Source organism: Monomorium pharaonis, chromosome 10 (assembly GCF_013373865.1).
Source record: "Monomorium pharaonis isolate MP-MQ-018 chromosome 10, ASM1337386v2, whole genome shotgun sequence".
In the NCBI taxonomy this organism is placed as follows: domain Eukaryota; kingdom Metazoa; phylum Arthropoda; class Insecta; order Hymenoptera; family Formicidae; genus Monomorium; species Monomorium pharaonis.
In genome coordinates, this window is record NC_050476.1 from 8,821,379 (window position 1) to 9,109,736 (window position 288,358).

At 36.2% G+C, this 288,358-nt stretch overlaps 10 protein-coding genes across 14 annotated transcripts; 7 read left to right on the forward strand and 3 right to left on the reverse strand.

Annotated features, from left to right (window-relative positions):
* The first annotated feature begins 7,473 nt into the window (after nucleotides 1-7,473).
* On the forward strand, nucleotides 7,474-145,210 carry LOC105831444 (peroxidase). The gene is made up of 13 exons (XM_036292740.1): nucleotides 7,474-7,597; nucleotides 65,873-66,032; nucleotides 66,235-66,410; nucleotides 82,432-82,608; nucleotides 89,998-90,200; nucleotides 92,851-93,046; nucleotides 114,664-114,861; nucleotides 115,464-115,611; nucleotides 118,564-118,720; nucleotides 134,586-134,756; nucleotides 134,821-135,019; nucleotides 143,135-143,240; nucleotides 143,334-145,210. The coding sequence occupies exons 1-13, from the start codon at nucleotides 7,474-7,476 to the stop codon at nucleotides 143,449-143,451; spliced, it is 2,133 nt and encodes a 710-aa protein (XP_036148633.1). The 3' UTR covers nucleotides 143,452-145,210.
* Nucleotides 145,211-151,097: 5,887 nt separating this feature from the next.
* LOC105828599 (glutamic acid-rich protein) lies at nucleotides 151,098-160,641 on the forward strand. 5 transcript variants are annotated; one of them, XR_004964903.1, is made up of 11 exons: nucleotides 151,101-151,471; nucleotides 152,683-155,249; nucleotides 156,140-156,346; nucleotides 156,450-156,568; nucleotides 156,657-156,877; nucleotides 156,948-157,103; nucleotides 157,921-158,200; nucleotides 159,476-159,591; nucleotides 159,667-159,756; nucleotides 159,845-159,909; nucleotides 159,987-160,026. XR_004964903.1 is itself a non-coding variant. In XM_036293167.1 (10 exons), exons 9-10 carry the CDS (start codon nucleotides 160,020-160,022, stop codon nucleotides 160,580-160,582), a joined length of 495 nt encoding a protein of 164 aa, XP_036149060.1. In that variant the 5' UTR covers nucleotides 151,098-151,471; nucleotides 156,450-156,568; nucleotides 156,657-156,877; nucleotides 156,948-157,103; nucleotides 157,921-158,200; nucleotides 159,476-159,591; nucleotides 159,667-159,756; nucleotides 159,845-159,909; nucleotides 159,987-160,019; the 3' UTR covers nucleotides 160,583-160,641. The 5 variants fall into 5 exon arrangements, 2 of the variants coding, with proteins under 2 accessions (XP_036149060.1, XP_036149061.1); XR_004964904.1 differs by having other exon boundaries at nucleotides 154,991-155,249; XM_036293167.1 differs by lacking the exons at nucleotides 152,683-155,249; nucleotides 156,140-156,346 and adding an exon at nucleotides 160,479-160,641 and having other exon boundaries at nucleotides 151,098-151,471; nucleotides 159,987-160,410.
* A 48,430-nt stretch (nucleotides 160,642-209,071) lies between these two features.
* LOC118647742 lies at nucleotides 209,072-209,758 on the forward strand. The gene has a single exon (XM_036293181.1). The coding sequence runs from the start codon at nucleotides 209,072-209,074 to the stop codon at nucleotides 209,756-209,758; it is 687 nt and encodes a 228-aa protein (XP_036149074.1).
* Nucleotides 209,759-215,117: 5,359 nt separating this feature from the next.
* Nucleotides 215,118-218,080, reverse strand: LOC118647771. The gene is made up of 2 exons (XM_036293252.1): nucleotides 216,999-218,080; nucleotides 215,118-216,946 (listed from the first exon to the last, which is right to left on the reverse strand). Exons 1-2 carry the CDS (start codon nucleotides 217,485-217,487, stop codon nucleotides 216,884-216,886), a joined length of 552 nt encoding a protein of 183 aa, XP_036149145.1. The 5' UTR covers nucleotides 217,488-218,080; the 3' UTR covers nucleotides 215,118-216,883.
* Nucleotides 217,895-219,172, forward strand: LOC118647743. The gene is made up of 4 exons (XM_036293182.1): nucleotides 217,895-217,913; nucleotides 218,003-218,258; nucleotides 218,364-218,581; nucleotides 218,874-219,172. Exons 1-4 carry the CDS (start codon nucleotides 217,895-217,897, stop codon nucleotides 219,170-219,172), a joined length of 792 nt encoding a protein of 263 aa, XP_036149075.1.
* A 1,506-nt stretch (nucleotides 219,173-220,678) lies between these two features.
* LOC118647744 lies at nucleotides 220,679-224,305 on the forward strand. The gene has a single exon (XM_036293183.1). The coding sequence runs from the start codon at nucleotides 220,679-220,681 to the stop codon at nucleotides 224,303-224,305; it is 3,627 nt and encodes a 1,208-aa protein (XP_036149076.1).
* Nucleotides 224,306-251,646: 27,341 nt separating this feature from the next.
* Nucleotides 251,647-261,017, reverse strand: LOC118647705. The gene is made up of 11 exons (XM_036293097.1): nucleotides 260,874-261,017; nucleotides 260,601-260,732; nucleotides 260,073-260,207; nucleotides 259,547-259,681; nucleotides 255,332-255,559; nucleotides 254,633-254,860; nucleotides 254,043-254,189; nucleotides 253,290-253,433; nucleotides 252,971-253,191; nucleotides 252,566-252,725; nucleotides 251,647-251,891 (listed from the first exon to the last, which is right to left on the reverse strand). The coding sequence occupies exons 5-11, from the start codon at nucleotides 255,549-255,551 to the stop codon at nucleotides 251,737-251,739; spliced, it is 1,275 nt and encodes a 424-aa protein (XP_036148990.1). The 5' UTR covers nucleotides 255,552-255,559; nucleotides 259,547-259,681; nucleotides 260,073-260,207; nucleotides 260,601-260,732; nucleotides 260,874-261,017; the 3' UTR covers nucleotides 251,647-251,736.
* An 8,003-nt stretch (nucleotides 261,018-269,020) lies between these two features.
* On the forward strand, nucleotides 269,021-269,982 carry LOC118647745 (ataxin-8-like). Its single transcript, XM_036293185.1, has 4 exons — nucleotides 269,021-269,039; nucleotides 269,118-269,360; nucleotides 269,434-269,562; nucleotides 269,921-269,982. The coding sequence occupies exons 1-4, from the start codon at nucleotides 269,021-269,023 to the stop codon at nucleotides 269,980-269,982; spliced, it is 453 nt and encodes a 150-aa protein (XP_036149078.1).
* Nucleotides 269,983-276,638: 6,656 nt separating this feature from the next.
* Nucleotides 276,639-278,733, forward strand: LOC118647725. The gene is made up of 2 exons (XM_036293159.1): nucleotides 276,639-278,045; nucleotides 278,134-278,733. Exon 1 carries the CDS (start codon nucleotides 277,037-277,039, stop codon nucleotides 277,721-277,723), a length of 687 nt encoding a protein of 228 aa, XP_036149052.1. The 5' UTR covers nucleotides 276,639-277,036; the 3' UTR covers nucleotides 277,724-278,045; nucleotides 278,134-278,733.
* Nucleotides 278,734-279,496: 763 nt separating this feature from the next.
* On the reverse strand, nucleotides 279,497-280,696 carry LOC118647746. Its single transcript, XM_036293186.1, has one exon. The coding sequence runs from the start codon at nucleotides 280,694-280,696 to the stop codon at nucleotides 279,497-279,499; it is 1,200 nt and encodes a 399-aa protein (XP_036149079.1).
* Nucleotides 280,697-288,358: the final 7,662 nt, after the last annotated feature.

The following is a 288,358-nucleotide window of genomic DNA, read 5'->3' on the forward strand; positions in this document are numbered from 1 at the left end:
GAAATTGAAGGAAAAAAGGAAGAAAAAGGATCGAAGTAAGAAAAGAATGAAATAAGATAATTATAGGTTAAAATTAGTAGACATTCAGGAAATAGATAGGCTAAGACTAGAAGAGAAGGAGTATACAGATGGGCTAGAAAAGATAAACAGAAACAAACAAAAACAAGAAAAATATGAAAAAATGTGGGCAAAATATAATTGACTGTACAAAGAAATAAAAATAGATAAGAAGGTAGGGATTAGTCAATGATAGCGAGATTTAAGTGCGGAAACGAGGCATTAGTGAATAGATATTGGCAAAAAGAAGAAGTGTAGGCTATGCAATTTAAAAGTAGAGGTTTTAGAACACTTATTAGGAGAATTTACAGAATTGCGAAGACAAAATTTCTCTATTAGAAAAATGTTATCAGAGGTAAATATAGGTACAAAATGGATGAAAAATGTATTAAAGACGAGAAATGACAAAGAAAAGCGTAAATGATCGCAAAGAATCCTATGTTATTACATAATTAAGCTGTATAATCTCCTTTCAAAGGCCGAAAGGTTTAAAAAGTAAATGAGTTGTGTATATATTATATGCAATAGTAATTTTAAACAGAATATAATAACGAATAAAAAAATTACAGTTGGCCCTTGATCTAGTCCTCTTATAAAATAGCCATGTAACCCTAAAGTTGCCTGCTAATCGCGATTGCATTGTTGCCTCTTTATTCCGATCGCGATTGGCTGTCTCGCGCTTGACTCGCTTCGTTCGTGTGTGAAGTTTGACAGTTTATAGTTGACAGTTTTTGACAGTTTGACTGTTTAACGAGAGACGGAAAGACACAAAAAGAAGCAAGAAAAATACCGGGAAAAAATTACTTAGACTGGAAGATTATAAAATAGCAGAGAGTATTTGTTTTGAATTGCAGATACGTTTAACTGATGCTTAACAAAGTAAGTTGAAATTTAATACAATATATTATGACATATTTAATTTAATATAATAATATTATGATATAACCATTTTTGTATCACCATCGCTGTTAGAAGGGTAAGGAAGAGACGTTGGACGCCACGACAGAAACACGTATTTATCAAGTAATTCTTAATTATCTTAATTATTTTTTTTGCCAATACATTAAATATAATTATAATTTTTTTATTTGTATTGATTAAAAAATTGATATATTGTTATGTAAATGTATGTATATTAATTAAGTTCTTATTATAATAAGTTTAAATATATAGTTGACAATTACAGGCATTACTGCTAAAAATATTGTATGGCGAATTAAATAACCTCGCAGTTGAGAATATAAAATTAAGAAAAAAAAATTGTGTGGTACGAAAAAAAGAGAGAAAGAGAGAAAGAAACGGGAAACAAGATAAGGATCAGGATTAAAATAAGATAAGAAAAAAGAAGGTATAAATATTATGTTATTGATATTGATAAGTATACAAGAATTTAATTAATGCTACTCGAACATGTTAAGTTTTTGTTTCAATATTTATAATTGGTAAACATTTTCATTTCTTAAATAATTTTCGAATAAATTTTTATTCTTTGGAGGATTTTTCGAAGTTTTTTAAATATATTTGATTAATTTTATTGATCTTGTACTGATTTTTGAATGTGTATGTACTTGACGTTTCTTTTTTACTTTTATAAGGTAAAAATATATTTTGGTTATATTTTGGTAGAATTTATCTTCTTTTTGTAAAAATCAAGTGATAGTTTGTTTCTTACATAATTTTATTTAAATTGATTTATTTATTATACATTATTCATTTTTTAATTATAAACATATGTAGATGTACGTAACATTATTAATATTTATATTGAATATACATGACTATACGGCAATCATATTTGTTAATGCACATATGTATAAATTTTAATAACAATATTAGTAAAACACAATATAAACACAACAAATAACATTAATATAATTAAAATTATATATGTATATGCATATATACAGGGTGACAGCTAACCGGCAGCCAATCTGTAATAGATAGATATATGTATATATATATATAGATATACTAATAGATAGATGTATACAAATATACTAATAGATATATTAATATACAAATAAACGTAAATATATATATATATATTTATGTTTATTTCTATATTAGTATATCTATACATCTATCTATTAGTATATCTATATATATCTATCTATTACAGATAGGCTGCCAGTTAGCTGTCACCCTGTATATATGTATATACATATATAATTTTATTTATATTAATGTTATTTGTTGTGTTTATATTGTGTTTTTACTAATATTGTTATTAGAATTTATACATATGTGCATTAACAAATATGATTGCCGTATACATGTATATTCAATATAAATATTAATAATGTTATGTACATCTACATATGTTTATAATTAAAAAATGAATAATGTATAATAAATAAATCAATTTAAATAAAATTATGTAAGGAACACTATCACTTGATTTTTACAAAAAGAAGATAAATTCTATCAAAACCTTATAAAAGTAAAAAAAAAAACGTTAAGTACATATACATTCACAAATCAGTCGAAAGATCAATAAAATCAATCAAATATATTTAAATACGTCATATATAATTATATCTAAATTATTTCTTCATAAGATAATATTAATGTGAGTTTTTAATTGCAATCAATCCAATTAAATCGGTACATTCAATTTTGAGATATCAAGATTTCTTTCTCGTAAAAGTTCAATAACATTATTTTCTTCAGATCAGATTCATATGTAATATACACACATGTAAATCCAGTTTGCCATTCAAGAGGCTTTACAATGTGCCTACATACAATTTCATTTTACTAAAACAAAATTATTATGTATAATGTAAATAATGAATTTACGAGAAAGAAATCTTGATATCTCAAAATTGAGTGTACCGATTTAATTGGATTGGTTGCAATTGAAAACTCACATTAATATTATTTCAGGAAAACATAATTTAGATATAATTATATATGACGTTATATATAATTATATGTAATTATATATGATTTATATATACCAGCATATATAATTATATATAAATTATTTATGGGCACTATATATAATTTATATATAATTTATATATATTTATATATATTTTTATATATGGACTCCATTGTTCTTGCCGGCTTATATCTGAAGAAATGCAAATGCTTTATATGATTATATATAATAATATCAGGTCATATCTGATTGTACCTATTGAAGTTGAGTAATCATATATAGATATATATATAATCTTATAAAGTCATATATAGTTTCATATATGAAAGAATAAGAACAACTGAGTCTATATATGAATCTTTCCAAGAAAAAATAATTATATATAATTATATCTAAATTATTTTTTCATGAGATAATATTAATGTGAGTTTTCAATTGCAACCAATCCAAATAAATTGGTACACTCAATTTTGAGATATCAAGATTTCTTTCTCGTAAAAGTTCAATAACATTATTTTCTTCAGATCTTCAAATGACATTATATACAATCATATAAAAAAATGGCATTATACAATCGTATACGATTGTATGTAACCATATATAAACATATATAACCACATAGCCATATATAATTATATACAACCACATATAATTATATATAATCATATATGATTATATATAATTAACATTATATACAATCAGATTGTATGTAACCATATACAGATATATAAATATTTATATATAAATAACCATATATAGATATTTCTAATGAGTAAATCATAAAAATAGTGGCAGTCCTCTTCCACATCAGACAGGAACAAGAAGCTAATTTTTGCTTGCCTTAACCACGCTACGAGTGATCTTTATGTAGCCGATCGACTGCACTTTGCTCCTGAGAGAGTACGCCGCCTATCGACGGCGCCGCGCTCTAACTAGCGGGCAAGTCTGTATATCTAATTGTATATGGCGCCATATATAATGCTATATATAATTATATATAGGATGCTCACATAGCATTATATCTGGCGTCACATACAATTATATAAAATTAGATATGGTGCTATATCTGATTATATATGGACCCAGATTAGACACATTAATATATATGGCTATATATGACTATATAGTTGTATATAATGCTATATATAATTATATACAAAATGCACTACTAACACAGCATTATATATGGCGCCACATACAATTATATACAATTAGATATGGTATTCAGTTAAACGTACCTGCAATTAAAAATATACATTTTACATAACAATATATTAATTTTTTAATTAATACAAATAAAAAAAAGAATTATAATTATATTTAATGTATTGGCAAAAAAGATAATTAAGATAATTAAAAATTACTTGATAAATATGTGTTACTGTCGTGGGGTTCAACGTCTCTTCTCTATCCTTCTAACAGCGATGGAGTAACAATATAGTACTGGCACCCGTAATAGTTCTAGAGTTCCTGATAGATTTCAGCAATAGTTCTGTACATTAAATATATTTAAACAGTTTTTTAATTTGGCTGTTGGCATTGCACTACAAGAGTAAGGTACCACTTTTTGGCGAGTTTCAACTAACTTTATGGCATTTTCTAACAGTTCCGCAATAGTTTCAAAGCTTTTTATATGTTTCGTCGACAGTTCCGGTCTTTAAGCATTTTTAAACAATTTTTTTATTAGACGGCTGGCACCGCACTACAAGAGTAAACTACCATTTTATAGCGAGTTCCAGACGAGTACATAGCATTTTTCAATAATTCTGTAATAGTTCCGAAGCTATTTGCAAGTTTCGTCGACATATCAGGTTTTTAAGCATTTTTAAGCAATTTTTTTATTAGACGGCTGGCACCGCACTACAAGAGTAAATTACCATTTTATAGCGAGTTCCATACGAATACATAAAATATTTAAAAAAATAAAATTTAAAAAAATGAGGTGCTAACTTCCAGTGGCACCTCATTAATGAAAATTGAACATTTTAACAGCAGTTCTACTTGCACCCGTAATAGTTCTAAAGTTCCTGATAGATTTTAGCAATAGTTCTGTACATTAAATATATTTAAACAGTTTTTTAATTTGGCTGTTGGCATTGCACCACAAGAGTAAAGTATCACTGTTTGGCGAGTTTCAGTCAACTTTATGACATTTTCTAAAAGTTCTGCAATAATGTCAAAGCTTTTGTAGATTTCGTCGACAGTTCCGGTCTTTAAGCATTTTTAAGCAATTTTTTTATTAGACGGCTGGCACCGCAGGAGTAAACTACCATTTTATAGTGAGTTCCAGACGAGTACATAACATTTTTCAATAGTTCTGCAATAGTGACAAAGCTTTTTGTAGGTTTCGTCGACATTTTCGATCTTTAAGTATTTTTAAACAATTTTTTTTATTAGACTGCTGGCACTCCACTACAAGAGTAAACTACCATTTTATAGCAAGTTCCAGACGAGTACATAGCATTTTTTAATAGTTTTGCAATAGTTCCAAATCTTTATGCAGGTTTTGTCGACAGTTCCGGTTTTTAGCATTTTTAGGCGATTTGTTTATTAGACGGCTGGCACCGCACTACAAGAGTAAACTACAATTTTATAGCGAGTTCCAGACAACCACACAGCATTCTCCAATATATTTCTGCAATAGTTTCAAAGCTTTTTGTAGGTTTTATCGACAGTTCGTTTGACAAACAATGGTATTTATAAGTAACCTCTTTCTAAACCTCTAAGGATAAGTATTTATACATGTCATGAATTACTGGTTAACAATAGAGCGACATTGTAAGTTGATTTACAAATAAAATATTATATTAAAATTAAATATATTTGACAAATAATATTGTAATTATGTTGGTAATTTAACTTAAACAAATCATATGACTTTTTAATTTAATATAAAAAAGTTTCTCAAAATTAACTTTTACTTTAACTAGAAACAAATTAATCTTAACGTAAATTTAATAGAATTAGTATTTATTTACGTAACTTTTAACATAATAGAATTCATTTCATAATCAATTAAATTTCATTAACTTAGTTAAAAATTAGATTAACTAACCCAACTCTAAAATTTAAAAAATGTCAATTACATTACTAACACATACCTATCAGATACCATAAAATTGGCTGAAGTTTAAATACCATAGCGTAGTATTCATATCTGATAGTGCGAGACAGGATCAAATAAAAAATTGTTTAAAAATGTTTAAAGACCGGAACTGTCGACAAAATCTACAAAAAGCTTTGGAACTATTGCTGAACTATTGAAAAATGCTATGTAATCGTCTGGAACTCGCTATAAAATGGTAGTTTACTTTTTTAGTGCGGTGCCAGCCGTATAATTAAAAAATTGTTTAAATATATTTAATGTAGAATACAGAACTATTGTTAAAATCTATCAAAAACTCTAGAACTATTACGGGTGCAAGTATAACTGCTGTTAAAACGTTCAATTTTTATTAATGAGGTGCCAGGGGAAAATAGCACCTCATATTTTCAAATATCAATTTTTTTTTAATAAATCAACGGAACTATTTCTGAAACTTATCAGGAATTCTATGAAAAAACTTTATGTATATACATAACTTAGTTAGAAAAATAACCCATCAAATTGATATCAAATTAAGAGAGAATTGATATAAATTGCATTGATCAAATCAAATTGATGTCGATTTGATGGTTATTTCTCACTGGAAGGGTTAGAAAGATAAACAGAGACGAACAAAAACAAGGAAGATATGAAAAAATAATATGGGCAAAATATAATAGAGTGTACAAAGAAATAAAAATAGATGAGAAGCTTTTGTATATTTTAGTGGGGTAAAATAAGAGTAGGGAGTTAGTCTATGATAGCGAGATTTAAGTGCGGAAACGAGGCATTAGGGAATAGATATTGGAAAAAGGAAAAAGTGTAGGCTATACAATTTAAAAGTAGAGACTTTAGAACCAATATTAGAAGAATTTACAGAATTGCGAAGACAAAATTTCTCTGTTAGGAAAATGTTATCAGAGGTAGATATAGGTACAAAATGGATGAAAAATGTATTAAAAACGAGAAATGACAAAGAAAAGCGTAAATAGTCATTAAGAGTCCTATGTTATTATGTAATTAAGCTATGTAACCTTTTTTCAAAGGCCGAAATGTTTAAGAAATAAATGAGTTGTATATATGTTATATGCAATAGTAATTTTATGCAGGGTGTAATAACAAATAAAAAAATAACAGTTGGCGCGCGCGAAGCGCGTGCATGTTCTAATCTTACTTTGTAAAAAGGAGATGTTATCATTGTATTGTTGCTGCTTTTCCGCGATGCCGATTGGTTCTCTCACTGCGCTTACTTCGTGTTGCGAAAGTAACAGTCTTTGCAATTAAATTTTGACACCTGTCAAATTTGTATAGATGGTTATCTATACAATTATTATTGTAGTTTATTTTTGTAGTTTTTTTCTAACCATTTTTAATTATTTTAATTTATTTTAATAATTAATTTTGAATTCTTTAATTGTAAATAATTTTGTATTCTTATTTCAGAAAAATGCAAAATCAAAATAATCCCTGGGCAATAGCCTTCTTCATTGCAGTGATTTTGCAAAATAGTTTGTTAGCAATTATAAATACCGAATATGCCACCCTGAAAAAACAAGTTTCATTACATAAAGGTAATTACTATTTCTTTTTTAAATCGAGAATTACAAAGTTTTATATAAATTTAATTAAAATTTAATAAGTTAAATTTAAGTTTTATTAAAATATATTTTTGTAATTTCTTATATTATTGCTATGTATATGCAGAACGTAGTTTAAAAAAAAGACAAAAATAAAGGTCAGTTTACACATATCCGTAACGTGTCAATGCCGTATCAGTACCGTGTCAGTGACATCCGTGACATTTTTGTCACTGAATGATCGTTTCCACGTATCCGTGTAGTTTGCATCCAAATGTAAAACTTAATCCTAAAAAAGTGATTTGTTTGATACTGGATGAACCACAGGTAAATACTGACACTGACGGAAAATTACGGATTTGAGCGGATACATTATGGATATGTATAAATTGACCTTTACTTTTTTATTTACACACATATATGTTATTGTACATAACTTTGTACTGTCATCAAAGTAGCCCATCTGTAGTTAATTGGTTATACCTACTTACTAGTGTATTAAATATCAAAAATATTGGTAATATATACATCAGAATGTTAGTGTACTTTAATGTATGCAATAAAATATGGTAGTTTCTTGGTGTTGTCAAAATAGCCGATTCATATATCATGGTGTTCCAAATTAACCGGAAGTGCCGGCATGTACGTATTCCTCATGAAAAACTGAGTCGAAAATGTCAGTAGCAAAATCTTGAGGGATCAATAGTTTTCAAATGGTAAGCCTTTGAAACTTTCCAACCACAGGCCGTGAAGCTCGCGCTGTCAGGCGCGGCGCAACTAAGCGGCCGGCCGGTCGCTTTGACGAGTATCGTTAAACGGTATGGTACCGAACGAGTATAAATCTGTGAAATCTCTATTAATATTTGTTGCTGTATTCTTAAATCAAATCCAATTTAATTGACAAAAAGTAATATCAGTTGTAAATTCGATAAAACGTCATTTATATCAATAAAAAATATGTGTTTCTGAAATACGTTTTATGTATAAATAAATTAATAAATAAAATTAATATTAATTAAATTATTTAATCAAATAATATTAAAAACATCAGTCGACAACATTTCCAAAACTTTTTTTCAAAAAGTTCTGTCACAAACAGTATTAGAAAACATTTACATTTGAAATTCGCATTTGATGTAAATAAATATTTCATATTTAGGAAATGAAATGAACGAAATTCCGAATTATGATATAAGAGGAAAAGGAAGTAATACTGTGAAGGAATCGACGTAAGTAAATAATAAGTATTATTATTACAAATTACATTTTGAATAATATTTTAGAAACTTTTAGAGTAGGTGTTCGAAATAGTCACCACCCATTTCAATACAAAGCTGAGCACGTCTAATCAAATTTTCTCTCAATCGTTGTACCATTTCAGGCGTAATGGTTGCAAGCGCCTCATCAATTCGATCACTCAGTTCCTGGACAGTATTTTTGCCTGAATTATTGGAGGATGTATCATTGGAGGAACGACACGTTATGTGGTATCAGCATGATGGAGCACCTTCACACTATGCAAGGTGCACACGGGAAATTTTAAATAGAAAATATCCCAATAGATAGATTGGCCGTGGAGGTCCTCGAGCGTGGCCAGCGAGGTCACCAGATCTAACTCCGCTTGATTTTTTCTTATGGGGGACGATAAAAGAATATGTGTATCACATGCCCATAAATTCTGTCCAGGAACTGAGTGATCGAATTGATGAGGCGCTTGCAACCATTACGCCTGAAATGGTACAAAGATCGAGAGAAAATTTGATTAGACGTGCTCAGCTTTGTATTGAAATGGATGGTGGCCATTTCGAATATCTACTCTAAAAGTTTCTAAAATATTATTCAAAATGTAATTTGTAATAATAATACTTATTATTTACTTACGTCGATTCCTTCACAGTATTACTTCCTTTTCCTCTTATATCATAATTCGGAATTTCGTTCATTTCATTTCCTAAATATAAAATATTTATTTACATCAAATGCGAATTTCAAATGTAAATGTTTTCTAATACTGTTTGTGACAGAACTTTTTGAAAAAAAGTTTTGGAAATGTTGTCAACTGATGTTTTTAATATTATTTGATTAAATAATTTAATTAATATTGATTTTATTTATTAATTTATTTAAATACGTTTATACATAAAACATATTTTAGAAATACATATTTTTTATTGATATAAATGACGTTTTATCGAATTTACAACTGATATTACTTTTTGTCAATTAAATTGGATTCGATTTAAGAATACAGCAACAAATATTAATAGAGATTTCACAGATTTATACTCGTTCGGTACCATACCGTTTAGCGATACTCGTCAAAGCGACCGGCCGGCCGCTTAGTTGCGCCGCGCCTGACAGCGCGAGCTTCACGGCCTGTGGTTGGAAAGTTTCAAAGGCTTACCATTTGAAAACTATTGATCCCTCAAGATTTTGCTACTGACATTTTCGACTCAGTTTTTCATGAGGAATACGTACATGCCGGCACCTCCGGTTAATCTAAAACACCCTGTATATACAATACATAATGCATAAACATATACATATACATATACATATACATATACATATACATATACATTGCGACGGCATTTTCCTTGACTCGTCTGCAACTTCGTCGCGATCTCACTTTACGTTACTTTATTTTTCTCAATTGTTGGGCGCTAGGTATGAAGAATCTCACCACACAAAATTCACAAAATAGTTAATCATGACGGCTAATTAATTACCCGGTAGTTCGCTCCTACACAAAATGGTAGAGGGGCGGAATTTTTATACTAAAACGGTCTTTTTCGGAGAGTGGGAGAGGAAGTTCACAATTACTAACGACTCATTTAATAGTAATATAGTAGATCATATATTAATAAGACGTGTAACAATAAAAAATATAACCATATTTAATTGTTCGTAAATTCTCCCGACGAATCGAGACACGCACGCATCCTACTCTCGAAATTTCTTAGAGTGAAAATACTGCCACTCCAATTTTTCGAGTGATTTTTTACTCTTAAGAGTGGCAGTGACAGTATTTTCACTCTTTAAGAGTGAAAAATCACTCAAAAAATTGGAGTGGCAGTATTTTCACTCTAAGAAATTTAGAGAGTACTCGTGATTCTACCCGCGGCTTCATATACTACGCAAAAGTTCCAGTATCTACGCCGAGGTATAGCCCGTAGCGGGTCTTACACAAATCTTCGCGAGGTGGTTACGGCGCCTCGATACAACGGTATCATCTCCGGATACTCGATATATTCGTCCAGGAGACGGATTTCTCGAGATCTCGTCTCAGAACAATGCCCGCCACTCGGGGCCCTCAGTATTCTCAATCCCGGAACACGATTCTCGGAAATCTCACTTTCTCGCGTCGTCCCGGTGTCTCGCAAATCGCAATTTATATTTACAGTATGACTGTCGGCTTGGCGGCTCTTGAGGGGGAGAATTACAGAAAAGGCCTTAGATTATAAGACGGAGTTCGACACGGGCCCTGGATATGTTCGGGTAGCACTCACTTGGACACAGTTCAAATGGACACGGTGCATTTGGACACGGTGCTTTTGGACACGATATCTTGGGCACGGTTCAAATGACTACGGTGCATATGCACACTGTGCATTTGGACACAAAAGAACTTTTATTAAAAATGTACACCAGTTATATGCACACGTAAAATTTGATCACCGGATATTTGCACACGAAGATATGCTCAACATTTGGATATGACACTCAATAAATGAGTGTATACTTCCAACATAAAGTGTGAACACTGAAACGTTCGGGATGTACATTCAACATTTATCGGTTGAAGGTATACACTTAATATTGAGTATGCACTCTTAAACATTGGATTAGAAAATGTTACATAAAAACAAAAGCAAGAAAAGCAAGTTCAACCGAAATTAAAATTAATCTGCATTGATAGAAATGGACATAAAACGAATATCTAACATAAACATTCAATTATAGAATGTTCAGCTGGCTTTGAGTATTAATTTGAGTATTACTTTCAACTTGAATGTTCGCCATCTAATTGAGTGTTAATTTCAGTGTTATTTTTAAATTTAGGATTAACATTGAAATTAACACTCAATTAGATGGCGAACAGTCAAGTTAAGAGTAATAACACTCTAATTAAAAATAAATTAAAGAGCGAAAATTCAAGTTAAGTGTTTACACTGAACTGAGTGTTTACCTCTTGTCCCAAATTATACTCAACTTGAGTATTTCTTTAAGTGTTACTTTTAGTGTTTTTTCCGTAAGGGATTATTCTAAATTTTTTTTATTTTGAGTTCAAATTTATAATCGGCGACCTCAAAACTCCCAAATACCCAAATTGAAATAAATTAACCCACTTTTCAAAAACTTGATGCACCAAATTGTGTCCGCCGTTTTAAATTTTTAAATTTAGATTCCAAATTTATAATTAACACTCCTAAAAACCCCCAGATACTCAAATTGAAATAAATTGGTTTATTATTCATTAATTTGGTCCACCATATCCGCCATCTTAAATTATGAAAATTTTCAAATGACTCCGGACTTGGATTCAACGACCTCAAAAATCTATGTATACAAAATTGTATGAAAAACGCATGTAAGAAAAAAATGTATGGTTTGAATTATTAATAGTCAACAAATACTATTTTAAATTTACTGCTTTTAACTTTATAAATTTATGTTCATTGATATATACTAATAAAAAAATTTATAAACTGGTAATAATTTGTGTATAAAACAGTTTTCAAAAAAGAATTTATGGAAAAAGCGACGATTTTCGCAAATTATGCCATATTGAATTCGCCATGTTAAGAATTGTGTACTTGATCGAAAATAAACTGCAAATATCAATCCCATTATTTTTAGTGATAATAAGCTGTAAGTTATTCAAAATTTATGAATTTTTGTGGAAAAAATACGACATTCGTAAATTTTTGCAATTTAGCTGCCATTTTTTAATGAAAATGACAATTTTGAAATGACAAATTGGAAAAATATATTCTTAAAGTATAATTATTTTATTCACCGATAGTTATAAAAAGAGTTAGAGTTTTATATTTCAATAAAAAAAATTTGTGAAAAGCAGTTTTTACGATTTTTTTCGCATTTTTCTACTTAAGGCGATGCTGAACCTGTTTTGTTTTACCTATATTTTGATTATTTCGAATTCATTAATCTTTTTATTGTATTTACAGAATTAAAAATCCTTCTACACAATCAAAGTACAAAAAAAGTATTTTGTACTTTTTTTTATAAAATGCATAGCTTTCGAGATATATGTAATATAAGAAAATACTTATCGTTCAAATCCAACCGCAAAAGAGAAAAACTGAGTAAAAATGCCTAACTTCCGTCAACGACATCTCAGTGATTATTAACGAAAAATACTTTAACAAATACTTATTTTGTTCGTTATAATGTATACTTTAAGTTTTTGTAAGCGTATAGTCGATTCTATTAAAGCAAATATTAGTTATAAATGTTGTAAGCCGATTACAACTATATCTATCATAATTGCGACACGCATCTTTCGAAAGACATGGCAAGAAGCACCTCTTTCGAAAGACGCACAAGAATCCGCCGCGTTCACGGAAGTCCCGAGCAACTTCCGTGAGATTACAACAGCGCATTCGGAAGCAGTTTGTATTGCCCTAGAAATAGGCCCTACGCTGCAAAATCAAACCGCAAGGCTACCGCGTTCCAATGTCGAAACGCTTAGCCTCGCGGAAGCTACCGACGCCCGGTCACTGGCCACCGAAATTGCGCCAGATAGCATATAAACGCGACCACGCTGTGACCGAGCGGAGAGTATCATAACAACGACCGAGCAAAGTCGCATACCGTAAATCTTATCACGAGTGTTACGTAACATCAACACAGCTGACTGTAAGCGCAAGAGAAAGAAATAAAGACAACGAACAAGCAAGTAAGAAACGTCTTCTTTTCTCTCATATACCGAGCCGAACTTTCACCCTTTGGGTCCTAACCCTTCAGGCAGAACGAATCCCAACTACCGACGGGAAAGAATTCCCGAAACGAGCAAACGCTCACAACAAAATTGGTGGCAGCGATGGGATTCAAGAAGCCGTCAGAAACAAGGGATAGAAAAACAGATAGAAGAAGCTGAAAAGGAACTAACAAAGAACCAGCAAATCCAAAAACTCAAAGGAAGCACAATCCTGCGAGAAGAAGACCAGCCGACAGTAAGACAAGCTGAGACAGCACCATCGTGTTATTCAGTGCGTGAGTGCAAAATCTGTGCTAACGCATCACTACACGGTGCTAAGTGTCCTTGAAGAACGAGCTTCTCTGCCGGGGGACGGAACGACCGACCAGCCTACGAGAGGTGGACCACAACAAGGGGCGACGACTAGACAGACGTGTAGACTACAAGGAAAAGCAGCACATCCTATTACAACGCCGTACGCGCCAGTCCATCCAGCGAGCTGACCTACGACAACCGCCATGCGCGCCGTTCTACTAATGTAAGTCAGAATTGTAACAAATATTTGCGCACTCATTGTAATGTCCTGTGCAAAGGACAACACGACCGAGAAATAATAATACAGCAGAAAATTGACACCGCGCGAAAAAACGAGACAACGCGAAGTTTATCCGCGAAAGAAAACGCTTGTCAAAAAAAAAAAGAAGAGAGATTTTTTTTATACGCGCCACTCAATAATACAGTATCAGCTAGTAAAACTCTGATTCAAGTACGACGCTCTAGCACGTACACACGCGACCGCAATAAGACGCTTAGCCGTGCGTAATCCGACTCCGCCAATAATACTCGGGAGACGACCGCGAGATATACAGCATGCGAGCTGCACACTGTCTCGAATAATTCAAACAAATAATTAATGTCCCATAACGGAGACAGCCCGCGAAACGCAGGGCAGCAGCCTTCGGGAGATACAATAGATTCTCCAGAACACGAGGCAGTAGGCATAGCGGAAACCGCGTTACGCAATATACGAGACGCGACGCAACACGCGCTACGTGTTATAGGCGACCGCGGAACACACGTCGTCACCGAACGGGGAACCACAGCGAACGCACGCGAGTTTAGTTTGATAAGCGCCGAACCTAATACGACGCGTGACTTAGACGGACGAAATCGGACCGACAATCGACTGACATCCAGTCCCACGACAATGGCTCACTCTCCCGCCGAAGCGTCCGGAAATATACCGCGAAATGAAGTCGATGCAGAAATATTACGACTTCATAATTTCCTGCATGAGGAAAATGACCATGCAGAAGAACGACCGGCACAGAGGATAAATCCGAACCTCCCGCCACGAGAAACAATATTATTGCATGTTATGCATGAACTACGCGACCTGAAATTCCAATTAGGTCTAAGTAAAAGAGATCCGGGTTATCAGCGAAGGACGGAAGCACCTCTGAGACCCCAAAATTTTCACGATCACGCCTTAGATTTGTCGTACGGACGATCGAATAACGACATTAGAAATCAGCGCGGATCGACAGTAAATTTTCTGAGTATGAAAAAAGCGCGAAATATGATACCGGACATCAACGGCAAGCAGCGAAACCGCGTCCGCGAATTTATTAGCGCCGGTACATACGCGATGAAAAACATACACCCAGCCGACAAACATACCCTGCTAGAAGCCATCCTATGCACGAAATTTAAAGATAAAGCAATGATGAACTTCTACACGCGCGATGTATACAGCTTCGAACAACTGAAAAGAGAGCTCGAAAATGAGTACCTTTCCAAACGGAGCACCGCACATCTGCAACAAGAGTTTAACTCGCTCAAGCAGAAACCAGCGGAAAGCGCGCAGGAATTCGAACGGCAAGTGGACCTTCTTGCCATGGAACTATATGAGTCCATGGAGGAGGGCAAGAACCACACTATCGAACAACAGCGAGCCTGGGCAATATTAAGGAGCAGGCCCTGTACAACTACCAGATCGGTTTGCACGAAGACATCAAACTCCCTGGTACGCGCCCAGCGATACAAAACGCTGCAGGACGCGATATCCGGCGCCAGTGCCGAAGAAAAAGTAAGAGAACCTAACCAAAATCGGAAGGAAGACCCTCGCACCGCCCCCAAGTACGCACGGAATACTCTGCGATGCGGAAAGTGCGGCAAGAATGGGCATGACGGGCGAGAATGCCGCAGCAGCCGATACGCTAAGCGGTTCGAGTTACTGCGATCAGAGGGACGGCCTCGCGTAAACACAGTGGAACTATACTGTGACCATTGCAAAAAGGCAGGCCACACCCGAAAAGAGTGTTGGTCCCTTCACGGTCGACCCAAGAAAAAGGACGATGATCGCCGGAGCGAAAAGCCTAAAACTATGAAAAGGATAGAAAACGGCAAGCGAGCGAGCAAGGAAATAAAAATGATTAAGCATACCAGACAGCGAGCAGCGACGAGAGCTCGAGCGATGACGCAAGCTCCTCGCGCACAGCTGATGCATATCGTGTGACACACGTGAAGCATGCACGGGGCAGCGACACTGGCCTCGACATGATTACACTGCCCGTACGCGAAGCAGAGCGGGGCAAGATCGAATTCCTGTTTGACACCGGCTCAACCGTGTCATTAATAAAATTAAAAACACTGAAGGGACAAACCAAAATCCGTGATGAACACATCAAATTGACCGGAATAACCGGGCATTCTATTACGACACTAGGAAGAACATCCGTGAACGTGGAAATGCACAACAAGAAAATCAAGCATCCCATGTACAGGGTGCTTCCGCGACCTACACATTCTTAAGTCGGGTTGCCTATTGGGAGGCGCATGCTTTACCGGTAAGGTAATACCGGCAGGATAAGATTAAATCGCAAGTCTAGCGGGGAATGAGGCAAAAGAAATTGAATTTAACATTCTGTTACAATGTATAACTAATAATATGATAAAAATCTATATTTAATGATACAAATATCTGACTTAACCTAATATAAATAAAATTTAATAAATATTTAAAATTATAATTATAAAACATATTAATAATTATAAAACATTTTTTTTAAATATGCCTATATAATGTTTATTTGCTGTAACCAAAATTTTTTAACGCAATCCTGCACATAAAATAGTGTCTTTTGCTTAATTATAAGGAGAGTAATCTCTGACAATAAGTTACGATTTCTATTTTTTATAATTTATTTTCCAAAAATTAATACTTTAATTCGTAAGAAGGCAAATAAGTCTTGGTTCTTTTGTAGAACATGATTAGACCTGCTGGATTGAAAAGATTGTCCACTTGTTTTCATAAAAAAAAAGTCTTTCACAGAGATAATAAAAGAAATCGTAGTCTGGATGTCACTCGAAAATTTTGGAGCGCAAAATGCTGTCACTACGTTTGATTTTTTCTATTCGATATAGATAAGGATCATGTTTGTTAACTGCATTTGACTTTTAATAGACGCTATATGTTGTTTATTCAATTGTTTGTCCCTGCACTCCTTGCACTTCTCGCGTCGTAGCCTCTCGATCGTTTCTGTTTAGACGCTATATGTTGTTTATCCAATTGTTTGTCCCTGCACTTCTCGCGTCGTAGCCTCTCGATCGTTTCTGTTTAGACGCTATATGTTGTTTATCCAATTGTTTGTCCCTGCACTTCTCGCGTCGTAGTCTCTCGATCGTTTCTATTTGACAGACATTAGCGTGAGTCACAGAGATTAAAACGCGTTAAAATTTAAAATATATCATAATGGAACCGGAACAAAATCATTATTCGTTTAGAGAATTAACAGACATGATTCTTATTTACGGCAAGTGTCGAAAAAATCAAAGGCAAGCAGCTGCACTTTACATCCAAAGGTTTCCGGACAGACGACACCCAGACCACGGTTTTTTTCATCGTCTTCATCAACGATTAGAAACAAATGGGCAATTTTATAAATCAAGCAAGCCGATCCATGTTCCACAAAGAAACCAAGGGGCAATTGAAGCTGTTCAACAAGCTCTTGAGGCAAATCCTCATACAAGCACAAGAGCAATTGCCACAGATTTAAATATGCATCATGTTACGGTGCATAAAATAATTAAACATTCGCTGCGTTTGCATCCATTTAAACAACATACAACACACAAACTTAAACCTGGTGATATGCAACGACGTTTAAATTTTTGTGAATGGGTTATTGATCACGTAAGTTTAAATTTTCTATTCTTTTATTATTCTATAAGACCAGACATATTATACCAGATACGTCATTTATCGACTTGCATCGTCAATTTTATACTAAATTATTCAGTTTTTACAGGTAGATTTCAATGACGCTGGAAATGATATCTTTTTAAAAAATATTTTTTGGAGTGATGAAGCAGTTTTCGGAAGTGATGGATGCATAAATCGTCATAATGAACATCACTATGCACAGCACAATCCACACTGTATAAAAGAAACAAATATTCAAGGCAGGTGGACTCTAAATGTGTGGCTTGGAGTCATAGAAAATCACGTCATTGGCCCTGAATTTATCGATGGAAATGTGGATGCACAGTATTATACACAATTTCTTCTCCACCGGCTTGATGAGCTTTTGGAAGATGTTCCACTAGCTAATAGGCTAGATATGATCTTTCAACAAGATGGACATCCCGCCCATACATCTCTTTTGGCGAGAAGAGTATTAAATCAAAAATTTCCTAGAAGATGGATCGGACTTCATGGTCCTCAGGAATGGCCACCACGTTCTCCGGATCTTACGCCTATGGACTTTTTTGTATGGGGCTTTTTAAAAAATAAAATATATCAAACTCTACCAATAAATAAAGAGGATTTAAAAAATAGAATACGCAACGCATGTGCAGAAATCACTCCTGCCATGCTGGATAGAGTAAGAGAAAATTTTATGCGCAGGGTCGCGTTATGTTTAGAAGAAGATGGTGGTTACATTGAGCATTTATTATAAGCTTATTATTATTATATTTTAATATAAAAAATGTTATCCTTGTTTTGTGTTTAAATTAAATTGTATTATTTGTTCAACGTTTATTAATTTTATTATTATGTTATTATCAATATTTATATCATTGAACATATTTTTTATCTGTATTATTGAATTATACTTGAAGAAGTGGTTACATTAAACATTTACTATAAGCATATTTTTAAATAAAAAATATTTAACTTTGTTTTATGAATTTGTTGTATTATTTGTTCAATGGTTTAATGTTTATTAATTTTATTATTACGGTATTATTAATATTTGTATTATTAAACATATCTATACTATTAAACTATTATCTTTCATCTATATTATTGAATTATATTTGAGTAAAAACCGACTGCCCCCCTTGCTTCACCATCGGACTTGCAATCTGAGGTTTTCTACGGAAAATGATTCCTACGAAAAATTTTTGCGTACGAAAGTGATGCTTGCGCGTTCACTGATAATGACAACTAAAAGGTATGTATCAATTAGTAAAAGTTATAGCGCCTCTTTCGTATGCGAAAATTTTTCATATAAATTCGAAAATAGAACTCAGATTGCAAGTCCGACGGTGAGTGAAACAAGGGGAATCGGATTTTACTCAGGAATAGTTTACATAATATAAATAAAAAATACGTTTAATAGTATAGATATGTTTAATAATACAAATATTAATAATGTCGTAATAATTAAATTTATAAACATTAAACAATTAAAATTAATAAACATTAAACAAATAACAACAAATTTATAAAACAAAGTTAAATATTTTTTATTTAAAAATATGCTTATAATAAATGTTTAATGTAACCACTTCTTCTAAATATAATACAATTATGTGCATAAAATTTTCTCTCATTTTATTCAATGTGCAGGAGTAATTTCTGCACATCTTAGAAATTTCATTTTTTTAGAATTTTGTAATTTTTCAGCAATGTTTTATATACTTTATTTTTTAAGAAGTCCCACAAAAAGTTTATAGGTATGAATTCCAAAGAATAATGAGCACTTCTGAAGACCATGCAGTTCGATCTCCCACTCTAATAAAATTTTTGAATTAAACTGATTCTAGCCAAAAACGAAGGGCGGGATATCCATTCTGTTGAAATATCATTTCTAGTTTATTCGCAAGTGGCACGTCTTCAAAAAGTTTATTGAAACGATGGAAAAGAAATTCTGAATAATAAACATGCATCCATATTTTCTTGAACAAATTCGAAGTCGATAATGTGAAACGCTTCTAGCCACGTATTCATAGTCCATCGGTCTTAAATATTTTTTATACGTACAGTATGGATTGCGTATATAGTAACGCAATATGTCAGATTATGCAGCTATTGATTCTAAAAAATACTTTGTCAGAGAATGTTTTTCAAAACTAAATAAATTTTTGGTATCACTGAAATCCATCTGTATAAATTGAACAATTTAATATAAAATTAATAACGCAAGAAGATAGCCGACAATATATTGCAATAAAATATTAGAAAACAAACTTACGTGTTCAATAAACCATTCACAAAAATTTAAGCATTGTGATATATTGTCAGGTATAAATTTTTGTTGTTTAAATGGATGCCAACCTATAAAATATTGTAAAAATGTAAAATTGTTTTACACTTAGAAGAAATTGGTTACATGTCAAACATTTATTATATAAGCGTTTCAAGATAAAAAATATTTTTTGTTCAAATATAATATATTTATCAAATTTTATTAGATTAGATTAGATATTATTATTTAATTAGTAAATATATATTCTACATTATATTATTGAATTTTATACTATAACAAGTTATAAAATTCAATTTCTTTTGCCTCATTCCCCGCTGGACTTGCAATTTAATCTTATCCTGCCGGTATTACCTTACCGGTAAAGCATGCGCCTCCCGATAGACAACCCGACTTAATGATGTGTAGGTCGCGGAAGCACCCTGTACGTCATACGAGATGATGCCCCAATAGAATATGAGGACATACTAGGAGCTGATTTTACAAGAAAAAATAATGTCACATGCAGCTATGGGACTAAAACAATAAGATTAGGCGACACCGAATTCAAGCTGTACCCGTACCGCCACTCTGCAGCCACGGAGCGAGACGATAGTGCAAGTCACAGCAAGTATAAACACCCTAGGAGTCATCAACTCCGAGGAGATGGCACCGGGAGTATTCCTAGGCAGCTGCCTAGTAGAACTGAAAATCACACGTGCCCAATAAGTATTATAAATACAAACGACAAAAAAGTCGATCTACAATTACTTCGTGTCGAAATTGAAGAAATATATATAAACAACGCACCGAATATTCACACAGCGAACGTAATCCGAGATGCATGGAAACAAGAGATACCGATACCTCGCGCAGAGCGCATAATTAAACTACTTCAATTAAAACATTTAAACGAAGAGGAAAAGAAAGCGATCCAAGCACTATGCGAAGAGTTCAGCGACGTCTTCTATCTAAAAGGAGATAAGCTCACATATACAACTCTCGTGGAACACGAGATACACACCAGGACAGAATCTGCGAGCGTGAATGTACGACCATACAGACTGCCCAAAAAACAAAAAACGGAAATAGATAAACAAATCCGTGAAATGCTAGAACAAGGAATAATCCGCCAAAGCAAAAGCCAATGGAACGCACCATTACTGGTCGTCCCGAAAAAACCTGACGCTACAGGAAAACTGAGATTCCGAGTAGTGGTAGATTTCCGAAAACTCAACAAAATTACGATCGGAGACTCTTTCCCGATCCCGAACATAACAGATATATTGGATGAACTCGGAAATGCAAAGTATTTCACCACGCTCGATTTCGCTGCCGGATATCACCAGATATCAGTAACAGAAAAAGATAAGGGGAAGACGGCATTCTCCACACCGTACAAGCATTACGAGTTCAATCAAATGCCGTTCGGATTAAGGAATGCCCCCGCGACGTTCCAACGCCTAATGAACTCAGTTTTAACGGGTTTACAAGGTCTCAAATGTCTAGTATATTTAGACGATATTGTTATTTACGGGCCGAGCCTGAGCGAGCATTACAAACGGCTAGCCGCTGTGTTGACACAGCTGAGAGACAGTAACTTGAAACTCCAGTCGGAGAAGTGCGAGTTCATGCGCAAGGAGGTGAACTACCTAGGCCACGTAATCACCAAGGACGGAATTCTACCCGATCCCAAAAAACTGGACGCCGTGGAGAAATTTCCCACCCCTACAAAAATAAAGGACGTGCAAACGTTTATTGGACTAGCGGGGTACTACCGGAAATTTATTGAAAATTTTTCAAAAATAGCGAAACCCTTAACAATGCTAACAAAAAAAGGGGAAAAATTCGCATGGACGACCACGCAACAAAATGCGTTCAACACACTCAAAATAAAATTAACTACCGCACCGGTATTAAAATATCCGGACTTCAGTGAAGAATTTCTCGTCACTACCGACGCGTCAAATTACGCGGTAGGAGCGGTGTTATCTCAAGGCACCGTCGGCCAAGACCGCCTGCAAAATGTGAACACTGCCAGAAAAACAAATTAAAAGCAAAAACAAAGATGCCTATGGTGATAACGGATACCCCCGAAAAACCATTTGAAAAATGCGCTATGGATATCGTGGGACCATTAACGATAACGACCACAGAAAATAAATATATCTTGACCTTCCAAGATATTCTCACAAAATTCAGCAAGGCGATCCCGATTGAAAGTCAGGACGCAAATACAGTGGCACGAGCATTTGCCACTAAAATAATTTTTGAACACGGAATACCAGAGAAACTACTCACAGACCAAGGTACAAATTTTACAAGTGAAATTTTCAAGAACGTATGCAAATTGCTGAAGATCGAAAAAATGCAAACTACTGCATATCACCCAGAGAGCAACGGAACAGTGGAAAGATCACATCGGACTCTGGCAGAATATTTGCGCCACTACATAAATACCGATCAAACAGATTGGGACGAGTGGCTACCGTACGCTATGTTTACGTACAATACAACACCACATACCGTAACCGGGCTTACCCCCTTTGAATTGATATATGGACATAGAGCGACCCTATCTACAGCCCTAAACCAACCGCCTAAATTGACATATTTCTACAACGACTATACGCAGGAGCTACGAGAAAAATTGCGAGCCTCAAGCAGAATAGCAAAAGAAAAGGCACAAGAAGAAAAACAAAAGGCGAAGAAACAATACGACAAAAACTCAAAGCCAGAAATTTTTAAGGTCGGGGAAAAGGTATTGCTCTACGACGAAACGGTAAGACGCGGCCGATCAAAAAAGTTAGACGCAAAATGAATCGGGCCGTACAAAATAATCGCGAAAAATAATGACGTCAATTATACGATAAAAATGGGACGAAAGACCTTACGCGTACACGCGAACCGATTAAAACTATTCATAGAAGAGTAAAGGACTCACCAAACTGCAGATCCAAGTATAATCCCAAATAATCCAGAGCACAAATTAAAAGGATAAAAACAGTAAGTTCACATTAACACGATATTATAAGGGAACTATGCACCAACGCACTACTAAGCAATTAAAATATACTATATCAAAATAAAAGAAACTACTAAGCAATTAAAACATACTATATTAAGATAAAAGATACTACTAAGCAAAACAAAATTTTTTGTTATAAGCACTACAAGCTAGTACTACACTACACACACAAAAAAAAGGGAGAGAAAGCAAGGCGCCAGTCATTCTTCATTCCCCGCATCGGGAGAAGCATCCCGGACGAAGTACTGCGCTACCCGCACATTAAAATCGGGGTCCATTCCCCCTCAGAATCAGAGGAGACTTCCATCTCTTCTATTAAACGGTCGAAAAAATATAAATTCGGAACCAGTTCTGGTAAATCTGACTCCGACGAACTATCCAACGAAGAGTCAGGAGGCTCATCCTTTCCATCAGACTCCTCCTCACTGGACAAAATGGCCTCGTCTAAAACATCCTCCTCCTTAATCTCCCCATCGTCCATAAGGAACTCTCCCGCATTCTCTACGAAGTCCTCAAAAACTTCAAAAATTTCCCCCTCATCAAGAGCGAAATCGTCCAGCGCGATAACACCTGGAACAGGCGACGGAGGCGGCGACGGCACTAGAAAACGCATATTTATATAATAGTTCTTCGCGACACGCACGGAAGAAAATCAGTCCAAGACTAACTCCATAAAGACTAACGACAGTACGAGAAGACTCAAAACGCTGACATATAAAAAACCAAAGATAGAAGTCTGAGCATCTGAGACGATAACGCACCTTGATCTTGCAGAATAATCACCTGCACGCGCCTCAGCGACGGACTATCAGCCCGACCAGCGTACCACATAGAAAAATTCAAGGACAACCCAGGGATTTATTCTGAGGAAATCGGACCAAATCGAAGCCCATTGGAAATTAGTGATAAGGATGGACATCGCATCACTAGCACCTAGGCTAGAGCATATAACCAAAAGTATAGAACGCACCGACATAATGTGCAAATCATTACTAGCAAATGTAAAAACATGCAAGAATCTGCATGGAATCCTAGACAAGGAACACAATAAGACAAAACATCTGATACACACCATACAGATGATATACAGGACGCCGACAGATAAGCGGCGCGGAATGATAGACGGAGTAGGCTCCATAGCCAAGACACTGTTCGGAACCATGGACGCCGACGACGAGAAAACGATTAACGAATAGCTGACGCTACTAGAGAACAACAACGCAGCAACAAAACACGCCGTAAAAAATCAACTAAAAGTAATCAACGCCACGATAGCCCACGTGGAGACATTGGAACAAACTATCGAAGAAAACGAAAACGCACTGACGACACTCCTAGAGAAAATACAAAACAAAAACCTAATACATAACAGACGTTACGACTTAGACGAACATTTTACAGTTCTTAACGCTCTGACGAACGATCTACTACAAGACGTGTCCGACATTATCGAATATCTAGCATATATAAAAGAGGGAATACTTCACCCTAAAATCGCAAATATAGACCAAATAATGGAAGCCCTCCGTGAGGCTAGTTTAACCTGGCCCCAGGGACTCTACCTTCCTACAGGTATGCGAAATCACGACTGGTTAAAAATAAAAAAATTGATTAACATCAGCGCCTATTGCGACATAAAAAACATGTATACGATACTTAGATTTCCCTTAGCCAGCCTACCGATCTATAAAATTATGCAAATAATAGTGTTGCCGGTGCATAATCACCTAAACATCTCATCTGCAAAAACGACTACAGAATATCTAGCAATAGACGCGAAAAAACAAACGTACATAACTATCAGCGAAAGCGACCTGCGAGGATGTAATAAAATAAATACCGAACATATATGCGAGGCGACGCATGTGATAAATAAGATAAACACGAATGCGATCTGCGAAGTACAAATGTATATACACAATCGCAACCTACACTGTAATATAAACCATACCATAAGCAAACGCGCAATTTGAATTAAGACTCTTGGTTGTACTCCACAGCAAAACCCGAAGAAATTAGCATAAAATGCCTAGACCACCCCGAAGGTAAAGAAATGATAAACAATACCGAGAAAATAATTATAAACAAAGATTGCAAGATAGTTACAACTGAACTAATTATTAAACCACACAAAACTCTCAGTTCTAAAATCCTAGACACATACATGCCTAGGATAAATATTACAATGATACACAAAATTTCTTTAGATAACCACACAGATAGTATACACCTGAGAAAAATTTCTGACAACCCATACGATTTTGGACACCTAAAAATGAGTATAGAAAAAATTAAACAAGAACTGGAGAGTGAGCAAGAGCCGTTCTTCCGGAAAAAACAATTCATATATCCAATGACAACCAGCGGTGTTACCGCCTTAATCATAATAGCCATGATTTACATAATATATACAAAACAAACTAGCAAACCACCAAGGCCTAGCAAAGCAGGTTGTCATCCGAGAACAAAGCTGTAAGCGAAAACATCGCACCCTCTTTTTTTCTTATCTAACGGGGGAGGGATGTTGTAAGCCGATTACAACCATATCTATCATAATTGCGACACGCATCTTTCGAAAGACGTTGCAAGAAGCACCTTTTTCGAAAGACGCACAAGAATCCGCCGCGCTCACGGAAGTCCCGAGTAACTTCCGTGAGATTACAACAGCGCGTTCGGAAGCAGTTCGTATCGCCCTAGAAATAGGCCCTACGCTGCAAAATCAAACCGCAAGGCTACCGTGTTCCGATGTCGAAACGCTTAGCCTCGCGGAAGCTACCAACGCCCGGTCACTGGTCCCCGAAATTGTGCCAGAAACTATCATATATAAGCGCGACCACGCTGTGACCGAGCGGAGAGAAACGTAACAACGACCGAGCAACGTCGCATACCGTAAATCTTATCGCGAGTGATACCTGACACCATCACAGCTAACTGTAAGCGCAAGAGAAAGAAATAAAGACAACGAACAAGCAAGTAAGAAGCGTCTTCTTTTCTCTCATACACCGAGCCGAATCTTTACCCTTTGGGTCCTAACCCTTCAGGCAGGACGAATCCCAACTACCGACGGGAAAGAATTCCCGAAACGAGCAAACGCTCACAACATAAACAAAAATGTAAAAATTGGAATTTTTTGCAAATTTTCGTTATTTCTTGCCATCTTTTTGCTTATTTTTTTATTTTAAAAAATTGTAAAAATTTTTTAAAAATACATCTATATAAATAAAATCTATAAAAATAAAAATGTAAATGTAAGTTTGTTTGTTATCTAAGATCTCCGAAAGTTATTCACCGTTTGCTTTGAAATTTTGACACAACGTTGCATTCGAATACGGGAGTGTTCTTATGGGGATCTGATTTTGGATATATCGGGTGTTTCAAAAATGATGGCCATAATTTGAGTGTAAAAAATAGTTCTTCACTGATATTTTTGAAATTTTGACACAACGTTGTATTGAATTTAGTTAAAAGTACGTGAATAAATGAATATTAAATTTATTACTGGTCGTTTCATAAATGCAAGTCTTTCACTGAGAATGTTTCTTTTAGCCTGTATATGGCAATTTAGAATCAATGGCAGCTTTCAATATGTGTTTAAAAACTTTCAGAAAACTAAGATAAGGAAAAAAAGAAATTTACAGGATGTTAAACTTTAAAAAACTTTCTAATTTAAGAAAAAGGTAAATATGCTGTATAACGCCCCTACCTCCGATTTCCATATAACTTGGTAAATTTGTGTATTTCGGTGCGTAGAACACGAATCTGCAAGGAAAAATTGTCGGTCTCAACTAAGAAAAAAGTTATTAAGCACTAAAGTTGACAGTTGCATGGTTAGGATTTCTGTCATATGGACATGATGTAGACGCATCTGACTATGCGCAAGGACATAAAAGTGCATGAAATTACAACAATGGAGAGAGAGAGAGAGAGAGAGAGAGAGAGAGAGAGAGAGAGAGAGAGAGAGAGAGAGAGAGTGGTAAATATGCGGTATAATTGATAGACTATGAAACCTGTCATACCGATGAAATGTTGCGACTGAACATGGTCCCGTGGCTATATGCACATGCTTCGTGGTTACATGTGCAAACATTTCAATGCGTTCAATTACATGCACTCAAAACAAGGTATTCTCTGCTTAACAAATTTTTTTTTTTTTTTTGTTAAAGCAGAGAATACTTTGTTTTGCATGAAAGTCGCTGCTATTCTGAGATGGAAAATTGTCGTTCAACTTTCGTTTTTTTTAAATAAAGTTTTAAAGTTTTATAATGTTGGTAAGTAAGAAATTGATAATTTGTGATTAAACGCATACGAGTTTGACGAGGACTTTTACGCATGCGCAAAAGTCTATTGCGGCTTACTTCAATCTTAAATACTGTGAAGATATTTAAACTCCTCGTCAAACTCGTCAGTGTATGCGCTTAATCACAAATTATCAATTTCTTACTTACCAACATTATGAAACTTTAAAACTTTATTTTAAAAAAACAAAAGATGAACGACGATTTCCCTTCTCAGAATAGCAGCGATTTTCATGCAAAACAAAATATTCTCTGCTTTAACAAAAAAAAAACATTTGTTAAAGCAGAGAATACTTTGTTTTGAGTGCATGTAATTGAACGCATTAAAATGTTTGCACATGTAGCCACGGAGCATGTGCATATGGCCACGGGACCATGTTCAGTCGCAACATTTCATCGGTATGATAGGTTTCATAGTCTATCAATTATATCGCATATTTACCACACTCTCTCTCTCTCTCTCTCTCTCTCTCTTTCTCTCTCTCTCCATTGTTGTAATTTCATGCACTTTTATGTCCTTGCGCATAGTCAGATGTGTCTACATCATGTCCATATGACAGAAATCCTAACCATGCAACTGTCAACTTTAGTGCTTAATAACTTTTTTCTTAGTTGAGACCGACAATTTTTCCTTGCATATTCGTGTTCTACGCACCGAAATACACAAATTTACCAAGTTATATAGAAATCGGAGGTAGGGGCGTTATACAGCATATTTACCAAGAAAAATTAATACTATATGTTAGACAGACAGTACACCGTACTTTCCTAAATAGATGAATTGTCTTTCAAATTTTAGCAATATTAATAATATATGTTAGAAGTAAAAAAAGGATTTTTCCATTCCTACAGCGTGCGCACGTGAAAAAATACACTGGCGCAAAAAAAAAACGAGACAAAAATTTTGACCGATTTTTAGGCAATTTTCAAAGTAATGCAACTTTGCGAAAAATCATCCAAATTATATGCACTTCTTTTTAAATTAAAGGGCAAAGACTCTACTTTAAGAATCCCTAAGCGAAAATTTGATTTGTTAAGTGCGAACCTTTTGTATCGCATGAAAACCAAACATGTTTTTTTTAATTAAAAAAAGTAAAAGTTTGTTATCATTTTTCACAAGTTTCTCGTTAAAATTTGGCTAATATTAATAAAGATTCTTAAAGTTCATTCTTTTCTAAGCAATTTAAAAAAAAATACATGTCGATACGATGTTTTTTGTTGATTGCACACGAGTTTGAAATTTGCACTGCATTTTATGGTATTTTAGCAAATAAATACGGTATTTTTTGAATATCATGAATTTTGAGTATCAATATGATATTGCACATTGATTTTATTCGTGTTGAACTCCATCATACCGCTGTCATCAAAGTGACCTGATCTGCACCACGTGGAGAATGACGATCGGATTTTGTACATCAGATCACTTTGATGATTGAGTTCAACACGAATAAAATCAATGTGCAATATCATATTGATACTCAAAATTCATGATATTCAAAAAATACCGTATTTATTTGCTAAAATACCCTAAAATGCAGTGCAAATTTCAAACTTGTGTGCAATCAACAAAAAACATCGTATCGACATGTATTTTTTTTTAAATTGCTTAGAAAAGAATGAACTTTAAGAATCTTTATTAATATTAGCCAAATTTTAACGAGAAACTTGTGAAAAATGATAACAAACTTTTACTTTTTTTAATTAAAAAAAACATGTTTGGTTTTCATGCGATACAAAGGGTTCGCACTTAACAAATCAAACTTTCGCCTAGAGATAAAGTAGAGTCTTTGCCCTTTAATTTAAAAAAAAGTATAAAAAAACACATGTAATTTGGATGATTTTTCGCAAAGTTGCATTACTTTGAAAATTGCCTAAAAATCGGTCAAAATTTTTGTCTCGTTTTTTTTGCGCCAGTGTATTTTTTCACGTGCGCACGCTATAGGAATGGAAAAATCCTTTTTTTACTTCTAACATATATTATTAATATTGATAAAATTTGAAAGACGATTCATCTATTTAGGAAAGTACGGTGTACTGTCTGTCTAACATATAGTATTAATTTTTCTTAAATTAGAAAGTTTTTTAAAGTTTAACATCCTGTAAATTTTTTTTTCTTATCTTAGTTTTCTGAAAGTTTTTAAACACATATTGAAAGCTGCCATTGATTCTAAATTGCCATATATAGGCTAAAAGAAACATTCTCAAGTGAAAGGCCTGCATTTATGAAACGACCAGTAATAAATTTAATATTCATTTATTCACGTACTTTTAACTAAATCAATACAACGTTGTGTCAAAATTTCAAAAATACCAGTGAAGAACTATTTTTTACACTCAAATTGTGGCCATTATTTTTAAACAATTCAATAATTTTTAATTTCAGCCAAATATGTTTAATTATATTTTTATTTTAATATTATAATAGTCATCTAAAAGATACGATGTTATCATATTTTTTAACAATAATATAAAAAAATTTTATTTTCTTGGTTTAATGATATTTGTTATTTCAATTCCGGTATATCTTTTTTTAACTCATAAAAACTATTATTGAATAAATTTCAATATATTTTTCTTGATCTGAAACTATACAAAATGTTTTCACGTATGCAAATTACTTATGTTTGCTTAAGATTTTATCAAATTTTTAAAACAAGTAAATAATCATTAGGCTCTAACGAATTAAATTAAACAAAAGGAGTGATACCAAATGAGTTACTTGTATGTGTAACAATAACTATATTCTTAATTAAATTCAGTTATATTATTTATTTGCCTTACACCATTTCGAACTATTTTGATAGATTTTTGGTGATTATATTTTTACTTGATGTAATTTTACGTTGAATTTAATGACTTTTTATTTGGACATTATAATTAGACAAAGCCTTTATTGGGATGTATCCCAATAAAACAGTTACGTGACATCCACATGGAATCTACGTGATTTATATGGATTACGCAGGTTTTTCCACAAGTTATCCACGTGGATGCCATGTTCTTTTTTCATCATTGCATCGAATTCTTTTATTCTTAAAATATCTATTAAATTTTCTGTAGATATATCTGTTGAGAAATATTTGTGAGGAATTTACATGGATAGTTCGAGGAACGCCGCGCATTTGTTCGCCTGTTAGTACACGGCGCCGTTGACAGGCTTAACTCTTTTGGGAGTAAGGTGCAGCCGACGCGCTACATATAAAAAATCATTTGCAGCACAATTAAAACAAGCAATAATTAACTTCCTGCCCGACGTGGAAGAAGACCGTCACATAATACTTTTATGATATATTCATTTTCAATATACGGTATGACCGTGGGCATCACGATGAGTCCACGTGACACGTAATTGCAGTGCATTTTGTTATTTAATACCTGTTCCACGAATGTCCTCTCACCCTGCTTACCATCCTCAGGGCTAACTAGCGAACTCTTTGCCGAGTTGCGAATACAATAGTATATTTATATTTTAAAAAATTTCAAACTTTTTAATTAACCTCATCCCCAAGTATATTTATATTTAATAAAATTCCAAACTTTTTAATTTACCCCATCCCCACTCCTTTTTTTAACATTTTGAAAATTTTGTAAGGACAAAAATTAAAGAGCATTAAAAGCCGAATCCATCCATATATAATAATATATGGGTTCCATCATTCTAAATTTTATTGGCAAGACGAGATGATAATCTTGTGTTATAGGCGCCGCGCTAAAAATTGCGTTATTTCTTTAGTCGCATCACATTCAATAACTGCCTCTCCTGCGTATTTTTTTTTAAACTTAAAAACGGATTAATATTAATTAGGGAAGAACGGGGGAATTGGCACCAGTTAAGGAAAAACTGAAAAAAAAGTGTTACAATCACCGAGTATCTATTTCAACTATTTATTATTAAAATAAAAAAATATTAAGCTTTAATTTATAAAAATACAATTAAAAATTAAAAAAATATAAAGCTTAATATTTTAATGTTTCGCTAAAGTTAATTTTTTTTATTAATTTAATTAAAATTAATTTTTTTCGAAACTCAACAAAAACTCCCATTACCCCAGGCACTGGGCAATGAGAACCACCTTAAGGGTAATGAGATGCATTGCTTATGCGAAACATTAAAGCGAGTACAATACTTATTTCTAAAAATAATAAACAAATCAAATATTTAAACAAATAATCTTATCATATTCCTATTAATTTAGATCAGTTCAATCATTAAATTTAACTTTCTTCAAAACTTTCTCAAACTTTCTTCAAAAACGACGCTGTTATTATTTCTGAATGTTGCTCCCTCTGACTATCACTTGTTTTGATCAATGACACACGGCCTGGTTGACCAGCACTTCCGTTCTTATGAAGAAGTGAAAAATTGTATCAATTCGTAGATCGTCTCAAAAAATGGCCAGTTTTTTCGACCCGAGATTCGTATGCTGCCAGAAAGATGGGAGAAAGTAATGGCCTGCGATGAACAATACTTTGAATCGTAAATGTATAACCAGTTTTTCACAATAAAATCTCGAATTTCGAAAAAAAACGGCAAAAGCAAAGTTGTACACCTAATATTTACACTATATGCACATAGCACGCTCTGATAATAAAGATAATACAATTATATAATAAGTTTGAAATATTAATTAAAAAATATATTATGAAGTAAAAATGAAAGAAAGAATAAAAGGAAAGGGAAAAGAGATTGAAATAATTGTTACAAACATAATTTTATACAAATTAAAATTTTTATTAGGCAGAAATAAAAGAATACCAATACTTTTTGCATGGGTAAGAAAAACTGTTAAAATCTTACCAATGTTAATAATCTAAAAACATAATTTTTTTTTAAATCAATACAGAATTTGTTTATAAATGTCACATTTATGGCACATATTCATTACAAAGATAATGTTCATGGAAAAAATGTGTTAGCGATTTTCTATACCAAGAACAAATTATAATGATTAATTTCGTCACGAAGATCGCATTTTACTTTAGAATTCTTTTTAAAACAAAAGCCTATTGGTGTCTCAAATTCTCTCGGTATTGCTCGCAGATATTCATCGTATGCATTCTCTACGTATCCACTTTTAGTCCGTAATATTTAAATATATTTAAATATATTTTGAAACCTAGGAGACGAGATTTGTTGGTGTATTAATAACTGTAATTTCAAGATATTATTCCTATTATAAAGATCTAAAGCCAGATCTAACAACATAGTATCAGAAAAGTATTTAATTAAATTCTTCTACAATCAGAATCCGTATACGTGTAATGGCTGTATATTTCCCGTTGTACTGGCCGGAATAGTTAGGAAAACAATATCTGTTGCAGAATCTGGTTTAGTTACTGAAACTATGTTAGGACAATGTCCACTTTACAAATCTAACAAAAATACTGATTGTGGCTCAACATTCGGAAAAAATACTTTCTTTAGCCAAGTTTTTACATGATTTGATGATAATTTGCCTGACTTTGAAGCCGTAACAAAGATATTAGGCGCGTTGAAAAATGTTTCTTGTACTCTCGGACAAAATGTTCCTGTAATTTTTTTTAACTATGAAAAGAGGTTATAATAATCTAACATCAGCCGAAATAATCGGTTGAATTGTATAGCTATGCATAATTGCTGATATATACTGTACTACAGATTTTACATTTTTAATACCTTTTGGAACTAAAGTACAACCAGAATGAAATTCTAATTGAAATCCACTCTGATACGAATTATAAATCTTTTCCACACCAAATCAATTAATATAATATTTTACATTTGTAATAAATGTATCACATTTATTTTCTAAATCAAGTTTTGATAATAGAGACTTTTTTGTAACAAATTTTGTTATTTTTCTAAACACAATATGGGAGCGTCCCAGATGCGCACAGTAATAAACGGACACAGCAGGCTGAGTGAAACGGACACAGTAACAAACGGACACAGACCAAACGGACACAGTAACAAACGGACACAGTAGCAAACGGACACAGTAACAAACGGACACAGTAACAAACGGACACAGTAACAAACGGACACAGTAACAAACGGACACAGTAACAAACGAACACAGACAAAATGCGAACGAACTTACCACATGGGTTGCAACTTCTCAGGGCACCCCTACCGACGGGATGGACGCGGGAGGAGAGGCAAAGCTACCCCTTCCACCCCCCCCCCCGTGTGTGTGTGTGTGTGTGTGTGTGTGTGTGCGCGCGCGCGCAAAGCATTCTCTGCATCACATGGGTTTGCGACTGTGTCCGTTCCGCACTGTGTCCGTTTGTTACTGTGTCCGTTTATTACTGTGTCCATTTATTACTGTGCCCGTTTGTTACTGTGTCTGTTTGTTACTGTGTCCGTTTGTTACTGTGTCCGTTTATTACTGTGTCCGTTTGTTACTGTGTCCGTTTGTTACTGTGTCCGTTTCACTCAGGCTACTGTGTCCGTTTATTACTGTGCGCATCTGAGACTCACTTTAAAATATTATGTGTTTTCTTAAATTTTTGTACCCATTTTTTTTGAAACTTTGAATCCTCCCACCTTTTTTTCATTTTGTGCTCGAGAAGTCCGTCGAGCGATGTCAATGTTATACATGATGATTTTTCTTTTAAATGTTTCGTTAAAATGGTCTAATGTGTATTTAGAAATTTTTTTAATTTCTCTGGCCTACTACCACCTTGGATGAAATAGTTTTTTCATCGTCGTAATTGTCGTATTGATTTAACTTTTCTAAATTTTTGCTTAATTCCTTCAAGCGATCTTGGTTTTGTCTTACCACTTTTCTAGTATTCCACAGCTTGCCTTTTATAGTCAGTTAATAATGTTTCTTCAATTGAATCACAAATAACTTCTTCTGAAAAATAGATTTTTTTCTTCATTTGCCTTTAATAAATCAACTTTTTCCGGTTCTGGGATCTCATACTCATCATAAAAGTCTAAAGTTTCTTTTTCTTCTAATTAAAATTGTTTTTCATTTTTTATTTCTAATAGCATACGTTCAATTTTTATATTCACTCGTCTTTTCTGCGAAGTTATCGGAGTATTTGGATAATCTAAATTGGAAATTATAGCAAATAAAAATATCACATTATATGGATTTAATTGTAGCATTCTGAAATATTAAAATTAAATATATATCTCAATTTTTTATTATATATAAAAATTAATACACTTCATAATTAATAGAATTGTAATAGAATTGTCTTTTTATGGCAGTTGTGTCGTCTCTAACTCTCTTAATAAAAAAATCATAATTCAATATGAATTAAGCCATCAAAACCGAGTAATAATTACAGGGAGACCACAGTACAGGACCTTAAAATAAATATTTTGAAATTTAAAGTAAATAAAAAATAATTTTGTAAACAAAATAGTTGTGTTAATACAGATAATTACAAAAAATTTGTTGAATCAATCACAACATCAATTACAACATTTATTGTTATGAAAATTGCTCTAAAAAATGATTTTTTTTTAAATACGAAATCGGAGAATAATATGAAAGATGACAAAAAAAATGAATAACGATGACAGAATTAAGCGGCACACATTTTTTTTATTATTAATGTAATAAATTTTTAAGATTAAAGAATTGATTTATTTTAATATATATTGTCACGACTTTTTCCTCCGCGCGAAGAAAAGCCGCGAGCAAAAAAACAGAGACATGACGATGAAATATCGAGGACCGGAACGGCCCGCGTGCCTAATCTCCCGTGCGCGAACCTCGGTTGCGCACGAATGACACGGATAGGGCGCCTATTCTGTAATTCTTAACGACAGTTCGGTATCGTTACATTGTTGTTGCGCAGCTTTTTTGTCATATATAGTATGTGCACAACGACAATGTAACGATATCGACACTGTAGTTAAGAGTTACAGAATAGGCCTACAGACGTGCTCGACGGCACGTCAGTTCACGAAAATTTACCACAGGCAGCCTCAATTCGCACACGAAAAACGACTAGCTCACTTAACGGCAGAGGGACAGGGTCTAGGATAGGGGCGTACGCCACACGAGAGCGCGGAATACGACCACAGGTCCAATAATTGCACGACCAATATAGTAACAAATAACAAAGTTTATTGAAAACAAAGAGAAAAAAAAAGACTAAGGAATCGAAATACAAAACGTAGCAAGAGAATCGCATACGCTAGACGATATTCGCGCGCGTAAATTCCGGCTCAACAATTCCGACAGTCACGTAGCGCGCGGACGCGGCCTTCCTTACGTGCAATACATCTTGCTTCGGGCGGGCGAAACGTGCCGACAATCCCGGCAACGATGGACTGCGTACGCGATATCCAGCCCGCAACGTTTGCTTTTCTTGAAAACGATTTCAACACGAAAAATATTTGCTCGGAGCGACACCCGCAAACGATATCCGCGGGGATTATTTATCCCACGCGACGCTACACGGCTCGTATGGGCTTTACGGCGCATGCGGTCATTACCTTCCTCGGGGAACCGCTAAAGGACTTTGCTCTCCTCCTCGGCCACGATACCCAACGCGATACCGTCCCACTCGCTTGGATCTGATAATACACCAAAATCGCTTGGCCGCCCGACGATTGGCGCAACACTAACACTAATTAATGTCGGATACAGAACGAGAACGGGGTGGCTCACCGGCCAGTGGCTTTACAAAGCGCGATCAACGTGAAAGATGTGGGTCATTTCACCAATAACGTTCCTGGCAGTCGCTCCCTCGTCACTAACGGCTGCATCCTCAGGGCCCTCGGTTCGCAAGAGCTCACCCGCCGACACCGATAATTGCTAAGGCTAGACTCGCAGGTCTTTCAAAGGCACCCACTCTATTCACACGCAAAAGCCTGGGAGATCGCGGTCGATCCGCGATCGACGCCGCAAACCTTCACTAGGAGCTGCGCGTTGGCCCTCGCGCATCGCATGGCTCTAATCACAGCAGGGCGAACAGTTCTGCGCCCGCAGGATCGTGAGCGTTCTAATTCTTTCTTCTGGCCCTACGAGCAAGGCTGCCAGTTTTGATGCTCTGCCACCTAGTCGGTGTGACGCAAAGCTGTAGTGGTGGCAACACACACGGAAGAAGCCGTGTACATGTGAGCGCCGAGCAGCACACGTACACAGTTTCTTCCGTGTGTGTTGCCACCACTACAGCTTTGCGTCACACCGACTAGGTGGCAGAGCATCAAAACTGGCAGCCTTGCCTACGAGTCCAACGCGAAGACAGAATTTCCCGTCGGCGTCTCTCGGTGACCCTCGCCGCCCTCCGCTTCTCGCAAGAGGGTCCCGTATCCCGCGGGGGCGACTCCGCGGCCTCGGCCTCCATGCCGCCGCCTCCAGTATACCCGCCGTTCGGTTATTATTCGGGGCACCAATTTTCCATCCGCCGGCCCTGGCTTTCCCAGTTGTCGGTGCGCTCGCTCGCGCTCTGCCCGCTCGCCCCTCCTTCCGCACTCGCCTCTGTCTCTCCGCCAAACTTCTCGCTGATCACGCGGTGAGGTATTCGTCGCGTTACCGGAAAGAAACAAAATGCTTAAGCCTAATTATCCCACACTCGTCGTGATTCCCCGAGAGATCTCTTGACCGCCTCTCGCTTTTCCGCCTGGCGCGAATCCGCAGCCTGTGACGGGAGAGGGACGCTGCTCGTCGTGACAGCGAAACTGCCACGTCACAATATAGATAACTGGTATATTAATTCTTGCTCTATTCGTTTCAGTTTTCCATATATTATTATGTTGCATATATTAATATATGCATATACAGTAATGATTTAACGTATTTTTATAATTTCAATAATATTAAAGTAAAAAAAAACAAGAAAGTAAAAAGTAATAAATTAAGAGCAGATACTTACATGTTCACGAAAAAACAATACTTGTGACAATACACTATCCAATATACTTGTTCACATTACCAGCTACGAACTGAAAAGGCAGCTTCTCGTTTATATACATTTATACGAATGTATATATGCAATACAATTTGTACACGCAAGGGGCAAATAAATTTAGCATTAGTGTTGAAAGACGGATCGGTTGTTCTCGCGTCACGTGAAGCTTCAATAAATATGATAAAGTATCTATTAGTAATAGGAAGGAAATTTTTGCTCTCTATACAATTCTTTTTGCAAATTTATAAAAACGTTAACACATTTTATATTAAACACGCATATATATTTTCTCGTATTAAATAGAATAATTTAAAAATATCGTATTTTATTTGATGAATACTGGTAAAATTTTTTGGCGGTATTCCCTTAGGCTTGTGATAAACGTCGGTATTCTGTATGAGTTCCGCGAAATAAAATATTTTGTTTCAATTTAAATATATGTTTTATTCCATAAATTTATCTTCTTTGTCGTTTTTAAGTAGATTTTTATTATTAACACTAGAACCGCCGGAGCGGTCATTTTGACCGCTGTCGACATTTCCACCTACCATAACTTTATCATTTTTGCAATTTATGATCTAATTTTTTCTGACTTTTCATTATTTACTGAGAGGACTTTCTGCAAAAAAAATTTTTTTTCTTCGACCTTTCGTTTAGCAAAAAATGTTACTCCTACCTAGAACCGCCCCGAGCGGTCAAAATGACCGCTCTCTAGGTTCTGTTGTTAATTTTGTTAGTTTTGCATAAGGACAATCAGTAAACAATTTTTCTTCACTTACATTGCACATGAGATTTTACCTCAATATTTTTTGTGGAGGATTCTCTGTAAAAAAATTTTTCTGATCTTTTGTTTAGCCAAAATGTTGCATCGAAACCGCTCGCTAATTCGCACTTCGCACACATCCACTCTCTAAGGCGGCACTCGCGCGAATAGAAAGACATTTTAGATACCAACTTTGTTCTAAGAATTGTACACATGAGAAAATCAGATAACGTTCGCACGTGGTGACAGCTTTAGCGCGACTATATTTACAACTCAATTCCGGGATTTCCGGGAATTAAACGCCCGTCGCGCGTCGGCAGGAATCGATATTCTTCTTTTTGTCGATTTTCTGTCAAATGAAAATCGGTCAACTGAGAAATATAAGTTTTTTGTTTTAAAAATTCACACATCTTGTACATTATGGCGCGTCGTCGAGAAATGACGTCTACACAAATAATTCAATTACTCAGTGAGTTGCCTGAAGATATGTCTGATATCGATGATTCGAATCCCATCGACATTGAAAGTGATGATGAAGATTTTGTTCCTCCTGCCAAAAAAGACAGCGAGATTTCGTCGAACAGTGGAAGTGTGGACGGTGACGACACTGTTTTTCAAGGTAAGATTCTCCAGTATTTTATTGAAAAATCTCTAATTCTCTATCTACTAAAAAAAATTTAGTTTGGCGTTGAAAAACTCTCAATTTGTTTGTCTGTGTCTACTTTGTCATTTGAATAAGTTTTATTTTTGTTAATTCAACGTCTTTTCGATCTTTCTTTTTTCATGGTGTTACAATATAGTTTGAAATTATAGTAGTATTGCTGTTCCTGCTTATAGATGATACTGCTGACATTTGTGACAGAGTGTAGGTGTAGAACCTGAAGCCGACGACCAGGTCCCGCAATCTGCACCTGCAAGGAAGCGTAGCTGTCGTGGAAGATTCCGCGGCCGTCGAGGACGAAGTGACGTGCTCGCGGAGGTTGCAGCTAACGATAAGCAATATGAGAACGTCGGTAAATTTTTTCAACCTGCACAATGTAGGAGACAGCCTCAGTGGAATGTTTTTCGACCAAGCGAGACACTATTAGGTACGGATGGCCAGACTGAGTGGACGGTTATGGATCTCTCCGTTCGCGATGCAGGAAGGCTTCAACAACAAAACGTACTGCGGGAAACGCCAGGTCCGTCACCCTACGCTAAGCGGTATATAATGAATAACAATTACAGTAGTGCTTGGCGTTTACTTATCGATAAAAGGATGCTAAAGCATATCCAAAATTGTAACATAGCTGAGGCTAAAAGGCAACTACAAGTAAATGAATGGAATTTTAGCCTACATGAGCTTGAAGCCTTCATTGCTCTACTCTACCTCAGAGGTGTTTTGGAAGTCCGAAACATTGAAGTAGATGAGCTGTGGTCTAAGAAGTGGGGTCCACCTGTGTTTGCTCAAACAATGAGCAGAAACAGGTTCCGTGAAATAATGCGATTTCTGCGGTTTGATAAAAAATCTGAAAGAGCTCGGCGTCTCCAAGATAACAAGTTTGCGCTTGCATCAGAAATTTGGGATGGCTTTATTGAGAATAGTAAAATGTGTTACATACCTGGTCCTTACCTGACAGTCGATGAACAGCTAATGCCATCAAAAACAAGATGTCCCTTCACGCAATACATGGCAAATAAACCAGATAAGTTTGGAATTAAATTTTGGCTTTTGGTAGATGTTGTACTCTAAGTACTTTTGCAACGGCTTCCCTTACCTTGGCAAGGATGACATGCGCCCTAGTGATGTGAATTTATCCGAGTACGTTGTAATGAAGCTAGCCGAACCATATTTGAAAAAAGGAAGAAACATCACAATGGATAATTTCTTCACATCTACTAAATTAGCTACTAATAAGCTGAAAAACTAAGGCAAGCTAACACTAGTCTTGTTGGTACTGTGAAGAAAGTGAGAAGGGAAATACCTGTTGCTGTCAAGAACTTGCAGTCTCCGTTGTATGACACAAAGCTTTTGAAAAATGAGTACATGACCTTGACAGTTTATCAGAGCAAAGTCAAGAAAAACGTACTGGTTTTAAGTACTCTTTATCCTTTTATTGAGATTGCATCTTCTGGAAAAAGCTTCCTGAATCTGTGCAGTTTTATAATGCTACAAAATATGGCGTCGATGTGGTAGACTATATGGCAAGAAAGTACTCCACAAGATCTGCTACAAGGCGTTGGCCAATTCACGTATTTGAAAACATTCTTAATCTGTGTAGCATCAACGCTTGGGTATTGTACAAAGAAGTTAGCAAGAAGAATATTTCCAGAAGGAATTTCATTCTCAGTCTTGCAGAAGAACTCCGCTTGCCGTACACTGCAACCCGTCGTGGGTTTCCTGATAATGTATCGGACAGTGAAGCTGCTCCAGCAAGCAAAGGGGCAAAACGCAAACAATGCCATTTCTCAAAATGTGGTAACAAAACAAATCAACATTGTAAAGACTGTCGCATGCCTGTTTGCGGCAAACATACAAAAGTTTTAAAACTTACCTACGCAAAATGTGCTGATGAACAGTAATTGCTCATTGCTTTTTTGTGTCTAAAAGAACTTTACACAGCAATTTTTATCTTATACGTTGCACTATTTTTGTTGTTCCCTATTTGTTTAGTTTTTATTTCTATGGTATGCATTGTTTCCTATTGCGGATTTATTAAATTTTTGTTGAAAAATGTACGAGAAAAACCAAAGTAAGATTTTAAATGGTTTTATTCACATTGTTGAAACAAGTTTAGTTTTTAAGTGTTTTATTTTTCTCTCTTCCTTTTAAATAACATTAAAAATGTTGTAGTTGCGTTAAATAAAGTACTAATATATGAAACACTATGCAAGTATTTTGTTCATAAAAAACGCAAAACCTTTGATTTTCAAAAAGCGGTCAAAATGACCGCTGCGGCGGTTCTAAGTAGGTAGATGCCTCCGGCGGTTCTAGTGTTAAATGCAAATTATTTTTAATTCCTTAATTTATGTTGAATATAATGCAAACGATATGCAAATATATGCGTGCGTGTTAAATAAACTACAGGACAAAATTAAAGGAACAAAAGTTTGAAGTAGCGCCATGTTCGTAAAAGTTGAACAAAAAATCTGAATTTTTATATGATATAGCTCAAAGTGTTGACTTGACCCCTGCAAAATCTCCTCGTTGTGGGTCTAGCAGTTTCGGAGTTATGCCCCTCGAAGCAACTCCCGGTCAAAAACAAAAGTTGCAATGTTGTAATTTGGAAAATACAGGACAATCTGATGCGAAAAACAAACCAGAAAAATTCGGAAATGGGCTAAGCTGGTTCTGTAGGTGTCGCTCAGAGTGTCCTTGGTGCGCCCTGATAGCCCCATCTCCTTTCAATCCTGATTCCAAACCCCTTAGGACTGACAGTGGTGACAGCGTTTTGCGTCGCGTTCGTCCAACCGAGGACAATTCTCTAGCACCGCTTGGCTTTAAAACTCTTAAATGATGAAAATCTCACCTTGAGGTGCACCCGTTTGGCCACGTCAATATTGGCCATGGTCCCGATTGGCCACGTCAATATTGCCTACGTCAATAATGGCCACGCGTAAATATTGGCCACGTCAATAATGGCCTCGTCAATATTGGCCACGCGACATTATTGGCCACGTCATTATTGGCCACGTAATTATTAGCCACGTCATTATTGGCCACGTCATTATTGGCCACGTCAATATTGGCCACGCGTCATTATTGGGCACGTCATTATTGGCCACGCGTCAATATTGACCACATCAATATTGGCCACGTCAATGACCATTTTTTATTAAGGGGTAAGACCACTGTAATAATTTTCAGAAAAATCGATTTTTTTAATTCGCTTAAAAGATGTTTTGAATCTTTTAGAGTAAGGCGAAAAAAGTTTTATGTTAAATTTTTCATTTTTTTACGTCCATAACACATCTCAAAACTTTAAAGGCGTTTTTCTCGAAGCACAATTTTTTAAAACGGCACGTAGTATAATTTCAACAATTTTTATTCTATTTACTCAAAATTTTGACTATATCTTTAAAATAACATTCCGAAGAGAAGTATGTACGGGATTTTCGATAAGTTAATTTTAACATTATTTATTGACAAATAATTGCCCTTTTTTTGTCAAAAATTCAACTTGTTACTTTAAATGCTCGCCAATCACACAAAAATTAACATTTTCAAAATACCCTACGTATTTCTCTAGCTATACTCATGTAGATTAAGAGAAAATTTTTTGTTTTTTTTTTCAAATTCAAATTTGCGTCAGTTACACTGTGTGCCGCAAATTCAACATGCCTCATGAGAATGACTCCAGCGTCGCCATTTTGTACTATTTTTAAATAACTTTTTTTTAACACTTAAAGACATGATTAATAACATCCTTAAATATTATTATCCTCTTACTTTTTCTTCCATTTAAAAAAAAATTGCAAAAAAACGCTTTATTTTAGATTTTTACAGTGATGTTACCCCTTAAAACGTTAATAACTCGGTCAAAAAAAATCATACAGCAATGAAGATGCAAGTAACAAAAATACTCTATGATTTTTTTCACGCGAGATGCAGCGCAGCAAATTCGCATAAAAATTTTTTATTTTAACGGGTCAAGTTGCATCATTGTGCCACGTTGGCAAAAAAAAGATAACTAAAATCGCCAAAAAGCATTTGAAAGAAGAAATTTCAAGCTTTAAAACGCTTTTTGGATTTTGTTTCTACGATGATTTTTCGCTGAGTTGCAGCAGTTTAAAAATAGCCTAAATTTTCGGTATACAAAAAGTGTTCCCTATTTTTTTTTTTTTTAGTAGTATAGAACATTTTTTCATAAACCTTATATTTTCTAAGATATTCACCAAAAAAAAGCGTTATTTTCGAGGGGTGGTTTCAACCTTTAAACGTCGAGATACGCGGCTAAAAAAAATATGGGTCTAATATTTTTTTATGTTCTGCAATGTATTCAAAGCTTATTAAAATCAGCGAGAGACAGTTCTGTCCGTTCCCTTGTAAGTGATAGTAAAAATACGGCCACTTGAAATGGAGTGATATCTCACGTTTTTATAAGAATTTATTATTTGCTCATTAAGTGCAGATTTCTTCATTTGACTGGAGTAAAGGTTTCACTTTTCTTGTAGTGAATCGTTCATCCAATAAAAATGAATAAATCATCAATATATTATGTGGCGATCCTCTTTCACATCAGACAAGAAGTTAATTATTGCTTGTCTTAATCGTGTTGCGGGTAGTGCGTCTTTATGTAGCGCGTTGGGTGTACCTTACTCCCAAGAAAATTACGCCCCCTATCGACGGCGTCGTGCACTAACTGGCGAACGAGCGTGCAGCGTTTCTCCAAATATCCATGTAAATTCCTATAAATAACCTATAAATATTTTTTATAGGTTTTTTATGTTCTATAAATATTATTTATAGAACAAAATAATCCAATCTACGTAAAAATGTATTATTTATTATATATATATATAAACCTCATTATTTTTACAATATGTTTAAATTATTATTTTTGAACTTGTAATGCTGACTTTTGATTTCTAGTATGACTTTGTAGCGCCTCCTTCGTTTTTATTGTCCCCCCGATATATATGTATATACTTATATTTATGTTGGTGTTTGCGCCTATGTTTTTATAATTTAGTCTTAAGGGGATGCTGGACTGCCTCTCAAACTTGATCGAGGTCGATAATGTAGAGTCATTCGTGTACATCGTTAATGAGATTTCGTATATATTTCTTTTATAGATTTAGAAATTATTTTCCAGAATTAAAGTACATATATTAATATTAATCTGTGAATTAAACTAGTGCTCTGTTTCTATCCTTTGACCGCCTCGGACCGATTCTTCACTCACACATATATACGAAATTTTCTCTGAGGCTTTTTTCTTACACCAAAGCTTCTAGCTCATTTCTGCAAGCATTTTATTATTTTTTCATGTAATAAGATTAGTGCGTACTAGTTATTTGTACGTACAGAATCTTTAAAACTTATGTTACAGATAAAAGATACGAGGCGACTGCACAAAAATATAATTTTCTAACTTTTTTTGTTTTTTACATAATATTATAGGTAGGCACTATTTGTTATTGTCTATACTTTAATTCTGGAGAAGGATTGTTAATTCTATGAAATCAGTAAAAAAATAGGCCTAATTAAAAATAATAACGTTCAATCGGTAAAACAGACGACTCCAGCATCCCCTTAAGCTATACTTCAACTGTAGCACACGTTATGAGTTATTCGACATCTCATCTCATATTAGATTATATATTTTTAACGACTCACATGATCCGTAAGCTAACTTAATTATTATGCGTAATGATAACTCTTAATATAACTTCTTTTATAAGACTTTAATTCCGTTTTTTATGTGATATATTTGCGTATATACCAAAGATGTATGTGTTGAAACAATTGTAATTCTTTATGCACTTGATAAGGACCAAAACCTGGTGGTCAAAATGTAGTGCGCTATTAAATATATCTGGCCAGTCAGGTTGATTTTAACTATTATATTGTCGTTTGTTTCTATAAATATTTCTTAATAGACATATTCATAGAAAATCTAATAGACATTTCGAAGATAAAAGAATTCTATGCAGTGATGAAGAAAGAACATTGCATCTACGTGGATAACTTGTGGAGAAACCTGCATCCACATAATCCATATAAATCACGTGGATTCCACATGGATGTCACGTAACTGTTTTATTGGGGATATTGATTACAATCACCAATTCATATTTCTTTTCAACGACGCCTACATTTTTTAAATTTTTATTTGTTCTAAAATCGAAGACCCTTTACTTATAATATTTACCTAATTTAATTGAAAATATATTATAATTGTTACACATACGAATAACCTGTGTCAATTCACAATTGGTATTATTCCTTTATATTCCCTTGCTTATGCATGAGACAATGATTATTTATTTTATATTAATTTTTCTTTCTGGAATAAAACTCTAGACTTGATACAGTATAAACAAAACTTCGCTGATCCGTCGAAAGTATTTAGTACTTCGTCAAAGGTAAAATCGCGTTTATTATTACGTAAGTTTATATTGGGGAATATTGATTTAATTGGAATATCGTTTTCTTCAATAATAACAATCAATACTCGTGACGGCTAATACGACGTGGAGAAATTGTTAAGGCTGCCTCACACACTTTTCCGTAACGCATCAGAAAATTAATCAATCAGAGGTCTTTATTTCTATCCTGGAAAAAAAAACAGACGATTCTGATTGATTGATTAATTCTATTATGCATTATGCATTACGCATTATGCAAAAGTGTGCGCGGAAGCCTTTATTGTATATACACATGCGGCACCTTCCTTTGCAACAGGTGGGAGTTAATGGCAAGAAATATATCTCGCGAGATAGAGAATGCACCCGTACATGCCCGTTCAAGCGCGCGTCGCTGCAAGGCACGTTACGTTTTCGAAAGGTCTGGCGGCACTGTGCAAAATCGGGCAAATAAAAGTTTACTCGAGTCAATAAAAAATTCTCCATTTACGCGAAGCTATTTAGCCGCACAAAATACACTCACATAAAATTACATGTACAAATTAGCTGTAAAATAGTGAAAATAGTGTAAACACTTCAACCATTCCTGCGACGTGATCATATTACACTGACATATAAGTACAACCCAGTAAGCACAAAAACATTGCTGCAACGATATTATAACGTTACCTACTAACATAGTAACGTTTCCAAGTATGTAGTTTTTAAGTGGAAGTTTCGGTAATGTTGAAATAAAATGTTAAAACAACATTGTAAAAATGTTGAAATAACATAATTATAATGTAAGAAAAAAATTAAATTTACGTTATTTCTCAACAAGCACGGTTATCCCACCATAGTCGCATTTTGGCGTTGCTTAATATCTACGGTTCACCCATCTAACTCTGAACCGCTGTCGACGTTGCTTGACTTTGAAGACCTTACGCAACCTAACATTTCGTGATAATCCATGAACACCTAATGCTCATGAATATTTGTTATAGATTAGATTAATAGATTAGATTAATAGATGTCAGAAAGATAAAACGTGCAATTAAATAATATTTTTATAAATAAATATAAATTTAGTTTTTACTGATTTTTATATACGTGAAATAACTTGATAAAAATATCTGTTTTTGCTTTGTTCTTTATAAAACTAAAATTATGTTATTATAAAATATTAATAAAAAATAGTAACTTAGTGATTTTTTTTTTAATTTTTACAAAAGATATTTATATCAAACAATAAATAAATTAATGTAGTTTTAGTACATTAAATACAATTATTTATAAATAATTTTAGTAATATATGAGTAAGTAAATATTTTAACTAATAAAATTTCAAATCTAAAAAATTTTTAAACTTTTAATTTTTTGTACTAGTTCTTATAAAATTCGTATCATAAACACATGAAAAATATTTTAATTTATACAATTATTAAATGTTTAGATTTTATGTATTAAATAACTAATATTTTAAAAATATTTATGAAATTATATTATAATGTTTAATAACATTTAAAACACGTATGTAACTCATGTTTTTAATATATTAGGACAGTATATTATTTAGTAATATTTTAAAAATATTTATCAAACGTTACGTCATAACGTTTAAAAACATTTAAATAACATCTAATAAATATTTTTAAAATATCTTAATAATATTAGGACAGCAATATTATTAAGTAACATTCTACAAATATTTATAAAATATTTAAGTTATAATGTTAAGAAATTTCTCTAAAATTAACATTTCAAAAATGTTGCTCAATGTTTCTTGCTTACTGGGAACGAACATTTAACAATAATTCGAATTTTTTAAATTTGAAATATTATTAAAGTATTATTTCGTCAAAATTTTCTTAAGAGAAAGATGATTTTTCTTTCAAATGTCGGCACAGCGTTACGTGTATTTATATGTGGTTCAACGACTACATTTTTTAAACAACAAGGAAACGTTTACCAAGAAATTATTACCGTATGTCTCAAGAAATTATCGAATCGTCACGGTATGGCTTGTCGCCAGTATAACATTTAAACGGTAAATCAATTGTGAAAGATTATCTCCTTACTCAATGTTTCACGATCGCATATAACTCACGATTGATTATGTCATCGATTTATTGAAGAGCTCATTTTTGAGGAGGAAGTTTTCTCTTGGCAGAAGAATACAAAAGTTTGATAAGTATAAATTAACAAAAAAAAAAATGTTTCTATTAATTAAATGTGTCATATATATATATATATATATATATATATATATATATATATATATATATACCTATCTAACCATTTGCTGCCAAATTGTTAGAAAACTGCTAAAAATTTCTTGTGGAATCAGGCTGCCAAAACCATGGCCTGTGTCATCGAGTGCGCCCTAATTGTAAGCAAAAATTGTCATCAAATCCTGATATTAAATTGGGTACAACACCAGAGCAGATCTGTCACTAGCAGTAAAATGACAAATTCACGCAGTAAATTGAGAACAGATGTTGCAACGTAAACTCACAGCAGATTTGCGCCAAATATATAGCAAATCTGTATTCATAAATGACGACAGATTGACGACAGATTTGCCGAATCTGTTCGTTTTCACACTTATAATTTTATTTGAGAATCGACGTAAGCAATCTCCTGGGAAGATTTATTAATTCAGGAGTAGAAACAAATTGAATAATTTACCCCACCCCCTCCTTAGCATTTAATATTTTTTATAAAGAAGCCTTAAGAGGATGCTAAAGCCGTGTGTTTTACCGACATTCTGTATTTATCACTTAATTTCGAATTGAATTTACAGAATTGATAATCCTTTTACACTTTTAAAGTACGTACACAAATGAACCCGGGGACGATTAGATAAAGACCAAAAATGCAAAAAATTTTTTAAAGTTTATTTATTTATAAAAATATTTGCTTCAAAATACAAGTTATGTAGCTTATACGTACAAATAAATGGTGTTTCCGGGTTCGGAATAGATTGAGGAATAAGATTATAATCATCAAATTACGATTACAAGCCGTACAAAAAAGATATTTTAAAAATAGAAGCGCTTAAATGAATAAAATTTTTGATTACATAAATATGTTTTTTACGGCTTGTAAACGTAATTTGACAAATATAGTCTTATTCCTCCTATTCCAAACTGCGAGACACCATTTATTTGTAAGTATAAGCTATATAACTTGTATTTTAAAACAAATTTTTTCATGAACAAGGATAAATAATGACTCTGCATTATCGACCTCAATCAAGTTTGATGCAGTTTAGCATCCTCTTAATTAACCTATCTATTTTTCCCTTCATATCGCAGATATATTATTTATTCTAGGTGCAATTAATTTCACTAAATTTTTTGGAATTAAATGTCACTCAAAATAAATAAATAAAAATACTGCCAGTCCTGTATTATAAAAGTATTATGTGGTGTTCCTCCTACACCTAGGCACGCGCAACAAAGGAGATAATTTTTGCTTATCTTAGTCGCGCTGCGAGTGGTCTGTATGTAGCGAGTTGGCTGCATTTTACTCCCGAGAGAGTAGGCCGCCTATCGACGGTACCGCGCTTTTTATTGCCAATTTGCCATTTTGACAGATCTGCTGCGTTTCTGGTATCAATCTGTCGCATATTTTGACACAAATGTTGTTGCATTTCTACAGGCAATTTACTGACATTGTTTGCACTTTGGTGTTTGTCGTCAATTTGTCATCAATACTTTCAATAAATCTGCTCGCAGTTCACTATTATATTTTGTCATGTATTCTGATGACGGACGTTGCTAAATATTTGTTGAATATCTGCTAACAGTGTTTGCAATGACAAGACCTGTTTCTCATTTGCTGCCTTTTTGGCAACAAAATTTGTTGCCAACATTTGTCACAGCAGAAATGATTATCAGGACACACACACACACACACACACACACACACACACACACACACACATTCACGAGGGGTCTTTACGGAGCAGCACCCTATATATGACCTTTGACGCCATCTATCTCGATAACGGTTGATTTTGGGTCTCAGGCGCATTGGAATTTTTGATCAGGAGGCCATCAAGTACAACATATTGCATTTTCAGTCAATTGGGCGGCCAATTTTCCCCTTATGTGTGTGCTTGATCCTTTGTGCAATTAAAATTGTTTTATCATATTTTTCACGATTCACTGAAAAGTATCATAAATAGCTTTCCTTTTTAGGTCGTTAAAATATCCGATCTCGACTCAAAAGTTCAAGTTATTATATCTCAAAGAAGCAGTATAATTAATCAAAGTATGCATCTAAACTACATCACAGTTTTGCCATTTTAATGGTACCTTATAACTTATTTATACAGCAGCAATGAAAAATCAATGCAAAGCAAGTATCAATAAAATCGCAAAAAACATTTTTAGTCTGTTGAAAATTAAATATTTTTCTTTGTAAGAAATAGTGCAATGTGTGTGTGTGTGTGTATGTGTCTGAAACAAGCGGTATGTTGGTGCAAAGTTTTATAAATACATGGATGACAGAATTTCCAAATTCAGCTTATGTAGTTTGAGTAGCGTCTTTGTGTAACATGTTGTCGAGTGTTGTCTTGCAAGAGGATTGTTTCTATTGATCAATCTCGGCTGCTTAATCCTAAACTGCTTTAACATCTGTCCGATTGTTTGCAGTAGACATCCGCCGAATTGATCAGGTTTCATGAAGCTGTAATAGATAATACCAGCGCTGGACCATTATTAGCTCTTTTTGATGAATACTTGATTTTAGACTGTGTGTTTCGGCGCTTTAGCTTTGTTCAATCTTTGTGCCAAACGTTTGCGATTGTCGAAAAGGACCCATTTTTCATTACACGTAATAATACGATAAAATACGTAAAAATACGATGTAGTAATAATTCACCTTTATCCCGTAACAGTAAAAAAGGCAAGCTTCGAAGTAATTTCTGTACTATCACTGGTTTAATTTATGCGGAATCCAGCTACTTTATCTTGTTGATTTATCTCAAATGATTTGATATTGTTAGAATAATCAACCTTGCTACTAATTCACGTGTAGTTTGAAATCCGCTACAGCTTTTATCTCATTATTCACCTTGGTTTCAGATCGCTTACGTGGCTCATTTTCACGATTAAAATCACCAGAATAGAATTTCTCGATCGACGTACTATGTGTAGATTAGCTACATTGTTGCCAAACACATCGTTGATATTTCGAGCTATTTGCATTGCATTAGCTCCACGACGAAATACATCATATTTGTGAAAATAACACGAATTTTTCACTTCATAGTTTCAAAAAAGTTGCTGTAAAAACAATTTAAAAAATAATTGCAAATCAAAACATGGATTTTAAAGAAATGTATCTTTAAAATAAGAAGAAATAAAAAAATTTCAAAGTGAAATGTATTGTAAAAAATATCGACTGTCAATATGGCATGATAAATTATTTTCAGATTTGTTTTCAGCAAAAAACTTATAAAAATAAACTATTGCGTTAGCTACTTTATATAAAAAATAATAATTGTAAATATAAATTTAAAGAAAAGAAGGATGACAATGATCTGTTTATATGTATATATATATATATATATATATAAGCAATTTAAATAATTACATTATTAATACCATTTTATAATATGAGTGTAAATAGACATTGTTTATGTATTTTTGTTTACTAGAGAGAAATTTGTTATCCAAATTTTATATTACAATTTTGAGCAAAAAAAAAGACGTTAAAGTGATCAAAAGCGGAAGATCTCAATTATAATTTGTTACTGAACAATTGTTTAGTAGACAAAATTAAATAGGAATGACTTTTCACATTTGTGTTGCAAAATCATACTGGATAGTGTGGTTATTCAAATCTTATAAGCGCATTATACAATCTTATAATCATTTTCAGTGTCAAATATATTGGAATTATAGTAATTGCAACAATTTTTTTTTTGTAATACTTTAGTAGTTAAGACTAAGCCGGTTCTAATCCAGGTGCTCCGAGGGGGGAGCGGGTGTGCGGGGGAAACTTGTAGACGCGCGGGGGCATGACGTCACGCGGATCGGGGGTCTCGCGGTGCGGAAATTGCTGACGCGAGATTTTTGGGTCCGCGGCCGCGGTGCGGGAATCGCTGACGCATGATTTTCGGGTCCGCGACCGTAGAGGGGGAATCGGGGTCCGCGACCGCCGCCGCCGCCGTCCGCCACCGTCCACCGTCGCGGTACTCGCGCTCTCCCTCTATTGCGAATCTCTCTCTCACCCGTACGCGATATCTTGAACCATGTAGTCTTATCATTCTCTCTTTCTCTTTCATTCGTTCTTTCATACGCAGTCAGATATATACGTTCCCACCCATCTTATCTATGTACCTCCTACCAAGTTCCGCACGCCATTATACCGCAAAGGAATAGGGCAGAGAGAAAATAAGTTAGAATAATTATTTATGAATTTTTTCATTTATTTATTTCATAACGTATCATATACAATATTTGTCTGATGAATAAGTTCACAATCTATTAGACTTTTTTCATTTATTCGTTTTGTAAAGCATCATATACAATATTGTCGGATGCATAAGCCATAAGCCAATAACTCGCAATCTACGAAACACGTCTTTTATCATATCTTTCATGTAATATCTTTACAGCATCACTTTTATTAGTGACATGATTTTGACATAAAATAGTAACAAATTGTTTATATTTTTCACCAACAATATAAATATTTTGATGCAATTGGTAGCATACTTGTTCAACACAATCTTCCAGTTCTAATAAGAGTTGTATGGTTGATGGTTTCATATACATACTAGTATTATATAATGTTAACTTTACAATATTTTCTTTACGTATATTTACGAGATCTATAACTAGATCATGAATCGAATAAAGACCTATAATCAAAGATGCGCCAATGGCCTCCCACCATGACTGCTATCCACCATCTTGTACCCATACGGAGACTGGATGGGGGCTGGGGCCGGGGGCTGGGGTCTGGGGCTGAGGTCTGGAGTAGTGGAAATAGTAAACAATGCGAGCCTGCTCCAAGTTGTACGCAGCCATATAACAGATGCAAATTTAATTTTTCTTGTTCTTCCTGAGTGTATCGTCAAAATATAGTGACCCTAGAGTGCAGAGATTGAATTACCTTATAATTTCTGACACATATTCCTTTAACCTATACTGCTCAACACAGAGCACTCTCCCCTCTTCCTCGCCCAGCGTGGGTACGCAATGGCGGATAAACCATGTGACTCAAGTGACCAATCAAAATTGTGTTTGCCATTGGCGAATCTTTGATTATAGGTCTTTAGAATCGAAATTCTTGAAGAAGATACAGCTGCCTGCATGAGTTGCACAATATCCGCACGTCTCTCGATGAACGTTTTCCATATTGCATAAGTCAGGTGTAGGTGACCCATGCGACTTCGGTTGTCACCAATCAATAATTCTACACAGGGCATAAATTCCACCCTGATTCCGATGTCCAAATATTTATATGCTGTAGCAGTCAAAGCATATCTCCTTCCCAAGATGCGCGGAATATAGCGCGGCTGCGATAATGTTCTGTAAAAAGAATACAGGGAATTAGAAATAAAAGTGTGAATAAATGTAGAAGGAAATATAGAAGAAAATATAGAAGAAAAAATTTAAAAATTAAAAATACTTACGGTTTATCACACGCTTCATTTTGCTGGATCGGAACGTAATAGTTCATCCTCGAGAAATTCGCCGATTGTAGTAACGTTTCAGAAGCCTTTGCTATCCGATAACAAACGGGTACAGATGCTTCAACTCTTTTTATACTGTACACCCCTCCACATACCTCAATAAGAGTAGTGGGAACAAATCCCATAGTCTTCATATTTTTGATGAGATCATTTAAAAATCATACATTCAAAGAATGCAAATTTTGCAAAAGTCAGCGCCGATGTATGGCAGCTGTGATGTAAAAATATGCTTTAGGCACGTACACAAATTATTTGATACATATTTTCTGATGAGATCATTCGAAGAATCTTGCAAAAGCGCTAATGTGTGGCTGCTGTGACAAAATATGTTTTAGGCACGTACATAAATCATTTGTCTTATTTTATCTTCTGATGAGATCATTCAAAATCGTGCATTCGAAGAATGCAAATCTTGCAAAAGTGAAGCGCAGATGTACTAATGCTGATATGACAGTGCTTCAGTTAAAACAAAGAAATGATGAGAATATATATAACTGGTCGGAAAGCGCATGGTATCACATTTGATGATTCGAACGCGACGCGAAAGTGATTCGAGTGACGAGTGATAACTGGTCGGGAAGCACATGGTATCACATTTGATGATCCAAACGCGACGCGAAACTGTGATTGCTAAAAAGTGTCAAAAACATTATAAAAAAACATGGAACATTTCGAGCAAATGGAACGCGAGCTGTTAGAGCAAGCAAATGGAGTCGCTAACTTGGGCGAGTGTTTCATGTGGTTGCAGCGATGCGACGAATTTATACAACAGCTTGAGGAACATAGCCGAGTCAAGCGTTCTCGGCTTGCCGTCGGACAGAGACAATCGTTGGTTGCGAGGATCGCGCGACTCGAGAGTGAAAAAACGTTATTACAAAGACGTTTTGTACATGTAGGCGATAATTACGCGAGCACTAGTAATAACGCGGACAGACTCGTGTGGCAAGAGATAGATGCAGCGTTCGAGAATCGCATTCAGACAGGTGTGGTGATAAATACAAACTATATCGAACCGCGAACGTTTTTAGAAGATGCAGGTGGTATAGTGCTTGAGCGAGTGCGGGACACTCTAGAAAAACACAATAGTGTGAAAGTAAACACTGCGTTTAATGGTGTGTTTGTAACGGGTGATAAACGTGCAAACAAAAGTATAAACACTAAAAATTGTGAACTATTTCAAACGTCAGATTTGGACGAGTGGTATGAGCGACGCGTTATCGAGCCCACATTAGCATCACTCGAAGAGTTTCAAGAACGTGATAGCGGGTGGGCGCTGTCGCGAATTCTCAATTTGACTCTAAATATAAACAAGTACAATCCTTTACATGCGGGATGTTACATGACTTTGCCGCGAGAAATAATGACGAAACGTGCGGTAGTGAACATTAATTCAAAGGACAATGCATGCTTCGCGTGGTCAGTGGTTGCCGCGCTACACCCTGTCGAAAGACATAATGATAGAGAGTCATCGTATCCACATTATACAATAGTTCTAAAGTTTGACGACATTGCGTTTCCCGTTACACTAAAGGATATAGGAAAATTTGAGAGTCTTAACAATGTATCGATCAACGTCTACGGGATCAAAAAGGAAATGGCGATGCTAAAGATTCTTCCGCTGCGGCTCTTCAACGACAAGAAAGAGAAACACATCAATTTATTATACTTGTAAAATCTGCGCGAAGGCGGCGTGGGTCACTTTGCTTGGATAAAAAATCTGTCCCGCCTCGTCAGCTCCCAACTAAGTAAAAAGGAGCACAAGAAATACATTTGCGATCGGTATGTATAATATATTAAAAAATTCACATGATCTAGCAAAAAAGTAATTAAAAATGTTTTCATTATTTTTTACAGGTGCTTGAATTATTTTTCATCATACGAGAGGCTGCAATTACATGATGTGGACTGCCAGACGATGAACGACTGTGCCATCACACTGCCCGCTGAAGACAACAAATGGTTAAATTTTCAGAACGTAAACCACAAGGAACGAGTGCCCTTTATCGTCTACGCAGACCTCGAGTGTGTGCTGCGGAAGACACAACACAATGCAGAGCAAGCGTCGTACACATATCAACAACACGAAGTATTCAGCATCGGATACTACGTGCGATGCTCGTACGACGACGCGTTATCTACGTATAGGTTTCGTCGCGATAAAGATTGCATCGCGTGGTTCACGAAACAAATTGAAGAATTAGCGCATAATGTTAAAACTCATTTATCCACTAATGTCCCCATGGAAACGTTATCGAAGGAACAATTGGAGGCATACCGTAGTGCGACGCGGTGTCATATCTGTGATAAGCCGTTTGCGCCAGACGATACGCGGGTGCGCGATCATTGTCACCTGACCGGTCGTTACCGCGGTCCAGCACATTCTCTTTGTAATCTAAATTATCGAAATGTATCATATATGCCAATTATTTTTCATAATTTATCTGGATACGATTCACATTTCATTATTAAGGAAATAGCCACTGCGTTCAAAGGGAAGACCGACATACTCCCCATCACGAAAGAAAAGTACATTTCTTTCACAAAACATGTCATAGACACAGCCGATAAATTAAATCAACACAATTACATAAAACTACGGTTTGTAGATTCATATAAATTTTTAAATACTAGTCTCGAAAAATTGGCATCGTTTCTAAGTAAAGAAAAATTAAAAATTGTACGTTCCAAATTTTTACACTTGTCTGACGAGGATTTCGATTTATTGACACGAAAAGGTGTATTTCCGTACGAGTACGTGGATTGCGTGGACAAGCTGCAGGACATATGTTTACCGCCGCGCGAATTATTTTTCAGTTCCCTGACCGGTGATACTGTATCCGAGAGCGATTACGCGCACGCCGAGAATGTCTCGAAGCGATTCTCCGTTCGAACGTTGGGTGAATACAGCGATCTATATTTGAAAACGGATGTGTTATTGTTAGCTGATATTTTTGAAAATTTCCGCGATAAATGCTTAGAAAGTTATGGCCTCGATCCCGCACATTATTACACTCTCCCCGGATACACATGGGATGCTATGTTAAAATACACCAACATCACTTTCGAATTGCTTACTGACATTGACATGGTAATGTTTATAGAACGCGGTATACGCGGTGGTCTCAGCCAATGTTCAGGCAGACATGCGCGAGCCAATAACAAGTACATGCAGACGTACGACCCATTGAAACCATCCTCATATCTTATGTACTTTGACGTCAATAATTTGTACGGATGGGCAATGTGTCAACCGTTGCCCTATGGAGAATTTCAATGGGTCAAAGATGCCTCAAATTTTGACGTGTGTGCGATTGCTCCTGATTCACCAACGGGATACATTCTCGAAGTTGATCTCGAGTATTCCCGAGACCTTCACGATGAACACACTGACCTACCTTTCTGCCCGACACGCGATAAACCACCAGGCAAGCGTGAATGTAAACTTTTAGCGACCTTGTATGATAAGAAACGTTACGTCATCCACTACCGCAACCTGCATCAGTGCACGCGTCACGGTCTTCATATCGCGAAGATACACCGTATATTACAATTCGCACAATTTCCATGGCTCTGTAAATACATAGAGTTAAACACACAATTCCGAACCATCGCTAAAAATGATTTCGAAAAAAATTTGTATAAATTAATGAATAATGCGGTGTTTGGTAAAACCATGGAGAATGTACGCAATCATGTTGACGTTAAGTTGTTGACGAAATGGGCGGGGCGGTATGGTGCGGAGGCAATGATCACAAAACCAAATTTTCATAGTCGAAGTATTTTTGCGGAAAATTTAATCGCCGTTGAACTTAAAAAACTCGAGGTAAAATTATATAAATCGATTTACGTAGGTATGTGTATCTTAGATATTTCTAAGACGTGTCTATATGAATTTCACCACGAGTACATGTTACCTCTATATCGTGACAAATGTAGAGTCATGTATACCGACACCGACAGTCTCATATATCTCGTCGAGTGTGAGGATATTTACGAGACGATGAAACGCGATATCGCTAGTCGACAACACATACGGTATGCCTCTCGAGAATAAAAAAGTTCCGGGTCTAATGAAAGATGAGAACAATGGTATGATAATGACTGAGTTTGTTGGACTTAGAGCAAAGATGTATGCGTTGAAGGTGGATGGAAAGAAGGATACGAAAAAGGTGAAAGGTGTCAAGAATAGTGTAGTAGCGCGAACAATAACGTTCGATGAATACACCCAGTGTTTGAGAGATGAGATCGAGATGACGCGCCGCCAATCATGCATAAGATCCAAGATGCATGAAGTATATACGGTGTCCGAAACGAAAATTGCTTTGAGTCCGTACGACGATAAGAGATACCTTATACCCGATTCAGTTGAAACGTTACCGTGGCGGCATTATCGAATACCGCTATAATATTTTATATTTTACTATATACACATTTTATAGTTTTACATTATAATTTTATTTGTATTTTTATCTAAAAGTATTAATAAGAATGTATTAAGGATGATGGAAGGATGATAAAGAAATCTCGCATAATATAAAATTAATAATATATTTTATGTTTATACGGTTACATTGTACTTTTATGTAAATATAATAAAAACAATTTTTATATGGATTAAATAACATTGTCTTTATGTATCCATGCATTATGTGATCCATCGAATCCCAGCCACTTGACATAAACCTCATCTCCTTTTCTGCGTAATATTTTTTCAACAAGATACACGTCAGGATTTGCAGCACGCTGCAGCTCATATTCGTAGAATCCTCCAGCAATAGGTTTTCCACAGGAATCCTCCAGTAGATATGTCACAGGATTGGTACTTTGATGATTTTAAATATCTCCGTAGTCCAATTTGGTGTATAGCCCTTCTCAAAAACAGTTTTGAATTTGCTGACGCGCACCGAGTCACCTACTTTAAATCGTGCGTGTGCTGCAATTTTTACGTGACTGTACACCGTGGTTAAGAGTTTTTTAGCGATTGCAGGCGTAACATCGATGGGTCGCATGCCGATAGTTCGATGTTTTCGTGTATTCTGATACAAGACGTGGCAGCAAATCGATCCATCTATAATTTCCATTGAGTGTAAATTGTTTCCACATAACGTTTTTTAATGTGCGGTTAAAGCGTTCGACAACTGATGCTTTCATTATGGAGTACGTAGAATAATGATTAATATCATGTTTTTTTAATAGTTTCTGCACGTTTGCGTTATAAAATTCCTTTGTCTGTTTGCAAATTTTTCGGACATCTTGCATCTTTCCGAATTATCTTTGCAATTGCAATAGCAACTTCGCTACCACTCTTGGCCTTAAGCGGCACAGCCCATGCATGCTTGCTCAGCACGTCGATAACGGTGAGTATGTAATGATAACCTCGGTTAAATTGCGTGTAAGGACGCATCTCAACCACATCCGCCTGCCACAGGTCATCATATCCGCGAACTATGACATGTCTTCGAGGAAAATTTCTTCTCGCCGGAGCATGCAACTCCTTAACCAGCAATTGTTTCTCAGACATGTTTGGAATATAATATGTAAATGACACATATATTCGATGTATCGACTTTTTTACTCTGCACGATGAGTCACCGCGTCGAGCTGCCTTTGAAACTCGTTTAGCATATGAGCTGTAATTTCTACTCTACTTTGGAGTGTCTCAATCTTCCTCCCGATTTCATCCTGTCGATCCTTTAAAATTTTCACGGTCTGCTGCACGTATCGTTTATTGGTTGCATCAGTATCGTCTACAGGCAGCGCTACACGTCGAATTTTTCGCGACTTTGCATTTCAAAATCAGTGGCAGTCATGCAAAGAGCGTTATCGCGCACGTAATTTCTGACTAATCCACTTCATTGATAGTATGGTTCCGCACCACCTCTTCCAAGCGATGTTCCAAACTTGTTGATTGACATTTCGATGTTGACTAAATGGTTTGTTTCATGCAGTTTTAATTTATAATAAGACCAGCCTCGCGAAGTTCTTCAATAATTGATAGAATCTCGTTGTCGTGAGCATTGTGCCCTGCTTGGTGTGAGGCCTCGAGCAATCGAAGGCGATCTACAAGCTCGTTGGGATCATCCCAATGAACATAATCGATCTTGTTATCATTTAATGTAATAGCGCTCGGTATACCTTGTCCAACTTTTACGTCTGTTACTAAGGGCGCAATTATATTTTTATATTTAGACCCTTTGTTGCCTATTACTTGATTATGTGCAATATGCCCGTGTCTATATGCATTTGTTGCCAATAGAATGTTTTTATAATTCTGCAGGTCATTATTCGTGTACATGTTGGGCATTTTCATGAAAATTAATTCGTACAGACCAGGCGTTTCCACATATATTTTACCATCTATGACTATGCTGTCATTCTTATGTATGTCGAAGCGTTTATCGCCGAGCATCGTTCCAAAGTCGGTGAAATAAACTCCATAAACAGTATCTATTATGACTGGTTTTTTACCACTCAGAACAGCTCCCATATATTTTTGACCTAATGGACCATAGTATGCGTGCAACTTTTCACGTCCTTCTTGCGTTGCCAACTGTTGTCGAATAGATGTCACAAGCGGTTCATTGGCTGCGATTTCAAAAACGTCTTCGACAGAAGGTACATGACTGTACGATAAATCACTATCATGTAATATTTGCGATGTTTCATTCAAATTAGTTGGTACAGTTTTTGATCGTCTCATTTTTTTAACAGGAGTAGAGGTCATTATAGAATTGTTAAACGAAGCGTTTAATCACTTTCGTTTCGGTTTTGGTTCTGCATATTCATCTTTTTCCGAAAAGAACGTTTCATTCTTAATCGGATCTGATACATCACCAACGGTGTTTTCAACAATCTGTTTTAATGGTTCGACAATGGGCTTAAAGTGTCTCTCCAACGCCATCTCTTCTTGCACTTTACCCGCTTTCAAAGCGCGATATTTTTTGCGAATTGAATCACTCGTTTTCGCAATCTCTTTCACAATCTTCTCACGATTCATACTGTTATCTGTGTTATCCATGTTGAGAAACGCTACTTAGTCAACGTATCGAAAACAACTAACTGCTTTATGGTATTGCGAAGTCATTAAATGCTTTTCGATACCGTCCATTAGCGAGCGCACTATCCTTATCTATCACTAAAAATCCATACTTTTGTTGCCAACAAGTATGACATAAATTGCTAAAATCCTCGTAAGACATATCGGTATTTACATGATCGTTGTACGCATGTTTTAGATTAGTACCACCCTGCTTGAATAAAATTAGCAAATTCGCATTGTCGCGTATAAGATGTTTCGGTATCTTTGCATATGTCTGACAGAGATAGAAGCAGTCGACGTCCACGTGTCGCCCCATTGCAAAGTAGTCTCTTATCGTATCTTGCTTATCACACGCCACGTCATTAAAGATAATGGAATTCGGAAGCGCTTCACTCGGCTGAATGACATCACAGTTATTGGAGAATGCAAAATAATTAACTTCTTCAATCGGTGTCAATAAATTTTCTAAATATCGATATTTCGGTTGTTGTAATGATTTCGAGTACACATACACATTCTCAAAACGTACTCCATGCGGACTTTCAACAAGCTTATTAATACGTTTGTCTTGCCACAATTTGACGGACCGCAAATTATACTGCGTATAGAACTCGGCAACATGTTTCCATGTCTCCGTATCTTTCGTTCGGACATTATCCTGTCATCGAAATTTGTTATTTTGATCGCTGGTGAATGTTGTACGAACCGCATATTTTTCCCCTCTCATAAGAACTGATAAAAATTATATTAAGACCGATCTATTTATAGAGACGCGCCGAGCAAAATTGCTCAGTATGTAAAATGTTTCTCATATTGTCACATCCCTATGATATACTCGATTTGAGCGCCGAACAGTTAGAATTCGTATCGAAACCTATTTTGCTACGCGTGTGTGGCAACTATATCGAACACGTGTGGAACAGGCTTCCGGAACATATAAAGACTGATCCAGAGGTTCAAAGCTATCGTCGTTGTTACGAGCATTATAATCAATCGTGGCAGCAGACGCACATCGACGGCCCCGCACCGTTGATAAAGAATTGTCGCGAATGCCAGCGGTAGGTTGCGGCTTGTTAAATCGTGCGATAAATGCGCTTCCTTTTGAACTGCATATACCTGGATATCAATTTTGCGGTCCGGGTACTAGGCTGAAAAAGCGATTGGCCAGAGGCGATCGGGGTATTAATCCGTTGGACGTGGCGTGTCGCGAACACGACATTGCGTACTCCCGAAGCAACGAACTCACCGACAGACACGCAGCTGACAATATACTCGCTGCGGAAGCGCGAAAACGCATTACAGCGAACGATTCGACTTTCGGAGAAAGAGCTGCTGCAGCAACCGTTTGGGCAGCTATGAAAACTAAGACGAAAATCGGTATGGGCTTGAAAAAGAAAAAAAGAGATAAAAAGAAAAGAGCGAGTAAACGAATACTTTCGGTAGCGAAACGCGGAGGTGTTTTACCCATTCTACCGCTATTGGGAGTTCTCGGGTCGTTGGTCGGCGGAGCGGCGGGAGTTGTGAATGATAACAAGGCAGCGCAGCGTCAGCTGAAAGAATTGAAACGTCATAATCACGTCATGGAAGGTCATGGAGTTTATCTCGCTCCATACAAGCGTGGACAAGGAGTTTTGATGAAAAGAAAAAAAAACGTCAAAAAGACGTTAAAAATGCCGAAAGGTGTAACTACCAACATACAATTATTACAGTTAGCAAAACGTATGCGCATTCCATACTTTAGAGGAATTTTTATGCGTACGGCATTACCAACGGCTGGAGCATATCGAAACGAGAGTGGTATTGTAAATTTAGATAATGTTGAAGGATCGGGTACACACTGGGTGGCATACGCAAAGAGGGAAGATCGCGCTATATACTTTGATAGTTTCGGCAATCTTAGACCGCCGAAAGAACTGGTGCAATATTTAGATGTAAAGCGGATCGAGTACAATCACACGCCATATCAACGTTACGATCAAAGCAACTGCGGTCAACTGTGTTTGCGTTTTCTCCAAACAGTTAATAATCAATTTAGAGGCTAACATTGTGCAATTTAACTTAGTATTCGTTTCAATATGTCACTAACGTTTACGCTAACCGGCAAGAGTAGCATCCTCGCGGTAAGCTATTTTCCAGCCATAGATTTGAGCGATGGCGATAACGAGCTCGGCCTCACAGACTTTGAAACATATTATACCATACCTAATGTAAATTCATCGAATAACAAATTTTACTATGACAAAGAGGACAAGGAAATTATGATTCCGGAAGGATCGTATGAATTGCGTGATATAGATAGATATTTGAAACGCGCAATTTTACAATCTCATCCCGATGTTGCGGGAAAGAGGACGTTTCGCAAAGAAGATGAAGACGAGAGCGAATATCCGCTGGTGATTCGTGCTAACAATAATACAATGAAGAGCGAGATTATATATGCTTATCGGATAAATTTCATTAAACCTAACAACATCGGATCGCTGTTGGGATTTTCATCGCGTATTCTTGAATCGCGATTGTGGCATGAATCGGATGCACCTATAAATATCATAAACGTAAATATTATTCGCATAGAATGTAACGTGACTGCAGGTGCGTACAGCAACGACAAGTGCGTACACACGATACACGAATTTTCGCCGATGGTGCCACCAGGATATAAGATATCGGAAACACCTACACAGATCATTTACCTTCCAATCGTCGCACGGAGCATTACTGATTTGACGATTCGCATTGTGGATCAGGACGGTCAATTACTCGATTTTCGCGGAGAGGAGATTACCGTTAGATTACACGTACGAAGACAATAACGTGAGATGCTCGTGTTGAATGAGCAGGTAAAGGACACAATTTTTACACCAATCAAGAATATTCGGCCGTGTGACATAAATTGTACGACAGTTAAAAATATTCGATCGTCTGATAAAAAGAAACTCTCCGCGTCAAACGTTGAATTTTTAAAATTATTGGGATTCGTCGTACGAAATATCTAAGATGTCTAACATCTTGAACATTGGAGGCGAGCCGATCTTTGACGACAGCATCGTCAAGATTGAGACTCATACGTACAATCCGTACGCCAACACCACTTTTGGATACAGCGATGAAATAAGGATACCCATACAACAGCAGGATTTATACACGTTACCATGTGAAAGTTTTCTCTACGTCGAAGGAAGATTGGTGATGAAGAAGAAAGACGATAAGGATAAAGATGAGATAAATCTCGGAAATAATTGCGTGGCTTTCATGTTTGATGAAATTCGATACGAACTCAACGGCGTGGAAATTGATCGCAACAGAAACATTGGAATAACCAGCACTCTCAAGAACTATGTATCGTTATCATATGACAAAGCAGTAATTATGCAGAATGCAGGATGGGAATTTTCGTATAACCTACCAGAAGGATACTTCAACTTTTGCGTACCGCTTAGTGTATTATTGGGCTTTTGCGAAGATTACAAACGCGTGATTGTTAACGCTCGTCACGAATTGATCTTGATACGCAACGATAACAATTCTATCGTCGGAAATTCTACGGCTCAACCGGAAATTGAATTATTTAAAGTGCAGTGGCGAATGCCGCATGTTACGTTAAACGAAGTCAACAAATTATCATTGCTGCGAGCTTTGGAGAGTGGACAATGTCTAAGTATGAGTTTTGGCTCCTGGGATCTGTATGAGTACCCTTTGCTGCAGAGTACGACGAAACATTCATGGGCTGTTAAAACTGCAATTCAGCTCGAGAAACCGCGCTTCGTTATCTTTGCATTGCAGACTGGTCGAAAAAATATCATGTCACAAGATGTTACAATCTTTGACGACTGTAATTTGACCAACGTAAAACTTTATCTAAACTCCGAAGTTTATCCGTATGACGATATGAATTTAGACTTTCGTAAATCTAGATATGCAATTCTGTATGACATGTATCGACGTTTTGGTAAATCTTATTATGGATATGAGTGTGAAACGCTGCTCAACGTAATCACATTCCTGGAAAAAGGACCTTTTGCGGTCATTGACTGTTCGCGACAAAACGAATCCGTCAAGAGTGCTACCGTAGATGTGCGCATAGAATTTGATTGCAAAGAAAATGTTCTCGCGAATACTACCGCTTATTGTCTCATTTTACATGATCGTGTAATTGAATATTGTCCGTTGTCCAACGTAGTGCGCAAAATTATGTAACATCAAACTGATAAAAACTGAGATATTTGGAATTAAAGTACAGTCTTGAAGAGTTACTCATAATGATCGTACCGACATTTGTGGATCTGCAAGGATTCATTGTCGATAAAAAATTTACCGTAAAGGAAGTGGCGGTACTGAGAAAAGGATTCGTTCTCACGCATTACATTTTTGCTAGCCCCATGCCATGGCGTGTTCTTACAAAATCCGACAAGTCTTGCGCTTCTTGGTTGATTGCATATCATCATGGATTGCAATGGAAAGACGGGATGATACCGTACAGCATGGCGAAACGTCTGATTACATCTGCTGTGTGTAATACGGAAGATGATGACAGAAAAACTATTGTATACGTTAAGGGACTTCAGAAACGAGAATGGCTGATAAACATACTCGATACCGATGATGAGATATATATCAAGACATTGGATGCGGATTACGAAGACATTGAATCTTTAAATAATCTAGATGTTAGTAATACTATACGATGTGAAAAACATGTTAAGAATTGTGCTTTACAAAATGTATTTAAAATATATAACTGGTGGTCGCAACACCAAAATAATTGCAAAATTTTTTTAAAATAAAGAAAAATAAAACGCAATAAAATGTTTATTTCTACCTTTTCCTGTACATATAAGATACATAGATGTATGATGCAGTTTGATAACGGTTCGATAGCTGTACGATACGGTTTGATAGTTGTACAATGCAGTTTGATTGCTGTATGATGCAGTTTGATAGTGGTTAAATAGCGGTTCAATAGCGGATCGATACCTGTATGATACGGTTTGATAGCTGTATGATGCAGTTTGATAGCTGTACAATGCAGTTTGATAGCTGTATGATTCAATTTGATAACGGTTAAATAGCTGTACAATGCAGTTTGATAGTGGTTACATAGCGGTTCAATAGCGGATCGATAGCTGTATGATACGGTTTGATAACGGTTCAATAGTGGTTCGATAGCTGTACAATGCAGTTTGATAGCTGTATGATTCAGTTTGATAACGGTTAAATAGCTGTACAATGCAGTTAGATAGCTGTATGATGCAGTTTGATAGTCGTTACATAGCGGATCGATAGCTGTATGATACGGTTTGATAACGGTTCAAAAGTGGTTCGATAGCTGTATGATGTGGTTCGATAGCGGTTCAACCATGATTCGGCAGCTGTATAAAATAGTTTGATAACGGTTCTTTATCTGTACGATGCGGTTTGATAGCAGTTCAATACCATTGTATGCAATGTAATTTCTCGCTCTCGCTCTAACTCTCACACATACTGTTCTCACTCTCTTTCTCTCATATTCGTATGTGCTCTTTCGCTCAACCGTTCCACGGTGACGGCCACAGCTGTGGAACGTGTCTATGAAACGCGATCCCGGTGGTAAGAGCACCGCGGCGATGGCTGCTGAAAGAGATCGCGTACGGGTGAGAGAAAGATTCGCAATAGAGGAAGAGCGCGAGTACCGCGACGGTGGACGGTGGCGGACGGCGGCGGCGACGGCGGCAGTCGCGGACCCCGATTCTCCCTCTACGGTCGCGGACCCGAAAATCATGCGTCAGCGATTCCCGCACCGCGGCCGCGGACCCGAAAATCCCGCGTCAGCAATTCCCGCACCGCGAGACCCCTGATCCGCGTGACGTCATGCCCCCGCGCGTCTACAAGTTCCCCCCGCACACCCGCTCCCCCCTCGGAGCACCTGGGTTAGAACCGGCTTAGTCTTAACTACTTACTTTGTAGATATAATATTATTACTATTAACTTTATAAAAGTAATAACTATGAAATGGAGCTTTAAACTGTTATTTTAATATTCAATTAAAGTCATAAATAACAAATATTTTTCTCTTAGTAAGTTAGTTTCTTAACACATATTTAAATAATTTATGTTCATTTATCTGTTTAGAAGGACAAGAAAAGAAGCTTTCGGATTTAGAAGAATCAGAAACTTTACATTATAACCCATTTACAGTTCATATTACTGATTCCTATAGTCTGTCTTTTTATCAGTCTTTAAATCCGAAATTTACATATTTTCCATTCTCACCGGACTTTCAAAATTCTATGTAAGTCGATAAATAATTAAAATAAACAATATATACAATATACAAAAAATAATATAGAAAGACATAAACAGTATACAAAGAATTAGGTTTAAGGGCACAGATATTGAAATATTACACTTTGTATTTTTCATTATTATGTACGTGATAAAAAAAAACTTATTTATTCCCTGTTTATTTGTTCAAGTCTTTCTTTTACTTTTAGTCAAAATACGAGCGACGGTGTTCATCAACAAATTAAGTGTGGCGACACTTTTCCACAAATTTGTGAGAATTCACGATATCGAAGTTATGACGGTTCTTGCAATAATCTTCAAAATCCCACCTGGGGCTTGGCCAATACAAGATATGGAAGACTTATACGTCCACGTTACAGCGATGGTAAATAATCATATTTCATTTTATAATATAATTAATGCCATTTCTAATTGTTAAAAAGACGTATAAGAATATGTAATTTATAAATGTTACATGTCTTGTTTTTTTAAAATTTACTTAAAATTTTAAAGTAAAGTCTTAACTTGAAAAAAGTTGAAAGTTTTCAACAAAGAAATTTGCAATTTATTATTTTATTAAAATAGCTTTACATAGAACTATGTATCTTATTCAACAAAATAGCTTTACGTAGAACTATGTATCTTATTCAACAGAATGTAGAATTTTTAATTATTATAATGAAAAAAGTTGAATTAAGCAAATGATATCGATTCTTATTTGTTGGGTCAATAATATTACATGCTAAATTTTGACACAAGCTATGAACAAGTCTCTAATTGCAAAAAAAAAAAGTTTTAAAGTTTATTTATTTGCTAATTCATTTGATTTGTTACCACGCATCTAGTAAAAAAAATGAACACGATATTCAAATATGGTTTGTATAATACTCCTATCTAAAACATACAATAATTTAATAAATTGATTCAATTAATAATAAGAAATTAATTCTGATATATTATAAAATATATATTGATATAGTATAAAATAATTCTATCTCATAATATTTTATAACAAATATAAATATAATATTATATATATATATATAGGACTTCCGTTTCCGGTGTCATAGAGAGTGACAGGTGTGTGTGTGGCGTGTGAAAGAGCGAGTGAGTAAGGTGGTTAAGAAGCAGAGATTAATTGCGAGAGGGGTGGCAGTGAGAGAAGGTACGTTAGGTGGAGTAGGGGAAGAAGAGTAGGAGAGGAGAAAATAGTAATTAGTTAATTAGAGACGAAAGAGAATTGAGTGGGCAGGTTAGAGAACATAGAGAAGGTAGGGGCTAGAGAGAGGCAAACGAAGAGAAGTAGCGGGTAGGAGGGAGACACGAGCGACGCGAGTGGACGGGCGGAGAGTTAGAGAGGCAGGCGAGTGAGTTCGTAGGAGCGGTATAGAAAGAAGTAAGTAAGTTAGGAGTACAATAAGGAAGGTATGGCGGAAAACGAAAATAGAGAGGAGGAGGGATTAGGAGGAGAGGAACAGATGGGGGAAGAGGGAGATAAGGGGGGAGGATTAAAAAACAAGGGGGATGTAGCGAAAAAGAAGGGGAGGCCGACAAATTTAGAAAGGCTGACTAGGGAAAGAACAAGAAGCATGAATAGCATAGAAGAAATGTTGATAAGGGGAAAAAGGAAGGAACGAGAGCAGGATGAGGAGGGGATGGAGATAATGGAAGAGGAGGAGATACTTAAAAGAAGCAGGATAGGAAAGGGGTCTCCGGAAACGAATGAGTGTAGAGGGGGCAATTTGGGTAAAATATTAGAGGAATTAGGAAAGCTGGGAAAGAAAATGGATGAAGGAAAGGAGGAGTTGAAGAAACAGATAGCAGATCTAAAAAATAGGTGGGAGGAGGAAAGGAGAGAAATGAGGGATAGGATAGAGTTGATGGAAAAAAGAATAGAAGACTTAGAAGAGAAATTGGAGAAGGAGGGGGATAAAAGGAGGGAAACTTTAAAAGAAGAGGGGAGAAAGGAAGGAAAGGAGGGGGCAGGGGGGATAACGAGAAGAATGAGAGAGGTCGAAGTAAGGTTAGACAAAAGGGAGAGGGAATCAAGGAGAAATAATATAATAGTCAAAGGAATTAAGATAGGAGAGGGAAAGGTGGAAGAGACAATAAAGGAGCTTTGGGGGGAAATGGGTATAGAAGAGAGCCTAAGAGAGGTAAGGAGAGTAGGGGGGGTAGACAGAGAGGGGAGAGGGATGATGTTAGTAAAGTTAGGAAGCTTGGAGAGCAAGAGGAGAGTGATGGAGGCAAAGAAGAGACTAAAAGGTAGAAGGGAGAGGATAGATGACGATTTAACGAGAGAGGAGAGAAGAGCGAGATGGAAAATAGAAAGGGAAGCAGATAAAGAGAGGGAAAAAGGGAAGAGAGTTAATGTAGGATATATGAGGATGTGGGTAGATGGGAAAGTAAAGATATGGGATGAGATAGGAGAAATGTGGTTTGGAGATAAGGTAAACGAGTAAGGAGAGGCAGTATGAGGGGAGGAAAAGGGGAAGGAGGAGAGGGGAAGGAGAGAAGGGGAGGGGAGATGGAACGAGGAGGGGGGGAATACAAAGTAGGATTTTGGAACGTAGCAGGGTTGGGGAATAAGGACAAAGACTTCTGGGAAGGCTTGAAGGATTGGGATGTAATAGTAATGAGTGAGACGTGGGTGGATAAGGGGGGATGGGTGAAAGTGAAGGAAAAGTTACCGAAGGGTTATGCGTGGGAGGCACAGTGGGCGGGTAGAGATAAATTAAAAGGGAGGGCAAAAGGGGGGATGGTGATAGGAATAAGAAAAGAGATAAAGATAGATAGAAGTGAGCAGGGGGGGGAGATAGAGGGGGTGTTGGTAAAGAAAATATGTCTAGGAGATGATTGGTGGAGGGTGATAGGAGTTTATGTAAATAAAGACCTAGAAGCTAAAATGGAGTCGTTGAAAGGGTGGATGGAAGGGAGAGAGGAGGGAGTGAGGATGATTATAGGAGGAGATTTCAATGTAAGAACGGGTAGAGAGGGGGGAAGATATATGGAAGGTGAGGGGAAGAGAGAATCGAGAGATGTTACGGTAAATAGTGAAGGGAAGAAGTTCTGTAGGTTCATAGGAGAGATGGGATACGCGATTATAAATGGGGATGTGAAGGGGGATGAGAGAGGGGAATGGACGCATGTGGGATGGAAGGGAGGATCGGTAATTGATTACGTGATCGGGGACGAGGAAATGAGAGAAAGGCTGATTAAAATGGAGGTGGAGGATAAAATAGATTCGGATCATCAGCCAGTGTCGGTGTGGTTAAAAGGAAGGAAGGAAAAGAGGAGGAACAGAGAAGAAAAAGATAGAGGGAGAGAGAAAGTAGTGTGGTCGGAGGAAGGGAGGAAAAGATTTGCGGAGAAGTATGGGGTTATAAATTCGGGGGACATAGAGGTGGAGGAAGAATGGGGAAGGATGAAAAGGAAGATAGAAGAGGCTATGGAGAACATGGTAAAGAAAAGGGTTGGGGGGGGGAGGAAGGGATGGTGGGATGAGGAGTGTAGAGAGGGGAAGAGGAGAGTGAGAAGGGAACTAAGGAGGTGGAAAAGAAAGGGAGGGGATGGGGAGGAGTTCAGGAGGGAAAAAGGGAAATACAAGAGACTATGTGAGGAAAAGAAGGATAAGGAGAGAGAAGAGTGGGAGAAGGAGGTAGCGAGGGCGAGGTCGGAGGGGCAGGTATGGAAGATAGTAAATAAGGAGCGGAAAAAGAGAGGGAGGGTGGATGAGTCAATAGAAATAGAAGAATGGGACGGCTACTTTAGAAAGTTGTTGGGAGGGGTGGAAGAGAGGGTAAGGATGGAATGGGTAGGAGAGAGGGTGGAGGATGAGGAGGAGGAAATAGGTAGGGAAGAGATAAGGAGAGTAGTGAAAGGTTTGAAGGTGGGGAAGGCATCGGGAGAAGATGGGATACCGAATGAGGTGTGGAAATATGGAGGGGAGGAGTTGGAGATTAGTTTGTGGAAATTATGTAATAGGGTATGGAAAGGAGAGGGTTGGCCAGAAGGGTGGAAGGAAGGAATAGTAGTACCTATAGTGAAAAAGGGGGAAGGAGTAAAAGTAGAGGAGTACAGAGGAGTAACGTTATTGCAAACGGCGTATAAGGTGTACACGGCAGTATTGGCAGAAAGGTTAAGGATAGAGTTAGAAGAGAAAAGTATTTTACCGCCGAGTCAAGCGGGGTTCAGAAGGGGATGGGGTACAGTGGATAATGTGTACGTCCTGAACTATTTGATGAACAGGCAATTAGAGAAGAGGGGGGGGAAATTAATCTTATTATTTGTAGACATGAAGGCGGCTTTTGATTCGGTAGACAGAGAAGTTTTGGTGACAGCAATGAGAAAGAGAGGAGTAAGAGAGGGGCTAGTCAAGAGATGTGGAGAGGTGCTAAAAGAGACAGGAAGTAGGGTGAAGGTAGGAAAAACGGAAGGGAGAAAGTTTTGGACAGAAAGGGGTGTAAGACAGGGGTGCCCGTTAAGTCCGTGCCTGTTTACCTTGCTTTTGGCGGATATAGATGAAAAATTTGAGAAAGGAGGATGGGGGGGAATTGAATTGGGGGGAAAGAAAATATATTCGCTGGCATATGCAGATGATGTGGTGCTAATAGCGAAGGATGAAGAGGGAATGAAAGGGATGATGGGTAAATTGGAGAGTTATCTGGATGGGAAGAAGTTGGAAGTAAATACGGAGAAAACAAAGATTATGAGATGTAAAAGAGGTGGGGGGAGAAGGAAAAAGATAAACTGGAGATGGAAAGGAAAGAAGTTAGAGGAGGTAAATAGGTTTAAATACCTGGGGTACACGTTGCTGGCAAATGGAAAACAGGATGGGCATGTAGAAGAAAGAGTAAAAAAAGGTTCGGCTATTTTAGGACAGATCTGGGGAATAGGGAAAAGGAGGTTTGGAAGAGACTGGGGGAGAAGGCTATGGTTATTTGATAGGTTGGTGTGGTCGGTGGTAAGTTACGGTGTAGAGATTTGGGGATGGAAGAGGAGAATAGGGGTAGAAAGATTGCAGGAGAGATACTTGAGATGGATGTTAGGAGTAGAGAGAAGTGTACCAGGATATATGATAAGAGAAGAATTGCAAAGGGATAGATTGGAGGGAAGAGCGGGAATGAGAGCATGGGGTTACGAAAAGAAGTTAGAAGAGGGAGGAGGGGGAGAGCTGGCAAGGAGATGTTGGATGGAGATAAAGAAGAAAGCGAGGGAGGGCAAGGCGAAGTCGGGGTGGGAAGTAGAAAGGATAAATTTCTATAAAGAGAGGGGATGGGAGATGGAGGAGGTGGAGAGGCTAAGGGAGAGAGGGAAGCTAAGAGGAGAGGAGTTGGTAAGGAGAGAGAGGGAAAAACAAAGAAAGGAAAGATGGGAGGGAATCAAGGATTCAAAATACAATGGGTGGTATTGGAGAGTAAAAGGGGAGGGGATTCCGGAATATTTAAAAAGGAATTGGGAGGAGAAAAGATGGCAAAGGATGGCAAGGTATAGGTTAGGGGGAGTAATGAGGGGGGGGAGATATTGGGAGGAGGAGGAGAGGAGGACATGTAGGTTATGCGGATGGGGGGAGGAGACGTGGGAGCATGTTTGGGAAGAGTGTATAGACTGGGGGGTACAAAAAAGCTGGCAGGAGATGGTGGAGGAATTATTAGGGGAGGAGGGGGAGGGAGAGTGGTGGATGGAGAGGTTAGATAGACTAAGAGAGGACAGGAGGATAGAAGAGGAGGGAGGGGAGAGGGGAGGGGGAGAAAAGAAGGTAGAGCGCGTGTGGATGAATGAATGTAAAGGAAATAGAATGGAAGAAATGTACAGCGGAAGCGGAGGTCCAAGTGTGAATGGCTGTGGAGGTATGAATGCTCTTTCTCTCTCTCAAGCGAGTGTGAATGTGAATGCGAGTAGAGCGGCGGATAATAGTTTAAGAGAGGCGAAGAATTATTGTGAGCGGAGCGGAGGTCCGCTTGTACCCCGCAAGGGATAGCAATAAATATTATTATTAATATAATATTATATATATATATATATATATATATATATATATATAAATACATATATATAAATCTGAGAAAATAATTTGAAATTTTAAAATTTATTTTTTACAGAATAATAATGAATTGGTTTACCTTCTATTAGTCGACTTTTTATTTATTGTTTATTTTTTACTGTAATTTTAATTGTACATAAAAGATAACAAGTAAGAGAAAATTTAAAGAACAATTAAAAAATAATAAATTAAAATACCAAAAATAAAAAATACAATTGTGATCAGGATTTTATTCTTTAATTATAAATAATTAAATATTAAGCAAGAAGTGTCTAAACCACGTAAATTAAACAATTTAGATAAATAGAAAAGCAATTTACATAATTAGAAAAACAAGGCCGCTACTAAAATTTAGTTAGTCTTGATATTGCAATTCTGAATATTTAATATTTACATTAAAAGTACCTTAAATACATAAACATTTTTATAGCTTTATAAAATTGTTTTATAAAAAACAAAGTTTTGTTAATAATTTTATTATTCTTAATTTTTATTTTACTTTATCATCGAAAATAATTTCATAAATCTTACATATGTTGCCAAACATTTAATATATAATACTTGTATATAATACTTTCTAAATTATTTGAAAGTGTTAGAGAAAATTAATTCTTAATAATAATCTTTTTCTATAATATATAATACTTGTAGCATTATAATATCTACATAATTATATCTTCAATATAGATAAATTATTACTATCGAAGATATAATTTTGTAGATTTATAACGCTACAAATATTATATATTATAAAAAAAGATTATTATTAAGAATTAATTTTCTTTGACACTTTCAAATAATTTAGAAAGTTCTTTTTACGACATTGTTATTCGAAAAAATCTTTTATCACTCGTGTTATGTTATTTATTCTACAAAATAACTGATAATTATAAATCTTGTTCAGGTATTTTCCAAGTAAATTTATTTCAATTGCAAAATAGAATTTATCAGAAAATTTCACCATTAAATTTTAATTACGAATACGAATGCAAAATGAATACCAACGCGTCGATTTTACGTCTAATAACACGTCTCTATTTATAGACTTTGCGCATTGAACCGTAACATGGCGAAACTGAAACTAGTTTAAAGTTAATTTCCAATAAAATCTGGTCTCTTAAAATCTAGTGCGAAAATACTTTCTAACATACTCATAATATTTAAAAAATAAGAATAATCCATAAACTTTCTAGAGCTTTATAATCGCGTCGTTTATTGCCCAATATCTTTTTATTTATTTATAAATAGCGTCGGTATTTTTTCTCAGAATGTTTTTGCACCGAAGTTTGATTAAACTTTAAATATTTGTCTCTCTCTTATAATTTATTTAACGTATACAGAAAGAAAGAACATTTTTGTTTTGAGAATATCTCTTTTCAAAATGTTAAACATAGAAAAAAGATTATATAGCACACATTATACAGATATAATTTAAACAAAATTTGTATAATATTAATACATTACTTCTAACCGACCGTAATATGTTAAACATGTCAATGAGTTGTAAATTGCCTATAATCATATGCCTCGAGAGATCCGGGTTCAAATCCCGGCTAAAGTATTATTTTTCGCAATAAATTAATTTACAATTTTTCGGAGAAGATAGGAAGGAGGGATTTTAAAATACTCTCGAGCATTGAAATTTAACTTATTAACTGTCTTAAGTCTGACGAATTCTGTTGGCGCGCAGTTTAAAATAAAAGCTAAAGAAAATTAAATTTAATACAGGAAGAATCATATCCATCACTAAAATCCGATGTTCAACCGTTATAGGCAAAAATTTGTATAATTTTGTAAAAAAAAATATTTTTATTATTCAATAATAATTTTCATGAATTGAAAAGAAAAAATAGAAAAATATGATAGAAAATGGCAATGTCTTTAAATAAAGAATTGAAAATTTTTAATAATATTATCAAATTAATTATGAGGTTAATTTAACATCAAATACGAAAAAAATTCATTTTTAGTACGTAGAGCTGTTACTTGATGACAATATTTGCTTTTAGTACACAAAATCTACGATATATATGTATATTAAAATAAAACCTCCAGGGATAACATATGCAAACAATATCGTGCAATTCAAACTAAGATTAAAAGTCTAAAAAAAATTAGTTTTAATAACTTCTTATAACTGAAAATTCAGATATAAGTCAAAAAAGAGCAATCCAAAAACATTTTGTTTACATTCTCTTTACAAAATTCAGTTCATATAACAATATTAATACGTGTACTTTAATTTCGGAAAAGAATTTCCGAATCTATAAAAAAAATATTAAATTGTGTTAATGATATGCACAAATGACTTTACATTATCGATCCCGATCAAGGCAGCGATCATGTAATTTTTTCCTTAAGGCGAAAACGTCAAAAGTGAAATGTTTCATGTAACTATCTCTTTCTATTGGTGTTGAATAAAGAGACAGTAACTTGAAACTTTTCACTTTTCACGTTTTCGCCTAAGGGAAAAATTACATGATCGATACCCAAGTTTGTCGAGTATTTCCATAATCTATTCCGATCTCCGGGATATTATTCATTTGTACATATAAGCTACACAACTTGTATACAGGGTGTTCTGCACAAGGTATGAAAGACTTCATGGAAAGATAGACGAGATCAAAATAAACATAAAAGTCCACCATAGTTTTTGGATATCTCCAATGATAGCGAAGATATTAATTTTTCAAATTGTATATACAAATGAGAGCGCACTGAGGAAAGCCAATGCTTGACACAATGGGTCGTGCTATAGCTCGAGCGGCTCAGCTCTTTCCTCGGAGCGCTCTCATTCGTACTTCTTGAAAAATTAATATTTCGGCTATTATTGGAGATATCCAAAAACTATAGTAGACTTTTATGTTCACTTTGATCCCGTCTATCTTTCCACAAAGTCTTTTATTTTTTATGCGGGACACCCTGTATAAAGAAAATATTTTTATAAGCAATTATAACTTAATTTTTTTTAATTTTTGGTGTTGAATTAATTGTCTCTGGCTTTATTTGTGTATGTAAGGTAAGTTGGGGCAAGTGCGGCCTCGATGTAAGTACACCATCGGCTTGTATAACGTTGCAAGGACAATGATATATACTGCGTTTTAGCCGTATGTTGAGTAGTTGCAATCGTGCAAATTTTCACCGTTAAAGCGCTCGCCATTGTCAATCAGTAACCTCAGTAGGGAGAGGTTCAATGGCGCACAGTACAATTGGACACGTTGCAATTGCCCACCGTGCTATTAGACACGAAACATTGCGCACAATTCAATTGGACACAGTTTGATTGGACACCGTTCGATTGGACACAGTTTGATTGGACACCGTTCGATTGGACACCGTTCGATTGGACAGAGTTCGATTGGACACAGTTTGATTGGACACAGTTCGATTGGACACAATTCGATTGCACACCGTTCGATTGTGCACCGTTCGATTGTGCACCGTTCAGTGGCACACCGTTTAATTGCACACTGTTCAATTGCACACCGTTCAATCAAACGCATATTAAATATTTATACATTATGGCTGCGTTTGCAATGTGTACATAGATTAGCGACTTGGACGAGGTGGGTGCGGGAGAGGTGGCCGAAGGCCCCCCTTGCACCCCCCGTGTGTGTGTGTGTGTGTGTGTGTGTGTGTGTGTGTGTGTGTGTGTGTGTGTGTGTGTGTGTGTGTGTGTAAAGCATTCACCGCACCACATGAGTTTGCGACTTAAATGGTGTGCAATTGAACGATGCGCAATTGAACGGTGCGCAATTGAACGGTGTGCAACTGAACGGTGCGCCACTGAACGGTGCGCCACTGAATGGTGCGCAATCGAACTGTGTCCAATCGAACTGTGTTCAATTGAACTGTGTTCAATCGAACGGTGTCCAATCGAACGGTATCCAATCGAACTGTATCCAAACGAACTGTGCGCAATTGAACGGTGTGCAACGTTTCGTGTCTAATAGCACAGTAGGCAATTGCAACGTGTCCAATTGTACTGTGCGCCAATGAAGGCCTCTCCTCGTCAGCAGTTTTGAGGACAACTGTCCAGAAAGGTCAGTGAGAAATGTTAAGGAAGTATTCTGGTGAAACCCCAAACTGCAGGAACTCAGAGGTGCTACGTCGTGCCTGGAACAAGACCAGGAACACGGGCCGCCGGGCTGACTGAGACCTTCACCTGTAATAAGGACTAAAAAGAAGAGCTGGAGGAGATTCTGCGAGTCGGTGGAGGGCATACCCAAAACCGCTAGGCTCGGTAGGATCTTGGCCAGAGATCGGGACGCGGTTCTGGAAGCCATTCGGCTCGACGACGGGACAATGGAGTCTGGAGAGCAATGCCTAAACCACCTGCTGGAGTCGAACTTTCTGGGCTTCCGTGGAGGTCCACAGGAAGACGTCCATCTCGGGAAACCTCGAATCTACATAGAGTACGAAGAAAAAATTGGTCTCTTACGGCAGAAATTGTTGGGCCTAACAAGGTCAAATGGGTCGTAAGAGATTTCAAGCCCTTCAAGTCGGCTGGGCCGCCCGGGTCTTTCCGGCCCTTCTCCAAGAAGGAGAGCTGGAGCAGATCACCGGGCCGCTTACGCGGACGCTAAGGGCTTGGTTGGCACTGGGCTATACACCTAGGGCTTGGAGGCAGGCGAGAGTTGTGTTCATCCCCAAAGCGGGAAGAACGGGTTACAGCTTTGCCAAGGATTTTCGTGCAATCAGTCTGACGTTTTTTCTTCTCAACACGTTGGAAAGGCTGGTGGATGTCTACATACGCGACGTGGTTCTACTGCAATACCCGCTGCATGTGAATCAGCACGCGTATTATACGGGATATTCTACAGAATCGGCGCTTCACTCCGCTGTATCGTTTATCAAGGAGCAATTGGAGAAGAAGAGCTACGTAGTTGGCACCTTTCTAGACATAGAAGTAGCTTTCAACAACACACCGCACGAGGTGGTGTGTGAGGAAGCTACTTGCAGGTGCGTGCCGGAAAGAATCGTGGATTGGATCAGAGGCATGCTCGGACGGCAGGTAACGGGAGGCTGCTCGCAGGGGGGAGTTCTCTCTCCACTCTTGTGGTGTTTGGTGGCAAACAGACTGCTCAGGATGTTAAACGAAAGGAGCTTCTTTACATTGGGATATGCAGATCTGGCTATCCTGATACGAGGCCCCTTTTTGGAGACTCTCCTGGAGCTCACGCAGAGGGCCTTGGAGGTGATTGAGAAGCGGCAAGACCGGTTTGTCGGTGAATTCACTAAAGACCGAGCTCGTAATCTTCACTCGCAAGTACAAGGTAGGCTCGGTGGAGGGGCCGGTCTTTGGGGAAACGAGATTAGTTCCAACCGGGTCGACTAAATATGTGGGAATGATCTCAGATAGGAAGCTGACATGGAAAGAACATCTCGAGTACCGCTGTAAAAGTGTGTACTGTTACTTCTGGATATGCAGGACATTCAGGCAGACTTAGCGTCTCAAACCGAAAATGATCCACTGGATCTACACAGCGATACTCAAACCTAAACTGCTTTACGCGTCTGTAGTGACTAAGGATGTTGAGAAAGACCGCTAAGTCAACACTGGAGCATGTCAGAGCTTTAGTCTTAAGAGGGGCTCTGGGAGCCATGCGGTCCACGCCGGTGGCGGCGATGGGGATGCTGCTTAGCGTCGAGCCTTTCGATCGAGTGGTAGTGGCGGCTGCGGCAAAGGTAGCCAACCGCTTAAGATGTGAATTGAGGTGGAAGGCAGGAGCCTTCCACACGAGATTTCCTGAAGAAATTCTATCGGGCATCATTTTTACAATGAGACAGGATAGGAAGCCTATACTGTGATAATCAAAATTCATGATATTAAAAAAATACCGTATTTATTCGCTAAAATACCTTAAAATGCAGTGCAAATTTCAAACTCGCATGCAATCAACAAAAAACATTGTATCGACATGTCTTTTCTTTTTAAATTGCTTAAAAAAGAATGAACTTTAAGAATCTGAATTAATATTAGCAAGATTTTAACGAAAAACTTGTGCAAAATGATAACAAACTTTTACTTTTTTTAATTAAAAAACACATGTTTGGTTTTCATGCGATACAAAAGGTTCGCAATTAACAAATTAAACTTTCGCGTAGGGATTCTCAAAGTAGAGTCTTTGCCCTTTAATTTAAAAAAAAGTACATGTAATTTGGATGATTTTTTGCAAAGTTGCATCACTTTGAAGATTGCCTAAAATCGGTCAAAAATTTTGTTTCGTTTTTTTTGCACCAGTGTATAAAATATTATATTAATTATTAATAATATTGTTTATTGAGTAAGGCCCGATTGCGCACATAAGCAATTGGACACAGTAGTATTTCCCGATTGGACATAGACCCAATTGGACACGGACCCGATTGCGCACCAACCCGTTTGCACACGGACCCGATTGCACACGAACCCGATTGCGCACCGACCCGATTTCACACGACCCGTTTGCACACGGACCCGATTGCACACGGACCTGATTGCGCACCGACCCCTTTGCACACGGACCCGATTGTGCACCGACCCGATTGGACACGGATCCGATTGCACACGGACCCGATTGCACACCGACCCGTTTGCGCACCGACCCGTTTGCACACAGACCCGCTTGCACACGATACGATTTCGCATCGCAGAATAATGCAAAAACAATTTAGATAGCACAGAAATTTTTATAAATATTTTACGAATTTATTTTTAAAAAACATTTTTTTAAAATTATATAATTGTTTTTCATAAATTATTTAGAAATAATACAAAAATCATTATTAACAATATATAAAATATATTTTTAAAATGTACTGAAAAATATTTATGGTATATGAACACAAAATATTTTTTATATTGTTGGATTATAATAGCATAAATATTTGTTTTTAATATTTTCATAAATATTTGTCATAATTTTTTATACTTGGCAAACTCAGACATAATAATACGTACAAAATATTTATTATATATTTCTTTTTTATACATATTTTATAGTCGCAAATCCATGTGGTGCAGAAAATGCTTTGTGCACACACACACACACACACACACACACACACACACACACACACACACACACACACACACACACACACACACACACACAGGGGAGGGTTGCAAAGGGGGGCTTTGCCCCCCTTCCGCACCCACCTCGTCCAAGTCGCTAACGCATGTACTATCTGCAATGCGGAATCGTATCGTGTGCAATTGGGTCCGTATGCAAACGGGTCGGTGTGCAATTGGGTCCGTGTGCAAACGGGTCGGTGTGCAATCGGGTCCGTGTGCAATCGGGTCCGTGTCCAATCGGGTGCGTGTCCAATCGGGTCTGTGTCCAATCGAGTCCGTGTCCAATCGAGTCCGTGTCCAATCGGGAAAAACTACTGTGTCCAATCGCTTATGTGCGCAATCGGGACAGTCCCTTGTTTATTAGTCAATCTTTAAATAATGATTAATAGTTTTTGGAAGTTTCTGTTTATACGTATATGTGTTATGTTTTGATTACGTTTATATAAATTAAGAAATAAAAATTTAAAATCAAAAATATTATGTTTGTTCACCAAGAAGCAGGATTAAATTATGATGTCATAATAACGTCACGGATTGACGGCGAGAAATAGGACCAAAATATTACATCATAAAGACATCATTGAATAACGTCATTACACAGTCATTTAAATGTCATGGTCGTATTTCGGTCAGACGTCATTCGTATCAATATGACCAAAATTTGACTTCAAAATGATTCGTGTTTGCTACCTGGGTATATTAAATTCAAAGAAACAGTTCTCTTTGTGTACTAACAGTAATTTTGAAACAGCCCAAATGTAATAAAACTAACGTACTTTGTTTTACCTTAACAACATTAAAAATTATACTTTATTATTTCTGCAATTATAAACTAAATAAATAATTATCATTAATAACACAGGCACACAAAAAAAAGAGTGGTTGGTCCGGCAGACTAGACCAGTCAATCCTTATGTATTTTGACCCGCTAAAACCGAATCCAATGTCAGAATTGTAAAGTTAGCTCGCATTTCCTAACCTAAAAAACATTTTTTTTTTAATGTTGGTACGGCAGACCAGTCTAGTCTATCCTTATGTATTTTGACTTGCTGAATCCAAATCCAAGGTCAAAATTGCTGAATTGGCTCATTTTTTCCTAACCTCAAAAAAAATTTGTCTTATAATGTTAGTCTGGCGGACCAGAATAGTCTACCTTTATGTATTTTGACCTGCTGAATCCAAATTCAAGGTCAGAGTTGCAGCATTTGCTCATTTTTTCCTAATCTCAAAAAAATTTTTTTAATTTTGGTCCGGCGGACCAGATTAGTCTATTTTTCTAAGGTTTTATGATAGAAGTACTATAAGCAACCTTGAAATTCAATGTATGTCATTTCGCCGAAGTATAAACAACTTTGTTATTCATAGTGTTAAATATGAAGACTAGAACCAGGAGACCAAACTAAGCCTGATTTCACCTCCAAAAGTGAGGCGAAAATCTGTTAGAAATGTAGTACCAAATGGTGGCGTTGGCGACAGTGGTTTACCGGAAACAATATGGAGTATAACGACAAGCATTTGACAATAAATGTAAATTTGTAACAAAAATCTTAGCAATTTTACATTTAGAGTACTTATCTCAGTTTTCTTATACCAATACAACAACTGCGTACAGCCTAGCACCACTAGCACGGTTGACTACGATAAACATAGACGAGACGATTGTATCTAGAGTTGGAATATATTCCGGTTTATCCCGGTGTACCAGCATCGTCAGCGCCACCATTTGGTACTACATTTCTTTAACAGATTTTCGCCTCACTCAAAACCACAGAGATTGGTTTCCTGGTTCTAGTCTTCATAGTGTTAAACATGTTAAATTTTATGCCAAAAAAATGGTATTTCCGGCGAATTTTACTTCACTACTTTATTTTAAAAAAATCTGCAGCTGAAACATACAGAATTCTTGTTGAGACTTACGGCAACCATGCTCTGTCGAAAAAAACATGCAGAGATTGGTTTGGACGCTTTAAAAATAATGATTTTGATATTGAAGATAAAAAACGCTCGGGCGCACCGAAAAAGTTTGAAGACAAAGAATTAAAGGCATTATTTTATAAAAACTGATGTCAGAGCTAGCTGAACTTGCAGAATCATTAGGAGTTAATCACATAACAGTTTCAAAACGTTTGAAAGCATTAGAAATGATTCAAAATTAAACAAGATCATCGGGTGCCGTACCAGTTGAAGCCGAGAGACGTCGAATGGCGTCTTTTCACGTGTGAACAGCTGCTTCAACGGCAGATAAAGAAAGAATTCTTGCATCATATCGTGACTAGCAATGAAAAGCGGATACACTACAATAACCCTAAACGTAGAAAATCTTGGTGTAAGTCCGGCCATGCATCAACATCGTCGACAAAGCCGAATATCTATGGTTCCAAGCTTCTGCTCTGCATTTGGTGGGATCAGCTGGGTGTAATTTATGATGAGCTGCTCAAACCAAAGAAATCATTACGGGAGATTACTACCGACTACAATTGATGCGTTTGAGCCGGGCATTAAAAGAAAAACGGCCGCTATACAAGCAGAGACACGACGAAGTAATTTTGCAGCATGACAACGCTCGGTCACATGTTGCAAAACCGGTAAAAACTTACTTCGAAACGCTTAAATGGAAAGTCCTACCCCACCCGCCGTATTCACCGGACATTGCGCCTTCCGACTACCATCTGTTCCGATCGATGGCACATGGCCTGGCTGAGCAGCACTTCCATTCTTATGAAGATGCCAAAAAATGGGTCGACTATTGGATAGCTTCAAAAGACGTGTCGTTTTTCCGACGTGGAATTCAAATGCTGCCAGAAGGAAAAAGTAGTGGCTAGCGATGGACAATGCTTTCAGTGGCAGGTTTTCTACAGATTTTTTTTAATAACGTATTAATTTTCACGAAAAAACAGCGTGAACTTATTCATCAACATCTTAATATCAATACGTCGTAAAATGATCAATTAACTGACGCTATTAATTAGTCAACAATATGACGTCGGAAATACGTTGTAGGATGGATAAATGACTGACGTGATCAATAGGTCAAAAAATGACATTACTATTACGTCTTAATTTGATAACATGACGTTCACGACCTCAAATGACGAATTATTGACATCCAGTGGACGACACCTTGCTACCTACGATTAGTCTTTACATACTTAAAATTTTTTAAATCACTTTAGATTAACGTTTTACATACTTTAGATTACCTAAAATTTTCTTTAGTTCAAACTTAGATTTATAAGGTTACTTTTAAAAACTTTAACTTCATTTAAAGTAAGTGTTCGTAAGGATTGATACTGTTTTCTTCTGTAGGAATTCGAGCACCATCCGGATCAATCATCGGGACAGATTTGCCATTAGCTCGAGCTGTCAGTTACACGATGTTTCCGAACAGTGATGTCGATGATGTAATGTGGACTCTGGTAGCAATGCAATATGGACAAGTCGTGGCGCATGATATAGGTTTAATTGACGGCACGACTAAATCGAGTGCGTTTTATACTTTTTATTGTATAACTTTTTATTGTATGTATAAAAGTTGTGTGTCACTCGTCAATAATGATGAGTGACAATTTCGATTTTTCGTAAAATTCAACAAAACTTAGTTTTTCTTCATCGAGGAAGTAATTATTTTCTCACAGTTTTAGAGGCACACAATTTTTTTTATCACATTGTAATATTGCGATATAATTTTGAGAAATTAGAATTAAAATTTCAAAACCGCTTTTTATATATTTTAGTATATAATAATAATAATGTGCAACGTGTTGGAAAAACTTTTGTAATTTTATATTGTTTTAAATTTTATCTTTTAAAAGGAATTTGTAGTGTCAATTATGATAAAAGATTACGATGAACCTAAATATTTTTTAATTACATTATTTAAATTTTAAGATTTTTGAGAGATTGCAGAATATTAATTTAATAATTAATAATATATTTAAAAAGGAGAGATTTACATATCCTTAATAGTTTCTATATATATAATAAGAATTATGACTTTGACACAACAATATGTCCTATATATTACAAATATCTTTTTATCATAGTCGATATAACTTTCAAAAATTAAAAAGCTTAAAAACATTTAATTATAAATACAAAATTTTTCTAAAACACATTACATAATTATAAAATGCGAAAAATACATTAAAAAATATTTCTTTGTAACTTTTTTGTTACAAGATGATCATATTTAGTGCTTAAAAGGACACAAGAAATGATTACTTTCTTTTCTATAAATTTCTTTTCTTGGACAATGTGGCGGCACGCCACAGCCCGACGCGCGTGCGCGCGCGCACGCAGCGTCCGCGGCCAGGTCAGCGGCCCCGGCAACCACGAGTAGTGCGCGCGGCCGCCACTAAGCGAAAGCGCGGCGCCTTAAACTCGGGAGTAAGATAACAACTTATGGTTTACATAAGGAGACCACCCACGACGAAGGATCAAGCTAAGCTTTCTACGTATAGTGAGCTTGAGAGGGCCTATACCGAGTAACTTCCTTTTTGTTAAAAAGTACCTCCGGGCCTCGGCGTCCTGACATTCGGTACGAGTGAGCTCCGGTACTTTTCACAATCTCCTCCTGGAGACATAACTGGGGCATTCTGCACCGCTGCCGCCTACTTGGCCGCCGTGGTCTACGGACCCCGCCTTCGGACCCCTCTGGGTGCCGCCTAATTCTTCCACGACTGGGTCTAACTACCCGGGAGGCAGAGAGGCTTACGGCAGACGACTGAGGCTTACGACAACCAGTACAAACCATCTTCCAAGACTGAGGCAGACGACAACCAGTACGAACCATCTTCCGAGACTGAGGCAGACGACAACCAGAACGAACCATCTTCCGGGGCTACCTCAAGATTACATTAAATAAACACTGACACTTTTACAGTTGTATCAAAGTGATTAAATATATTCAGACACGTATTGTTATATTTTAAGGGGCCTTCTAATTAATCAAGACTTAACCACAACATACTCCCATAAAACTGGTGACCCCGATGTGATCTCTGAGGATATCAACCATGCCGGATTCATTGAACGACACGATAATCGAGTTGGTAGCCCCCGAAGTCGAGCGCGCAAACATTCATCGAATGGCTTTGAAGATGCCACCCTTTTGGGCCGACAAGCCGGAACTCTAGTTCGCACAGATTGAGAGCCAGTTCACACTCAGCGGAATCACACAGGATGCCACCCGCTACGCCTACGTCGTGTCGCACATAGAAACAAGACACGCCAAAAAAATCCGAGACCTCGTCACTAGATCTCCAGCGGATCATAAGTACGAGAGCGTGAAGAGGGCATTAATCCAGCGCCTATCTAAGAGCAGCAAATTCGCCAACTCCTGGAGCATGAAGAAATTGATGACAGAAAACCGTCACAATTCCCGCGGCATCTGCAGTCGCTCGCCAAGAACGCCATACCCGAGCAACTCATACGGACATTGTGGATGGGCAGACTTCCCTCACAGCTACAAGCCATCCTGGCAACTCGCACGGCCGACGACCTAGAGGAAGTCGCAGCACAGGCCGACCGAGTCTTCGAAATTACGGGAAGATCAGGAGCGGTCGCAAGTCTTCAACCCGCCACCGCAACACCGTCTACTTTGATCTAGATCAAAGAACTGGCCCAGCAAGTAGCCAGCTTGAACGATCGTTTTTCACGCAATGCCAATAAAACTAAGCAGCGTGAGAGATCGCAGAGCCGTCACAGGAAGAAGCAAGAAGACAGCAACATCTGTTACTACCACAGGCGATTCAAGGGGAAGACCAAGAAGTGCACATCACCATGCGAATTCAAGAAGCAGGAAGAGGAAAATTAAGAGGGCAGCCGATAATAGCGGCCTACGGCCCCAGCCCGCAACCACGCCGCCTATTTGTCACCGATCGCAATACTAAGTTGCAGTATCTCATCAACACCGGTTCAGATGTTAGCGTCTATCCACGCACTATGGTCAGAGAACGACGAGAACTGTATGCGGCAAACGGATCCCCCCAATACCGACATACGGAGACCTCACAATCCAGCCAAACTTAGGGCTGCGATGAGACTTCACATGGCGATTCATAGTAGCAGACGTAACTAGACCAATCATCGGTTCCGACTTCTTGGCCCACTACCACGTTCTCCCGGACGTAAAAAGCGGGCAACTGATAGACGCGAAAACGGGAATCAAGGTAAACGGAACCACACGAAAATACGAACTACGATCAATCAAGGCGATAATAGGGAACTCACCTTATCATCAGTTGCTGGAGAAGTTCCCCGGCATAACTCGGACTACGAGAACATACCGCCAGAAGCAGGTGCACAATACTACGCACCACATAAAAATTACATCGGGACCCCCAGAAGCTTGCAGACCGCAAAGATTAGCACCGGACAAACTAAAAATTGCTAAAGCCGAATTCGACCTTCTACTTAAAGAAGAGATTATACAGCCTTCAAAAAATCCGTGAGCATCGCTGTTACACATGGCTCCAAAAAGAGATAACGCATGGAGACCCTGCGGCGATTATAGGAAACTCAACGCGCGAATGGTACCGGATCAATATCCCATTCCGCACATCGAAGATTTCACGCACTCACTGGAAGGAAAGAAAATCTTCTCTACACTAGATTTGGTCCGGGCATATAACCAGATCCCAGTGCACTCTCAAGATGTACCAAAAACGGCTATTACAACTCCGTTCGGATTGTACTAATTCCTATACATGCCTTTTGGACTACGCAATGCAGCCCAAACGTTCCAACGCTTCATCAACGAAGTCACACACGGGACACTTATGCCCAGTCTACAATGAGTCGTTGGTCGTTGGTCGTAAGAAATTTAACCAATCACAGTTGATCTTAGAGAAGAATAACCGAACATAATTGGTTAAATTTCTTACGACCAACGACCAACGACTCATTGTAGACTGGGCATTAGACTTCTGTTACGTCTACATCGACGACATCCTGGTAGCATCCAGCTCTGAAGAAAGACCTTAAACATCTAGAGGAACTGTTTAGCCGTCTCGACAACTACGGCATACAGTTAAACCCAGCAAAATGTGTGTTCGGAGCCAACAAAATCAAGTTCCTGGGATACTCCGTTTCGGCACAAGGAACTCAGCTACTACCAGAGAAGTGCAGAGGGGTGCAGGCAATCCAAGACTACAAAAAACCGGAAACCATAAAGCAGCTGAGACAATTCCTGGGCACGCTAAACTTCTACAGGCGATTCATCCCAAGAACAGCACAAGACCAAACCAAGCTACACGACGTGCTGAAAGGACCGAAGACCAAAGGAAAGACACTGATTCAATGGACGCCGCAACTTGAACAGACGTTCCAGAATTGCAAGGATAGCTTAGCGAGAGCAACACTTCTGGCACACTTAAGAATGGAGGCAATCACTCTAACGACAGATGCATCCGACACCGCGATAGGAACAGTAGTTCATCAGGAGATCAACGGAGAACGACAACTCCTAGCCTTCATGAGTAAAAAACTCAACCAAGCGCAAACAAAGTACAGCCCATACGACAGGGAGTTACTAGCAATATACTCCACCGTAAAGTACTTTCGACACCTCCTCGAGGGTAGGAAATTTACTATCTTCACGGACCACAAGCCTCTGGTATATGCTTTCCAACAAGACGTCCTCCGTAGTTTGCCCACACAAGCACGGCACTTAAATTTCATTAGCCAATTTTCCACGGACATCCAACACGTGGCTGGTAAAGACAACGTGGTGGCAGATACATTGTCACGCGTTGAATCTGTTCAACAAGCTCCCAATTTCGAAGAACTGGCGAAATCGCAACAAGAGGATTCAAAGCTGAAGAAAATACTCAATGGCACACAATCCTCACTCAAGCTGGTAACAACGCAGATACCAGGCTCCACGACGATGCTGTATTGCGACACCACAACGCCTGTCAAACGCTCATACGTCACAGAACCATACAGGAAGCAAATATTTGAAGCTCTGCATGGTCACCCAGGCATCAAGGCAACAACAAGAATGGTGACGAACGCTATGTATGGCCTAGCATACGAAAGGACTGCCACACATGGGCACAAGCATGCATACCGTGCCAAAAAGCAAAAATACACAAACATACAACTTCGCCCACCGGGAATTTCCTGGGACCTACGAGGAGGTTTGAGCATATTCATATGGACATCGTTGGACCTTTGCCATCGTCCCGGGGATACAAATACTGCCTTACAATAATCGACAGATTCACGAGATGGCCAGAGGCAATACCGATCCCGGACATCACGGCAGAAACAGTATCCAAATTGCTGTTTGCAATTTGACAATTGCAAGTGCACTGGATCACTAAATACGGAACGCCGGCATTACAACCGATCAAGGGCGGCAGTTCGAATCCGAGCTGTTCAAAAAGCTGACAAAACTCACAGGATCCAAGCACCTCAGGACCACAGCTTATCACCCGGCAGCCAACGGGATGATAGAAAGGTTCCACAGGCAATTAAAGGCAGCAATCAAAAACCACGAAACCAAAGACTGGGTAGCAGTGCTCCCGATAATACTCATGAACGTAAGAGCCGGAAGGAAAGATGGAAGGAAGATCTGCAAGCCACGCCAGCGGAAATGGTCTTCGGGGAATCAATCCGTCTACCTGGACAATTCTTTGAAGACTCCGGCATGCCAGACAACACAAAGGGTTTTGCAGCCCAGCTGGGGAAGATTATGAAGAACCTTCGACCACGAATCAAGAGGCATGGAGAGAAAACCACCTTCGTACATAAGGATCTGCAGAAAACACAACAAGTCTTCCTGAGGTACGACACGCCAGGAGGAGCTCTACAAGCAACGTATGACGGCCCATATCCTGTCCTAAACAGAGAAGAAAAAACGTTCAAAATCCGCATACACGGAGCAGCCAATGTCTCCATCGACAGACTAAAACCAGCATACGTCCTCGAGCAAGAAGAACCAGGATCCAAGCAGACAAAACAAACTCCAGAGGAACCAATAGAAAAACGGACGAGAAGCGGACGACTATCACGTCCTCCAGTCGGCTTCGAGGGACTTTAAAACAATTAAGAGGGTCATGTGGCAACACGCCACAGCCCAACGCGCGCAGCGTCCGCGGCCGGGTCAGCGGCCCCGGCGACCGCGAGTAGTGCGCGCGGCCGCCACTAGGCAAAAGCGCGGCGCCTCGGGAGTAAGATGACAACTTATGGTTTACATAAGGAGACCACCCACGACGAAGGATCAAGCTAAGCTTCCTACACGTATAGTGAGCTCGAGAGGGCCTATACCGAGTAGCTTCCTTTTTGTTAAGAAGTACCTTTTGGCCTCGGCGTCCTGACATTCGGCACGAGTGAGCTCCCTCATATAACACAGAAACCTTTCAGAGATATTTCAGAAAAGTTTCAAGTGAAAAGTGAAACATTTCAGAAACGTTTCCAAATGTTTCTGAGACAGCTCTCAGACAGCTCTGAGATAGCAAAATGTCCACGATGCTTACACTTGAAACATTTCTGAAAGTGTACTGAAAGGTTGCTGATACATATCTGCAACCTTTCTGAAAACATTCAGAAATGTTTCAAGTGCAAGCATCGCGGACATTTTGCTATCTCAGAGCTGTCTCAGAACTGTCTCAAAAATATTTTAAAACGTTTCTGAAATGATTTACTTTTTACTTGAAACATTTCTGAAATATCTCTGAAAGATTTCTGTGCTATATAATAGGTGCATTACACGCAGAAAAAGGATTCGTTACCAAAGCTAAAATTTTTAGCCATGAAAGATGTGTCTTTAAGACACAATAATAAATATCACGTAGGCCCCGAGAGCTTACTACGATAGGATAGGTTGATCCGTTTTCTGTCACCGTGGTCTGCTTTATGTAGCTTGTGAAGTGTGAATTGCATTACGAGAAAGGTGCCGCGTGCGTCACCTAGTGACGGTCCGCGAACAATATATGTGCTGGATTATTTCATAAGAAAGTTTTCAAAGATAACTCAACTGAAAATTTTCAAGATAGCGTGTGTGAAAGATGTAAAAAATATCTCAACTGAAAAATTTATTAAATTATATTAGGTAAAAGGTTTTGGAAATAACTTAATTGAAAAGTCTGTAAAAATATGTCAAATGAAATGTTTTAGGGATAACTCAACTAAAAGTTTCAAATTTATTGCAAGTAAAAAATTTCAGAAAAAACTCTTTTGAAAGTTTGTTAAATTGTTTCATGTGAAAGGTTTCAGAAATAATTAAACGGAAAGGTCTGTAAAAATATTTCATACGGAAGGTTTCAGAAATATTTTTGTTAAAACATTTCAAATGACATATTACAGAATTCTTTCAGAATTATTGCACATGAACTGTGAAAGGTTGAAATCTTTCTGAAAGCTTTCTGAAACAATTTGTGCTATATGGGTCGGTACTTCCACGATCTCCTCCTGGAGACATAACCGGGCATTCTGCCTCGCTGTCGCCTATTTGGCCGCCGTGGTCTACGGACCCCGCCTTCGGACACCTCCGGGTGCCGCCTAATTCTTCCACGACTGGGTCTAACTACCCGGGAGGCAGAGAGGCTTACGGCAGACGACTGAGGCTTACGACAACCAGTACAAACCATCTTCCGAGACTGAGGCAAACGACAATCAGTACGAACCATCTTCCGAGACTGAGGCAGACGACAACCAGAATGAACCATCTTCCGGGGCCACCTCAAGCCACACCTCAACCACACATTAAATAAACACTGACACCTTTACAGTTGTATCAAAGTGATTAAATATATTCAGACACGTATGGTTATATTTTAAGGAGGCCTTCTGATTGATTAATCAAGTCCTAACCACAACATACCCCCATAGACAATGTAATTTACCTTTACGACCGTATAATTGCAGCCTCGCCCAGCACACAATGTTGCACCTCCGACGGTCGAATAGCATCGGATGTTGCGATGAAACCTCAATGCTTTCCGATACTAATACCTGCAAACGATCCGGTATATAGCGGATCTTCCATACGGTGCCTAAACTTTGTCCGTAGTACGACTGATCTTGATCATGGCTGTTCGTCTCCGTACAAATCATACACAGCAGAACAGGTTTTACATTGACATCTTTTATTCGTTTATTTATGATTCATTTATCGTTCATTATTACATCATACGCGAGTATGATAATGGAAAAAATTATAATGCAATTATTTTCTATTATATTGCAAACTTGATATCTTATTATTATTATTTTGTTCTCTTATTTGTATTTTTAAATTAAAATACGTTAAAAAAATAATATACAATTTCTTAGGTAGTAACCAATCTGGCAAGTTTATTAATGGAAATTACTGTGATACAACGTTTTAGCCAAACACTTTCTGGCTCTTGTAAAATGTATTAATTTAAATACATTACATTAAATACATAATTATTAAACAATTATTCTCTGCAACAAAAAGCGTTAACAGATTGCTGCTTCGGAAGCTGTCTTGTAGATAATAATTTAATATGTAATTATTGTAATTAAATGAATATAGTTAATAAGGTTCAGAAAGTGTCTGGCCGAAGCGTTGTGTCACAGTAAGTTCCATTAATATACTTGCCGGATTGGTCACTATCTAAGAAATTGTGTTATTATTATTTTTTTAATTGCCTCCAATAAAACGTTTTGGATATTTACCCAGTAAGCACAAAAACATTGCTGCAACGATATTATAACGTTATCTACTAACATAGTAACATTTCTAAGAATGTAGTTTTTAACGTTGTATACAATGTCATTATAAATAAACTTTGACTTTAATTTGGAAGTTTCGGTAATGTTGAAATAAAATGTTAAAACAACATTGTAAAAATGTTGAAATAACATAATTATAATGTAAGAAAAAAAAATTTGTTGTTTCTCAACAAAGCACAGTTATCCTCCACCATAGTCGCGCGTTGGCGTTGCTTAATATCTGCGGTCACCCATCCAACTCTGAACCGCTATCGACGTTGCTTGATTTTGAAGATTCTACGCAACCTAACACTTCATGATGATCCATGAACACCTAATGCTCATGAATACATATTTGTTTTAGATTAGTTTAATAGATGTCAGAAAGATAAAACGTGAAGTTAAATAATATTTTTATAAATAAATATAAATTTAGTTTTTTTACAAATTTTTATATGTGTGAAATAACACGTAAAATAACTTAATAGAAATATCTGTTTTTGCTCTGTTTTTTATAAAGCTAAAATTATGTTATTATAAAATATTAATAGAAAATAATAACTTAAGTGGTTTTTTTTTAATTTTTACAAAAAAATATTTATATCAAACAATAAATACATTAATGTAATTTTAGTACATTAAATACAATTATTTATAAATAATTTTAGTATTATATAAGTTATGTTATAAAGATATATTAGTATTATATAAGTTATATATAACTTATATTATAAGTAAATAAATATTTTAACTAATAAAATTTCAAATCTTAAAAATTTTTTAACTTTTAATTTTTTGTACTGGTTCTTATAAGGTTCGTATTATAAACACATAAAAAATATTTTAATTTATGTCGGTAAAATTAATAAATGTTTAGATTTTATAGTATTAAATAACTATAAATATTTTAAGAATATTTATGAAATTATGTTATAATGTTTAATAACATTTAAAACACGTATGTAACTCATTTTAAAATATTAGGACAGTATATTATTCAGTAATATTTTAAAAATATTTATCAAACGTTATGTCATAATGTTTAAAAACATTTAAAACATCTAATAAATGTTTTTTAAATATTTTAATAATATTAAGACAGCAATATTATTGAGTAACATTCTACAAATATTTATAAAACATTAAGTTGAAATGTTAAGAAATTTTTCTAAAATTAACGTTTCAAAAATGTTGATCAATGTTTTTTGCTTACTGGGTAAAAAATACGTTTTAGATTATACAAGATGTTTGATAAAGATTTATGCAATTTTTATAAACAGGTAGAGCGCATTAAACTAAACAGAAAAGTCCTTTACCATTTTGCAATTTTCGCAATAGTTAATAAGTTGTTGATTACACAGGCACACAAAAAAGTGGTTGGTCCGGCGGATCAAACTAATTAATCCTTATGTATTTTGATTTGCTGAATCCAAATCCAAGGTCAGAATTGCTGAATTGACTTATTTTTTCTTAATTAAAAAAATATTACTTTTTTGTATACCTGTATAATCAATAACTCGTAATAACTATTGCGAAAATGGAAAAACGGTAAAGAACTTTTCTGTTCAGTTTAATGCGCTCTACCTGTTTCCACCATCGGCTCCTAATAAAACTACTATGTGTGACACGGTATATGAATTCGAGCCATGCTACGCTACCGGTAAGAATAAATACCTGTTTATAAAGATTGCATAAATCTTTACCAAACATCCTGTATTCTACATTAAAAGAATATTCTACAAAGGGAAAGTTCTTAGCACGAAAATTCAACAAATTATAAAACTTTGACAATAAACATAAGTAAACAATACTTTAATATTTAGTAAATCCTTTTGTTCCTAAAGTTTATTTTAATATAAATTCCTACAAATTAATAAGTTATTGTTTTTATTTTATTATTAAATAATTATGTTTAAAATATATCTCATATACATAATCTCAAGTATCACGAGATAACGCATTATGTAGCATGTATAATAAAGATTAATTAATGCGATTGATGTACTTTGCAATTGATGTATGTACATATAATACTTTTAGCTGAATACTGTTACTCATTACCTGGACCTTTCGCTTGTTTACGGATCGAACGATGAAGTTGCTGCCAGTTTACGAGCCGGTTTCGGCGGTCGTTTGAAAGTAGAATTAAAACATAACAGAGAATTTCCACCATCGGCTCCTAATAAAACTACTATGTGTGACACGGTATATGAATCCGAGCCATGCTACGCTACCGGTAAGAATAAATACATGTTTTTGATTATTATGCATTTCTTGGTAACATTCAATTTGCGAGTGTAAATAGTGAACTATTGAAGATTGAGAATTGCAAATTGAAAATTAAAATTTGACTTAATAAATAATTTAAAAAATTAAAAATGACATGTGCGTGTGTAGAGGTTCAATTTTTAAGTTCAGCTAGCCTGTCAATTCGAGCGTCCAACGGTATTTATTACACAATGTAGTATTTACTGCTTGTCAATGTTCTCTTTTCGGATTTTTTGGAAAGTCTACTCACGACACCTACTGTATAATCAATATCGGAGTGCAATATTTGGCTCAAGTATAACAGACTGCCGGTTCTAAACAGGGAAAATTCTCTTCTTTAATTTTTTATAAATTTAGACGTTGATTCCACCATCTTGTTTTTGTTTGATCCATAAGATTTTTTGCAGAGTTATAATCACCCAGGAAAAAATATCCATATCAAAATAGATAAAATTAGATCAGAATTATCAAATTTGACCATATCTACATCAAATCTAATTAGATCTAAGAAGATCTAACTACTGTCTGTTTTTATCTACATTTTTTGAAGGTATTATTTTTTAACACACTTGTGTAGAGTAAAAAATGTTTATTCGAATTAAAATTACAAATATTTAAAATTTTACATAAACTAAAAAAAATATATCTCGAGAAAAAAATAAACATTAATATGATCAGATGTAAATATATGTATATAATTAGATACGAAAAGATCTAGTAATATATGATCATATATAATCAAATCCGAAAATTGGTGCGATATGATCATATATAATCATAAAAATAAATAATTAGATATGAAAATGTCTAATAATATATGTATTTTATGAGATCATATATAATACCTATTATATACATTATAGACACATATTATTAGATCTCTTCGTATCTAATTATATATTTTTACATCTGATCATACTAATATCCATTTTTTCTTGGATAACCCGAAAAAAAATTGGTATAATATGATCATATATATATAAATATAGATAATTAGGTATAAAAAGATAGAATAACATACATCATTTTGTGTGATTATATATAATAATATGAGAATTTTGGCCTACAATAATTTTATTTTTTTATGATGATATTACATTTGTTCAAACTTGTTTCATATATAATCATATGTAGCTGAATATGATTACATAAAAATGTAGCTAAATATGATTACATCAAAATAAAATCATACTAGTTCTTTATTTAAATATTATTATATGTATATTATTATATATTATTATATATGATAGTATATATAATACAATATATATTATCAGATCTTTATCGCGCTATTTTTCAAATCTAGTTGTACATGGCCAATTATATGGTCATATATAATTGCATAAGTCCATTTTTTCTTAGGCAATTACCCAGATAGCACATGGACGTCTATTGAACGTCCACTGAATGTCCGAGCTCGGACATTGGGACGTCCATTGAACATCCAAAAAATTGAATAACCAAACAAGATTCGACGGACCTCCAATGGACGCTCCTAAATGGACCTGAAATGCACCTAAAACAACCTCAAATGGACATATTTTTTAATGTCCTAGTATTCGTAACTATTGCTAAAATAAATGTCTAAAAAATATAAATAAGAAGTTTATATATAAGCAGTAATAAATTTGAAATGCAGAATCAAATATTTATTAAATGAAACAAAATACAACATAATAAATCAATATTTTAAATTATTGTAATTAAGAGATTTATGTATATATAATATAATATAATGTGTATATACATATATTGTCATGCGTTTTCGTTGCGTTCCGCCGTGCGGAATCGCGACGCGGATCAAAAACGGTACAAAAGGGGGAGGGAGGATGGACGTTCCCTCGAATGCCTCCTAATTTATCGCTGAGCGATCTGCGGGACTTACCACAAATGTTGGGCGCCAGACACGCACCTTCGTTGTGTCAAATTTGAACGCAAAAGTAACACCAAGATCCCGCTTCACGCTCGTGCGGAGTATTTAACCGGCCAATATGCCCACTAACCAACGACAGCGACGACTTTTCGGTGCTAACTCCAAGACACTTTCTAATTGGCAAAGCCCTAACTACAATCCCAGAGACCAATCTGATAAATGAACCAACATCACGTCTCTCACGCTGGCTTTCACACTAAGCTGCAGAGACGGCTTGCATTTTTACACGAGGCTGCAGAGGCGGTTTGCTTATATCATCTGTGTCTTCTTGAGATCAGAGGCGACAGGTAAAAACATCTGTCACTAAAATTGTCCTCTTGAGGTCAGAGGCGATCTACGATTTACGGCATCACTCACGCGCTCACGTCGGTCGTCCTCTTGAGGTCAAAGGCGATCGACGCCTAATACAATGCGATCGACGCTAAATACAATAATACACTAATTATAAGTTTACATGCTTCTAGCTTAAGATTAAAATATTCTATCATTATTTTTTCCTTATTTCAACAAAATTATTCTTAGTAACTTTTAATCAATTATCTTTTTTCTGTTGTTTGTGTACTACTTAATTACCTTTAAGTTCTCCAAAAAACTTGTAGTTCTATTGACTCATTCTGCTTCAGCACAATTATACACCATTGCAAAGTAACAAATAAATTGTAAGCATACAGTCCACTTATTATTGTCTCTCGTATCTTCCACTCGCTCGTCGTGTTTGCCATTAATATTATAAAAGAACTTGACACAGATCGATATTATAATTATAATTAAAGTTATATATAAATTATAAACACTGATAAAATTTGAAAATATTACATATATAAATATATGTCTTGGAATATTGTTGGAATATTGTCGGCTATAATCATAACATTTATATACAATTTTAGTTTTTAATATATAATCATACACTTTCTAAAAATATTAAAGTATATATTATAATACATACGAATTACTTAATAATTTCTATATATTTGTAGAAATGATAAAAATTAAGGACACGAACGACCCCAGCAAACACAGAATATTGCAACAACATTGCGGCCATTTTATAATATTGCTGTAATATTGCTACAATGTTATAACATTGCCGCAATGAAGTGAGTCCCAGATGCGCACAGATCGAAACGGACACAAATTCTATAAATTTATCTTAACTCTAACTAGCTCAGCAATCTGATTGGTGGTGTCCGTTTCGATCTGTGCGCATCTAGGACGCTTCCCCGCAATGTTGCTGCTATGTTCTAGGTTTACTGGGACCATTGTATAAGGGTCTGGAAAATCATCATGTGTACTGAGATAGTAATTAAGACTGCTTTAATAATTAAAAATCGACAATATGAATACGGGCCCAAATGAATATGGACGTCCAAATATTGGCCATTAATGGATGTCTGAAATCGGACATACGATGAACGTCTATTCTATGTCTATGGACGTGTGGACGAAAAATGGACACAAAATGAACGTCCATAGAATGTTCTGTGCTGTCTGGGTGTATTATAAGTACGATGTTATAGAGTCATCGAAGTTGTAAAAAGCATAATATAACAAAGGTATTAATAACCCAGCTAACCATTTGCTGCCAAATTGTCAGCAGACTGCTAAAAATTTCTTGCGGAATCAGGCTGCCAAAACCATGGCCTACTGTGTCCTCGAGTGCGTCCTAATTGTAAGCAAAAATTATCATCAAATCCTGATATCAAATTGGGTGCAACATTAGAGCAAATCTGTTACTAGCAGTACAATGACAAGTTCACCCAGCAAATTGAGAACAGATGTTGTAACGTAAACTCACAGCAGATTTGCGCCAAATATGCAGCAGATCTGTATTCATAAATGACGACAGATTGACGATAGATTTGTCGAATTTTTCGTTTTCATAGTTATAATTTTATTTGACAATCGATGTAAGTAATCTTCTAGGAAGATTTATTAATCAGGAGTAGGAACAGATTGAATAATTTATCTCACCCCCTCCTTAGCATGTAATATTTCCTATAGGGAGGCCTTAATTGACCTACCTATTTTCTCTCTTCATATCGCAGATATATCATCTATTCTAGGTGTAATTAATTTTACTAAATTTCTTGGAGTTAAATATCACTCCAAAAAAAATAAAAATACTATCAGTTTTGTATTATAAAAGTATTATGTGGCGGTTCTCCACTGCATCGGACACCGCAGGCGCAGTAAAGTAATTTTTGTTTACCTTGGTCGTGCTGCGAATGGTCTTTATGTAACGAGTTGGCTGCATTTTACTCCCGAGAAAGTAGGCCGCCTATCGATCACGGTGCCGTGATTTTTATTGCCAATTTGACATTTCGACAGATCTGCTGCGTTTCTGGTATCAATCTGTCGCGTACTTTGACGCACAAATGCTGTTGGATTTCTACATGCAATTTGCTGACATTGTTTGCACCTTGGTGTTTGTCAATCTGTCATCAATACTTTCAATAAATCTCCTCGCAGTTCACTATTATTTTGTTATGTATTCTGATGACAGACGTTGCTAAATATTTGCTGAATATCTGCTAACAGTGTTTGCAATGACAAGATATGTTTCTCATTTGCTGCCTTTTTGGCAACAGAATCTATTGCCAACATTTGTCACAGTAGAAATGATTACACAGGCACACACAAAAAAAGTGGTTAGTCCGGCGGACTAGACTAGTCAATCCTTATGTATTTCGACCCGTTGAATCCGAATCTAAGGTCAGAATTGCAAAGTTAGCTCGCATTTTCTAACCTCAAAAAAAATTTTTTTTTAAATATTGGTCCGGTGGGCCAGACTAGTCAATCCTTATGTATTTTAACCCGCTGAATCCGAATCCAAGGTCAGAATTGCAAAGTTAGCTCGCATTTCCTAACCTAAAAAAAATTTTTTTGAGGTTAAGAAAAAATGAGCTAATTCAGCAATTCTGACTTTGGATTTGGATTCAGCGGGTCAAAATACATAAGGATAGACTAGTCTGGTCCGCCGGACCAACATTAAAAAAAAATTTTTTTTTGAGGTTAGGAAAAAATGAGCCAATTCAGCAATTCTGACCTTGGATTTGGATTCAGCGGGTCAAAATACATAAGAATAAACTAGTCTGGTTTGCCGGACCAACATTAAAAAAAAATTTTTTTTTTTAAGGTTAGGAAATGCAAGCTAACTTTGCAATTCTGACCTTAGATTCGGATTCAGCGGGTCAAAATACATAAGGATTGATTAGTCTGGTCCACCGGACCAATATTTAAAAAAAATTTTTTTTGAGGTTAGAAAATGCGAGCTAACTTTGCAATTCTGACTTTAGATTCGGATTCAGCGGGTCGAAATACATAAGGATTGACTAGTCTAGTCCGCCGGACCAACCACTTTTTTTTGTGTGATTGTGTTATCTGGGAAGTTAATATTATAAATGTAGTAAATTTTCAAATAAATTTAATCAAAAATAAAAATTATTATCATTTGAAGTGATAAAAAGATTAAATATTGCAATTATTTAATGTTCTATTTAATGTACTTTTTAAATTTTTTCAGTGAATTTTAACTCTTATGGAGTGGAAAATTACTCAAAAAATTGTAGTGGCAATATTTTTACTCTAAGATATTTAAAAAGTATGAATAATATTGTATTTATGTACGAACCCAATGAACACGTGTTATAGCGGCAATATAACATGGAAGTTACATGTAATGTAACATTGTTATTCTTGTGATATGTAGGTGCTATATAACATGAAAATACCTGTTATGTAACATATGTTATACGCAGGTAATATAACTGTTATACATCGTTTTGGCGTTACAGTCATGTAACAAAAATTATATAATCATAACGTAACACCCTTGTATCAATGTTATTACGGAACGATGCAAAGTGAAATTTAATATATAAATAAATTATAAATTATAAATTATAAATTATTTATAAGATCAATTTAATAATCCGTATATATGCTGAGCTGCGTTCAAAAACATCACTCAATTAAGTGCCTCGATCAATATACAGGGTGTCTGGTATTTTTTTATGGGATGTTTATGAGCAGGTAGAGCGCTTGAAACTGAACAGAAAAGTCCTTACCGTTTTTCCATTTTCGCAATAGGTAACAAGTTAGTGACTTGTAAAATTTTCTGTATTAACCCGGTCTACCGGCAAATGCAAGCGTGCTGAGCGCCCGGCCGCGGCGGCCGCCCCTCCCCAGCGCTTGAACCTTAAGATTGCTAGGCGCGCGGGGGGAGTTGTTACAACAAGCGACAATGGCTACGCACAAGCGACGCGTAACGCTAAATTCTCCCTTTGAGTTATGATAGTTCCTTACGTTTTTTAATGAAAATAAAATGTTCTAACGACAAAAAGTATGTGTGTACGTGTACATACATGTGTACAAAAAATATCAGTTTTAATGCTTAAAGAAGTGATTACTAAATTTATTTTTTTAATAAATAACAATTATTTTTAATAAAAAATATTTTTTTCATGATAGTCTTAAACGTCGTAAACGGTCATTATAAATTTTAAAAGAAGCTGTTATCATATGCTCGAAACAAAATTTATGCTTCTTCAAAAAACAGAAAATTTTATCGATTAAAATGGAAATGACAACCAAATAAAATGTTTGTTTCAACTTTATATTCTTAATTAAAAATTAAATAGGATATTTATATTTTTAATAAAATTAATCCTTGTACATGCATACACGAGCTAAATAATCACTTTGTGACAGGAAAATGATTATGCCTTAGTTCCGTGATTTTATATCACTATTACTATTTACGCTGATTACTATGCACGTACAATAAATAAAAAAATATGATTCTAGTTTAAAAAAAATCAATTATTCACTTTTAATTGTATTTTTTTAAATAATTATTTTATCTTTAATGACTGAAAAGAGATCTGTTGATAATAAACACCACACTTTACATAAAACAAATAATGTTTAACATTTTCGCGTATGTACACACACATACACACACACACACACAAATTACACACAAATTACAAACCAATTCTTGAATTAAGGAATAATCATTTTCCTGTCACAAAGTGATTATTCTTTAGCTCGTGTATGTATGTATCCCCCCCTCCACACACACACACACACACACACACACACACACACACACACACACACACACACACACACACACACACACACACACACACACACACACCACACACACACACACACACACACACACACACACACACACACACACACACACACACACACACACACACACACACATTACAAACTAAAATTTTCTTAAATTAAATAAATATTGTTTATAAGTTTTCAAACATTTAATAAATTCATATATTCGTAAATTTACACGGAGAAAATTTTATAGTAAAATTATGTATGATTTTATTATTTATGATAGTAACCACGAACTGTAAGAAGAAATTTCAGAGAATTATATCATATAAGTAGTGTAAATATTGTCGTAATTTGATGAAAAACATAATAAAAATTTTCATAATTCCTCCTTGGCCCGCGTTTACTATTTACCATAGTAATTTTTACCATAAAGTTTTTTTCGTGTATTATAAATCTATCACAAGGATTAATTTTATTAAAAATATAAATATCCTAGTTATTTAATTTTTAATTAAGAATATAAAGTTGAAACAAACATTTTTTTGCTTGTCATTTCTATTTTAATCGATAAAATTTTCTAATGTTTTTTGAAGAAGCATAAATTTTGTTTCGAGCATATGATAATAGCTTCTTTTAAAATTTATAATGACAGTTTACGATGTTTAAGACTATTATGAAAAAAATATTTTTTATTAAAAATAATCGTCATTTATTAAAAAATAAATTTAGTAATCACTTTTTTAAGCATTAGATCTGATATTTTTTGTACACATGTATGTACACGTACACATACTTTTTGTTGTTAGAAAATTTTATTTTCATTAAAAAAGGTAAGGAACTATCAAATATTCAAAAAGGTAAGAAACTACCAAATAATTCAAAGGGAGAATTTAGCGTTACGCGTCGCTTGTGCGTAGTCATTGTTGCTTGTTGTAACAACTCCCCCCGCGTGCCTAGCAATTTCAAGGTTCAAGCGCTAGGGAGGGGCGGCCGCCGCGGCCGGGCGCTCAGCGCGCTTGCATTTGTCGGTAGGCCGGGCTAATACAGAAAATTTTACAAATCACTAACTTGTTAACTATTGTGAAAATGGAAAAACGGTAAGGACTTTTCTGTTCAGTTTCATGCGCTCTACCTGCTCATAAAAATCCCATAAAAAAATACCAGACACCCTGTATATATTAATATGTATATGTATCATCAATCTCTATATTTAGAATTATCCCAGACAGCACCCAATATCTTTGATAAATATTTATAAATATTTTTTAATATTTATTTTTTAAAACTATTATATAAATATTTTATACATATTTTATATATAGTACATAAAGAAAAAAATCTTTATTCAATATATTATTAAAATATGGACTAAATATTTTATACAATATTTATGGTAAATAAAAAATAAAGATTTGTAAAAGTAATATTTTGTGAATATTTATAGATATTTCATAAATATTTTTATAATATTTCTGATAATCTTTATGAATTGTCAAATCTAAGATCACAAAAATATTTATAAAATATTCAAATAAATATTATAAATATTTTGTTAATATTTTATAAATATTGTGTGCTGTCTGGGATATAATTTAGCTTTATCAAAAGAACAAAACAAAAACATATTTTTATAAGTTATTCTACATGTTATTTCGCATATGTAAAAATCAGTAAAAAACTGTAGATTTAATTATACTTATTTATAAATATTATTTAATTATACGTTTCATGTTTCTGACATCTATTGAACTGATCTACAACAAATATGTACTCATGAGCATCAAGTGTTCATGGATCATCGCGAAGTGCTAGGTTGCGTACGATCTTCGAAGTCAAGTAGTGTCGACGGCGGTTCAGAGTTGGATGGTGACTGCAGAAGTTAGACAATGCCAGATGTGACTATGGTGTGGTGGGGATAAGCTTGTTGAGAAACAATGTAAATTTATTTTTTTTTTACATTATAATTATGTTATTTCAGTATTTTTTTTCACGTCAAAATGACTTGTGTTTGCTACCTGGATTAATAAGATGATTATCTTAAGGGGTTACATACACCCAGAGACGTAAAAAATAGGCCTTTTTCTCGATTTTTTTTTTTCGAAATCTAATGTATGTAATTAATCCTAGTTTTCTTTACTTTAAAATACATTCTTAGAACATGTTTCAGAATAAATTTGAACTGAAAATATTTAAAAATGGCGGAGATATTGTCCTCGTCGCAAGACCTTGTTGAAAAAAGGTGCTTTGCGGTGCCAATTGCAGCTCGTACAGAACTTATCTGAAACAGACTAGCCTAGAAATTTCTTAAACTGAATGATATTATCTAGTCTTTATCGTAGCCGATTTTTAAAATATCGATTTTTGGCAAAATGACGGCCGTTTAAAAAAAAAAGCGATTTTTTAGGATAAAAATCGATCGTTTTTTTAACTTAAAAAAAAGTAAGGGCTCTAAAAAAACCGCTACGATAAAGACTGCCTTTTTTGTGTAGATTAAGCCCTCCAAATTTCAAGTAAATCGGTCCAGCCGTTTTCGAGATATTTTTGGCACGCGTTTTGAAAACATGATTTCGAGAAAAACGCGTTTAAAGTTTGACATTCGGTTAAAATGTAGATAACTTTTTTTCAAACTTACATGGAGTCATTCACTCCAGGGCCATACAGTGAACCCTCCCCAGATGTAGCGGCATCAAAGGCTTCGATTTTAGCTTGCCGGCGTAATATTCTTGCGTAAGCTACCTGCTGCGAAGGATTAGAAGGCACCCATCGCGTCCCAGTGTCGTCGAACGCGCTTGGACCATTTTCACTATATCTCCGACAATTTTCAAGGAATCACTTTGAAACTTGCAGGGGATATTCTCAAGACCTTATACTTTACGAATATGCAAAAAACAAAAAATGCATTTTCTCAAAATTTCTGGATGTATGTAACCCCTTAAATATCAGTTACCGTAACTGTTATGTGACGGTTAGATAACATGTTATATGACATGTTATACTGTTGAGTCGGAAATTGTAACTTACATGTAAGTTACAAGTAACATCAGAGTAATGTAACCTGTTATATTCGGTTGCATTGCTGTTACATTGCTACTATATTACTGTGTTCACTGGGAAATATTGTATATCAATACAATAAGTAATATATGTACATTATAATAAAGTTCAATCAGATGTATTTAGATCTTAATGGAAATGTCACATATTTATTCTGATCTAATTATCTTAACTGATTTATAAAATTAGATCTGTTCAAAATATAATTTGATATATTCTGATATAAAGATTGTTTCTCATGACAGTCCAATTAAATTTAAAATAGATCTGATCGAATTTGCTCTAAATAGTTTAAATCTATTCACATTTAATGTTATCAATCCTAATCGATTTGTAACATTAGATTTACTTTGATATAATTTAATCTTAGATTTACAGTTTTCACTACCATTGATAGCCGTGTTTTTCAGTTTGCTTATTATTAATTCGGAAACCTAATGTTAATTTAAGAACTTCAAAGATCTCAGTAGCTTTTTAAATGCTCATTCGGCTTTTCCGGACTGCTACAATATCTTGCGCCATCTGCTCTTCCGAATATTTGAAAAGACGAGATGATCCCTTCTAAGATTTGTATTTGCGAACCATGCTCGCCTTCTTACAAACAAAAATATTTGATTAAATCGCAATAATACTTAAAAAATAAATTTATACTTTAGAAATTGTGAAATCTTTCGAAGATAATTCTAAATACAATTTATCAACTTAAATATCAAAAGGAGAAGACAATGTTCGGCGAAGGTTTTTTGCACGATCATTGAAAGAATAAACCAAATTCAATAATTTACCTGTTATAAATTATACTTATTATGTATATTTCTTCAAAATTATACAAAATAAATTTTGTTAAAGATTATTATTACAGTTATACAACGTATAACAGGCTTAGCCCCATACTGCTTGGTTAGCCCCATTTTATGGTATGTTCGTTCACTTTACATTTCACAGTCTACACCGTTAATTAATTTTTTTATATTTAATTACGTTGTTTATTACTTTACTTGAATACGAATTGTGATGCTAGGCCCATAAGGGGCCTTGTGAGAATAATTTCAAAGCAGAACCGGTAATATTTTAAAATATTTCTATCTATATAGTTCAATGTCTTTATTCGAAATAAAAACAGAATCGTTGCACTAATATTCAGAAATTATACATCATGTGCGTAACGACACCGCACGGTCTTGAATTCCTGATAATACAGGAATGTACTCAACAAAAACATTTCGTGATTTTCAAATCACGATTTATCCGATTTTTAATATGTATAATGCGACGGTCTGCGATATTTTATTCTAGGATCTAGTGAGATCTAGTGAGAATACCCAATAAACACAGTAATATAGCAGCAGTGTAACAGTAATGTAACCGAATATAACAGGTTACGTTACTCTGAAATTACACGTAACTTACATGTAAGTTACAATTTCCGACTCAGCAATACAACATGTTATAATTATATGTTATCTAACCGTTACATAACAGTTACAAAGAAAAATAAAATAAAATAAAAATTTTATTTTTTAAAAATTATTTTTATCAATAGCACATACGAAATTTAGGATAAATTTTTATTAATTAATTAAATTTAAATTATGTAATTTTTTATTTTATTCTTATTTGCCGCTGCTAGGTTTGAACCCGGGACCTTAGAATGACGAACCTTGTACTCTACCTGCTACGCCAATTTGACTCATCGATATGGGTACTTGTTATTGTCTACATATACTTATATGTTATAAACTGACGCAACTATATTATTTTTTATAAAAGCAATTAAATTTTGCAAAACATTAAAAATATATAGCATTAATTTATTTACTTATTAATTTCATTGTTAAATTTATCTTTTTCCATAACCTTAATAATTTGATGGAAATTGCGATCTATTTAGCACTAATCTTTGAAGCGTTCAAATGATTAATTACAGGGTTAACTATATAGATCGTAATTCTAAGAAAAAATTGAATAGTATACATTTATTATTCTCTTTTTGTTCAGCACATGATGAATTTCGATTTTGTGCATTTTTTGTGCGCAGTAATTGTAGACAAACCGTTATTTTTGAAAACATTATCTTTATAATAATTTTTTTTATTATCAAATAGATCTATCATTCAGGATGTTATAATGTTGTCTGATTTCTGAGTCAACTACGACGCATCGTTCCGTAATAACATTGATATGAACGTGTTATGTTACGATTATACAATTTTTGTTGAATAACTGTAACGCCAAAACGATGTATAACAGCTATATCACTTGCGTATAACAAATATTACGTAACAGGTTATTTCCATGTCATATAGCACCTACATATCACAAGAATAACAATGTTAAATTACTTGTAACTTCCATGTTATATTGCCGCTATAAAATGTGTTCACTGGGTATCACCACATGCAAGCGATAAATGCTAATCCCTAAGATATGTAATTTTGTATACTTAAATTTTGGTTTCGTTAGAATATTTATCACATTTACTGAAAATAACAACTTGTAAATTTAACATTGAACATGTTTACACCGTACGTTTAGTCCGCGACCTATACACTATATTTGACCCAAACACGATAGGTCACAACGATGTAAACACTCGCGAACTTGTTTAGGTCAGATCACTTTTTCACGATCACTGACCTATTTTAGGCCACACAACGTAACGCGTGTAAACGGTGGTGTACTATAAAGCGGGTAAGTGTACCAGCAAATGCTAATAGATGGGTCTGCTTTATAGCATATACATATAAACTATTTACCTACATTATGTTATGAGTGACACACTCATAACGATAAGGTGTCAGTAACACGATGACGTAAGTCGGTCAGCTGCAGTCAGCATCGAGCGCATCGCGCGAGGTTTCACGCAATCCGCTCGACAATTAGCGCAATGCTCCTTAGACAGCACTTGCTGTCTAAGCAATAATTTGGAATACTGACCGATTTACGCCCTCACGCAATCCTCCCCTTCTTTCGATCCAACTACCGAATTATCGGATATATAAACCGGCGAAAGAAGGTGAGGATCGGGTCAATTCGAAGTAGACAAACTAAGACTACACACGACACTCTGCTTTGCGGGGTCGTGTATCGCCGAGATAACTTGTTGTAAACACACAACCACGACGCTTTGCCTTGCGGGGTCGTGGACACGAGCTAATAGACGCGACACTCTGCCTTGCGGGGTCGCGATCTACCCATTGTAACTGAATACAAGAATAAAAGTGTTCAAGACAAATAACGGTGTATGTGACGAAATACCTTCCTCGCGAGATCTCTGGCAGCGATCCCAAAATCGTACTCACAACGAGGGGTACAACAGTGGTGGCAGCGGTGGGATTTGCACTGCCAAAAGGAAGATCCAGGAGGAACCAAGCGTCACCGAGCAATCAGCTGTACAGGCCAGGAAGCCAACCACGCCGGAGCGTACATAGCGCGTCAGCGATAAGAGTGAAACTCGAGACGACGCCGAGACCTACCGCGACAAGGCTCAGCTGATCGCCGCACCATGCAGCTCATCGTACTTATGTAAGTCCGACAAACATTAAATTGTAACGCGAAACAAGCGTAGGACGACATAAAATTGTAACACGATTAGAGCAAAATATCGGTTGACTCCCGGTAACTACAATTACCGTAAAAGAAATAGCTAGGATAGCTGCTGTAATTCAAAGGCATACGAATGCAAACGCACTAGCGCAACGCGACATACACGATATTACAAAATAAACCGTAACGCGAACTCAGCACGCACGCTTATAACTAAACGTAAATGTCCACCGAGCAAAACATGGACAATATGGACACACGTTCACCAACGGGGACAGACGTAGCGGGACGGTCGACACGCTCTCCGCCACATGCGTCACCCCGCGTAATCCGGGAAGAACCCGAAGAAGAAGCACAAGAGCTTCAAGACTCACACGAGCAAAGTGGAAATACACCGGCAACGCCACAAATAAATAGGCGACCGATATACCCCATGGAGAACATGCTCCATGAGCTATTAATTGAAATTCGCGAACTTCGTTCTCAACTTGGAAATCGAAACGAAGTCCATTCTCCGCCGAGGAAAATGGCCAGGAATACGCGACGCCTTACTAGCCACACGCTAGATCCTTCACATGGGCAATCGCTCAGAGATTTGCGGCACCAGCACGGATCTCACATCCAATATTCAAGCTTAAAAGAAGCACAAAATATAATCCCCGAGATTAATAAGACTTCGAGGGATTGGACAACTCAACATTATGAAACAATCGCAAAAGCAAGCGCAGAAGGAAAGGTCAAGTGACCTAATCCACGAACCAATGGACACAAGAAAGAGGTCCAAACTGAATCTCAGCAGAATAATTATAAACCGACTCCCCAATGCGAAAAGTGTGGGAAAACTGGCCACAATGAACGAGAATGTCGAAACAGTCGACATGCCAAACAGTTTAAATTACCGAGACCGAAAGGACGCTCTCGCGTAAATACATTAAACGCATACTGCGATTACTGCAAAAAATCCGGACATGCTCGGAACAAATGCTGGAAATTACACGGGCACCCTAAAAAAGAAGGTGACCCTTGGCCCAAAGAAAGAGCCAAAGACGATAAAAAGGCTGAAGCTAAAAATAGCAAAAATAAGAATAAAGAAATTAAAAAGTCAAAATGCTCGGAATCAGCGAGCAGCAACAGCGATGAGAGCTCGAGGGTTGACTTGAGTTCGGCGCACACAGCCGCAGCGTATCAAGTCACGCATGTAAAGCGAGACGCACACAAAGACAGCGGACTTGACTTAGTCACGCTTCCAATACGAGAGACCAAATCAGGAAAAATCGACGCGTTATTCGATTCCGGAGCCACACTCTCGTTGATAAAAGTAAAAAATTTAAAAGGCGAAATCAAAATACGCCATGAAAGAATAGCCCTCGTCGGGATAACAGGCCACAAGGTCTACACCGTAGGAAAAATACAGGCGACAATAGAGCTAGGCAAGCATAAGATAAAACATCCGATGTATGTAGTAAAGGATGATTTTCCGCTAGAATACGATGGCATCCTAGGATTAGATTTCCTACGAAAGCAACAAGTAACGTGCGATTATAATCAGAAAAAGTTAACGATAAGAGACGTTACTCTGAAATTTAAATCATATCAACAAACCATGTTAAAACCTCGCAGCGAAACAATTGTAAGGGCCGTGACTAATCGAAACACAACTGGAGTCGTACGGGCCCAGGAACCAGCTCCAGGAGTTTACATTGGCAGATGCCTTGTAAAACCAAAAAATTTTTCATGTCCGATCAGTGTAATCAATACCACTGATAAGACAATACGGATCAACACACCGGTCGTTACTGTAGAGGATTTAAGCGAGAAAAATCCTCACGAGGTTTACACCGTGGTCGCTGAACCGAAAAACAAATCTCACCTCCCTCGGAAGGAGCGGATTTGACAATTGTTACGGATGCAACACCTCAACTCAGAGGAACGGCAGGCCCTCCTGCGCTTATGCGAAGATTATCAAGACGTCTTCCATCTGAGCGGAGAACCCCTGTCTTGCACGGCCGCCGTGCAACACGAGATCCACACGCGCGCTGACACGGCACCTGTAAACGTACGGCCGTATCGCCTCCCCACCAAGCACAAGGAGGAAGTAAATAATCAAATGAAGCAGATGCTCACGGACGGAATAATCAGAGCAAGTACAAGTCAGTGGAATGCACCCTTATTAGTGGTTCCCAAAAAAGCTGACTCAAGCGGAAAACCGCGACTACGGATAGTCATCGACTTCCGAAAATTAAACGATCTAACGATCGGCGACTCGTTTCCATTGCCCAATATCGAAGAAATTTTGGACCAACTAGGAAACGCCAAGTATTTTACTACGCTAGATTTAGCGTCAGGGTATCACCAAATACCCATGGCAGAACGCGATAAGCAAAAGACAGCGTTCTCCACCCCATATGGACATTACGAATTTAATCGAATGCCATTTGGTTTAAAAAATGCACCTGCAACATTCCAGAGGCTGATGAACTCAGTACTCACGGGAATGCAAGGGCTAAAATGCCTTGTATACTTAGACGATATAGTTATCTATGGCTCAAGTCTGGAAGACCATAATAAACGTCTAAAGGAAGTACTACAGCGCTTACGAAAAGCCAATTTAAAACTGCAGCCGGACAAATGTGAGTTCCTGCGGAAAGAAGTAAATTACCTGGGACACATAATCTCAGAAGAGGGAATCTCCCCTGATCCCGTCAAATTACAGGCGATAAAAGATTTCCCAGCACCTCAGAAGGTGAAAGACGTGCAATCTTTCATAGGCCTCGCCGGATATTACCGAAAGTTCATCAACGAATTTTCGAGGATAGCTAAGCCGCTAACTAAGCTGACAAAGAAGTCAGAAAAATTTGTATGGTCCACGGAGCAACAGATTGCTTTCGACATACTAAAAGAGAAGCTAATGACCGCACCGGTACTTCAGTATCCTGATTTCTCAAAAGAATTCAACGTAACAACGGATGCCTCCGACTACGCAGTAGGAGCCGTACTATCGCAAGGACAGATAGGCAAAGACCGCCCCATAGCATATGCGAGTCGAGTGCTAAACCGTGCAGAACAAAACTATAGCACAACAGAAAAAGAATTACTGGCTATAGTATGGGCCGTCAAGCATTTCAGACCGTACATATACGGCACTAGGTTTCAAATTATCACTGACCACAAGCCCCTTGTATGGCTATTCAGTGTGAACGACCCTGAATCGAGATTAATCCGGTGGCGTTTAAAATTGGAAGAATACAATTACGAAATCGTACATAAGGCCGGACGCGCGAACGCAAACGCCGATGCGTTGAGCCGCAACGTGAAACCAGAGGTTCACATTACGGAGACGGCTGATAAAATGCTCGCGTTAGACAAAGACGGAGAGCACAGCCAAATACACACGAGAAACGAAGAAAACGAAACTAATGAGACCGTGCAAAGCTACACGGAAGAAGAAAAGCGGCAAATATTACACGAATACCATGATGCACCCACCGGAGGGCATCAAGGGGTCGAAAGAACCCTAAAAAGGATACGGTTAAAATATAACTGGCCCGGAATAACGGCAGACGTAGAAAAGCATATTAAAAAATGCGAACTCTGCCAAAAAAACAAACTATCTAAAAGAAATAAGATACCGTTAGTAATTACGGATACCCCCAGCCGACCATTCGAAAAATGCGCTCTGGACATCGTAGGACCACTGACAGAGACAGCAAATGGAAATAAGTACCTGCTAACGTTCCAAGATCACCTGACAAAATTCAGCAAGGCGATGCCGATTCCAAATCAAGAGGCAAACACGGTAAGCAAGGAGTTTGTAACAAAGATTGTCCTAGAATACGGTACACCTGAATGTATCCTGACAGACCAAGGAACAAATTTTACAAGCGAAATCTTCAAAAACCCGTGTAAGCTACTGAAGATAGACAAGATTCAAACCACTGCCTACCACCCTGAGAGCAACGGCACCCTTGAGAGATCGCACCGAACATTAGCGGAATATCTGCGACATTTTATAAATAAAGAGCAGACGGACTGGGACGAATGGATCCCGTATGCAATGCATACGTATAATACTACCCCCCACACGGCGACTGGATTCACTCCGTTCGAGCTAGTTTTCGGAAAACAAGCCGAACTACCGACAGCCCTGAGCAGACCCCCGAATCTTACGTATAACTACGAAGATTACGCACGGGAACTGCGGGAAAAAATAAGGGCAACAAACCAGATCGCGAGGGAGAAAATTAAAGAAGAAAAGCAAAAGGCCAAGAAATATTATGATAAAACTACTAAAGAAATAAAATACAAGATAGGAGATAAAGTACTCCTGTATGATGAGGCTCTCCGCCGCGGGAGATCCAAAAAACTAGACGCAAAATGGACGGGACCCTACGTAATCACTGAAAAACACTCAGACGCAAATTATACAATAAAAAAGGGCAGGACGTCGACACGCGTACACGCAAATAGATTGAAACCGTTCATAGAAGCATAAGAATGAAAGAAAATAAAAATAAGTAAGGAAAGACTCACCAGTACGTAGAGAAATCGCCAAGAAAGGGCCCAAATAAAAACACTATTCACTAATTAAAACTACACTAAACACTATAAAAGTATATATGGAAAAAGTGCTAGTCGACTTTCTCAATATCCGGTTTCCCTCCTTCCTGGGGCAAGGCACCGTCCAAACTAATAACCAATCCAAAAATCTCTTCGTGACCCCACTCAAGGTCACTGATAAAATCGGCTAGAGAAGCCGAAGCGTCCACCTCGGATAGTTGCTCAGGCAAAGAAGACGCCTCCTCATCCGAAGATCGTGGCACCAAAACTACAGTCTCAGCACTATGAATAGAGTCTGAATCAGACTCAGCATCCGCGGGAAGCACCGTCGACAAATCCATAGCTGTCAAAACAGCAAAATCGTCGTCAACTACAAAAAACTCATCGAAGAAATCATCTTCGTCATCACTCTCAATGTCACTAACGGGAGGAGAAAAAAAAAATACGTCCGGATTCTCCTCTTCACAGTCACGAACGGTAGACGCGTCAGACAAAGGCTTTCGGAAACACATGACGCGAAACACAACGTAAAGACCGTAAAGACGACAAGAACTGACGGACGCGGACTGAAGAAAGTCGCATCAACGGCGATAGAATTAAATGTGATAATGAAATAAAAACCCGCATAAAATTACACTATCGTTGCAGGGGACTCCTCACGTGGAGCTGCACGAGAGTAGCGGAAACAAAAAACGCCATACCATGCAAAATTGAAAAATTTGCACACGAGCCAGGAATGTACTTTGAGAAGATCGGAAAACTACAATTAATAGAATCTACATGAAAATGCTGCAAAACAATCAAAGGATAAATAACCACGTCATAAAAAATCAATTAAAGATAATAAACGGCACAATAGGGCACTTGAAATCCCTCGAGCAAACACTAAATTACAACGAAAATCTGCTGGCCAAAATTGCAAACCAAATCCGCCAAAAGCAAGCTGACACCCTACTACGAGAAGAAATCAATGAATACCTAACACTCATCAATGCAATAATAATGGATCTAACCAACGACATGGAGGACATCATCGAATACCTCACACATACACGGGATGCAACCATTATGACGCACCTACTGCCTGTCGATCAAATAATCCAGGAATTGGATGAAGCCACCCTACAGCTGGCAAAAGAAAAGCATTTCCCTTTCAAGGTGGAACTTGGAAACTGGCGAACCATCGTAAAATACGTAAAAACAAGCGCATATTTCAACAGTCCCTTCGTATATACAATCCTGAAATTTCCAATGATTACTCAACCAGAGTACGATATCGTCAACGTGATACCACTACCTGTACACGAGCATGGCAACGTATTCACAATAGCGAAAATTACACACCCAACATTGGGAATTGACAAAGCTAATCGCCACTACCTCGTGTTAAAAGAACACGAACTAAGCACATGTGTACAAGAACGTGATACCTACACGTGCGACCAAGGTCAGCCTATCTACCATGTGCAAGAAAATGCACCTTGCGAAGTGCAAACTTACATAGAAATAACTGATAAAAAATGCGAAACCCGACACCTTGTAACAAACGAAACCATCTGGATAGCTCTAACAGAGCCAAGGGCTTGGATATTTTCGACGGCAAAAGAGCAGGAGATAACAATAACCTGCACGGATCAACAAGAAGAAAAGCATACCCTCAATCGATCGGGCAAAATAACAGTGAATGCTGGATGTTCCCTGACCTCAAGATTCGTCATATTACGAGCACCAGAACAAGAGATAACACACCAGATCGTAGCCCACGTGCCCGGCTACAATCTCTCGCGACTCCGCGAAGAGGATAAAAGAAGACTAAAACCAGTGTCGGTACCGCAGTTACAAAAAGTTATAAAAGACTCTAACGAACTAACGGCACTCAGCCAAAGTTTGGACGAAATAACGTCTCAAACGAACAATATTAACTTTATAGAGACAATTGCATATCCAATGGGATCAGCAATACTAATAAGCATAGTAATCATTAGTATTGTAATTATTATTGTAATAGTTAATAAGCGTAGAAAAACTAAATTCATAAGCAATCCGATATACGAGGGCCCGATACAGCCTTAAGCTAGCAGCGAAAATTCAGTCCCCTCATTTTCTTTTTATCAGGGGGGAGGGATGTTATGAGTGACACACTCATAACGATAAGGTGTCAGTAACACGATGACGTAAGTCGGTCAGCTGCAGTCAACATCAAGCGCATCGCGCGAGATTTCACGCAATCCGCTCGACAATTAGCGCAATGCTCCTTAGACAGCACTTGCTGTCTAAGCAATAATTTGGAATACTGACCGATTTACGCCCTCACGCAATCCTCCCCTTCTTTCGATCCAACTACCGAATTATCGGATACATAAACCGGCGAAAGAAGGTGAGGATCGGGTCAATTCGAAGTAGACAAACTAAGACTACACACGACACTCTGCTTTGCGGGGTCGTGTATCGCCGAGATAACTTGTTGTAAACACACAACCACGACGCTCTGCCTTGCGGGATCGTGGACACGAGCTAATAGACGCGACACTCTGCCTTGCGGGGTCGCGATCTACCCATTGTAACTGAATACAAGAATAAAAGTGTTCAAGACAAATAACGGTGTATGTGACGAAATACCTTCCTCGCGAGATCTCTGGCAGCGATCCCAAAATCGTACTCACAACGAGGGGTACAACAATTAGAACCTACATTAAACGTATGTATAGGTCTATACGGTGTAAACAATTTGTTACTAGCCTACCTTAGGTCGCGGTATAGGTCAGGGCATAGGTTAGGTCGTGCTGTGTAAACTAGGCCATTGTAAATATATGATTTTAAAATATTATTTATTGATATTGTTATAAATGTGCAATTACGAATATAGAAGTTTAATTTATAATAACATGATGCTCTAGCAACTTAGTCTAGCTTATTATTAGCTTTTGACAAACTGTATTAATTTTCAAATAACTGTAACTGTAATTTATATTATTTTAATTAAATTAATTTAATTGGTTGATAAAAATTTTCCATTTGCAATCATGTATTTTCAATATGTAGTTTAATATTGCCCATTTGCTATAACAATGACACAAATAAAAAGTTGTAATTTTTTAAATTGTTTGCAAGAGAAAAGAAAATTCTGATGAAAGTTATGACTGAATACATTGAATGGAAAGTTATTAATACTTTTATTACATCCACAGATAGATTATTACGTCAAAATTGCACTAAAAAAATAATATTATTAAATTTTGATAGTTTACAATATACAAACTGAAAAATTTTGTTTTTAAAATATGTCGTTATTGTAGGAGACATATAATATATAAGCTTAATACATATTATTTTTAAAAGAAAAAAAATTTTTTATTTTTTTATATGCATATAATTCAATTGTTGATAAGAAATATTTCTTTTAGGTGATACGCGAGCTAATCAAAATCCGCAATTGGCGATTTTACAAATCATACTGCTCAGAGAACACAATCGCATTGCTGATTATTTGACACATTTGAATTCCCATTGGTCCGACGAAATGACATTCCAAGAAACGCGCCGGATTGTGATTGCTGAGCATCAAAACATAGCGTACTACAAATGGCTGCCAATCTTTTTAGGTTTGAATATATCGATTCTCTCGGTTTCAATATGTTTTATATTTTTATTATGAATTTAAATAACTCTCTTAATACCCGTGTAAGTTTTGTTTGTTTTAAAAGCAAAACTAACTCCGATTTGGAAATATCAACTATACTAAACGTTCATAAGTTCGAGAAACACTTGCAATTTTGTGACAAATACGAAAAGTTAAATTAAAGCTATTGAAAAAAGTTTGAAAAAATTTTACGCTTGAGAATGTTTTGTAATCAAAACCATTATATCAATAATTCTATTTTCTATGTCTTTTTTCTGTAAACGTTTTGTTTCCGAAGTAAAAACAGCTTTTGTAAAGTTTTAATAATGTAGTCGCGCTTCCACGCGACTATACCTACATTATTATTTATCCCGACGCCCAAGACATAATTATCCATAGCTATAAGTATATTACTGCAAATTAATGCTAATACACTAATTAGTTTAGAAAGTACTACTTTTTCTCACCGAGATACTTTTTCAGATGCGAGAAAATTGTAAAAATTGTAAATTTATGTACAGTAGTATACATACTTCAATCTTTTGACGACATCAATAATAATATTAGTATATTTATATATTATAGGTATAAGACAAGTCTATGAAAACAAAATTATTTATACTACTCAGGATTACGTGAACGATTACGATAAAACGGTCAACGGTAACGTGCTAAATGAACATTCAAATGCAGCTTTTAGACATTTCCATTCAAATATTGTTGGCTTAATAAAGTAAGTATTTAGAAATTGCACCTATCAGAAAAACAATTCTTTTTTTACAATTCTATTTCTTGGAAACATAATTTTTATACTACTTTGAAAAAATAATACTCAAAGAGCTTTAAAGATTTTTTAAAGAAAATCTGAGTGTATGTATTTTAATATGCTCTTGAGGAGCACATACACTTGATGCTCTTTGTTCTACTATAAATTTTTCATTCATAAATATCTTGAAAATGTAAAATTGTTCAAGTTGTTAATATTTTAAATATTCTGTTATATTTATAAAAATATGCATCTATATTTAATCGCTAATATATTGGAAAGATACATTTTACTTATTGCTAATTTTTTGTAAAAATAATATATAAATGCCTTTAGCATTTTTAGCTCAATATTTTCTTATAACTTGCATATAATTAAATTCAAATGTTATATATTTCTTCTATATACATATTAAAATAACAACTTTTGCTGGACTATGCTAAAATAGAACATTTGTAACTTTATTAACACCTACTCAGTTATTACTATTTTACTTATAAAAAAAAACAGTACAAACAGTACACACAATTTTTGTGTACATATTACTTGAAGGTGAACTATGTTATTTTTTGTAATAAAAATAATATTAAATCCATAATAACAAATTTATTTTACTAGCATTAATTTAGTCTTAATTCCTTCTTAAACAGTTTATTATTTTCTGCGCAATGGTTACATGATTCATTATTTAAATAAAATCAATGTAGAAATAAAATATTTAGCAAATTATCACAATTATAACTTTTTTTCTCTAAATTGAAAGAAGGATGTTACTGTTATTAATAATATAATTTCTGTATCATCTGATTTAATGTCTGACTGATATCAAAAGTATGTTTCTCGCGCGCACTTCTACTTACAAGAGAACCTCGCGAACTCGAAAATTCTGATTTTAATGAAACTTGGCATAAATGTAAAGGGGTTAAATACATGAATTTAAAAATTTTTTGTAGCTGCCCAAAAACGGTTTAAAGGAGTGAAACCACCCTTCAAAGATTGAGACATTTTTCGTTTTCTCGATATATCTCGTAAACTAAACAAAATATTAAAAAATGTTTTATACAAAAGTTTTACAATAAAAGTTCTATCTAACTACAGTAATTAAATTAAAAAAAAAATTTTTTTAACAAATTTTTTTAATTAAAAAAATTTTATTTTTTAAAATTTTATTAATGTAGTTAAATAGAGATATTGTTATTATAAAACTTTTGTATAAAACATTTTTTGATATCTCCAACACTTTTCGAGATATATCGGAAAAACAAAAATCTGCTCTACACTATGCACTAAAAAAAGCTTGAGAGAATGTGATAGCACCGCGACGGAGAGCGTTAAAAAATATTATAAAGAAATTTTTAATTAAAGTTTATTTATGATATTGAATATAATATGAGATACTAAAAATATAATAAAATAAAATAATATTTTGTATAATATAATAATATATGTAATAATGTAATATAATAATGTCGCACGTGAATGCATGCTGATGTGAGTGAGAGAAAAAGAATAAATAATATTAATATAATATAGTAATTTAATAATATAATCTAATTTAAAATATTTATATCCAGACTTCTTGGTCCGGATCCATTAGCGGTGACATGTCACAGAGTCGACGCAGATCGACGACATCTGCCAATCCAAATCGGCCATATGATTTGTCAATTAAGGCATTATTTCGCTCTCTGTCGATCTTGCGAAAGTATCGCGTCCAAAATCTTTTTCTTATATTGATAAATCCATGTATGTGGATGTTATCGAGATATATCCATGTCTAGATACAAAATTAACATATTTTAGTATGGCATTATACATTGAGCAACAATATACTTTGATTCAGAGTAATAAAAATGCAAATTATATTATACAAAATATTATTTTATATTATTTTATTTTATTATATTTCTAATATCTCATATTATATTTAATATTGTAGCCCCGCACACACGCTCACGCTTGCACAGCACACGCTCACGTACTCCCGAACACTCGCCCGCGCACGAAATAAGGCAACTCGTTTCGTTTAAGAAAGCGGTTTATTAAAAGCACAAGAAAACGATAACTCTCGGCTTGACAGCTCAAAACCAAGAACCAAAAACAAAAACAAACAAACAACTTCAAAACGAAATGACATCCGTCAGCTGACGAGGAAAATCGATATATTGATTTTTCTGAATAAAGCTCGCGTTCACACACGCGAGCTCGCACGCAACACTATAATAAACCTTAATAAAAAATTTCTTTAAAATATTTTTTAACGCTCTCCGTCGCAGTGCTATCGCATTCTCTCATACTTTTTTCAATGCCATAGCGTAGAGCAGATTTTTGCTTTTTCCGATATATCTCGAAAAGTATTGGAGATATCAAAAAATGTTTTATACAAGAGTTTTATGGTAACAATATCTCTATCTAACTACATTAATAAAATTAAAAAAAAAAATTTTTTAATTAAAAAAAATTGTTTAAAAAATTGTTTTTTAATTTAATTATTGTAGTTAGATAGAAGTACTTTTATTGTAAAACTTTTGTATAAAACATTTTTTAATATTTTGTTTAGTTTACAAGGTATATCGAGAAAACGAAAAATGTCTCAATCTTTGAAGGGTGGTTTCACTCCTTTAAACCGTTTTTGGGCAGCTACGAAAAATTTCTAAATTCATGTATTTACCCCCTCTACATTTATGCCAAGTTTCATTAAAATCAGAATTTTTGAGTTCGCGAGGTTCCCTTGTTAGTGAAAGCCTGTAAGGCACTACTAAGTTTTTAATTTTCTTACGGGAGAATTGTATGATCAAATTGTCAATTAACAATAACATATTAAATGAATACTGACGTATGAATAAGCATAAACGATGAAATATTCATAACAAAATTATTATAAACTTTCTCATAAAAATAACAAATTTTGTTTGTCAGCTTAGTGTTAGAAGATCGATCTCCCATCGGTGCTTTGAGATTAAGTGATCACTTTAACCGACCAGGTATTATAGAAAAGGATAACAATCTGGATGATTTAACGAGAGGTTTTGCATATCAACTACAAAAATATTCCGATACATATTTTAATAAAGAGGTATCTATAAATTGAAAATGCAACTAATAATAAGAATAAAAATCATAACTAAAAATAAAACTTGAATTTTAAAGTAAAATAATTATCAATGACAAAAACAGAAAATTTAACCTAATTAGACCCACATAGAAATTGGCATCCAGTGGATGTCCAAGGGACGTCCATTAAACCTCCATAGATCCATGGGACGTCTATGTCCATGGTGGAAGTCAGATGGACGTCCATTAGAGGTCTAGTAAACTTCTTTAGCTCCATTGGAGGTTTACCTCCATGGCGGAAGTTAGATAGACATCCATTAGGAATCCATTAAACATCCATAGCTCCATTGGATGTTTTCTTCCATGGTGGAAGTTAGATGGACGTCTATTAGGGATTCATTAAACTTCCATAGCTCTATGAAACATTATTTCCATGATGAAAGTTAGACAGACGTTCATTAAGGATCCATTAAACTTCCATAGCTCTATGGAACATTTACTTCCATGATGGAAGTTAGATAGACGTCCATTAGGGATCCATTAAACTTCCATAGCTGCATGGAACATTTATTTTCATGGTAGAAGTTACCCAGACAACACGCTTGTCAGAATGAAAACTTTAAGAGAACTTTTTTAAGAAAACATTTAGATATCTTGAAAATGATGTCCAAATGGTAACATTTATCAGAGACGTTTACTAAGAGAGGTCTTTGAGATATCTCATGGAAGAGTTTCATTTAAGTTTTTTGAAAATGTTATCCTTATAATATCACAGCTAAATGATATCAGCTTAATGTCTCATAAAAGATATCACAATGCTGTCCGATTTTTGCTCCGTCCATGCGCGTCGTAGTTGACTCAAAAATCAAATAACATTATAACATCCTGAATGAGGGATCCATTTGATATTTAAAAAAATTATCATAAAGATAATGTTTTCAAAAATAACGGTTTGTCTACAATTACTGCGCACAAAAAAATGCACAAAATCTAAATTTATCATGTACTGAACAAAAACAGAATAATAAATGTACTATTCAATTTTTCTTAGAATATATGATCTATATAGTTAATACCATCTAATTAACCATTTGAACGCTTCAAAGTATTAATGCTAAATAGATCACAATTTCCATCAAATTATTAAGAAGGTTATGGAAAAAGATAAATTTAACAATGAAATTAATAAATAAATAAATTAATGCTATTTATTTTTAATATGTTTTGCAAAATTTTATTGCTTTTATAAAAAATAATATAATTGCGTCAATTTATAACATATAGGTATATGGAGACAATAACAAGTACCCATATCGATGAGTCAAATTGGCATAGCAGATAGAGTACAAGGTTTGTAATCCTAAGGTCCCGGGTTCAAAACCTACCAGAGGCAAGTAAGAATAAAATAAAATAATATAATTTAAATTTAATTAATTCATAAAAATTTGTCCTAAATTTAGTATATGTACTGTTGATAAAAATAATTTAAAAGAAATAACATTTTTATTTTAAATTTTTATTTTGTCAATCATCTATTGGGGCTCCATGAAGCCTCTACTAATGATCCATGAAACGTCCGTCAGTCATTCATCAAGGCTCCGTGAAGCCTCTACTAATGATCCACACAACGTCTAATAGACCTCTTTGATGACCTCTAATGGAGGTCTAATGGACGTCCACAATTCGGAACTGTGGATTTCTAATGGCTCTATATTGGACGTCTAATGGACGTCCACTGGAAGTTTAAACTTCCATGGCAGACGTCCATTAGACGTCTACTGGAGGTTTTATTTCTATGTGGGGAGCTATTTAATAAAATGCAGTAGAAAAAAAATTTGTTATATAAAGTATACTGACAATAATAAAAATTTTATATATTCTATCATCTTATTATTTTGAATAAACTTTTGATCTGATTATTTTTGTGTAAACTTTTAATGTAACTTTCTTATTAGTTTAAAAGTTATAAATATATTAGGTGTACAACTTTGCTTCCGCCGTTTTTTTTTTTTCGAAATTCGAGGCTTTATTGTGAAAAACTGGTTATACATTTACGATTCAAAGTATTGTTCATCGCTGGCCACTACTTTCTCTCATCTTTCAGGCAGCATACGAATACAGCCATCTATTGGAAAACAACAAAAGCAAAGTTGTACACCTAATATACAGGGTGTCCCATTTTAATCTATTACCCCTCGTAACTTTGCAGGGAGCGATCGTATAGATATAGAAAAACGTTTCAGACAAAAGTTGTATGGCTTCAAGAAGGACATAAGATGGTGACCTTGTCCTTGACCTTGGAAGCTGAAGGTCATTTTAAGGTTAAATTAATTTTTTTAAATAAAATCCTCTACTTTTTACATACTCTTGTAGCTTATCTCGGGAGATTTCCAAAACATTATAATTAAAAGTGTTTTGCTCAACTATTTTTTGAGTTATAAAACTCAAAAGTTACAGGCCGGCATTAGCATTACCCAAGATGTATCACGTGGAGGTTGCTCGGTCGAATTTACACCTCTTGTGCGTGTGTGTGTGTTTGTGATCGATCGAGCTTACGTGTTGGTGTGGATACCTAAAAATGAAAAAATTTCATAGTAGGTGTTCGAAAATGCATCCCCTTTTTTGGATACATAAACGCAATCTTTTATTAAAATTGTTACAAACTCTTTCAAGCGTAGCTAGTGTTATCCTCTGAAATACGTTACAAACACACACAAACACACACACACACAAGAGGTGTAAATCTGATCGAGCAACCGTCACGTGATACACCTTGGGTAATGCTAATGCCGGCGATCCTGTAATTTTCAAGTCCTATAACTCAAAAAGTAGTTGAGCAAAACACTTTTAAGTATATTGTTTTGGAAAGCTCTCGAGGTGAGCTACAAGTATATGTAATGAAAAGTAGGGGGTTTCATTGAAAAAAATTAAATTGACATACAAATGATTTTCAAATATGATTCCAAGGTCAAGGCCAAAGTCACCGTCTTATGTCCCTCTTGAAGCCATACTTTTGCCTGAAACATTTTTCTATACGATCGGTCCCTGCAAAGTTACAAGGGGTGATAGATTAAAATGGAACACCCTGTATATATATGTATATATATACAGGGAGTCCCAGAGCATACTGGTCACTGTTCATAAAAAGGTAGATGGGATCGAGATGAACATAAAAGTTCAATATTGTTGTGGGTTTGGTCTGCTAATAATCGAGATATAAATTTTTTAAATTATGCGAATGAGAGCGCGCCTTGCGCGCCGAAGGAAGGGCTCGAGCCGCTCGAGCCATAGCACGGCCTACTGTTTCAAGCATTGGCTGCCGGCGGCGGCGGGGGAAAGAAGGAGAAGCGTGGCGTCGTCGCCGTTCCCACGTCTCGCCGCACCGCACCTAAGCTCGCGTCGATGGCTGCTACGCACACTCGCGATTACATGACGAGATTATAAATTATTAATAAAAATAGGACAAATTTAAATCGCAATAAACTTTTGTAAATAAGAAAGTCGAAAGAGAGAAAGCAATGGAAACGTATGGAACCTGCAAATAATATAATATTTGCCGCATTAAATTCTCTCATCGTTTTTTATGGAATATTAAATTAACGGAGATTTGTCACGATTGATCCTTTATCATTCTCCTTTCGTAACCACCTTATTAGAAAATTACGAAATGCACGAAATACTATCCCTAATATGCACTCTTTGTAAAATAACACGATAAAAAAATATTCACGTTTGATCTAACGACTTCAGGATAAATTATTCGATGCAACTTCTACGGTAATTATAGATAATTAGAGATCAATTATCAAAAATTATCACTAAAACTGCGCTAAATAATCAGCACGATACTTTCTTTCTGAGTGTCGTATCGTGTTTAATGTTAAAAATGTTAAAAAATAGTAATATTGTTAAACAAATTTTATGACATTTAATGAAACTCTAATAATATTGATTGGAACTGTTGTTGAAAATGACGTTTATCGTGTTTCAGTAAATACTTTAGAGGGAAAGATATTCCTGCTAAATTACAAAGTATAAAAGTACAAAGTTCAATTTTACATACGAATCAAGAGTAAATAAAAAATTCAATTCAATAAAAGAATTCAGAGTTTCTTCTACCTTTAATTGCATTATTAATTACGACAGATTTTCAGTGACTTATAATGTATTAACGATAGAAGAAATTCGAAGTTCTCTATCATATACAAGAGAAAATCATTTCTAGTTAACCATACTAACGATACTTGACATAACATTGATCTCTAATTATCTATAATTACCGTAGAAGTTGCATCGAATAATTTATCCTGAAGTCGTTAGATCAAACGTGAATATTTTTTTATCATGTTATTTTACAAAGAGTGCATATTAGGGATAGTATTTCGTGCATTTCGTAATTTTCTAATAAGGTGGTTACGAAAGGAGAATGATAAAGGATCAATCGTGACAAATCTCCGTTAATTTAATATTCCATAAAAAACGATGAGAGAATTTAATGCGGCAAATATTATATTATTTGCAGGTTCCATACGTTTCCATTGCTTTCTCTCTTTCGACTTTCTTATTTACAAAAGTTTATTGCGATTTAAATTTGTCCTATTTTTATTAATAATTTATAATCTCGTCATGTAATCGCGAGTGTACGTAGCAGCCATCGACGCGAGCTTAGGTGCGGTGCGGCGAGACGTGGGAACGGCAAAGACGCCACGCTTCTCCTTCTTTCCCCCGCCGCCGCCGGCAGCCAATGCTTGAAACAGTAGGCCGTGCTATGGCTCGAGCGGCTCGAGCCCTTCCTTCGGCGCGTAAGGCGCGCTCTCATTCGCATAATTTAAAAAATTTATATCTCGATTATTAGCAGACCAAACCCACAACAATATTGAACTTTTATGTTCATCTCGATCCCATCTACCTTTTTATGAACAGTGACCAGTATGCTCTGGGACTCCCTGTATATATATATATATACAGGGTGTTTGGTAAAGATTTATGCAATTTTTATAAGCAGGTAGAGCGCATTAAGCTGAACATAAAATCCTCATCGTTTTTCCATTTTCACAATAGTTAACGAGTTATAGACTTGTAAAATTTTCTGTATTAGCCCGGCCTACCGGCAAATGCAAGCACGCCGAGCGCCCGACCGCGGCGGCTGCCCCTCCCTAGCGCTTGAACCTTGAGATTGCTAGGCGCGCGGAGGGAGTTGTTACAACAAGCGGCAATGGCTACGCACAATGTGTACGTGTACATACATGTGTACAAAGAAATATCAGTTCTAATGCTTAAAGAAGCAATTACTAAATTTATTTTTTTTTATAAATAATGATTATTTTTAATAAAACATTTTTTTTGGTGATAGTCTTAAATGTCGTAAACTGTCATAAATTTTAAAAGAAGCTATTATCATGTGCTCAAAAACAAATTTATCCTTCTTTAAACAACATTAGAAAATTTTATCGATTAAAATGGAAATAACAACCAAATAAAATGTTTCAACTTTATATTCTTAATTTGTTTCAACTTTATATTCTTAATTAAAAATTAAATAACGAGGATATTTATATTTTTAATAAAATTAATCCTTGTTGATAGACATTGATAGACTTATAATACACGGAAAAAACTTTATGGTAAAAATTACTCTGGTAAGTAATAAACGCGTGACAAGGAGAAATTATGAAAATTTTTATTACGTTTTTCATCAAATTACGATAATATTTACATTACTTATATGATATAATTCTCTGAAATTTCTTCTTACAGTTCGTGGTTACTATTATAAATAATAAATCATATATAATTTTACTATAAAATTTTCTCCGTGTAGATTTACGAATATATGAATTTATTAAATGTTTGAAAACTTATAAACAATATTTATTTAATTCAAGAAAATTTAGTATGTAATGTGTGTGTATTTGGTGTGCGTGTGCGTGTGTTTGTGCGTGTGCGTGTGTTTGTGCGTGTGCGTGTGCGTGTGCGTGTGAGTGTGCGTGTGAGTGTGCGTGCGTGCGTGCGTGCGTGCGTGCGTGCGTGCGTGCGTGCGTGCGTGCGTGCGTGTGTGCGTGTGTGTGTGTGTGTGTGTGTGTGTGTGTGTGAGTAACACACACACACATACACACACACCACATAGAAACGAAATCTCCAATGGACGTCTGTCATGGAAGTTTGGAACTTCCAGTGGGCGTCCATTGGACATTGAATATAGAGCCAATGCAAATCCACAGTTCCGTATTGTGTACGTCCATTCGACCTCTATTGGACGTCGTCAAGGATGCCTATTGGACGTTGTGTGGATCGTTGGTGGAGGCTTCATGGAGCCTCGATGGACGTCTGATAGATATTTCGTGGATCATTACACATAAAAAAATGTATTCTTAACAAAATTCGAAAGTGCCTTTATTCAAGAATATTTTATACTTAAAATTGTGTTGAGTATAAATATTTTTTTACAAAAAAAAGTATTATTATATTTTTTATAAATATTTCTTTCAACATAATATTTTCCTTAAATAAAAGTTTTTATTTTGTCCTTTTCATTTTTATCAACCTTTTTTGCAGACTGATATAGTTCATCAGTCTTGTACTATATGGCGAAATCTTACTTCCTTCTACGCTCTTGACGAGCCCCTTTTATTCATCTAGAAAGTGCATTTTATTCATAAGAAACACGCGCCACATAGTGGTGAGTAGTGAAGGTTTCACGGAGCATCGGTGGATGATTGACGGACGTTTTGTGGATCATTAGTAGAGGAGATTCCACGAAACGTCCGTCAGTCGTCCATCGAGGCTCCGTGAAGCCTCTAACAATGATCCATAAAACGTCCATTAGTTGTCTATCGAGACTCCTCTATTAATTATCCGCGTAACGTATAATGGATATCTTTTAAGATGTTTGACAGAGATCTATTATAGAGGTAAGATGAATCATGGGAAGTAAACATCCCATAGAACTATGGAAGTAAACATCCAATGGAGCCATGAAAGTTTATTGAATTTTTAATGGACGTCTCATGGATCTATGGAGGTTTAGTGGACGTCCACTGGACATCCACTAGATACCAATTTCTATGTGGGACATTTTAAAATTTATATATACATGCATGTATATATGTATTTATATATATTTGATTGTTTATTTGATGTGGACTTTTATATAAAATTTTATAAAATTTATTAGGAAATTTGAAAAAGTATGTATAGCATTATGAATTTAATCAAACTTTTTATTTATTTTTTGCATATATTAAAAAAATATTCTAATTGATAACGATAGCGAGTGAGTGTAGCGAGAGAGTAGGGAGGAGCGACGAGAGATGGCGTTAGTAAGAGCGAGAGTGGCGGCATGAGGCTGCGCGATTTGAGGACAGTAGTGTGTGTGAGCGAGAAAGTAAGAGAGAGCAGTGAGAAATTTGGCGCGGAGAGTTTCGGATGTACGACCGAGCGATTTAGAGAGAGTGTGAGAGATTCGAGTCTTGGAACTGCGTGACGCGGGGAGAGTGATTGCGAGTTACTCGATTGGTTATTGTACCGAGCTAGACAATATATTTATTTGTGCAATTGAACACACCGTAAACTCAGTAGACTATCCCTACGAGCCAATTCCGACATCCCGACATCCTTGAAGCGAGAATACCCAGAGTTACGAGTGAGCGAGCAAACTTAGCAAACTTAGTCTCTATATACCTTTTAGTTAACATAATAAATATTTGTATACAAATTTATTCCACTTATTTGTTTAAATGTTATTTGCCTAAAATTGCAACAAAAATGACGATATGCTACATAAGCCATTATAAACTAAATTATTTATTATTTTGTTCTTTTTAAACAAGCTTCAGGACTAAAAATCGGATATTTATCGATAAAATTTTTTATCGTAATAGAAAATAAAATAAGCTCAAGAGAATATTTTAATCTAGGAGCCCAATTTCTATGCTATTTTGCGACTTTATTTTAAGTATACAATTTTCTAGATAAAATAGATTCTGTCGTACATATTAATATATATATATATACAGGGTAATGTAATCGGAAGCCATCCCGTAATGGAAAGATAGACGGGATCGAGATGAACATAAAAGTCCAATATTGTCTTGGGTTAGGTCTATCAATAATCGAGATATAAATTTTTCAAATTGTACGAATGAGAGCGCGCCGTGTGAAGAGCCGAGACGCTCGAGCTGTAGCGCGGCCCACTGTGTCGAACATTGGCTGCCGGCGGCGGGAGGGAAAAAGGAGAAGCGGTGCCGCTGCCTGGGCTTCGCCGCCCTCGCGTCTCACCGCACCGCGCCAACACTCGTGGCGATGGCAGCTATGCACATTCGCGATTACTTGACAAATTAGGAGTTAGCAAAGATATGACAAATTAAAACCGTAATAAACTGCTGTGATTAAGAAAATCGAAAGAACGAAAGCGATAGATACTTATGGAATCTACAAATAATCTAATTTCTATCGTAATTGTGAATAAGTAAATTAATAAAAGTTTTTCGTATATTCACGAAAGATTCTTTCTTTTTCTTAAATATCTTATTTACAGTATCATACAATTCTAACTTTGTTTCTTATCGAATTGTGCCGTACTGTTAAATCCTTGATGAAAACATTAATAAAAAATTACCATAAATTCCCGATTGATTCTTAAAGTGATAATTTTCTTTTATAAGTGTATTATAATATTTGCCACATCAAATTCTCTCATCGTTTCTTATTGTTTTTTTTCCATGGAATGTTAAATTAACGAAGGTTTATCACGATTAATATCTACGATTGATTCTTCATATATTCTCATTTCGTAAATATTTAATTAGAAAATTATAAAATGCGCGATATATCCATATAATATGTTACACTCATTGTTCATAACACGATAGAAAAATATCTCTTGATGTAACGATTTCACAATAGATTATGCCTTCTACGATAATTATGCTTAGAGATGTTCAATATCAAATATTATTAATATAACGAAGAGTTTTTCTTTCATAACGATAGGGAACTCGAAATTTCTTTTATCTTTAATTACATTATTAATTACGACAGATTTTCACTGATTGATTTAGAATAGATACCAACAAAAATACGAGAATCTAATTGATTTCTCTTTTGTAATCCATTACTTGTCTGAATAAAAAAAAAAAGAATTTCAAGAAGTGATATCATTGTCTATCGTTCTCTCGTTTCCTGTTAGGAAAGTATATTTTCTCGTTGGAATATGACAAAATATCTACGGAGACATCGTGTTTAATAGTTCGGTTGGAATATTTCGTAAACTTAAGTTCTCTATTGTATAATTACGAAAGAAAACACTTTGTTGTTAACCATACTGGTGACATTAACATCTCCAAATATAATTACGATCGTATCGTATAATTTATCACGAAATCGTTAGATCAGGCATGAATACTTCTTCGTTTAAAAAACTCTTCGTTATTAATAATATTTGATATTGAACATCTCTAAGCATAATTATCGTAGAAGGCATAATCTATTGTGAAATCGTTACATCAAGAGATATTTTTCTATCGTGTTATGAACAATGAGTGTAACATATTATATGGATATATCGCGCATTTTATAATTTTCTAATTAAATATTTACGAAATGAGAATATATGAAGAATCAATCGTAGATATTAATCGTGATAAACCTTCGTTAATTTAACATTCCATGGAAAAAAAACAATAAGAAACGATGAGAGAATTTGATGTGGCAAATATTATAATACACTTATAAAAGAAAATTATCACTTTAAGAATCAATCGTGAATTTATGGTAATTTTTTATTAATGTTTTCATCAAGGATTTAACAGTACGACAATTCGATAAGAAACAAAGTTAGAATTGTATAATACTGTAAATAAGATATTTAAGAAAAAGAAAGAATCTTTCGTGAATGTACGAAAAACTTTTATTAATTTACTTATTCACAATTACGATAGAAATTAGATTATTTGTAGATTCCATAAGTATCTATCGCTTTCGTTCTTTCGATTTTCTTAATCACAGCAGTTTATTACGGTTTTAATTTGTCCCTATCTTTGCTAAATAATTTTGTCAAGTAATTGCGAATGTGCGTAACGACGCGAGTCTAGACGCGGTGCTGCGGGACGTGAGGGCGGCGAAGCACAGGCAGCGGCGCCGCTTCTCCTCCTTCTCCCCGCCGCCGGCAGCCAATGTTCGACACAGTGGGCCGCGCTACAGCTCGAGCGTCTCGGCTCTTCACACGGCGCGCTCTCATTCGTACAATTTGAAAAGTTTATATCTCGATTATTGATAGACCTAACCCAAGACAATATTGGACTTTTATGTTCATCTCGATTCCGTCTATCTTTCCATTACGGGATGGCTTCCGATTACATTACACCCTGTATATACAGGGTGTCTGGTATTTTTTTATGGGATTTTTATGAGCAGGTAGAGCGCATGAAACTGAACAGAAAAGTCCTTACCGTTTTTCCATTTTCGCAATAGTTAACAAGTTAGTGACTTGTAAAATTTTCTGTATTAGCCCGGCCTACCGACAAATGCAAGCGCGCTGAGCGCCCGGCCGCGGCGGCCGCCCCTCCCTAGCGCTTGAACCTTGAGATTGCTAGGCGCGCGGGGGGAGTTGTTACAACAAGCAGCAATGACTACGCACAAGCGACGCGTAACGCTAAATTCTCCCTTTAAATTATTTGATAGTTCCTTACCTTTTTGAATATTTGATAGTTCCTTACCTTTTTTAATGAAAATAAAATTTTCTAACAACAAAAAGTATGTGTACGTGTACATACATGTGTACAAAAAATATCAGATCTAATGCTTAAAGAAGTGATTACTAAATTTATTTTTTAATAAATAACGATTATTTTTAATAAAAAATATTTTTTTCATGATAGTCTTAAACATCGTAAACTGTCATTATGAATTTTAAAAGAAGCTATTATCATATGCTCGAAACAAAATTTATGTTTCTTCAAAAAACATTAGAAAATTTTATCGATTAAAATAGAAATGACAAACAAAAAAATGTTTGTTTCAACTTTATATTCTTAATTAAAAATTAAATAACTAGGATATTTATATTTTTAATAAAATTAATCCTTGTGATAGATTTATAATACACGAAAAAAACTTTATGGTAAAAATTACTATGATAAATAGTAAACGCGGGCCAAGGAGGAATTATGAAAATTTTTATTATGTTTTTCATCAAATTACGACAATATTTACACTACTTATGATATAATTCTCTGAAATTTCTTCTTATAGTTCGTGGTTACTATCATAAATAATAAAATCATATATAATTTTACTATAAAATTTTCTCCGTGTAAATTTACGAATATATGAATTTATTAAATGTTTGAAAACTTATAAACAATATTTATTTAATTTAAGAAAATTTTAGTTTGTAATGTGTGTGTGTGTGTGTGTGTGTGTGTGTGTGTGTGTGTGTGTGTGTGTGTGTGTGTGTGTGTGAAGGGGGGGATACATACATACACGAGCTAAAGAATAATCACTTTGTGACAGGAAAATGATTATTCCTTAATTCAAGAATTGGTTTGTAATTTGTGTGTAATTTGTGTGTGTGTGTATGTGTGTGTACATACGCGAAAATGTTAAACATTATTTGTTTTATGTAAAGTGTGGTGTTTATTATCAACAGAATACTCTTTTCAGTCATTAAAGATAAAATAATTATTAAAAAAAATACAATTAAAAGTGAATAATTGATTTTTTTTAAACTAGAATCATATTTTTTTACGTGTACATGTATAGTAATCAGCGTAAATAGTAATAGTGATATAAAATCGCGGAACTAAGGCATAATCATTTTCCTGTCACAAAGTGATTATTCTTTAGCTCGCGTATGTATGTACAAGGATTAATTTTATTAAAAATATAAATATCCTAGTTATTTAATTTTTAATTAAGAATATAAAGTTGAAACAAACATTTTATTTGGTTGTCATTTCCATTTCAATCGATAAAATTTTCTAATGTTTTTTGAAGAAGCATAAATTTTGTTTCGAGCATATGATAACAGCTTCTTTTAAAATTTATAATGACCGTTTACGACGTTTAAGACTATCATCAAAAAAATATTTTTTATTAAAAATAATGGTTATTTATTAAAAAAATAAATTTAGTAATCACTTCTTTAAGCATTAAAACTGATATTTTTTGTACACATGTATGTACACGTACACACATACTTTTTGTCGTTAAAACATTTTATTTTCATTAAAAAACGTAAGAAACTATCATAACTCAAAGGGAGAATTTAGCGTTACGCGTCGCTTGTGCGTAGCCATTGTCGCTTGTTGTAACAACTCCCCCCGCGCGCCTAGCAATCTCAAGGTTCAAGCTGGGGAGGAGCGGCCGCCGCGGCCGGACGCTCAGCACGCTTGCATTTGCCGGTAGGCCGGGCTAATGCAGAAAATTTTACAAGTCACTAACTTGTTAACTATTGCGAAAATGGAAAAACGGTAAGGACTTTTCTGTTCAGTTTCATGCGCTCTACCTGCTCATAAACATCCCATAAAAAAATACCAGACACCCTGTATATATACAGGGTGTTTGGTAAAGATTTATGCAATTTTTATAAGCAGGTAGAGCGCATTAAGCTGAACATAAAATCCTCATCGTTTTTCCATTTTCACAATAGTTAACGAGTTATAGACTTGTAAAATTTTCTGTATTAGCCCGGCCTACCGGCAAATGCAAGCACGCCGAGCGCCCGACCGCGGCGGCCGCCCTTCCCTAGCGCTTGAACCTTGAGATTGCTAGGCGCGCGGAGGGAGTTGTTACAACAAGCGGCAATGGCTACGCACAATGTGTACGTGTACATACATGTGTACAAAAAAATATCAGTTCTAATGCTTAAAGAAGCAATTACTAAATTTATTTTTTTTTAATAAATAATGATTATTTTTAATAAAACATTTTTTTGGTGATAGTCTTAAATGTCGTAAACTGTCATAAATTTTAAAAGAAGCTATTATCATGTGCTCAAAAACAAATTTATCCTTCTTTAAACAACATTAGAAAATTTTATCGATTAAAATGGAAATAACAACCAAATAAAATGTTTCAACTTTATATTCTTAATTTGTTTCAACTTTATATTCTTAATTAAAAATTAAATAACGAGGATATTTATATTATTAATAAAATTAATCCTTGTGATAGACTTATAATACACGGAAAAAACTTTGTGGTAAAAATTACTATGGTAAGTAGTAAACGCGTGCTAAGGAGAAATTATGAAAATTTTTATTATGTTCTTCATCAAATTACGATAACATTTACACTACTTATATGATATAATTCTCTGAAATTTCTTCTTACAGTTCGTGGTTACTATCATAAATAATAAATCATACATAATTTTACTATAAAATTTTCTCCGTGTAAATTTACGAATTTATGAATTTATTAAATGTTTGAAAACTTATTAACAATATTTATTTAATTCAAGAAAATTTTAGTATGTAATGTGTGTGTATTTAGTGTGCGTGTGCGTGTGTTTGTGTGTGTGCGTGTGCGTGTGCTTGTGTGTGTGTGTGTGTGTGTGTGTGTGTGTGTGTGTGTGTGTGTGTGTGTGTGTGTGTGTGTGTGTGTGTGTGTGTGTGTGTGTGTGTGTGTGTGTGTGTGTGGTGTATGTACGTACATACGCGAGAAAAGAATAATCACTTTGTGACAGGAAAATGAATAATCATTCCTTAGTTCGCGATTTTATATCACTATTATTATTCATGCTGATTACTATACAATACACGCACACGTAGAAAAATATGATTCTAGTTTTAAGAAAATCAATTATTCATTTTTAATTTTATTCTTTTTTAATAATTATCTTATTTTTAATGGTTGAAAAGAATATTATATTGATAATAAACACCTCACTTTACACAAAACAAATAATGTTTAACATTTTCGTGTATGTATCACACACACACACACACACACACACACACACACACACACACACCAAATACACACACATTACATACTAAAATTTCAATAATGAATAAAAGAATTCAGAGTTTCTTCTACCTTTAATTGCATTATTAATTACGACAGATTTTCAGTGACTTATAATGTATTAACGATAGAAGAAATTCGAAGTTCTCTATCATATACAAGAGAAAATCATTTCTAGTTAACCATAATAACGATACTTGACATAACATTGATCTCTAATTACCTATAATTACCGTAGAAGTTGCATCGAATAATTTATCCTGAAGTCGTTAGATCAAACGTGAATATTTTTCTATCGTGTTATTTTACAAAGAGTGCATATTAGGGATAGTATTTCGTGCATTTCGTAATTTTCTAATAAGATGGTTACGAAAGGAGAATGTATAAAGAATCAATCGTGATAAATCTTCGTTAATTTAATATTCCATAAAAAACGATGAGAGAATTTGATGAGAGAATTTGCCGGCAAATGTTATATTATCTGCAGGTTCCATACGTTTCCATCGCTTTCTCTCTTTCGACTTTCTTATTTACAAAAGTTTATTACGATTTAAATTTGTCCTATTTTTATTAATAATTTATAATCTCGTCATGTAATCGCGAGTGTGCGTAGCAGCCATCGACGCGAGCTTAGGCACGGTGCGGCGAGACGTGGGAACGGCGACGACGCCACGCTTCTCCTTCTTTCCCCCGCCGCCGCCGGCAGCCAATACTTGAAACAGTAGGCCGTGCTATGGCTCGAGCGGCTCGAGCCCTTCCTTCGGCGCGCAAGGCGCGCTCTCATTCGCATAATTTAAAAAATTTATATCTCGATTATTAGCAGACCAAACCCACAACAATATTGAACTTTTATGTTCATCTCGATCCCATCTACCTTTTTATGAACAGTGACCAGTATGCTCTGGGACTCCCTGTATACATATATATATCATGTTTCATAATCTTTTTATTAAAAAGTAGCTATAAATAACCTCTATATACAATATTGAATAAGATTATAAAAAAGGTTGGTCCATGGTTTCCATGATTCCGATTCTGCTCATTTAAAACAACAAAACCAAAGAGCTTATTAATTAGAATAAGGCTATAGCAAATATCAAAATAAAAAATATATTAAGAATGTAAAAAATAACGTTATTTTAAAATTCAAGTTTTAATTTTTGTTATTTTTGATTTTGAATAACTGTAAAAATTGGAAAAAAAACAAATTGGAAAAATGTGGTTTTGAAAAAAATGTGTCTAAAATTTTTCATACTAATTGTATAGAGATAATTCTACTCACGATTAACCAGTTAGTTCGGAGCCATACAAAGGAGCCATACTTTTTTTCTGTTTACGAAAGTTTTACAAAGCTATTCTCTCTTTTCTACGATTTATTCTCTCATTTCTAGCAAAGTCGAACTCTGAGCGGCTCATACGAGAATTTTGTTGCGAGAATTCACGTATATCTCCGTTTGCTAACCAATAATCATATTCAAAATTGGCATAATCCGCGTATGTAAGACTTTTTAACGTGTAAATAAATAAGTAACTTATCTTGCATTCGCTCACTCCAACTGCAACGTTCAAAACTACACTGACAATGAGTAGAAAAAGCAAATGACTCTCACAGACAGGTTAAAATCAATCGTACTTTAAAAAAGTGCAATACTTTTTATTCCAAATGTAAGACCTTCCAAAAATAACAATCTTCCAAACTTTAGCCGAAATATAAATGTCGACACAATTTATTATTGTGCAAATTAGACTAAATCCTTTTGCAGACATATTTTCCAGATAAAATACTTGAAAAGTATGCAAAAAAAGTCGATTTTTTAACCCGCTAGACTAGCCTCTTAAAAAATCTGTGATTTCAAATTTCGATAACTTTTAACTATATTGTATAGTAAAATATCCTTATTAATAATAATTACTGGCAGATCACACAATACTTGTTCAGAAAAGGGAAGATTCTCGGATCTGACTTACGAGCAGTAGATATTCAAAGAGATCGTGATCACGGACTCGCTTCATATAATGATTATCGCGAACATTGCGGACTGCCACGAGCGAAAACTTTCGATGATTATGCTGACTATATATCTTTTTCGGTAAGTAAACTAAATCTTCCTGTATAAAATTTCCTTGGATTACAAATAAATTTTAAAATCGTAGGATATATACAAACTTTCTACGTTATACGCTAGTCCAAATGATGTTGAGTTGACCGTCGGTGGATCCTTAGAGAGACATGTTGACGGAGCACTGGTTGGACCGACATTTCTATGCATCATGTTAAAACAATTTCAACAAACGCGAATTGGCGATCGTTATTGGTTTGAAACAGGAGATCCGAAAATAGCATTTACCATAGGTACGCTAACAATGTGCTCTAAATTGTATAACTATAAATGTATAATTGTAACAAAATTATATCAATGTCTATTAAAATTTCGATTACTTTTAGTACTTTTTTTCAGAATAAGTCACATAATTTTTCGAAATTTGTATAAAGTGTCTCCAAACATTCCAGCCAAACTTTAAGATTTTATGTTTAATTTTAAACAAAAATTTCTTAATATAAATATAAATATAAATCAAAAATGCTTTTTTAACCCTCAGAGTAAGAAATATAAAAGTTATGATTTATACGAACTTGGATTAGCGTAACTTACAAACTTTGTCGGCGCATATTCTCGAATATGAGTTGTATCCGTTGAAATTCAATCAATTTCAACGTATTTTTTTTATCAAAAAAAAGCTCAGAATTATGATGGTCTTGGTTAAAAAATCGAAGATATTTAAAAAAAAGATTTTTTGAAAAAAAATGAGAACAAAAATTTTTTATAAAAATTTGCCTTTTTTTTAAACGCCTGTATTTATTTAAAAAAAAGATAAAATAATAAAATCAGTCAATGGAAAGCCAAAAAAATAAACATTAAGAATCTATAGTCAAAATTTTTATTCTGTTCTAATACTATATTTCAGTGCTTGAGCCTAGTTGCCCTTTTTGAGCCGATTCCCGAACGCGCCGCCTCCTATGCCCCCACTACCGCGCGCGGCCTTGACGGCCGAGCCGCCGATCTCGCCCGTACGCTTTGTCTCAGGAGCAGCTCTGTATAAGAAATGGTGCCCTGCACCACAAAATTCATTAAAATTACTCTAAGTAAATAATTTTTGTTTTTATAAACAAAAAAGTACTAATTTTTTTATTTCTAATTTATTTTATATGTAGTATAACAATATGTAAAAACATAATATATAAATTAGAATTTTGACAATAGTTTAATTTTTACATCACTCGTGAGGTATTATTATTGATGCTTTTTTTAAAGTGGTTTTCTCAGTAGGCCTAATCCACTAAAAGATGAAATATAATATATAGCTTGGCATTCTTCTAATTTTCCTGTCGTTTTTATATATCTTACAATATATAAAATTTTGTTTTCCTGCCAAGCTGTATATTATATTTCATCTTTTAGTGAATTAGGCCTACTGGGGAAACCACTTAAAAAAAACGCATCAATAATAGTATCTCACGGGTGATGTGGAAAACTATTGTCAAAATTCTAATTTACATATTATGTTTTTACATATTGTTATACTACATAAAATAAATTAGTAATAAAAAAGTTAGTACTTTTTTGTTAATAAAAACAAAAATTATTTACTTAAAGTAATTTTAATGAATTTTGTGCAGGGCACTATTTCTTATACAGAGCTGCTCCTGAGACAAAGCGTACGGGCGAGATCGGCGGCTCGGCCGTCAAGACCGCGCGCGGTAGTGGGGGCATAGGAGGCGGCGCGTTCGGGAATCGGCTCGAAAAGGGCAACTAGGCTCAAGCACTGCTATATTTAATTGGCGATATGAAAATGTGATATTTTTCGATATTTTCCGATGTCATCAAAATAAAACGTAAAATACTTACATTTTTTAATATAAATAAATAATTTGAAAATTTTAACAATTTATTATTATTAATTTTCATTAATTACAAAACAGAAGTAATAATATTAAAGTAACAGTTACTATTAAAGTAACAAATAACACTTTATATTCACTTAATTTGTAGTAAATGATGAAATTTTGCATTATACTTTAATATAAAAAAAAACAGTCATTTTTATGACGATTTTACTTAATTCAGCAATTTTGTGACGTTCCATACCCAGATAGCAAATCATAAAGAAATGGCAATTCCACGTTCACTCCATGACGTGGAGAACAATATAATTGATTAATTTTTAATCAAATATGACCGCGCATTTGCCTTTTTGTTCGATTCCGAATAGTAGTTTACTTGGCGTTTCACCGGTCGACTTAACAGTCGTATTACTTATCGCATACTCAGCATCGCTCAAAACTTTGTACCAATTTTTACCCGTATCATTATCGGTCAGCTTGCTTAACATGTGAATGAATGCCTTTAAAAAATTGATCCGTTCGGCTTACCCGTTTGCCTCTATCGGATACGATAACTCTCGGTTTGCTATAGTATACAAAGTATTGTTTTAAACACTCAATCGCTTCCCGACTTCTGGTTGTTTTTGTTGCGTACGACTTCGTAAATTTGATGAAGAAATCGACTATTGCAAATACATATTTCTTGGTGAGTACGCTTTTATCCATCGGCCCGCGTGGTCAATGTGTATCGTATCAAACGGGACGGCTACTTTAGCATCACAATGCAATTTCCTTTCAATTTTATCATTAGGTGGAGAAAAAGCGATACATTAAAACAATTGCGCACATGACTAGTGACCTTTTCCTTGAGAAACCAATAGTTTCGTTTAATAATATCGCAGACTTTTTCAATGCCTACGTGGCCCATCTCATCGTAATATTTGAACATTACATTAGCATCTATATTTGCTGATACATAAAACAATAGGTTTTCGCCGTTCTTCCGATAGACTAATCCATTTCTGAGCTCGAAGTACTTGCGTTCGCGTAACTCTATCTAACTCATTACGTAAAAGTTTTACTGTTGGGTCCTGATTTTGACAGAGCGACAAATTTAATTCAAATGAATTGTCCTCGACGACTAAAATGCTATTCGCCCTACTTAATCCGTCGACATGAGTAATTTTTCTGCCCTCGCGATGTCGTAATCATAGTCCTGAAGTTCTAACGCTTTGAATGCGCGGGTTAATATCTTTTTTTTTTCAAAGCAAGCGTCAAGGAATTGCAGTAATAATCTTAAATTTAATACCATACAGATAAATTTTGAATCTTCTAACAGCATAGACAATAGCTAGTATCTCTAGTTCAAAACTATGATATTTGCTTTTAAGTTCCGACGCCCTCTTCGAAAAATAAAATATCGGATGAAATCTCAAGTCCGCCTTGCACTGCATTAAGACTGCACCAAAACCTAATGAACATGTGTCGCAATGAAGCTCTGTTTCATTCCGTGGACTATAAACTGATAAAACAGGTGTCTCAGTCAATTAACGCTTTAGAATTTCGACCGTCTCTAGCTCTTTCTCGCTAAAAGTGAATTTTACATCTTTTTTTAACAAGTCGTACTTAGCAAGTATAGAGAAGTTTTCTATAAATTTTCTGAAAAACGAGCATAACCTGATAAATCCCCGTACTTCCCTTACGGTCGTCAGATTCGGAAAGTTTAACACCGCTTCAATACCGCTCTTGGTTGGGTGTATGCCCCTCTGCGACACTAGATATCCTAAATACTCCATTTCCGTGAACAAAAACTTACATTTGTCGATTCTCAATTTTAACTTATTATTTACAAGCGATTTAAATACCCGCCTCAAGACTTGTAGGTGATGTTCGATCGTCGTTGTGGCTATTAAAAAGTCATCTATATACGCTACCCCCTCTCGAACAGTTCTTCTAAGATTTTGTTTACATAACGGGTGAATCGGGCTGGAGCCGGTTTCAAACCGAACGGCAACCTTAAATATTCATATTGGCCAAACAGGATTACGAATGCCGTATATTTAACTGATTCGTTTGCTACGCGTATGTAATAAAACCCGTCTTTAAGATCCAGCAAGCTGAAATATTTTTTCCTTTCCAATAGGTCCAGCTGTTCTTCTGTAATCGGTAGAGGGTGGTTGTCGTGTGCTAAATACGAATTTAGTGTTTGGAAATTCACACACATTCTAGTCTCGCCATTCTTTTTCTTAGTGAGAACAATCGGGGATGCGTATTCGGATTCGCTCGCTCGGATAATTTTTTTCTCGAGTAACGCATCTAATTTTTTTTCTTACTTCAAATTTTTCCGCGTGCGACAATCTTCTCGGAGAAAAATAGAAAGGCTGATACTTTTAATACAAGCTTTATTTCAGCCTCAATTTGAAGCTCTTCTGGACGCTCCACCGACACGCAATCTTTTTCAAACAATTTGATCCAATTGTTTTGAATCTCGTTCGGAATCTCCGGATTTATTTTTAATCCATCAGCTATTCCATTCCTTTCCTCAGATGCATTTATATTCAGGATTTCATAGCATTCGTCCAAGACGTTTACATTTCCGCGTGTTAGCTTATATCCAAATTTATTTATAATATCTCGTTCCAAAATTACCGCAGAATCCGTAGTACCGTCATCGATCACAAATAATTGTAGCCCCTCCCTCAAAACTTCGTCTAAAGTAATATCTAGCTTTACCTAGCCGACAATCTTTAATTTGGAACCGTTTATTCCGTGATATTTTAAGTCTCTACTTTCAATTTCTTCGATCGCGTTACTTAAGATAAAATTTTCTTTCACGAAGCTAACAGGACTCCCCGTATCGAACAGTGTATCTAAATAGAAACAAAATCTTTTGCCTTCGTACTCGAGTTCGTACTTCGTTTTTTGTTGACAAACGTCTTCTTCCAAATGCGTCTCGCGGATGTATGTTACCTGTGAATCGGTCTTCTTGACTTCCGAACAGTCCTTTGCGTGATGACCTTCCTCACTGCACTGGAAGCAGGTCGAATTCTTCTTTAGTTCGGTACAATCTCTCGCCAGATGCCCAACACCTTGGCAGTTATAACAACGAATGATGCCTCTGTCCGATGCTTCTTGCTCGTTGACATTAGAAAGTTTGGCACCTTTGAGTTCGCTTGTCGACGCCTTCGGTGATTTTAATTCGCTCTTGCCGAAGTTATTTCCGGACGTTCCTCGAGCTCATAGCAATACTTTTTCGAAAGCCTTTATCAGCTCCTCCACCTCCGTAAAGCCTTGCATCTTTGCCTGATTTTTCAGAAACTGGTCAGGAATGCCTTCAATGATATAATCGACTAATTCATCGTTGTTGACTGGCACACAATTTCCCAATAACACTTTTTCGTGTACGTACTCATTAAATAATTCACTATGTTTCCAGGCGCCTTCCTCAAATTTCTTGCGTAACACGAGTTTGCGTGGTTTATAATCAAACATTTTTTTTATGTTCTTAACAGATCGTCAAGCGACAGTTCCAGATGATCCGGTTTCGAATGGAACCACTCGAGCGTTTTTTCTTTCATTTTTGTACTAATGAGGACCTTCGTCTTTTTATCCGTCAGAGTATATGCGCTTTTCACAAATTTTATTTACTTTTCCCAATTCACATATTCGCTGTCTCCCCCGTCGAAAGTGTTGATTAATTCCTTTATTTCGCTCAGATTTATCTTATCGCGATTATCTTGCCCGACCTCCGACTCGGCATTCCTTCCGTAACTCGCTCTTGTTTCTCGCAACCACTACAATTTGCGTTGTGTCACCTCCAGTTCTCGTTTGGCTAACTCTTTCTCGCGTCTACACAAGTCCATTTCCCGCCGTAGACGCATGCTTTCTGATCCGCCACTCCCGCGTCCTCCTCTGTTTTATCGGCTCCTCTGCCATCTTCTGGAATAGTCCACTCTCTGGATGGATCGGCCTCGTCCAATTTGGCAATCAATTCGGCCATGTTTCTCTTTGAACTTAGCCCTTTCTTCCTCAGCAGCTCCCTCAATCGAGGCATCTTGAGTGTGTTCGAATCCCGTTTTTGCTCACTCATCTTGATATTCGTCGTATACGCTCTCGGCACTCAGATTCAGAATACGCACACAGCCGCGTCGGTATTCAGTTCATAGTCTCAACAATACACACGTGCGTTGGCACAATTTAATCCTCTGTCTCGAAGCTCTCCTCGCTCTTTTTCGCCAACAGTCGCTCGCCCAGCAACACTCAATATTCCTTCCTGTCCTTCTTCTTGCCGGCTTGGCCTTCTTTTTGCCGGTTCTTGGATCGGATCCCACTTCTGAAAGCTGTAGGAAAATTTCCCTCAACGTCGCCTGATACAGAAAAATTTCGATCGTCGCGTATCTCAAAATCGGCGGCCCGTTGCGAATGCTTTTCCACGACTTCCCTCTCTTGCCAGTCTCTTTCCTTCGCGCATGCTCTATCACCGTCACGCTCGGTCCCTACACGGAGAGAATTTTCTCTTAAAAATTACCCTGAAAATCGTGGTAATTGTGAGACAACGTAAACCTTGGAAAATTTTACCATACTTTTAATAAAATTTACAAAAATTTAGTAAAGTTTAATAAAATTTTAAGAAAATTTGGCTAAGTTTTAGTAAATTTTACTATACTTCTAACAAAATTTACTAAAACTTAGCCAAATTTTCTTAAAATTTTACTAAACTTTACTAAATTTTTGTAAATTTTATTAAAAGTATGGTAAAATTTTCCAAGGTTTACGTTGTCTCACAATTACCACGATTTTCAGGGTAATTTTTAAGAGAAAATTCTCTCCGTGTACGAGTACGCCACGCTCGACTCTTACATAACTATTATGTCTTTTGCCATCTTACATCTGATGTTGCGAGGAGGTAGACAATTACCGAAAATTATTTTTAAATTTTGGTCTTTTACTTTTTATTTTTATTTTTTGTTTTTTTGTTTTTAATTTTTTGTTTTTTAATTTTTCTTTTAATTTTGTAAACCTTTGTACACCAATTTTTATGAATATTTAGTAAATATTATAAAGTAAAAAAACGTCAATAAAGTAGATATGAGAGAAAATTCGCGATTTTGGACGCCTTTTTTAGTTTGCCACATTCAGAAACAAAATTTTAAAAAATACCTACATATTTTTGAAATGCAAGTGTTAATAATATGTTTTGTGCAGTTTTCAATATAAAAACAGCATTTTTCCCTAAGAAATCGATCATTTTCTTTAAAAAACAGGCTGAAAAAACGTGACTATTTGATTAAATTTGTCTGGAAACAATAAAAACTAATATTTTTCACTTTTCTAAGTGTTCGCACTGTAAAGAGCGGACCTAGAAAATATCTAGAAAAATTAATTCCAAAATGAATTAATCAAGATTTCATTAAAATTTATTGGGTTAAGGCTAAAAAAAAATTTGTGTTATTTGTGTGTTAATGGGTTAAAGGGTAACACCACCTTTGAGACCATAAATAATTACCTAAATTCGGGAATTTTTTATAAGCAACTGAATAGTTTTATTGAAAAAACAAATATAAACTATTTTATTATAAACATTAAATTATTTGAATTATTTTTATTTATTTATAATTGTTTAAAATGCAACGTATTAGCACACTTCCGCAAACGCACTTTTTTGAAGATATCATTTTGCATGCAAGATTTCTCTAAGATGGTTTACTCTAATTGTAAGACAAAAATTCAAAACTCTGATTTTCTACATTGATTAAAGTTACAAAGTACGTAGCCGTTATAAAATATCTATTTTTTATGGCTATTTTTAGAAAAAAGTACATTGCATTTTCCGTTGTGGCTCGAAAAAACCAGAAGAAATAAAAACAAAATTCAGAAGAAAAAACAATTGAAACAGTTTTGCTAACATTCCTTCTTTTTACAAAATAAAAATTGTTTAGTTTATTTCGTTTTTTTAGAAATGTATATCTTATGTTAATCACAATTTGAAAATAATTATTGCAAAAAATGTAGAATTAAATGAGTTATAAAAAGAAAATGCATTTGTTTCTCCTTGTTTAATTGTATATGAATAACAATAAATTGAAGTATAAATTTGTATTTTCTAAAAAATAAAAAATGTTGACCCTCCTTTTTCACCAGGACTCTTCATGTTTTTTCAATAAAGTTATTTATTTGCCCACGAAAAAATTCTCGAACTTAGATAATCATTTTAGGACCTCAAGGGTGGTGTTATTCCTTAAATTTTAAAGTAATAACTGTAATTATATGTCAAAAGACAATTATGGACAAAATTTCGAAACTACTGATTAAAATATCTAAATTGATCATTTTTGTCTACTATATTGGGTTTGCCATTTTTAATTTTAAAGACAGACAAAGAATTTTCATAATAGATTTGGAGACCCCAAAAACCCTTGTAACTATAATTGCACGAATTTTTATTTAAAAAAGCTCTCGTTGTTTACTGATTAAATATCAAGTAAACTTTAATTATGAATTTCAAAAATATGTGTGTCAATTGTGTGTGTGTGTGTGTGTGTATGTATGTGTGTGTGTAATCATTTTATATGTGTTTATGCACAGAACAATTAAACGAATTACGGAAATCAAGTATATCGCGATTGCTTTGCGACAATGGAGACAACATTCAGCACATGCAAAGATTAGGATTTGAAAAAATCTCTGAAAAGTAAGTTTATTTAATTGTATATTTTTTCCTGTTTTGTTTGAATTAAAATACGTAAAACAATTGTTTCTAAATTACTTTGCTTCTAAATTTCAGGAATCCACTCAGAAGATGCGACGAACTCCCGCAGATAGATCTTTCTCTCTGGAAAGATTACAGCTCTCCAGAGAATCATGACCTATATCATATTACACCTTTATATACAAAGAAATAAACAAGTTTTTCTTTTTACGTTATTACGCGAAAAAAATTTTATTATTGGAAATTACTATGGTAAGTAGTAATCGCGAACTAAAAAAAGAATTAAGAAACTTTTACTATTTTTCATCAAATTGTTATTTACATTTATGGTATAATTCTCTAAAATTTCTTCTTATGATTTATGGGTATTATCGTACAAAGTAATTATTGATGTAAAATTGTCTTCGTGTAAAGATACTAGAGGAAAATTTCATACTTTATGTATTAGAGTAAAAATCTTGATTCCAAGTATTTGTAAACGAGCCTCTTAAACCAAACTGATTGACATTTTGTAAATTTTATAATTTTAATACCAGTATAATTTGGATTGTCTTGTCAATTTTCTTGACTTTTTATTTCATGTAGTTAACTATGGAACAATTTGGTTCAAAAACACTTCAATTAGAAATAATAGAGTAATAATAAAAAACTTTTAAAAAATTCTAAAAACACTCTTAAACTTTAAGGAATTGTTAGAGACAAGACAAGATCGGATTGGTCGAACATGTATTCTTTCTTCTCGAATCTAATTGTTTGCTGTTGGTTGGTTGTAGAATAATAAAATGAGAATGCGATTCTTCATCGAAATTCCTCCTGAAATTTTTAAAAATTTAAATATAAAATTTAAGAAAAAGTAATCAACATACATCAACTAAAGTACGTGCAGTTAAAAATTTAAGTAAAGAGTGAAATAAAAATTTAGAAGGTGAATTATATGCTACAGATAACTAGTTTGCGCATGATTCTATTTTTCAGCTAAGTAAGCTACTTCTGAAACAAAAATTATAGAAAATATATTTCACATTTGATTTTATTATCAAGCAACGCGGTAGCGGCGCGACGCCAAATACATAAAGAATCGTGCTGCATGACGCAAACTTCACTGCGCAAATGTCACGTTGCTACTAAGCTTTATCTGGAATTTAGATGTCAAATTCACTTTCAGTTAACATATTTCAGAAACTAAAATAATAATCAAAAATCTAAGAGCAACTTTATTATATAACATTGATGTGAGCTTTCGATTGCGACCAGTCCGATTAAAATTGGTACACTCAATTCTGAGATCTCAAGATCTCTTGTGCAAAAAAGTTCACTTGAGTTATTTTCCACAGATTCACATGTACACACATGTAACTCAGTTTGTCGTTCAAGGGTTTTACAATGTGTCTATATACAATTTTATAAAATTAAAATAAAATTATTTCGTAATGTAAGTAGTAAATATTGGTACGCGAAAGAAATATAATAAACCTGATAATTCTAAGATTTTGAGATCTCTTGCGCGAAAAAGCTCATTTGAGTTATTTTCTACAAATTTACATATACATTCATACACACACGCAAAGCCAAGGTCGTTCAAGGGGCTTCACAATGTGCCTACATACAATTTTATAAAACTAAAATATTTAAAAAATTATTTTGTAATATAAATGGTGAATATTGGTATGCGAGAAAAGTATAAGTTAATAAAAATAAAATAAATATATAACCAAACAAATACATGATATATATGTAAATGTCAAAAATATTAATATAGAAATTAATAAAATTACAACAAACGTCTGAATATTCAAGTTATAATTACAATTATATATGTATAATATGGGTCCACTTGACCGACAATCATTTGACCAACAGTTCATTTGACCGACACCGTTTGGCCGACAGTACACTTGACCGACACGATCATCTGACCGACAGTTTACTTAACCGACACCATTTGGCCGACACACTTGCCCTCCTACAACCCACAAAGAAAAAAAGGAGAAATAAACAAATTAATACCAAAAGGAGCAAAGTCCCTCCTTTGCCCACGTGTTTTCTGTGTTTCCGCACGTGAAAACGCGTGGGCTTCGCCCTTCCCTTATTTTTTCTAACCTAACACAAATAATTTGAAGTCATTATTTGGCCACAATTTCAAATCTAAAATCGCAAACCCATGTGATACAGTACAAGCATGGAAGTCGCTTCGTTCTGTAAGCGGGAGGCGGAGAGTGTGGCTAGACCACGCTACGCGCAAACTCATGTGGTACAAAGCGGAGACACTTTTTTGCTGTGACCACACACACACACACACACACACACACACACACACACACACACGCACACACACACGCACGCACGCACGCACGCACGCACGCACGCACGCACGCACGCACGCACGCACGCACGCACGCACGCACGCACGCACGCACGCACGCACGCACGCACGCACGCACGCACGCACGCACGCACGCACACACACACACACGTCTTCGACCCCTCCAGCACTCACTCCGTCGGTACGGGTGGTAGAGGGCAAGTGTAATGTCGGCTAAGTAGTGTCGGTTAAGTAAACTGTCGATCAAATAATCGTGTCGGTTAAGTGTACTTGTCGGTCATGTAATTGTCGATTAAGTGATACTGTCGGTCAAGTGTCGGCCAAGTAGTGTCGAGAGACAAGAACGTTTTGTTCTACGGTAACTTTGGAGGTGGTTTTCGGGGTTTAATAATGGAGCAAAAAATTCCGGAATAGAACAACTAATTGGCTCCTAATTAGATCTAAAGAAATCCACCGCATTTGTTTAATTAAAAAAAAATTTTTTCTTGGTTGTGCTAACTTAATTTCAAAACGTAGTAATTTTTTAATTTTTACAAGAAGGAGTGAAATCTTATCAAAAAACCTTAAAAAGGTAAAAAAGATACGCCATATAAACGCGTGCTTTTCAAAATAAATTTGAGATCAATACAGTTAGCGAATATATTTTAAAAGACTTAAAGAAATTTATTAAATTTACAGAGCGGAAATTTGAAATGTAAGTAAAAGTGATTGCATTCAATTATAAATTACTTTCTTTTTATAAACCAAGTAAAAAAACATTAAAGAAGTTAATTTTCGTGTATTACAAATTAATTTTTGTACACGAAAAGAAATTACTTTCAAATTGAAACTTATGTATTCAAATTAACGCGATCCTTGTTTCATATATAAGCAACAATATATAATCTTCTTAGAAGAATTTGAAAATCTTGAATTTCAAAATATTATAGTCTTATTTCAGTACTATAAGTATTATTTAAAAAAAATGATATAATTGTTTTGATAATTTTATTCTAAAAAAATTATAATCTTCGATTTAAACATATAGTATTTTCTATCCAATTTTTTTCTTTTCCATTCAAGAAAATTATTCCTAAATAACGAGGATATTATTTTCTTGGTTAAATTAGCTATAAAAATTTTGAAATAAATCTTTATTCAAGTAAATCTTTTTGATTTAACAAAAATATTCTTTTTTTCTGTGTATGTTTCCAGAGAAGTAAATACACAGAAAAGTAAATAGTTGAACTTTCATTTTTTTATGTTTGAGTTAAATAAACAATAAATAATCATGAAAACAATAATTGTTGACGTTTTATTCACAAATATTTCGATGATTTCAATTTTACGGTATTAACAGTTAGATAAAAAAATAATGAATATTCATATTTTTTTAAAAAAAGTACTTTTTTGTACAAATCAAAAAATTGATAATAGATTCTTAAAATATAACTCTTCAGCTTTCAATTATCATATTTTGAAGTATTTTTTCTTTTTTTTCTACAAAATGCAGCCGTTTAAAAAAAAAACATTTTTATGCAAATTTTTTTGATTTATTGCCTGTCTATCGAATATATCTTTTTCCGCTTTATGCATACGACTTTCTTACATATTTTATCACAATTCTGAGAAATTTTCCTTAGGAATAAAAAAATGCATTAAAATCCGTCGATTTTTGTTTGAAATACAAATTGTCAAAGTTTCCCAGGTGTCGTACACCCATGTGTGTGGTGAACGTAACTTTTTGATAGTGTGCGGTCAGAGGAATCAACCTACGGGATTATACTAAAGCAAAATCAACCAACGGGATTATACTAAAGCAAAAACTTCACAAAGTTAAAAAAGATATGTTAAGTATGTATATAAACGCATTCAAAAATGGTTCTATTAAAAAATTATTTGAAAAATGGGAATATAAATGATAACATATGATAAAGCAGAAACTGACAGATAGTAAAGCAATAGAGTCACATTAATTGCATTCTTGCATATACATTTATCAATATCAATAACATGGAGCCTTGGAAATTCAGAAAAAATACGAGCCGGGCACGCTAAGTTTTTGCTTCACTATAATTCAATTGGTTGATTTTAATCATTTAATTATTAAGCTCGTTTAATCAATTTTTTAATAGATATTCAATAAATTTCTTTAAGTCTTTTAAAATATACTTGGCTAACTGTATTGATATCAAATTTATTTTGGAAAGCACGCATTTATATACTTGGCATATCTTTTTTACCTTTTTAAAGTTTTTTAATGGGTAAAATGTTATACTATAGAAATAACTAATATTTGCGAGAATTCTCTTTCACGAGAAAAATAATGAATTTTTTATGAAGATTTTTTATGAAGAAGGCACACGAAGAAAAGTGGGAAACTAGTTTTCTAATAGGGTAAGTAGAAAATGACGCTCACTATTCTCAACATTTTCTATCTAAGTTGAGCTTAGGGTATAAATTTCGTGTTCTGACACGTACAAGTGTTAGTTCTTGTGCTTTCGTGTGAGTTGGCTTAAGCATATTTCATTAAGTCGCTTGTGCGTGTTTGTTGCGTGTGCGAGAAAAGTTTATAAAAATGGATCTGCGCTCAATAATTGTGAGATTTTTTGTAATCGCATGCAATCTGAATAAACAAATTGAAAAGCGCGATTACTTTAAGCATCTATCTCGTGACAACGACGAGCTTAATTACTCGCTATTCGTGCGAGTTGCGGAAAAGGAATGTTCCAGCACGATGTTGTGCATGTTGCACAGAATGGGGTATTGTGACGGAAACGCACGGCTAGTTGATATTATATCTTGCATCAAAGCGCGTCACGCGGATCCGAGTTTTTTTGAAAATGACGCGAGTGGATGTATCGCTCACTTCCTATGTCGTCGAAACGAGGAGGTGGAAAATCAGAACAGAAAAGTATCAGATAAGAAAAAAATATTAAATATTAAATATCCACCCAGATAGCACACGATATTCTATAGATATCCGTTATTGATCCAGAATGTGCGTAGAATATACGGGATATTATATACATATATATAGACGAACATAAAAGTATATCCATATAATGAACATATTATAGACATCCATAATATATCCATATTTATGATATAAATATACAAATGAAGAACATACACGTATATTTATATACGAATGTTGTACGTATATTAATTTATATACATCAATGGATATTCAGAAATGTACCTTTTTATGTATATCCGTTGAACATACTTACATGGATCTGGCAAATATATTTACCGGCAAACATTGTATGTATATTCTATGTACATACACACGTGTTCTTTCTTAAATATCCAGAAAGATACCTTTCACGGATATCCGTTGAACATACTTATATGGATCTGGCAAATATATTTACCGGCAAACATTGTATGTATATTCTATGTACATACACACGTGTTCTTTCTTAAATATCCAGAAAGATACCTTTCACGGATATCCGTTGAACATACTTACATGGATCTAGCAAGTATATTTGCCAGTGACGTGATGTGTATATTGTATGTATATACATGCGTGTACTTTTCCATATATACATGAATGTACTTTTATGAATATTCGATGAACATACTTACCTGGACCTGTCAAGTATATTTGCTCGCAGACGTTATAAGCATGTTGCTTATAACGTATATACTTTTTGAAATATCCATGAATGTATTTTACATCATGGATATTTATCATATCCATCGAGAAAAAAAATATGTCACTAAAAATACCGAAAATTACACTTTACCAATGGAAAAATTTTAACAATTATAATAATAAAAAACGCCGAAAAAAATGGTCAAAGCAGAATCTTTGCGCTCGTATATTTCCTATGTGACTTTATATCGTCCTTCACCCTTGAAAGCCTATAAATAATTTAATTTGTTGCGAAAAATATTACCTCAGCCAAAATGTTGTAACATGTTTTATTATAATAATTTATATTTTTATTTATATTATATATTATTATATATAAAGATAAAATATTATATACATAAAGATAAAAAAAATTTGTATTTGCTTTTACGTTTTTTTTTGCAAAATTTACAAATGCGAGGAAAATTCCTAAAATCAATGATATTAAAAATGACGATATTTATTTAATAATCAAGGCCCGGAATCGTTTCGTATTCTTCAAAGTATTCTACGCGCTGGCAGTAGTTACAGTATTACACAGTATTACGGTATTTATTTGACATTACATTATATTACATTACATTATAATACATTGACATTACATTATAATAATTAATATTAATTAATATTTTTCGCAACAAATTAAATTATTTATAGGCTTTCGGGGGGAAGGTTGATTCTTACAGATGCTTATAATCATTGGTATTATTAATTGATCGTCAATTTAATATTGTGATATTACATCCTCCGATTTTCCTAAGAATTATGTTGAAAAACATGGCGCGGCGTGCAGTTCGGAAAGTGGAAAGATATAGTACTTATATAAAATCACGTAGAAAATATACGAGCGCAAAGATCCTGCTTTAACCGTCTTTCGGCGTTTTTTATTATTAGTTGTTTTATACATTAGCGGTCTTGAATCTATTGGTAAAATTTTAGCTCTGACAATGTGTATTTTATGCTGGGTTTACAATGTAAACTTAAGCTTTAATTTTAAAGAAATTGACCAATCACAGTCGAATTTAAAAGCAATAACCTACTTTAATTAGTCAATTTCTTAAGAATTAAGAAGCTTAAATTTGTATTGTAGACACCGCTTTAGTCCCGGTGTACAATAGGTGTAGTAAGTCCTAAGCTGTAAGAAATTGACCAATCACAGTCGAAAGTGAGAAAAATAATCAAATATGATTGGTCAATTTCTTATAGCTTAAGGATTACTACACCTATTGTAGACCGAGACTTACTCCTGAGAGTTTTATTAGTCCGGATCTACAATAGGTGTAGTAAGCCTTATGCTATAAGAAGCTGACCAATTATAATTGAATGTGAGAAGAATAAACGAATATAATTGGTTAATTCCTTAGGGCTTAAGGCTTACTACACCTATTGTAGATCTGGCCTTACTGGACCGCTATTCCGTAACCATTTACCGATAACTATCGGTGTCGTTAAGTATCGTTGCGCATATTTTTTCATATATCAAAATACGTGCGCCAAGACACTTAAAGACATTGATAGTTGTCGGTAAGTGGTTACGGAATAGCACCTTTGAAGGATTTTGCCATCGAGGAATTTCGTGAAATAATTCCGCCAATATGTGCGAACACGAAGGCTGCGTTCCGATATTCACTGCCAGTACATTGCACTGCTGCACTGATGCAATAAGTTAGAATAAGACAAATATATTTTTTCTCATTCTAACTTATTGCACTAATACAGCAGTGCAGAAATAAAAAACAAACCTAATCAAATCGATTGAATTCCAACCGTGATTGGTCATTCTGCTTAGGGTCGGTTGTTCCAACTTCTTGGTAAACTTACCTATGAGATAAATATATGTTTGTCTTTAATTATTCAAGAAAAGAAATGAAGATAGACACATGCTTACATGGTAAGTAAGTTTACCAAGAAGTTGGAACAACCGGTCCTTAAACGACAAATGCGATTGGTTAGTTCTAATGGAATAATCGACCGATAAGCTAATCGGAGATAGGAAAATTGGTCCATATATATGGACTTTTATGGACTTTATCGAGCGCCTGCACCATCCGCTTTTAGTGCATCGTCACACGGTCGCGTCGCGACACATACTAACACATACGCTTGCGTACTTGTGTTTGTCTCATCACTCTTGTCCGTCGTCGTCGCCGCATGATTCGTATCGGTTCGCACGTGTCGTCTAGAATCTGGAATTGACGAAGCATCCAGAAGCATCGAAGCATAATATCGGAAGTGGAAGTGAGCAAAGTTTCTGCCGATTTGAATAAAGTAAGTATTGTAATATAATTGTGTGAAGTAAATGAATGATTTATGGATAAAGAAGGATGTTACGAAGAGGCTTGTTTCCCTCTCGAAACGAAAAAGAAACATTATTTCTTATTGTTTTGAAGCGAGAAATCCGATGTTAGTCAAAATTTGCGAGATAGGATGCTACGTTGTATGTATCGATAGCGCTGTGATACATCATGTTTTAATATTAAATGTATAAAATATTTTATAAAAATGTAATATTATAAATATCAGACGCAACGATCGTGCGTTTGCACGCACGTGTTTGAGACGGCTTCCCCCACTCAACGAACCTATGTAGGCGCACGAGAACTTTCTCACATTGTGAAGACCGGTGCTATATGGCCACTCGCACATAAACAATTAAATTTGCATATATGTCCACTGAACTAACGTATTGAGTTAAATGAAAATTGCACAAATGTTAAAAGAGAAGTCTATTCACAAATAGGCAAAAGTTAGTATATAATCAATATTCTCAATCTCAGCTGCAAAAGATAAATTTGAGAACTTTTTATTTGTGTACGTTCCGGACTCACTTGTCCTTCTAGACTAATATGGTCCGTCATAGTGTCGATTAGTTTTTTGATAATTTTGTGCTGAAGAAGGACAAGTGAGTCCGTACACAAAGTTTTCAAATTTATCTTTTTCAGTTGAGATTGAGAATATTGATTATACACTAATTTTTACCTGCTCGTTACTTGATCTCTTTTTTAACATTTTTGTTGTTGCACATAATGAGTTTTTGAGTTATTAATTTAAATGAAAATTATGTAACATTGATTTATTTATTTGATCAAAATTATCATTAATAAATCATTGCTCATGAATCAATATTAGTCAAAATTTAATAATTTACATATTAATAATACTGTTTTAATAAATCTAATTAATTAAAAAATTGTTAAAAATTTTGTAAATAGACAAAGAAAAAAACAAAAAATTGTTGGAAATTTTATATTTTTTTTAAACTAATATTTATCGCGCGGAATTAAAAAATATTAGATATTGATATTATAACAACAAAATTATTAACTTTTTAATAAAATAGTAGTCAAATTTTTACTTGTTAATGTCTGAATTAAAATAGAAATTGTTTAAATCTTTTTTTAAAACAAATCTTTTATAAATCTTATAAATGTTATTATTCTTCTTTTATAACAAAAATGTTTGTATTTTTTCTTTTTCAGTTGAAGATTATTTCAGTTGAAGATTTTTCAACTGATTTCAGGAGATTTTTACAAGATTATTAAACTTGTTTGTAACAAAGTGTTTTTCTTATTATAAATTAATAAATAATGGAATACACTGAAAAACGAAATCATAAAAAGCGTTTAAGAAAGGCTGGTGAACGACTGAAACGATCATTAACAATAATTAATAATGCTTCTTTTCATTTGAACGCTGATACATTGTCTACGGATAACAATAATTTAAATAACACTTCGATTGAACAAAATAGTCCTTTGTCGATTAATACTAGCAACACTTTATTATACAATTCATTATCTTTAAATAATCTTACAAATTTTGATTTTGCGGAAAAAGATGAATATGAAATGGAATCTTCAACACTTATAACAGAATCTTTAACATTTGAGAAACATACGAATATTAATTCTCAGTCGTGCACAACAAGTATTTCTTCAAGTGATAATAAAACGATCGAAGAGACTTTTAAATCTGCCTTAGCACAGTGAGCAATTAGTGAACGCATTAATTTGTCGTCTATAGGAAAATTGCTTGGAGTTCTGCGTATATTGCCTTCATTAAAGAATGTTTTGCCAAAGGATCCTAGAACATTTCTAAAAACACCTCGTGCATTACGTGTAAAAGAAATAAGCTCGGGCTTGTTCTATTATTTCGGAATTGAAAGTTCTTTGAATGCACTTGTAATTAAACATAGGATAAAATTTCATACCAATCAAGATATAGATCTGACTGTAAATATTGATGGGCTTCCTATATCAAAAAGTACGAGCAGTACTTTATGGCCAATATTATGTTCAATAAAATCTGTGCCAGCTCTGAAAGGAAAAGTATTTTTAGTAGCTCTTTTTCATGGCCGTGAAAAACCAGACCCACAAAAGTTTTTAACCGATTTTATTAATGAATGTATTCACTTATCATGCAGTGGTATTACAATTGACTCGATTCGTTGTAATTTTAAAATTTTAATGTTAATTTGTGACACGCCAGCGAAATCGCTTGTTCTAGCTACTAAAGGTCATTCCGGATATTATTCGTGCCCAAAATGCACAATAACAGGGGATATGTACAATAATGTAATGTGTTTTATTGAAACGGACTGCACTAAGAGAACCGATAGTTCATTCCGAAATAAAGAACAACCTGAGCATCATGTTGGTTCAAGCAGTTTATTAAACTTACCTAATTTTGATTTGATTAACAATGTTCCCGTAGACTATATGCATGCGCTTTTATTAGGTGCATGCAAGAGGCTTTTGTGTCATAATCGGTACGGCTGGATTTTTGGAAAACCTCCACATAAATTGTGTGCTCAAAATGTCCAAAAAATATCGCAACAATTGTCGAGATTGAAAAAATATATTCCATGTGAATTTTCTCGTAAAACAAGATCAATAGAAGAGTGTAAAAGATTTAAAGCCACAGAATTTCGATTCTTTTTATTGTACAGTGGTCCGTTAGTGTTAAAAAAAATATTACCCGCATCTATATATCATAATTTTTTAACGCTAAGTGTAGCAAGTTTAATTCTTATAAGTCCGCGTTATGCTACTTCTGAGAAATTCATTTCTTATGCTGAAGAACTTCTAAAATGTTTTATACGAAATTCAATTAATTTATACGGTCCAGATTTCATCTCCCACAGCGTGCACTGTCTGATACATTTAAGTGATTGTGTTCGATTGTTTGGGCCGCTGGACAATTCGAGTGCGTTTGAATTTGAAAATTATCTTCAGATATTGAAACATTTGATTCAAAAACATGATCAACCATTACAACAAATAATTTGACGCATTTATGAAGAACAACATTTATTTAAGCCAGAAAGTTCAGTACAGTATAATACAGATTCAGTGCAGTTGCTAATGCCACATCATTATGGACCGTTAATTAATGGATGTACACCTCCACAATATAAAAAAATGAAAACCATAGATTATTGTATAAATATTACAACAAAAGCAGACAGGTTTGTGGAAATGAATGATGGTACTGTTATAGAAGTGCAAAATATTGCTTGTTATGAAAATTCAACAGTGTTATTGGGTTACACATTTCGGGAAATTGGAGAATTTTTTAAAAAACCATGCCCATCAACACATTTTGATATAAAGATCGTAATTAAAGAAGATTCAGAACTTAAAATTTGGAAAACGAACATGATTAATAGAAAACTAGTTGTGTTACCATATAAAAATCAATTCGTATGTTTCCCATTGTTGCACAATTAATTTATATATAAGTTTGAATTATGAATAAATATATTTGTTATTTTGTTACTCTTTTTAGCATAGTATTAATTAAATAAATAGTACTCATAAAAACGAAATAGTGTAGAAAATGCTAGGCATAATGCCGTGGATAGTAATAAAATTCAATAAAGAAAATAAAGTTGACGCTGTACTCACAACATGGTATAACAAACAGAATAAGCAATGTTATTGGCCGCCAAAGAAAATGAGCCATAAAATTGCCGAATTTATAAAAAATCAACGTGAACCCGATGAGTCGTGGAAATTATTTGACGCAACGCTTTTGGGCGTTTACGGTAGATATTAAAACGATTAAAATAAATTGCTAATTTTTTTCTCACCTACTGATTTAAATTATTAATATTTATCCATTTTATTCTCTGAAAGTTAATACCACGGAAAAATCTTAAGAAGCGTCTAAATTAGCTTAAAACTTTTTAAATTTTAATAAATTTTTAACTAATTATAAAGCGCTCTATTGCTCTTTTAGATATAAGTTTGTGACATGACAGAATTTTTGAGAAATTGTTCAAAATTTCTTAGTTTATTTATTCTTTTAATTAATTATTAATTTTGTAGTATGAGCTATATAACATTTCATTGTATTAAATTACAAATATTAGTAAATATAATTAAATAAAAAATTTTAATTGACATTTTTATTATCATATTTAATCTAAGTTGTTAAAAATATGAGTCATAAATATATGTAAAACTATTATTCAATTATTTTGTTGAGGGCATTAAATTAAACAAAAACACAATTTTTGCTTCTGTGTTTTATTACACAAAAATAAATCAATATCGTGTACAAATATACTGAGTCAATACGCATAAAATTTTAAGTAAAAAATATTCATTAAAGAAACTTTTGAATCTGAGGGATAACTTGATTTTAGTGAATTTCTTTGTATTATAAAATTATTTTCCTAGATTTATTTTATATCAGAAGTCTTCAGGACTTAAAAGGACTATTAGTCACAGACTCAAACAAAAACAATTTTTTTAAAATATTTTTAAGAGTCATAAATTTATATCTAATGTCGAAATAAAGAAAATAAAAATCTAAATAATGTGTAAATATATAGAGAAAATAAAAATTAATATTAAAATTTAAACCAGTAGAAATAAGAAAAACTTTTTAATATTTATTTATTTATCAATATTGTTTTATTTACAAATTTAGATGATTTTAAATACGCTCAACATAAAGCTGAAAAAGCGCAAACAACTGATCTTTTAACCTTTAACGACGAATCTCTAGTTTTAAGAAAGAAAAAATGCACAAAAAAATCTGAAAAGTTACGAGTCTCCCCTATATCTAGTAGCAGTGACACTGAGATTTCTGACGATGATTCGAATGAATATCCAGTTCAAATTGATAATTTTGATGGTATAATTTTATAATTTACTTGTAATATTTATTTATATTCATATTAATAAGTATTAATAAGTCTAGTATATTAATTAAATTATTGTTTATACCATTGTTTAAGTTTCCACAAGAAAAGCGTGGCACAAAGAAAAAATGAACATAATACAAGTTTTATTGAAATTGATAAAACTATAGAAGGTGAGGAAAAGCAGATAAAAATGCAATTGCTCGAATTACAAGGTAAACCAAAATTCTCTTATATTTTTATAATACACTATATTTATTTTGAATTGATTGCGATGCTTGAATATGATTTGTTTAATTACAGAATGTCAAAAGCAATGTCTAAAAGACATAAATCTCCTGCATTTAAAAATTGATGCAATTTCGGAGTCAGTTTCTTTATTGGTAAAAAATACAAAAACAATAGTAAAATCTACCAACTTGCTACATGAACAACTGCCAATATTGAACTTACTTCCAATGGATTTGGAAGGATTAAATCAAGTAGAGGAGTGGTTACAAAATGAAGAAAATAAACAGAACTTGGTATTTAAGAAACTTGGTATTTACAAAAACTTTATGAGTATCTACAAAACTACAATTTCTTTCCTTATAGGTGGCAGAATTAAGCAAATTGGGCGGACCAACCGTGAAGGAGGTTGTGAAGTCATGTATAAATTATTTCAAAATTCCTTAGGCATGGAATACTCCTGGGAAGGCAAAAAAAAGAAAAAAGTTTTTAAGTCACTTTTGATTTCTTCAGTAATTATGGGTTAGTGTTAATATTTAATATCAGAAATTTAAAAAAAGATCTAATAAAATATATATTAATATAAACATAGAAGAAGAAACAATAAACCAGTCTTTTGGTCCACCCCAAATTTCCAAAATACAATTTTTTGTATTGTATAATTATTAGGAAAAAAGAAATAACCATTACATAAGAAAAAAACTCGATCCATAAAAGAAAAATTAATTATAACTGTAGATATACCTAAGTTCTTTTCATGGCTGAATAAACTAATAAAATAGTTTTGCTTATACTGCTTTGCTATCATATTAATGTCATTTTAAACTACAACATGTATCCCTAAGGTGAATACAGCTCATAGTGAAAAATGTTTGTTTACTCCTGACATATGTGAGTGCTTATAACAAAAGATGATCACTATTAGTTGCCTATAGACTTAAGCCGCTACACCACGTCAAGGTTGTAATCATTGTAGAGGTTTTCATATATTTTTTGTATTTCGTTATTTTAATTTTTTTAATTTTATTTTTACAATCTTATTTCTGAATCTTGTGGACATGTATAGTCTAAAATGACGTTAATATGATGGCAGAGCAGTATCATGAGCGAAACTTTTATTAGTTCACTTATTAGCCATGAAAAGAGCTAAAGTATATCTAGAGTTATAATTTTGGTTTCATGAATCGAGTTTTTTTCTTATTTAATAGTTATTTTTGACATTCCTAATAATAATACAATACAAAAAAATTGTATGTTGATAATCCGGGGTGGGCCAAAAAACGCGTTCATTAACCCTCCTCCTTGCGTAGCAGTATCAAAACACTTCATTTACTTTCAGATGTTGTTCGCGCAAATAAAAATACAGCGGATTGTAGCGAATACGAGATTATTGTAATAATAAAGTCATGGCTTGTTAGAAGCAAGGAACGTTTTTATAATAATACTCTAATAAGGAACGATGCATCGAAACAGGTACAAACTGAACAACAAAAAAAAACACAGACTGCACCAAAGAAGGCACAGACTAAACAAAAAAACGCACCGACTGAATCGAAAGAAATTGAACAAGAGGAAACGTCTATTGAACGGACTTTATCGAATGAAGAACAAAGAAATGAGTAACTCTTTGTTTTGTATGCGTCGTCTAACTTTCTTTTATTTAATTTTGTTCTTAAAAAATTTTATGCTTTTTTTACGTTTGTAACGTTTACAATGTTAACAATTTTTTTTTCAAAAAACTTTATATTTTAAGTTTATATTTAATACTTTATATATATTTATATATAATTTATATATAGAAGTTTATATATAATACTTTACATTTTAAGTTTATTACAAAATTTAAAATTTTACGTTTATATATTTTACTTTAAAAAAGTGTAATAAAAGTACAATATTATGTAGAAAGTATATTGTTTACAATATTCCATTGAAGCAAATTAAAATGAATTAAAACAAATAAAATTTATTTACTTTCATATTACCATTCATTTGTATTCTCGTATATTATTATATCTTAATATTTGCTTATAATTAGGGTCCGGATTTTCGTGCACGCAACCCGTGCGCAAGCGGAGAATTGCTGCGCTACACACGAGAGAGTCGACCGCGCTACGCCGGTTATCTTTTTTCAGCTGGCGTATAGCGCAGCGGTTCTCTGCTCTCGCACGGGCTCCGTGCACGAAAATTCGAACCCTACATTATAATTTAAATAATGAAAGAATTATAAATTATACTGCGGTTCAATTCTGTACGCCTATCGACAACTATCGGTGTCGTTACGCAGGCTTTTTGCCATATAAAATATCTGCGCAATGACACCGATACTTGTCGGTAGGCGGTACAGAATCGAGACCATGGAATGTGCTAGACGAATATAACAATTCCAAGATAATATACATTGCATATACAATGTATATACATCTATGGGTATTGAATGTCCATTGGATATCCACGAGAATTGAAATTAATATCCATTGCATATTTAATGTATCTTCGAATTGACTCCAGCAGAGATCCATTTCACGTCCATAGAATATACATCCATACATTCTATGTATATTATATGGATATTTTTAATGGACGTTTTTTAATACATTAACATCCATTGAAAATATACATATGATGTACATAGGATGTATAGATGTATATTCTATGGACGTGAAATGAATCTCTGCTGGAGTCAATTCGAAGATACATTAAATATACAATGGATATTAATTTCAATTCTCGTGGATATCCAATGGACATTCAATATCCATAGATGTATATATTGCATATACATATATATTGCATATACATTGTATATGCAATATATATTTATGTGCTATCTGGGCAATAAAGTTATCATGAAAAAGTTAGTATTTTATGTTTAATTACGAGTATTTTTGTAGGTGAGAGACCAGTAGCGCGGTAGGGGTAAACCCTTATCTCACACAGTACGGCCGACTAAGAGAGACTTTGAGGCGGCGGCGTGCGGTAGAGGTGTCTGTGGAGGCTGTATTTGTGCGTTAGTCGAAAATAAAATTCATTTCTTAAAATTTTAGTTAGAAGTATAGTTCATATTGAAAGTTTTAATTTTTAGGAAGACGTCGAATTGAAGAAGCCCCTGATGCTAACGTAGCAGCAGCAGCAGCACGACCCCGCGTCATTCCCGTTGTGGAATTGGACTCTGGTAAGCATTAATTTTTAAATACAAGATATTACTCGAAAGTTAATTAATATTACTATGCTGTTTAATAATAAATAAATTATGATTTTAGATGACGACACGCAAAATGAGTCTAAGGTGGCACCGAGCTCGACTCCGCCGCGTTATTTACACCGGGTAAGTATTTTTTTTTAAAGTTTTTTACTTAATTCAGATTAATTTGTAATAATAATAATAATAATGTTATTTTTCAGTACAAGAAGAAAGAAAAAAGAGAAAACGGCGTGATGGATGTGGAAGAGGATCCTTTTGAAAGAATGCTAGCAGAGCGGAAGGAACGAGCGATGGAAAAAAATGTTGAAAAGAAGGATGAACGTGAAATAGAAGAAGTGGAAGATGAAGATGATGGCGATAAGGAAAAGAAAGAGGAGGAGGAGGAGGAGGAAAAACAGCAGGAAGAAGAGGAGGAAAAAGATAACGAAGATGATGACGAGGTGTCAGAGGAGGAGGAGGAGGAAAAGGAGGAGGAGGAGGAAAGTGAAGAGTTAGAGGAAGAAAGAGAAAACGAAGAAGAGGAAGAGAGAGAAGAAGAGAGTAATTCAGAAAGAAATGAAGAGGTGGGAGAGGAGAAGATAGAGCTACCAAATACGTTTGACTCGGAGACGTTATTTTCACAGAGTAAGTTTTTATAATGAGATTTTTCACAATTCAGTACATTTCAGGTAAAAATAACATCATGTTATTAGTAGGAGAAACCGACGCTATGAACGTATCCTCCATCGAAGTAGAAGAAGAAGAAGAAGAAGAAGAAAGTGCGCATGAAGGGGAAGAGGCGAGAGAGCGTGGTTGAAGAGGAAAAAGGAACGCTAAAGAGAGAGAAAGAGGAGAGGAAAGACGTCGGTGTAATGCCTTCAGGTAATATAACAGTATAATATATTATTTTAAAATATAGTATATTATTTAAAAATATAATTTTAAATATAAGTTTAATTATAATTTCAAATATAATTTTAATTATTTTTGTTAGAAATTACTTACACTCAACTACGCGAATTTTTTGGGGGACATAGGAATAGGATGTAAAAAAAGCACTGGAATCCCAAAATAATATTTTGTTCAGAGATCTACTTCAACTGATATTTTCAAGTTTTTTCCCTACCTCGCAATTTTGGAACGGAGATAGTAACATTACAAAAACTAGAAAAATATTGTACAGTTAATAAAACAAAAATAAAATGTATTTTAAAGTTATTATTATTATTATATCCATCTACTCACGTAAGCTCTGCACATTTATTTATAATTATTTTATCAGCCTCTACTTCAAATAAATAATAATTTATTAGTAATAGAGTAAAATTTATATAAAATAAAATCTTATATAAATTATTTTGTGTTTCTATTATAAAAATTTTTATTTAACAATTTAATATCACGGTATAAAATATAAATTCTTGAATTATAATAAAATATATTTATAAAAAAACAAAAATATAGATTTTTATTAAACATATTATATAATTTTGCTATATTAGAACTTTTATAGTAAAAATTTTCTTGATTACATTAAAAATTGTGAAAAAATATAAACTTTTAAATTATTAATCAAATAAATTTAACTTAGGGTTTTTAATATAAATTTTATCACGTGAATTTATTACTTGAATAAACATTTTTAATTAAATTTTGGCGAAGTGTTGTCTAATTAACCGTTTAAAAATTTTTGTCATTTTCCTTCTTGTTCGGCACTTAAAAATTACATATAATAAACGTATTCTTTTGTATTAAAATAAATAGAATGGAGCGTAATCTCTCACTTAATTCTCACACGAGCACGGCGTAATATGTTACAAAAATAAACAAGTTAATTAACCACACGACTGAATTGTTATATCTTCGTTTACGTTAACCGTCTAAATCAAGTGAGCATAGTACCCAGATAGCACACGGACGTCCTTAGGACGTCCTCAGGACGTTCAGGACGGATTTCATGGATATCCTAAGGACGTCCTGATTTTATCCTGGGACGTCCTCAGGACATCCTGAGGAATAGCAAATGAGCGCCACTTTTTAGTCCTCAGGATATCCTGAGGACAGTCCATCAGACGTCTTGAGAATACCATAAGATTTCCTCAGGACATCCTCAGGAATAGCAAACAATAACCACTTTTTGTCAGATTTTTAAAATTTTTTTAAGGATTTTTGATAAATGTATCGATTTTTTTGTAAGAATTGAAACGTTTCTCAGAAAAATTTAAAAAATAAAAAATTCCGATTAATTAAAAAATTTTTTAAATATTTCTAAGTATTTTTAACAGTTTTTGAGAATTGAAAAAAAACTTTAACAAAAAATTAAAAATTTAAATTATTTCTACGATAATTTTGTAAGAGGAAGAAGACTATACATGTTTCAGCGACAGTTGGACCTGTTAAAGCATGTTTAACCTCTATACCCGAGAAAACGACTCTCTTAGGACGTCCTAAGGACTGTCTTAGGATGTTCTGAGGATTGTTTTAGAATGTCCTGAGGACTGTCTTAGTATGTTCTGAGGATTTTCAGGATATCATATTCCTAGAACATTTTGTGCTATCTAAAATGTCTGGTATTTATACAGTCATTATATTTAAGTTTATCTTCAGACATTTTGTAGCTAATGAAACTCTTTATACAATATTTTAAGAATAACGTTTTTAGCTAGAATACATATATCCTCAGGACATCCCAAGGATATCCTCAAGACATGAGTAAAATTTTAATTTATATTAATACTATTACAGAATCTAACATTCTAAACTTACTTTAGAAGTCAAATTTATACATAAAATATTTATATAAAATATTTACAATAATACAACTATTATATCCTGACAAGATCCCAGGACATCCCGGGACATATTCGGAAAAATCCTGAGGACGTCCTGTGCTATCTGGCTAGGTTAGTTACTTTAACGTATTTTTGTCTAACGTAGGGGTTCTAGTGAAAAAAGTAAAATAAGACAAGGATAAAACAGGTACGTTACCTTATCTACAGGTATATTACCTTAGTATGTTATTTCCTTTTCGTAGCAGTAAAAAGTTTGAAATTAGAAGAAATAAATTAATATAAAAAATTAACAAAATTTTATTATTCAGTCCAAACTGGCGGTGGTGTTACGCGAACCGTCGACGACGACGAGCCACCGTAAGTGGAAATGAGCCAGAGGAGGAGGAGGAGGAGGAGGAGGAGGAGGAGGAGGAGGAGGTCAATCTTGATGTTAGCCTTGTTCGTTCCAACATCGACAACATCAGCAGCAGCAACAGCAGCGCCAATCATAGGACGATGGTACATTTAAATATATACCCAGACAGCACCAGATATCGTACGAATATTATACTCTCATACGTAATGTACTGTGATCATACCGAATATACATAAAACATTCATATAACGTCTCAGTAGAATGTCATTTTGATATATTCTCAAGATAAACTTAGAATATAGCGACTGAACTTCGCAACTCTTACTGAATATACTGAGATTATATCTAATATACTCAAAACATCCGTAAAATATCCCATGATATATCTCATGTATATCTATCACATATTTCCAAAATATCCGCGTAATATCGAAAGTGAATCATGTCAACGCTATCTATGATCTGTAACGTTACGCATTTTCGTCTGCCGTGTGATGCAGACACGTGGTGAAGTGTAGGGTGTGAACGTGCGAACACGAACTCACGGACAACGTGGTTTTCTCAGGAATTACGCCCAGATAACTCTGGTATGTACATAAGATATAATATAGTAACGTAAACTATAATAATATATATATATTGTATATATACATATATTATTTAGGTTATAACCTACAATTATCTGAGCATAATTTCCCAAAGCACCCCAGCGTATTCAACAGATATTACGCTTCATTTTTTGCGATAGCTTCCTGATGTGCGAAATGATTAATTCCTCTTCTTATTTCTTCTTGCTAATTCTGTATGTTTAATTCCTTGTTCCTTATTCCTCTCATTATGCATGAGCCCATATAATGTGAACATACTGTAGACATATTGTGAATATACTGAAGATATACTTTAGACATACGTATAACATTCTTAAGATATATTCGGTATATTCTCATAAACTGCCAGCGAAATTCTATGGGATAAGGCAACGCGGACATAGTACGTTATGAGTATATACTCGCCATATCACAGACGTATCTCTAATATTATACGAATATTGCAATATACTTTCGCAATATCCTATTATCGTTCTCATAATCTACATGTGCTGTCTGGGTACAATTAAGGGCGGAAAATTCGTGGCGCTTTAGAAACTTTAGGATGCTTGGGAGGAAAGCGTCTTTTAAAATACAGCCGATTCCTGACGGAGCGAATACGATTCGGTGGTTGGAAAACGCGTTCCGCGAAGTTCACGCGTATGTTTTACGTTCAAGCGCTCCGACTGATTACGTCGGTTTAACGTTTTATTCGGCGGAGCTAACGCACGGGTTATCATTCCGTCCGGCACAAGACTTAACTCCCGATGACATATGGCGTCTCGTGAGTTCGGTAGCGCAAAGTGCCGGCGGAATGGACGTAGCGAAAAATTTTTCGGTGAGCGTCTTTAGTGTCGCAGTGCCGGTAGGTTGCGGAGGCTCATCCAATAAATTAACGCGCGAAGACGTCGCGAAGGGTTTAATTAATCCTTCAGATTAATAACAACGATAATCTGTGTCTCTCTCGCACTTTAGTGCTGTTGCGTATTTATTGTCAGCGGGGAAATGCGATGTAAGACATCGAGGTTACAGCGAGAATTAACGCTGGAATTAATGCGTAACACCAGTGTCATAATCCACGAAGAGGGATGTGGAATTCCACAGATTAAACGCTTCCAACGGTTTCTCGCTACTGAAAATATCGCGATCGTAATTTATAATTTTAGTACTTTCGGTCGTAGCGAGAAACCGTTGTACGATGGCACCGCGTTACTCGAGGCATTAGGACGTGAACCCTCGTATCGTCTTAACATCATGTATTACGAGCGTTCGCGTCACTATAACCCGATATTAAGCTTGAAAGCTGCAGCCGGTTCGCGCGGAGAGTATTGCGTCGTGTGTAACGTAGGCTATCGTCCGGATAGGGGGCTCCGTAGCACGAAAAAATGTCCACAATGTTACGCAGCGACCCATTGCAAAAATCTCGCTGCGGCGCTCGTCAAATGTGGAAAATGCAAACGCAGTTCTTTCGGTCAAAGCTGCTGCAATCGGTATCGCAAAAGCACCTCGTATGTCGGCAAATCGTACGCTTCGGTCTGTGATTCTGTTAAGATTTGTGACGGGTGTGGACGATTTGTAAAATCAAGGCTTGAGCACAAATGTGACGTGACGTATTGTAAGTCGTGCTGTTCGCTGCAGTCGATAAATCGTTGTTACATGCGCCCTCTTCGGTGCAAAACCGTAGTCGAAAATCCTGGTGAGGGTACAAGTACGGTTGAACGGCTGGAGGATACGTGTAATAAAGATAATGTGAGAACAATCGAGTCAAAGGTCGCGTCGCGTTTGTATTTTACGATTTCAAAACACATCAAGACCAGGTGCTTGAAGGTAGTAAAAATACTTACCTTCATGTACCGACTCTTTGCATCGCGCATCAAGTCTGCGAAGCTTGCTCCGCGGTAGAGGAAGACGCGACGCGATGTCGATGGGGCGGGATACGTGAATTTGTGTTTCAAGATGATTCTGTGAAACAATTCGTCGATTTTGTAACTCGATCGACGAAATATTTCAAAAAGATCATCTGTATCGCGCATAACGCGAAAGCATTCGACGCACAATTTATATTAAAACATTTAATAGAAAAGTCAGAAATGATAAAAAAACCCGAGTTGATTTTGAACGGAACAAAAATAATTGCAATAACGCTTGGGTATGTTAAATTTATAGACAGCGTAAATTACACGCCCATGCGCTTATCCGATTTACCCAAGGCTTTTAGGCTGAGAAATACGTCGGATAAAGGTGTATTTCCACACCTATTTAATACATTCGAGAACCAGACATATGTCAGAACTTTACCCGACATTCGATATTTTTGTCCCTATCAAATGAAACCGGAAAAACGCAAACAATTTAGCTTGGCACTCAAAAATGTCTAACGAAGGTTACATCTTTGATTTCCGCGAAATTGTTCGCTACTGTCGTAACGACGCGACGTAGTCATTCTCCGTCGCGCCTGCATGGAATTCCGCAAAATCTTTTTGGAACGTGGCAACGTGTGTCCCTTCGAGAAATGCACAACTATCGCATCCACGTGTATGAAAGTTTTCCGCAAGAACTTTTTACGTGAGGGTAAAATAGGCGTGATTCCGTCGAAGAAATACAGGAACGTGGACAAGCAATCGCAGAAAGCTCTAAGATGGCTTGTGTAGATGGAACACGAACTAAGACATTTGATCATTCACGCGGCTCGAGGACGTGAACATCAAATTGCAGGCGCGGGAGTTGACGGATACTACAAGACAGTGACTGTTAACGAGACGCGACGTTACATTTTACAATTTAATGGATGTCCAACTTGCTTTCGTGTGAATCGCGATCGTCCGCTTTTATCCGCAAATCCTGAAGACACGCGTTACGAACAAACTCTCTCGAGGACATGGCGTCTTCAAAGGTTAGGGTACCATGTGACTGAAAAGTGGAAGTGCGACTTTGATCGTGAGGTGCAAGAAAATCTGGAAATTCATGCATTTTTCGAAAATCACGCGTTATTAAAACTCGCATCTCTCAATCCACGCGACGCATTTTACGGCGGATGTATGGAGAACATCGCGACCCTTTATAAAGTTAAAATAAAACGGGAGCGTCCCAAATGCGCACAGTAACAAACGGACACAGCAGGCTGAGTGAAACGGACACAGTAACAAACGGACACAGATCAAACGGACGCAGTAATAAACGGACACAGTAACAAACGGACACAGACCAAATGCGCACAGAGCGAAACGGACACAGTAACAAACGGACACAGACCAAATGCGCACAGAGCGAAACGGACACAGACCAAATGCGCACAGAGCGAAACGGACACAGACCAAATGCGCACGGACCAAATGCGCACACTGCACATGCGCACATTGCACGTGCGCACGGACTAAATGCAATCCATGTACATTGCAAGCAGAGTAAAGTCTATATAGGTTAGCGATTTGGACGGGGTGGGTGCGAGAGGGGAGCCGAAGGCCCCCCTTGCACCCCCTGTGTGTGTGTGTGTGTGTGTGTGTGTACGCGCGCGCGCGCGCGTGCAAAGCATTCACTGCATCACATGGGTTTGCGACTTTCCGTGTGTGCATTTGGTCCGTGCGCATGTGCAGTGTGCGCATTTGGTCTGTATCCGTTTCGCACTGTGTCCGTTTCGCTCTGTGCGCATTTGGTCTGTGTCCGTTTCGCACTGTGTCCGTTTCGCTCCGTGCGCATTTGGTCTGTGTCTGTTTGTTACTGGGTCCGATTGTTACTGTGTCCGTTTCGCACTGTGTCCGTTTATTACTGTGTCCGTTTGGTCTGTGTCCGTTTGTTACTGTGTCCGTTTCACTCAGCTTGCTGTGTCCGTTTATTACTGTGCGCATCTGGGACTCACTCTAAAATACAGAGAAAATGCGTTACGTCGACGTATGCTCTTTGTACCCTTATGTATTGAAAACCGGTGCTTTTCCGATTGGTCATCCCGATAGTTAGTATATTGGAGAAGAATGTAGCGGATTAATCGGGGCAGCGCCAAATTTTAATTTCGATAACGTTGAGGATCTTGTCCGCTGTAGGGTGCTCCCATCTCGCGATCTGTATTATTCGGTGCTCCCGTATCGCGTGAACGGTAAATTAATATTCGGACTTTGTCGTAGCTGCTGCGAAACTTTCTCGTCAGCTCTGTCAGCACTCATGATTCCCCCTCCGATCGTGAATTAGAGGATACGTAAGTATCTTGCAAATTACGCAAGGCTGTCAAGAAGGGTTATATCGTGACGGAGGTGAGCAAGATTTGGCAATACAAAGTCACGAAATACGATCCCGGTAACCGGCAGGGTGGCTTGTTTGCCGAATATATAAATTGTTTTTTACAACTAAAGCAAGAAGCAAGCGGGAGACTAAGCGAATGCCAGGACAACGAAGCTAAGGAACGATACCTGCATGAGTATGAGGAAACTGAGGGTATCGTTCTCGAAAAAACTAATATCGCTTGAAATCCTAGCCTTCGTTCGGTTGCAAAGCTATGCTTGAACTCTTTTTGGAGAAAATTCGGCCAGCGAGCTAATTTGCCTAAAACCGAGATCGTAAAAACATATCAGCATTTCGTGACATTGCTCACGAGTCTCGAGCACGAAATAACCGGTATATTACCCCTCAACGATGAGGTAATGTACGTTTTGTGGCGGCTACGCGAGAAAGTGGTCGTATCCTCGCCAATAACAAACGTTGTTATCGCTGCCTATACGACGGCGCAGGCGAGGTTAGTATTGTATAGTTATTTAGAAAAATTAGGAAAATGAATATTATACTGTGATACAGACTCGTGCATATATTTAAGTTTTGGTGATCCAAACGAGTACGAGCCACATACGGGTAACTTTCTAGGTGACATGACGGACGAACTCGAAAGCTATGGCAGCGGTAACTATCGAGTCGTTCGTATCGGGAGGACCGAAATTTTACGCGTATGTGGTTCGTACACCTGAAGGATACGCCCACGTGATCTACAAAGTGAAGGGGATAACTTTAAATTATAATAATTCAAAGCTCCTAAACTTTCACAGTATAAGAAATTTAATATTGGGGGTAGAAGAAGAAAAAGAAGTATTGATAAAACGTAGATTTATCAACAAACGACATTCGTTCCCGTATGGTTTTGTCGATTTGTAAATACGATTTTTTCTATCCCCTGTTTAGTTTTAAAATATACGTTTTCCGTGAATTTTCCGCCTATTAGTGCATAAGAAAATTTTGTAAAATTTTGTAAAATTGTATAAATAGCGTGAATAAGTATCTTTTGTAAATTTTATAAAATTTTGTAATAAATTGTATAAGTAGTATAAATACGTATTTTTTTGTAAAGTTCGCAATTTAAGATTACAATATTTTTGTATTATAAAAAGTTTTCATATATGTATTTAAAAATGTAAATTAGTTGTGAAATAAAAAAGTCGAAATTAAAATGTGTATTTCTCATTTTAAATAAAATTTATAAAAATATAAAGTTTTACTTGCGAATTAAAGAGAAAAAAGTTTCCGTACCTTTATACTCTGTTCCTTTTAGCAGCATCGCTAATCGCCTTGTTAGCCGCAATGCCGCGACGTGGATAAGCTTATATACGTGCGCGTTGAATAAGCTTATATACCGCGGCCTGAATTAGCTAATTTCATCGGCCGCGGTACCTTCGTTTCGGCTAGCACACGCGAGGGTACGCTGACACCGTCGCCGCCGCGCTGATGAGCTTATCTCTGACTTTTTTTACATTTAATTTACGCATTTCAAAAGAAAAGAATTTTTAACATTATTTTGCATACTTCTTTTAAAGTCACGCGAGAAAAACAATTTGGTCATTACGTGAAATGAACGTGCGCTGGAAACATCCTTGGACGTCGATCGTTTGCGGTCCCACTGATTGTGGGAAACGATCTTTGTAAAAACTTTTCTCCACTATTTGTCGACATACGTTTCGAGCGAGTTTTATTTTATTACGCGGAGTGGCAAGAGGCTTATCGACAATTACAATATAACGCGAGGGTAACAGAAGAGAACGCACTAAACAACGTTGCAGCGAGGAAGGAAAATACAATCGAATTTCGCGAGGGATTACAACGTCAGGAAGATTACTCGAACGATCCGTTTATCCCTAAACTGCCCTGGCGGAAAAATTTCTACAAAATTCTAAAAAATTACAAAAATTTACAAAAGTGTTCCAATTCCAGAATTTTTTTGTAGTTTTTACAGAAAAATGCTAGAATTGGAACACTTTTGTAAATTTTTGTAGTTTTTTTAGAATTTTAGAAAATTTTTCCGCCAGGGTGGTCCCAAATAGCCACAAATGTATATATGAGCACAAATTGTTCTCATGTTGCTAATAAAGATGTTAGCATCTTGCTATGCATTTACGTCGTCCCTTGTGCTGTTATTTGCTAGCATTCGACACTGATCTTAAATAATGCTAGCATAATGTTTGAAACGTGTAAAAAATTTTATTTCCGACATCAAATGCTAGCAAACAACAGCACAACGGACGACATAAATGCATAGGAAGATGCTAATATCTTTATTATACCAAACTGGCTATCTGGGGTGATAATCGACGACCTTATGAGAGAATCATCCTCGAGCGATGCCATCGTAGATCTTTTTACAAAGGGCAGTCATCACAAAAATCTTAGCGTCATTCTCATCACACAAAATCTCTTCCATCAGAGACGCGGACGACGCGACGACATATCTCTCAACGCTAATTACACCGTGGTTTTCAAAAATCCCCAATTGCGCGCAAATTCGACATTTAGCGTGACAGGTTTATCCCGACTATTCAAAGTTTGTTAAAGAGGCATACTATGACGCCACGTCGAAACCACACGGTTATTTGCTGTTCGACTTGAAACAATCGACTCCTGATGAATACCGATTCTGGACGTGCATGTTTTCCAACGATACACGACATTACGTATCGCGTAGATCGTTTTCCAACGGAAGCGTATAAAAACCGTGTAACGCTGTTGCTGCGACTCAGTTGCATAACTCGTACGCGATGAAGGAGAAGCGTAACGTATGTACAGATAACGCGGTGAAAATTGCCAGACGTTCGAACGGTAAGAGAAACGCCTGCCTTCTCGAGACCGTATGTCATCTAAACAAAAATTAACGGGCTGCTTTTCTTTGAACCGCTGACGAAAAATTTATTCGCTGTATCCGTGAATGTGTTCTTAATACTCTCAACGGTAACGTTGCATTAGATTCTCGTGAAAAAGATCGGCTGTCCAAATATAAAACGACTCTACGTCGTATCGCAAGAAAACATGGTAACTGGAAGTCTAAAAGAAAGTTATTGCTATAACGAGAAGGATTATTATTATCGGTCTCATATTGTCAGCTTTATTATCTCATTTTATCGAAGGGTAAAATCGCACAACGATGAAAAAAGTAAAAAAAAGGTCTTAATTTCTACGGAAAATCTCGAAAGAATGCAACAACAACAGCAGCAGCAGCAATAGCAACTGATAGCGGTCTCCGCGGAACCAATGGAGAACTCAGTGTGCAATGTTTCGTGTCTAATAGCACGGTGGACAATTGCAACGTGTCCAATTGTACTGTGCGCAAATGAAGGCCTCTCAATGACTGTGACGACGATTCAACGATCGTTTTTTATGAAACTTCGCAAATTTTCGACAAACACCCTCATTCTAGTGACATGGATACTGTAAAGGAAAAAACCCAAAAAGTAGTTCGTAATATTTATGTAATAAAAAGCATCGAAAAAATAATGGAAACGGTCCCGAAAACTTATCGCGCACAAGCTCGTATGCTAATGCGTCATTTACAAGACGAAGCGGTATCCGACAGATTAAATTGGAACGAGAAGGGCATCGTGACTGTAGACGGCAACGTCGTGAAAGATTCGGATGTATCCAATGATAAACGACGCGATGCGTGAAAGAAAAACCGTGAAAACAACGGGAAGAGTGCGATCAGTTCGCATAATTATTGCGTAGTTTAAATATTCGTCCGGCACTGGTGAGAAATAAAGAATTGTTAAAAGTGATCTACGGTACTTCTTCAATAAACGAGAGACCACAGTCTTTTGTGAGTTCCATGCCTAATATAACGCGTTCGCCTCCGAAACAACGCTTACTCAATTGGAGTACGGTGAAGAAACAATAATGTCAGAACTTGAAAAAATTTACTACGATCCGACGCATTACGTGGGTTAGTCGGTTGTGGATAATCTAACACGTGCTGTTAAACCAAATTTTTCGCGTGACAAAGTCACGTGCTGGCTCGAATCGCCAGACGCGTACACACTACACAGATCTTTACGGCGAAAGTTTCCACGTCTGCATTACAACGTAACAAATATCGACGACGTATGGGAAGTCGATTTGATCGAACTACGGAATCTCAAAAGTTACAATGACGGATATTCTTATCTATTCGTGATTATCGATATGCTCAGTAAATTCGTCTGGGTTGAACTGATGCGCGACAAAACGAGCAATACTGTAATAAAAGCTTTTCAGCGTACTCTCGAGAACGAAAGGTTTACCCACATACCTGCAAACGGACAAAGGCAAAGAATTTATTGCGCAAACAGTGCAAAAGTTTTTGAAAGAAAACGATATCCGTTTTCGTGTAGCGCGTAATCCAAACATCAAGGCTGCGATCGTTGAACGTTTCAACAGGATGTTGAAAAAGAGAATGTATTTTACGCATAAAAATACGCAACGATACATTGATGTTTTGTAAGATATCGTTAGTGCGTACGATCATACCCGACACTCTTCCACCAAAATGCAACCGGCGATCGTGACGAGAGAAAACGCACGAATCGCGCGTAAAAATATAACTCGACGATGGAACAGCGAGAAACTAAAACGTAAAGCTAAATATCATATCGGAGATCTCATTCGCGTCAGTAGAGTGAAAGCTACCTTCGAGAAAGGATACGAGGCTGGTTGGAGAGGGAAATATTTCGAATTCACCGTGTTCTCGAAAATCTCGTGTGTACGAACTGAGTGATTTAGCGGGAAAAGTCATAGACGAGATTTTTTATGAACAGGAATTAGCGCAAGTCGAGAAAATTTGCGAGAAGAGGAGTTTATTGTCGATCGAATAATAAAAAGTAGAGGTCGCGGTGAAAATAAACAAGTGCTGGTCCACTGGCGTGGTTACCCCAGTAAGTTCGACAGTTGGATTTCTGCTTCAAATTTAGTCACTCTTCGAGATGAAGGAAGATCATTTTTACGTCGTTTTTTTTAGCAATAGCAGTAAGCGTCATTTTTTGAATAATTGGGCGTCATTTTTCACTACGGAATTACCACAGACTTTACACTTACACGGGGAATGGGAATCGCGCTTAACGAGATTCAATTTCCCAATACGTTTTTTTATATAAATTCTAACGACAACTCACTCAAATTCATGGATATTGATCGGAAGGATAAAGACAATAAAGACAATAAGTTAACAACGACGGAAGCTACAATACCGAGTGGTATTTACAAAGACATCAAACAACTTTTTTCAGCGCTTAATTTCGCGTGTAGAAAAATCGGAGCACATTTTCTTTTTAAAAATAGTAAGGATATCACTTCAGAAATCTATATCAGCATCAAATGTCCAAGCGAATGTCAAAAAATTCATCATTTAAATGTTTCCGACAATCTTCTAAATATAACAGGCTTCTCAAAAAAGAACCTCCCTGTGCTCACGGTATTGAAGCCTAATTTCATGAAAGATTTCTATACGGCAGCTTTTATGAGATTCGACGGTAGGAGTATCTCAGGATTACAGAGCGTTAATCCTTATAATTTGATACGTGGAATTCCTAATAAAATATTCGTTTACTGCAATATTTGTGAACCCTATATAACCGGCGTTATGTGAAGTCTCCACTTCTTCGAATAGTACCGACCAAATTGAATCCTCATAATTACACATTCGGCACGTATCAAGCGTGTTATGAGTGACACACTCATACCGATAAGAAAGATGTAGCACCGATGACGTAAGTCGATCAGCTGCAGCAGTCAGCAACGAGCACATTGCGCGAGGTTCCGCGCAATCCGCTCGACAATTAGTGCAATGTTCCTTAGACAGCACTTGCTGTCTAAGCAAGATTTTGAAATACTGACCGATTTACGCCCTCACGCAATCCTCCCCTTCTCTCAATCCGACTACCGAATTTACAGATATATAAACCGCCAAAAGAAAGTGAGGGACGGGTCAATCCGAAGTCGACAATCCGAGATAACACACGACACTCTGCTTTGCGGGGTCGCGATCTAACCGTACACTGTAAACAGACATTATAATAAAAGTGCTCAACACAAAGAGTGGTGTGTAGTGACTAAATACCCTCCTCGCGAGATCTCTGGCAGCCCTAATGTACTTCTAACGAGGGGTACAACAAGCGAGATATTTTTCTCCCCCGCATTACATTCCATTACGTCGAATAAATTTCCGCACGATCGAAATAGATATAAGAGACGAGTTTGGTAAAGCAATACTATTTTTAAACGGGACGTCAACGGTGACGTTGCACTTTAGGCGCTTCAAGTAATTTACTCGTTAACAAAAAAAAGTTAAAATAAATACAGCGTAAATATGGTACTAGAAAAAGAGGAGAGACTATTATAATTCGTCGAGTTGACTTGGTGGAATAGAACTCAAGTTTTCGTCGACTCGTCATATCAACGAGGGCACAGAATCAGGAGTTTTCTCGGAGGATTATTTAGAAAAGCGCTACCTTTCCTGAGTAAAGGTGTACGTACGTTCGGCAAAGAAGCTTTACATGCTAGTATTAACGTGATAGAGGATGTTGAAAATAATATTCCGTTGAAGGAGGCGCTCAGAAATCGATTCAAAAAATCTCGAGGAAATCTCAAAAAAAAGCCGTAGAAAAAATAAAAAATCTAATAAAGGGGTCAGGATATAAAATATTGTCGAAAAAGTTGACACTTCAGTTTTCCTTCGGTAAATTGTCGGTTGCATCGCAACAAGGAGGTCAGCTTCGCGTAAACGCCGGACGAACAAAAAGAAAACATTGAAAAGCAATACGCTGAGAAAATAAATGGTTAAAAGATTGACGAAGAAAAAAAAGACTCGTTCGGTAAGCGGTAAAACTAAAAAGTCTTCAACAAAAAGAAAACATTGAAAAGCAATACGCTGAGAAAATAAATGGTTAAAAGATTGACGAAGAAAAAAAGACTCGTTCGGTAAGCGGTAAAACTAAAAAGTCTTCAACTACGAAATAACATCGTAAGAAGCGTAGTGTGTCTGATATATTTTCTTAATCATTTGTCGAAAGTTAATGGGGTGAGAAAATAAAGTGGCCTTCATTTGGACACAGAACAATTGGACACAGTGCAAATAGATACAGTGTAAATGGACACAAAATAATGTACACGTACCCAGAAAGTTGGCCCTGTAAAGCATTTGTTACATTCTATGTTCAATCAAATCGATGTATATTTTAATCAAAAACTCTATCGTGCGTACATCGAGGCACTATTAAACTATGCTTCACCCGCAAAATCTTCCCATCTGACTGCTTGCTTGTGGGACATAAATACACCTGGTTTCATGAACACTCACGTAGATTCCGCGACACCAAATGCCGCTCTCGTGAGACGCTCGCGTTATATTCAGTCAGGTCATGCGTTAGATCTCATAGGACATCTTCATTGCGACGTTTTCAATCAGATTAAATTTTTAATTAACGGTGTAGAAGTTAGAATGAAACTCGTCCGCTCGAAAGATTCTTTCTGTTTAATGGAATCTACTTCTATGTCGAAAATTTGGATTTTAGACGCTAGTCTATTCGTAAGAAGAGCAAAAATAAGCCCCGATGTATTACTCGCTTACGCTAAAATGCTGAATAAGACAACTGCCAAGTATCGTCTCACGAGAATAGAGGTTAAAACGTTTACGTTACACTCGGGTCTCGTAGAAAAATCGGTAGATAACGTGATCCTCGGCCAACTACCGAAACGTGTAATTGTCGGTTTTGTAGATAACAAAGCGTTTAACGGCGGTAGAAAATTAAATCCGTTTAATTTCAAAAACTACGATATAAATTTCGCTCTACGTCGACGGTGTACAAGTCCTTAGTAGACCATTACAACCGAACTTTTTGAAAGACAAAACGCTCTACGTCGAAGCCTATCATACGCTTTTTTCCGGAACCGGTATTCACTTTTTGAAGGAGGACAATTCTATAAGTAGAGAAGATTAAGCCGATGGATATACACTTTTCGCTTTCGATCCACTCCCGATTTATCCGCAAATTGTGCCGGACATTGGAGTCTCGTGAAACATGGCAGTTTACGATTAGAAGTACGATTCGCAAAGGTATTATCCACAATCGTTAACTGTATCGTTTATGCCGAATTTGGTAACGTTCTAGAAATCGACTGTTCTCGTCAAATTATTGTTGACTTTTCTGATTAGATTTTTACGCCTGATTCGGTAACTGCATGAAAAAATTATATCCTCACCACCACCACCACCACTACCACCACCACCACCACCATCACCACCAGCACCAGCACAAACTAACCCCATCATCACCACTACCATCACTTTCTTTGACGATATTTTCAAAATCATACAGAGAAGAGAAATAAATTTTGTACGAGACACGAAGATAGTCACCTCGTTTTAAAAGAGTGAAGCAAACAATAACTTATAACCATAGATATAGTCATCGACATTCAAGGCTTTCAGGATATCGAGGAAAAATTTATTCCAAAAGAAATACCGTTGTCGCACTTAACGTCTCAATTATCGGCCATTGGATTACGCTGCCTCCTTGCTCGTTTGACAAATTACCCGCAAGTTCAAGGCGTGAAAACAATTGGCTTACACAAAATTACCACGGTATCGAGTGGTTCGACGAAGAAGCCAATTCTAGTTTTTTGTGAGCCAACTACATGACATTACGCGCGAGGCTTGCTGCATCTTTACCAGGGGGCAGGAAAAAGCAAGTTACTTGCGTGATCTTCTCTCCAGAAACATATATAATCTGAAAGCAGATTCATCGGCATTCAAATATTTACTTAATGACGAGGAGTTCGGTCACCGCTGTACTCATCACGGACTTCGCACTAACGTAAAATTTTATTGTGCGTTACGTAACGCTTACAAATTGAAACGTTGGTTAAACGAACCATCCAGCCGAAACTCGAACCACGCCAGTCCCACTAACGACGACGAAGAAGAAGAAGAAGAGGAAGAAGAGATCACGCAAAACGTAGAAGTAAAACGTCGAAGTTCCGTCATCAGTCGAAGAGAAAGAAAATTATTTTTTCGAAACGACGACGGACAAGGACAAAACCAGCGACATACAATCATCGCCCGTTCTTACCAGTCGTGAGCTATCACTATCCTCTCACAAAAACGATAGCTCGGCTAAAGAAAACACTGAAATTACGCAAACGATTCCACTCTCCCGGTCGTCGCCTTCGTATGAATTCACTGGAAATTTTACGTGCGTTGCGATAACTGAATGCCAAGTATGTCGGCGTCTATCCTGCAAACAGACTATCGAGGGGCGAATACTGGGTCGCATTTTACGTCGATAAACGCGGAACAGAAACATATTTCGATAGTTACGAATTACCGCCCTTGGACTCCAGATTCCTCCTACGACTGCAATGAAACTCAGTGCTATACCAATGGAATACCGAGCCTTTACAAGAATTACTCTCACAAACTTGCGGACAATACTACTGTGTTTTTTTATATTTTATGTCTCGCGGTTATAATCTTAATCGGTTTCTTAATTTATTTTCTTCCGATTGTAAACACAATGACCGGCGAATAGTAGAAATATTTAATAAAATTTTTACGCATAAAGAAATAAGAAAATATATAAAATCTCAAGCGTAGTGCCATATGCAATTTTGTATTTCTAGAAAGTAAGGTATACAAATAAATAATGTAAAGGTATGCAAAAAAATAATGTAAGGTATACAAATAATAATTTTTAAATATTTATTTTAAGCAACGTCTAATTTTTTCTCGTTTCCTTTCATAATATGTAGTTATTATTTAATATAAGAGTCAAAACATACTCGTCATTCCTGCTTTCAGCTTAAGTATTACTAGAAAATATAATATTAAAAAAAGATCTCACTTACAAAGCATCTTTTTGTCCTGTAAATCTTTATTCCCGTTTACAAAAACCTCATACCTGACCCGCTCCCCCACTGAGCAAGATGCTCGGATCTAAGATCTGACATTTCGTTTTCCTCATGACAGCTTTGTCATTTCCCCGGCAGGATTCTAGTTCCAAAATATTCTCTCACTCTCTGTTCAAAATCTAGTAGTATGCACAGGGTAGCCAATAAAACCTCTGGGCAGCTATAGGGTGCCAATCAAAAATGCTTCTTTAAACTTTTACCCCTTCAGTGACGTCATTCCGTCTAGACCCCCCACCCAGGACCAGACGGAGGGAAAGAGAGTTTGTTTTAACGCCAGAGAGAGGAGTGGGGGTTTGTTTTGACGCCCCATAGCTTGCTATATACTACTGATACGCAGCGGTATTATTCCGTCGTATTCTAGTGATGGCGCGATCACGTGCTGGCAGCATGCTTCGGTGTGGCGCGAGATAATTTTTAGTGACTCCGTGAATTTTCGAATCGTTCACTGAGCGTAACTCGGCGGCTGATTTCCGACGGCGATGAGAATCAATATCGCGCTCCTTCGGCTTCGTCACTAAATCACCGAAACGCATTCGCTAATGATTTCGACTAAAGTCGATTGAGATTTACTTCAACAAAAGACGTGTGAACACGACGGATCGAGATGATCTGTCTGCCTTTTTCTTCACTCGCTCTTTTGAAAACAGATCGCGCCTCATACGTCTGGTTTTGCAGCTACCTTGATCTTTTGCAAGACTCGCCGCAGACACCGCCCAAGCTCCGCGCGAACATATCACCCGCCTCGAAACCTTGGTTTCGATATACGTTAACGAGATTCCTCGGTCTATAAATCGCTTTGGAGTTCGCTGTGCGCGAGTAACCCCTCTCGATGAGCGGACACTTTCTTCGGTGCCGCCCGCCGTGATGGCCTGAGATGCGCTGCTGTGGATTTTTCTTTAATCGGCTTTATTTACATATAGTGGTGGAGCAACGCGATGAATTGTCAAGCTGCCTGTCCAATGTCGCGCTCCCTACGCCTGTCTCGCCTCGATTGGTTGCCGTTTTGCCCTAGATTTGATCAACTACACATATCGTTCGTTATCTCGGATATCATCTGCCGTTTTAGAGATCGGAGTTCATGTCGTTTGCTTAAGCTCTATTTACTAGCGGTTGTCCGTTTATTACTGTGTCTGTTTGTTACTGTGTCCGTTTGGTCTGTGCGCATTGGTCTGTGTTCGTTTCTCATTATGTCCGTTTGTTACTGTGTCCGTTTGATCTGTGCGCATTTGGTCTGTGTCCGTTTCGCACTGTGTCCGTTTGTTACTGTGTCCATTTCACTCAACCTGCTGTGTCCGTTTATTACTGTGCGCATCTGAGACTCACTCAAATAATACGTGACTAAAGTTGGCCCCTCCTATTGTAAAATTTGGCTTTCTAGACTGTATAACTAATAATGACTGTAACCATTTGTTTGGTGGTTGTTCACTGAAGTTTGGTAGTCCATCCTCAATGATCGGTAATCAAAATTGCAATAAATAATATGAAAAAAAGACATATGCGCGTGAAGTTGGCCCCTCCTGTCGTTAAATTTGGCTTTCCAAACTGTATAAATAATAATGACTGTAACCATTCGTTTGGTGGTTGTTTACTGACGTTTGTTAGTCCATTCTCAATTATCTGTAGTCAAAATTACAATAAATAATACGAAAAAAGGCATACGCGCGTACACTAATTTTGTCATATCATTGAAGTATATGCTAATAAGTCATTGAAGTATATGCTTTTATTTTTTAAGAGAGCATTACATTTCGTGAGTTGTTGCAGCTGCATTTTACAATAGTTGCATATTACAATAGAAACATTGTAGCATCTGTAAAAAAAGAATTGGAGAAGTCAATTTGTGCTATATTATGAACAAGTATATATTATTCAAAATTTGGAACATTTTGTGTAACTCTAAAAGAATTTATTCAACATCATTTATTCTTGAATGTTATTTTTTCAAAAATTTGTAAGAAAGAAAAGTAACAAAGAGAAAAGGAACATAAGAAAGTTATAGGAGTAAAAAAGGAAAATTCTAGAAAATTTCAATAATCAACGTTATATGTATACATTTCCATTTTTACTTCTTAAGCGTTTTTAAATCTAAATGAAAATTGAAAACTTCTGAATGAATTAAATATAAATAAATTAAAAGTTTCAAATTTACTAGTACTTTCTTTTATTTATAAGTAAAAAGCAAATGTTGCGAGCAACATTAGCCACTAGAAGGTTTAAAATTTTACTAGACAGAGCACTAGTATCGTAGCAACATAATTTACGGTTTTATTGAGATTATATGTGATCGATTGTATTGCTAAGTTTTATACATTTATTATTTTGTATAAGAATTTATTTATTCTTATATTCTTTGAGAAATTATATTTTTTAAAAATATCTATTTATTAAGAAAGTAAACAAATATGATATTAACATATTATTAATATTATGAAAGAGACGAAGACGGTATTATGATTCTTGTAGATATGAACACTCGTAATATTTTTGTAATATTATTAGGTAAATTAAATTCTAGTAATTACTTACGGATGTATTTATTTAATACTCAGCTATGCAGTACTAAATATATAAATACACAATAAATTGAGGTGTAAAGAAACATCACTTGGATGCATCCGGATATCACTTTGAAGAACAAAAACAACATTGATATCTTATGAACAACATTGGCAAATAAAAGAAATTAATATTAAAAATATGTTCATATTTAAATATATTGTAACCGCGCTCGCGAGCGACGGCCAACTTCGCTTCCGTCCCTAGTCGCGGCCCTGAGCCGTCCGGGTGTCGGGACGACCGTTTCTCGTAATTTCTCGATGTAATACGTAGTTAGGCGCCAGGTACGTTAAGGTGCGAATTCATGCAGCGAGAAATCGTTGGCGACTTGGGAGAAGTGGGGGAAAAGTGACGCCAGCGACAAGTATCCGTCGCTTTTCTCCCGGTACATATTCATGTGACGACAAATCGCTAGCGACTTCAATGTCAGTAAAAGGCTAATAATTGCGGAGAAATAATTATTGTTTGTAATAAAAATTGAAGAGTAGTAAATAAAAATGAAGGTGACAATACGTACAAACGGAGTGTATACCGCTCAGTGTGCAAATAATTTGAAAATAGCTATAACAACCCAGATAGCACAAAATATTTATAAAATATTTATAAAAAGAAAAAATATTTATAATAAATATTTTGTACATATTTTTATGTCCGAGTTTGTCAGGTATAAAAAAATTATGATAAACATTTATGAAAATATTGAAAATAAATATTTATACTATTAATTATTATCAAAGAATATTTCACGTTCATATATCATAAATATTTTTCAGTACATTTTAAAAATATATTCTATATAATGTTGATAATATTTTTTGTATCATTTCTAAATGGTTTATGAAAAATAATTATATAATCTTTAAAAAATATTTTTTGAAAATAAATTTGTAAAATATATTTATAAATATTTATGATAATATTTTGTGCTATCTGGGAAGAGCCGTCAAGAAGCGATTGCAACTGCTGTAATGTTTGAGTTGCAGAGAACGCAGAAGAAGCGAGATTACAAAAAGAAGCAGTGTTCACGATTATTCATATTGCTCCTTCTTTTCCTTTCCCCCATGGATATCCGAATATTGCTCCTTGAAAGGTGCGATGTGGCGACTTGTCGATGCTGTTCAGACAGGACGAACTTCCGACGATTTGTCGCTACTACACAATATCTATGTAGAGGGGGAAAGTCGCCAGCGATTTCTCGCTGCATGAATTCGCACTTTTAAGCGTACCACTCTGTCTACGCCAAATCACAAATACGCTATTGAAACCGCGGAAAAGGCGGGCGCTCGTTAGGCGACCGGGGCGTTAGCGGCTCCGATAGCCAGCTACTCAGCCTTAAAATAGCAGACGGGGAGGTTCGGCGCGGGCAGATGGAATCGGGAAGGCGAGAGAACTATTAAGACAACGTAAATTTAACAATAAGATTAACAAATATATTTAACCAGGAACAATACAGAAGTGTACGGCTCTATTGAGCGGCAATGATGACTCGCGCGCGTTACAAGCTGACGACCGCTTGAAATTAGATTTCGCGAATATGGGATAATTAACGAACGAGTTATTTTACGTACGCGGGAATTTTCCGACTTGTCTACGGTTTATCTTGCGTCGTTGGTGGATGCCAAACTCCCGGTAGGATAACGGTTTCACCAAGGGCGATCGGGACGAACAGTAGCTCCGAGCCCGCGCGGCACGCGACGGACTCGTACTCTTCCACACGTGACAAGATTCCGCAAGTAATATGCGCGATAATTATTATGAGCTCGCCAACGAGGCGGTACAAGACAATGACATTGAATCGGACGAGAGCGCAATTACAAAGTGACTCGCGATACAAAGGTGACCAAGTAAATTAGAGTTCACGAAATTATAAATGCGCGACGACCTACAATAGAATTAACGACAGAAACTCACGAGACGATCACGCCACGAAAATACAGGTGACTCGGCTGCGGATCGGGACGCATACGCAACGTAATTGTAATACAGAACGAACAGCACGGAGCGAATTCACGCGGGCGGGCGTGATCGGGCGAAGCAACGATACTCTAATAAATTCGTGACTCTAATCTAATGACTACAAGATCGTAATAAATTCGTGACTTTTTCGCGAGTCGCCCAATCGCGAAATCGGCTTTACAATTCTAATACGACGCTCGTCTCACCAAGCCGGCTCCTTCGTCTCGGCCTCGTCCGGATCGGGAGGTTTCCGGCTCCTGCATCCTCTTACACGATATCTCAGCTCGGGATCTTGATCGCACACACAATACAATACAACGTCCGCAGCTCGAGTGAGGGATCTTGGATCCTGCGGGGGCCGCTCGGCGTCGCGCCCCACCTTGCCTCCAATAAACCGGGCCCTTATTGGCCGCGGTTTTCCAAAATCGATTTTCGCGCAATGCGCAGCGTGCACGCCGTCGCTTGCTGATCGATCCAAGCGCGGTGGTCGATACTGTTGGGCCCCGTGCACGAGAATTTTTGGCGCTTTCCTTTGCGGCAGATTCCTTTCTCCTTGCCGGGCGCATCCTCCGCCACCGGGACGTTATCTCATCCTCGACGAGGGCGTTTACTGATTGCAAGCTGTCGCGATCTCCGCCGGAACTTGTGCGGGATCAGATTTGAAGTCGCCCCGTCGGGACACCGGCCTCGTGCGCCTTCGCTGGATTCTGAAAACGTGATTCGGCGGCAGTATCGGAATTCTCGTACGATACAAATTGTAGGCAAGATAAGGGCGGTATTACCCCCGCTCGAAAAGGGTCTCCGTTACTCCTTCGATGTCCGCTCACTCTGCGACTTCCGTGAAGGCTTTCCGTCGAGACGAGACGTCCAAAAATTATAAAATAGATCGCTATGGCCACCGATTCCCGCCGCACTCGCGATGCAGCGCTTGTAAAAATCTTAACAATTAGCGAAGGGACAACACACGAGACGACACACACAGAAAACACGACTTATCACGCTTTCGCGTCCATTCCCGAGCGGGAGGACGCAGGACCCGCGTGATGTTAACGCGTAAGGGTTGATAAGGCCCTTATGACGGACAGCAGCCTGCGGCTGTCACATCACAGTATATTGTTATAAAATCTTTATATGCGTACAAATAAGTGTATCTAAATAAGCGAACACAACTATAACTTTTAACAATAAAATATTTTATAAGTATTATTTGAACCGATTTTAATTTTGATATTTATATATTAATTATGTTGCATTGATAAAACTATATTTTTTAACTTTATATTATCCTTCATGTTATTATTTTTATAGTAAAAATATTCTGTATTATATAATTACATATTCTTTGGAAAAAGAATATTTTTTAAACAAAACAAAAATATTCTTCAAAATAAGATTATTGTTTAAAAACAAAGTTAATAAATTTCTTTTAAATTATTGTTGCCTTCATTTTCCCCTTTCTGCTGCTCTTTTCAACCATCCTTGAATGAATTTCTCGGAATCTTTAGTCGTTGCACAATATTGTCCTTTCTTTGATGCACCTATTAAATATTATCATAATTAAAAATTGAACATAGAATTTTTTAATTTATGCAATTTAATAAAATAATAAAATAAAAAATATGCTATAAATATATGTAATTATAAAAATTTTTTGAAATTGCTAATTATTTTTTGTATCTAAATATACACATATAATATTATAATAGGTTTATTCTTGGTAGCTACACTGCTGTATTCATGCAATAATTTAGAATGAGAAAAAATATATTTGTTTTATTCTAACTTATTGCAGTGCAGCAGTGCAGCGACGAAGAACAGGCCTAATGTTACACGTACGCATGATGCAGACTAGGGTTCCGTTTCATGCATAATGCGTGCCTTTATCTGTAATATACGTTATGTATACTGAAAAACGCATTTATGCATATATAAAACGGAACGTAAGTCAATTACATGTACGAAAATTTTTTATTTTTGTAAAAATATAAAAAATAAATTTTTAACATTTTTATAGCTTTACATATTTGGATAAAGTTTCGGAAAGGGTAAACCTCCGATCGCGCTGAAGTTTTAACCGAAGTTCACCCTTGATTAGAGAAGAAAGGATTTTTGGCGACAAAGCCTCGTTTGCCTCCCAGCCCCCTTCAAAGTTTTTACAGTTCTTACTAAATATCTCCGAAAATATTGATTTTAAAGAAAAAAGTTTGAAACAAAAAATGAAGATCATAAAAGCTCTACAAAAAAGATTATATACATTTTCTACGTAAACCTATTATTTTGGCTGTTATGACCCAAAATAACTCGGCGGGGGTCAAATTGATCCCGTCGAATATTTTAATTTCTGTTTTATTAAATATACGAAAATTTTTTAATTTAAAGGTTATATATACTTATTTAACGTAAAAAAAAGTTTAATTGCAAATTTGAAAAAAAGTAATTTTTTTTTCAGTTTAACATAAAACAAAATTTTTCTATAATCTCGTTTTGCGAGAAATATATCTCGTTTCGCGTGGAAATTCGCAAAGGGTTGTGCAGAGAACGCGTGGGCGGGGGAGGGGCTCCGCCTCTCCCCCTGCACACCCTCCCCGTAATTTTTTCTAACCTGACCTATACATTTTAAAGTCGACATTTAGTTAATGCGAAAACATTAGAAACTAACAACGTAGAAAGTCGCAAACCTATGTGGTACTGTACAAGCGTGGATGTCGTTTATTTTACGTTTTATAAATACAATACATGATAAATATTATCTTTTGTGTTATATGTTAAACTGTAATGTTTATGTTTTATTTTAAATTATAAAAATATTTCTGTTTTATGTTAAACTGTAAAAAAAATTACTTTTTTTTCAAATTTGCAGATAAACTTTTCTTTATGTTAAATAAATATATATAACCTTTAAATTAAAAAATTTTCGCATATTTAGTAAAACAGAAATTTAAAAAAAAAATTTGATGGGGTCAATTTGACCCCCGCCGAGATATTTTGGATCATAATAGCCAAAATAATAGATTTACGTAAAAAATGTATATAACCTTTTTTGTAGAGCTTTTTATGAGCTTCATTTTTTGTTTCAAACTTTTTTCTCTAAAATCAGTATTTTCGGAGATATTTAGTAAGAACTGTAAACACTTTGAAGGAGGCTGGAGGGCAAACGAGGCTTTGTCGACAAAAATTCTTTCAGGGACTTTCTTCTCTAATACCCTAAACCAAAGGTAAGCTTTGGTTAAAATTTCAGCGCGATCGGAGGTTTACTCTTTTCGGAACTGTACCCACATATTTTAGTTCTTTTTTCAAACAATTTATTTTAAATGTTTATAATTATAGATTTCAATAATTTATCAATAATACTGTTTCAAATTTTTTTAAATCGTTTAAAACATTTTTTAATATGATACTTATTTATTAACATTTTGCAAATATTAAGATTGCAGAACGCTTTTTTCTGTTCGCGACAAGAGGATTCCAACGACCACGTCGAGTCGGGCTTACTTCCGTTAGACCGGCCTGGCATGTCTGTCATGTTGTACTGGGAATGAAGACATCTTTTGGAATCAACCCATCATTTTTTAATTTTTCTAACGATGAGCCGACTCCAAAAGATTTCCCCCTCCTTCATTTAATAAAAATTATATTCTTTATTAGTGACAAAGTTTTTAGACTTACGTTGCGACTTTCGTCGCGGAAGATACTTTTTACGCGCGTAATCCATATGTCACTTGTGTGTTGAACTGGGAGCAAAAAGAGTTAATGGACTCTGAGCAATAATAGATTTTTAAATTTTTTCTAGTATTAATCCGAGTCCAAAAAATCTTCCCCTCCCTCTTCCCGTTTTTTGAAATCACCACACAAATGAATTTAATTATGATGATATGGTGGCGAGTCGATCGGTGCATAAGAACACCTCGCATCACCAAAGAAAAATATATTCGCGTCAATAGCGTAACATGCAATTATGATTATAAGAAGATATTAAAAACGATTTGTGGAAGCTGACGCGTGGGAACTGCGATATTTGCCGATTATGTGGCAATGACCGCGTACCCACACGCCATTTAAGATGATAATTTAAGATGATACGTATTTCCAATTGTTAAAGTGTTATATTTGTGGAAAAACTTTGTTCAAGATCTCACGTGAGATCTCGATATTTACCAGTTTTTTCACAAATATAACAGTTTATCAATTAAGGAAAAAAGTTACAACACGAATGAATTAGATTCCGAAGGCGCGGTGCAGTCATCCACCATGCGACCGATCGCATATATTGGTTTCACACGTAAAAAAACTGAAATCACGGAAACACCCGTCCCGACGGGGAGACGCTCCCCCCCAACGCGGAAACGTTCATCCCGATGGGTGGACAACTTGAGACTGACTGACAATGAGTAAGTATGCCTTTCTTATGTGCGAGATGATGCGTACGTAGCGGAATCTTTCATCACCTGGAAGTTATTATTTAGACGTTGAATAAGATAGCGCCAACGCTTCGATCGATACGATTTATAAATAAGGGATGCAGTCTAGTGTTCTCTTGCGCGTTCTCACTCTTACTCACCACATATATATTTTTTGTGCGTTTTTACTCACACTATTCTCATGATATTAATAAGAGAAGACGCAGGCAGGGAAAGTCATGGGAATAATCACACTCTTTGCTATCAGTGATAGACAAAATGTGTCGCCACAACGGTTAAAATTTTGTAAATAGGAACGCTATAATTTTCTGTGTCGGCACCGACTTATGAGGGGGAACAATGCGCGTAGTCGTGGAAGAAGATACCTTTGAAACCTACTGAAGACAAAATAATACAAAAAATCTGAGAAGTGGTGTATGATTCAAAATAAGAAACGTTTGTCGTGCCGACTGATGTTTCAACTGTTACGATTTGTAAAGGGATGCGATTCGTGGAAGGGATGCGATTCATGGTTTAATACCGATACCTGATAGTTGCTTGTAAAAACAGCGGCTCGCTGTGAAATTGTATAGTTAAAAAACAAAAATGACGAATGCTTCGATCGAGACAAAAGATTAAAACATATAAAATAAAGTGACGAATGCTTCGGTTGAGACAAAGGGAATAAAAGATGAAATATATAAAGAGTAGATGCAGGGGAGGGGAAGTTGTTGGAAAAAAGATCTTTGAAATTCTCTGCTTTCAGCGATAAACAAAATGTATTGTTCAAACGACTAAAATTTGTAAACAACAATGTTATAATTTTTTGTCGGCTGCTAACTTATGAGACGCGTAGTCATGGGAGAAGATACTCTTGAAATCCATCGAAGACAAAATAATGTGAAAACTTGAGAAGTGGTATAGGATGGAGAAATAAAAGACGTTTGTCGCACCGACACCTCAATCGCTACGAGGGATGCGATTCGCGGTTTAACACCGATATCCAGTGGTTCGCAGAATTAGGAGCTTTCTTTGAAATTATATATAAAACAAAAATAACGATGTCTGTGTTCTGGTTGAGACAAAGGAAGACAAAGGGGTTATAGGAAGTATATAAATGGTCAGAAAATGCACAATCGCACAGTCGACTTGAAGTTCAAGATGTGAGCGAATCAGTGCGACGTGAAAAAAATGACTTTGAATAAAATGATAGTGGAACTTGTAGACATTATAGATGATGCCGAAGTGATAAACATTGCGGACGATGCTGCCGAAGTGATAGACATTGCGGACGATGATGTCGCAGTGATAGACATTGCGGACGATGATGTCGAAATGATAGACATTGCGGGCGATGAAAACGAAGTGATAGATATTGTGGATGGTGCGAATAATGTGATAGACATTGCGGATAATCATCCGGAAAACTTTAATGTTGTAGACAATATACAACAAATGGACGATGCCCAGATAATAGGTGTTGTAAATGATATTAATTTTGAGGATATAATGGATGAAGAGAGCGTAGCATCGGAAGATAGTAACTACATTAGTGATGATTGCAGCGAGGACAGTGAGGATTATATCGATGCCGTTGAGAAACATTTGACACCTGCGGAAGTGCGCGCCATAACCGTAAGATCGAAACATTGCGGTATATACTTTTACTACACCACGGGTGGTACATATTCGGTATGTGCCGAATGCATTATGCGAATAGCGAACACCGATTTCGGAATAATGTACGCTTTTAGTAAACATATTACTAATGCGTTCGGTAGGCTGGATGGAAAATATTGCTCAAATTGCAGACAGCCCATGTTTGTAATGATTCCCAGTAATTTGTGTCCGGTTTGCACAGTATAAAGATTTATTAATAATTGTTGAAAAAACAGTATTAAAAAATTTCGAGCAAGAAGAACATGAGCTGTTAGACCAAATTGACAGGGTCGCTACCTTGGGCGAGTGTTTTGAGTGGTTGCAGCGATGCAACGAGTGTATCGAATGACTCGAGGAACATAGCCGCGTCAAGCGCCCTCGACTCAACGTTGGACAAAGACAATCTTTGGTGGCGAGAATCGCGCGACTCGCGGGTCACGGACAAAAGACACGACTGCAAAGACGTTTCGTGCACGTCGGTGGTAATTACGTGAGTGACAACGCGGACAGACTCGTGTGGCGAGAGATTGACACCGCGTTTGAGAATCGCGTTCTGACAGGAGCGGTTATCAATGCGAACTATATTGAACCGCGAAAGTTTTTAGAAGACGCTGGTGGTATAGCACTCGAGCGAGTGCGGAACGCTATCGAAAGACAACTCTGTGAAAGTGAACACCACATTCAATGGCGTATTTGTAACGGGTGACAAACGCGCCAATAAAAGTATTACCACGAAAAACAGTGATCTCTTTAGAACATCAGACTTGGATGAGTGGTACGAGCGGTGCGTTATCGAGCCCACGTTAGCATCGCTCGAGGAATTTCAAGAACGCGATAGTGGGTGGGCGTTGTCGCGTATACAGAATTTAACTATAAACGTGAATAAGTACAATTCTATGCGTGCAGGATGTCACGTGACATTACCGCGAGAAATAATGACGAAGCGTGCAGTTGTTAATGTGAATTCGATGGACAATGCGTGCTTCGCGTGGTCAGTGATAGCCGCTCTATATCCCACACAAAGACATAGTGATAGGGAGTCATCGTACCCACATTATACAAACGTTTTAAATTTTGACGACATTGAGTTTCCAATCGCGTTAAAAGGATGCTAAAGCCGTGTGTTTTACCGACATTCTGTATTTATCACTTAATTTCGAATTGAATTTACAGAATTGATAATCCTTTTACACTTTTAAAGTACGTACACAAATAAACCCGGGGACGATTAGATAAAGACCAAAAATGCAAAAAATTTTTTAAAGTTTATTTGTTTATAAAAATATTTACTTCAAAATACAAGTTATGTAGCTTATACGTACAAATAAATGGTGTTCCCGGGTTCGGAATAGATTGAGGAATAAGATTATAATCGTCAAATTACGATTACAAGCCGTACAAAAAAGATATTTTAAAAATAGAAGCGCTTAAATGAATAATATTTTTGATTACATAAATATGTTTTTTTACGGCTTGTAAACGTAATTTGATAAATATAGTCTTATTCCTCCTATTCCAAACTGCGAGACACCATTTATTTGTAAGTATAAGCTATATAACTTGTATTTCAAAGCAAATTTTTTCATGAACAAGGATAAATAATGATTCTGCATTATCGACCTCAATCAAGTTTGATGGGCAGTTTAGCATCCTCTTAAAAGACATTAAAAAATTCGAGAGACTAAATAACATTTCGGTCAACGTCTACGAGATCCAAAAGGATCAAATTGAAACGTATAAAATTCTCCCGCTGCGACTCTCCAACGACAAGAAGGAGAAGCATACTAATCTGCTATACGTGCAAGATCCACGCGAAGACAACGTGGGACACTTTGTATGCATTCAAAATCTATCCCACCTGGTGGACTCACAAATTAGCAGACACAAATGTAGAAAATACATTTGTGACCGGTGAGTAATAATTTTATAAACGTTGTATTAATTTTATAATAAAAAAATAAAAATTTATGCTATTTTTTACAGATGTTTACATTACTTCAGTTCTGTGAAAAAGTTGGATGTCCACAGCGTAGATTGTCAGAAAATGAACGACTGTGCCATCCAACTACCTACTGAAGACGAGAAATGGTTGAGCTTCCGCAACATTAACAATAAGGAGCGTGTGCCGTTTGTCGTCTATGCCGACCTGGAGTGTACATTGGAGAAGATGGAGAAGGAGGATATGGAAATATCGTACCAACAGCATCATCATCAAGTATTTAGCTTGGGATATTATGTACATTGTTCGTATGATGACACATTATCGAGGTATTGGTTTCATCGCGATAAGGATTGCATCGCGTGGTTCGCTAAACAACTAGAGAAATTAGCGCATCACGTAAAATCAATTTTATCTGCTAAGGTCCCCATGGAAACTTTATCGAAAGAGCAATGGGAAGCATATCGTAACGCAAAGCAGTGTCATATTTGTGATAAGCCGTTTGCACCGGATGATACACGAGTGCGAGATCATTGTCATCTCACCGGTCGTTATCGCGGTCCCGCGCATTCGCTTTGTAACTTGTGTTATCAAAATGTGTTGTACATACCGGTAATTTTTCATAATTTATCCGGATATGATTCACACTTCATTATTAGAGAAATAGCCACAACATTCAAAGGGAATATCGATGTGCTTCCCGTTACAAAAAAAAAATATATTTCTTTTACGAAGCATGTCATAGGTACCGCACGAATTAGACCCACACAATCATAAAATTACGATTCATAGATTCATATAAATTTCTCAATTCTAGTCTTGAAAAATTGGCATCATTTCTCGGTAAAGAAAAATTAAAAATTGTACGTAAGGAATTTTCGAATTTATCTGACTATGAATTCGATTTATTGACTCGTAAAGGCATATTCCCATACAAGTGTGTTGACTGTGTCGCAAAATTGAAGGAAACACGTTTGCCATCGCGCGAATTATTCTTTAGTTCGTTGACGGGCGATACCGTGTCCGAGAGCGATTACGCGCACGCCAAGAACGTATGGGATCGATTCTCTATTCGAACGCTGGGCGAATACAGCGATTTGTATTTGAAAACAGATGTATTGTTGTTAGCCGAAGTTTTTAAAAATTTTCGTGACAAATGTGTCGAAAGTTATGATCTTGACCCCGCACATTACTATACATTACCGAGATTCACGTGGGACGCTATGCTTAAATATACACGCGTCAATTTCGAGTTGCTCACCGACATCGATATGGTAATGTTTATCGAGCGCGGTATACGCGGAGGTCTGAGTCAATGTTCCGGCAGATACGCGCAGGCTAACAACAAGTACATGCAGACGTACGACCCATCGAAACCATCGTCATACCTCATGTATTTCGATGTGAATAATTTGTACGGATGGGCAATGTGTCAGCCGCTGCCCTATGGAGAATTTCGATGGGTCGAAGACGTCTCAAATTTTGACGTAAACGCGATCGCTGTTGATTCGCCCACAGAGTACATTCTCGAAGTCGATCTGGAGTATCCACAACATCTGCACGATCGACACACTGACCTACCGTTCTGCCCAACGCGCGATAAGCCGCCTGACAAGCGAGAACGTAAACTTTTAGCGACCTTGCATGATAAGAAGCGGTACATCATACATTATCGCAACTTGCAGCAATGCACTCGTCATGGTCTCCGTATAACACAGATACACCGTGTATTACAATTCGTTCAATCCGCCTGGCTTCGCGATTATATCGAGTTAAACACACAATTTCGTACCCTCGCGAAAAACGATTTTGAGAAAAATTTATATAAATTGATGAATAATGCTGTATTCGGAAAAACTATGGAAAATGTGCGCAATCACGTTGACGTAAAACTTTTGACAAAATGGATAGGACGATACGGTGCGGAGGCAATGATCGCTAAACCAAATTTCCACAGTCGCAGTATTTTTGCAGAAAATTTAATTGCAGTCGAACTCCGAAAACTTGAGGTGAAATTCAACAAGCCAATTTATGTAGGTATGTGTATACTAAACATATCAAAAATTTGCTTGTATGAATTTCACTACAAGTACATGCTACCTTTGTACCATGACAAATCTAGAGTGATGTATACAGATACTGATAGTCTTGTGTATCACATCGAGTGCGACGACGTATATGAAAATATAAAACGCGATATCTCAAGGTTCGACACGAGCGATTATCCGACTGGTAACGCGTACGATATGCCACTCGCGAATAAGAAAGTTCCCGGGCTAATGAAGGACGAGAACAACGGCACAATAATGACCGAGTTCGTTGGACTCAGAGCAAAAATGTATGCGTTAAAAGTGGATGGAAAGAATGACACTAAAAAGGCAAAGGGTGTAAAGTCTAACGTTGTCACAAGAACGATAACATTCGACGACTACATGCGGTGTCTGCGAGATGAAATAGAGATGACGCGTCATCAGACGTGCATACGATCTAAATTGCATGAGGTATACACGGTACGTGAAACAAAAATCGCTCTGAGTCCATACGACGACAAGCGGTATCTCGTACCTGATTCAGTAAAGACGTTGCCGTGGGGACATTATCAAATACCTTTATAATATATTTTTGTATTGTACAGGCATTTTTGCGTTTTATGTATTTTATACTTTACATTTATATTTTAATGTCACATTTCACGTTTCGCATATTTTATGTATTTTACGTTTTACATTTATTTTTATAATTTTACATTTAACACTTCATATATTTTACGTGTTACACATATTGTATATATTGTATTCTACGTTGTATGTATTTTTAAAAATTATTTGATAATTTATGTGCAACGTTAGAAATGGACGATGGAAGGATAATAAAGATGCTTCATATATGTCACAAAAAATTATATATTTTTTATATAATGTATGTACTACATTTTTATATGTTTATAATAAAAAACAATTTTTATACGGATTAAATAACATTGTCTTTGTGTATCCACGAATTGTGTGATCCATCGAATCCCAACCACTTGACATAAACCTCTGTCTCCTTTCCTGCGCAATACTTTCTCTACCAGAAATACGTCCGGGTGAGTCGCGCGATGCAACTCATGTTCGTAAAACGCTCCAGAGATAGATGTTCCACAATAATCCTTGAGTAAATAAGTTACGGGATTGATACGCTGCACCTTAACGATCTTGAACACCTCGGTTGTCCAATTTGGTGTGTAACCTTTCTCAAAAATTGTCTTGTACTTGCTTACGCGTACAGAGTCGCCTACTTTGAATTTCGCTGGACCAGCAATCTTTATAGTGCTGTATATCGTATTCAAGAGTCTTTCAGCCATCGCGGGAGTTATGTCGACGGGTCGCACACCGATCGTTCGGTGCTTCCGAACGTTGTAATTCGACACGAGACGTGATAACAGGTCGATCCACTTGTAATTACCGTTGAGCGTAAACTGCTTCCACATATCGTTCTTCAGCGTGCGATTAAAGCGTTCGACGACCGACGCCTTCATTACCGAGTACGTGGAATAATGGTTAATGTCATGTTTTTGAAATAGTTTCTGCACGTCAGCATTGTAAAACTCCTTTCCCATATCGGTTTGTAAATTTCTCGGACGTCTGCCGCTCTCTCGAATTATCTTAGCGACAGCGTTAGCTGTCTCGCTTCTACCTTTGCTTTTGAATGGTATAGCCCACGCGTATTTGCTCAACACATCGATGACGGTGAGTATGTAGTGGTAACCTTTGTTGAAACGTGAGTACGGAATCATCTCGACGATATCGGCTACAGATCATCGTATCCTCGAACTATGACATGTCTCCGTGGAAAATTTTTTCTCGCTGAAGCATGCAGTTCTTCGACGAGTCGCCGTTTTTCGAAACTAACATTAAATTTTGGTAATTTCATGTTTGGTGTATGGGATGACGTCGATCAACTGATTTGTTTTGACGATACGCGAGTTAATTTATAATAAGGCCTGCCTCGCGAAGTTCTTCAATGATGGACAGCATCTCGTTGTCGTGAGCGTTATGACCAGCCCGATGTGAGGCTTCGAGCAACCGTAGACGATCCACCAATTCGTTAGGATCGTCCCAATGCACGTAATCGATCACGTTGTCGTTTAGTGTCATAGCGCGAGGTAATTCCTTTCCGATTGCGTCATCGTTTGGCGTCATAGCGCGAGGTAATCTCATTCCGCTCGTAAAATCATATTTTAATAACGGCGCAATTATATATTTATACTTGTATCCTTTATTGGCTAATAATCGGCCGTGTGTAACATAATTACGTTTATGCGCGTTTGTAGCTAACAATATATCTTTGTACTTTCGTTTATCGTTTTCCGTGTAGACTGAATCGTTGGGATATCGTTTAAAGATCAGTTCGTAAAGACCGTGTGTACCAACGTATTTTACATCACCGATAATTATGTGATCACTACTGTTGACATCGAACGTTTTATTACCCAACATCATACCATTCTTGTCTAAACAAACACCGTACACGGTATCCATAATTTTCTCTTTTTCACCACGGCCGCTGAGAAAATCTCCGATGTACTTTTGACCCAGCGGCCCCAAGTGCTGAGATAATGTTTCTAGACCTTCTGACGTTTGTAATCGATTTCGAACGGTTGTCGCAAACGAATCGTCGGCGAATTCAAAAACAGTCTCGAGAGTCTTATTTAACGGTTTTGGAGCTTCAATCGTTGATTGTACAGCTACCGTACGCGGTGTGGACGTTATCGCCGACGAATCTATCGCGTCGTTGGACGTACGTTGCACCGACGGCGACGGTATATTCATTGCATCGTTTGACGTATGCTGCACCGATGGCGACGGTAAATTCATTGCATCGTTTGACATATATCGCATCCATTTGTTTGATTCACTTAATGCATGGTCCACCGAACTGTCTTTTCGTTTTCTCTTATTTTTTATCACATCCTTCTGGGTGAACGATGTTTCGACGCCTGCGTCATTGACACGCGGTTCGTCTTTTATCGCGCAGACGCCAGAATTATCGACAATCTTTTGCAGCGGCTCGATGAGTGGCTCTAAGTGTCTTTTCACCGCGATATTCTCCTCAATCCTACCGGTCTTCAAAACGCGATGTTTCTTACGAATTGATTCGCTCGTTTTCTCAATTTCTTTTGCGATTTTCTCGCGCTCACGCGTATGGTTGTTCCCAATCATGTTGACAGAGAGCGTCGATCGCTCATGTTTCGTCCCCAACGAAGTATCGATAACGACTAATTGCTTTGCAGCACCGCGAAGTCGTTAAATCCTCTTCTGTATCGCCCGTTAGTAAGTGAGCTATCCTTGTCTATTACTAGGAATCCATAATCACACCGCCAACAATCATGACATAACGCACAAAAATCATCGTATAACATATCGATGTTAACATGATCGTTGTACACGTGCTTTAGGTTGGTACCATCCTGTTTAAACAGGATCAGCAGGTTTGCGTTGTCACGTATAAGATGTTTAGGTATTCTCGCGTATGACTGACAGAGATAAAAGCAGTCGACGTTCGAATGCCGACCCATCGCAAAATACTCTCTCACGACATCCTGCTTGTCGCACGCAATATCGTCGAAGATGAAAATTGAGTTTGGACGCGCTTCATTCGGCGGAATGACGTCACAGTTATTGGAGAACGTAAAATAGTTAATTTCATTCATCGATCTTAACAAATTTTCCAAATACCGATATTTCGGCTGTTGCAAAGATTTCGAGTACACGTACACGTTCTCGAAACGTACACCGTGCGGACATTCCAACAAGTTTATCATAATGTTGATTTTACCGCAATTCGATGGGCCGCAAATAATCGCACGTATGGTAGAAGGCAGCATCGCCATGCTTGCGCCTCTCTCCGTCATCTCCCATTAATCGCAACTTGTTATCGTAATTCGTAACGCATATCGTCAACGGCTGTCGCACGAATCTCATGTTTTCGGAATCTGATTATATAGTGGAATCGAACAACTTATTTATAGGTGGGTGAGTGCAGCGTATGCTGTATATGAGTGTGTGTGTGAATGTGGTGTACAGATAGAGAAAGCGTAAAGAAAGAAGATAAGCTCATCGCGGCGTGTATCAATGGCCGCGCGAAGAAGGAAGATAAGCTCGTCGCAGCGTGCATCAATGGCTGCGCGGGCGTGACGCTATACCTCGCAATGGCTGGGTGTGATCGCTGTGTTTATCAATGGTTGGGCGTGACGCAGCTTATCACCATGCGTACTAATGGGCGATCCTATTGAAGATGACTGCTAAATTAATATTAAATTAATGTAATTCAACGTAAATTAACATACATAATGTTTTTTGTATAAAATTAATACATTACTACATGCGTTTAAAAGAGTTAGCAACGACTCAACGTTTTATTCACATTATTAACGTTTTAACATACTTGTAACGTTCGTTCATGTACTTCTTACGTTCGTTCACATACTTTCCACGTTCGTTCACATACTTTCCACGTTCGTTCATGTACTTTCCACGTTCGTTTACGTACTTCTTATGTTCGTTTCACGTTTGTTCACGTACTTCTTACGTTCGTTCACGTACTTCTTACGTTCGTTCACATACTTCTTACGTTCGTTTCACGTACTTCTCACGTTCGTTCACATATTTCTTACGTTCGTTTCACGTTTGTTTTAAACATCCTTACGTATATGTATAATCGTTTTTATGTACGTATGTATAACCATTTTACATATGTTTAACATCTTTTATATTTTTTGCTTTATTCAGAACGAAACATGTCGCGATCTGAGGTTATTTATAGGCACGTAAAATCACGCATCGCTCAGTATCAAACATGTATCTCATACTGTCACATCCCTCCAATATACTCGAATTGAGCGCCGAGCAGTTACAATTCGTGCCAAAACCTATTTTGCTACGCGTGTGTGGCAACTACATCGAACACGTGTGGGACAGGCTTCCGGAACATATAAGGGCTGATATAGAGGTTCGAAGCTATCGTCGTTGCTACGAGCATTACAATCAACCGTGGCAGCGGACGCACATCGACGGACCCGCGCCGTTGATCAAAAATTGTGTCGAATGTCAGCTATCGCAACGGAAAAAAGGGACTGTGATCATTTGCTGAATCGTGCGATAAACGCTCTTCCTTTCGAACTACACATTCCCGATTACCAGTTTTGCGGTTCGGGTACCCGGCTGAAAAAGCGATTAGCCAGAGGTGACCGAGGTATAAATCCGCTCGACGCGGCGTGTCGCAAACACGACATTGCGTACTCCCAGAGCAACGAGCTCACCGACAGACACGCGGCAGACAAGATACTCGCGGACAAAGCGCTAAAACGAGTAATCGCGAAAGATTCACCTCTCGGGGAAAGAGCAGCAGCTACTGCTGTCTGGGCAGCCATGAAAGCCAAGACAAAAATCGGTATGGGTATGAAGAAAAATTCAACGAAAAAATCGACAAAAAAAAACGTATACTTCAAGCTGCAAAACGTGGCGGTGCATTACCGATTTTACCAATATTGGGTGCACTCGGATCCTTGATTGGTGGAGCGGCTGGTGTGGCAAAGGCGGTGAACGACAACAAAGCCGCGCGACGTCAGCTCGAGGAGTTACAGCGTCACAATCGCGCGATGGAAGGTCACGGCTTATATCTCGCCCCGTACAAACACGGGCGAGGACTGTATCTCGCCCCGTACAAACACGGAAAAGGTGTACAGAAGAAAAAAAAAACGTCGAAGAAACATTAACATTACCCGCAGGTGCAACGACGTACGTACAATTGACGCAACTGGCAAAACGCGCGCGTATTCCATATTTCAGAGGTGTTTTTTGCGTAACGCGTTACCAACAAGTGGTGCGCGTCTAAACGAGAGTGGTATCGTAAATTTGGACGATACAACGGGCCTCGGTACTCACTGGGTGGCCTACGCAAAGAGGAGTAACCACATCGCGTATTTCGATAGTTTCGGCAATCTTCGACCGCCTAGAGAACTAGTACGATACTTTGGGGACGATGTGACAACGATTGAGTATAATCGAACGTCCTATCAGTAGTAGAGCTAGGGCGGTTCTAACTCAAGTTGGAGTGGGGATAAGGGGAGGGGAGGGGAGGGTAATTAATCGAGGGGAGGGTAATTAATTGTAGGGGAGAGGGTATTTAATTGTAGGGAGAGGGTAATTAATCGAGGAGGAGAGGGTAATTAATAGAGGGGCAGTATTAATCGGGGAAATTAATCGAGGGGATTAATTAATCTATCGCGAAAGAAGGGTTATCAAATAATTTATCGGGGAGGGGTAGGGTTAATCTATCACATAAATTTCAAATTTCTTTTGTTCTTATTGTTCTTTATAACAAACGTCTTTGTCATAAATTTTAAACTTTTTTTTTTCTTTTGTTTATTGTTTCTTTTTAACAAATTACCCTGTCATAAATTTTGAACTTTCTTTGTTTATTGTTTCTTTTTAACAAATTACCCTGTCATAAATTTTGAACTTTCTTTGTTTATTGTTTCTCTATACCAAATGATACTGTCATAAATTTCAAACTTCCTTTTGTTTATTGTTTCTTTTTAACAAATTACCCTGTCATAAATTTTGAACTTTCTTTTCTTTTTTCTTTGTTTATTGTTTCTTTGTAACAAATTATCCTGTCATAAATTTCAAACTTCCTTTTCTTTATTATTTCTCTATAACATATTACCCTATCATAAATTTCAAAACTCTTTTGTTTATTGTTTTTCTAACAAATGAGAAACTTGTCTTAACATGTTTTCGAAAGTCCTTTGTGCTCACCACCACCGCCGCTCAGGTAAAGAGACTTTATTATTTCATATATGTAATGTAATTTTTATTTGATTATTTATAATTTGAGTTAGATTACATATGCATATGTATTCTAATTTAAATTATAAATAATTAAATAATAAAAATTATATTACGTATATTCCACTCCAGTTACGGTTTGCTCTCTATCTCTCTCCCACTACAATAATCGTATAAGCAGCGCCCTTATCTTGGCTGCTAGCGAGCGCCGATATCAGGCTGCTAGATTTTACAAACATAAAAACTTTAAATTTTTAAATAAATAAATAAATAAAATAAAATAACATGCGGATACTGTAGTCTGCGTTTAATATTATACCTGAAAAATTTCTTTGATACAATTGAACCTATAGTAACATAATAAATCTTAGCTTTCTCTTTTTCGAAATTCTTTTCAAAAGTCACGTGACTTTACAAATAAGTATATATAGGTAAAACTCTTAGAGCATCCCTTAGACGTTTTCAAGTCTGTTTACCCGAAAGTCTGTGTACAGTAGCAAATATTTCAAGTGTGATTCAGTGTATGAATAAGTAGTTTTTTTTTCCTCAAATGGAGAACTTTGAGAGAGTGGAACGCGAACTCCTAGAAGAAGCAAACGAAGTCGCTACATTGAGTAAATTTTTCACGTGGCTGCAATCATGTGAGGAGTGTATCGAACAACTCGAGGAACATAATCGTGCCAAGCGTCCTCGACTCACCATTGGACAGAGACAATCTATGGTGGCGAGAATCGCTCGACTCGCGGGTGAAAAGGTGCGACTAGAAAGACGTTTTATGCACGTTGGTGGTAACTACGCGAGCACTAGTGACGATACTAATAACGCAAGACTTGAGTGGCGCGAAATAGATACTGCGTTCGAGAGCCGTATCTTAACCGGTGCAGTGATTAACGTGCGTCACATTGAGCCTCGTCATTTTCTAGAAGATGCTAAAGACATTGTGCTAGAGCGAGTGCGAGATGCTTTAGAAAGACACGGTAGTGTAAAAGTTAACACCGCGTTCAATGGCGAATTTATAGCAGGGGATAAACGTGCTAATAAGAGTATTACCACGAGAAACAGCGATCTTTTTAGAACATCAGACTTGGATGAGTGGTACAAGCGGTACGTCATCGAGCCTACGTTAGCGTTGCTCGATGAATTTCAAGAACGTGATAGTGGGTGGGCGTTATCACGTATACTAAATTTAACAATTAATATAAATAAGTATAATCCTATGCGTGCGGGATGTCGTTTCACATTACCACGACCTATTATGCTGAAAAGAGCGGTAGTGAACGTGCAATCAAAAGACAATGCATGTTTCGCGTGGTCAGTGGTCGCCGCTCTACATCCTGCAGACAGAAATAGTGATAGAGTGTCGTCATACCCACATTATTCAGCAATTTTAAATTTCGGAGATATTGATTTTCCAGTCGCGCTAAAAGACATTAAAAAATTCGAGCGACTCAATAACAACATTTCCATTAATGTGTACGGCGTCGAAGAGGAAAGATTTGTCCCCCTGCGACTTTCCGATGACAAGAAGGAGCAACATGTAAACTTATTATACATGCAAGAACCGCACAACGATAACATAGGCCATTTCACATGGATAAAAAATCTCTCTCGGCTCGTGGGATCACAATTGAGTAAAAAGGAACACAAAAAATACATTTGTGATCGGTAAGTAATAATTCTTTATAAACATATTTATAAAATTTTTTTAAATAAATAATAGTAAATTAAATTTTTTTCTTTTATTATTCACAGATGTTTACATTACTTTTATTCCGAGGAAAAGTTGAATATCCATAGCAAAGACTGTAATCAGATGAATGACTGCGCAATTCTTTTACCGAGTGAAAAAGACAAGTGGTTGAAATTCCGTAATCCCAAACATAAGGAGCGGCTACCCTTCATCGTATATGCCGATTTGGAGTGTGTGCTGCAGAAGACGCAATCTAACATGGAGCAAGAATCAACAACATACAAATACCAACACCATCAGGTATTTAGCATTGGATATTACGTGCAATGCTCATTTGATGATACGTTATCCGTGTATAGATTTCGTCGCGATCCTGATTGCGTCACGTGGTTTACAAAACAGCTAGAAGAATTATCACATAATGTTAAGACGCGTTTATCCGCCAATGTTCCCATGATTCCATTGTCAAAAAAACAGTGGGAGGCATACCGTAACGCGATACATTGTCATATATGTAATAATTTGTTCGCGCCGGATGATTCACGAGTGCGCGATCATTGCCATTTAACCGGTAAATATCGTGGTCCTGCACATTCAAATTGCAACTTGAATTATAAAAATTCGTTTTTCATTCCAATAGTTTTCCATAATTTATCAGGTTATGATTCACACTTTATAATAAAGGAAATACCGCGTTTGAAGGTGGAGTTAGTTTACTACCAATCACAAAAGAAAAGTACATTTCTTTTACCAAAACCGTTGAAGATACCACCGAAGAAGATTCGCGAAAACATATCCAGTTAAGATTCATTGATTCATATAGATTCCTTAACACTAGTCTCGATAAATTAGCGTCATATCTTAATACTGATAAATTAAAAATTGTACGGTCAGAATTTTTAAATTTATCTAGCGAAGAATTTAGTTTATTAACGCGGAAGGGCGTATTTCCTTATGAATATGTGGATTGCGCGGACAAGTTGCAGGACACGTGTTTACCGCCGCGCAAATCATTTTACAGTAGCCTGATCGGTGATACGGTGTCCGAGAGCGATTACGCACACGCTGAGAATGTCTGGAAGCGATTCTCTATTCAAACGCTAGGTGAATACAGTGACTTATATTTAAAAACAGATGTTTTGTTATTAGCTGACATTTTCGAAAATTTTCGTGACACATGTATTCAAAGTTATGGTCTCGATCCTGCACATTATTATACACTCCCCGGATATACGTGGGACGCTATGCTAAAATATACTAAAATTACATTTGAACTACTCACAGACATTGACATGATATTGTTCATTGAGCGCGGTATACGTGGAGGTTTAAGTCAATGTTCAGGTAGATATGCACAAGCGAATAATAAGTACATGCAGTCGTATGACTCATCTAAACCGTCATCGTACCTGATGTACTTTGACGTCAATAATTTATACGGATGGGCAATGTGCCAACCTTTGCCTTACGCTAAATTTTAATGGGTTGAAGATATCTTAAATTTTAACGTGAACGCAATTGCTCCGGATTCACCAACTGGTTACATTCTCGAGGTTGATCTCGAGTATCCTCAAAATCTTCACGACGCGCACGCCGATCTACCGTTCTGTCCGACGCGCGACAAGCCGCCCGGTACGCGAGAAGAGAAATTGCTTGCAACTGTTTGCGATAAGAAGCGTTACATCATTCATTATCGCAACTTGCAACAGTGCATGCGTCATGGTCTCCGCGTAACACAAATACACCGCGTGTTAAAATTCGCACAATCTCCATGGCTCCGCAAGTATATTGAATTAAACACACAATTCCGAACCCTTGCAAAAAATGATTTCGAAAAAAATTTATATAAACTTATGAATAATGCGGTATTCGGGAAAACTATGGAGAATGTGCGCAATCACGTTGACCTAAAACTGTTAACGAAATGGGACGGACGGTACGGCGCGGAGGCAATGATCGCAAAACCTAATTTTCACAGTAGAAGCGTATTTTCAGAGAACCTAATCGCTATCGAACTGCGTAATCTCGAGGTGAAATTCAACAAGCCGATCTACGTAGGAATGTGTATACTTGACATTTCTAAAATCTGTTTGTATGAATTTCACCACGAGTACATGCTACCACTGTATCGCGACAAATGCAAAGTAATGTATACCGACACCGACAGTCTCATATATCATGTCGAGTGTGAGAATATTTATGAAAATATGAAACGTGATATTACAAGATTCGATACCAGCGATTATCCGATCGGTAATGCGTACGGTATGCCTCTTGAAAATAAAAAAGTGCCGGGTCTGATGAAGGATGAGAACAACGGTGCGATAATGATCGAGTTTGTTGGACTCAGGGCGAAAATGTATGCAATGAGGGTGAATGGGAAGAAAGACACCAAAAAGGCCAAAGGTGTCAAGAGCAGCGTCGTCGCGCGAACTATAACATTCGATGATTATACACACTGTCTCCGTGAAGAAATCGAAATGACACGTCGCCAATCATGTATACGATCAAAGTTACATGAAGTATACACGATATCAGAAAAAAAATCGCCCTGAGCCCGTACGATGACTCGTGCCGGATTCAATTGAGACATTGCCGTGGGGACATTGGCGGATACCTTTGTAATATATTGTATTAAATACGTATTTCATATTTGTATATTTTCTATTATGTATTTTGCATTTTACATGTATTTTTGTAGTTTTACATTTTATACTGTATATATTATACATTTTACACATATTTTATGTATTTTATATTTCTGCGTCTTTGTATTTTATATTTCACATATATTTTTATATATCTAAAACTCGTACGAAAAAAGATTTTTATACCTATTATATATTAAGGATAAGGAAGAAGGAATAATAAAGATACTCTTTGTTATATATCATAAAAATTTATTTGTATATTTTATACATTATACTTTTGTATGTTTATAATAAATAAATGTTTATTATTCTGTATGAATCAAATGATATTGTCTTTGTGTATCCATGAATTGTGTGATCCATCGAATCCCAACCACTTTACGTAGACCTCGTCACCGTTCCTGCGTAATATTTTTTCCACAAGAAATACATCCGGATGAGTCGTGCGATGTAATTCGTACTCGTAGAACGCTCCAGATATAGATTTTCCGCGATAATCCTCGAGTAGATAGGTTACGGGATTAGTATGCTGGACTTTAATGATTTTAAACACCTCAGTCGTCTAATTTGGTGTATAACCCTTTTCAAAGACAGTTTTGTACTTGCTTACGCGTACAGAGTCACCCACTTTAAATTTCGCCGGACCGGCAATCTTTATAGCGTTGTATACTGTAGCCAAGAGTCTTTCAGCTATTGCGGGAGTTACGTCAACGGGTCGCATGCCAATTGTTCGATGCTTTCGGGTATTGTAAGTAGACACGAGACGCGGTAACATATCAATCCATTTGTAATTGCCGTTGAACTGTTTCCACATGTCGTTTTTCAGCGTGCGATTGAATCGCTCAACGACCGACGCTTTCATTACAGAGTACGTAGAATAATGATTGATATCATGTTTTTTCAAGAGTTTCTGTACATCAGCGTTGTAAAACTCCTTCCCCATATCGGTTTGCAAGTTTTTCGGATGTCTACTGCTCTCTCGAATTATCTTGGCGATAGCGTTAGCCGTCTCGCTTCCACCCTTGCTCTTGAGTGGTACAACCCACGCATACTTGCTCAACACATCGATGACAGTGAGTATGTAGTGATAGCCTTTGTTGAAACGCGAATACGGATGCATCTCAACGATATCAGCCTGCCACAAGTCGTCGTATCCTCGAACTATAACACGTCTTCGTGGAAAATTTCTTCTTGCTGGAGCGTGCAGTTCCTCGACGAGTCGCAGTTTTTCCGAACTAACGCGTCTATTGAATTTCAATGATTTCATGTTTCGCAAACTTGATCAAGTAATAACGCGCGCGATGAAATTACACTATGATTTATTTCGTTCTTTTACGTTCTTTTACGTTCTTTCACATTCATTTCACGTTCTTTCACGTTCTTTCACGTTCGTTTCACGTTCTTTCGCGTTCTTTCACGTTCGTTTCGCGTTCTTTTACGTTCTTTCACGTTCGTTTCACGTTCTTTCACGTTCGTTTTACATTCTTTCACGTTGGTTTCACGTTCTTTTACGTTCGTTTCACGTCCTTTTACGTTCGTTTCACGTTCTTTTACGTTCGTTTCACGTTCTTTTACGTTCGTTTCACGTTCTTTCATGTTAATTTATAATAAGGCCAGCCTCGCGAAGTTCCTCAATTATTGACAACATCTCATTATCATGTGCATTGTGACCAGCTTGACGCGAAGTTTCAAGCAAACGTAAGCGATCCACTAGCTCGTTGGGATCATCCCAGTGCACGTAATCAATCGCGTTATCATTTAATGTCGCAACGTTAGGTAATCCTTTTCCAATCGTAAATTTATCATTTAATAACGGTGCAATTATATATTTATACTTATATCCCTTGTTGCTCAATAATCGACCGTGTGAAACGTGATTTCGTTTATGCGCGTTTGTAACCAACAATATGTTTTTGTACTTTCGTTTATCGTTTTCCGTGTAGAGGGAATCATCAGGATATCTCTTAAAGATTAGTTCGTAAAGACCCGGTGTGCCAACGTATCGCATACCGTCGACAATTATGTTATCTTCGCTGTCTACGTCAAACTTTTTACTACCAAGCATCATTCCATCCTTGCCCAGATAAACACCGTAAACGATATCTATAATTTTCTCTTTTTCACCATGACCGCTGAGGAAATCTCCGATGTACTCTTGACCTAGCGGACCAAAGTGCTGCGACAACGCTTTTCGACCCTCTGGTGTTTGCAAACGATTTTGAACGATTGCTGCAAACGAATCGTCTGTCGTTTCAAAAACATCTTCGTTCTCGAGCGACTTGGGTTGTACAACAACCATACGCGGCGTGGACGTTATTGCTGGCGAATCCATCGCTGGTGAATCCATTGCATCATTTAACGTATGCTGATGCTGCTCATCCTGTATCGATGGCAAATCTACCGCGTCGTTTAATGTATACCGCATAAGTTTGTACGATTCGTTTAAGGTGTGATCCATCGAAGTGTTTTTTCGTTTCCTCTTTATCTTACTCTTTGTCGTATCCTTCTGAACAAACGACGTTTCAACATCATCGTCACGAGGCTCCTCTTTTATTGCGTGTGTACTAGAATTGTCAACAATCTTTTGCAGTGGTTCAATGAGAGGTTCAAAGTGTCTCTTGGTCAAGATATCCTCTTCGATCCTACCGGTCTTCAAGGCACGATGTTTTTTTCGGATTGATTCACTCGTTTTCTCAATCTCCTTTGCGATATTTTCACGCTCGCGTATATCTTTCTTTTCAGCCATGTTGACGTTTGTTTAACGTTGACGTATCGATAACGACTAATCGTTCCGTGGTATCGCAAACTCGTTAAATCCTCTTCTATATCGTCCGTTAGCAAGCTCACTATCCTTGTCTATCACTAGAAATCCATAATCACGCTGCCAACAATCGCGACACAATGTACAAAAATCATCATACGTCATATAGGTATTCACATGATCGTTGTATACATGCTTCAGGTTGGTATTATCCTGCTTGAACAGGATTAATAGGTTCGCGTTGTCACGTATAAGATGTTTAGGTATTCTAGCATACGTCTGACAGAGATAAAAACTATCGACGTTTGAGTGTCTACCCATTGAAAAGTATTCTCTTATCGTATCTTGCTTATCGCACGCCACGTCATCAAAGATGAAGATTGAGTTTGAACGCGCCTCGCTCGGAGGAATAACGTCACTGTTATTAGAGAATGTAAAGTAGCCGATTTCATCGATCGGTGTTAACAAATTCTCCAAATATCGATATTTCGGCTGCTGCAACGATTTCGAGTACACGTACACGTTCTCGAAACGTACGCCGTGCGGACTTTCCAACAAGCTTATGATGACATTGGTTTTACCACAATTCGAGGGTCCGCAAATAATTGCACGTATAGTACTCGGCAGCATTTCACCATGCTCACGCTTCTCACCACCGTCACCCATCAGTGACAATTTGTCGTCGTAATTTGTAACGCGTATCGCCAACGGTTGTCGTACGAACCTCATTTTCTACTAAGTAAAAAGGTAGGATCGAACGTCTATTTATATGCACGCAAAACCACGAATCGTTCAGTAGCAAAGATATTCGCGCTGTTATCACATCTCTCTGATATTCCTGTTTTTAACGGTCCCACACCGTTGATAAAGAATTGTAACGAATGCCATCGGGTTGTGGTTTGTTAAATCGCTTGATAAACGCGCTTCCTTTTGAGCTACATATCCCTGGATATCAGTTTTGCGGTTCGGGAACACACTTGAAAAAACGATTAGCCAGAGGCGATCAGGGTGTAAATCCATTGGACGCAGCGTGCCGCGAACACGATATTGCTTATTCTCATAACAACAATCTCGCTAAACGACACGCGGCGGATAAGGTACTCGCCACGAAAGCGTTAAGACGTGTAATCGCAAAAGATTCAGCTCTAAAAGAGAAAGCTGCTGCTGCTGCCGTTTGGGCAGCTATGAAAGCTAAGACAAAGATTGGTATGGGCATGAAGAAGACGACAATGAAGAAAAAGACAACGAAAAAGAAACGAGTACTTCCAACAGCAAAACGAGGCGGCATGTTACCGATTCTACCGTTATTGGGCGCACTAGGATCCATGATCGGTGGAGCGGCTAGCGTGGCAAAAGCAGTGAATGATAATAAAGTCGCGCGAAGTCAGCTCGAAGAGTTACAACGTCACAATCACACGAGGGAAGGTTGCGGGGTGTATCTTGGTCCATACACAGGTGGAAAGGGACTGTACCTCGCTCCATACAAATACGGAAAAAGTGTAACAGCGAAAGGAAAAAAAAAACGTCGAAAAAACGTTAAAAATATCTGCGGGTGCAATGACAAATGTGCAACTGCAGCAACTGGCTATTCGTATGCGTATTCCATACTTTAGAGATGTTTTCATGCGTAACGCATTACCGATAAGCGGTCCACGACGAAATGAGAGCGGTATCGTAAACCTGGATGATGTGACGGGTCCCGGTACTCATTGGGTAGCGTACGCAAAGAGAGACAATCACGTGATATATTTCGATAGTTTTGGTAATCTTCGGCCACCTAAAGAACTTGTACGATATTTTGGAGACGGTGTGACAAAGATAGAGTACAATCGAACGTCCTATCAAACCTACAATCAGAGCATTTGTGGGCAATTGTGTTTACAGTTTCTCCGAACGGTCGATGCGTATGAATTTAAAGCTCGACAGCATGCGAATTAACTCAGTATTCGTTGGACGGTTTTTCAATCATGTCGTTGATACTTACGCTAACTGGGAAAGATAGCGTCCTCACTACAACGTACTTTCCAATTATAGATTTGAGCGATGACAATTACGAGCTCGGTCTAATGAACTTTGAGACTTACAATACGATTCCGAATGTAAATGCTTCGAATAATAAGTTTTACTTTGATGAAGAAGATGTGGAAATTACGATTCCCGAGGGATCGTACGAACTGCAAGCCATAAACAAGTTTTTGAAACACAAAATGCTGAAACGTCTGGAATATGCAACTAATGATAATGAAAAACAAGACGATGGTAGCTTTACACACATATCGCATGATGACATCCCACTTGAAGACAACGATGTCGATAAAGATAGCGGTGAGAAGGATTTCCCGATAGTACTTCGCGCGAATAAGAATACGATGAAGAGCGAGATAATATGCGCCTATAAAATAAATTTTAGCCCAACAATATTGGATCGTTGCTAGGATTTTCTTCAGATCGTATATTAAAGCCGCGAAAATGGTACAAATCAGACTTATCAATTAACATTATCAACGTAAACATTATCCGCATAGAATGTAACGTGACCTCGAGCGCATACAGTAATGACAAGCGTGTGCATACAATATACGAATTTTCTCCGAACGTGGCACCAGGATATAAGATCTCGGAAACACCGAGGCAGATCATTTATCTGCCGATCACCGCACGGAGCATTTCGGATTTGATGATACGTGTCGTCGATCAGCACGGACGATTGCTTAATTTTCGAGGAGAAGAAATCACCGTCAGATTGCACGTACGACGACTACGACGATAACGCTTGTGTAGACGCAGCGTGAGATGCTCGTATTGAACGGGCACGTAAAAGATAACACATCGTTTACAAAACCGACATTTAGTAGTAAATTTCAATCATCAAGAAAAGAAGTTTGCACTGAGAAAAAGAAACTTACCGCGTCAAACGTTGCATTTCTTCAATCTTTGGGATTCGCAGTACGACAATGACGGACATTTTAAACATCGAGAATGAACCGATCTTCGATGATCGCATCATCAAGATCGAGACTCACACGTACAATCCGTTTGCCAATACAACGTTTGATCACAGTGATGAGATAAGAATACCTATACAACATCAGGATTTATACACGTTACCGTCTGAAAGTTTTCTATACATCGAGGGAAAAGTTACGATAAAAAAAACAGTTACGGGATCTAATGTGACTTTGGGGAATAATTGCATCGCGTTTATGTTTGATGAGATTCGATATGAACTTGACGGTGTAGAGATTGATCGTAACAGAAACGTTGGAATAACCAGCACGCTCAAGAATTATATAACCATGTCAACTAACAGAACCAAAATTGCGAATAACGCTGGTTGGGATCCGTGGTATCATGTGAATGGATACTTTAATTTTTGTGTGCCACTTAACATGTTACTGGGATTTTGCGAAGATTACAAACGCGTGGTGATTAACGCTCGTCACGAGTTGATCTTAATACGCGCGCGCAACGATAATAATTGTCTAGTCGGTGATCCCGCGCAGGAACCAGAAATTGAATTATTCAAAGTACAATGGCGAATGCCGCATGTGCTGTTGAATGAGAGAAATAAACTGTCGATGCTGCGTGCTCTGGAAAGCGGGAGATACCTGAGCATGGCTTTTCGCTCATGGGATCTGTAAAGGTCCGTTTGTGATTATCGATTGCTCTCGACAAAACGAATCGATTAAGAGTGCAACTGTAGATGTGCGTATAGAATTTGACTGTAAAGAGAACGTACCCGCGAGCACCACCGCGTACTGTCTCATCATACACGATCGCATAGTTCAGTACAATCCGTTGACCAACGTTGTGCGCAAAATTACCTAAGATGACGACGACGACACCACCACACTTTTCTCCAGAAAAATACATTTGAGACGATATAAGAATGTATAGCGCATTGATGTGGATCAGTCTTCTCAACGATAACAGTCATGTCTGTACCAATGTTTGTGGATCTGCAAGGCTTCATCGCCAGGGGAAGCTTTGTCGTGAAGGAATTTGCCTCTCTCAAAAATGGCGTCGAACTCTCACATTACATTTTTCAACATCCCATGCCGTGGCATCAACTTAGCAACGCTGACAAGCGCTTGGCATCGTGGTTGCTTACGCATCATCATGGAATATCATGGGAGGGTGGAATGATTCCGTACAGAATGGCTAAAAACTTAATTACAGCAGCGCTGATGAGGAATGAAACAACACCCGTCATATACGTTAAGGGATGTGAGAAACGATAATGGTTGTTGGACTTGCTTCTAGACGAGGACGCCAATGTCGAAAATATCGAGGTGCATTACGAAGATATAAAACCTCTAAATAAAATGGATGTTACGCATACTTTACGTTGTCGGAATCATGTGAACAATTGCGCTTTATAGAATGTATTTAAACTGTATAATTGGTGGTCTAATAATAAAAAATAAAAAAAAATATATATATACAATCTTTTACTTTATTTTTCTCATCATATTTTCCTTTCTTTTTTCTCCGTTTAATAAAAACTACATTTAACAAATTAAATTAATTTTATATATTAGGATAATTGGTAGGAGATAGGAATAATTCTTAAATAATTTTTAACATTTATACAAAAACATATTTATTAATTATGTAAAGCATCATATACAATATTATCGGATGCATAAGTCACTAGTTCGCGTTCTATGATACAAGTTTTATCGTAATTTTCATTCAGCATTTTTATAGCATCATACTTATTAGTAACATAATTTTGACGCAAAATAGTAATAAACTTCTTATATTTATTGCTTACACTATAAGTATTTTGATATAATTGATTATATACAGATTCAGCGCAGTGTTCGAGATTAATTAAAAGTTGTACAGTTGATGGTTTCATATATATACAAGTATTACACAGTGTTAATTTTATGATACCTTTATCGTGTACGTTTACAATTTCTATTACTAAATCACAAATATAAAGTCTCGAAGATGGTGTAGTTGCTCGTACAAGTTCTTCAATATCCACACGTCTCTCGATAAATTTTTGCCATGTTATATATGGCAAAATTAGCTGATTTCCCTTATTGTCGCCAAGAATCATCTCCACAAAAGGCTCAGACCCCACGCTGATCCCCATTTCCAAGTACTTGTACCCTGTAGTGGTCAAAGCAAACCTCCTCCCTAGGATACGTGGAGTATGGCGCGGCTGTGATTTTCTGTAGAAAAGAATAAAGCGAGTTATAGAAAAAAATTTTTTTTAAATATAGAAAACAAATATTATGAATTTAAAATTATAAATACTTACGGTTTATCATGAGCTTTGTTTTCCTGGATTGGAATGTAGTAGTTCATCTTGTACGTTTTTTTTTTTTTAAATCTTCCACCGATCGACTCAAGCAGCCAACGTTATCCTTTGTTGTCCGTCCGGTAATAAGCGACTGTAGTGATGATGATTAAACTTTTGTAATGGTTGACTGAGATTGAAGCTCTTCTTCTTATACGGTGCGCCCCTCCAATAATAGTGGTAGTGGTGGTGGAAATGGTGACTATTGTTAAGAAATGTATGTTTTTTTAACTTTATTTTATTTTTAATTTTTTTCTTAGTTTTTTCTTAGTCTTTTTTTATTTTTTTTTTATTTATTTAATTTTTTTTTTTAATGTGTGCAGACCGGACACATATTGCATGGAATTAATATGTATACTGGTTTACGACAATTAGAGCAATATTTGCCGCTAATTGCCGTAAACCTGTCCGTAAGGTGTTGACGGACGGCGAACATTTTGTCTGCGTCCATATACACCACTCTAATCATGCATTCAGCACAAGCCGTGTATGTGCCTGTGCCGTATGTCTGCTCGGTTTTATAATATGAAAAAATAGCACAATGTTTCGTTTCTTCGTTTAACGCTCGTAGTTGTGCAATTAAAACGCGTTTCTTTTTCACGCGTTTCCAGGAACTCATTACTACAGTCGCTGTTGTAATTGCTGTCTTCAGACAGCACGCTCTCGTTATCCTCTTGTTCCTCCTCAAGGTGGAAATCCGGCACATTTTCATTAAAATCATCGATGATGTTAAAAAAATTCTCGTCGTTCATTTGATGTTGTACGATGTCAGCAACGTCGATTTGTTCATCCATATTTACATCCATATTTATATTTTCTTCATTATTTACATTATTTACACAATGTACATTATGTACATCTTCAATTTCGACTTCATCATCATCGTCCGCGATGTCGATGATTTCGATGTAATCATCATCAGCGATGTTGATAACTTCGATGTAATCATCATCAGCGATGTTGATAACTTCGATTTCCATATCACTCATTTTTTGGAAAAACTATATCTTTTACTAATCATACTTGAAAACTAGCTGCACACAGACTTCGGATAAACTTGCTCAGAAATAGATTTGAAAACGTCTAAGGGATGCTCTAAGAGTCTCACCTATATATACTTATGCTATTTGTAAGTCGCATGATCTTTGAAAAGAATTTCGAAAAAGAGAAAGCTAAGATTTATTATGTTACTATAGGTTCAATTGTATCAAAGAAATTTTTCAGATATAATATTAAACGCAGACTACAGTATCCGCATGTTATTTTATTTTATTTATTTATTTATTTAAAAATTTAAATTTTTTATGTTTATAAAATCTAGCAGCCTGATATCGGCGCTCGCTAGCAGCCAAGATAAGGGCGCTGCTTATACGATTAGTGTAGTGGGTAGTGAGGCCCAATTGCGCGCATAAACGGTCGGACACAGTCCCATAGCCAGTGGTGCAAGTTTTGGGCCGCGAGCACCTCGGGTGCTCCGCCGAACACCGCCGAACACCGCCGAGCACCCGAGTCGGTCGGGTTTGTACCTCGAGTCTCGGGCCGGCTCGGTCGCTCTCGCTACGCCTGCCGCTACTCGGTTATTAAAAAGAGAGAGGCGTCCGTCTCTCTTCCTCCAAGGCTGCCACGAAAGCGTGCGTTCAGCGGCCAGCGATTGAGGATTGACGAAAGGCGCCTATGCTTCCCCCGTCCCCTTGCATGTCCTCTCATCTCGAGCATCGCGATCAACAAGCAGATCAATTGATATCAATCATTGATAGCATTGATCATATTATTCATTATTATTAATTATTAAATTTTTTTCCATTAATGTAATTTATTGTTTTATTTAAATTATAATAAATTAATTATAATAAAACCAATTATAAATGTACCTTAAGTAATAATAAAAATTTTTAATAAATTATTAAATTCAACTAAAAATAGAAAAAGCTGACGAGTTATCAAAAGATATTTATATCCAATTTCTTAATTCTATAATAGTTAATAGACATTTCGTTATTCGATCATTTTTAATGTATAGTTTCCCCAGATGTACTATAAATATTAAATAAATACGCCAACATGTCAAATGAAAAATAAGTCAAAATCTTAATTACATTGCAACTTTTTTAAATATTAATACTCAGTAATTATAAATACATACATAAATTCGTGAAATATGTAAAATTAACGTAACGTGATCGTGTCATTCTTAAAATTAATTACAAAGTAAATTAAATAAGAGAAATATAGATAGTAGTCCGCAATTTAACAAAATAAGAAAATAATAAAAATACATATACATATAATAACAAGACTCGTGACAAACTCATCTCCGACAAAGTATTTAGTCACTGTTAAAACTCAACTAACTCATATCCAACCTACATTTCAGGAATAAATGTGAGACAGAAAACTCTTGAATTTATCACGTATTCTATTATTATGTATGTATATATTTTTATTACTTTGTTAAATTGCGAATTATTTTTATACTTCTCTTGTCTAATTTATTTTGGAATTAATTTCAAGAACATGAACACGTTATATTAATTTTATACATTTCACAAATTTGTGTGTATTTATTATTAATTACTGTTGATATTAAAAGAAAATACTGTAGTTTAAATCATAATTTAACAACTAATGTTGCAATTATTCTCACCGATGAGATTTTAACTTATTTTTCTTTCGATGTTGGCGTATTTATGACATTTATTTACTAATTACTAAGTGGCTTCCACGCTACCCATGAGGTGCCACTAATAGCGCGTTAGGTTTTTTTACGTGGACCTTCGCCAGTAGCCCTATTATACCACATTTAATTTCTTGATATTCTTAACACATCTATTATTCATAGATGTGAGGTCTAGCGTTTTAGACCAGTTTTTAATTAATTATTTAACACATCTATTGTTCATAGATGTGAGGTCTAGCATTTTAGACCAGTTTTTAATTAATTATTTAACACATCTATTATTCATAGATGTGAGGTCTAGCATTTTAGACCAGTTTTTAATTAATTATTTAACACATCTATTATTCATAGATGTGAGGTCTAGCATTTTAGACCAGTTTTTAATTAATTATTTAACACATCTATTATTCATAGATGTGAGGTCTAGCATTTTAGACCAGTTTTTAATTAATTATTTAACACATCTATTATTCATAGATGTGAGGTCTAGCATTTTAGACCAGTTTTTAATTAATTATTTAACACATCTATTATTCATAGATGTGAGGTCTAGCATTTTAGACCAGTTTTTAATTAATTATTTAACACATCTATTATTCATAGATGTGAGGTCTAGCGTTTTAGACCAGTTTTTAATTAATTATTTAACACATCTATTATTCATAGATGTGAGGTCTAGCGTTTTAGACCAGTTTTTAATTAATTATTTAACATATCTATTATTTATAGATATGAGGTCTAGTGTTTTAGACCAAATTTTTAAACATCATTATTGTTTATTTGAAGTGGAAGGATGATGAATCTCATCATCAACATTATCATCATCATCACTACCTGCAGCATATAATGTTAAATGAAATTTGGTTCTTTTAGGACATGTAACATATAATTTATTTGTAGACATTAAAGTTAAATGCTTCTCATTAATTTTTATATCGAGAGCATTTTCTTTTCTCGCTTTCAATGCTGATTTCAAGACACAAGTAGCATTGATTGCTGCAGGCGAAAGTTTATTTCGTTTTTTTGTTTTTAAATCAGGTAGAAAGGAAAAGATTCTCTCTGAGTCGGCATTCGAATTAGGCAGTGATCTAACAGTATTGACAAGAGACTTTAAATTTGGAAATTGGTTACGGCGTTGGAAAATTTTTTTCCACATTTCATCAAAATTTAACATTGTCAAATTATCTTTTTCTGCTTCTGTAAAATCTTGTAAAGCAAACCATTCTTTTTTTAATGCATTGTCGTCAAACCCGATAAAAGTTTGAGCAACAAAAGAAACATCATTAAATGAAGTTTCTCTATTACGATCACGTAATGTTGTCTCTACTTCAAAAACTTTCAATTTTTACAAAAATGAGTCGTTTATTGGTAATTTCTTTGAAATGTCTTGAGCAGCAGTAATGTAAAATTGCAAACAGTTTTGTCGAACATTTGCAACTACATCTACGTGTCCTTTTCTAATTAATTCATTAAGATATTTTTCACATTCAGTTCCTAAATATATTTCATTTAATGATTTGTGATAATCTGTTTTAGAAAATTCGAAATTAATATTTACAGATTTAAAAAACTCTGTTTTCATAAAAGGTTTACAAATCATGATTAGGAACTGAAGTGATTTCGGTTGCAATAGATGTATTCTCGTTTCTACTGCTTGAAAAAATGCATTAAACATATTAAAAAAATGTAAAATATGTTTTAGAAATAATAAATATGCTTTTACATCAAGTTTTTGCATAATATTGTTGCGTGCCGCGTGTCGCCCGATACATCCCTGAAGCGCCAGTCAGCTGACGGACCGATCGATATTTTCGATCGGCCGGTTGCCGGAAGAATTTGTTATTTAAATAAATGAATTAAACGGCTGGTTGCCGGGAAATATTTTGTAAACAAATATTGTAGACAGTTTAACGTCGGACTCCTGCCGAGGAGGACGTGTCACGCGCTTTCTCTGTTGCAATAAAGCTTTTTGAGTTCCATAGACGTTTTGATTTTCTTGACGCGAGTGTGTGTGTGAGTGCGGGAGTGTCTTTCGACGTTCCGGCGCAACAATATTTAATAAATATTCGCCAGTCTTTATCTTTTCATTTATAACAGTTTCTTGTAAAAACAGCTCAATAGTATCTCAATATTCCAAAAGTCTGTCAATACACAAATGCCGAGAAAGCCATCGTGTATCGGATAATTTTAGAATTTTGCGTTTGTTTCCTGAAAACATTCACAAAATTCTTGAAAAATAGCAGATCGCTTGGGACTATTGTTAATAAAAGTTGCTATTTTTTTAATAAATTCCTCGCAATAGTCTGGAATCTTATTGCATGCAGCATGTGCAACTAACGCGGCGGAATGACATGGGCAAGACAATGTAAAAACATTTTTACAAATGTTCCCAAGCTTTGTTTTAAAAGATGAATTTTTGCCTGTCATTACGGATGCATTATCACATGATAAGGCAACAATGTTTAAAAATGGAATTTGTAATTTATACATAACATTTCTAAACGCCTCAAATAACTTTTCTGCGTTGCAATTTCTTGCATCAATTTAATTAATTGCGAGCGAACATCTAATGTTTCAGGATCAACATACCGACTATGAAACGTCATCCATTTTTGATTTGTAATATCAGACGTTTCATCAATAAAAATCGTAAGTTTATTATTTTGCAGAATGTCAACAACACGATCGGTTTCAACTGGACATAGTACGTTTGAAATAATTTTGTTACACTTAGTCCGACTCATGCTCATGGCTTCTAATCTTTAGAATTTTTTCCTATCTCTTGGAAAAATGAGAGAATATCTTTTGCCGTTTGATGAGAAATATTTTTTTCGGCAATAAATGCAGCGTATTTAATTTCTGCTGTTTTCTTTCGCTCATCAAACGACCAAAGCGATTCGTCCGTAATATTAATATCTTCGTCTGTTTCCTTTCTTTCTTTATTTCTATCTGCAGCAATTTTTAAGTGCACTGCGGAATCTGCATGACGATAAATGTGTGACAACCTAGCATCCATGTATTTTTCACAAAATTCGCAAAAAAATAATGTTTTATCATGTGATGCTTCACGTAACCATGGTTTAAACAATTCAATATCTAACCATTCTTGTCGAAATTTTTGTTTTGTCTGAGAAATAGTTTCATTTATATCGTCATTTTTTGTTAAAGAAAATGTAGCTTTTTGCAGATTTTCTTTGTGAGGCGTAGAATTTGCATGTCTTGAAATACGTGCATTACAAGACAAATTTTTCTTACATACAGTGCAATGATAAAGCTCGTCATTCAATGGTACTTTGCGTATCCAAAATTTATATTGAGTATCGCTAAACCAAGCTTCTTGAAAGCTTCGCTTATTTTTCTTCTCTAATGGCTCGCCCATTTTTATTGACAACAAGAAAGAAATCAAACGAAGAATCAAAGAAAAGAAAAAATGAAAAGAAGGAGAATAAATAAGAGAAAAATATATAAAAGTTTCTTACTGATTCACAATCGAAACTTTCAGCTTTCTCAATGTAACGTTGTTTGTAAAATGCACTTACGTTCAAAACGTTAACACTCAATCGCATAAAAATAATACATTAACACCGTGAAATCAAGTAATAAATAAATCGTGATATCGTGCTCTCCGCACACAGTCAAACGACAAACGCGGCTCGCACTCACACAATGAAGAATCAGCCGCGTGGGCCCGGCGAGCGGCGCCCGGCGCGCGGCGCAACACGTGCATTCGAGATTTTCAATTGTTTACATAGCTCTGCCGTTTCGCACATTTCGCAAGCAACCGCCATGGCGCACAGTTTGTCCCGTGAGTAATAAATCAATTTATTATTCTCTTTCTTAAATTATCATAATGTTTTCTTTTATATCATATTGTATATTTCTTTTATATTACAGAATCTGAGGAAGCTGCATCTATGCAGCAAATGCTGCAACAGCTATTGCAGCAACAACAACAGCAGCAGCAGCACCAAGAGGAAGTCCAAACAGAAGTTGGACTTCCTTTATGGAGAGCTGCAAAAGCAGAAGGAGCAGCAGCAGCAGCTGGAGCTGGTGCAACCAGAGCAGCCAGAGCAGCCACCAGAGCAGCCAGAGCAGCCACAGCAGCTGTTCCGATGCGAAGTCGTGCACGCATATACGATACCATTAAGACGTGACGCAGGTCTACGGACCCCAAGCGTATGTCACGCAGCGGATCCGGGTGGTGCCCCCCGATCCGTCCAAAAAACATCGATAAATAACTTAAACTATGTGACAGGTGTCACAGGACAATGCAGATCGTAAATTTGCTTGTCCCACCGTATCTACGTCAAAGACTTCCTGGCGGCACGCGAGAAAACATGAAGAAACGTGTTCGCGGAAACACTCTTCTCCCGTCCCCGCTAAGACCATCACCCAAATCGCTTATTGGTCCATACGGTGCCCTTCTTCAAGTCAAAGCACGTCAATTCGCGGTTCATCATCGAATCGCAATGCGTAAAAATTATACCAAGCGGAAGGGGTTGTCGCCAAGGAAGATCTCGTCAGGCTCTCGAGCAGTCTGAGTAGATGCGTTGCCACGCGAACAATAAGTTCTCGGTCTTACATGCGAATGCGAACACTCAGTTCTCGATCTAGTGCGCGAATGCGAACGATTATACGAATTGTGCGCGAATGCGAACGATTATACGAATTGTGCGCGAATGCGAACGATTATACGAATTGTGCGCGAATGCGAACGATTATACGAATTTGAAACGTAATAAACTGTGATCTGGTATAAATACAGTATTGATCTTATTGACCACAAACCCTTTAACCACAAGGACCTTACGCGAAGCCGCGGTGTGCGTGTCAGTGTGCAACGCCACCAGTTTTCCACAGAACATTTTGGTGCCTCCTGTGAGGTCTTCGGAACTCACCACGTCATCAGAAGCGTCAGACAACGAAGCGAAGCGGCCGAGCGGTCAGGGCCGGGCGGTCAGAGTTCAAGGACAAATTCACGCGAAGGGTCTTTCGACGGGAGACGTCGAGCATCGAAGCGGACGGATTCAAGCGACGGGTAACACGCGAGTCAAACCGACTTGAAGTAAGTCGTTCGTTCTTATACTCGACAAAATGGCCGATAGAATCAAGCTTCTCGTACAGAAGAGAAAGTCCTTGAAGTCTCAAATCACCATTCTGGCGAACCTAGTAGATAAAGGTAACCTAGATAACGCTACATTAAAATTGCGAGCCGGTCGTTTAAACGAATTACATCGTGCATTCGAAGATTACAATGACGAACTCGCGGTGCTAGACTCGGACGACACACATCAGGCCGAGTTTGAAGGCATTCAAGAGCGCTTTTATAGTCTTATGGGTAAAATTGAGAATATCATAAACCCACTAACGCGTACGGATAGTGATCCATCGAGCATTAGGACTCAATTAAACGACGACGCGCATGCGACGGCCGCGAAAAGACGACGAGTCAAATTACCGGAATCGACGTTACCAACATTCGACGGCAGCTATGAAAGGTGGCTGTCCTTCAAAAAGGACTTTGATAATTTAATCGGTTCGGAAACAGACTTATCGGACGTCGACAAATTAAACTATCTAAAATCGGCGCTCACCGGGGACGCCGCTAATAAAATCAAGATCTTTGCGGTCGACGGCACGAGCTTCGCTACGGCGTGGGAATTGTTAGAACGCGCGTACGAGGTAAAACGGATCTTGATATCGAAGCATATATCGTCGATGATAAATTTGCATCCGGTGGAAAGAGAAGCGACGAACAGTCTATCTCGACTCGCGGACGATATGCAACAACATGTCGCGACACTGAGCGCCTTAGGGGTCTCCGTCACCCCAGAGATCGTGGTATATCTGTTAGAAAATAAATTACCGAAGGCGACGGCGGATAAGTGGGACGCCACTCTTGGAAGGGACGAGATTCCGGGTCCCGATCAATTATACGAATTCATATATAAGACCGCGGTAAACGCATCCAAACGAGAAAGAGCGAAAACGTTGGAATCACCTAAGACGTCGGGAGAAGGCTCGAGTAAGCGAAAACACGGCGCGAATAAGGCATTTGCGTTGAACACCGCGCGTAAATGCGTTGCATGCAAGGTCGGTCGACATCCGCTCTTCATGTGCGATACGTTCAAGCAATTGCCGGCGCCTAAACGTCTCGAGATTGTAAGGAACGCGAGATTGTGCTATAATTGCATGCGGTCACATCGAGATCAGGCATGCAAATTCTCCAAGTGCACGATTTGTCATAAACCGCACAACACACTATTGCACATTGATGGATACACGTCTACGAAAGGCCCGAGCGCGTCTAAGGCCGAAGACGCCACGACGGCGTGACTAACCGAGGCCGTCGAACCACGCGAGACGACTTTGGCGGCCTTGTCGCGCGATACGACGCCCCAGTTGCTTACGAGTGCTTTGATTTATATCCACGGACCTAACAACGAACGCGTCAAATGCCGGGCTTTATTGGATACGGGCGCGACGGCTAATTTTATATCGGAACGCGTGGTAAGACGCCTACGGTTACAGGTAACCGCGCAATCGACGGTCATAGGCGCGATTAATACGATGAATACCGTGTCGCGAGGAATCGTGCAGGTCATTATAGGGTCCATATACGATAACTTCAGTAAAACGTTGAGATGTTTGACGATACCGTCTATTTCGGATCTGACACCATCCGAGGTCTTCCCGCGAAATACGATTAAAATTCCGGCGAATATTCGGTTGGCCGACCCAGAATTCCATCTGCCGCGTTCGATCGAACTTCTAATCGGTTCTGGGGCAACCTTGTCGTTATTTTCCGTCGGGCAGATCAACTTGTCGCGTAGCGAGTACGATTTATATCTGCAGAAAACGCGCCTTGGATGGATCGTTGCCGGCGGGCAAAGCCCAGTAGAAACGACGCGACGCGAAGAATCTCATTTGACGACGTTAGGGAAACTATTAGAGAAATTCTGGATAACGGAAGAGATAACGGACCACACGGGATTTAACGAGCAGGATAAATGCGAAATACATTATCGGGAAACAACGTCTCGTGACGCCAGCGGGAAATATATAGTACGGTTGCCCTTTGACGGCTCAGGTAACCGTCTCGGTGACTCGCGGCACAACGCGCTCAAACGTTTGTTATCGCTCGAGCGAAAATTGGAGGGAAACGCGAACTTAAAGAACGAGTACACGCGGGTGATAGATGAATATATTAGATCGAATTATCTATCCGTAGTAGAGAGTCCGAACGATGACGGATATTACATGCCACACCACGCGGTGGTTAAGGAAACGAGTAATACAACCAAGATACGATTAGTATTCGATGCTTCCGCGAAAACGAGCAGCGGTTTCTCTCTTAATGATACATTGCGAGTAGGACCCACGTTACAAGATAAGCTATTTGCGCACTTAATACGGTTTCGGACATACGCCTGCGTTCTCGTTGCTGATATTGAAAAAATGTATTTACAAGTACTGTTACACGAGGACGATCGTCGATACCAGCGAATTTTATGGCGTATTAACGATAACGTAAAAACCCTTCAATTCAATACCCTCACGTTCGGCGTATCGTCCTCGCCGTACTTAGCGATCCGTACGATACATCAACTAGCCGACGATGAACGTAAGGCCTATCCGAGAGCCGCCGAAGTTTTAAAGACTCATCTATACGTCGACGACTTGTTAACGGGAGCCGAAACTCTCGACGAAGCACGGGAAATTCGAGATGAGATCATCGCGCTGCTCAATGCAGGGGGTATCAACATACGACAATGGGCATCCAACGATAAACGCGCCGTACACGATCTAATGGATAATGCGTTACACGCTAATTTCGTTTTCGACAAGGACCCGTCGCTTCGAACGCTCGGTATAATATGGTCCGCGGGAGAAGATAGAATTCGATATTCGGTACGCGAGATCAAAATTACTAAAAACTTAACGAAACGGATTATACTGGCCGAAATATCGAAAATATACGATCCGCTAGGCTTACTCGGGCCCGTTATACTGTATGCGAAAAAATTGATGCAAGACGTTTGGCGAAGTCAGTTAAAGTGGGACGAGTCACTACCGCAGAGCATATACACGGCGTGGACAGAATTCGCTCGTCAGCTCGAGCTACTAAATCACGCATCATTCGATCGAAGAGTATTGACCGCGAATCCACAAGACATCCAGATACACGGCTTCTGCGACGCCAGTATGAACGGTTACGGAGCGTGCATTTACATACGCGCGGTCAAAAACGAACGGGTGATTGTCAATCTTCTGTGCGCAAAATCACGCGTCGCGCCCCTTAAAACGATCACTATACCGCGACTTGAACTTAATGGCGCGGTACTGCTGGTGCGTCTCTATCGCGAGGCAGCCCGCGCACTAAACATCAAACCGGCTAAAACGATCTTTTGGTCCGATTCGACAATTGTGCTACAATGGATAAGAACGTCTCCGCATCTGTTAAATACCTTTGTAGCAAATCGCGTGACGGAAATTCAAGACGTTAAGAATCCACACGAATGGCGACACGTACGAACAAGGGATAATCCTGCCGACGCGCTATCGAGAGGACAATTACCGCACGAGTTCTCACGAAATCAGCAATGGTTTGAGGGACCGGAATGGTTAAGACGAAACGAAAACGAATGGCCTAATGACGTCATACAGTCAGTCGAGCTACCTGAATTAAGGAAGACCGCATGTCTGATAACAATGAGCACCGAACCCGACTTATTCGGAAAATACTCGTCGTACGTCAAACTAACGAGAATTATGGCTTACTGTCGACGGTTCCGGCCTAATAATGCATACAACGGGCCTTTGTGTTTAACGGAAATCGACGAAGCCGAAAAACACATCTTAAAGATCATTCAAGCGTCGAGGTTTCCAAACGAAATTAAAGAATTAAAACGGACGAACATTGCAACGCGTGGCAGGATCGTAAATTTAAATCCGTTTCTTGATAATGAAGGTATACTTCGCGTCGGCGGACGTCTACGGATGTCCGATATGACCTACGCGCAAAAACATCCAATACTGATTCCGAGCCGTCACCATGTGACGGATTTAATTATACGCGAGATACACGAAAGATACCATCACGTCGGCATTCAGAACACGCTACATCATATGCGACAAAAATTCTGGGTGACCGACGGGCGGAATCAGGTACGAAAAATCATTCGAACGTGCGTACGATGCACCCGATTTCGAGCCGACGCCGCGGAATACAAGATGGGCGATTTACCATCGACGCGAATACGCAAGTCGGTCCCGTTCACATATACCGGAGTTGATTTCTGTGGTCCGTTTTATATCAAAGAAAGAAAACATCGTAATCGAGTACGCGTTAAAGTATATATATGCGTATTTGTATGCCTGACGGTAAAGGCCGTGCACTTAGAGGTCGTGAGCGACCTAACGACAGACGGATTCATCGCCTCGTTGCGACGGTTCATCGCGAGGCGAGGATGCCCAGAGCATATATACTCGGATAATGGGACCAACTTCACGGGCGCACAAGGTCAGTTAAGAGAAATATACGCGTGTCTAAATTCGGAAATACACAAGAACGCGGTAGATAAGTTCGCGCTTGAACATAAGATCACCTGGCACTTCATTCCGCCGGCGGCTCCGCACTTCGGGGGCCTCTGGGAGTCCATGGTGAAACTTTTCAAACACCATCTGAAACGAGTGGTGGGGGAGTCACTGTTTACGTTCGAGCAATTGAATACCTTCGCTAACGAGGTGGAAGGCATCTTAAATTCACGCCCAATCACGTCTTTATCTTCAGATCCGAATGATCTATTAGTGTTAACCCCAGCTCATTACTTAATCGGTAGACCATTAACCACCCTCCCGGAGGGAGATTTAACGTGTGTTCCAGTGAATAGGCTGACAGCTTGGCAACACGTGAGTAAGATGCGCCAAGACTTCTGGGCGCGATGGCACTTGGAGTACCTGAACGAGCTCCAGGCACGCGCTAAATGGGCCAAGGACGGACCAAGTCTAAACCTTGGAGATGTCGTGCTCATCAAAGACAGAAATCTGCCGTGCACACAATGGAAAATGGGCCGGGTCACGGAGACGCATCCAGGCGAAGACGGAATAACGCGAAGCGTCACCGTTAAAACGACGAACGGTAATGTGAACAGGGCAGTGAAATATCTGTGCCCCCTACCAGTCGACAAGGCATAACACCACATTTCGTAATATATATTAGTCAGAAATGAAGCGCAGAGCCCATGTGACTCAGAGGCCGAGACCTCCTAAGCGTCGTCACGTACCGACCCCGGGCATAACTCCCCAGGCGTTGTCGTGTACTGGGAAATATGTCTGCATTAAACAGCTTCAATGCGTAACTTAAGCGACTCAAGGCCGAGACCTCTAAGCGTCGTCGCACACCGGCTCAAGGAGGTACCATCCTTAGGCGCAGCCGTGTGTTTAAGCTACGCAAAGATCAGTTGATCGCATCCGCTCTCAACGGGGGGAGGATGTTCCGATGCGAAGTCGTGCACGCATATACGATACCATTAAGACGTGACGCAGGTCTACGGACCCCAAGCGTATGTCACGCAGCGGATCCGGGTGGTGCCCCCCGATCCGTCCAAAAAACATCGATAAATAACTTAAACTATGTGACAGGTGTCACAGGACAATGCAGATCGTAAATTTGCTTGTCCCACCGTATCTACGTCAAAGACTTCCTGGCGGCACGCGAGAAAACATGAAGAAACGTGTTCGCGGAAACACTCTTCTCCCGTCCCCGCTAAGACCATCACCCAAATCGCTTATTGGTCCATACGGCGCCCTTCTTCAAGTCAAAGCACGTCAATTCGCGGTTCATCATCGAATCGCAATGCGTAAAAATTATACCAAGCGGAAGGGGTTGTCGCCAAGGAAGATCTCGTCAGGCTCTCGAGCAGTCTGAGTAGATGCGTTGCCACGCGAACAATAAGTTCTCGGTCTTACATGCGAATGCGAACACTCAGTTCTCGATCTAGTGCGCGAATGCGAACGATTATACGAATTGTGCGCGAATGCGAACGATTATACGAATTGTGCGCGAATGCGAACGATTATACGAATTGTGCGCGAATGCGAACGATTATACGAATTTGAAACGTAATAAACTGTGATCTGGTATAAATACAGTATTGATCTTATTGACCACAAACCCTTTAACCACAAGGACCTTACGCGAAGCCGCGGTGTGCGTGTCAGTGTGCAACGCCACCAGTTTTCCACAGAACAGCAGCCAAAACGTAAAGTATTTTACATTATTCGTTATTAATATAAAAAATTATTTTATTCCAATAACGTATTTATTTATTTATTTTTAGAAAAAAGAAGAGGGGGCGGTCGCTCGAGGGCCCGTTTGCGTGCCCAGAGGGGAATTCCACCTCGCCGAGGTGGCGGCCGAGGTGGCGGCCGAGGTGACGGCTGGCGTGGCAGCCGAGGTGGCGGCCGAGGTGACGGCTGGCGTGGCAGCCGAGGTGGCGGTCGAGGCGGTGGCCCCCCATTTGTAATAAATAAATATTACAATTTTTCATAATAAATATAAAATGATATAAAAAATACTTCAAATTTTTTTAATATTCTTTTATATTTCTTTCATTATTCCTGTCCTATATATATATATATATATATATATATATATATATATATATATATATATATAATATGTACTTAATAAATTAAAATCTCATCAAGAACGCTAGACCTCACATCTATGAATAATAGATGTGTTAAGAATATCAAGAAATTAAATGTGGTATAATAGGGCTACTGGCGAAGGTCCACGTAAAAAAACCTAACGCGCTATTAGTGGCACCTCATGGGTAGCGTGGAAGCCACTTAGTAATTAGTAAATAAATGTCATAAATACGCCAACATCGAAAGAAAAATAAGTTAAAATCTCATCGGTGAGAATAATTGCAACATTAGTTGTTAAATTATGATTTAACCTACAGTATTTTCTTTTAATATCAACAGTAATTAATAATAAATACACACAAATTTGTGAAATGTATAAAATTAATATAACGTGTTCATGTTCTTGAAATTAATTCCAAAATAAATTAGACAAGAGAAGTATAAAAATAATTCGCAATTTAACAAAGTAATAAAAATATATACATACATAATAATAGAATACGTGATAAATTCAAGAGTTTTCTGTCTCACATTTATTCCTGAAATGTAGGTTGGATATGAGTTAGTTGAGTTTTAACAGTGACTAAATACTTTGTCGGAGATGAGTTTGTCACGAGTCTTGTTATTATATGTATATGTATTTTTATTATTTTCTTATTTTGTTAAATTGCGGACTACTATCCATATTTCTCTTATTTTATTTACTTTGTAATTAATTTTAAGAATGACACGATCACGTTACGTTAATTTTACATATTTCACGAATTTATGTATGTATTTATAATTACTGAGTATTAATATTTAAAAAAGTTGCAATGTAATTAAGATTTTGACTTATTTTTCATTTGACATGTTGGCGTATTTATTTAATATTTATAGTACATCTGGGGAAACTATACATTAAAAATGATCGAATAACGAAATGTCTATTAACTATTATAGAATTAAGAAATTGGATATAAATATCTTTTGATAACTCGTCAGCTTTTTCTATTTTTAGTTGAATTTAATAATTTATTAAAAATTTTTATTATTACTTAAGGTACATTTATAATTGGTTTTATTATAATTAATTTATTATAATTTAAATAAGACAATAAATTACATTAATGGAAAAAAATTAATAATTAATAATAATGAATAATATGATCAATGCTATCAATGATTGATATCAATTGATCTGCTTGTTGATCGCGATGCTCGAGATGAGAGGACATGCAAGGGGACGGGGGAAGCATAGGCGCCTTTCGTCAATCCTCAATCGCTGGCCGCTGAACGCACGCTTTCGTGGCAGCCTTGGAGGAAGAGAGACGGACGCCTCTCTCTTTTTAATAACCGAGTAGCGGCAGGCGTAGCGAGAGCGACCGAGCCGGCCCGAGACTCGAGGTACAAACCCGACCGACTCGGGTGCTCGGCGGTGTTCGGCGGTGCTCGGCGGAGCACCCGAGGTGCTCGCGGCCCAAAACTTGCACCCATAGCGGGCAAGAGAGAAAGAGAGAGCAAACTGTAACTAGGGTGGAATATACGTAATATAATTTTTATTATTTAATTATTTATAATTTAAATTAGAATACATATGCATATGTAATCTAACTCAAATTATAAATAATCAAATAAAAATTACATTACATATATGAAATAATAATAAAGTCTCTTTACCTGAGCGGCGGTGGTGGTGAGCACAAAGGACTTTCGAAAACATGTTGAGACAAGTTTCTCATTTGTTAGAAAGAAACAATAAATAAAAAAAGTTCGAAATTTATGACAGGGTAATTTGTTATAAAAACAAAAGAAAAAAGAAAGTTTAAAATTTATGATAAGGTAATTTGTTAAAAAGAAACAATAAACAAAAGAAAAAAAAATTCAAAATTTATGACAGGGTAATTTGTTAAAAAGAAACAATAAACAAAAGAAAATTTATGACAGGGTCAATTGTTACACAGAAACAATAAACAAAAGAAAAAAAGAAAGTTTAAAGTTTATGACAGGGTAATTTGTTAAAAAGAAACAATAAACAAAAGAAAATTTATGACAGGGTCAATTGTTAAAAAGAAACAATAAACAAAAGAAAAAAGAAATTTATGACAGAGTCAATTGTTATAAAGAACAATAAGAACAAAAGAAATTTGAAATTTATTTGACAGGTAATTACCTTCCCCCCCTCCCCCCCTCCCCTCCCCCCATTCTATTGTTTGGGTTAGAACCGGCCTAGCCCTACTACTGATATAGTTTTATGTTTGTCAATTTGCAATGATCGAATCGACTCGCGTCCTCGAGCATGACGTTCTTCCGACCGGCTTGCAGAGCGAACATGATATATCGTGGCTTTTCGAGTTGAGTAGCAGTCTTAATGGCCCACGAATGTTGGGTTGTGCGTTGCAACAGCGGAAACTCGTACAGATCCCATGAACGAAAAGCCATGCTCAGATATCGTCCACTTTCGAGAGCACGCAACATCGACAGTTTATTTATCTCGTTCAGCAGTACGTGTGGCATTCGCCACTGTACTTTGAATAATTCAATTTCAGGCTCTCTCGCCGGTTCACCAACTAAACAATTGTTGTCGTTGCGCGCGCGTATCAAGATCAACTCATGACGAGCGTTAATCACCACGCGTCTGTAATCTTCGCAAAATCCCAGTAGCATGTTGAGTGGCACACAAAAATTAAAATATCCGTTTGGGGGATTCCATGGATCCCAGCCGGCGTTCCTTGCAATTACGCTTCTGTCGGATGACATAGTTACATAGTTCTTGAGGGAGTTGGTTATTCCAACGTTTCTGTTGCGATCAATCTCCACACCGCGGCACCGTCGAGCTCGTATCGAATCTCATCGAACATGAACGCAATGCAATTATTTCCCAATGTCACATCAGATCCCTCAGCTGGTTTTTTTATCGTAAGTTTTCCCTCAATGTATAGAAAACTTTCAGATGGTAACGTGTATAAATCTTGCTGTTGTAAAGGTATTCTTATCTCATCGCTGTGTTTGAACGTTGTGTTGGCGAACGGATTATATGTGTGAGTCTCGATCTTGACGATGCGATTATCAAAGATAGGCTCGTCTTCAACGTTTAAAATGCTAGTCATTGTCGCACCACAAATCCTAGAGATTTTAAAAATTCAACGTTTGACACGGTAAGCCTCTTTTTCTTGGAACAGTCTGATGACTGAATATTACCCAAAGATATAGCAGGGATATCGGATGACTTTTGTAACGTTAATGCTTTCGTCGTAAAGATGTTTGCGTTTATTCTTCTCGCCCGTTCCGATGCGTTCAGTACGAGCATTTCACGTTCACGTTATCGTTGCAGCCGTCGTTGCACGTGTAATCTGACGCTGATTTCTTCTCCTCGAAAATCAACCAATCGTCCGTTCTGATCAACAACGTTACGTATCGTTAGATCCGTAACGCTTCGCACAATGATCGACAGGTAAATGATCTGCGACGGTCTTTCCGAGATCTTATATCCAGGCGACACATTCGGTGAAAACTCGTGTATCGTGTGCACGCTTTTGTCGTTGCTGTACGCACTCGCGGTCACGTTGCACTCTACGCGAATAATGTTTACGTTCATTATGTTGTATGACACGTCCGACTCGTGCCATATTCGCGGTTCCAATATACGTTTCGACGTGAATCCCAACAGCGAGCCGATGTTGTTGGGTTTACCAAAGTTTATTTTATAGGTACATTTAATCTCACATCTCATCGTATTATAGTTCGCACGAATCGTTATCGGGTATTCTCTGTCTTCATCTCCACCATTATTGCCTTTAATCGCGATGTCACCGTGCGGACGTATTTGCGAAATTTCGCGTTTCAAAAATTCGTTTATGGCATGCAGCTCGTACGATCCCTCGGGAATCGTAATCTCCACGTTGTCTTTGCCAAAGTAAAATTTATTGTTTGAAGCATTCACGTTCGGTATCGTGTTATATGTTTCAAAGATCGCTAGACCTAGCTCGTAGTAGTCGTCACTCAAATCTATGGCCGGAGAGTACCTAGCCGCGAGGATGGAGTGAGTCCCAGATGCGCACAGTAATAAACAGACACAGCAAGCTGAGTGAAACGGACACAGTAACAAACGGACACAGTAATAAACGGACACAGTGCGAAACGGACACAGTAACAAACGGACACAGTAACAAACGGACACAGACCAAATGCGCACAGAGCGAAACGGACACAGTGCGAAACGGACACAGACCAAATGCGCACAGAGCGAAACGGACACAGTGCGAAACGGACACAGACCAAATGCGCACACTGCACATGCGCACAGACCAAATGCATACACGGAAAGTCGCAAACCCATGTGATGCAGTGAATGCTTTGCACGCACACACACACACGGGGGGTGCAAGGGGGGCCTTCGGCCCCCCTTCCGCACCCACCCCGTCTAAGTCACTAACCTATGTGGACTTTACTCTGCTTGCAATGTACATGGATTGCATTTGGTCCGTGCGCACGTGCAGTGTGCGCATGTGCAGTGTGCGCATTTGGTCCGTGTGCATTTGGTCCGTGCGCATTTGGTCTGTGCCCGTTTCGCACTGTGTCCGTTTCGCTCTGTGCGCATTTGGTCTGCGTCCGTTTGTTACTATGTCCGTTTCGCTCTGTGCGCATTTGGTCTGTGTCCGTTTGTTACTGTGTCCGTTTATTACTGTGTCCGTTTGGTCTGTGTCCGTTTCGCACTGTGTCCGTTTCGCTCTGTGCGCATTTGGTCTGCGTCCGTTTGTTACTATGTCCGTTTCGCTCTGTGCGCATTTGGTCTGTGTCCGTTTGTTACTGTGTCCGTTTATTACTGTGTCCGTTTGGTCTGTGTCCGTTTGTTACTGTGTCCGTTTCACTCAGCCTGCTGTGTCCGTTTATTACTGTGCGCATCTGGGACGCTCCCCGAGGATACTGCTTTTGCCGCTCAGCGTAAGCGTCAGCGACATGTTTGAACGAATACTGAATTTAAACAGCGCAATGTCAATCTTTAAATCGAGTATAAAAATAGCAGGCAAAGTTGTCCACAGATACTCTGATCATAGGTTTGGTAAGACGTTTGGTTATACTCGATCGTTGTTACATTGTTCCCAAAGTATCGCACCAGTTCTCTAGACAGTCTAAGATTGCCGAAACTGTCGAAATACACAACGCGATTTTTCCTCTTTGCGTACGCTACCCAATGAGTACCAGGACTCGTTACATCGCCTAGGTTTACGATACCGCTCTCATTTAGACGCACACCGCTCGTTGGTAACGCGTTACGCATGAACACTCCTCTGAAATATGGAATACGCATAGCCAGTTGCAATAATTGTATGTTCGTCGTCGCACCCGTGGGTATTTTTAACGTTTCTTTGATGTTTTTTTTTGTTTCACACCTTTTCCATACTTGTACGGGGCGAAGTAAAGTCCTCGCCCACCTTGGTATGGGGCGAGATACACTCCGCGACCTTCCATCGCGTGATTGTGACGCTGCAGCTCCTCAAGCTGACGTCGCGAGGCTTTCTTGTCGTTCACCGCCTTTGCCACGCTGGCCGCTCCGCCTATCAATGATCCGAGTGCGCCTAGTATTGGTAAAATCGGTAATGCACCGCCTCGTTTTGCTGCTGGAAGTATACGTTTTTTTTTCTTTGTTGTCGTCTTCTTCTTCTTCACACCCATACCGATCTTTGTTTTGGCTTTCATGGCTGCCCAGATGGCAGCAGCGGCAGCTCTTTCTCCGAGAGCCGAATCTTTCGCGATTACGCGTTTTCGTGCTTTGTTGGCGAGTATCTCGTCCGCTGCGTGTCTGGCAGCAAGCTCGTTGCTCTGAGAATATGCAATGTCGTGTTCGCGGCACGCCGCGTCCAACGGATTTATACCTCGATCGCCTCTAGCTAATCGCTTTTCCAAGTGTGTTCCCGGCCCGCAAAACTGATAGCCTGGGATATGTAACTCGAAAGGAAGCGCGTTTATAGCGCGATTCAACAGATGACCGCAGCCGCTTTTTACCGATTTGTTCGTCGCGAAAGCTGACATTCGCTACAATTCTTGATCAACGGTGCTGGGCCGTTGATGTGCGTTTGCTGCTACGTTGATTGTAATGCTCGTTACAGTGACGATAGCTTCGAACCTCTTGATCCGCTTTTAAATGTTCCGGAAGCTTATCCCACACGTGATCGATATAGTTGCCGTACTTGCGTAACAGAACAATCTTTGACACGAATTGTAACTGCTTGGCGCTTAGGTCGAGAATATTGGAGAGATGTGATAGTATGAGATACATGTTAGATACTGAGTGATGCGCGGCTTCGCACACCTATAAATAGGGTGTACGATCATTCTCTGTAACCATATTTTAAGAACATGAGATTCGTGCGACAACCGTTGACGATTTGTGTTACAAATTACGATGACAGCAGACGATGATTACGAAGTTACGGCTAATGAAAGATGATGGGGAGAGGTGTAAACATGGCACGATGTTGCCGAATACTATACGCGCCATCATTTGCGGCCCCTCGAATTGCGGTAAAATCAACGTACTCATAAGCTTGTTGGAAAGTCCGCACGTTTCGAGAACGTGTACGTGTACTCGAAATCGTTGCAACAACCGAAATATCAATATTTGGAGAATTTGTTGACGTCGATTGACGAAATCGGTTACTTTACATTCTCCAATAACAGTGACGTAATTTCACCAAGCGAGGCGCGTCCGAACTCAATCTTTGTCTTCGACGACGTTGCATGTGACAAGCAAGATACCATAAGAGAATACTTTTCAATGGGTCGACACTCGAACGTTGACTGCTTTTATCTCTGTCAATCGTACGCGAGAATACCAAAACATCTTATACGCGACAACGCGAACCTGCTGATTTTGTTTAAGCAGGATGGTACCAATCTGAAGCATGTGACAACGATCATGTGAACACCGACATGTCATACGATGATTTCAGTGAATTATGTCACGATTGTTGGCAGCGTGATTATGGATTTCTAGTAATAGACAAGGACAGTGCGTTTACTAACGGACGATACAGAAGAGGATTTAACGAATTTGCGGTGCCACGGAGCGGTTAGTCGTTATCGATACGTTAACGTTGGACGAATGTCGACATGGCTGAGAACAAAAATATGCACGAGCGTGAGAAAATCGCTAGAGAGATTGAAAAAACGAGCGAATCGATCCGAAAGAAATATCGCGCTTTGAAAACCGGTAGGATCGAGGAGAATATTGCGACCAAAAGACATTTTGAACCATTGATTGAACCGCTGCAAAAGATTATTGACAATTCCGGCGTGCGCGCGATAAAAGACGAGCCGCGAGACAATGCCGTAGACGTCGAGACATCGTTTGCTCAGAAGAATGCGATACAGAGTAAGATAAAGAGAAAACAAAAAAACACTTCGGTACACTGCAAAACACATCCACTCTAAATTCCGCGAAACTATAATGGAAAAAAATGACTTTTTCCACTTTAGATAAGTGTGAAATTAAAACGGAATTATATATGCAGGACATTATCTTTAATGTCCTTCATAAATAAAACGGACTAATGTCCGCCCTAACGGCTGCCCTCCCCTCAGTTGCAATAAACATCTCTATTGCTAACCGTTGGTGCCAACACAGGCACTGATCGACGAGGCAACCACCGCGGCAAATGCACGGCATGCGACCGCGACGAATTTGAGTTGTCTCCCGCGGATGACAACGCAAACGTGTGCTTCTTTTCTCACACGCTCATGTAAAGGCGAATAATGCCCGCAAGAGGAGCACACACCCGCGTCACCATCCTCGGGAAGCAACCCAAATTCGCAATCACATGCCGCATACCCACCGCGACGGCCACCGCGCCGATCGACACCCACAACTAGCACCAACAATTAGCAACAAAAACACTCATCACAACTGCGAAGAGAACGGCCGTCAAAGCAGACAAGCTAACAGACTGTTGTAACAGTGAACGACAAAGCTATCGCTACCGCTCGCGCCATATTGCGTTGCCAGCATAGTTTTGTTTATTTCGTCCGCTTTAATATACATGACGGACCACATCCTTTATAATGTCCGGACTACATCCTTTATAATGTCCGGTTTAACGTCTATTCTATAATAATTATTTTCAGTCCTATTTATATAAAAGACATTGTCATACATAGATAAAATGTCACATTAAGAATTGCGCCAGTCACGCTTAAGTAAAATGGACACGTAAGAAATCCGTTCTAATATTGTATATTCCGTTATAAAATATACATGTCCTTTATATATAAAGAGGATATGCTTTGCAGTGTAGATCCTTCGTTAAGTGAATCATACAAATCGATGCGACATACGTTTAACGACGCAATAGATTTACCATCGATGCAACAGCATACGTTAAAGGATGCAATGGATTCGCCAGCGGTTTGTAGAATTTCACCTGAAGTTTTTTGAGTTCGATAGCAATTAAATTTTCGGCAAAAATACTTCGACTGTAAAAATTGGGTTTCGCAATCATTGCCTCCGCACCATACTGACCCTTCCATTTCGTCAATAATTTAACGTCTACATGATTACGCACATTCTCCATGATTTTTCCGAATACTGCATTATTCATCAATTTATACAAGTTTTTTTCAAAATCATTTTTTGCACGGATTCGGAATTGCGTGTTTAACTCTATGTATTTGCAGAGCCATGGAGATTGTGCGAATTTTAACACGCGGTGTATCTCTGCGATACGAAGACCGTGACGCGTGCACTGCTGCAGGTTTCGGTAGTGGATGACGTAACGTTTCTTTTCATATAAGGTTGCTAGAAGTTTATTTTCACGTTTGCCGGGTGGTTTATCGCGCGTCGGGCAGAAGGGTAGGTCAGTGTGTGCATCGTGAAGGTCTCGAGGATACTCGAGATCGACTTCAAGAATATATCCTGTGGGTGAATCCGAAGCGATCGCGTTTACGTTGAAATTCGAAACGTCCTCGATCCATTGAAATTCGGTGTATGGTAACGGTTGACACATTGCCCAGCCGTACAAGTTATTAACGTCAAAATACATAAGGTATGACGATGGTTTCAATGGATCATACGTTTGCATGTACTTATTATTAGCCTGCGCGTATTTGCCGGAACATTGACTTAAGCCATCGCGTATACCGCGCTCAATGAACATTACTATGTCTATGTCAGTAAGCAATTCAAAAGTGATATTAGTATTTTAACATCGCATTCCATGTGTATCCGGGGAGAGTGTAATAATGCGCCGGATCGAGACCGTAACTTTCGATACATTTATCGCGGAAATTTTCAAAAACGTCGGCTAATAATAAAACATCTGTTTTTAAATACAAATCGCTGTAAACCCATAGTTTGGATGGAGAACCGATGCCAGACATTAACGGCGTGCGCGTAATCGCTTTCAGATACTGTGTTATCGGTCAGGGAACTGAAAAATGATTCGCGCGATGGTAAACATGTGCCCTGCAGCTTATCCACGCAATCCACGTACTCGTACGGAAATATACCCTTTCGTGTCAGTAAATCGAAATCTTCGTCGGACAAGTGTGAAAATTTTGAACGTACAATTTTTAATTTTTTTTTATCTAGAAATGATACCAATTTTTCAAGATTAGTGTTTAAAAATTTGTAGAAGTCTATAAACCGTAGCTTTATATGATTTTGCGGATCTAATTTATCTGCGGTACTTATAACATGCTTTGTGAATGAAATGTACTTTTCTTTTGTGACGGATAACAAGTCAATTTTTCCTTTAAATATTGTCGCTATTTCCTTAATAATAAAATGCGAATCGTATCCGGATAAATTATGGAAGACTACCGATATGTACGATACATTTTGATAATTTAAGTTGCAAGAAGAATGCGCGGGACCGCGGTAACGACCGGTCAGATAGCAATGATCACGCACCCGTGTATCATCCAGCGCAAATGGTTTTTCACAGATATGACACTGTGTCGCGCTACGGTATGCCTCCAATTGCTCTTTCGATAACGTTTCCATGGGAACATTAGCGGATAAAATACATTTAACTCGATGAGCCAATTCTTCGAGTTGTTTGGCGAACCATGTGACACAATCTTTATCGCGACAAAACCGGTATACGGATAACGCGTCGTCATACGAGCATCGCACGTAGTATCCGATGCTGAATACCTCATGCTGTTGATAGGCATACGTCATCGGCTCCGTATCAGGCTGTGTCTTCCGCAGTACGCATTCTAGGTCAGCGTAGACGATGAAGGGTACTCGCTCCTTGTAGTTTACGTTGCGGAAAGTTAGCCACTTGTCCTTTTCCGTCGGCAATATGATGGTGCAATCATTCATCTTTTGACAGTCTACAGTGTGTGATTGCAGCCTCTCACAAGATGAAAAATAGTGCAAGCACCTGTAAAGATATAGAAATTTTAATTTTTTTTTTTTTTTTAAGAGATAGGAACACAAGAGTATTTATTTTTTATATAATATACATACCGATCACAAATGTATTTTTTCCATTATGCTTGCTCACTTGCGAGCTCACTAGGCGAGATAGATTCCTGATGCATGCAAAGTGTCCCACGCTGTCTTCGCGCGAATCTTCCACGTATAGAAGATTAACATGCTTCTCTCTCTTGTTGTCCGTGAGTCGTAGTGTATAAATCTCCACCTGTGCGACGGAGGCGATAATTCTCATCCCGTAAACATTGACCGACACATCGTTGAGTCTCTCAAATTTCTTAATATCCTTTAATGTAACGGGAAACTTGATGTCATCGAACTTTAAAACCGTTGTATAATGCGGATACGATGACTCCCGATACGAATATTCTTTAGCAGGGTGCAAAGCGGCGACCACCGACCACGCAAAACACGCATTGTCCATCGATTTTACATTTATTACCGCTTTTTTCAAAATTATTTCTTGCGGCAATGTCACGTAACACCCTGCGTGTAAAGGATTGTTCAATATACGTAAAAGCGCCCACCCGCTATCGCGTTCCTGAAACTCTTCGAGCGACGCTAACGTAGGCTCGATGACGTGTCGCTCGTACCACTCGTTCAAGTCCAATGTTCGGAATAATTCAGAATTTTTTGTGGTAATGCTTTTGCTAGCGCGCTTTTCACCCGTTACGAATTTACCGTTAAACGCGGTATTTACTTTTATACTGTCATGTGTTTCTAAAACGTTCCGCACTCGCTCGATCACTATATCACCTGCGTCTTCGAGAAACTGTCGCGGTTCGATGTAATTTGCGTTAATTATCGCACCAGTTAGAATGCGGTTTTTAAACGCGGTATCTATCTCGCGCCATACGAGTCTTTCCTCGTTATCATTCGCGTAATTACCGCCGACGTGCTCGAAATGTCTTCGTAATCGCGTCTTTTCACCTTCGAGTCGCGCGATCCTCGCCACCAACGATTGTCTCTGTCCGACGGTGACTCGAGGACGCTTGACGCGACTACGTTCCTCAAGCCGCTGTATAAATTCATCGCATTGTTGCAACCATGCAAAATATTCAACTAGAGTAGCGACTCTGCCAGCTTGCTCCAGGAGCTCACGTTTCTCTTGATCAAATTGTTCCATGTTTTTTTCAACACCTTTTTAACACTTTTTAGCAATCAATTACTTCCACGTTATTCAGAGAATTACTTCGATTCTTTGCGTCAAAGGTCTCACACCGACTGTAGCCCTATGCACTTTCTAAGCAGTTATATTTCGTCTATATCTCTTGACCTGAACGTGAGGATATAGTTTTTACATGAATTTCAGTATACCTCGGTCAAGGGGGAGCGTCCCGTTTGCCCACGTCAATATTGGCCACGGTCCCGATTGGCCACGTCAATATTGGCCACGTCAATATTGACCACGTCAATATTGGCCACGTCATTATTGACCACGATCCCGATTGACCACGGGGTGGATTGGCCACGTCATTATTGGCCACGCGTCATTATTGACCACGTCAATATTGGCCACGTCAATATTGGCCACGCGTGATATTGCCCACGTCAATAATGGCCACGTCAATATTGGCCACGCGTCATTATTGCCCACGTCATTATTGCCCACGCGTCATTATTGCCCACGTCATTATTGCCCACGCGTCATTATTGCCCACGTCATTATTGCCCACGCGTCATTATTGGCCACGTCATTATTGGCCACGCGTCATTATTGGCCACGTCATTATTGGCCACACGTCATTATTGACCACGTCAATATTGCCCACGTCAATAATGGCCACGTCAATATTGGCCACGCGTCAATATTGACCACGTCATTATTGCCCACGCGTCATTATTGACCACGCGTCACTATTGCCCACGTCATTACTGTATATGGGTTTGCGACTTGGACGGGGTGGGTGCGGGAGGGGGGGCCGAAGGCCCCCCTTGCACCCTTCCGTGTGTGTGTGTGTGTGTGTGTGTGCAAAGCATTTCTCTGCACCACATGGGTTTGCAACTTTCCACGCTAAGCAAAAAAATTGAATAATATTGACGTAGGCAATAATGACGCGTGGGCAATAATGACGCGTGGTCAATAGTGACGTGGGCAATAATGACGCGTGGGCAATAATGACGTGGTCAATATTGACGCATGGCCAATATTGACGTGGCCATTATTGACGTGGGCAATATTGACGTGGTCAATAATGACGCGTGGCCAATAATGACGTGGCCAATAATGACGCGTGGCCAATAATGACGTGGCCAATAATGACGCGTGGGCAATAATGACGTGGGCAATAATGACGCGTGGGCAATAATGACGTGGGCAATAATGACGCGTAGGCAATAATGACGTGGGCAATAATGACGCGTGGCCAATATTGACGTGGCCATTATTAACGTGAGTAATATCACGCGTGGCCAATATTGACGTGGCCAATATTGACGTGGTCAATAATGACGTGGCCAATAATGACGTGGCCAATCCACCCCGTGGTCAATCGGGATTGTGGTCAATAATGACGTGGCCAATATTGACGTGGTCAATATTGACGTGGTCAATATTGACGTGGCCAATCGGGACCGTGGCCAATATTGACGTGGCCAAACGGGTGCCACTCGGTCAAGGATGATACGTAAAAGCAGTTTACGTTCGAGCCAGGTCTGATGAAAAAAACTGATAACAGTGTTGTACACATTTTTGTACTATGCACCTTAGGTAGACGTTTCTAAAAGTCGTAATTCAACGCTATACCTTTTCTTACCTAAGCGCAGCCAAAATATTGGCGCGAAGAAATTGTTTATATTTATAAACATTAATAATTATAATAATAATAAACATCTTAATAAAATATGTAAGATGGTAAAACATACATATATATGTAACACACACATGCTTGATGCATACCGGATACTATCGCAATGAATAGAGTGAAAGCGCACGAGAGAGAAAAAAGGTTACAGATATCAGTCTTCTACCCATAATTTATGGATTTTAAAAAAATAACAAATATAATCTATTGTTATCTCACAAGAATAGTTTTTCCCCATAAAACCGGAATTTTTTTAAAAGGTCTGGATGATATCATCCTGACCCTTACCCCTCCCCGCCTGACGTCATACCCCCGCAGCGCCTACAAATACTCCCCGCGCCCCGCACTCCGCTCGGAACCCCATGGCTCAGAACTCTCTTCTCTATACTACTTACAAGGGAACCTCGCGAACCCGAAAATTCTGATTTTAATGAAACTTGGCATAAATGTAGAAGGGGTAAATACATGAATTTAGAAATTAAACGTTGGTGCTTATAAACGGTTTAAAAGGTTGAAACCACCCTTCAAAAATGTTGAGTTTTTGTCTTTTCTCGATATATCTCGTAAACTAAACAAAGTATTAAACAATGTTTCATACAAAAGTTTTACAGTATAAATACCTCTATTTAACTATACTATTTATTTTTTCAAAAAAATTTTTTTTCAAAAACAAATTTTTTTTCTTTAAAAACAATTTTTTTTTTTGAAAAAAATAAATAACATAGTTAAATAGAGGTATTTATGCCGTAAAACTTTTGTATGAAACATTTTTTTATATTTTGTTTAGTTTACGAGATATATCGAGAAAATGCAAAAATGTCTTAACTTTGAAGTGTAGTTTCATCCCTTCAAACCGTTTTTGAACCAAAATAAAACATTTCTAAATTAATATATTTACTCCCTCTACATTTATGCCAAGTTTCATTAAAATTAAAAAATTTTTTGTTTGGGCTTATAAACGGTTTGAAGGAGTGAAATTACTTTAATGGTTGAGATATTTTTACCTTTTCTCGATATATCTCGTAAACTAAACAAAATATAAAAAAATGTTTTATACAAAAGTTTTACAGCATAAATACCTCTATTTAACTACGCTGTTTATTTTTCGAAAAAAAAAATTTTTTTTTAATTAAGATAAATTTTTAATAAAATTGCCTTTTATGTATATAGCATTTATAAAGTAATTATACTATCTTATACTACGTTTTATTTATATCATCTATGTGTATATTATATATGTTATATATTATCTACGTTATAATACTATACATTTATATTGCTCCAGTTTACACCGAGCACTTGGTACGCGTATCAAGTAGTGAATTTAAGCTGATCAGCCAATGATTAAACACATTTACTAGTTATTTACTATTTGATACGCGTACCAAGTGCTCGGTGTAAACTAAGTCCATATCTGCATCCTTGTATGTATTAGTTTTTATCTAACAGTTGCGCAATATTAGTAGTCACGTTGCTTTCACACAGTGTTCATTCTCTCTACGTCACATATTTCACATTCAAGTTTTATATTCGTCATGTCACGGTATGTATCATATATGAAATCACGTATTACTAAAAGTTTGGTATCTTTATTAATGGTGTTACGCGTCATTTTCACATACCTCTATTCAACTATCATATTTATTTTTTCCAAAAAAATTTTTTTTTTTTCAAAAAAAAAATGTTTTTGAAAAAAAATTTTTTTTTTTAAATAAATAACATAGTTAAATAGAGATATTTATACTGTAAAACTTTTGTATGAAACATTTTTTAATATTTTGTTTAGTTTACAAGATATACCCAGAAAAGGCAAAAACTCAAAATTTTTGAAGGGTGGTTTCAACCCTTTAAACCGTTTATAAGCACCAACTTTTAATTTCTAAATTCATGTATTAACCCCCTCTACATTTATGCCAAGTTTCATTAAAATCAGAATTTTCGGGTTTGCGAGGTTCCCTTGTTAGTACAACTATCAAGTGCAAAAGCTTTCGGTAAAGCGCTTAACGGCATGTGAAAATAATTTAAGCTATCAAGAAATGTAGTGTGACCTATTGTCATTACAACGATGTTTGTACCATTTAATATTATTGATGGCATCTCATTCATACTACCTCGCGTAGCAAAATATCGTAAAATAAATTGAGCATCAAAAGCTTTTGCATTATGAGCAATACAGATTGTGCGTTTGAAAGAACGTAACGGTTTTGTTGCTAAGTCAACAAATTGCTTTACAGGATCTTGATTAAATACATATTCGCGCACACCGCAATATTGACATATTTTTGACATATCACTGTTATCGTTTAAACAATAACTACACGATTGTTGAACAACGCATAAGCTAGGTACATGTACAAACGTTTTATCATCCCCTTTAAGGGGATGCTAAACTGTTCGTCAAACTTGATTGAGGTCGATAATGTAGAGTCATTTAGGCACGTCATTAACAAAATTTTGTATGTATTTCTTTTATAGATTTAGAAATCCTTTTCCAGAATTAAAGTTTATGTATTCCGCACACTGTTACCGTTTATACTTTAATTGTGGAGAAGGATTTTGGAACAAATTGTACAATTTTGTCGATAAAACAGATAGGATCCCCTTAAACACGGAAAACTTTTTTTCTAAAGTTCCTAGGCTTATTCTAAAAGCACAGTATTGTTCTTTGCTAAAATTCCAAGTGTGCCTCATGCTTATTTTATACGTACAAGTCTAAAATTTTTATACGCAGCAAATGTTTTCACGAGTCGACTACAGAAGTCGATAACAAAACTATAATTTTCTAACTTTCTTTCGTTTTTCGTATGAAATTGATCGCAGCGCACCGCGTTACTATCTGTACTTAAATTTTGGAGAAGGATTTTCAATTCCATGCAATCAATAAAAAGATTTCGATGTCCAAAAAATTAATGATAAAACAGAGCAATTTAGTATACCCTTAACACGCATATTTTGTTGTGTTTCAAAGTCGTAAAATAAAAAAACGATTTTTGACTGATTATTTTTAGTTTGTTTTATAGGTTGAATATAGCATAAATGATTAATAGGATAAAAATCTTTACATATTTTGTAATACGTAATATTACAATCGTGCTTTTGCTTTTTATCTGTTGAAATAAATCTTGAACATATATTACATATTTTTAATGTATCACACACACTTTTTTTATCTTTTCTTTTTTTATTGTCTAACGTTATGGGTTTTAAATGCCGTTGAAAACAATTATTATTGTAAAAAGATCTTTTACAAGAATTACATTTAATATGAGGGCTTACAGCCGTTATGCACGGTGGTTGCCCCATACAGCGATTGCATTTTTGTAAACATTTATGATCATTTATTCTAGTATATGCTATATTACAAGCTATACAAAAACCGCGACTACCTACGGCAGCCCGTAAGTTTAAAATAGGTTCAAAATGGTGTATTCTACGATAATATAAAAGACGTAATGTGTGTGTGATACTATTAAATATATTCATTACATATCTCGTACCGTCATATAAAGTTTCTCCACCGTAACCTAGTGTTTCAACTTCATATAAGACGATAGCGATGCCAAATTCCGCTAAATATTTTTGAAATTGTTCTAATTCTTCTATTGTACATCCATTATTAGGTATATTTACTTTTGTATTTCTTACAAGTTCGAGAGTCTTCTCTTTTTGTAATCTGCCGCGAGATAAACGTATAGACATCCAATGTTTGTGTAATTCGCCTGAACGAATTTCACCTCGTTCCACGTACGCTCGTGCTGCTACTAACGACCGTGGTAAGCAAAGATTGTCGGAATTTGTTATTGATAATATTGATCGTTTTGCCACATTATCCAGGGTTAGTTTTCTGCGTGAACCACCGTTTACGCGACGTATTATACAAGTTGTTAATGTGCAGTTATCATTAATATGGAAATCTGAGGCACTTTGAGCAACTCGACTCACTAATTCCCACAAATCTATATTTCTAAAATCTCGTACATAACGTAAGACAGCCATACAGGCCCATGGGCAAGAGTATCAGCAGTAAATGTCACGCCTATATAATCGTCAGGATTGCTTGAATTTGTAAGATATACATGTACTTCTGCAAATACTTTATCTAACCATCTTAAAGGATTGAAACCTTCTGGCGGTTGTCGTACAACGAATGTTATCTCATGTCCATGAGTGTCAAATTGTTGAAAATAGCGTCGATTTTCTCGTAAAATATTAAATGATGTCGGTTCACTCGCTTCATCAGAATCTTGAACGTGTTGCATATTCTCTCTTTCTCCAAGATGTTCTATCTCCACCTCTCCCTCCTCCTCTTTTTTCTCTTCTTCTTCTTCTTCTTCTGCAGCCGTATCACATGTCGCATGGCCACACCCTGTTTGTATTGTTAATATATCTGTAATAAAAATATTAATAAAACATTTTTTTCTCTTTTAACTTTTCTGTAAATTTATTTATTTATTTTATTACTAACTTAATTTTCAAGGAGTTTAAACGAATTTATGATCTCGTCCGACACATGTTTCACCGGTAGAGATCCTGCATCATATATATATATACAGGGTGTCTGGTATTTTTTTATGGGATTTTTATGAGCAGGTAGAGCGCATGAAACTGAACAGAAAGATCCTTACCGTTTTTCCCTTTTTGCAATAGTTAACAAGTTAGTGACTTGTAAAATTTTCTGTATTAGCCCGGCCTACCGGCAAATGCAAGCGCGCTGAGCGCCCGACCGCGGCGGCTGCCCCTCCCCAGCGCTTGAACCTTGAGATTGCTAGGCGCGCGGGGGGAATTGTTACAACAAGCGACAATGGCTACGCACAAGCGACGCATAACGCTAAATTCTCCCTTCGAGTTATGATAGTTTCTTACCTTTTTTAATGAAAATAAAATTTTTTAACGACAAAAAGTATGTGTACGTGTACATACATGTGTACAAAAAATATTAGTTCTAATGTTTAAAGAAGTGATTACTAAATGTATTTTTTTAATAAATAACGATTATTTTTAATAAAAAATATTTTTTTGATGATAGTCTTAAACGTCATAAACTGTCATTATAAATTTTAAAAGAAGCTGTTACCATATGCTCGAAACAAAATTTATGCTTCTTCAAAAAACATTAGAAAAATTTATCTATTAAAATGGAAATGACAAGCAAATAAAATATTTGTTTCAACTTTATATTCTTAATTAAAAATTAAATAACTAGGATATTTATATTTTTAATAAAATTAATCCTTGTGATAGATTTTTATAATACACGGAAGAAACTTTATGGTAAAAATTACTATGGTAAGTAGTAAACGCGGGCCAAGAAGAAATTATGAAAATTTTTATTATGTTTTTTATCAAATTACGACAATATTTACACTACTTAATATATGATATAATTCTCTGAAATTTCTTTTTACAGTTCGTGGTTACTATCATAAATAATAAAATCATACATAATTTTACTACAAAATTTTCTCCGTGTAAATTTACGAATATATGAATTTATTAAATGTTTGAAAACTTATAAACAATATTTATTTAATTTAAGAAAATTTTAGTGTGAAATGTTTGTGTGTGTGTGTGTGTGTGTGTGTGTGTGTGTGTGTGTGTGTGTGTGTGGAGGGGGGGATACATACATACACGAGCTAAAGAATAATCACTTTGTGACAGGAAAATGATTATTCCTTAATTCAAGAATTGGTTTGTAATTTGTGTGTAATTTGTGTGTGTGTGTGTGTGTGTATGTGTGTGTACATACGCAAAAATGTTAAACATTATTTGTTTTATGTAAAGTGTGGTGTTTATTATCAACAGAATACTCTTTTCAGTCATTAAAGATAAAATAATTATTTAAAAAAATACAATTAAAAGTAAATAATTGATTTTTTTTAAACTAGAATCATATTTTTTACGTGTACGTGTATAGTAATCAGCGTAAATAGTAATAGTGATATAAAATCGCGGAACTAAGGCATAATCATTTTCCTGTCACGAAGTGATTATTCTTTAGCTCGCGTATGTATGTACAAGGATTAATTTTATTAAAAATATAAATATCCTAGTTATTCAATTTTTAATTAAGAATATAAAGTTGAAACAAACATTTTATTTGGTTGTCATTTCCATTTTAATCGATAAAATTTTCTAATGTTTTTTGAAGAAGCATAAATTTTGTTTCGAGCATATGATAACAGCTTCTTTTAAAATTTATAATGACCGTTTACGACGTTTAAGACTATCATCAAAAAAATATTTTTTATTAAAAATAATTGTTATTTATTAAAAAAATAAATTTAGTAATCACTTCTTTAAGCATTAAAACTGATATTTTTTGTACACATGTATGTACACGTACACACATACTTTTTGTCGTTAGAACATTTTATTTTCATTAAAAAACGTAAGGAACTATCATAACTCAAATGGAGAATTTAGCGTTACGCGTCGCTTGTGCGTAGCCATTGTCGCTTGTTGTAACAACTCCCCCCGTGCGCCTAGCAATCTCAAGGTTCAAGCGCTGGGGAGGGGCGGCCGCCGCGGCCGGGCGCTCAGTACGCTTGCATTTGCCGGTAGGCCGGGCTAATACAGAAAATTTTACAAGTCACTAACTTGTTAACTATTGCGAAAATGGAAAAACGGTAAGGACTTTTCTGTTCAGTTTCGTGCGCTCTACCTGCTCATAAACATCCCATAAAAAAATACCAGACACCCTGTATATATATATATATATATACACTCACTCGAAAAAAAAGCGGTACACCTAAAATTTGTCAAAAAATCACTAAACTTCCAATGACGATAACTACGCGAGTAATAAAGATAGAAAGGTTTCTAAAAAAAGAAATTAAAGCTTCAAATGTCTACTTTAAGAATTGATTTAGTAAAATTTTGCGTAATAATTTTTTTCAAAATGGCGTATGACAAAGCGAGAGCATGCGAAATTGAAAAATATTGGTCTGAGTTTGCGACGATCCATGGCGTGAGGCAAGTATCGCAACTTAATGGGATAAAAAGCATGCGATAGTACAGAGTTTTCCCTTCAAAATGCTTTTTTACTCGTCTCGATGCGATGATTTTTCGCTGAGATATGCGCATTTAAAGTAAAAAACTGCCTTTTTATTCAAATGGGCATATCTCAGCGAAAAATCATCGTATCAAGATGAGTAAAAAAACATTTTGAAGGGAAAACTTTGTACTATCGCATGCTTTTTATTCCATTAAGTTGCGATACTTGCCTCATGCCATGGATCGTCGCAAAATTGGACCAATATTTTTCAATTTTGAGTGTTTTTGCTTTGTCATACGCCATTTTGAAAAAACGTATCACACATAACTGTGATATAAAATTTTTTTAAGTGGCAATCCGAATCTTGAAAATGCTTTTTGAAAAACTTTGCTAGCTGTATTAGGTGCTGAGATATTCAATTTTGAATTTTTAACAATGCCCAATTTTAACTATTGCAAGAACAAAAATTCCGGGTTTCGCTAACAACTATGGTTAGTCTTTATTTTAAAACTCGAAACCGTCCTCGGATTGTCAGCGTTCGACGTATATGTGCATGTGTGTTGTGTACCTGACTTCCCACGAAATTTTACTACTCCAGACTCACATTAACACAAGCAAATCTGAGTAGTTACGCGAACGAAGCTTCCCCATTAGAGAATTTTGATATTCGATTTTACTACGTAGAAAAAATCATTAAGCTGTATCAGTTTTAGGAATTGCGGAATATCTAATAAAAATAGACGACTTTCATCTGACTATTTCTTATTAAAAGGTTTTACCGTCGGCATTAGCATTACCCAATGTGCACCACCGGGAGAGAGAGAGAGAGAGAGAGAGAGAGAGAGAGAGAGAGAGAGAGAGAGAGAGAGAGAGAGAGAGAGAGAGAGAGAGAGGGCGACAGATGAATCGACGAACATTACGCAAGCTGAAATTCAAACTCTTATAAAGGGTATGCCTCGTCGCATGGAGGAAGTTATTCGTGCAAGAGATGGTCATACACACTATTAATGCAATATTATCTCTCGCCCTCTCTCTCTCTCTCTCTCTCTCTCTCTCACGCATAGACTTACGCTTACACACCCTCGCGCTCACACACACGCACACACACGCACACACACGCGCGCACACACCCAAGGAAGGTTTGGAGTCACAAAATACCGTGGAACTGACGAGCCACGGGGTCCTTATCCTTGAGGTAAACACCTCTCCGCCACACACGCACACACACACAAAACGGCACTTTTCAGAGCCCCATAATGTGCAAATTCCGATCGCGCAACCTCCCGGTGGTGCACATTGGGTAATGCTAATGCCGACGGTAAAACCTTTTAATAAGAAATAGTCAGATGAAAGTCGTCTATTTTTATTAGATATTCCGCAATTCCTAAAACTGATACAGCTTAATGATTTTTTCTACGTAGTAAAATCGAATATCAAAATTCTCTAATGGGGAAGCTTCGTTCGCGTAACTACTCAGATTTGCTTGTGTTAATGTGAGTCTGGAGTAGTAAAATTTCGTGGGAAGTCAGGTACACAACACACATGCACATATACGTCGAACGCTGACAATCCGAGGACGGTTTCGAGTTTTAAAATAAAGACTAACCATAGTTGTTAGCGAAACCCGGAATTTTTGTTCTTGCAATAGTTAAAATTGGGCATTGTTAAAAATTCAAAATTGAATATCTCAGCACCTAATACAGCTAGCAAAGTTTTTCAAAAAGCATTTTCAAGATTCGGATTGCCACTTAAAAAAATTTTATATCACAGTTATGTGTGATACGTTTTTTCAAAATGGCGTATGACAAAGCAAAAACACTCAAAATTGAAAAATATTGGTCCAATTTTGCGACGATCCATGGCATGAGGCAAGTATCGCAACTTAATGGAATAAAAAGCATGCGATAGTACAAAGTTTTCCCTTCAAAATGTTTTTTTACTCATCTTGATACGATGATTTTTCGCTGAGATATGCCCATTTGAATAAAAAGGCAGTTTTTTACTTTAAATGCGCATATCTCAGCGAAAAATCATCGCATCGAGACGAGTAAAAAAGCATTTTGAAGGGAAAACTCTGTACTATCGCATGCTTTTTATCCCATTAAGTTGCGATACTTGCCTCACGCCATGGATCGTCGCAAACTCAGACCAATATTTTTCAATTTCGCATGCTCTCGCTTTGTCATACGCCATTTTGAAAAAAATTATTGCGCAAAATTTTACTAAATCAATTCTTAAAGTAGACATTTGAAGCTTTAATTTCTTTTTTTAGAAATCTTTCTATCTTTATTACTTGCGTAGTTATCGTCATTGGAAGTTTAGTGATTTTTTGACAAATTTTAGGTGTACCGCTTTTTTTTCGAATGAGTGTATATATATATATATATTTTTTTTTTTTTAATAATATATTATTATTATAAAAATATCAATATCTTAACGTCATAATCATTATCGTTATTTATTGCTGATAGTTCAATCTCGTTTGATACATTATTTACCAATGAAGATCCTGTATCATGTATAAATGTAATAATTAATTTTTAAATACATTCTACAATAAAATATTATTCTTTCTTAATTAATATATCTTACCGTTATTTTTTTCGTTGTTTATTGTAGTAGTCTCAACTACGTTTGGCGCATTAAACGCATCATTATTATCGTTGTTTATTGATGTAGGTTCAATTTCGACCGACACGTGATTTACAGATGGGGTTCCAGCTTCATATGTATGTACTGTGACGTGACAGCCGCAGGCTGCTGTCCGTCACAAGGCCCTGAGGCCCCTTACGCAATAACATCAAGGGCCCTGCGTCCTCCCGCTCGGGAGCGGACGCAAAAGCGTATTCTCTGTACTTTTGTGTGTGTGGCGTCCCACGTGCTGTCCCTATAATTACGTGTTAAGATTTTTGCGAGCGTTATATCGCGGGTGCGGCGGAGATCGGTGGCTGTGAAGATCTCCTTGTAGTTGTCGGACGTCTCGTCTCCACGGAAAATCTTCCCGGGGATTGCAGAGGAACGGACAACGAGGGAGTCAAGGAAGACCCTTTCTAAGCGGGGATCCGCAGGTAATGCCGCCCTTATCTTGCCTACCGTTGTGCCATGTAAGAATTCCGATACTGCCGCTGAATCACGCTTTCAGGATCCAGCGACGGCGCGCGAGGCCGACATCCCGACGGGGCGACTGCAGACCCGATACCGCGGGAAATGCCGAAGGAATCACGACAACTCAAGATCCGCCGACGCCCCGTCGAGGAGGAAATGACGCCCGATGGCGGAGGATACGCCGGGCGAAAAGAAAAGAGTCGGCCGCGCAAGGAAGCGCCAGGATTCCCGTGCCCGGGGCCCATAAACATCGACCGCCGTGCGTGGATCGATCAGCCGGCGACAGATCATGGGCACCGCGCTCTGCGCGAAAATCGATTTTCGCGAAATCAGCCAATAAGGGCCGGGAACGCCGGAGGCAAGGTGGGGCGCGCCGCCGAGCGGTCCCCGCGAGATCCAGGATTTCTCACTCGTGCTGCGGACGTAGCGATTAAACTGTGTGTGTGTGTCCCGAGTTCCCGAGCCGAGTGTAAGGAAGGGCGCAGGGACGAGAGTCATCCCGACCCGGAGGAGGCCAGCCAAGGAGAGGCGAAGTGGTGAGACGAGCGTCACTCACACTGTAAAGCCACCGATTTCGCGGGTTGGGCGAGCCGCGAGGAAGCCGCGTATTTATCGCCATATCTTTCGGCGTGGTTACTGGAATCACGAGCTCGCGGATTCAACGGAGCCTCGTCGTCTCGCCCGATCGCGCCCGTCCGCGTGATTTCGCTGCGTGCCGTGTGTCTCATAATCGTTTCGCGTTGCGTGTGCGTCCCGATCCGCAGCCGAGTCAATTGTTGTTGCGTCCGGTCGTCGTGTCGCGGGTTATTCCCGCGCTGTATCTTGTCGCGTCGTAGAAGACTTTGTTCGTCAATGTTGTATAATTTGGTCGATCGCACTGTGACTGCGAGCCCTTCGGGGAGTATATTCGGATAATTATCGACGCGTTCGTTGTATCCCGCCGTACTGGCGAATCATTAGTAATCATCGCGCTTATCTTCGCGAGAATCGTTCGAGCACGGGAGAACACGAGTCCGTCGCATGTCGCGCGGGCTCGGAGTTGCGATCCGTCCCGTTCGCCCTTGGCGAGGTCACCCTGACGGAAGTCGGCGTCCTCCAACGACGCCGAGTCCAGCGTAAGACAAGTCGGAGAGTTCCCGCGTACGCATCATAGCCCGCTCGTTCAACATACCGTTCTCGCAAAATTTGATATCCAGCGGACACCCGCTGATAACGCGCGCGAGCCACCACCGCTCCGCAGAGTCGTCCATTTCTGTATTTATTACGATCAAATACAATTGTTATTTTTATTTGTTACATCTGTGTCGTACAAGTAATTCTCTCGCCTTCCCGATTCCATCCGCCCGCACCGAACCTCCCCCTCTGCCATTTGAGGGCTGAGCAGCTGGATCTCGGAGCCGCTAACGTCCCGGTCGCCTAACGTGCGCCCGTCTCTCCCGAAAGTCGAGTATCCTCACATTTGTTTGCGAGTAGGTGAATACAGAGTGGTACGCTTAACGTACCTGGCGCCCAACTTAGAGTAACGTCGGAAAACCTCGCGAGGATAGTCGCCCCGACACCCGGGCGGCTCAGGGCCGCGACCAGGGACGGAGGCGAAGTTGGCCGTCGCTCGTGAGCGGCGGTTACAGTACATAGCTATTATTTTTATGATTTTCATTGTCTTGCTTTATTTCTAATGAAGTTGATGGTGTAAAACGAAGAAATTCTTGCCACATCCAACTACACCCTTCAAACAGGTTAGAACTGTCGTAAACTCTCTCTGCATCGGTGTGTTCTACATTTTTTTCTTCATGTACTGGTTCATTAGTAGTATCATTATTTTCAATTTGTTGAACAAATTCCAATAAAATAGCGTCATCTTCATCTGTCATTAATTCTTGTATGGCTATTTTAAAAAGTATAGAAAATTATAAATATTATATTTCTATCAGATTCTGTTTTTATTTTTTTATTTTTTTTACTTACCACGACGTTCGTTGTATCTGGTCACTATATTGTGAACATATTCAGTATTTTGTAAACCGCGTTGCACAATTTCGTTGTAAACAATATTAAGAATATCACTATCATCAGTAAATAAACCTCTATTATAACACTTTATAATGATACGTAAACCGAAGCGACTTATTACCCAGCAAACACACATTCATAACACTACTATAACAATTATATATTTAAAAATACTAGAATATAATAGGTTATATAACATGGTTGCAACATGTTACGTTCTTGTTAGTAATAATTTCCCACTCAAGGGTATAACCGATATTATATAATCATTATATTTTTCCGTATATAATCGTTATACTGTCGTTATATAAATTATATTATTGTTTTATTGTAATTATATGTGTTATCTAAATGTTATATTTTTGTTACATTACTACAGTATAAATATTATAAAATTAAGTGTATTTAATATTATATAAATGTTACATATCTATTATAGTAATATTATGTATTTTTTAATATTATTTAATTACATTAAGGTATATAAATGTATATAACAAATTTTGAATTTTTTAGAATCAGTTAAATTTATTTATTCATTTATAACGTTTATAAACTTTCATAAACTAAATATTATATTTTAGAATATTATAAAAAATTATAAACTATATAAGATATATAATATAATCATTGTTTCTTTTTCTTAATTATTTTCTTGATCTACTGGTGCTGGAAGCTGTTGTAAATTAGACCTCTTCTCTTCCCGAGCAGCTCGCTGTTTAGCGAAACGAAACCATTCAGCTGCTGTTGCCTCAAATTCTGCTTCAGTTAAAGTAGAATAAGTGGAGCAAACAGAATCTGAAAAAAAAAATTAATTGTGTGATATTTAATAGAAGACATCGGACATAAGAATAGTTTTGTTAAAAAACTGATTATTCATTTTTTGCAAGAAAGTCAAGATATTTAAATCATTGCTTATAAACTCGATCCTTTCTGTTTAATGATTTTTGCAAATACGAAAACAATCATACAAATATGTGTAAATTTAAATATAATACGGATACAAATTATATATTCAAATTTAAATATATTTGTAAAATGTTTATCATTATTTTCCAGGCTTTAAACAAAGGTTTGATCGTTGAAGACTCCAATTTAACTTTTTTAACTCTGAATTTTACACTTTGGCAGAAAAGCATAAAGCATAAAGACAAAAGTCAATTATTGGTAGTAAAATAAACAACCACTGAAGTGCAACCAAGTGCATTTTCTCATTAGATTCCACTTTTCTGGTAAAATGATAATTCACTAAGAAAAGAAAACAAACGGTGACAAATTTCCCTTGTTTTCTTTTCATTAAAAAATTGTTTCTATATATATATATATATATATAATATAATTTTATATCATAAAGTTAGAAAAATGGGAGATTAATACAAGATTACTCATACAAGATTCACATAAAATATAAAAAATAATTTATATCTTCTATCAAAATTTGAAAGATTTACACACAAATATAAAACTCTTACTTTTTATCATTTTCATGAAGTGTAGATCACATACTCTGAAATTTGCTCTCACTCCCTTCCACGAGCAGTCCAAGGCACATTTATTAGTAAACACTCTTTCTAGAGTTCGATGAATTGTCAAGCGTGGTGTATTTCCTCCAATTTTCATTATTATTTTTTTCTATAAAACATTAAATATATTATATTAATATAAAATACATTTTTTTTTAAATATAATTACAGTAAAATATTAAATATAGAAAATAAAAATAAAGAGAACTATAAAAGAAAACTGTTAAATTTAATATTAAAATTTTCCGATTGTTTTTGAAAATTAAAATTTAAAACAATAAAGAAAGTTATAAATGCACAGAATGTTATAAATGCTAAATAACAAAGTATACAGTATAATATAAATATACTTACAAACTGTGATGTTGCTACTTCGTTTGGTTTTATAAAATTTTCAAACATTTTAATGTTATCTATATTCGATAATGGTAATAACTCCGTTATTACGTCAGCGTTATCATTATCAACAGCCTCTACTGGTCCTCTTAGTACCTCAAGATTTGTTAATCTGTGAGATATGTTTCGCAATTCACTTTTCACAGAAACCTCTGTTCTCAATATTTTATCCAATTTATCTGCAATTAAAATAAAAATATAAACGTAAACTATAATACATTATATTCACGCACTTATAGACAATAAATATTTGGTATGGAAACGATTAATCAATTACCTTCAATACGTTGTAACATTTGGCATATATCATTTCCATGAGCAATATCAATAATTGGCACATTTTCTAAATTCAAGTCTAAAACGGGATTCATAGTAACTGTATCAGGTTGTTTCGAAATTATTTCCACAGGTTGGTCATCATCTGTAAAATTTAAATTTAAAAAATTTTATTTATTAGCTTATTAAGTTTAATAAAATTTTAATTAATTTAAAATAATAAAGTAAAGTAAAATAATAAAGAAATAAAACAAAACATTATATCTATTAGATAAGACTCTTAAGTTCTATTTTAAATTCCAAATTACGACCATTAAATTATCGTAATTACAACGAATATAGAGATATTCAGAATCTTTTTAAAATACACTCAAATATTACTCTAACATGACATTATAAATGTACCGAGAATGCTCTGAGAATATATCCTGGTAACACAATCTAATATTTCAGATGTCCCGAAGAAGTGTGCAAAAAACAGTCCAAAATTGCAACAGAGGTGCATAATATCTATTATTGAATGAGTACTGACAGCAGACTGCTGCAATAGTACAGTAAGTATTCATTCAATAACAGATATTATGCACTTCTGTCGCAAGTTTAGATTTTTTCCGCACTTCTTCGGGATGTATCTGAACTATCAGATCGTGTTATCAGGGTACAGAAAATATTTTTATAATATTCTCTATCTTCTCTAATATTCTCTGAATATTTTCAAAATCTACATGTTAAGATATATGCATTAAAAAATTACTTGTTTTTAATAATGCAGCGCTATCCTCAATCCTCATCTCATTGTCAGATACACTTTCAGAATTCTTTGCAGTAGCCAATATTTTTGGCGGATTTATGATATTCGAATAAACTGGCATAGACGTAAGAAAAGTAGACTTATTAATAGCTGTAAATACAAAATATAACACATGTAATTAAACCAGATAGCCAAATCTGCGCAGACAAATTCTGAGCAGAGGCTGTAGTAAATTTATAATCAGAAAAGCAATAAAATTTCACACAAAAGCTACTTTATCATATGGTGTTGTCAAACTGTTGTCAGAAATGTGGCAGAGTCTAGCTGCACAGATAATGTGAACAGATTCGCAGCAGAAATCCTGCGCGTAAAGTCTGTGCGCATATTGGTAGCACATTTACTCAGCTTGCAGACTGCACAATTTCTGCTGCCAATCTGCTTACATTGCCTGTCAACAAGCTCTGTCGACAGAATGTGAAATTTTGATCAAATTTGCTGCCAATTTGCATGCATGCTGCTAACATTTTGCTTGCTTGAAAGGGTCTGGAATATTGAATATATAAGTATAAAAATAATTTTAAATGTAAATTTACTTCGTTTTGCATGCTTTATAATTTTCTTTTTGGAAATTAGTTTTTGACTGTTTTCTTTGTTTTGGCTTGCCTCTTCCTCATCGTCATCGGTCTCTTGCTCTTCCTCCGAATTACTTTCCAAATAATTGTTTCTAAATTTTCGCTGACCTCTTCCAAGTAACTGACCATCCTCTTCTGTTGTTGTGTAATTAGCGTTTGCAGCTGCTTTCCTTGCAGTTGCAAGTGATGCTATAAAAAATAATACAGTTAGTCGGTAGTGAGGCAAATTAGTCGCGACAGGTGAGTCTACAAATGAAATTCTTATTAAAAGTCATTGATAAAATTTGGAATAACTAAACGAGCGAGTGATTCGTTTAATTATAGCTCAAAGTAAATATACGGCTATTTTAAAGAACAGGTCGCTCGCTTACACTATGCAAATTTTTGCACAGTATGTGTTTACCGTAGTTTCTCAATAAGGCTGCGAGAAACTTGTATATATACTATGAGAAGTTCTTGATTCTTTGAATGTGTTTATCGTATAGAAAATTGTTAGAGAAAACTAAAAGTTGTATTGTGTGCAAGTTATAAATTATGAATACATGCGTATATAAAAGAAAGAAATACAAAAAATGTGTGTGTGTGTGTGTGTGTGTGTGTGTGTGTAACAAGAAATAAAAGTATAAGAGATGTTGTTAAACTCATTGTCAGTTTACTTACAGCAATATTTGATAATTTTGATATCAAATGAATTCCATTGTTGTGTGTTGGGTTCGGTGCGGTGTTCGATCAACGAACTTACATTTTTTGTCACTGGCCACCAACAAGTAGCTTTATTTTTTGTATTAGGCTTAGGCTTGATCCAATTCGATGGAATCTCCGAAAAACTCTCATCACATATGAATTGGACAACTGCCCACATCTTTCTTGTGTCTGTCATATTTTTATCTGAAATTATGTGCAAACTTTATATTCATATACTAATTATTTATATACAAAGTCAGAAATTTGCTATAGTATATTAAATGTTTGAATGAACGAATGAATTATTAACTCATTCGAGTATTGAATACGCATGACATAAATATTTGAAGAGAAAATAAGTTATTATAAATGATATCAGAAAATCTAAAATTAATTACAATTTTCGAGTAAAATATAAAGAAATCAATCGTCATCGTGAGATGTTTCATAAAACTAAAGTTATGTTTCATAAAACATTAATACGCAGCATGGTTGCTCACGAATGTGAAGTATGATCAATTACGAAAAAATTGCAGACATTTTGGACGCTTTTGAAAGAAAAATTCTGCCAAAAATTTATGGCCCGATACAGAAAAAGGATATATGAAGAATAAAATATAATCACGAGTTATATCGCACAGAACACCTAAACTACAAATATATAAGCATTACGCTTCCGTGGGTCGGGCAATGTTTTCAGATCACAAGACTACTCAATAATTTTGTAATCGGCAATAATTTTGTATGGGAATCGTCCAAGGGAAAGATTGAAGATGAAATGGGAGGACACGGAGAATGCGGATGCAAAAATGTAGATATCTAGAAGGCCAAATTTCAGGAGGCCACTACTATTCGACTTTAAACAGTAGTGTCATTGAAGAAGAAGAAAAGAAGAATCATAATTGTAGAGAATTAAATAAGTCGTCCTTTGCCCAGAGTTGAAAATTTAATTTTTAAGGCTCCTGCTAACTCAAAACTACTATCTCAAAATATAATATCAGAAACGAGAGAATATACAATAAAAATTCTTGCAAAATATATTAAAATGGAAATATGTTTCAATAAAACAACATTTGGATTTAATAGAATCGACTGATGTAAAAGATTGTAAAATATACTGAAAATTTTTCTTTTGTTTTAATGATTAATAAATAACCATATATTTGGAAACGAAAGATAACCAAAAACAAAATAAGCTACGTTCATAGCTATGATATCTGTCAAATTAACAATATATAGAAATAAATAAGATTAAATTTCTCTTCAAAACAAAAAGATAATTTTCGGTATAATTTACAAGTTGATTCTATCGCATTGCAATTGTTATTTTATTAAAACATTTTTCCATTTATAATATATTTCGCAAAAATTTTTATTGTATATTTTCTCGTTTCTGACGTCACATTCTGAGATAGTAGTGAGTCAGTGAGTCAGAAGGAACCTTAAGAGAAGAAATGCATAAGGTTCAAATATCATTACAGAATAAAGAGTAAAAAAAAATACATGATTTGATGAAATTAAATATTACAAGATGAAATTAATACAAGATAAAAATAATTTTATTTATGTGAGTGCAAAAGTGGAATTATTACGTACGTGTCGTGCAAATTAAAATGTTTCAGTTTTAAACATTTTCTTTTTATTTTTGTAGCCAGCAATTTTTCTACAATGACAGGACTTGTTTTTGAAAATGTACATATGCCCAGTAGTTCTTTAGAATTACAAGGAGTGGTAAAAAATGGTTCCGTTACTAAAATGCGTTTTACACGTACATATGGAATATTTTTACTATCTTGAATTATTTCTGAAACTAAAACTAAAGAATTATCTTCCAACAAACAACAATTTTCATTTTCTGTTGTAAAAACGCTAAAGCCATTAAATTCTAAATAAGATATATTATTGTCCAATATGTGAGCTGTTTTCGAATAATGAATAATTGGATAAGATTTTAAATAATGTTGTTCGGGCGGAAGTCGATTTGATTCGAAAAAACGATTTGAATATTCTTCCAATGGTTTACCACAATTTTTAATTCGCTTTTTAATTTTTTGCATGTAACTTTCAAATTTAAAACAACTGAAAGTATCGAGACTTCCAAACGTTTTTACATCATTTGCAAGGTGTTCTAAATTATGTATGTTATGCGAAAGATATTCGAACCCAAATGCATTTCCATAGTTAGAAATAAACCAAATTAGCAAAGAATGTGCAAAATCGTTTAAAGATAGGCATCGTTCTGGATCGGCTAAAATACGAATAGCTATTGCAAACGATAAAAAAAGATTATAATAATCATCCGATAAAAATGATTTTAATAAAACTGGACCTATGTAAAGCAAAAAAAGTCGAATTTCCGTGGCTTTCCATCTGTCGATAAATAACAATCCTCTTGGCAGCCTTGCAAATTCTTTAATTACAAATTTCCTTATGTCAATTAGGTATTGATCAATAATACGAATTGCATCACTTGACAATCTTACATTTTTTGGACCCCTAACGAAAAATTGTAATAAACGCCTTGAGCCTAAACAAACAAGGTGCATGTAATCGAGAGGTATTTGTGAAACCATATCTATATCAAGACTTTCTAAAATTGAATCACCTGTATGGTGATCAGATTGATTACGAGTACGGAATGATTCATTTGTTCTTAACATACAATTAATTTCGGGATATACCACTCGATTGCATATGAAATCACCTTCTTGTACGCATTTTGAACATGAAAAGTACCCTGCATGGCCTTTCGTACAAGTAATTAACGATTTAGCAGGTGCATCACACAATATTGCATTTATTCTGATTTTACAATGATAATCTTGATTATCTGACGAAATACCATCTCGAAGAACAATACGCGCTTCATCAACAAAAGGGCGAAGAAAATCATTCACATTATTTGGTTTGGTTATTCCGTGAAACATACCAATCACAAAAGGCTCTGTATGAAGATTGTCAAGTTCAATTGCACCAAGAATAGGCCAAAATTGACTGCCTGAGCTCTTACTCAAAGGAAGACCATCGATATTAATATTTAGTTTTATTTCATGAGGCATTATTCGACAATATTTGAGTATAGAACGTTTTATACCTAAAGACAATCCGAAATGTATGTAATTGCCGCCACTAACAGAAGATATTTGTTTGGAAATATTACGTGGCGTTTTCATTAACGTTCTACAATTGCGGGGTAAATCATTGCGCACATGTTTTCGCAGAATGAGAAGAAGTTTATCAACAGTGCTTTGTGGAATACAACAATCCGAAACTAAATTTCGCAAATCTTCTTCTAAAGTACAAGAATCTTTTTTATCTTCCACTAAATCTTCGTTTTCAAAATCGATCGACTCGGTTAAGGCATCAGATAGTGCAGAATTATTACATATTGATGTGTCTGAGATGTCATTAGAAAAACTATCATTAAAACTACTATCTGAAAAGTCAAAATTACTACTGACAGAGAAATTAGCACAAGCCTCATTTGAAGAAATCACAAACTCTGAATTTGCCTCTGTACGCATTTTTATATCAAAATCAGTTTTTAAAGGCTTCTCATGTATATCTGCAGTTTTCTCCTTATCTAATTTTAAAATATTTAATGAAATTATTTGGTTTTTACGCCTTTTTGATAAACAATGGTAATTCTTGGACATGTTGCTAATAAAAATAAAAAAAAATAAAATATAAATATAAAAGGATAAAATTAGATAATTATATGAAACAATTATTAATAAAAAGACACAAATATGAATGAGAAATCATTTTCAGATTTCCAAAGTCAAATTTTAGAATAAAGCAATAACAATAACTAATTAAGAAAGAAAATTCGCATCTAATACCGAAATTATGAAAATATATATGTAGAAATCGACGTAATATTCAACGGAATTTAAAAGAGCAAAGCTAAAAGATTTTGTATGCACATGAATTAAAATTATCCCAGTTATTTAACGAAGTGTCACCAAACTGTATGGTAATTATTCGAGCCAAATGAAATTGAATAAAAAAACAAGGATTCGAATAGCTGCAATCAATGTACTTATAAATACCAATAAATAAAAAATAAGACGATAACAATTAATTACAAAGATATATAATAATATATCTAAATAATATATATACACAAAAATAAATATTACTCTTGCAGATTAACCAACACTATATACATAAATATAACATTATACTTGCCGGGAGTGGTTTTTGTATGCGGTCCGGAAAAGTAAATTTTTCTTTGGGGTATTATATGGTTTCCTTCGTAGGAACGGACAGTATTGAAGTCAAATAGGAGAATTAATATTTTCAATCCCACAGTAATCAAGCTATCTGAAAAATCAAAACTGTTACTGAGAAGGAAATTAGCATAAGATATCTAACAGTGAGATGACGAAAATATATATGTAGAAATCGACGTAATATTCAACGGAATTTAAAAGAGCAAAGCTAAAAGATTTTATATGCACATGAATTAAAATTATCCCAGTTATTTAATGAAGTGTCACCAAACTATATGATAATTATTCGAGCCAAATAAAATTGAATAAAAAAACAAAGATTCGAATAGCTGCAATCAATGTACTTATAAATACCAATAAATAAAAAATAAGACTGGATAACAATTAATTACAAAGAGTTAAATAATATATACACGAGAAATGAATATTACTCTTGTAGGTTAACCAATACTATATACATAAATATAACATATTATACTTGCCGGGAGTGGTTTTTGTATGCGGTCCGGAAAAGTAAATTTTTCTTTGGAGTATTATATAGTTTCCTTCGTAGGAACGGACAGTATTGAAGTCAAATAGGAGAATTAATATTTTCAATCCCACAGTAATCAAGCTATCTGAAAAATCAAAACTGTTACTGAGAAGGAAATTAGCATAAGATATCTAACAGTGAGATGACGAAAATATATATGTAGAAATCGACGTAATATTCAACGGAATTTAAAAGAGCAAAGCTAAAAGATTTTATATGCACATGAATTAAAATTATCCCAGTTATTTAATGAAGTGTCACCAAACTATATGATAATTATTCGAGCCAAATAAAATTGAATAAAAAAACAAAGATTCGAATAGCTGCAATCAATGTACTTATAAATACCAATAAATAAAAAATAAGACTGGATAACAATTAATTACAAAGAGTTAAATAATATATATACACGAGAAATGAATATTACTCTTGTAGGTTAACCAATACTATATACATAAATATAACATATTATACTTGCCGGGAGTGGTTTTTGTATGCGGTCCGGAAAAGTAAATTTTTCTTTGGAGTATTATATAGTTTCCTTCGTAGGAACGAACAGTATTGAAGTCAAATAGGAGAATTAATTCCAATCCCACAGTAATCAAGCTATCTAAAAAATCAAAACTGTTACTGAGAAGGAAATTAGCATAAGATATCTAACAGTGAGACTTTCGACGCTCTGTGGACATCCTACGGAAATATTACAATGCAAAGTCCGAAATGTAAATTTTTCATGTAAGATAATGCATACTTGCCGAGTGTTCTTTTGTGGTCCGGAGAAGTAAGTTCTTCTTTGGAGTACTATATGATTCCTTTCTTACTTTTGGGAACGACAAACCAATATTGAAGTCAAATAGAAGAACTAATATTATGCCCAATCTCACAATTATTGAATACTAATCACTGAGTAATTTCGTTAAAATGGCAATCGATCGAAAGAAGACAAAATAATGCCACCACAAACGCAACCACGATGCGACGACGCTATCAAAAAACAATTGATATACGCTTTGCGCAGCAACTTAGTGGCGCGCGTGCACTGAATCAAATGCTACTTGCTCGCGCAACCTTATGGCCGGTATTCATAGTCGGGTCTTATATTTATTAAGATCATCTTAAGTACTGTCTTAAGATGCTATCAGTCAATCACAGAGCCGTATTGGCATCTTATGACATTACTTGAGACGATCTTGAAATAAGATTTGATTATAAATATTGGCCTATGTCATAGCGTGTCCTCACAGAAAATAAACATAGTAGTTACATAACTGTTATAATTATATAGCATGATGAACTTGATAACATGTATATAATAACAACATAAAAAGAACCAATAAAAATTCGAATTTAACGATAAGAATTGCCGATATCGGTCAAACGCGGATCTTGATGCATAATAATAATAATTCTTGTGTGAATCTTATTTACGTTCTTTAGCCCATGCGAATTGCGTGCAAATTTGTCGGATTTGAAACACAGCCTTTACACGAAACGTAATATCACAATTAAATTTATTAGCAATTTAATAATTTGATGCTTAGAAGCATATATCTATACAAACTTCTTTCCTCCAAAAAAACTGAAAATTTTTATCGCGAAAAATAAAACCCCAGCCAGGAAAGGAACCTGGATCTCTCAACATTCTGGGTAAGCGTCCTCATCATTCGGCCAACGAGGCATGTGATATATTCTTTGCAATAATTCACAAGGGAACCTCAGTATAAATATCCTCTATTTAACTATGCTATTTATTTAAAAATAATTTTTTTTAAAAACAAATTTTTTTTCTTCGAAAAAAAAATTTGGGGAAAAATAAATAGAATATTTAAATAGAGGTATTCATGCCGTAAAACTTTTGTATGAAACATTTTATATTTTGTTTAGTTTACGAGATATTTCGAGAAAAGGCAAAAACTCTAAATTTTTGAAGGGTGGTTTCAACCCTTTAAACCATTTATAAGCACCAATTTATAATTTTTAAATTCGTGTATTTACCCCCTCTACATTTATGCCAAGTTTCATTAAAATCAAAATTTTCGGGTTCGCGAGGTTCCCTTGTCAGTGTAATAAATATATCGGTGGCCGTAAACTTAAAATTGCCGAAAACAAAGAAAAAACGAATTTCAAATACAAATAAAAATTGAGAGCGCAGTATATAGACAGCTGTTATAAGCTAAATATTTATCTATAGTAGTAATACAATTATAAATTTTATACATTAAAATTGTATTTTTTATATATTTTATAAAAGGTACAATTTTAATGTATATAACTTTAATATAGAAATGTTATATAACTGTTACAAATTGAACTTACGTAACATTAACATTTATCAGTTATATAATTGTTTCTTAACAGGATTATAACATACATTATATACCAACTATAGGCGAATGGTATATAATAATTATATTGTAAAGATGTAACAATTGTTATTATAACCTTAATCTTTTATGTTATATAACTGTTACAATATGTGTTTGCTGGGTAAAAATTTAAATTTTTTCAATAAAGCTTTTCGTGAAAAATTTCGCAAACGGGCGCACCATGTACTATTACAAACACGTCGTAAATACGGCGTATAGGGTATCAAAATACGTTGTACTTTGGATATGATTTCGTAGAGATTCATTTTAGCCTCTTTCAAAGCTCGCACAATACTAAATGTTGCAAAAAAAATCTCGCTGTTCGGAGTTATAAGATTCTACCTCTATCATCATTTGGTTTAACATTTCTACTTTTTTTTTTTTTTTTTTTATGACAATGCAACACATGTATTTCATGTCTGGTTGTATCAAGTTCAATATATAAAATATTAAAATATTAAAATATTAAAATAAATTGTAGATTTTAATAGTAATTAATAGTAGTATTAAATAACATTAATAAATATCCTGCTAATTATTTTTATTATAATATTATATAAAAAATAACTCTTTGTTTCGATCTTGGTGTACGTGCCGAGCGGCTTATAGTCATCTCACGATGACGTGATAATGCAACGGTGTTTTAGAGTTTCATATTACCGAACACGTGCAAAGGCACTATCTTTTATTTGTGATGAGATCACTCCCCGTAGAAATCTTGGTACTTTGGGGAATCGTCGTCTTTGGGAAATCACTACTAAGATTTATGAATACCTCCCGTCATTTCACCTATTGTCATTGTTGCATAGCAGCTCTATAAACACAGTTTACTTTCAATCAAGCAATCTTCATTAGACATTCGTAATATAACGTCATACATTCTGAGAGACTCTCTCTGAGTAAATTATATATACATAGTGTACGTGTTGGCAGTGTTGGCTAAGATACTTTTAAAATGTATCTCGATACAGATACAGACCCAGAGAACATTATGACGTCTTAAAGACGTCTAAAAGACGTCTTATATTTCTATAAGACGTCTTATAAAACTATCAGAAAGACGTCTTTTAGACGTCTTTAAGACGTCTTATGACCCGATTTAAGACGTTTTTAAGACGTCTCAAAGACGTCTAATTTTTTTTATTTATGACGTTTTTGAGACGTCTTATATAAAAATTATTTTAGACATCCCTGGCGAAAAAATTTCTACAAAATTCTAAAAAACTACAAAAATTTACAAAAGTGTTCCAATTCTGGCATTTTTTTGTAGTTTTTACAGAAAAATGCTAAATTTGAAACACACTTTTGTAAATTTTTGTAGTTTTTTAGAATTTTGTAGAAAATTTTTCCGCCAAGGATTCCAAAAGCTAGGTTTATTATTTTTTATTTTTTATTATTTTAAACAAAATACTTTATATTTATATTTCCTTATTTTTATTTTATTATTAAGATAAGTTTTTTTTATAAATACAAAATTTTATATTATATATTTCAATTTTATTTCATGTTTTTGTGATTGGAAATTACAGAATTTTACAGAGATACTGGATTCAGTCACATATTTTACAGCAACTTAAGCGCAACACTATTATCGTCCGGTTTATTAATTGTCAAAAACTGTTGTCAGAAAGGTTAATTATTTCCAATAACAGCCTACACACGCGATACGTACGAGAGTTAAAAAGTTGTGTTGTATTAACGTATCCACACTCGGCTGCGTTACACAGCAAACTAGGACAAAACGTCCCAACACACACGCGATACGTGCAAGAGTTCAAAAATTGATACGGGATAAGCACGTCGATCGACTTGATCGCATCACACGGCAGATTTGGTTATGTGCGTCATTCGACGTCTTAAAAACGTCTTTCTCAGACGTCGTAAAGACGTCTAAATGGCGTCTCAAAGAATGTCTTAAAAAAGACGTATTTTAGACGTCTTAAGAGAGACGTCTAAAATAAGATGATTTTAAGACGTCATAAAGACGTCTTTTGGTAAAGTCTCAAAGACGTCTCTTTTAAGACGTCTTAAAGATGTCTTTTAGACATGCGTGTTGTCTGGGGATACTTATAAAAAAATGTATCTAGATACAGATACAGATACACAAATCAAAATGTATATAGATACAGATACTCAGATACTTTAAAAGTATCTCAGATACGTATCAGATACTCTTAAATTATTCAAATAAAAAAATCTGAAAAATTTAAATGTTTGTGCGCAACACGAAAAGCGCATTATAAAATAAATAATTACATTTTTGTGTTGCGCATAAATACCTGTCGCTGAACTCTTACTGTCTTTTCCGAATTTTTTATTTGTTTGTTGAATTGTTGAATAAACTTGCGTTTCTCGTCTTTTAAATTATATTTTATTGTAATAATAATAATAATATTAATAATGTATGTAATATGCACAAAATCTGATGATTCTATAGACTAGATAGCAAAGTTATTTTATACATAAGTACTATTTGCGCAAATCTAAATGACGCTATCGACAGTAATAGCAAATCAAAAATTACATTAAAAAAACATTTTTTTCCCAATAAAGACAAAAAGTACGTAAAAATGTATTTGAAAATGTATCTGAAAATGTATCTGAAAAGCAGTTCAGATACTGTGTTTTGTATCTAGATACAGATACAAATACTCTAATTCAAATGTATCTCAGATACAGGTTCAGATATACAAAATGTATCTCTATACATGTATCTAGATACATGTATAGAGATACTACCCAACACTGCGTGTTGGGCCCTGTATTGTACCAAGTTTATTTGCTTACTTACTTATTTACGATAACCATGGCAAAAAGAAAAATTATCAACAGCAACGACAATGGTACGTCTCATGAAATAAGTGAATCACCCAAAATTTTCGAGAAACAACTTCTTCTGCCTACGATATACAAGTTAAATCTTTCTTTTGGCAAGAAAGTAGTTATTGGATTCGAAGAGCAGAAAGATGGTGATTTATATCCTGTAATCCGTCTAATTGGAAAAGATTTTATGGGCCTATCGTTTAAAGCAGATGCTTGGTATAATTTTCAGAAGGAATTTAATACCATATCTGAATATTTTGTTTCAGAAGATGCAGTAGCAAACGAAATGCGTGATTAACAATTTGTAAAACAAGATTTTTCACTACTTTTTACAATTTCATACGGTCAGCGGTGTATAATCATCGATAGATTGCAAAATTGTAACGAAGAGGAAGAGGAGGATGAATCGAAGAAGAAAAAAAGGAAATATAGCCCCCGAGCCATAATTATGCAAAAAACCATTTTTGACAATCTTAGAGAAATATGTGTGTGCATCAATGAACGTCTGAGAAGACTTGAAGCAATCGTCTAATGCGTTAACTATTGCCAACATCTTCTAATCAAACAGCTACATATAGAAATCCGTAAAAATGATTTAAAAATGGATTTATGTACCGTGATACAGTTTATTAAAAACGTGCGCAATATTCTTGAAAAGCAGACTTATGATGAACTAAATGCAAAATATTTGTTATTTACTGAGCAAGAATTTCATATTATTTTCCTTGAATTAACAACGATATATCGAGCTTCTATAGCGCAAAAAATCATTAAGTAAATATAATGTGTAATATTTTGAATTCAAGTTTATTAATTACCTTAATAATAATAAATGTATTAATTTACAGAGTTACAACTGATACAGCGTTACAGGAAAAAAACAAGGACTAAAAAGTTGTAAATTGAATTAAAATATTTTAAAAAGCTTACCCCTGATAAAATTAAAAAAACACTACTGACCACTATGGAGCGAAGAGTACAGACTTAATCGTTATGTGTTCTTTAGTCGCTCTGTATTGCTTTTTAACTACGTACCATTATATTTTCTTTAAAATATACAAGTTTTTACTTCGTATTATTATGGATTGTAAAACTATCGTGCACATGCAATAAAAAATATATATATATGTATTTGTTAAAACGTGTTTATGTAATCAATAAATAAATATTTAAGATTACTTCGTATTTCGTATTACTACTGCAACAGGAAATATATGTATGTCGTAAAATGTAACATGTAATCAATAAATATTTGTAATCAAAAATTATTTTAAAAATATTTTGTTTCTTAAAAAAACCTTTCTTTAAGCTTTATGTTAAGGATGTGCTTTTGTTATTAGAATAAAAAAAATAAATAAATAAGTATTTATCAAAATTTGTACCAATAAAGTATATTTGAAAAATTTTATGGTGGGAGTGGGGGAAGCGAGTAAATGCAAGAGGAGAAAAAGGAAGGAAAAAGAGAGAGAGAGAGAGAGATTTCATAAATGTAACATTTGTACCACTATAGGTAGCCGCCTGTCACACTGGAGCCGTCGTAGAAAGGTGGAGGACGGCGCCAGTGACGTCACAGGCGTCTCCCCATAGTGATACATACCTACTAACGTTTCACTTTTCACGTTTCCGCCCTAGGGAAAAAATTACATGATACTCAGTGCTGAGTTAACACGTTTGTTTCTTTTCCTCTAGAACTGGCCAATCACAGTTATTCCCTTCTTCAGAAGAAGGGCTGTGATTGGTCTTATGACGTCATTAATCGCTCCCGGAGCGATTAATAGGATGCTAAAGCCGTATGTTTTACCGACATTCTGTTTTTATAAAAGGTTTACAAATCATGATTAGAAACTGAAGTGATTTTGGTTGCAATAGATGTATTCTCGTTTCTATTGCTTGGAAGAATGCATTAAACATATTAAAAAAATTTAAAATATGTTTTAAAAATAACAAATATGCTTTTACATCAAGTTTTTGCATAATATTTAATAAATATTCGCCAGTCTTTATCTTTTCATTTATAACAGTTTCTTGTAAAAAAAGCTTAATAGTATCCCAATATTCCAAAAGTCTGTCAATACACAAATGCCGAGAAAGCCATCGTGTATCGGATGATTTTAAAATTTTGCGGTTTGTTTCCTGAAAACGTTCACAAAATTCTTGAAAAATAGCAGATCACTTGGGACTATTGTTAATAAAAGTTGCTATTTTTTAAATAAATTCCTCGCAATAGTCTGGAATCTTATTGCATGCAGCATGTGCAATTAACGCGGCGGAATGACATGGGCAAGACAATGTTAAAAGATTTTTACAAATGTTCCCAAGCTTTGTTTTAAAAGATGATTTTTTGCCTGTCATTACGGATGCATTATCACATGATAAGGCAACAGTGTTTAAAAATGAAATTTGTAATTTATACATAACATTCCTAAATGCCTCAAATAATTCTTCCGCGTTGCTATTTCTTGCATCAATATCGATTAATTTAATCACTTGCAAGCGAACATCTAATGTTTCAGGATCAACATACCGACTATGAAACGTCATCCATTTTTGATTTGTAATATCAGACGTTTCATCAATAAAAATGGTAAATTTATTATTTTGCAGAATGTCAACAACACGATTGGTTTCAACTGGACATAATACGTTTGAAATGATTTTGTTACATTTAGTTCGACTCATGCTCATGGCTTCTAATACTTTAGAATCTTTTCCTATCTCTTGGAAAAATGAGAGAATATCTTTTGCCGTTTGATGAGAAATATTTTTTTCGGCAATAAATGCAGCATATTTAATTTCTGCTGCTTTCTTTCGCTCATCAAACGACAAAAGCGATTCGTCCGTAATATTAATATCTTCGTCTGTTTCTTTTCTTTCTTTATTTCTATCTGCAGCAATTTTTAAGTGCATTGCGGAATCTGCATGACGATAAATGTGTGACAATCTAGCATCCATGTATTTTTTACAAAATTCGCAAAAAAATAATGTTTTATCATGTGATGCTTCACGTAACCATGGTTTAAACAATTCAATATCTAACCATTCTTGTCGAAATTTTTGTTTTGTCTGAGAAGCTTCATTTATATCGTCAATTTTTGTTAAAGAAAATGTAGCTTTTTGCAGATTTTTTTTGTGACACGTAGAATTTGCATGTCTTGAAATACGTGTATTACAAGAAAAATTTTTCTTACATACAGTGCAATGATAAAGATCGTCATTCAACGGTACTTTACGTATCCAAAATTTATATTGAGTGTCGCTAAGCCAAGCTTCCTGAAAACTTCGCTTATCTTTCTTTTCTAAGGGCTCGCACATTTTTATAGACAACAAGAAAGAAACCAAACGAAGAATCAAATAGAAAAAATTAAAAGAAGAATAAATAAGGGAAAAATATATAAAAGTTTCTTACTGATTTCCCAATCAAAACTTTCAGCTTTCTCAATATAACGTTGTTTGTAAAATGCACTTACGTTCAAAACGTTAACACTCAATCGCTTAAAAATAATACATTAACACAGTAAAATCAAGTAACAATAAACAAATCGTGATATCGTGCTCTCCGCACACAGTCAAACGACAAATGCGGCTCGCACTCACACAATGAAGAATCAGCCGCGTGGCGCCCGGCGAGCGGCGCGCGGCGCAACACGTGCACGCGATTTTCAATTGTTTACCTAGCTCTGCCGTTTCGCACATTTCGCAAGCAACCGCCATGGACCACAGTTTGTCCCGTAAGTAATAAATTAATTTACTCTTTTTTCTGCATTATCATAAAAATTTCTTTTATATTATATTTTTTTTATTAACAGAATCGGAATCAGCTTCGATGGAGCATTTGCTGCAGTTGTTGCAGCAGCAGCAACAAGTGGAAGTGCAACGACAGTTGCACTTCCTCTATGAGGAGCTGCAAAAAAAACAGCCGCCGCAGGAGCAGACGCCGCAAGAGCAGCCGCTACAAGAGCAGCCGCTGCAGGAGCAGCAGCAGCAGCAGCAGCAGCAGGAGCAGCCGCAGCAGGAGCAGCCGCAGGAGCAACCGCAACAGCAGCAAATATGTAAGTATTTTACATTATTACGTATTAATATTAAAAATTATTTTATTTTAATAATGTATTTATTTATTTTTAGACAGAAAAAGAATAGGGGGCGGTCGCTCAAGGGCCCGTTGGCGAGCGCAGAGGGGGATACCACCTCGCCGACGTGGCGCCCGTGGCGGCCGAGGTGGCGGCCGGGGTGGCGGCCGAGGTGGCGGCCGAGGTAGCGGCCGAGGTGGCAGCCGAGGTGGCGGCCCCACCTATATATATCATTACAAAAATTATAATATATATTAAAATATAAAAAATATATTAGATTTAAAAAATACGAATTTTTAAAATATATTTTTATATTCCCTCCTTTCTTCTTTTCCTTTTTATGTATGTTTATATATATATATATATATATATATATACGTGTGTGTGTGTGTGTGTGTGTGTGTGTGTGTGTGTGTGTGTGTGTGTGTGTGTGTGTGTGTACAATTAAATAAATAATTAATTAAAAACTGGTTTAGAACGCTAGACCTCACATCTATAAATAGATGTGTTGAAAATATGAAAAATTAAATGTGGTATAATAGGGCTACTGGCGAAGGTCCACGTAAAAAAACCTAACGCGCTATTAGTGGCACCTCATGGGTAGCGTGGAAGCCACTTAGCAATTAACAAATAAATGTGATAAATACGCCAACATCGAAAGAAAAAAAAGTTAAAATCTTATCGGTGAGAATAAAGCAACATTAGTTAAATTCTGATTCAAACTATATAGTTTTTTTTTTTTAATATCAACAGTAATTAATAATAAATACACACACAAATTTGTGAAATGTATAAAATTAATATAACGTGTTTATGTTCTCGAAATTAATTTTAAAATAAATTAAACAAGAGAAGTATAAAAATAATTCGCAATTTAACAAAGTAAGTAATAATATATACATACATAATAATAGAATACGTGACAAATTCAATAGTTTTCTCTGTCTCACATTTATTCCTGAAATGTCGGTTGGATATGACTTAATTGAGTTTTAACAGTGACTAAATACTTTGTCGGAGATGAGTTTGTCACGAGTCTTGTTATTATATATGTATTTTTATTATTTTCTTATTTTGTTAAATTACGGACTACTATCATATTTCTCTTATTTAATTTACTTTGTAATTAATTTTAAGAATGACACGATCACGTTACATTAATTTTACATATTTCACGAATTTATGTATGTATTTATAATTGTTGATTAACTGAGCATTAATATTTAAAAAAGTTGCAATGTAATTAAGAGTTAATGTTATCGTTACCACCAACAAGATAATTAATTTATGTTTCATTTGACATCTGGGGAAACTATACATTAAAAATGATTGAATAACGAAATGTCTATTAACTATTATAGAATAAAGAATTTGGATATAAAGATCTTTTGCTAACTCGTCAGCTCTTTCTATTTTTAGTTGTATTTAATAATTTATTAAAAATGTTTATTATTACGTAAGGTACATTTATAATTGGTTTTATTATAATTAATTTATTATAATTTAAATAAGACAATAAATTACATTAATAGAAAAAAATTTAATAATTAATAATAATGAATAATATGATCAATGCTATCAATGATTGATATCAATTGATTTGCTTGTTGATCGCGATGCTTTAGATGAGCGGGGGACATGCGAGGGGACGGGGGGAGCACAGGCGCCTTTCGTCAAGCGTCAATCGCTGGCCGCTGAACGCACGCTTTCATGGCAGCGTTGGAGAAAGAGAGACGGACGTCTCTCTCTTTTTAATAACCGAGTAGCGGCAGGCGTAGCGAGAGCGACCGAGCCGGCCCGAGTCTCGAGGTACGAACGCGACCGACTCGGGTGCTCGGCGGTCACTTAATATGCACTGATGTCACTTAATATGCACTAGAGAAATTACTTGATCGAATTTTCTATAGTCGTATATAAATCTGCATGAGCGTGCATATTTTGACTACATTGCTATTCAGTCCATTTGAATTGTCTGGGTATTCGGGTTCAATGATTAAAAATATACAATTTTATAATTACAATGTATTTTTATAAAAAATTTACTTTAGAAGATAAATAATTATTAAAGTTTAGTGAAAAATGTTTTAAATAAAATTTATTACATATAAATATTTGTATTTATTTTGTTTTCCTTAAAAAACAAATCTAAAACTTTTTATTTTAATTTTTTATTACTTTTTAAATCGCGGAATAAGAGATGCTTTGTGAGGTTCCTTACGGACCCTATTTTTTTGTCAAAACGGCAAGCGACGACACTGCGCAACTGACTCGCGATTGTTTTTCGCTGGGCGCTTTGTTGTCGCTGCATGATCGTACTCATCGCACTCATCGCACGTGAACACGAAAATTTCTGAGCTCCTTGTAAATCTTCCTGATATTCTTGGTATCTAACTTTTCATTATTTTATTTCCATTTCTGTTCTTCTAATTATTTCTTTCTTTACTTTTTTTTTTGCTTTCTTCATACTTTTGTATCCTTCTCTATCCTTTTTCTGTTTTTATTTCTTTTTTCAAACTCTTTTGCCAGCATCTTTTTACTTCTCCATCATTCTTTCCTTTTTCTTTCTTATTTTTTCTTACTGTATTTTTTAATATTTCTTTTTATTTAAAATGGAAACATGCGATAACTTGAAAAAAACATCCAAGCGAAAGTTTGCGGAAGCTTGGCTCAACGACGATCACTGTAAACATTGGATACGACCAGTTATATCTGATGATACTTTATTTTATTGCAGTATATGTAATAAAAATTTTTCTTGTTCGCATGTTTCCAGGCACGTGGATTCTGCGTGTCATAGAAATAATATTAAGGAAAATATTTTGTGCAATAATAGTAATGTGCAAGATAAAAAAGCACATAATAGAATATTTAGACGACAATGGCTGGATATAACAGATTTAAAGTTATGGTTACGCGACGTACCAGATGACGCCAGCTCATTTTCTTGTATTATGTGTGATAGACCGTTTAAGATTAATAACGGTCTAGCACAAATATATCGACACGCAGAATCCACAATGCACAAAAATAAATGTGACGTAGAAGCGAACAAATCGAACGTAGATTTAAATACGCAAACTGATGACTCTTTTTTGACGTTTGATGAGCGAAAAAAATCAGCGGAAATACAATTTACCGCATTAATTAATGAATGCAATATTCTTCATCAAACAGCAAAACAGATTCTCAGTCTTTTTCAAGGCATAGGAAAAGATCCTTATGTCTTGAAAAGCATGACTATGGGTCGAACGAAATGCAAAAATATAGTATCGAATGTTTTGTGTCCAGTGGAGACGGAGCGTGTAGTCAAAAACATTCAAAACACAAAATTTTCTATTTTTATTGACGAAACCTCTGATATCACAAATAACAAATGGATGACATTTTTAGTACGGTACGTTGATTCCGAAACTTTAGACATTCGATCACAATTAGTCAAGTTAATAGATATTGATGCAAGAGATTGTAGTGCAGAGAGTTTATTTAATGCGTTTCAATCTGAAATGTACAATCTCGAAATTCCATTCTTAAATATTATTGCCCTGTCTTGCGACAATGCGTCCGTCATGACAGGAAAGCATAAATCTTTTAAAAAAAAACTTGAAGATAAATGTAAAAATTTATTAACATTTGCATGTCCTTGCCATTCCGCCGCATTGGCTGCACGCGATGCTTGCGATAAAATGCCTGATATCTGTGAAGACTTTCTAAAAAAAATTGCGACTTACATTAATAGTAGTCCAAAACGTTCGGCTATTTTTGACGAATTTTGCGAAAGCTTTCAAGATTCGAAAAAAAAGATGTTGAAGTTATACGATACTCGATGGTTATCACATTATTCGTTTGTCGACAGACTTCTCGAATCGACACAATAAAACATTTTCTTATTGATATGGTCACGAACGAACGTACAAATTCGGCACAACATTTACTGTCTGTAATGACAAACGTACACTGGAAAAAAAGTTTTGTTGTTTTATGAGAAATTCTGGTTGATTCAACCTGTCCGTTTGTTCGAAAATGGACGATACAAATTTTGTAGTTGAAATTACCAGAGGATTCTGGTTAATTCCATACTGTTTAAATCTATCAGAATTTCTTGTTAATCTTACTACATCGTTTTGTTAGGTTTACAAAAATCTACCAATATTTCTTGTTAATCTTACTACATCGTTTTGTTAGGGTTACAAAACTCTACAAAAATTTCTTGTTAATCTTATTATATTGTTTTATTAGGTTAACACAATTTTTTGGTTAAAAAACGAGTTCGGATAGAGTTTTTAAAATAATAACAATATATCTTGGTTTAAAGTACACTGCATATATTTTATATATATTTTACTAACCTCTAAAAATCTCTATATAGCTGTCGAAATTCCATTCGCGCAGAAGAGAAGACGTTTTTTCGTCCGCCATGCCGTTGAATAGAATAATGTAAATACACGATTGTAAGATACACGAAACAAATATAAAGCATGTAGCTACCTTATGGGTACCGCGTGATATTAGTATCGCATCGATACCGCGTTGGTTTGCGCGAGATTGGCATGCACCGACTTGCACTGCAAGAACGAAGGCGCCAGCATTATCGCTATTTTTGTAAATATAACAAGAAGTTTTGTATTATTTTGTAGATTCAACAAGAAGTTTTGTAGATCCAACAAGAAAACACTTAATCAAATCCTTATAGTACAGTTAACCAAACGGTGTAGTTATAAGCTGTAAAATCTTGTTATGATAACCAGAAATTCTGTTTTGTTTAATAAGAATACGCTCAACCAGAACCGTTTTATTATTATAATAAAACCATTTTTCTCAGTGTAGATACAAAAGCATATTTCCTGTTTCTAAAGTACGTTTTAAATTTCTTTAATTCATTTAATGCTTTCTTTCAAGCTATTGAAACGAGGATTCACTTATTATATTCTAAATCTGTTAATTTTCTTGTGCAAATGTGTCAAAACTTTTTAAAACCAGAGTTATTAAAAAATGTGCTTTTAAATGTTTCATTTCGTGATAAGGAAAATCAAAAATCTATTTGCGACATCAATTTAGGATCAGAATGCGAAGAATATTTAGATGAATTAACAAAACAAGGACATGCAGATTTTATTACAGTTATACGAGAAAATTGTTTGGAATTTTATGTAACTGCTGCCGAAGGAATAAGAAAGAGATTACCTATAGATAACGTTTTGTTATATAAATTACAAATTTTTAAAGCAGAAATTGCTTTATTTGATGCTAAAAGAGAGACATCTTTTAATGATGTTTCTTTTGTCGCGAGAACCTTAAGCGGTTTTGATGAAGACGGTTTAAAGCAAGATTGGTTTGCATTATACTCTGACTTAACAATTAAACAAAAACAAACTCTTGCAACATTAAAATTTGACAATATGTGGAAAAATATTTTAAAACAATCAGATAACATTAATAAATATCCAAATTTAAAATCACTTGTAAATGCCGTAAGATCTCTTCCTAATTCGAATGCGGATCCAGAGAGAACGTTTTCTGTGTTAACAGATTTGAAAAATAAAAATGGAAACAGCCTTTCATCGACCTCTGTTAATGCCATTTGCGTATTTAAATCGGCGTTGAAGACAAGAAGAGAAACAGCTTTAAATATGACAATAAATGAACAACATTTGAATCGTATGTCTACAGACACTTTATACACATCCGCAGCTAAAAAGACAAAAAGTTATATAACGTTATATGCTGCGGATAGTGATGATGTGGCTGCTGCCACTGCTGGTCCCTTCTTGTCTACAACGCAATAATAATATTTTAAAAATTATACATAATTTTTTGAATATTATTATATATAGATACATGTTTAATGTTATATAAATAATAATGTATCAAAAGTAATATTATCTCTCTCTCTCTCTCTCTCTCTCTCTCTCTCTCTCTCTCTCTCTCTCTCTCTCTCTCTCTCTCTCTCTCTCTCTCTCTCTCTCTCTCTCTCTCTCTCTCTCTCTCTCTCTCTCTCTCTCTCTCTCTCTCTCTCTCTCTCTCTCCCTTTTTTACTTTGATCATTATTATTCATATAATATGTTATATTGTATGCATAACGTATGGGTATTCAAAGTTTCAGGATTTTTTTTAGAACACAAGTAGTTGTACTATGAGAGTTCTGACCCAAGTTGGAGTGGGGATAAGGGGAAGGGAGGGGAGGGTAATTAATCGAGGGGAGGGTAATTAATTGAGGGGGAGAGGGGATTTAATCGAGGAGGAGAGAGTAATTAATTGAGGGGAGAGGGTATTTAATTGTAGGGGAGAGGATAAATAATAGAGGGGAGGGTAATTAATTGAGGGGAGAGGGTATTTAATTGTAGGGAAGAGAGTATTTAATTGTAGGGGAGAGGGTAATTAATTGAGGGGAGAGGGTATTTAATTGTAGGGGAGAGGATAAATAATAGAGGGGAGGGTATTTAATTGTAGGGAGAGGGTAATTAATCGAGGAGGAGAGGGTAATTAATAGAGGGGGAGTATTAATCGGGGAAATTAATCGAGGGGATTAATTAATCTATGGCGAAAGAAGGGTTATCAAATAATTTATCAGGGAGGGGTGGGGTTAACCTGTCACATAAATTTCAAATTTCTTTTGTTCTTATTGTTCTGTATAACAATTGACCTGTCACATAAATTTCAATTTTCTTTTTTCTTTTTAACAAATGTCTCTATCATAAATTTCAAACTTTCTTTTTTCTTTTGTTTATTGTTTCTCTGTAACAAATTATCCTATCATAAATTTTGAACTTTCTTTGTTTATTGTTTCTTTTTATCAAATTACCCTGTCATAAATTTTAAACTTTTTTTTTTTTCTTTTTTATTGTTTCTCTGTAACAAATTACCCTGTCATTAATTTTGAACTTTCTTTTCTTTTTTCTTTGTTTATTGTTTCTCTGTAACAAATTACCCTGTCATAAATTTCAAACTTCCTTTTCTTTATTATTTCTCTATAACATATTACCCTATCATAAATTTCAAAACTCTTTTGTTTATTGTTTTTCTAACAAATGAGAAACTTGTCTCAACATGTTTTCGAAAGTCCTTTGTGCTCACCACCACCGCCGCTCAGGTAAAGAGACTTTATTATTATTTCATATATGTAATGGAATTTTTATTTGATTATTTATAATTTGAGTTAGATTACATATGCATATGTATTCTAATTTAAATTATAAATAATTAAATAATAAAAATTATATTATGTATATTCCACCCCAGTTACGGTTTGCTCTTTATCTCTCTCCCACTACACTAATCGTATAAGCAGCGCCCTTATCTTGGCTGCTAGCGAGCGCCGATATCAGGCTGCTAGATTTTACAAACATAAAAACTTTAAATTTTTAAATAAATAAATAAATAAAATAAAATAACATGCGGATACTGTAGTCTGCGTTTAATATTATACCTGAAAAATTTCTTTGATACAATTGAACCTATAGTAACATAATAAATCTTAGCTTTCTCTTTTTCGAAATTCTTTTCAAAAGTCATGTGACTTACAAATAGCATAAGTATATATAGGTGAGACTCTTAGAGCATCCCTTAGACGTTTTCAAGTCTATTTCTGAGCAAGTTTATCCGAAGTCTGTGTGCAGCTAGTTTTCAAGTGTGATTAGTAAAAGATATAGTTTTTCCGAAAAATGAGTGATATGGAAATCGAAGTTATCGACATCGCTGATGATGATTACATCGAAGTTATCGACATCGCTGATGATGATTACATCGAAATCATCGACATCGCGGACGATGATGATGAAGTCGAAATTGGAGATGTACATAATGTACATTGTGTAAATAATGTAAATATAGATGTAAATAATGAAGAAAATATAAATATGGATGTAAATATGGATGAACAAATCGACGTTGCTGACATCGTACAACATCATATAAACGACGAGAATTTTTTTAACATCATCGATGATTTTGATGAAAATGTGCCGGATTTCCACCTTGAGGAGGAACAAGAGGATAACGAGAGCGTGCTGTCTGAAGATAGCAATTACAATAGTGACTGTAGTGATGATTTTGAAGAATCTGTGGAAAGGCCTATCAGTATTAGGCAAGTCCAAGCCATAAACGAAGAAACGAAACATTGTGCTATTTTTTCATACTATAAAACCGAGCAGACATACGGCACAGGCACATACACGGCTTGTGCTGAATGCATGGTGGAATTGATGGTCGCAGACGTGGACCATTTTTTCGCCGTCCGTCAACACCTTACGGACAGGTTTACGGCAATTAGCAGCAAATATTGCTCTAATTGTCGTAAACCAGTATACATATTAATTCCATGCAATATGTGTCCGGTCTGCACACATTAAAAAAAAAAATAATTAAATAAATAAAAAAAAACTATGAAAAAACTAAGAAAAAAATTAAAAATAAAATAAAGTTAAAAAAACATACATTTCTTGACAATAGTCACCATTTCCACCACCACTACCACTATTATTGGAGGGGCGCACCGTATAAGAAGAACATCGCCATACATCAGTCGCTCATTACGAATATCCTCACTACAGTCGCTCATTACCAAACGGACAACAAAGGATAACGTTGGCTGCTGGAGTCAATTGGAAAAACGTACTTCCCGAAGATGAACTACTACGTTCCAATCCAGGAAAACGAAGCTCATGATAAACCGTAAGTATTTGTCATTTTAAATTCATAATATTTGTTTTCTATATTTAAAAAAAATTTTTTTCTATAACTCGCTTTATTCTTTTTACAGAAAATCACAGCCGCGCCATACACCTCGCATCCTGAGAAGGAGATTTCCCCTTACGGCTACATCCTACAAGTACTTGGAAATGGGAATCAGCGTAGGGTCTGAGCCTTTTGTGGAGATGATTCTTGGCGACAACAAGGGAAATCAGCTAATTTTGCCATATATAACATGGCAAAAATTTATCGAGAGACGTGTGGATATTGAAGAACTCGTACGAGCAACTATACCATCTTCGAGACTTTTTATTTGTGATTTAGTAATAGAAATTGTAAACGTACACGATAAAGGTATCGTAAAATTAACACTGTATAATACCTGTATATATATGAAACCATTAACAATATTATTTTTACTTAATTTCGAACACTGCGTTGAATCTATGTATAATCAATTATATCAAAATACTTATAGTGTAAGTAATAAATATAAGAAGTTTATTACTATTTTGCGTCAAAATTATGTTACTAATAAGTATGATGCTATAAAAATGCTGAATGAAAATTATGATAAAACTTGTATCATAGAATGCGAACTAGTGACTTATGCATCCGATAATATTGTATATGATGCTTTACATAATTAATAAATATGTTTTTGTATAAATGTTAAAAATTATTTAAGAATTATTCCTATATCCTACCAATTATCCTAATATATAAAATTAATTTAATTTGTTAAATGTAGTTTTTATTAAACGGAGAAAAAAGAAAGGGAAATATGATGGGAAAAATAAAGTAAAGTAAAAGATTGTATATATTTTATTTTTTTTATTTTTTATTATTAGACCACCAATTATACAGTTTAAATACATTCTGTAAAGCGCAATTGTTCACATGATTCCGACAACGTAAAGTATGCGTAACATCCATTTTATTTAGAGGTTTTATATCTTCGTAATGCACCTCGATATTTTCGACATTAGCGTCCTCGTCCAGAAGCAAGTCCAACAACCATTCTCGTTTCTCACATCCCTTAACGTATATGACGGGTGTTGTTTCATTCCTCATCAGCGCTGCTGTAATCAAGTTTTTAGCCATTCTGTATGGAATCATTCCACCCTCCCATGATATTCCATGATGATGCGTAAGCAACCATGATGCCAAGCGCTTGTCAGCGTTGCTAAGTTGATGCCACGGAATGGGATGTTGAAAAATGTAATGTGAGAGTTCGACGCCATTTTTGAGAGAGGCAAATTCCTTCACGACAAAGCTTCCCCTGACGATGAAGCCTTGTAGATCCACAAACGTTGGTACAGACATGACTGTTATCGTTGAGAAGACTGATCCACATCAATGCACTATACATTCTTATATCATCTCAAATGTATTTTTCTGGAGAAAAGTGTGGTGGTGTCGTCGTCGTCATCTTAGGTAATTTTGCGCACAATGTTGGTCAACGGATTGTACTGAACTATGCGATCGTGTATGATGAGACAGTACGCGGTGGTGCTCGCGGGTACGTTCTCTTTACAGTCAAATTCTATACGCACATCTACAGTTGCACTCTTAATCGATTCGTTTTGTCGAGAGCAATCGATAATCACAAACGGACCTTTTTGTCGAAAATTCGCGACAGATAGATTCGGCTCAAGATTATCATACCCATAATAGTCTTTACAGAAACGTGTATACATATCATACAGAATTGCCCATCTGTTTTTATCGAAATCCAGATTCATATCGTCATACGGATAACATTCCGAGTTCAGATACAGTTTTACATTTGTCAGTTTACAATCATTGAATCGACTCGCGTCCTCAAGCATAACGTTCTTCCGACCAGCCTGCAGAGCGAAGACGACGTAACGCGGCTTCTCGAGCTGAGTAGCGGTCTTGATAGCCCATGTATGTTTGGTTGTGCGTTGCAATAATGGAAACTCATACAGATCCCATGAGCGAAAAGCCATGCTGAGGTATCGCCCGCTTTCCAGAGCACGCAACATCGACAGTTTATTTCTCTCATTCAACAGCACATGCGGCATTCGCCATTGTACTTTGAATAATTCAATTTCTGGTTCCTGCGCTGGATCACCGACTAGACAATTATTATCGTTGCGCGCGCGTATCAAGATCAACTCGTGACGAGCGTTAATCACCACGCGTTTGTAATCTTCGCAAAATCCCAGTAGCATGTTAAGTGGCACACAAAAATTAAAGTATCCATTCACATGATACCACGGATCCCAACCAGCGTTATTTGCAATTTTGGTTCTGTTAGTTGACATTGTTATATAATTCTTGAGCGTGCTGGTTATTCCAACGTTTCTGTTACGATCAATCTCTACACCATCAAGTTCATATCGAATCTCGTCAAACATAAACGCGATGCAATTATTCCCCAAAGTCACACTAGATCCCGTAACTGTTTTTTTTATCGTAACTTTTCCCTCGATGTATAGAAAACTTTCAGACGGTAACGTGTATAAATCCTGATGTTGTATAGGTATTCTTATCTCATCACTGTGATCAAACGTTGTATTGGCAAACGGATTATACGTGTGAGTCTCGATCTTGATGATGCGATCATCGAAGATCGGTTCATTCTCAATGTTTAAAATGTCCGTCATTGTCGTACTGCGAATCCCAAAGATTGAAGAAATGCAACGTTTGACGCGGTAAGTTTCTTTTTCTCAGTGCAAACTTCTTTTCTTGATGATTGAAATTTACTATTAAATGTCGGTTTTGTAAACGATGTGTTATCTTTTACGTGCCCGTTCAATATGAGCATCTCACGCTGCGTCTACACAAGCGTTATCGTCGTAGTCGTCGTACGTGCAATCTGACAGTGATTTCTTCTCCTCGAAAATTAAGCAATCGTCCGTGCTGATCGACGACACGTATCATCAAATCCGAAATGCTCCGTGCGGTGATCGGCAGATAAATGATCTGCCTCGGTGTTTCCGAGATCTTATATCCTGGTGCCACGTTCGGAGAAAATTCGTATATTGTATGCACACGCTTGTCATTACTGTATGCGCTCGAGGTCACGTTACATTCTATGCGGATAATGTTTACGTTGATAATGTTAATTGATAAGTCTGATTTGTACCATTTTCGCGGCTTTAATATACGATCTGAAGAAAATCCTAGCAACGATCCAATATTGTTGGGCTTGCTAAAATTTATTTTATAGGCGCATATTATCTCGCTCTTCATCGTATTGTTATTCGCGCGAAGTACTATTGGGAAATCCTTATCACCGCTATCTTTATCGACATCGTTGTCTTCAAGTGGGATGTCATCATGTGATATGTGTGTAACGCTACCATCGTCTTGTTTTTCATTATCATTAGTTGCATATTCCAGACGTTTCAGCATTTTGTGTTTCAAAAACTCGTTTATGGCTTGCAGTTCGTACGATCCCTCGGGAATCGTAATTTCCACATCTTCTTCATCAAAGTAAAACTTATTATTCGAAGCATTTACATTCGGAATCGTATTGTAAGTCTCAAAGTTCATTAGACCGAGCTCGTAATTGTCATCGCTCAAATCTATAATTGGAAAGTATGTTGTAGTGAGGACGCTGTCCTTCCCAGTTAGCGTAAGTATCAACGACATGATTGAAAAACCGTCCAACGAATACTGAGTTAATTCGCATGCTGTCGAGCTTTAAATTCATACGCATCAACCGTTCGGAGAAACTGTAAACACAATTGCCCACAAATGCTCTGATTGTAGGTTTGATAGGACGTTCGATTGTACTTTATCTTTGTCACACCGTCTCCGAAATATCGTACAAGTTCTTTAGGTGGCCGAAGATTACCAAAACTATCGAAATATATCACGTGATTGTCTCTCTTTGCGTACGCTACCCAATGAGTACCGGGACCCGTCACATCATCCAAGTTTACGATACCGCTCTCATTTCGTCGTGGACCGCTTATCGGTAATGCGTTACGCATGAAAACATCTCTAAAGTATGGAATACGCATACGAATAGCCAGTTGCTGCAGTTGCACATTTGTCATTGCACCCGCAGGCATTTTTAACGTTTTTTTGACGTTTTTTTTTTTCCTTTCGCTGTTACACCTTTTCCGTATTTGTATGGAGCGAGGTACAGTCCCTTTCCACCTGTGTATGGACCAAGATACACCCCGCGACCTTCCCTCGTGTGATTGTGACGTTGTAACTCCTCGAGCTGACTTCGCGCGACTTTACTATCATTCACAGCTTTTGCCACGCTAGCCGCTCCACCGATCATGGATCCGAGTGCGCCCAATAACGGTAGAATCGGTAACATACCGCCTCGTTTTGCTGTTGGAAGTACTCGTTTCTTTTTCGTTGTCTTTTTCTTCATTGTTGTCTTCTTCATGCCCATACCAATCTTTGTCTTAGCTTTCATAGCTACCCAAACGGCAGCAGCAGCAGCTTTCTCTTTTAGAGCTGAATCTTTTGCGATTACACGTCCTAACGCTTTCGTGGCGAGTACCTTATCCGCCGCGTGTCGTTTAGCGAGATTGTTGTTATGAGAATAAGCAATATCGTGTTCGCGGCACGCTGCGTCCAATGGATTTACACCCTGATCGCCTCTGGCTAATCGTTTTTTCAAGTGTGTTCCTGGACCGCAAAACTGATATCCAGGGATATGTAGCTCGAAAGGAAGCGCGTTTATCAAGCGATTTAACAAACCACAACCCGATGGCATTCGCTACAATTCTTTATCAACGGTGTGGGACCGTTGAAATCAGGAATATCAGAGAGATGTGATAACAGCGCGAATATCTTTGCTACTGAACGATTCGCGGTTTTGCGTGCATATAAATAGACGTTCGATCCTACCTTTTTACTTAGTAGAAAATGAGGTTCGTACGACAACCGTTGGCGATACGCGTTACAAATTACGACGACAAATTATCACTGATGGGTGACGGTGGTGAGAAGCGTAAGCATGGTGAAATGCTGCCGAGTACTATACGTGCAATTATTTGCGGACCCTCGAATTGTGGTAAAACCAATGTCATCATAAGCTTGTTGGAAAGTCCGCACGGCGTACGTTTTGAGAACGTGTACGTGTACTCGAAATCGTTGCAGCAGCCGAAATATCGATATTTGGAGAATTTGTTAACACCGATCGATGAAATCGGCTACTTTACATTCTCTAATAACAGTGACGTTATTCCTCCGAGCGAGGCGCGTTCAAACTCAATCTTCATCTTTGATGACGTGGCGTGCGATAAGCAAGATACGATAAGAGAATACTTTTCAATGGGTAGACACTCAAACGTCGATAGTTTTTATCTCTGTCAGACGTATGCTAGAATACCTAAACATCTTATACGTGACAACGCGAACCTATTAATCCTGTTCAAGCAGGATAATACCAACCTGAAGCATGTATACAACGATCATGTGAATACCGATATGACGTATGATGATTTTTGTACATTGTGTCGCGATTGTTGGCAGCGTGATTATGGATTTCTAGTGATAGACAAGGATAGTGAGCTTGCTAATGGACGATATAGAAGAGGATTTAACGAGTTTGCGATACCACGGAACGATTAGTCGTTATCGATACGTCAACGTTAAACAAACGTCAACATGGCTGAAAAGAAAGATATACGCGAGCGTGAAAATATCGCAAAGGAGATTGAGAAAACGAGTGAATCAATCCGAAAAAAACATCGCGCCTTGAAGACCGGTAGGATCGAAGAGGATATCGTGACTAAGAGACACTTTGAACCTCTCATTGAACCGCTGCAAAAGATTGTTGACAATTCTAGTACACACGCATTAAAAGAGGAGCCTCGTGACGATGATGTTGAAACGTCGTTTGTTCAGAAGGATACGACAAAGAGTAAGATAAAGAGGAAACGAAAAAACACTTCGATGGATCACACCTTAAACGAATCGTACAAACTTATGCGGTATACATTAAACGACGCGGCAGATTTGCCATCGATACAGGATGAGCAGCATACGTTAAATGATGCAATGGATTCGCCAGCAATAGCGTCCACGCCTCGTATGGTAGTTGTACAACCCAAGTCGCTCGAGAACGAAGATGTTTTCGAAACGACAGACGATTCGTTTGCAGCAATCGTTCGAAATCGTTTGCAAACACCAGAGGGTCGAAAAACGTTGTCGCAACACTTTGGTCCGCTAGGTCAAGAGTACATCGGAGATTTCCTCAGCGGTCATGGTGAAAAAGAGAAAATTATAGATATCGTTTACGGTGTTTATCTGGGCAAGGATGGAATGATGCTTGGTAGTAAAAAGTTTGACGTGGACAGCGAAGATAACATAATTGTCGACGGTATGCGATACGTTGGCACACCGGGTCTTTACGAACTAATCTTTAAGAGATATCCTGATGATTCCCTCTACACGGAAAACGATAAACGAAAGTACAAAAACATATTGTTGGTTACGAACGCGCATAAACGAAATCACGTTTCACACGGTCGATTATTGAGCAACAAGGGATATAAGTATAAATATATAATTGCACCGTTATTAAATGATAAATTTACGATTGGAAAAGGATTACCTAACGTTGTGACATTAAATGATAACGTGATTGATTACGTGCACTGGGATGATCCCAACGAGCTAGTGGATCGCTTACGTTTGCTTGAAGCTTCGCGTCAAGCTGGTCACAATGCACATGATAATGAGATGTTGTCAATAATTGAGGAACTTCGCGAGGCTGGCCTTATTATAAATTAACATGAAAGAATGTGAAACGAACGTAAAAGAACGTGAAACGAACGTGAAACGAACGTGAAACGAACGTGAAACCAACGTAAAAGAACGTGAAACGAACGTAAAAGAACGTGAAACGAACGTAAAAGAACGTGAAACGAACGTGAAACGAACGTGAAAGAACGTGAAAGAACGTAAAAGAACGTAAAAGAACGAAATAAATCATAGTGTAATTTCATCGCGCGCGTTATTACTTGATCAAGTTTGCGAAACATGAAATCATTGAAATTCAATAGACGCGTTAGTTCGGAAAGACTGCGACTCGTCGAGGAACTGCACGCTCCAGCAAGAAGAAATTTTCCACGAAGACGTGTTATAGTTCGAGGATACGACGACTTGTGGCAGGCTGATATCGTTGAGATGCATCCGTATTCGCGTTTCAACAAAGGCTATCACTACATACTCACTGTCATCGATGTGTTGAGCAAGTATGCGTGGGTTGTACCACTCAAGAGCAAGGGTGGAAGCGAGACGGCTAACGCTATCGCCAAGATAATTCGAGAGAGCAGTAGACATCCGAAAAACTTGCAAACCGATATGGGGAAGGAGTTTTACAACGCTGATGTACAGAAACTCTTGAAAAAACATGATATCAATCATTATTCTACGTACTCTGTAATGAAAGCGTCGGTCGTTGAGCGATTCAATCGCACGCTGAAAAACGACATGTGGAAACAGTTTACGTTCAACGGCAATTACAAATGGATTGATATGTTACCGCGTCTCGTGTCTACTTACAATACCCGAAAGCATCGAACAATTGGCATGCGACCCGTTGACGTAACACCCGCAATAGCTGAAAGACTCTTGGCTACAGTATACAACGCTATAAAGATGCCGGTCCGGCAAAATTTAAAGTGGGTGACTCTGTACGCGTAAGCAAGTACAAAACTGTCTTTGAAAAGGGTTATACACCAAATTGGACGACTGAGGTGTTTAAAATCATTAAAGTCCAGCATACCAATCCCGTAACCTATCTACTCGAGGATTATCGCGGAAAATCTATATCTGGAGCGTTCTACGAGTACGAATTACATCGCACGACTCATCCGGATGTATTTCTTGTGGAAAAAATATTACGCAGGAAGGGTGACGAGGTCTACGTAAAGTGGTTGGGATTCGATGGATCACACAATTCATGGATACACAAAGACAATATTATTTGATTCATACAGAATAATAAACATTTATTTATTATAAACATACAAAAGTATAATGTATAAAATATACAAATAAATTTTTATAATATATAACAAAGAGTATCTTTATTTTCCCTCCATCATCCTTAATACATAATACATATAAAAATTAATTAATTAATCTTATTTCGTACAAGTTTTAGATACATAAAATAATATATGCATACAATATGAAACGCAGAAATATGAAATACAAAAATATGTTAAAATGTATAATATATATACAGTACAAAAAATTAAAACTATAAAATACATATAAAATATATACAATTATAAAATACGTATTTAATACAATATATTACAAAGGTATCCGCCAATGCCCCCACGGTAAAGTCTCGGTCGAATTCGGTACGATATATCGTTTGTTATCGTATGGGCTCAGGGCAATTTTCTTTTCGGATACTGTATATACTTCGTGCAAGTTGGATCTTATGCACGACTGGCGACGTGTTAGTTCAATCTCTTCGCGAAGACAGCGCGTGTAATCGTCGAACGTTATAGTTCGCGCGACGACGCTGCTTTTGATACCTTTAGCCTTTTTGGTGTCTTTCTTCCCATCCACCCTCAATGCATACATTTTTGCCCTGAGTCCAACAAACTCGATCATTATCGCACCGTTGTTCTCATCCTTCATCAGACCGGGCACTTTTTTATTTTCAAGAGGCATACCGTACGCATTACCGATCGGATAATCGCTGGTATCGAATCTTGTAATATCACGTTTCATATTTTCATAAATATTCTCACACTCGACATGATATATGAGACTGTCGGTGTCGGTATACATTACTTTGCATTTGTCGCGATACAGTGGTAGCATGTACTCGTGGTGAAATTCATACAAACAGATTTTAGAAATGTCAAGTATACACATTCCTACGTAGATCGGCTTGTTGAATTTCACCTCGAGATTACGCAGTTCGATAGCGATTAGGTTCTCTGAAAATACGCTTCTACTGTGAAAATTAGGTTTTGCGATCATTGCCTCCGCGCCGTACCGTCCGTTCCATTTCGTTAACAGTTTTACGTCAACGTGATTGCGCACATTCTCCATAGTTTTCCCGAATACCGCATTATTCATAAGTTTATATAAATTTTTTTCAAAATCATTTTTTGCAAGGGTTCGGAATTGTGTGTTTAATTCAATATACTTGCGGAGCCATGGAGATTGTGTGAATTTTAACACGCGGTGTATTTGTGTTACGCGGAGACCATGACGCATGCACTGTTGCAAGTTGCGATAATGAATGATGTAACGCTTCTTATCGCAAACAGTTGCAAGCAATTTCTCTTCTCGCGTACCGGGCGGCTTGTCGCGCGTCGGACAGAACGGTAGATCGGCGTGCGCGTCGTGAAGATTTTGAGGATACTCGAGATCAACCTCGAGAATGTAACCAGTGGGTGAATCCGGAGCGATTGCGTTCACGTTAAAATTTAAGATATCTTCAACCCATTGAAATTTAGCGTAAGGCAAAGGTTGGCACATTGCCCATCCGTATAAATTATTGACGTCAAAGTACATCAGGTACGATGACGGTTTAGATGAGTCATACGACTGCATGTACTTATTATTCGCTTGTGCATATCTACCTGAACATTGACTTAAACCTCCACGTATACCGCGCTCAATGAACAATATCATGTCAATGTCTGTGAGTAGTTCAAATGTAATTTTAGTATATTTTAGCATAGCGTCCCACGTATATCCGGGGAGTGTATAATAATATGCAGGATCGAGACCATAACTTTGAATACATGTGTCACGAAAATTTTCAAAAATGTCTGCTAATAACAAAACATCTGTTTTTAAATATAAGTCACTGTATTCACCTAGCGTTTGAATGGAGAATCGCTTCCAGACATTCTCAGCGTGCGCGTAATCGCCCTCGGATACTGTATCACCGGTCAGACTACTGAAAAATGATTCGCGCGGCGGTAAACACGTGTCCTGCAACTTGTCCGCGCAATCCACATATTCATAAGGAAATACGCCCTTCCGCGTTAATAAACTAAATTCTTCGTTAGATAAATTTAAAAATTCTGACCGTACAATTTTTAATTTATCAGTATTAAGATATGACGCTAATTTATCGAGACTAGTGTTAAGAAATCTGAATGAATCTATGAATCTTAACTGGATATGTTTTCGTGAATCTTCTTCGGTAGTATCTTTAACGGTTTTAGTAAAAGAAATATACTTTTCTTTTGTAATCGGTAGCAAACTGACGCCACCTTCAAACGCGTTTGCTATTTCCTTTATTATGAAATGTGAATCATAACCTGATAAATTGTGGAAAACTATTGGAATAACATATGAATTCTTAT

Coding starts and splice junctions, on each gene's coding strand:
- LOC105831444 (XM_036292740.1), top strand. CDS start 7,474: ATGCAAAATCAAAATAATCCCTGGGCAATAGCCTTCTTCATTGCAGTG. Junction 7,598..65,872: donor ACAAGTTTCATTACATAAAG/GTAATTACTATT, acceptor TTATCTGTTTAG/AAGGACAAGAAAAGAAGCTT. Junction 118,721..134,585: donor ATACATATTTTAATAAAGAG/GTATCTATAAAT, acceptor AATTACTGGCAG/ATCACACAATACTTGTTCAG.
- LOC105828599 (XM_036293167.1), top strand. CDS start 160,020: ATGGATGTGGAAGAGGATCCTTTTGAAAGAATGCTAGCAGAGCGGAAG. Junction 160,411..160,478: donor GGAGACGTTATTTTCACAGA/GTAAGTTTTTAT, acceptor TCATGTTATTAG/TAGGAGAAACCGACGCTATG.
- LOC118647742 (XM_036293181.1), top strand. CDS start 209,072: ATGACGGACATTTTAAACATCGAGAATGAACCGATCTTCGATGATCGC.
- LOC118647771 (XM_036293252.1), bottom strand. CDS start 217,487: ATGGGCGAGCCATTAGAGAAGAAAAATAAGCGAAGCTTTCAAGAAGCT. Junction 216,947..216,998: donor ATATTACGGACGAATCGCTT/TGGTCGTTTGAT, acceptor ACGCTGCATTTA/TTGCCGAAAAAAATATTTCT.
- LOC118647743 (XM_036293182.1), top strand. Junction 218,259..218,363: donor ATATACGATACCATTAAGAC/GTGACGCAGGTC, acceptor ACTATGTGACAG/GTGTCACAGGACAATGCAGA. Junction 218,582..218,873: donor TCATCATCGAATCGCAATGC/GTAAAAATTATA, acceptor GTATAAATACAG/TATTGATCTTATTGACCACA.
- LOC118647744 (XM_036293183.1), top strand. CDS start 220,679: ATGAATACCGTGTCGCGAGGAATCGTGCAGGTCATTATAGGGTCCATA.
- LOC118647705 (XM_036293097.1), bottom strand. CDS start 255,551: ATGACAGACACAAGAAAGATGTGGGCAGTTGTCCAATTCATATGTGAT. Junction 254,861..255,331: donor CAAAATTATCAAATATTGCT/GTAAGTAAACTG, acceptor TATTTTTTATAG/CATCACTTGCAACTGCAAGG. Junction 252,726..252,970: donor AAGTAGCAACATCACAGTTT/GTAAGTATATTT, acceptor AATGTTTTATAG/AAAAAAATAATAATGAAAAT.
- LOC118647745 (XM_036293185.1), top strand. Junction 269,361..269,433: donor ACCGCAACAGCAGCAAATAT/GTAAGTATTTTA, acceptor ATTTATTTTTAG/ACAGAAAAAGAATAGGGGGC. Junction 269,563..269,920: donor CGGCCGAGGTGGCGGCCGAG/GTAGCGGCCGAG, acceptor GTGGTATAATAG/GGCTACTGGCGAAGGTCCAC.
- LOC118647725 (XM_036293159.1), top strand. CDS start 277,037: ATGAGTGATATGGAAATCGAAGTTATCGACATCGCTGATGATGATTAC.
- LOC118647746 (XM_036293186.1), bottom strand. CDS start 280,696: ATGACGGACATTTTAAACATTGAGAATGAACCGATCTTCGATGATCGC.